The 288358-nt window shown below is 37.8% G+C and overlaps 18 protein-coding genes and 1 long non-coding RNA gene across 29 annotated transcripts; 5 read left to right on the forward strand and 14 right to left on the reverse strand.

Annotated features, from left to right (window-relative positions):
- Positions 1 to 6796: 6796 nt before the first annotated feature.
- LOC141349018 (arf-GAP with Rho-GAP domain, ANK repeat and PH domain-containing protein 1-like) lies at positions 6797 to 80152 on the reverse strand. Its single transcript, XM_073863471.1, has 34 exons — positions 79902 to 80152; positions 68074 to 68928; positions 46317 to 46429; positions 40220 to 40308; positions 40018 to 40121; positions 39625 to 39786; positions 38332 to 38401; positions 38005 to 38125; positions 37271 to 37461; positions 34872 to 34978; positions 34556 to 34755; positions 34384 to 34469; positions 34110 to 34292; positions 24114 to 24288; positions 23889 to 24023; positions 22075 to 22210; positions 21891 to 21993; positions 21616 to 21811; positions 21495 to 21540; positions 21253 to 21418; positions 18926 to 19133; positions 18435 to 18540; positions 18168 to 18315; positions 17666 to 17752; positions 17063 to 17131; positions 16735 to 16852; positions 13450 to 13563; positions 13215 to 13354; positions 12583 to 12665; positions 12259 to 12318; positions 10251 to 10314; positions 8102 to 8263; positions 7554 to 7593; positions 6797 to 7475 (listed from the first exon to the last, which is right to left on the reverse strand). Exons 2-33 carry the CDS (start codon positions 68916 to 68918, stop codon positions 7576 to 7578), a joined length of 4605 nt encoding a protein of 1534 aa, XP_073719572.1. The 5' UTR covers positions 68919 to 68928; positions 79902 to 80152; the 3' UTR covers positions 6797 to 7475; positions 7554 to 7575.
- A 4705-nt stretch (positions 80153 to 84857) lies between these two features.
- LOC129438755 (StAR related lipid transfer domain containing 10) lies at positions 84858 to 99804 on the reverse strand. The gene is made up of 6 exons (XM_055197655.2): positions 99052 to 99804; positions 90812 to 90959; positions 90599 to 90702; positions 90079 to 90196; positions 85471 to 85523; positions 84858 to 85365 (listed from the first exon to the last, which is right to left on the reverse strand). Exons 1-6 carry the CDS (start codon positions 99211 to 99213, stop codon positions 85138 to 85140), a joined length of 813 nt encoding a protein of 270 aa, XP_055053630.1. The 5' UTR covers positions 99214 to 99804; the 3' UTR covers positions 84858 to 85137.
- Positions 99805 to 100925: 1121 nt separating this feature from the next.
- LOC141361605 (mitochondrial disaggregase-like) lies at positions 100926 to 142216 on the forward strand. The gene is made up of 16 exons (XM_073863152.1): positions 100926 to 101477; positions 102504 to 102555; positions 104732 to 104818; positions 113131 to 113234; positions 114767 to 114895; positions 117831 to 117926; positions 118344 to 118460; positions 132088 to 132165; positions 134043 to 134098; positions 134173 to 134217; positions 136740 to 136901; positions 139718 to 139874; positions 140184 to 140257; positions 140340 to 140459; positions 141514 to 141618; positions 141867 to 142216. Exons 1-16 carry the CDS (start codon positions 101096 to 101098, stop codon positions 142077 to 142079), a joined length of 1977 nt encoding a protein of 658 aa, XP_073719253.1. The 5' UTR covers positions 100926 to 101095; the 3' UTR covers positions 142080 to 142216.
- Positions 119614 to 124449, reverse strand: LOC129416916 (uncharacterized). Its single transcript, XR_012367680.1, has 5 exons — positions 124178 to 124449; positions 122144 to 122862; positions 121922 to 122066; positions 121410 to 121488; positions 119614 to 120170 (listed from the first exon to the last, which is right to left on the reverse strand). It is a non-coding gene; the product is annotated as an uncharacterized lncRNA (long non-coding RNA).
- A 1915-nt stretch (positions 142217 to 144131) lies between the features above and the next one.
- On the forward strand, positions 144132 to 153902 carry LOC129438758 (paired mesoderm homeobox protein 2A). Its single transcript, XM_055197660.2, has 5 exons — positions 144132 to 145447; positions 148058 to 148127; positions 150722 to 151502; positions 152218 to 152405; positions 152637 to 153902. The coding sequence occupies exons 3-5, from the start codon at positions 151280 to 151282 to the stop codon at positions 153099 to 153101; spliced, it is 876 nt and encodes a 291-aa protein (XP_055053635.1). The 5' UTR covers positions 144132 to 145447; positions 148058 to 148127; positions 150722 to 151279; the 3' UTR covers positions 153102 to 153902.
- Positions 153903 to 156143: 2241 nt separating this feature from the next.
- On the reverse strand, positions 156144 to 182909 carry LOC129438756 (phosphatidylinositol 3,4,5-trisphosphate 5-phosphatase 2A). Of its 2 annotated transcripts, none has more exons than XM_073863154.1 (27): positions 182579 to 182909; positions 173667 to 173730; positions 172629 to 172770; positions 172444 to 172548; positions 172222 to 172363; positions 172024 to 172114; positions 171841 to 171930; positions 171569 to 171667; positions 171274 to 171424; positions 169227 to 169333; positions 168953 to 169055; positions 168659 to 168855; positions 168280 to 168397; positions 168079 to 168175; positions 167855 to 167993; positions 165503 to 165602; positions 165306 to 165394; positions 165023 to 165104; positions 164767 to 164856; positions 164577 to 164690; positions 164326 to 164502; positions 163993 to 164148; positions 163581 to 163662; positions 163251 to 163358; positions 161761 to 162514; positions 161484 to 161620; positions 156144 to 157362 (listed from the first exon to the last, which is right to left on the reverse strand). In XM_073863154.1, exons 1-27 carry the CDS (start codon positions 182728 to 182730, stop codon positions 157272 to 157274), a joined length of 3777 nt encoding a protein of 1258 aa, XP_073719255.1. In that variant the 5' UTR covers positions 182731 to 182909; the 3' UTR covers positions 156144 to 157271. The 2 variants fall into 2 exon arrangements, with proteins under 2 accessions (XP_073719255.1, XP_073719254.1); XM_073863153.1 differs by having other exon boundaries at positions 163251 to 163361; positions 182579 to 182908.
- A 1592-nt stretch (positions 182910 to 184501) lies between these two features.
- LOC141361580 (folate receptor alpha-like) lies at positions 184502 to 188233 on the reverse strand. The gene is made up of 5 exons (XM_073863096.1): positions 188039 to 188233; positions 187297 to 187426; positions 186987 to 187175; positions 185340 to 185475; positions 184502 to 185233 (listed from the first exon to the last, which is right to left on the reverse strand). Exons 1-5 carry the CDS (start codon positions 188056 to 188058, stop codon positions 184968 to 184970), a joined length of 741 nt encoding a protein of 246 aa, XP_073719197.1. The 5' UTR covers positions 188059 to 188233; the 3' UTR covers positions 184502 to 184967.
- A 1486-nt stretch (positions 188234 to 189719) lies between these two features.
- Positions 189720 to 191513, forward strand: LOC129438762 (anaphase-promoting complex subunit 15). Of its 3 annotated transcripts, none has more exons than XM_073862646.1 (5): positions 189720 to 189872; positions 190196 to 190317; positions 190406 to 190465; positions 190561 to 190698; positions 191030 to 191513. In XM_073862646.1, the coding sequence occupies exons 2-5, from the start codon at positions 190198 to 190200 to the stop codon at positions 191051 to 191053; spliced, it is 342 nt and encodes a 113-aa protein (XP_073718747.1). In that variant the 5' UTR covers positions 189720 to 189872; positions 190196 to 190197; the 3' UTR covers positions 191054 to 191513. The 3 variants fall into 3 exon arrangements, with proteins under 3 accessions (XP_073718747.1, XP_055053651.1, XP_055053652.1); XM_055197676.2 differs by having other exon boundaries at positions 191057 to 191513; XM_055197677.2 differs by lacking the exon at positions 189720 to 189872 and adding an exon at positions 189936 to 190111 and having other exon boundaries at positions 191057 to 191513.
- A 32-nt stretch (positions 191514 to 191545) lies between these two features.
- LOC129438761 (transmembrane O-methyltransferase homolog) lies at positions 191546 to 197463 on the reverse strand. 5 transcript variants are annotated; one of them, XM_055197670.2, is made up of 6 exons: positions 197325 to 197463; positions 196418 to 196495; positions 196225 to 196305; positions 192851 to 193125; positions 192513 to 192709; positions 191546 to 192070 (listed from the first exon to the last, which is right to left on the reverse strand). In XM_055197670.2, exons 4-6 carry the CDS (start codon positions 193110 to 193112, stop codon positions 191750 to 191752), a joined length of 780 nt encoding a protein of 259 aa, XP_055053645.2. In that variant the 5' UTR covers positions 193113 to 193125; positions 196225 to 196305; positions 196418 to 196495; positions 197325 to 197463; the 3' UTR covers positions 191546 to 191749. The 5 variants fall into 5 exon arrangements, with proteins under 5 accessions (XP_055053645.2, XP_055053646.2, XP_055053647.2 ...); XM_055197671.2 differs by having other exon boundaries at positions 196396 to 196495; XM_055197672.2 differs by having other exon boundaries at positions 196418 to 196513; positions 197325 to 197450.
- On the reverse strand, positions 194932 to 205605 carry LOC141349007 (secreted frizzled-related protein 2-like). 3 transcript variants are annotated; one of them, XM_073862644.1, is made up of 7 exons: positions 205464 to 205605; positions 205195 to 205360; positions 202634 to 203090; positions 201537 to 201754; positions 197325 to 197761; positions 196225 to 196305; positions 194932 to 195498 (listed from the first exon to the last, which is right to left on the reverse strand). In XM_073862644.1, the coding sequence occupies exons 5-7, from the start codon at positions 197689 to 197691 to the stop codon at positions 195185 to 195187; spliced, it is 762 nt and encodes a 253-aa protein (XP_073718745.1). In that variant the 5' UTR covers positions 197692 to 197761; positions 201537 to 201754; positions 202634 to 203090; positions 205195 to 205360; positions 205464 to 205605; the 3' UTR covers positions 194932 to 195184. The 3 variants fall into 3 exon arrangements, with proteins under 3 accessions (XP_073718745.1, XP_073718746.1, XP_073718744.1); XM_073862645.1 differs by lacking the exon at positions 202634 to 203090; XM_073862643.1 differs by lacking the exons at positions 201537 to 201754; positions 202634 to 203090; positions 205195 to 205360; positions 205464 to 205605 and having other exon boundaries at positions 197325 to 198213.
- A 2125-nt stretch (positions 205606 to 207730) lies between these two features.
- LOC129438764 (sarcolipin) lies at positions 207731 to 208143 on the forward strand. The gene has a single exon (XM_055197679.2). The coding sequence runs from the start codon at positions 207762 to 207764 to the stop codon at positions 207858 to 207860; it is 99 nt and encodes a 32-aa protein (XP_055053654.1). The 5' UTR covers positions 207731 to 207761; the 3' UTR covers positions 207861 to 208143.
- A 927-nt stretch (positions 208144 to 209070) lies between these two features.
- LOC141349008 (kelch repeat and BTB domain-containing protein 3-like) lies at positions 209071 to 213217 on the reverse strand. 2 transcript variants are annotated; one of them, XM_073863170.1, is made up of 4 exons: positions 213174 to 213217; positions 212169 to 212382; positions 210804 to 210969; positions 209071 to 210731 (listed from the first exon to the last, which is right to left on the reverse strand). In XM_073863170.1, the coding sequence occupies exons 1-4, from the start codon at positions 213208 to 213210 to the stop codon at positions 209271 to 209273; spliced, it is 1878 nt and encodes a 625-aa protein (XP_073719271.1). In that variant the 5' UTR covers positions 213211 to 213217; the 3' UTR covers positions 209071 to 209270. The 2 variants fall into 2 exon arrangements, with proteins under 2 accessions (XP_073719271.1, XP_073719272.1); XM_073863171.1 differs by lacking the exons at positions 212169 to 212382; positions 213174 to 213217 and adding an exon at positions 211668 to 212074.
- A 1255-nt stretch (positions 213218 to 214472) lies between these two features.
- LOC141361417 (eukaryotic translation initiation factor 3 subunit K) lies at positions 214473 to 216601 on the reverse strand. Its single transcript, XM_073862580.1, has 8 exons — positions 216409 to 216601; positions 216042 to 216140; positions 215621 to 215741; positions 215321 to 215395; positions 215180 to 215246; positions 214862 to 214939; positions 214648 to 214773; positions 214473 to 214564 (listed from the first exon to the last, which is right to left on the reverse strand). The coding sequence occupies exons 1-8, from the start codon at positions 216468 to 216470 to the stop codon at positions 214533 to 214535; spliced, it is 660 nt and encodes a 219-aa protein (XP_073718681.1). The 5' UTR covers positions 216471 to 216601; the 3' UTR covers positions 214473 to 214532.
- Positions 216602 to 218155: 1554 nt separating this feature from the next.
- LOC141361771 (histone H3.3A) lies at positions 218156 to 220112 on the reverse strand. Its single transcript, XM_073863552.1, has 4 exons — positions 219978 to 220112; positions 218849 to 218992; positions 218614 to 218767; positions 218156 to 218533 (listed from the first exon to the last, which is right to left on the reverse strand). The coding sequence occupies exons 2-4, from the start codon at positions 218974 to 218976 to the stop codon at positions 218405 to 218407; spliced, it is 411 nt and encodes a 136-aa protein (XP_073719653.1). The 5' UTR covers positions 218977 to 218992; positions 219978 to 220112; the 3' UTR covers positions 218156 to 218404.
- A 1182-nt stretch (positions 220113 to 221294) lies between these two features.
- Positions 221295 to 223917, reverse strand: LOC141361772 (histone H3.3A). Its single transcript, XM_073863553.1, has 4 exons — positions 223801 to 223917; positions 222413 to 222556; positions 222183 to 222336; positions 221295 to 222103 (listed from the first exon to the last, which is right to left on the reverse strand). The coding sequence occupies exons 2-4, from the start codon at positions 222538 to 222540 to the stop codon at positions 221975 to 221977; spliced, it is 411 nt and encodes a 136-aa protein (XP_073719654.1). The 5' UTR covers positions 222541 to 222556; positions 223801 to 223917; the 3' UTR covers positions 221295 to 221974.
- A 2378-nt stretch (positions 223918 to 226295) lies between these two features.
- Positions 226296 to 231803, reverse strand: LOC129437396 (delta(14)-sterol reductase TM7SF2). Its single transcript, XM_055195527.2, has 12 exons — positions 231690 to 231803; positions 231578 to 231610; positions 231353 to 231428; positions 231054 to 231241; positions 229577 to 229631; positions 229278 to 229472; positions 228977 to 229080; positions 228773 to 228892; positions 227590 to 227758; positions 227397 to 227477; positions 226638 to 226760; positions 226296 to 226540 (listed from the first exon to the last, which is right to left on the reverse strand). The coding sequence occupies exons 2-12, from the start codon at positions 231602 to 231604 to the stop codon at positions 226380 to 226382; spliced, it is 1299 nt and encodes a 432-aa protein (XP_055051502.2). The 5' UTR covers positions 231605 to 231610; positions 231690 to 231803; the 3' UTR covers positions 226296 to 226379.
- A 1287-nt stretch (positions 231804 to 233090) lies between these two features.
- On the reverse strand, positions 233091 to 241058 carry LOC141361444 (WD repeat-containing protein 20-like). The gene is made up of 4 exons (XM_073862732.1): positions 240656 to 241058; positions 237494 to 237676; positions 234765 to 236111; positions 233091 to 234577 (listed from the first exon to the last, which is right to left on the reverse strand). Exons 1-4 carry the CDS (start codon positions 241019 to 241021, stop codon positions 234518 to 234520), a joined length of 1956 nt encoding a protein of 651 aa, XP_073718833.1. The 5' UTR covers positions 241022 to 241058; the 3' UTR covers positions 233091 to 234517.
- A 1690-nt stretch (positions 241059 to 242748) lies between these two features.
- Positions 242749 to 267783, reverse strand: LOC129438768 (mitogen-activated protein kinase kinase kinase kinase 5). Its single transcript, XM_073862733.1, has 32 exons — positions 267512 to 267783; positions 263635 to 263692; positions 263414 to 263504; positions 261134 to 261198; positions 260735 to 260790; positions 260538 to 260585; positions 260415 to 260457; positions 260255 to 260327; positions 254978 to 255109; positions 254835 to 254897; positions 254675 to 254756; positions 254469 to 254585; positions 254312 to 254393; positions 254175 to 254233; positions 254027 to 254076; positions 253893 to 253937; positions 253781 to 253801; positions 253084 to 253129; positions 252809 to 252971; positions 252621 to 252730; positions 250833 to 250874; positions 250678 to 250756; positions 250526 to 250605; positions 250391 to 250448; positions 250204 to 250306; positions 244700 to 244758; positions 244510 to 244613; positions 244253 to 244430; positions 244100 to 244168; positions 243313 to 243405; positions 243114 to 243240; positions 242749 to 243032 (listed from the first exon to the last, which is right to left on the reverse strand). Exons 1-32 carry the CDS (start codon positions 267602 to 267604, stop codon positions 242909 to 242911), a joined length of 2613 nt encoding a protein of 870 aa, XP_073718834.1. The 5' UTR covers positions 267605 to 267783; the 3' UTR covers positions 242749 to 242908.
- A 17442-nt stretch (positions 267784 to 285225) lies between these two features.
- On the forward strand, positions 285226 to 288186 carry LOC141361638 (homeobox protein otx5-A-like). Its single transcript, XM_073863209.1, has 3 exons — positions 285226 to 285365; positions 286187 to 286338; positions 286831 to 288186. Exons 1-3 carry the CDS (start codon positions 285269 to 285271, stop codon positions 287467 to 287469), a joined length of 888 nt encoding a protein of 295 aa, XP_073719310.1. The 5' UTR covers positions 285226 to 285268; the 3' UTR covers positions 287470 to 288186.
- The last annotated feature ends 172 nt before the right edge of the window (positions 288187 to 288358 follow it).

Raw genomic sequence — 288358 nt, forward strand, 5'->3', positions numbered from 1 at the left:
TTGCTGCCATAGATTTACCGTTTTTTTACGGATTTTTTTTTACAGTGTGTGTGTTTATTCTAAGTGTTGATGGAGGTTTTGTGTGGAGGAGATGTTTGATGTTTTGAAAGGTGACAGGTCTGTGGTGTCTGATCTGTTAAAGGTCTGAGCTTTGACATTTCCACTGAGGAAGAGTCGGCCTATATAAGAGCATCATCAGGGGATCATTGTCAACAGTGAGCGAGGAGGAAGAGGAGGATGAGGAAGAGTTTCTCCACAGATCTCCTGGAACAAAAGAAAACTGAAGGTCATTGGGTTCAATCCTCGCACAAATTCATCAAATGTACACTTTCATAGTTGCCTGTAAGAACATGATTAGTCTATCAGTTTCCTATCTTCAATAATATGAGCTATACTAGTTAGTTGTGTTTAAAGATCTACACACTCTTACACTAATGTTGAGCAGATCTTTGTCATATCGGTTTTAATTCTGTAAATCAAAGCTTGAATCATCTGATCCAGAAACATCATGAGGTGGTTTTATGATCTGAACAGGATCTGTATCTAGGATATATGTATGTAAGAATGTGTGTGTCTGTGTGCATTGTGAGGCAGATGGCAAACGCAGCTCATATTGATTCCAGGAGAAGTGCAGGAATTACTGGGATCGGATCGGCTCTGTGTGTGTGTGTGAGAGAGAGATCAGATCAGGTTTCTCTGTCTAATGTAGAGCTAATAACAGAGGTCAAACACACACAACCACACACACACACACACTGGTGAGTCTCTAGCACAGCTAATGGAGAAGCATCAGATAAAAACACACTCATAAAAGTCAATCATTTACAAGAAAGACAGAAAAGGACAGATATACGCATATACGTACAGCATACGAGTCGGAACGCAGCTGAAGTTTATGCTGAGTGTTTACAGATATTGATCCTAGAATGACTGATGCTCTCTGCAGAACTCAAGCAAGGAAATGGTGCTGATGCGGTTGTCATGGAGACTGGATTTGTGTGTTTGGTCAGGTGCCCTCAATGATTAACAGCTGGACAGATTTGTGTTGATTATAGAATTAAAATTCTGTCAGTTTACTCACACTCATGTTGTTCCAATCGTAGACCAAAAGCTTTGGGGCACCCTTTTTAATAAAGATGTTTGGGGCAGCAGAGGACAAGGAGGTCCCCCAGTTCAGACCGCGACTGGGTCAGAAGGTCTTTCTGTGTAATGCATGGGTTAACTCTGGGTACCATGATTTATAGTTTCCCTCCACAGTCCAAAAATCATGTCCAATTCACCTAACCTGCATTTATAACCAATTAACCATTTCTTACCATCAATATTGCCATAGATGCTGTAATGGCATTAAGAATAAACATGTTTATTTCTTCCAGTTATTCCAATAAAAACAGATTTTAATGTTGTATTTTGGAAAGAACTATGTGCTGAAATGACACCAGACTGAATCAGTCATTTGTTTTAAACTTGCTTTGTGCATAGGGGCATTGTCATGTTGCAATAAAAATCTGTTCTACACAAAATGTTGCTATAAAATGAGAAGCACATGATTCACTAGATCGGTCCTGGAGGGCCGGTATCCTGCAGAGTTTAGCTCTAACCCTAATCAGAAACACCTGAGGCAACTAATTAAGGTCTTACTAAGCAGACTAGAAACTTCCAGGCAGGTGTGGTGAGGAAATTGGAGCTAAACTCTGCAGGACACCAGCCCTCCAGGACCAAGTTTGGGCACCCCTGAGCTAGAGGATCATAATATGCTATAGCATTAAGATTTGTGCTTACTGAAAGGACTAAAGTCCCTTACAAAAATTTTACTACAGTTCAAACCAAAAACATGCACTCTAAGAATGGCTGGGTTATTTTGACCCATAATGGGTACATATTGGACAGAACACATGCGGGGTTAAAAATGACTCAATTGGGTTGTTGTTATACTGTAATAACCCAACAGTTGGGTTAAAACAACCCAGCAATGGGGCAATTTTAACCCAGTGGTGTGTTCTGTCCAATACTGTATGTACCCATTATGGGTCAAAAAAAAAAATAAAATCCAGCCATTTTTAGAGTGTGGTTATTACACTTTTACCACAAAAACTTGGTTCATTTTTGGGTAGTCAAACATGTTTATCAGAAGTGGGCATCCCAAAACTTTGTCCATATAGTGTCTATGCTGTTATATTATAATTTCCAGACAACCATACCTGTCAAATATTAAAAAGACAAAAAGCAACAAAAAACATCACAACACCTGTGTGCTATACTGATTTCACCTGATCAATGTCTGTGAAGAGAAGATGTTTCTCCTGTTAAAAAGAAATAAATTACACATTGATTATTTACAACGCTAACTCACGAGAATTCGTACATATTTGGCTAATTCATAAAACCACATTCGTAGGTTTTGTACAATTTGCCTTGACCCCTGTGACATTGGGGTTAGGTATCATTTTTTTTCACCAAGAACCGTACGATTTTGCATGATTAACTTCGTATGAAATGACACGAATTAGCAAACTCGTAAAATATGTACGATTACTCGTGAGATCAGGCTGTTATTTAACATGATTGCTTTATTTCTTGTGTCTTGACAGAATGTGACAGTAGTTTGTACATAGAAAAATCCCAAGAGTTAAATGAACACTGCTGGGTGTGTATATTGTCCCAATATTACACTGAAAACTGAGTGTTGGCTGTTTCAGTTAAAGTCACCATTATGGTGATCCGTGTTTGTTTTAGTTGGACCTGACTATTGACTCTTCGCTTGTTATTTTTTTCTGCTATAACTTTGTCTGTTTAAAACATGTTTGTTATGGCAAATAAAAGACAACAGTGCAATTTTATGGTAGATGTGGTTAGTACATAATGTCAAACATCGGCATTTAGCAAATTTATGTATTAATTGAGTGTTTGCACACTAATCAGAATTATCTTTTTCTGTCAACAATGTGATACTACAGTACGAGATCAAACACTTTTATAGCAGTTTGTCATTCTGAAGGTATCGCATCATTAACAAAGAAGGATACTTCTGATAATAAGCAAACACTTAATTAATAAATCAGTTTTCAAGACGATTGAAATTGTACTAACCACCACCAATGAGTTGCTCTGTTGTCTTTTCTCTGCCATAACAAACATGTTTTAAACTCACAAAGTTATAGCAGTCAAAAACAAATCTAACAAGTCAAGAGTCAAGTCCAACTAAAACAAACACGGATCACCATAATGACGATTTTAAATGAAACTGCCAACATCTAAACCTAAGTTAAGAAAATAACTTTAAAATGCAATTTTAGATTTCAAACAGAGATGATGATAGAGAGGATAAGTTACAGATTACAGCTTTTAACTCTGCTTCAGTGTTACTGTTTAACACAAACCATAAGATACACCCAGCAGTGTTCATATAACTTTGGGGATTTTGTGGTGTATATGAAGATTGGGATCTGATCTTCCTGTGTTGACTCTACTGAAGAGTCATAACTTTTTGAGTTATAATTAGATTTAATATATAAAGAGTTTCGTTGCAAAACGAGATAACCAACGTTTTGTTAATTGTTCAGAAATCTCGTTTTTGGTTGTGCATTCCAATTAATTTCAATTCAACTGGAGTTGGTTTGTTGTGATTTAAACCTTCATAACTTAAAAAATACAGCTAAGTAGCACCATAAAACAAAATTATAACATGATAACATAATAATAAACATGTTTTGACAAAAATGTAAAAAAAATGGATTTATCTCGTTTTGCAACGAAACTCTTCATATAATGAAAGAATGCCCATTTGTTCTGTGAATTACTGCTTAAACATCCATAAATGAGTTTGGTTAACAATAATAACTATAATTCTGCTCCAGTAAGTAGTTTAAAATGATTACAGCAGATCTGCACCTGAACACGATAGAAAGCTGCTTTTGTTTTGTTTTCTCTAAACTATAAAGATTCAGTGTTAAACACAACCTGGGGACAGATTTACACTTCCAGAAATTGTTTTACGGTTGTGCATCAACAGGCTCATATAAAAACACCTTCCAAAAGCACGTCTGCCTCTATTTCTGGATAAAGAAATCATGTGGTGAGACTTCACCTGTCTGTCTCTGACAGGGTTTTCTGATGTGTTTATCTACACGTGTGTTAGTCAAACATTGTTTCCAGATTTAAGATTTAAAGCAATGTTCTGCTACTCAGGATCCACACTGAGCAAACATGAACACACACAGAGACAATAATATTCAGTCATTTTCACGGCAATAAACAGAGAAAAGCTCCTTCTGTCGCTCAGATGCTTTTCAGTGAAAGTTTACAGGCACAGGTCCATGTTTTCACTTTAAACCACAACAGTTTATCCTTACAGCTTTGATACTACATCAATAATGGACTGAAGAAGAAATCAATTTATAAATAAAACGGAGAATTAAAGAAAACTGCAGAAATCATGAGACGCTGTTGCTATGGTGACATCAGACGGGGTCAGGTAATAAGACACTAATGAGGACGGATCGGACAGAGTCCCTGAACCTTTCAACCGGACACAACAGGTCTAAATGACTCAGAGACACTTCGGTTTCTAACTGTGATAATGGGATGAGACGGCCCAATTAGAGTCGCTTCACATACTGTGATGAAAGAGGAAAATCACATCTCTATGAAAGCTCCAAATCGATCCAGGACCGCCTGTTCAAACCTAAACCTCTCATCTGTCAGGGTTCAATGAAGAAGTCAAATCCACAACATTTTAACATTCTTATGAACTACATTACAGAAAAAAAACTATGTGATTCTGATTTAGATTTCATTGATTTGATGCATTTTAAGATGAATTTCATGCACAACAAGAAATATTCACTACAAAACCAAAAGTAAACAAACACAAAATGATTACTGGCATAAAGAAAACAAAGCCACAAGACACACGCAGACTGCTGTGTGACCCTGAGGTGTCAGTTGAGGTTTATAAGGACAGTAAACACACAGTAAACTCCTGTGGCGTCCCCTGCATGCGTGTGAGACGCACAATCACAAACAACTACATGAAGCTGCATGCAAGAACAAGAAAAACAAATGAAACACAAAACACCCAGAGGCAAACCAGACAGAAAACAGAGAGAAACCAGAGAGGAAAAAACGAAAATCAGAGAGAAAGCGGTGATGCAAAGGACAATCCAAGAGAAAAATAAAAGAGAACGCAAATATAACTCAAAGGAGTGTTATATTATTTGATGTTTTCACTATAGCCTCTTTCACACAGAAATTCTGGTAAATTACAATGAATTTACCAGAATGAATTTACCAGTAAATACAAAAATGTGCTGTTCACACATGCAGTGACGTTCCGTCTTTTTACCAGTAAGACATCATTAACACATCAGTATCAAAATACCGGTAAACTCGGAGAGAAAGCGGATGTTACCTGTGACGCACGGCCGGCAAGCTCCGTGTCATATTTGTAAACAATGGCGGGTTGTGACTTAACATCGTCGGTCCGTATTTTGTTGTTTTCACATCTGTGGCAAACGCTGACAGTTGCAAAGTTGCTTGTGACCAAACAACATTGCGTTCCGCGGCGTCAAACGGAACCCGCGTTTGCGCATTAGGCTTCACAGAAGGTGCGCTGAGGACGTTGGCAATTTGGCAAATAGATGGTAAGCTGTTTTAAGCAACTTTGAAGAAATGTGGATGTTAACTTCAGGTGTGCTCGACTTTTAAGCAGCATGTGTGTGGAAACGAACATAAACAGTGCGGGGGTAAACGCGTCACCTGTATAAAAACGTTCTGATTGGCCCGATCTGTCAGCACGGTCTGACGTCGTCCATTCTAAATGCCGGTAATCCTATATTTTTCGTTCACACATAGCGCTTACCGGTAAATTACTGGTAATCTTACAACCTGTCTTACTGGTAAATTGGGAGCACTAATTTACCAGAAAAGTTCTGTTCACACATGACATGTTAACTGCAATTTACCAGTAAATTACCAGTAAAGACTGTATGTGTGAAAGGGACTATAACACTATGTAAGCTGTATTTACAGTAATACGTCAAATGAGTTTCTAATCATTTATGACATAAGAGAAAAAACACGATGAAACATTTTGAAGTTTAAAACGGCTCACATTTACTATCAACTTCAACAGACAATAAAGCTAAAATATAAAACAACAACATGTAAAGAATTTAATATTTATATATATAAGAATATATATGAATCATATACCTTGTTATGATTTCACAGTATTTCATTATTAGAAAAGAAATGATTTCATTATCTACACAAATACAGAATAAACACTGAAAAATACTCCTGACAGTCCTGAAGTCTACACATTAACATCATGTGTGTGTTTAATAAAGATCTGCTTCAGATCTGACTGATAAATAAACTCATTAATATTGCCTAGATTATAATCAACTTCATACTGAATACACATATAACATTACATACACACACACTTACAAAAATTAACCATGATTTTACTACAGTTAAAACCAAAAAAACATGGTAAGTGTGGTAAAATCATGGTTTTGCTGATAGTAATCATTACACCATAAAACCATGTTTACTACACTTTAACCACAATAAAACATGGTTAATTTTCGCACACACACGCATGCACATACACACAATCTTTACACTGCTGCTTAAGTTAATACAACTGATGGAAATGAATTTGTGCAAACTCACATCATCTGATTTCATTCACTCAAAATCACAGAAAATAATCAGAACAAGAGACTTTTTACACAATCTACAGTTTCTGTCGTGAGACATCAGAATAATAATGTGAATGTGTGTTAAATTTTATGTGAACTGTTGCATTAGTTTGTACGATCATTCCTCTGTAAATAAACACAAGAATGATTTTACAAGCAATCACAACTACTGAAATATGTTTGCTTTAAATCTTTCACACAAATATGTTTTGCTTGTGTTTATGATTAATACGATCTGAGGTTTCTTTTCTTTGAAGATCTGGAATGCTACTGTGTGAGAAACAGATCTAATCATATCAATACATTTATATTACATCAATATTAACTGGATCTTTACTACATGAATGTCAGAATTGTGCAGGTCGGCCAGGTTTCAGGACGTCTCTTCAATCTCAGGTGTTTCATGTGCAGTCTAATGAATGTATGCGGTGTGCTTTCTGATTGGTCGGTCTTTATGTACAGTTTCTAAAAAAAAAATCTTCAAGACGTAAATCCATGCGGTCCTTCGAGACCCTCGTGAAATGATTCCAATAACACTTTGATATCCCAGAATGCACCACAGCACAGCGTGTAACACCTCATAAACCCAGTGAATGAGTGAATAAGATCCCGTCACCTCTCTGAAGGTCAAAGTTCACGTGAAACCACATGAACGTCTGAATGCTAAAGACCTTGAAGATCCAAAGTTGTGAAGGATTGATCACACGAGTTCAGACCGACGTTCCAAAATCAGTCCACTGCCGACATGACAAAAACCTTCAGTTCCTGTGAAAACACGCACAATGTCATCACACTTCAAAAAATGGCTTTGGTATGTTTGTCATTAATTTGGGAATTTCTCACCTGAACACCAATCACTACTTCATCAAGCATTTCTGAAGAGCTGCATCCAAAAAACAAACACACACACAATCATTTCACCAAAACTTGCATTCAACCAATTATTGATTTAAATAGAAATAATATCATTTACTCAGACACACACACGCGCACACACACACAACCCCAATAGCGTAGAGCTAACAAGCAGCCCACAGGCTTACATCAGTTAAATCTGTTATAAAGAGCTTATAAAGGCTCTGTTAACATCATAAGTAGTTTATAATCTCATACAACACTGTGGGCTGAATGTGAATATTAGTGAATCAGAAGAGTTAAGGATCATGGGTAATCACACAGCCAGTTATAACAAAAGACTCATACAGTATCTCTCTCAGTATTTGTGTTATATCACACATCACTATCTGAATATAACATCTACTAAACTGTATGAAAGAATATGGAGAATGTACACGCATAACATTTCAGATGATGAATGGAGACCACATTAAACTGGAGCTGATTGGCTGTGTGATTGGCCAGGGCCTGCTGTGATTGGCTGATTAACTCACAGCGAGAGGATCGGCTGTGAAAGCGGCGACACTATTCCTCATCTCGTTCTCACTGCCACGCAGAGGAATCAGAGACACGTTACCAAAACGACTGTCCAGAGGAGCTGAACGACTAGCAGAGCGAGACTTCAACCACTCGGCCGGCCACACGCGACCCCCGTTCTGAGAGAGAGAGAGAGAGAGAGAGAGAGAGAGAGAGAGAGAGAGAGAGAGACCTTATTAAACGACTCTCTAAAATGCTTGATTCTGATTGGCTCGTCGTGACATTCTATTCCAAGATAGCAACCGCCTGAAACTAATAACACACAGCGCAGATAATTTTGAGAGGTAGAGATTAATATTACACAGAAATTCAATATAAATACAGCCGCAGAAAAAAAATGAAGAAACCACTCCAGTTTTGACTTTAATTCTCATTTCTAGATATATTACGATCATTTCTGCCCATGTGTCTTCCAACAAAAGCAAACCACATGAGCGACATAAACTTACACAACAGCAATGTAAAAGACAAGAGTGGAAACAAAGACACAATAAAAATGTGATTAAAAATCAGGGTTATTTATATTTCTGAAATATTCCTAAAGTACATTAGCATTTTATTATTGAAAAATTAATTTGAACTTAATTATTTTTTCTCTAAGGTATTCAAGGTTGAAAAACACTGCATCTTTTGTGTTATTTTAACCATATTATTTTCAGTAAATAAATGCAAATCCCCATAAATAAATTCAGTAAATGCCCCTTTCAATTTTCAGTAAATAAATGCAAATATAATCATAATTTTTATTAAGAATTTGAAATGTTGTCAGTAATTGGCAGAATGAAACAAAAAGTATTTTTTTCTTAAACACACACATATATATATATAAGTAAATTTAGAAAATCTTGAAGTGGTCTATTGATTTTTCTGCAGCTGTATGTCTTTTAACTAATTCACCGCCATTGACGAGTTTTCTCGTAAATTATGAGTTGATATTTAACTAATAAATATGCCTTTCTGGACGAATTTCAAAATCCACTAGATGGCGCCAAACCGAATTTATCAAAAACGGAAGTTAAAAAGATTTAATGATTTATTTTAACTGCCTTTATGTTTCATAGTCATTCTGAGTCTGATCTCTAACATAAATTCCTTTACAAAAACGCAATTTTTTAAGCTTTTTGCTCAAAATGTTGTATTTTAGAGAAATATCCATGTTTCAGTGGTTAAATTAAGTGGGAAAAAGTAAATATATAATGAAAAGTTTTTTCCCCATTTGTTTGTTTGTTTATTGTTTGTTTGAAAGCAGAGGGTGTGTTCTTTAATTTGATATAATTTGTATGTTTATATATTTATAGAAGATAATTTTTCCTGCAAGGAATTTTGTGAAACTTTTGTTAAAGAATGAGTTAATAACATAAATGACATTATATTTACAAATGATTAAACCAATCATGTGTGTTCATGACATTTGAACGTCTTCTTTTATCATAAAACCCAAAGTAAACAGGTTTTCCTCCTGGAAGGTCTGTATTTGTTCAAAATTAACAAATTAAATATTTTAAATCAGCATTTATCGGGGACATCATGAAAATCTGACTCTTTCCATTTTTAAGGGCTATGATTGGGTCCCCAGTGCTTCTATCAACCTAGAAAATGTGATAAAAATCAACCCAGTAACTTAGTTTTGGTAAACCATTCTCTAAAAGCAGAATTTTTTTTTCAATTTCAATAAACCACCATTATGGTGATCAATTTGTGCATTATCGGCTAATTTCCATTTGAAAGAAACCACCCAAAAACAGCAAAATTTTGCTCACACCTACAAAGTGTCAATTTTAACATGTTTTTATAAATGATCTATATGATATTTTGAGCTAAAACTTCACATACTCACTCTGGGGACACCAAAGTGTAATACGCAGGATAACATACAGTCAGAAGGTTGTTATCGTGAAATAAACCCCTTCAGTGTGAAACAAGACCCTAACACTAATCACACTGTCAGGGCTTATTTCTGCGATAACAACCTGCTGCCTGTACATTATTCCTTACATTTGACTTTCTTATTTCTTATTTATTCCATGAAACCCAAAAGAGATTTGATGACATTAATGTTACTGTGTATAAATGATAACAGACACTTTATGTCTCTCTCATACAAACCTGTATACTCATGAACGTAGCGAACCATTCTCTCATCTCAGTCTGTGTGTCACAGCAAAGATACCTGAGAGAAAGAGATAGAAAGATTGGTTAGTTTCAACATTATTTTCTCATTTATTATATGTTAATCTTTGAATAGGCTGTATATCACATTCATCTGTAACACATGTAACAAAGCAGCAAAACTGTTTAGTTGTATCTGTTGTCTAGGCAAATATGTTGCAGTTGAACACAGTAGCAAAATAGTAAATCATGTTAATCGTTAAGGATTTGGAACAAATATGATGTTATTTAATGTTAAACTACTGTATGCGAGTGGCGTGACATAGATTTGAGCAACATTCATAGAAAACAATCTGCTTCATTTTTAAATACATGACGCAATGCAACATGGTGTGTGACTTCCTAAAGGCTGTTTCACACTGTAAAACTAAAAGTATAATTTATTTTTTACAGTCAAACACACAGCATTTGACTTGAACCTGTACATGGGCATTGGACGCATGCAATACCTTTCCTGGCCTACAGGGGCTCATAATGATCAGTTAAGTGGGTCTAAAAGGGGACGCCATGAATTCATGAAAACGTCTTTGTATTCTTTTATAATACAGTTAAGGGCTGCAACAACTAATCAATACAATTGAAAATAATTGATTATGATTTTTTGTCAATAAACATGAATAGTTATTGGAATGCTTTTGGACTAATTTTGAATGGTCATTGGGAAGATCTGGCAACCCTGACAGGACAATGACAAAAGCAAAAGCGCAAAAAAAATGCAGGTTAATAAAGGTTTAATTTTTATTCTATAAAATAAATGAGTTTGTATTTTTTTATTGTTGTTGGGTTTTCATAAAAATAGTATTGAACCACAAACTAAGCATCTGTTTTAAAGTAAGGCGGTATTTATTTCAGTAACAACGCATGTATATCACTTTCATATCATAATAGCTTATTTATTGTGTTTATAACCAATAATGGTAATTCTTATCAAGGTCTGAAGTTGAACATTGAAATGAGTTTATTAATTTGTGGCAAAATGTATTCACCAGGACATCCCTCAGATTATTATTTCGCCATTTAAAGATGTATTACTTAAAAGCTGCGCAAACTTTTTTATTTAAGGCTTAAAATATCAAAATCAAAATGATATATTAGTAAAACTCTGTAAGGGGGCGTGCACACCGGCGCACGTTTTCAATTGTTTCCAAAGGAAGCTCTGCGTTTTTCAAATAAGCCAGCAGCTAGCGGTTTTCTTCCGCGCTGAAAAACGGCGCTTTGGGTAAAAAGCTCCGCTCGTCAATGTCAGTCCTCAAACGGCTGTCCAATCACAGTGGAGGAGGGGTGGGGCATTACCACAGCAACCAACCGGCTCACAGCTAAAGTATCACAGCTACCAAAGAGCTCAGCTGAAGAAAGCTGGCATTCGGCGTTTTCCAGGCGTTTCCGCCGCATTTAAAAGTTTTGGTGTGCACAACCCCTAACTTAATTTACTGCCTAATTTAGCTATAATAAGTAAAAAAATGTAAATGAGTAAATATTTATGTTGTTATCCAATTAGTCGATTAATCGAAAAAAATAATTGACAGATTAATCGCTGCCCTGGTACAGTTATAGAAATAATCTCTCATATATGTCCTCTATTGCTGATGTAGCTTGCACACGTTTTGTCCGTTTTGCTTATTCAGTTTTTCATCATATACTTTGTCAATCAACACCCGCAGGGCACAGTTGCCACCTTGTGGATCAACTTATTACTGTGAAAAATGAAATGCACGTATGCGACCTGCAAAGTGTGCTATAAAAATCTGGCAGTGCACAAACACAACGTACATAATATTCTGATGACGACATTTATGGCACACATGCACTATACGCTGACCCTTATTTATGTCTTAAAACTGAACTATACCCAGACCTTAAGGAACACACACACACACACACACACACACACACACACACACACACACACACACACACACACACACACACAGTGTATAGCTCTTACCAGTGCTGTCTCTCTTGCTTCTCCTGTTTTTCACTTTCATAGATGACTGTGAGACCCCAACTGCAGACAGACAGACAGACAGACAGACAGAGAGGTGACTTTTAAACACAAATAAAAACAAATGTGTTCACAGACATCTGTTGTGTTGACAAACACTGACACCTCTTGGTGAAAAATAACACTGCAGGTGTGAAACATTATTATTCTTCATAAAGTCCCAAATTGTTTCTCCTCTTAAGTATCGATATAAGTACACTAGTTATCATCATCATCATCTTATCATCATCATGAGGTGTTTTCACAACTACAACTTATTAATCTCACCAGGTAGGGGGGCGAAGCTTCTTTTTAATGCCATGATAAACCTTCAGACATTTGATTGGCCATTCCCGCTCTGGACGATTACTCTAAAGAGAGAAAAAGAGAGAGATATAATACAACACACACTCTACACTTATAATTCAATGCTGAAGGAAAACCACCACCCTTTAACCTACCAACATATTCACACTATCAGCAATCGCACACCCACGCACGCACAAAAACACACACGCACAAACACACAAATGCACACAAACATGCACCCACACACATACACAATCAGTACTCACACACTGCAGCTCTGAATTTTGCAGCTTTTGCAGATTCTGTATAAAAGTTTTCAAGTAAAAATAATCATCAAAACTCTAAATATTCATTCTGTCTGTAACACTATGATGTAAGTGTGTGTCACCTGTGCAACATTTCCTTCATCATTTATAAAAAGAGTTTATAACATTATGAAAACATGCAGTAATATCCTCCCAGTCCAAAAATAATCCACTAAAGTTCCAATAATGACTCACAACCTTACACCTGATAATTTAACATATGCTAGACACATTTCCACATCATCATCATCATCATCTTTTGTCTGATAAGTAGTGTTGATGTCATGAGGAGTATGTGAATCTTACCCGCACGTCTTTATAGAGTCTGAGTGAAGTGTTGGTCAGGATGAAGTATCGATCATGAAAACTTCCTGTGCTCAAACCCAATAAATTCCTCTCTTCTTTAAACTTCATCATACCGTGTTTGGACACCTCCACTTTACTGGCTGTGTAACACACACACAAGAGTTAAGTGTGCTCTGAAAGTGATTATTATGTTCATCAACACAACTGATACACAAACAAACACACACACTCATACCCAGATAAACCAGCATGGCCTCCATGGAGAAGTATTTTTTAAGCAGCAGGTAACTGTCTGTCCCTAGAGAGTGAACGATGGGGAGAACTTTCTCCTGATAGTGAAGCGGCCGCTCTGAGAGATACAACAAACACAACATCACATATACAACAACTACACTTCTCATATCAGCCTCACAAATGCACCAAATCCTGTCAACTATTAAAAACATTATTATATATTACTGTAACTACACTATATACACTTTACTGTAACTATACTGTATACTTACTCTACTGTAACTATATTGTATACTTTACTGTAACTATACTGTGATGATAATGTATACTTTACTGTAACTACTGTAAACTTTACTGTAACTATACTTTACTGTAACTATACTGTATACTTTACTGTAACTATACTCTACTGTAACTTTATAGTATACTTTACTGTAACTATACTGCGATGATAAAGTATACTTTACTGTAACTATACTCTACTGTATCTATACTGTATACTTTACTGTAACTATACTGTGACGATAATGTATACTTTACTGTAACTATACTTTACTGTAACTACTGTATACTTTACTGTAACTATACTCTACTGTAACTATATTGTATACTTTACTGTAACTATACTGTGATGATAATGTATACTTTACTGTAACTATACTCTACTGTAACTATACTGTATACTTTACCGTAACTATACTGTGATGATAATGTATACTTTATTGTTACTATACTTTACTGTAACTATACTGTAACTATACTCTACTGTAACTTTATTGTATACTTTACTGTAACTACTGTATACTTTACTGTAACTATACTTTACTGTAACTATACTGTAACTATACTCTACTGTAACTTTATTGTATACTTTACTATAACTATACTGTAACTATACTCTACTGTAACTTTATTGTATACTTTACTGCAACTATACTGTGATGATATTGTATACTTTACTGTAACTATACTCTACTGTAACTATACTGTATACTTTACTGTAACTATACTGTGATGACAATGTATACTTTACTGTAACTATACTGTGATGATAATGTATACTTTACTGTAACTATACTTTACTGTAACTATACTGTATACTTTACTGTAACTATACTCTACTGTAACTTTATTGTATACTTTACTGTAACTACTGTATACTTTACTGTAACTATACTGTAACTATACTCTACTGTAACTTTATTGTATACTTTACTGCAACTATACTGTGATGATAATGTATACTTTACTGTAACTATACTCTACTGTAACTATACTGTATACTTTACTGTAACTATACTGTGATGATAATGTATACTTTATTGTTACTATACTTTACTGTAACTATACTGTATACTTTACTGTAACTATACTTGTATACTTTACTGTAACTATACTGTATACTTTACTGTAACTATACTGTGATGATAATGTATACTTTATTGTAACTATACTTTACTGTAACTATACTGTATACTTTACTGCAACTATACTTTGCTGTAACTATACGGTTTACATTACTGTAACTATATAGTATACTATACTGTAACTATACTATAACGATAATGTATACTTTACTGTAACTATACAGTACACTTTACTTTAATGATACTTTATACTTTACTATATATACACATACTTTAACTACACAATATACTGTACTGTAACTATACTGTATACCTTACTGTAACTGTACTGTATACTTTACTGTAACTATACTGTGATGATAATGTATACTTTACTGTAACTATACTGTGATGATAATGTATACTTTACTGTAACTATACTTTACTGTAACTATACTGTATACTTTACTGTAACTATACTCTACTGTAACTTTATTGTATACTTTACTGTAACTACTGTATACTTTACTGTAACTATACTGTAACTATACTCTACTGTAACTTTATTGTATACTTTACTGCAACTATACTGTGATGATAATGTATACTTTACTGTAACTATACTCTACTGTAACTATACTGTATACTTTACTGTAACTATACTGTGATGATAATGTATACTTTATTGTTACTATACTTTACTGTAACTATACTGTATACTTTACTGTAACTATACTCTACTGTAACTTTATTGTATACTTTACTGTAACTATACTGTATACTTTACTCTACTGTAACTTTATTGTATACTTTACTGCAACTATACTGTGATGATAATGTATACTTTACTGTAACTATACTCTACTGTAACTATACTGTATACTTTACTGTAACTATACTGTGATGATAATGTATACTTTACTGTAACTATACTCTACTGTAACTATACTGTATACTTTACTGTAACTATACTGTGATGATAATGTATACTTTATTGTTACTATACTTTACTGTAACTATACTGTATACTTTACTGTAACTATACTCTACTGTAACTTTATTGTATACTTTACTGTAACTATACTGTATACTTTACTCTACTGTAACTTTATTGTATACTTTACTGCAACTATACTGTGATGATAATGTATACTTTACTGTAACTATACTCTACTGTAACTATACTGTATACTTTACTGTAACTATACTGTGATGATAATGTATACTTTACTGTAACTATACTCTACTGTAACTATACTGTATACTTTACTGTAACTATACTGTGATGATAATGTATACTTTATTGTAACTATACTTTACTGTAACTATACTGTATACTTTACTGTAACTATACTGTATACTTTACTGTAACTATACTGTGATGATAATGTATACTTTATTGTAACTATACTTTACTGTAACTATACTGTATACTTTACTGTAACTATACTGTGATGATAATGTATACTTTATTGTAACTATACTTTACTGTAACTATACTGTATACTTTACTGTAACTATACTGTGATGATAATGTATACTTCATTGTAACTATACTTTACTGTAACTATACTGTATACTTTACTGCAACTATACTTTGCTGTAACTATACGGTTTACATTACTGTAACTATATAGTATACTATACTGTAACTATACTATAACGATAATGTATACTTTACTGTAACTATACAGTACACTTTACTTTAATGATACTTTATACTTTACTATATATACACATACTTTAACTACACAATATACTGTACTGTAACTATACTGTATACCTTACTGTAACTATACTGTATACTTTACTGTAACTATACTTTACTATATATACAGTACTGTAACTACACTAAACACTGTGCTGTAACTACACTGTACACTTTACTGTAACTTGAATGTTTATTGTAAAATAAGATTCAGCTTTTGTGTATCACACACCTGTTTCTTCTTTGTCATTGACCTCAAAACAGCACCAGTAATCTTTCTCTTTCACACCGATTTTCCGTCTGTCCAGAATCTCAAAGGTCAGTTCTGCTGCTGTCATTGTGGCAGGAATCTAGAGTTCAAAAACACTTCACTTATTAAATGAAGACAACAACTCATTTATTATGTAATGAAAGAAATTACCCGTCTTTCTTTCTGTCTGTCTATATGTTTGTCGCTCTGTCTCTGTATTATACTCACTCTAGTCTAAAATAATATATGTCCTCATAAAGTCAAAGCTTATTAAAATATTGACACGCTGGTACCAAAGGTCAACATTCACCTTTACATGCTGCTCGGCCGTCTCTCTCTTCTCCTCCAAGTAAACTGTACAAATAAAGTCACCACTGGCCTACACACACACACACACACACACACACACACACACAAACAAACACAGAGAGTTCTTGTAATAAATCAGTATAATAATAAAAACATCACTGGATTTTTTTCCATAATAGAGCTCAAACAATTCAATTCAATTGTATTTATATACCACTTTTCACAAATGTTTAATTGTTTCAAGTCAGCTTTACATTAAAAAAAGCAGAAGAAAATACTTTACTGTAACAAAAACTGTCCGCAGTGATACAGTGGTCTAATTCACACTGATCAAACAAACACTGACATCTTAGATTTAATGAGTTTATTGCTGTTTGAACGTGAAAGCCAGACAGCGTAAAAGGACAAAAAGAAATGCCCACTTTATCTGGCATTTGCCGAACTGGGGTACAGGAACACTAGAATTATGGCAAAGGAGACACGTCTCGTTCCCTTCTCAGGGGACATACATAACCTGTGAGAGTGTATATGTAGTAAAGTGTTTGAATGATTGACAGCAGAGATGTTCAGATCATGAGCATTAATAAGAGTCCAGAACACTGGCAGGTCCAGCTTTAGGGTTCAGATTCTCTCGGAGTTTGATGATGTATGTGATCTCATCTAGCTGCCTCTTCAGTTGTTGCTCATTGACCTACAACATCAAACATCATCATCATTAGACACAGTAGAGTTCACTGCAGTCAGTATATAACCGTCTCGTCTTCAGTAGGTTAAACACACACACACACACACACACACAGTCTGTAATGCTTCTGTAGTCCACTAGATGGCACCACTGACTGTCTGAACTATTTCAAGATATCTGCTTACTCTTCAACAATCATATTGTATGCATGTGCAAAATTCAGTTTAGAGACTTCTGCACAGTAAACACAATTAAATTCAATCAAGGAAGTTCAAATCTACTTCTTCTCTGTCTGTTTAAAGATTCAGTTTCTTTGAAACGAGTCCCATTATGGAAGTTCATGTTGATCATCATTGCATACAATAGCTGATGTTTCTGTGGCGTGTCAAGAGTCTATATAGACACACATGAACAAACCTACATCAAATATGGTGACGTAGTGTTGGATGAGATCTTCAATGACGCGCCCGGCGTTGTAGTCCTTCCCATCCGTCTGGAAGAGAGTCGGGCCGAACACGATAGCAAGATTATGAAGATTCATTTGATTGAGATCCGAGAACCGCTGGACACTAAACACACACACATACACACACGGGATCAGAGGTTATAAAACATGCACATCTGAAAGGAAATTTAACCACAATACTAATGAGGAAGCATCTCTGTGAAAGAGGAAGGTTTGACTGACCAGTATAAATGATTCATTAGAGCTCGTAGTGTCGCTTGATTCACTCTCGGCAGGTTACTGAACAGAAGATTATACTGAGATATCCTCATGCTCTCATCTGAACACCCTACACAAACATAAATGTGTATCAATATCATCTACACAACATCACATCATGTAACATGTGTCCAGAGACATTCACAAGATACTTGAAAGACTTTGGCTGTGTCTGTAAAAGCTCCCTGCACTATTTAAGAGGACTGCCATTTGTAGTGTTTCCGAAATTATAGTGGACATTATCGAGTGCACCATGATGCACCCCAATTATGTACACTTCACTGTGAGGCATGTACCGCGTCTCAACACAAGATGGCGCCTGCACAGCTAATTTTCATTCAGTCATTCCAGTGGACTATATTAGTGAACTACTGTAGGGAATAGGGAATGAGGGTATAGGGGGCTTTTTCAGACACAGCTTTATAGTAAAGTTTGCTTTGTGTTTGTGTGTTTACCTGTAGTGGAAAGCCAGTTGTCTGCTTGCTGTCCAAACAATCCCTCCTCGATATCTCTGAAGAACCTCTTGAGCACGTTGGAAACATCATCCACCTGATGTTCACCCTCTTTCAGCCACACACATCTGGCGTCACGTCTGAATTCCTCCAGCAGGGCGGCGATCCTACTGTTCACCCCGCTCTTACGATAGATTCCTTCTGAGGTCAGACCGTAAAACACACATTAACACACACATATTCACAATGCTAGAAAGATTAACACAACATTAAAACAAATCTGAGTGAGAAAAATAAAGGCACAATATGTAATTTTTGCCAATAGAAGTCAGCTAAAAAAACTGAAAATTTTCTGGATATAAACATAGTTGGAAATAATTTGGAATAACGCAAATACTCGTGAACGTTTTTGGATGTTTTAAGGCAAAAATCGTACATATTGTGCTTTAAATATATTATGTAATATGACTGGGACGCAGTGGCGGCCAGTGACTTGTTTTTGAAGCTTGTCAAAACATGTATATAGCCCGTCATTTCAAAATATGTGTCCGGCCCGTCATGTAAACCTATGTTCATCACACATGATATCAAAATACAAGCCTACTGCAGACACTTTGAATGGGTTTATGATAAAAGAGACGCTCACGTTTGCCAGATACTTACTTAATCTCATGTAGGGGTGCGCGGGGTAAAAACTAGCGTGGGGTTAGTTGTAACACGGACTGTTTACATTGTTGCACAAAGTTGAGCGTTTAATTTTTTCGGTATATTTTTCACGCTGCCAAAAGACGATCTCCCACAAATTATTGTAAATGTATAATGTTTTTTCAGAGAGTTATTGATGAACGAGTGTTTTGGTGGCATGCAAGTACATTTTTTATCATAAGTTTTTTTCGGTTTCTTAGTTGGGTGTGTAAGATACCAAATCCAATGCTATGTTATATTAATCAGTGTCTTGTTGACTAAAACAAAGCATCCTTTTAAATATGTCTGCAGCTCTTAGCAACTTTTTTGGTGGGCTTGAAAATATTTTGACCCAGCTGTGTTACAACTAACTAACCCCTCAGCACTTACAATATGAAAACAGCTAACGTTAACATAAACGATATGAAAAACGCTAACGTCAGCGTAATTCTTGTCGTTGTTTTAAATAGACTACACATGAATGATTGCTGGCTTCCAACTAAATAAATGTGCCTGTCTTAGCAAAAATCATGTGTCAAATGTATTTTTGTTCATATCTTTAATAGTGATTGAATAAGGTCACAACAAAGATTGATATCATAATGAATTGAATAGCTAAAATCAGACTTGGATGCTCATTATCTCAGAATTAGATTTTGAAACTGTAGTATGTTTTTTACAGACTGGGTCACATCTAAAAAAAAAAAAATGTTTTGTCATAATTGTGCTGCTTTTTCTCACATATTCAGACATTTGTATCCATTTATAATTGATCTATTGTTAGAAAAGGTCTGGATGAATGAATACAGTGTGGATACCTGTCTATTATAGACCGATATATAAACAATATCCACTTATCCAAGAATATAGACAAAATAGTATTGAAATATTTCCCTGCAAACTTAATTTTTAGCAAGTGTTACAACTACCCCCCGCCTGTTACATTTATCCCCACTGTAATGTTTGCACTTCTGTCACGTTTGGTGTAATTGTCCAAGAATGGTAAGTACTAGAAACAAACTTCAAATGTTCATTTGTAGCAGAGATGTGTGTGTTGCTTGTGTAAAAAGTATAATTAATCAAACTCATATATTTTTTGAATGATTGAGCCAAAACCAAAAAGCGTTAGGTTGTGCCACACTCTCCCCTATAATCAGAGTTTAGTGTTAAGTAAGTGTCTTGTGTGTATCTTGTGAACATGAGCATCTCTTTTATCATAAAACCTCTCGACACGCCTGCAGCAGGGACATATTATGACATCACACATGATGCACATGGTTTACATAACGCAACAAACACATATTTTTAAATGACAAGCAACACGACACTTCAAACACATATTTTGAACAATACGTGAATGTCTAAGCTGCACACGCGGCAGATCAACTAAGCAATATGATTGCATGTGAGAGGGCTGTGTGTCATGACGCACTGGGATCCAGTGTTAAGAGAGAGTTTAACTTCCTGCTTTGTTCAAAACAATCGCATCCTAATGACGAAAGCGCACCCGTGCTTGGATCGATAAATGTACAGTGTGAATTACATTTCCTTCATTTTGCGTTTTCGACATTTTTTTAATTTCATATTTTGCCTGCCGAAATTTTGTTGTACCCCTATGTAGCATATATTTTGTTATGGTGTGATGTACCGTATTGTGTGGTAAAATGAATACAGCGTTCCACTATGACAGGAATATCTGCTTCTGTCAGCTGCTGAAGGCTCAGCGTGTCTCCAGAACTACCAGCCGCTCTCTGGATCGCTGTCGCCCAGCCCTGGAAATCCAGCTTCCTCTCGCCCTCGATGTACAGCGTCCTGCACAGAGACAGTACTGTTAGTCAAACGCCGTCTCTCACAAACAACACTTGTGGTCAAACGCGAGCCAACTCACCTGCCTCTCTCCACCAGAACCAGAACATCGTTGTCTGGCTGAATTGCTGCAGAGATCAAGAACACAAGATGTCAGATTGATTCAAACCTCTCTAGTATCACATCTACAGTATCTCACTCACAGAGCTCCAGAAGTTTCTGCAGGTCGATGGTCTCGTCTCTATTCTGCTGCTCAAGACAGATGTGAAGATTGGAGCCCACCAGACAGAACCAGCCCAGTCTGGACGTCTCCAGGTTGAGTCCATCTTTGTATCGCAGACGACCGATGCGCTGAAAGTCCTTCAGCAGCAGAACTTCAGCGGTCACGGGAATAAACGACTGTGAAGACAAAACGATTTACATCATAGCTTTTTGACACCAGAAGAATCGACCTGAGACGCGGAAGGTGTCTGCTTACCTTGGCAATGGATTTGACCCACTCGTGCGCAATCTCGGGGTTATCGGTGCCGAACAGATACAAGCGTTCAGAATCAGAGTACAGCTCAAACGTGTGATCATACCTGACAAACAGAGAAACATCAGTATTAAAACCAGAGACATTTTACACTCAAAACTACACAGGTAAAAATCTGCAGATATACCCATGAGTCTCCGGAGGGTTGACGGCTAGACAGACGATCTCTTTCATCTTCAGGCCTCCGTTCGGTGTAGCGTTTTTATCACTTTCATAGTAGCTAAAGTGTCCGTCGTTCAGCACACACCAGCGCCGACTGAACTCTACAGAAACACAGAGAAATAATCACATCAAGAAGAATCAAAGAATTTATAGGGCAGCAACAAACAATTATTTTCATGATCGATTAATCAAGTGCATTTTTCTTCAATTAATTGACTAATCGGATAAAAACATTTCTCTGGCTGCAAACTAAAGATTTTTTCATAATCGATTAAGCAGGCAATTATTCTTTTATCCAATTAATTGACTAATAAAAAACCTTTCTAGGGCTGCAACTAAAGATTATTTTCATAATCGATTAATCTGAATTGTTTTACTAATTGAAAAAACCCACATTTCTAGGGCTGCAACTAAAGATTATTTTCATAATCGATTAATCTGAATTGTTTTACTAATAAAAAAAAACACATTTCTAGGGCTGCAACTAAAGATTATTTTATAATCGATTAATCTGAATTTTTTTACTAATCGGACAAAAACACATTTCTAGGGCTGCAACTAAAGATTATTTTCATAACTGATTAATCTGACGATTTTTTTTACTAATCGGACAAAAACACATTTCTAGGGCCTCAACAAATGATTATTTTCATAATTGATTAATCTGACGATTTTTTACTAATTGGACAAAAACACATTTCTAGGGCTGCAATTAAAGATTAATTTTTATAATCGATTAATCTGATTTTTTTTTACTAATCGGACAAAAACACATTTCTATGGCTGCAATTAAAGATTATTTTTTATAATCAATTAATCTGAATTTTTTTTACTAATCGGACAAAAACACATTTCTATGGCCTCAACTAAAGATTATTTTCATAATTGATTAATCTGACAATTTTTTTACTAAGCGGACAAAAACACATTTCTATGGCTGTGAACTAAAGATTATTTTCATAATCAATTAACCGGGAGCATTTTTTAATTAATCGACTAATCAGATAAAAACAAATTTCTATGGCTGCGAAACTAAAGATTATTTTCATAACCGATTAATCGGGAAAATGTTTTTTATTAATTGACTAAACGGATAAAAATACATTTATAGGGCTGCAACTAAAGATTATTTTCATAATCGATTAATCGGGAAATTATTATTTTTTCTTTTGACTAATTGACTAATCGGGTAAAAACATAAATATTACTCAACACTTGTTTTAGCTAATTAAGTCACTAAATTAGGGTATTCATGTGTAGAAGTGTACTTTAAGTGCAAAAGCCACACTCCACTACAAAGTAAGTATTTATAAGTATTTTTATATTTACTAATATTTAGATTATTAAATTAATTCAATTTTGATATTTTAAGCCTTAAAAAGTTTTAGCAGCTTTTAAAATAGACCAAACAAATTGACATCTTCAGGAATGAGGAAATTTAGCCACAGATTTATAAATCTGTTTTAATCTTTAACTTTAGAAGTTGATGAGTATTAACATTATTAGTTATTAACAAAATGAAATAAGCCATTATGATGTGAGTGATATACATACGTCAAAAGCATCCCAATGACTATTCACAGTCCAAATACCAACATTTCTATCCCGCAGAAAAACATCAACCTGCTGAAACAGTTTTAAAGTAGCCTAATTCAGAACACCCCGAAAGGCAGAGGACCTGGCAACGCTGCGGTTTAAACAAGCTGGTTGCGTGGTGTAATCGATTTTATCAAATAGTTGTTGCAGCCCTAAAGCAATCCTTTAGTTTGAGAGCCTCACCTTCTTTACCCTTCTTCTCTGCGATTGGCCGAGCCATGGAGCCGGTCTTAAAGAGGAATCCATTATGTGTGATGGAGGGTGGGGCCATGTAGTGTACCGTATCGATGGCAACGTCCACCTCTGACCTCGGGAGCTCTGCGGGTCAACGGTCAGTGTCAGTGAGCGAGCGAGCAGGTAGATAAAATGAAGCGGTTGTCATAGTAACTCTCTCCGAGTATAACGCACCTGTGTTGCGGTTCTGTGTGAGGAACTCCACCTGCAGGTTCTGCCCGTGATATTGTGCCAGGGCGATGGGGCAGGGCAGGTCCGGGTCATCGGTGTCACAGTTCACATCGGCACCACAGAACACCAGAGCCAGCGTCTCACACACATCATTAGACTGAACGTTAATACACAGCGCCTGCAATGATGTCAGAGGACAGAAATCTGTACATGTGTGGAACATGTGTGTGTAATAAGTGATGTCATCAACATATACTGAAGCATATGAAAAAAATCTGATGATAATACACATATGAGTGCGTTTACTGAAGTGACCCGTGAAGAGAACATATAGTACACAATAAATGTGTGTTCATACCAAACTGATGAAATACACACAGTCTGACAGAACGAGAGAGATACACAGTGACAAAATGAGAGAGAGAGAAAGAGAGAGAGAAAGGCAGGCTTGTGCAAAACTACATATTTTCCAAATGGAGTAGACAAAGGTTGTCTGAACAGCGTTCGAGATGTCTTAAAGATACAGTACACCCATGAAATGAATTCAAAACCGTATGACTTTCTTCTTCTGTGACTAAAAGCAACTTTAAGCACTCAGTAATGTAAAGATTGAGCAGTACAAACACACTGTAAGTATGCACATTTTACAGTATTACATAAGAAACAAAGCCAAATTTTGAATACATTTTTTTACGTGATTTTTGACCCATTGGATAAGTGTGAATAATGGGAGATGGAAACCCATTTGCCAAATAAATTCTGACATAGCAAACCTTAAAGGAGGTAAAAGGCATATGGTGGCTGTCACAGGACAAAGATGTTGTCATCTGAGACAACGTAGTGACAAAATGCGCTCTCTAGAAAAGTTTGTCCATTTACGTAGCATGCACCCCTAAGCGTTTACGCTAGCAGCGGCATATGTTTTCAATTATTTCAGATGTAAGCGCCGTGCTTTAAGGCGAGCGCCTACGTTCAGATTTTTTGTCAGTGTGCTGAAAGTAGAAAAAGTTAAACTTGAGGAAGAACGCTCAGCTTGTCAATGTCACTTTTTATTCGGCTGTCCAATCATAGTGGAGGAGAGGCGGGATAAATATCACAACAAATAACGGGCAACGACTGATAAACCTTCAACGACTGATAAACAAAGCAGGAGTATCAAAGCAACTAAAGTGTCAGCTGAAAAAAGCTGGCAAGCGCCTACAGTCAGCGTCAGCCTGCCGTTTCAGCTGCATTTAAACGTTTTGGTGTGAAAACATGACGGCGACTTTCATGTAAGAAGACTTGAGGTGTATGTACTTAAAAACGTCTCGTTCTAAGGTAATGAAACAATACTAAGGGTGTCACGATTTCGATTTTAAATCGAAATCGATCGAAATTAAGTCACAGCTTCGCACTTCGAATTAAAAAATGGGATCGTCGATGCTGCCACGCCCCCATTTCACGTCCGGTCGGCTTGCCAAGCGAGGAAAAAAAATTCTCAGAGATGCCTTTAAAAACATCTGTCCAGCGGAACGCGATCATATTTTAAACACGAGGGATGCTACAACTTCTTGAAATGCATATCATAAACAGGATTACTAGTGATCTGACTTTGGACAGAGTGCAGCTCTCTGCACGTGCGCGATAGTGAGGGAGGCGCAAAGATGCAGCGGGTTAACTTATATTTTAAACAAAAGGATAGTTTGCCTCAGCTTGCATGAAACGCATAAAACTGAACAAATACATAAGGATTACTACTTTAGTTTATGTTCAGACTTCGGACAGATGCGAGAGCGCCTGCACGTGAGACAGAGAGAAGTGCAGCTGCCTTTTATGCTGGATTTATTTCAGATGCTATGAGTCCAAGACACGCGCATTAAGTCCATGTGCATTAAGTCCATGTTAGAGATGCGCGGATGGACTATTATTTAATCCGCAACCAACCGCATAACAAAACTCATCATCCGTCCACCATCCATGCGCACCAACGTTTCTGACCAGTTTTCAAAACTGCACCCGCCCGCCATCCGCTGACTGGGCGATGCAAGGCGCTGCTGATGACAGCCGCGAGACTAGAAACCTCTTGAATATCAGCAGTGAACTCCGTCTTCGATCGGCGCACAGGGACAAAAATAAATAAATAAATAGCCTAAATTAAACGCACGAATTACATAGCCTGCGCTGGTGTCATCCTGATTTACCACGTTGTAAAACTTATTCCAGGCAACCCTTTCTGACATTCTATTTCCTTTGTTTTTAATTCTCATTTTTTGAGTTTGCCACGTTCCTCCTTGGCCAGCGTTGAAAAGAGCTGTGTCAAAATGCGTCCTCATTTCTCCGCGCTGTTAATGATAGAACGAATGGATCCTTAACAGCCGAGGATATCCCAAACAATTAAAAGCTTTATTAAATAAAAGTGTGTATTTATTAGAAAACTTTTTCTTGTCACTGTTTTAGTATTATAAGTTATGTTTGTGTTAATATTATTCTGTTTATGTTGCGTATATTTCTAGGTTGATTATTTGATATGCTGTTGAATAGATTAATCTACATCAATGTGTCATATGTTCTAAAATAAAGTAATATTTTTCTGATTACATATTTATTTATTTTAATAAGTCAGAAATGTCTCCGCTGTTTTCTGGTGACAGGCGCGGTGGGTGCTACTGGGGGCGTGTGCAGCAGGTGACGCAAATTGTGGGTCCTCAGAAGGCTAGACCGTCTCATTTCAGTTCTTTTCTTGAACTTCTGAGGCTGCCACTATGAAAGACAGAGATGTCGCATGCTTAGAAGGACAGAGCTAATAACTAGCAGTCGATCCGGCACCCGCCCGAATTTAATTAAAATATTATTTTTCGTCACGTCATCCGCCCGATCCATGTAACTGCCAACCGCGCATAGTCCATGTGCGTGCAAGAAGGAATCCTCTCTCTACAAGCTCTCGTGTTAAGTGAAGCCCACAAACCCCTATGCGAGTTGTGCAATGTGCATGTTAATGTTAAAGTATTATAATGATAATAATAATAAATAATGGCATATCATTTTTGTCTAAATTATATGCCATATAAAAAATATGTAAAAATCGAGAATCGGATCGAATCGTGACCTTAGAATCGAAAATATAATCGAATCGAGGATTTGGAGAATCGTGACACCCCTAAACAATACAGTTCATTATGTAAGATCTTTATACACCACTGATAATATAGTTATGTAGGTTATATCGCATTTCTAAAAGTTACACAGTGCACCTTTAACAAAATAAAGTAGGCTATTTAACAGGAAGCGAACAAATCTCTGATGATGCAGTGAAGTACTCAAGTATTTTACTTTATTAAAGTACATTTTTTAAGTATCTGCACTTTATCAAGGTGTTTTTCTTTTACTTTAATACATTTTAAAGCATAATATCAAACGTTTTTGTATACGTTACAATAAATATCTTTTAACACTCAGTTACATAAAAAATCTAGTACTTAAGTATTTTACTCAAGTAAATATAAAATTATACATAAGTTAGTATTAGATTTTAATGTATTTAACCTGATTGTCGAGTAAAAAGTACAAAAGTTATGCACTAGAATGTAGTGAAGTAAGACTGATAAAGTACACATACTTGAAAAAATATGAAGAGTTTCGTTGCAAAACGAGATAACCACTGTTTTTTTTAATTGTTCAGAAATCTTGTTTTTTTGGTTGTACATTCCAATTAATTCCAATTCATCTGCAGTTGGTTTGTTTTGATTTAAACCTTCATAACTTAAAAAATACAGCTAAGTAGCACCATAAAACAAAATAATAACATGATAACATAATAATAAACAGGTTTTGACAAAAATGTAAAAAAATGGATTTATCTCGTTTTGCAACGAAACTCTTCAAATTTCCTTGAGTAAAGTAAAAATACTTGAGTACTTTACACGACCAGTTGTGTTGCTGACAAAAGTGTGTAGTTTAAGTACACATAAACTGGGTTTCCATCACCTGATTTTATGCGCACTTTAAAGTAACGCAATAAGCTACAAATTTTGAATTAAAAAACACGTAATTCACAAAAACTTTTTACGCTCGCTTGAGGTGGTTTTTGACTTACAACAAACGGCTTTCATGGTCAACACGTAACTTCAGGTAAACTCCACTAATAATAAATAACAACAAAGTACTTTTAAAATTAGTTTATTTATATAACAAGCTAAATAAACAACACGTAGATTACAAAGGAAACCAATTTTTTTTCCGATGAGGTATTTCTTCAAGAGTTCAGTTTAGCAACTAGTCAAACCGTTAAAAAACTGAAACCGGAAGTAAAAGTCGGACTAGATGCGTATCGCGTCACCGCACATGTGTCTAATGAAACCGTCTATATATGGGGCTCAACATCGTCACAATGTCCTTACCGTTAGTGCATGCATCAAAAACTCTGCATTTCTTCTTTAGTGCACAACATTCAGTTTGAATTACAAGCCGCACTGCTAGTAAATATATAACTTTCCCAAGCGTAACTAAATGCAGTCCTGTCTTCACTTACTAAAGCATGCCTTACTTACTAGATAATCAATACCACCGCCATTCGCTCAAACAACTTGATGAAAACGCACCTAATTCACATTGGTTTGTTTTTCTTTTTTTTGCGAAGTTTGAACAGATTCGCTTCACGTTCGGATGGAAATCTTTAACTGATGTGAGTGAAAGATGAGATCATGTCCAGTTTAAGATGAACTGTGCCTTTAAAAATCTCCTGAGAGAGATTTCGGGGGTGATGATGTTTAGACAGCTGAAAATCAACCCTTCGCAATCACAGCACGACACGCACACAGCACCATACACACACACACACACACACACACACACACACACACACACACACACACACACACACACACACACACACTCCAGTTAGACAACAGAAGTAACTTTAGACACGTGTGTTTGTCTGCACAAATCTTAATCTCTATACACACGTACTGTGTGTTGACGTATTGTCGATAATGAATATTTTTGTATATTATTTTTTTTTTAGTGCATACACTGTAAACATTGTTGTTTCAAACTCTCTCTCTCTCTCTCTCTCTCTCTCTCTCTCTCTCACATGTATGTTAGATGAATGTTTTTCTTCTGAATTCCCCTTTTTCTCCTGCAGACCACCCACCCGATATCAACACACACACACGCACACACACATGGATCACATCAGATCTGAACTGTCTGTGTAATTCAGATTCGCAGACTGTTTTAAAAGTGTTATAAAAGCACATGACACACCCAAATGAGACCCTGTGTGTGTATTTGTGTGTGAATGTTCTGCTATATCATATAAACAAACACACACACACACAACTTAAGACCCCTCTGTCTGTCTGTGTAAATGTGTATGTGAGTTTACCTTTTAGCATTTATAACACACAAACATACAAACACACACACAATTCTTAAACTTCTACATGTGCTTTCCTCAATCTAATACAAACAAAAGCATTCATCAGGTCAACAAATCAACAAGTGTGTGTGACAGAGAGATACACAACGCTATCCATTGAGGAAAGTTAAACTGCTGCTACACAAAGAATGTTGCGAGTCACACAAACACCACAATCATCCCTCTCTTTCTCTCTCTCTCTCTCCTGCTCATTCTCTCTCTCTATTGTTGGGTGGGTCTCACTTTACACTCCTCTGCTGCAATACACACACACACACACATACACAAATATACACAAGTAACTGTAAATGTGATGTATGTGGTTTTTAGTCAAAAACCTACAAATAAGCAACTTGTTGAAACACATTCCTTTAACTATAAAGACTCAAAACACACATAAACAGAGATACACACTTTCATACACACACAAATAAGACTAAACTGACTTTGCAAGAAAGAAAACATGACACAGGAAAGTATTAACACAATGACAGTGTGACACTCACCCATCTGAATCCAAACACAAGACGCTCAAATTGTGCGTGCGTGTGTGTCAGTGTGTCTTTGTGTGTGTGTGACATACTGAACCAGAGAGAGAGAGAGAGAGAGTGAGTGAGTGAGCAAAGGAGGGGTTTGGCTTAATGTGGGCGGGATTAGAACTCTCATTGCACCACAGCCATTGATGATGTCACAGAGGATGTGGGAGGAGCTCAGGCACAAAATGATCAACAAAACCACATGCACTGCACACAGAACAACCCCTCTCGCTCTCTTTCTCTTTTTAAATCAGGTCCTTTACAGTCTGAGGAATGAGTTATTAAAAAAACAAAACCCTCATGTGTCTAGAAATACAATCATAATACAATAAAAAAATGCTTTTCTAAATATATTCAAACATGGAGGACTTTTGTATACATGTTTCTCCTCCGACATCTGATTTAAACCATGATTCTCTCTCTCTCTCTCTCTCTCTCTCTCTCTCTCTCTCTCTCTCTCTCTCTCTCTCTCTGTAAGTGAATGGTCTCTTTGTCTGTTTTTCTCATCCCACAGACACACAGTGGAATTCTGGGATTGTGCGCGTGTTTGTGTGTGTGTCAGGAAGCAAATCACATCATGCTGTGATTGGTTTTGTGTTTTTTTAGTGAACTGCAGCAAAAACTTCCTTTGTGTGTAGTGTGTGTGTGTGTGTGTGTGTGTGTGTGTGTGTGTGTGTGTGTGTGTGTGTGTGTGTGTGTGTGTGTGCGTCAGAGGGTCACATTTTTTAGCTAATACAAAATGAATCATCTAATTGAATCTTTGTCACAGTCAGGTGCTAAACACACAGCCACACACGCACAAACACATACACGGACAATCATTAAGTTTTATTAATTTGCACTAATCAGTTGAAACTTGGGCTGCAACAGCTAATTAAAGGGCCATTTCACCGATAGGAACATTAATCTTTATGGAAAGTGAGTCATATTTGTAGTCAAAATGTAACATAAATGTAGAATTTTGTGCCTATTTGACAGAGAAAAGACAAAATGTGACTTTAGAGCACATTTGTATGAAAAACTACAACTGCCACTATGCACCACAATGCACAGCTCTGCAAGCCACTCCCATTACTCGGAACACGGCTCAGACATGCTATTATGTACATAAATGCCACGTTAGTAAAACAAAGAAAATAGCCACCACCACTGTGTCTGACTGACACCAATCATGATTTACTTTTAAACGTGATGTTACATTGTGGTACACACAATAACACTCTGGCCTGGTGTGTAGCAAAGTCTTATTCAAACAGTAACGTGCGGTTTCAGATCCACAGTACAAATGTCTTTCCAAGTACTTAAAAAAAGTGTATGCATTTTAAATGTTTATTTAGTTTTACCAATTTTCTTTTTGTCTCTTGTTTACTGTAATTACATTTGTGTTATTATTGGCCTCACTGCTCTCACAATATAGACATATAAAACACCGCTCAGATATGCTATTGTGTACATAAATGCCACGTTAGTATAACAAAGAAAATATAACCACTCACTTTAGTCAGACGTCCGTTTATCCATGCATCCTCCACACAAACGCGTCCCCTGCACAATATCTCCACAGACGCGCTGCCTCAGCTCTTGGAGCTTGTGCTCGTAAACCGAAACACGTCTTTGAAATAAGCACGCGACCAGAAACATTCACAAAACAAACGTCCATATCCTTATCTGATCCAGAAATGTTAAACTGAAAGCAAACGGCGCGAGTCCGTCCAAGCTTATATACTCCGCAGCGCGTCTGCTCGTAAACCGAAACATGTCCGTGAAATAAACGTTCCAAACGCGCGCAAAGTTCCTCTCTTGCATAGAAACCTTCACCAAACAAACGTCCATATCCTTATCTGATGCAGAAATGTTATAAAGCAAGCACACAGCGAGAGAACAGGCAAGCTTCTCTACGCAGCAGAGGCCGATGGTTGCTGCTTCTTCACCGGGCTCCTCTACCCAGCCGACGCCCAGGCTCCGGCCTACTCCTCGGGCTTCTGTTCCTACATCTGCCTCAGCTCTTTGCAGTGTTGTGGCTCATAAAGGTGCAATGAACAGCGGATTAGAGCATCACGCTTGTAAAATCACCCTCTTCCATGTAATATTGATTAACTTCCACTGTTATTGTAACATGAATTCTGGCTCGCTCCACAACTTCTGTTTAGCTTAGCTTAGCATAAAGATGGCGGCTGGTCGTTTTTTTTCGGTCTGTGTTCGTATATTTTCGTAAGTCCCACCCACTTATCTGTAATTGGTCTGAAGCGTGAGTGGGTCCCACCCATAGCCCCCACCTTGGAAAAATGAGGAATGAGTGTCTGTAGTCTTTCACACTCAATAGAGATACAGGATTTCCTTCTTTCAATGACGCAAAATGACGATTTTTACATCATTGAAAGAAGGAAGTGCCTCACTGAAATCAGTATTTCTCCCCTCTCAGGGGAAACTGAGGGAATGGTGCACGACCATTCAAAAACATGACTGGGGTTCTAACGGTACAAAGCTTAATGCAAATGGGTGAAGTTTCCCTTTAATAAAATCGATAAAATCAATATTTTAGTGCCTTATAGCTATAACAAGTGAAAAATGTAATTAAGTAAATATTTATCTGATTAGGCGATTATTCGGGAAAAATAATCGCCGATTAATCGATTATGAAAATATTATTTAGTTGCAGCCCTAGTTGAAACCACTGATCTATATAAATGACTGGATTGCACATGACGTCACAATATTAAAGCCCAAACACTATTAAATTAATAGGACATTATGAGATTTCAATGATAAAACGCTACTTTACTAGTCTCCGTTTTAATATCTGAAGTCTCCTTGTATATTATTAGTGCTGCACAATTCATCGCATCGCAATCGCGATGTCAGCCTGTGCGATTATATGACAGCAAAATGTTGCAATTATATTAAATAAATAAATGTGACTTGTTAACACAAACTTTCCGATAACTTTTTGTTGATTTTCCTTGTTTAAAAAAAGAAAGAAAAACGAACAAAAAAGGCAGTGCACGTGTGGCATGCACATGTGTGGTGTGCATCGTCACTTATACCAGAGTGAAGATGAATGCAGAGGAGGTTGACAGTGATCTGGTAGCTAAAAAAAAACTCTATGTCTGTTGTATGGCGTTATTTTGGATTTAGGATTACTGACACTGAGCAGTTGTTACATCACGTGGCAATACGAAAACATTTCTAGTTTTACAAATACACATTTTAGCTAAACTGTGTTTGGATTTTCCTTAAAACCCATCAAGTTGACTCATGATACCATTTAGTATAATCGCAATCGCACATCGCAATATTAGCATCAATAACCACAATGGGGAAAATTACCCAAATCGTGCAGCCCTATATATTATTACAACGCAAATGTCCTAAGCATGCACATAGTCATTTATTTCAAGTTGTACTAATTTTACGTTTTAAAAAATGAGTACTATACATTCATCTTCATTACATTATCAGATCGCCGGACCGACCGCAGCACATATATTATTAATGACAAACTTGCTCATTCTGAAATCTATATATTTATGCTTTAAGTACAGCATGTGCAATTTAAACAAAAAATTGCCTGCGATTATGAATGCGATATTTCCCCGCTTGTCAGTGAACTACGGCTTTGTGTAGTAAATGCCGCTCCATCTGAAGGCAGCTAATGATTCCTTACTAATCAAGAAATCGGCTTTACTGACGAGATGCACGTGACAATCGCGTGCGTTTTATCGTGCAGCCGTAAAGTACACATATCGTAAAAATGAATATTGTGTGACTGATACGCTGTAAACCAGGTGAATATAGATCATGATTTAGAATGTAAGTCTATGACGCCATCTGCCGGTTGGAAATACCAAGATGGCCCCTCAAACTCTTCTGGTGTCCTTACGTCTCGCTGTTACTTTAAGTTGTATCATTTAAAGTTATCATAAATGTTTAGAGATGCAGCAGTGCATTGGCACGACATCTTTCACAAGAGCAGCCATATGTACCGTTACACTGTCTCTCATTCACAATAACAGATCATGACATCATGTTAATACAGTATTTATAATCATAGATGAAGCTCAGACTCACATTATTGAGTTCTCTCTGGTTTCCAAACAGCGGGTGATATCTGCGGTATTTCCCTTCACGGTATTTAGCCGTAATGAAGCGGCGTCTCTCTTCACTGCTACTGCTGACCATTAACGCCTCGCTGGGAGGAACATTCGCTGCCCAAAACTCATTGGCTCGCTCGTTTCCCAGCGTGAGAAACAACTGTGGGCCGAGACACGAGGAAAGAGACGTTACTGAGCTTTAAAGAAGAGATTAAGATCTTTATGATCTACAGCAAAGTCACAGAACGTACCTGAATAAGATCTTCAGTCCAAACCTTCTTGTCCATTTTTAAACTCCGTACTTTAGATACGCTCGGACCGAGTCCACGATGTTCTCCTGTAAAAGAACAGAGAGTATGTGGTGCTAAGAAATATTACAATACAATAGCTACAAAATCACTTTATCATGTGACTGTCTGTTACCTGCACAACGTTTACAGAAGACCACACCCAGGTTAATAGCTGCCCACTCAGGCTTAGCTGTGCCACAATCTGCACAGATCTGATTGGCCGGTAATGACCAGATTCGCTCAGCAACTTCGTAATTGGACAACGCTTCTGCGATGGAGTCTCTCATCGCCTCAACCCATTGATCTTTCAACTGCTCAGTATCTGCTACAAAACTATAGACAGATGAAGAGTCAGACAGTCAGAGAGACAGTTTGCTTGCACATGTTGTTGGTTTCTGATTAAACAAACACATCTCTATAAAACCTGAACAGCTGGAGAGATTTCCGACCTGAATATACGGTAAGGTGTGGTCAAATCGAACGCTCTTCCCGCCACTTCCTTCACATTCCCAACATTCATATCAATAGAAGTGATTCCTATTCCCAGACGATAATCCTGCATACAGACAGACAGATCATCAGTGTGTATATTTTCTCAATGGTGTGTTTAATAAGTTAGTGGTTTTGGATGTGAGTTTTAATTAAGTGGCAATGCAACATTGTGAAAGACAAACACAAAACCAACCCAGAGAAAACATCATAAACAGAAATGAAATGTTGTTGTCATTCTTAAACACTGGAGAATAAGGGTGCCACGATTTTGATTTTAAATCGAAATCGATTGAAATTAAGTCACAACCCCGAACTTCGAATTAAAAAATGGGATCGTCGATGCTGCCACGCCCCATGTCACGTCCGGTCGGCTTGCCAAGCGGTGGAAAATAAACTCTCAGAAGTGCCTTTAAAAACATCCATCCAGCGGAACGCGATTTATATTTTAAACACGAGAGATGTATTGCTACAACTCCTTGAAATGCATATCATAAACAGGATTACTACCTAGTGATCTGCCTTCGGACAGAGCGCAGCTCTCTGCACGTGCACGAGAGAGCCGCCAAGATGCAGCGGGTTATATTTTAAACAAAAGGTATAGTTTCCCTTAGCTTGCATGAAACGCATAAAACTGAACAAATACGTAAGGATTATTACTTTCGTTTATGTTTAGACTTTGGACAGATGTGAGATGCGCATGCACGTGAGACAGAGAGAAGAGCATCTGCTTATGACGCACCGGTTTTATTTCAGATAATAGGAGTCCAAGAAGCGTGCATTAAGTCTATCTGCGTGCAAGAAGGAATTCTCTCTCTACAAGCTCTTTCGTTTAAAGTAAAGCCCACAAACCCCCATGCGAGGAAAAGCACGCAATGTGCATGTTAATGTGAAACTATAATAACAATAATAAAAATAATAATAAAGGCATATCATTTTTTGTCTCTAAAAAATTCATTTAAAAATCGAGAATCAAATTGAATTGTGACATCAGAATCGAAAATGTAATCGAATCGAGGATTTGGAGAATCGTGACACCCCTACTGGAGAAGTTACAGACGTAATCTTCTGGCGTGTGTTCAATCTAATGTATGGCAATGACAAAACAATGAGGTTTATTCTCCTCGTATAAACGATTTCAGTAATAACAACATAAACAAACGGCTTTCGTGGTCAACACGTAACTTCTGGTAAAGTACACTAAAAATAAATAACCACAAAAACAACACCTAGATTACCTAGCAGACCAAAACATTTGTTATTCTCGATGAGGTGTTTGTTTAAGAGTTCAGTTTAGCAACTAAGTCAGAGCACTAAAAAAACGTTCGGACCAGACGCGCATCACATCAACGCACGTGGGTCCGATGAAACTGTCTATAGGGCACCTACCTTAACACATCAGATTTACAAAGAGCAATTACACAACTGTAAAAATTTGTTTTTACAGTGGCGTCAACTGAGAATCACTTAGCTGTAGGGGTGTAACGATTAACCGTGCAAATGCGCGTTTTCTCAATGAATGAATCTGAATGAATTACGATGAAATCCCCACACATCCGAACGCCAGGGGGCGCTCTCGTGCAGAAAATCCCTTTGTGCCGCAGAAGAAGTAGTATTATGAATGCTATTCCAGGAAATGTCTACAGGAATATTTATATCGCTGTTCTTCAAATTGTTTCAGGTATTTTCATGATAATTAAGAATATTTTAAATGATTTTGTTTAACGAGTGTTGCTTTTTTTTAAATGGACGTTATAAACGACTCTGACTCGTTATGATTTTAGATTGATAAGGACTTCCTACTGACCAAATGCCGTAGTATACGCACAAGCTGTGCATGAAACAAAGAATCGCAGCCTTGCGATTCAGAATCGATTTCCCATTTTTAATGGGACACACGGTTGAATCGTTACATCCCTACTGAGCTGTTGTGTTCAAAAAACAGATGAACATTACTGAATAAACAAGTGATTCAAATTTCCTACTAACATAGACATACCGTATTTTCCGGACTATAAGTCGCACCGGAGTATAAATCGCAACATTCAAATATGCGTCATTAAGACGAAATAACATATAAAAGTCACAGTGGACTATACGTCGCGTTTATTTAGAAAATGATGTATCTTAAGAGAGGAATCATGGATATTTAGCACATAAACTTCAGACGCCGTGGAAAAAACATGTCACGTGTCTTTCCGGGATCTTTACAGTATGTGTGCATGCACAGATTACAAAAAAATGATTGTCAGTATGAATGAACCAAAAATCAAACCCTGGACGCATTTTCCGTAATCTCTGTCTCTGTGTGAAAAAGGTTTTAAAAACAAAGTGATCACAAAACAAACACACACTTTACCTCAGTGCTCTTATAGAGAAAGACTTTATCAGCACACACCACTGTGTACAGTTTAGAGCGCAGACCACGCAGCTCCAGATAACCTTTCATCTCAGAGGTCACACAGGGGTTAAAGGTCAAATCCAGACTCTGCTGTGTGCGAGACGCTCCGACGCAACTCTTTAACACAGTCACCCATTCACTTCTCTCCGCTGAAACACACACAGACACACAGGAGTGAAATGTCAACAGTCCATCATTCAGCACATCTGTGTGTATTTATGTTCATTTCGAGAGGTGAGAACCAAAAGCTGTGAATGACATTTTGGGTAAAATGGAGATATAATGAAAAGCCCTCGATGAGCTCTTTCAACTGCCAAAAGGACACGAGAGAAACATTTTAATGTATTATTTTTTAAGGCTTTAGGGGCTTTTTGTGCTTTTATTTGGACATCTTTATGTGGAGATAAGGGAGCGGGATTAGCATAGGACCTCCGAGACGAGACTCAAACTTGGGTTGGTATATGTCGTACACTAATCACAGGGCTATCTGTGCTGACACGAGTTCATTCATCAGCATATGAACTTATTAAAAATAAGTACATAGTCAGATCAAACCATGCTTAATTTTTTTGTTCTTGTTACGCCCCTCTGGTTCTCACCCCTCGATTTGTAACTTTATGTGTGTTTGTGCATGTTTTTGTGTTGTTTAATTAATTATCATAAACACATTTTGATAACACACACGCACTTACCATCACTCTCTGCGCGAAACAGAAAAGTGCGATTATGCGTCACAACTTCAAACTTCTGGTCACCCACATTGATCACTCCCGTGATGGAGGACGTTGGTATGATCCTCTTTGAGTAAACGTCCTGCAAACACACAACAAATAAACACACACACACATGCTTATGTTTAAGTGTTCAGCTGTCAAAATAAAGCCTGTACGTTCGTTTTCTATGAAGACCAGATTTAATGCCCTCAGGTGAATTCTTCACATGCCATAATCAGACTGTGACAAGAAATGAATCATAAACCTCCGTTTGTGGGTTTAACCAATCAGAATCCAGCTCCTCACCTTCTCAGTGTCGAAGTATCTCAGGTATTCAGCATCGAGTTTGACCCAACGCCGCTGGTAGATTAGAGACCTTCACACAGATTACAGTAAATGAGCGTTACAGCGCCACCCAATGACATCATAAGTATTTTGAAATACACACACTAGGGTTGCAAAATTCCAGGAATTTTCAAGACAGGAAACTTTCCATGGGAATTTGAAAAAAATGTAGCGCTGACCATAACAGGGAAGTTAAATGTAGTTTAAAAAAATTGCAGCATACGGGTGTGTAAAACAAGGTTTAATGTCATTTCTGTTGAATTTTTCCCCTACACATTCTTCAGTCACATGCACATAACACATCACTTACTGAAAGGACATTGAGGCCACACCCCCTCCATGTACTTACATTCTTACATAACACGCACAGATCATTTCTTTAATCATGTATTCATGTAAACTACATAAATGTGTTTAAAACTCCCTTGCGCTGTGTAAGCTAGTGTGCAAACAACATTGTAAAGACAAATACACTGACCGAGATAACACAAAACACTTACTCCACCCTGAAATAAAAAACCTTCATATATCACTTAAGGCTTATATGCGCATCAAGCCTGCATTTATTTGATTCAAAATCCTTCAGACGTCATTCATAATCATTTCTGAAAGATTTTTAATCGAAGAAAACCACGACTTGATGAGTTTTAGGATTCTTTAAAATTTGTATTAACTTGCATGCAAGTCTGCTTATGACCAAACAAAATGTAAATTTATGTTTATATATAATAGAGTTTATATGAATCTCCCAAAAATAATTCCCATTAATTTCTGTAAATTCCCATAAAGTCTTTCCTATTTGGAATTAGGACTGTCGCAATTATAAAATTTGGCTGACAGTTAATTGTTTAATAAATTGTGACAATTGTGACGATTAATTGTCTGTTTTATTGCTTTGACATTTAATTCTCATTCTTTTTTGTTCGTTTATGAAATAATTTTATCACATATTTGTGATTATTTAAATTAAATATTTTGCAAGGTTTATCTGGCAGTAAATATTAATACACATAACACATATTTAAAAGTAATCTGATACTGTGTCGTTTATACAGGCGCTGCAGCTCCCCCTTGTGTTTTTTAGAGAGATGTGCAATCATTGCGGTGATCTGAAATCATCATGATAAGTTCAAACAATCGCGATGAGACGATTATTTAATGATTGTGACAGCCCTATTTGGAATATTTCCATGATTAAGTTTCCATGGAAAGTTTGCACCCCTTTGCAATCCTAACACACGCATGCACACACACCCTTGTGGAGGATTCTTGTCCAACCAGCCCATTTTAATGACAGCTATAAGAGTAGAGGAGGGGTCTTCCCGAGGGGGCGGAGCACTGACAAAACCTCTGGTTGGCAGGTAAATGCTGTTCTGAGTGGAAATCGAAGCCAGATCATCAATCCATGAACCTCGTCTGAAAGAGAGAGAGATAGATAGAGAGAGAGAGGAAATGAGAGGTTGTGAAAAGAAGGAAGAGTTACATTAAAGGGCTTGACATTAAGCATTGTCATGTGGTGATCCTTTGGACAAATAAATTAGTCATTCACTTAAAAAAGTTACTTAAAATATATATAAATGAAAGACAAATTTCCTGTCCAAAAGATAAGCACACATTATGTTTAAAAACGCTGTTTTATAAACTCACTTTTCTGATATAGATTCATAACAGTCCATCTCATCATCCAGTAACTCGTCATCACTGCAGATACTGCTGTATCGAGGTTTCTCCTTGGGAACCATCAAAGATGTCTATTGGAGGAAACAACAGTCAGTCAAACACAGCGTGTGTCGCTATTGGACGGTTCAGGGCTACAATCAAACAGTCTGATAAAACACATGACACGCACCTTATAAGCCATGTCTAAGAGTTTAGCGTCTCTGCTGAGATCGTGGTCCTTATCATCATATTCATCTGAACTGCCCGCTGAATCCAATTCTACAGAGAAAGTGCATATAACAAGCATATGTTATAGATGAAGACCCCACATGACTTTTGTGAATGTTACTGTAGCTATCTGATAACTTTATTTACTGATCTGATATGAACATGCGCACTGACCACAGCGGAGAAAGATTTTATGCTGTGAACATTTCATATGGTCATCAAAAAAACAACACGAGTTCAAAAACAGGTCAAACTCAAAACCGCTGACATGACAGAAAATAATCCAACTGAAAATACAGCACATATAAACACAATCACACACACACAGATGATGAAGTAAATGTAAGAGCCTTGTACACCCTGCAAATTAAAATGCAGGAGTAAATCCCCTAAATGATCGTTTCATGTCTGTATGACAAAATAGCAATGATTGACACAGAGATAACCATAGCGACAATCTTATCATTTACACCAAAATAATATTACAGCATTATGTTCTGCAATAAACCTCTATCTTGGCGTTGTGTGTTGTACAAGTTTGCTTCCCTCAGCCCTATCTTGTTGCCTTGTGTTGCCAGGTCCTCGTCTTTATTGTACTTCATGCATATCATTGTGGCTAGTTTATGGCTTTTTGCTCACAAAACGACAAAGTTTTATTGTTGTTAGTGTGAAGGTGCCGGTCCCAATATTTTGATCTTTGAGGTAAAGCATTTACGGTTTATTATTCGATTTTCTTTCATGCAAGATCTGGCAACACTAGTAAGCAAAAACTTGTGCTTCTGTCAACGACTTTTTCCCCTTGTAGGCATTTATGTTTTCAGAAGAGAAACTAGTCATGTCCATGATGCATGTTTAAATCCTTTATCAACAACTAGTTTGGTTATGTACATACTATGCAAAGTTTCTGTAAATTTTGCATTTTGCAGGAGTTAATTTGTTTGTAGAGCAGCGGTTGTCCATCCTGTAAATGACTGTTTGAAGTGTGTGTGTGTGTACAGAACAGGAATCAGCATTAAAAGATGACAACTGTATTTATATGTAGTGTATGAGGCCATAGTTCTCTATGACTACATGTAACACTTTTATTTATGTTTATTTTAATAAAGTGAACAAATGAGATCACTTAAGATATGAATAGGACAATACTTATAAACCAGTAACAACAGGTTTATATTGAATATTTAACTCTGCTGCGTCTTCATATTTTCTCATACATTCAGCTTATTTGTCACACCTGCAAAACTGCACTAGTTGAATGTTTGAAAAGTCACGACTGAATTCATTTTTTGAAATCTTCTGATCTGAACACTTCAACACTTGGGCTGGATATCGATTCAGATGTTCCAGATCGATTCGATTTCGATTCACAGGCTATCAAATCGGTTCGGTTCCGATTCTCGGTCCAATTCTCTACTCGATTTTTATACCCGATTCTCGATTCAACTCAATGAATAAAGACTATATAGAATAGTACATTATATTATAATATATTATAATATAGACTGAATGAATGAATGACAGTCTCGCCTCTCGCTCCTTGGTAACATCGCACAAAGCAAAGAAAGGGTGACATCTAGTGAAGAAGACCAATAATTAGATTAACGTTAATGTTTGCGGAAATAAAATGGGAAAAAAATCAATTTGTAGCTTGTGAGAATCGATTTTGAACCACGGGGGAAAAAAGATTAATCGAAAAATCTATTTTGCCCAGCCCTATTCCACACCAACATAAATTTAGCCTAATTATTAATTAATTTCACTGAAGTAGCTGCGTTTCCATTTTGAAAAATGCTAACTTTAGCCTACTAGCACTGAAACCACGATCCCACCCTCCATTTAAATCGCCATCCAAAGCCACGCCTCCTTCAAAACACATTAACAAGCACAGACCAAAAGCCCATCCAGGTTTGCAGTATAAAGTGAATAACACCATAAACAACTGTTTTAAATCAGAATTAGATACGGCACGTTTTCAGTTGTGTAGACGTAGTAGTTTGCTTGTAATTTGAAAAACATAAATAATGCTACGCTAATTCTAAAGGTACACAAACTACAGAAACAACACGATGTTTCATCAAAATAGACTATCTGAATCCATCGAAATACAATCATATTGCGTACCTACCTTTCCAAAAGAAACACTGCAATGACCATTTCAGACCCGCAGCTCATGGAAAAACAGTAAAGTTACCGATGTTAATTCGGGTGTTTACTCTTTGCTGATCCAGACAATTTTTGCCGTTGTTGTTTCAAAAGATGTCTTTGTTTTTGTGGTTCCTGTGCAGGTTGTCAATTTAGCAGAAAAGTTTGTTTGGCTCTGTTTACAGACAGGAGTTGAGCGCAAATGAACGCGCTGATGATGTCTGCGTGAACAGTGCATGCAAAACACGTTCACAGATGTGTCCAATTATTGCATTCGGTCCAGTGTAAATTTCGTCAGACGAGACGAGACTAAATATGTTCGTCAACGACCTTTTTTCCATGACTAAGACGAGACGATGAAGAGACTACATAGATGTCCAAAAACGCTGATTAAAACTAAATTAACACAAAAAAAGACAAGACTAAGAGATAAAATCTCTCTTCATTTTCGTCTACAATCGTCTCTACTAGAGATAGAATATTCAGCCATTATGTTACGCCTTCAAAATGCACTGAATGAGTTTGCGCTGTTTCTCAAGTAAGCACAGATCTCATACTACTGTTGCTGCCAGCCTGTGGCTGGTGAGAGCAACACGAAACTACATCGAGCAAGAACAAAACACCCATAGATAGCGAACACGAGCGATGACATCATTTGTGAATGTGTTTCTTAAATTAGAAAACCAGACACGTTTAACAAAGTGACATTCAACAAAAATCATTCAACTAGTGTATTTTGTCAGTTGATTATGACATTTAACCAATATTTGAGATGTGTGAAACACTACATAACTGAAATGGTTATCAGAACTAATCTCAGAAAAGTTATTTAAAAAAAAAAGACAAAAATGTTTTAAATAAAACTTGACTAAGATATATTGAGTTTTCTTTCGACTAAAATGACGAGACTTTTAGTCGACTAAAGTGAATGACTGAATATGACTAAAACTAACAAGGACATTTGGCACAAGACTAAGACTAAATTAAAAATAAGTGATAAAATGAACACTAGTTCAATGATTTGTTGAAAATGTTTTGCTCCTATGTCTTTCATAGATGACATAAATTTATAAAAAATACATTTAGACAACTTAACATAGTGTTTGCTATAAATGTCTCTATAAAAACTGAAATATTTCCAGAGACCTGGAAAAAGGCACCCATCTTTAAGTGCGGGAATACCACAGACGTTAGTAACTATCGACCAAAAAGTCTAGTTCCGGTAATGTCAAAAATACTACAAAAAATTGTTTCAGAACAGCTAACTCAATATCTAGAAATGCATCAGTATATACACCCCCAACAGTATGATTTCAGGCAGGACCATTCTAATGAATCAGCCATCTGTGCATTACTGGAAAATATTGTGCAGCCGCTTGATAAAGGAAACATTGTGGGTGTGGTATTCCTGGATTTAAAGAGGGCATTTGATACAGTAAATCATAGTCATCTTATTTCAAAACTGTCATCTAATAACATGTCCAGGGCTCCAGACTAACGTTTTTTACTAGGAGCACAGTGGCCCCCAACTGAAAATTTTAGGGGCGCAATCAGAAAATTTAGGGGCACACAACGTAAAAACAACATGCTAACCAAATATTCACATTTCCACTAATTTCCACTGTATTAGTACTAAATACTTTGATGATAGATGCAGAAAGTACAACGTGCTGTTTCAAATTCAGTGTCATATCACAAAAAAAAAGTTTCTGTCAAATTTACTGGTCGCACATGTGCGACTGGATGTAAAATTCAGTGGTACACTCTCAAATTTTGGTGGCAAAATGCCCCCATTTGGAGGCAGTCTGGAGCCCTGATGTCACATCAGGCACTATCATGGTTCGAGTCTTACTTACAGGGGCGAGAACAACGTGTAGATATTGATCATGTAAAATCTGCCCCATGTAAAATTAAGACCGGAGTCCCTCAGGGAACCATACTGGGGCCTGTTCTCTTCAGCCTGTACGTGAACGAGCTGCCTGAAGTGTGTCCTGAAATTGGCCTTCAAATGTATGCCGATGACACTGTGGTTTATGTGTCTGGCAAAAACCATGTTGTTGTCGGTAGTACACTAACTAGAAGTCTTGAGAAAGTGTCTAATTGGCTAAATAAATCCTGTTTAACACTTAATCTGAGGAAAACTAAATCTATGTTTCTCTATAACAAGAACTCGTACAATAAATGACCTTAACATTCAAGTGAATGGCGAACTCATCGATCACGTAGAACAAGAAAAATACTTAGGAGTGATTTTAGATTCTCAGTTAAATTTTAAAAGTCATATTAAAAACATCAAGAAAAATGAAGGCCAGTATGAACTGTTTCAGAATGATTAGGAGCTGCCCAACATTAGAATGTGCTCATGTTTTTTTTTGAAAACTATGATTCTGTCCCACCTGTCGTACTGCACCACTGTTTGGACCCAGACTAGCCAAACTACCCTAAAGCCTATTGAGAGGCTTTATAACCGTGCTCTAAAAATTTTAGTTAAAAGGCCATTCGATTTCATCATTGTTATATTTTAAATTAATATGAAACTTTGCTAAGTTGGTAATCTCAGATATATAATGTTGTTTTTTAAATGTTTGATTGGCCACTTCGTAAATTTGTTAACAGGCTGGAACCATTACAAAAAATTGTCCCTATTCAAAAAAAAAAAAAAAAAAAAAACATATGAGTAGGGCTGTCACAATGATTAAATAATCGTTTTCAGATCACCGCAATGATTGCACATCTTTTAAAAAACACACGGGGGAGTTGCAGCACCTGTATAAACGAGACAGTATCAGACGGTGCTCCTTTACTGACAGTGTAATGCGATACATTGCAAAGTCGTTCAATACAGTGGAAAACAACGCATTTAAAGAAATGCTGCGAAACTTTGATAAGCAGTATGAACTGCCAGGTAAAGCATACATCTTCAAAAGATTTAATTTTTAATAATCACAACAATGTGTAAAAATTATGTCATGAACGAACAAAAACATTATGAGAATTAAATGTCAAAGCAATAAAACAGAAAATTAATCGTCATAACTTCAAAGCCCTAAACAGGCAATTAATCGTCATAACGTCACAATTTACTAGACAATTAAGCGTCAGCCAAATTTTATAATTGTGACAGCCCTTAATATGAGGAGACTTACAACCAGCATAACTAAAAATGTTTCTGGATCAAATCAGATATCCTTCCTTTAAATTGCGCAAATTGAAAACAAAGCAAAAATATTTTTTTACGCTGGCATGAGGTGTTTTTTCATACAATTTGGAAAAGGTGTATTTCATAAAACTGCAACGGAAATGTTTATTCACATTTTCAGGTCACCTGATACAAGTAAGTCACATAATTATTATTTGAAGATGACCCAGTATATATTAAAACCTCCAGAAACACCTCAATATAGGTCTGCTCCCAAATATAAGAGGCTTTCCTTGCCAATAATATTTGGATAAAGCTCTTACATCTCCTTGATTTAAAATAATCTACTATTCCCTTCAAGAAACACCTATTCATTGCCACTCATATGAGACTTTTTTGGCATTAATGTTTGGAAAATACTCTGGATACTTTGGATTACATCTCCTACGGTTAAAAATAATGCCTAGTGCGGTGGATATGATATTAGTAAACCTACCAACATCAGTCGACGTGATGTTTGGACTAAATTATAATGAGAGGAAAAACTAAGTTTCAGTTGCATATCATCAATTAATGGAAACGCCGTCATTTCGCAATAGTCCTTTGTTGACATTTAAAAAATAACGCTTTTGCGCAAATCTGCAATAGGAATGCAGCTAGTGAAGAAAAATCCATAACTTGTCACACATGCCAACATGAAGTTCACCCACCCTCCCAATTTGTGTAATTTGAAAATTTTGACTTTCCTATTAAGTCATTCAATTAAGAGTCTACTCACTGTTTTTGATGGCTGGCAGTGGGAATGCTTTCCTGGGGCTCTCGCTCGGAGGTTTAGTCCGTGGTGGAATTTCTGGAAAAGGATCAGGATCCGGATGTTCATCCACAGGAATACTGTAGGAGTTGAGTGGAGAACAGACAGAAGTTGACTCATTATTATTCATATAAGACAGAAGACACACACATTCTGCAAAACGTCTTCATTCTGATGAAACATCAGTCAACCCTGATACAGAACTACTGCATCCTGCTGTTTACAAAGAGAGGCCAACACCTGCGCAGAGCACAGCAAGCCTGCGCAGAGGAGAGCACGCCTGCGCAGAGGACAGCCCGTCTGCGCTAACACACAAACATGACTAAAAAAAGGTCATATTTCCCCTTTCCTCATATCCGCTTGAGATCAGACTCATGTGGGTGTTGAAACAATGATTCTTCCTGTGGGCCCCTGAGGTCCAGTTAATAAACCAAAAACAAAAAGAATGTTTCACCCCATTCAAAAACCTTTCCAATGAAACCGCAGGACTCTGTTAGACCTTCAATCTCTGACCTGCCCATACTGATTCAGTTTAATGATGAAACTAAGAAACAAATCTTCAACCAAGAGACAACAAATAATACATACTACAAATTACATACTACACATACACAAACATGGTCATGAATTGGGAAATTATATTTGCTATTACGTAGCAGAGTTTTCTCCACAGTCAGCATTATTGTAGAAGAACAGGGTTTTACCGGAGCAGGTCACTAAATACGGTTGTCTTTCTTCACAAAAACATGTCCAACTAAATAAAGAAGATATGCCGACTGTGCAGTCTGTTATGTATCCCATGTTTATTCGTTCACTACGGGCTCTCACTTGGTGTTTGTAGTCTGTTTACATGATGATAGTGTAGGGGTGAGCGATATGGGGAAAACATCAAATCACGGTAGTTTTGCGATTTTATCACGGTTCTTTTATCATGTTGTTTTTTAAAGACTATTTTGCCATTACTGAGCCTTAATACAGCCATATACTCATTGCCCCCATTTAAAAATTCAGTCCTACAACATACAAAATATGCGCAGACAGTACGCGTACAACAGCGCATGCGCAAGAAAATATTGAGACAGGACACTCCACTACAAACAATTACACAAAGAAAATAGACAACACTATCCTTTTCTCATCTTTTATTTTCACTTCTTCTACGAATAGAAAGCTGTGGAGTATTGTCACCATAATGTTTGATTTATGTTCTTTGTGTTCTTGATGTTTGCTCTAAACTTTGTTTGCAATGGTGGATCGGCTACTTTTCTTCACTTAAGTTATCCTACATTTTTTAAATGTACTGTAAATGTCGCAAATCAGTGCTGCCCTGACAGCCTGGTAGAGTAATAATTTGAATAAGAAATAATTTGTATTGCGTATGTGTCGAACACGGCCACCCCCACATAGCCGTGGTGAGTATACTTTGAAAGCTCAGCGGACGCGTGCGCGCGTGAGCCGAACGCAGAATACAGGTATACACGGCCCTTAACTCGCCTTCATGTTTGTAGCACACTTGATGTAGGCACGATACAACGATATTTCAGAAAAATTGGATCATGGAGACATTTTAATCGTTCACAATCAAATATCGTCATATCGCACACCCCTATGATAGCGTACTTTATGTCAAGTCCTGAAACTCTAATTAATCATTTCTGTTAGATCAAGAAGTACTGAATTTAATTTCGTACTAACATCCGACTTGAAACATCACAGATTTGCCTTAGCCTTGGGGTTTTAACTAGGGATGCTCCGATCGATCGGCCGCCGATCGGTATCGGCCGATAATGGCATTAAATGACTCGATCGGTGCTCGCTAAATCTGCCGATCTCATAAACCGATCTTTCTGTTTACTTTTGTCATCAAAAGGATCCTGAATGCGGTTGTAATTAAAGACATTTTTACGTAGGCGGTGGCTGAACGCAGACAAGCAGCTGTGAGGAAAATAAAAGTTTAAACGCTCTAAACTTTAAGACGCATGCAAATAAGAAACTTTTGGCATGAGGATGCAATTGTCCGTGATAGATATGTGTTGTATACGCTGTTTGATGGGGATGTGAAGACGCCTCGCGCTGTTTACCGAAGCGCGTCCTCATACGCATATCTCTATAAAGGCAAAGAGAGACATACAAATCTGCACGCTGCACATGAGCAACAGGTTGTAAAAATGCTTATGATGCTTTACAACCTGTTGCTCATGTGCAGCGTGCAGATTTGTATGTCTCTCTTTGCCTTTACAGAGATATGCATATGAGGACGCGCTCCGGTAAACAGCGCGAGGCGTCTTCACATCCCCATCAAACAGCGTATACAACACATATCTATCACGGACAATTGCATCCTCATTCCAAAAGTTTCTTATTTGCATGCGTCTTAAAGTTTAGAGCGTTTAAACTTTTATTTTCCTCACAGCTGCTTGTCTGCGTTCAGCCGCCGCCCACACACACAGCAGCCTGTCATCAGTGCACGTGAACAGAGCGATCTCTCTCACGTCTTAAAGCTGCAGACAGTAACCTAATTCATCTCTCAATAAAATCACTCTCTGCTCTTGACTAAAGAATTTTTATACTTCATACGAATGCGTGTATATTTAATGAATACAGTAAAGTCTGTGAAGTGTTTTGTTTTCAGTACTTTTAGGAGACATAAGCCTTTTTAAAGCCATATTAAATTTCTCTTTGCAGAATAAATATTTGTTGTGCTTATTTATTTGAGTCTCTATTAAAACAATAATATACCTAATTACTGCAAGTAATATAACAAAGGCAACATCAGTGGTATTATTTTATTTTAAAAGATTGTAACAGTTAGTCATCAAAAAGCTTGCATATCAGCTTTAAAAAAAATCGGAATCGGTATCGGCCGATCACGAAGATTACAAATCGGTGATCGGTATCGGCTGCAAAAATCCTGATCGGAGCATCCCTAGTTTTAACGTCATTTTCTTTAGGCTCTTTTTTAATTAATAATTTTTATAATGTTTTTAACTGAAATACATATAGGGATGTGCAAAAAATCGCCTGTGATTCTCATGCATGTTTCATCAGTAAAGCCAGTTTCTTGATTAGTATTAAATTGCCATCAGCTGCTTTCAGATGGAGCGGCATTTACTACACAGAGCTGTACTTTATAGAGAAGCTAGGCAAAATCGTGTTCATTATCAAGGAAAATCGACTCCAATAATCTATGCGATTTTGCTTCTCTGTGAACTATGGTTCTGTGTAGGACTGTGCAAAAAATCGACAGCGATTCTCTGGCGTGTTTCATCAGTAAAGCCGGTTCGGGAGATTAGTAGTAAATCGCTATCAGCTGCTTTCAGATGGAGAGGCATTTACTACACAGAACCGTAGTTCACAAAAAGCTAGGCAAAATCGCATAGATTATCGGAGTCGATTTTACTTGATTATAAACTCGATTTTGCCTTGAATTTATGTGAACTACGGTTCTGTGTAGTAAATCCCACTCCATCTGAATGCAGATGATGGTGATTTAAAGGTGACATAGAATGATTGAACGGGGTATTTATCCTTGTTCTGTGATGTGACATGTAAACAAAAATTTTTTAGTTTGGGTCTGTAATGCCTTAGAAGCGTCCTAAAAACCTCTCTCAGATAGCTCTATTAGGGTGGGGGATTTTAAACAAGTGGTTTTGCACCAATTTGGCTCCCCCTACAGGCTAAACTTGCAATCTCATTACTGATTGGCTGACTTTGCTGCCACTCAAAAAATGTAGCCAATTATTTTAAAGTGGAAGGGCAGTTAGATGCCTGTGTTGTCATAAGCATCAGTTTTTCAGATTGGGCTGTTTTCTGGATGACATTTCTAAAAGAGGAATTTCTATGACACTGAGATGTTTAGCATGTTTAGCACTTTTTGTATGTTTGTAAATGCAAGTCGACTACCATTATTCAACAAAGACAAGGTAAAAATGGTTTTTCATTCTCTGTCCCCTTTAATACTAATCACCGAACCGGCTTTACTGATGAAACACGCACAGCCCTCGTTCTGTGTAGTAAATGCGGTTCCATGCATGAGAATCGCTTGGATATTTCGTAATTATAAGCCTTGTGACAAAACGAAAAATACATAAAACTTCAAAAAACGTATGTCATACTTAACATCATTTAAATAGACTAATATTCAATTAGTTGTTTATTATCAAAGTTCAATTCCATTTCTCAAGAACGCAAGTTCACGCATGAAAATACCTGGATGTGTTCTTGATATCGAGGATGCATCGAGTGTAGACTTGCGCACTGAAATTGCTTTACGCCCCAGATTCATTGCGGCAAAATAATGGCGGAGGTCAGGTGACCAACAGGAAGATCTCACACGTCTCAATTCTCACAAGAGCGTTCTGTGTTCTCGCGACCTTCTGAGTTCATTCTTCCAAGGTCGCCTGGCAAGACCGATCTCCACGAGAACGTAAGTCCGGTCTTTGCATTCTTGGAATTGAGAAACAGCCTTTGTTTCTCAATGAATTACGGTGCAGTGCCACTACGTCCAAAAGCCAAGGGACGCTCTCATGCAGAAACTTATGGATTGCAATTTGCAGAAGAAGAACCATTACACACGCAGCTCCAGGAAATTCTGTGGCTTAAGCATATATTTATATCACTATGTTTGACGAGTGTTGCACCTGTTGTGCTCTTGATCAAGGCACTTTACCCTAATTGCTCCCCAGGCGCTGCCCACTGCTCCGGATGTTTGTGTGTTCACGACTTGCAGTGTGTGTGTTCACTACTCACTAGGATGGGTTAAATGCAGAGGTCACATTTCGAGTATGCGTTGCATACATGACAGGCTTGTCACTTTCACTTTTTCAAATGCATGTTATAAACGACTGAAACTAACAGTTATTTCAGATTGATAAGGACTTACTAATAAAAAGCGGTAGTAGATGAAATAGCTGTGCATAATATCGGCTGTGCGATTCAGAATCATTACTGGCCAGGTATTATTAGTGTATATCTGAATTTATCATCCCATTCCTAATAATATATCTGAAAAATGCCCACGTTTACAGAAGATTTCTCTGAGGATTCTTTATAAAATAATACAAATAATACAATGTAGACTATACTGTATCCGAAATTGTTAACCAATCATGCAACACAACTATCATAACAGCGTCTTTCAAAGATAGCATTAAAAATATGACAGAAAATGGACTATGATGATTAAAATGATGATGTTGTTTCGTGATGTACAAATCACGCTAACACTATATGAACAATATAAACCCAGTTAACCAAAGCTTCAATGCAGTAAATAATGTGTCATGTGCACCACTGAGCAGTTCAGAAACTCAGTTTATTCAGTTATTAGATAATATTTCACACATGCACAAACTTCCTCTAACTATTGTAGGATTACAAATTTATAAAATGTAATATCTAGGTTCCAATGTAATAGCATATAAACTGAAAAAGTGATATACATTGTGTTTTACATCTTGAGGTAAAGATTAGGACATTCTACAATCAAGTCAGTCAGCCCAGGTGGTTAAGACATTAACCTTTTGTCTTTATGCTCTTCCTGACCATTGGGAAGAGTGCCAAGTTAAAGGTGATTGCTAAGCTCAAGGCACAACTGTGCCTTTGTCTTTATGCATTTGAAGGTATAGGCGATACAGTAAGGATGATTGGATTAGCACCTATGCATTTGAATGATACTGTTATGCTGATGAGATCAGGGCTATAGCAATTCCCGGTATCGGGCTGATTCCTTGACTGAATTTACATGCTTTGTTTAAAGTTGAGTGCTTTGTATTCCATTTAGGGGACTGCCCCCTAAAATGTGTATAAATGCAATGTAGGGCTACTGTAAGTCAGACTTGGTGACTGCAGCGCCCCGAGCTCTATGCTCTGATTTGAAGATCGCTTTCTGCAATAAAGACTACTGCTCGAGGAAATCCAAGTCTCCTGGTCTTCGATAAAAAGGTTTACAACAGATGGTGCCGTGACCCGGATAGAGCTTCTCATTTCACCAAAAACATCTACAAACATCGCTCCAGACTGATTATTTCAGCTCAACTTTGATTTGGTGAGTGTCACTCTATCAAAAGAACCTCTACAGACCAGTACATGTGGTTAAGTGTTAACAAACAGCTGCAGGTTTCTGTTAACAAATGTTGGTTTACCCTCTGTTTAGGCAGGGAAGATTAGCATAACGTGCTAATATTTGTTTGGTTATCCTCTGTACAGCCAGAGAAGAAGTTTAGTTATCCTCTGTTCAGCCAGAGAAGTTTAGTTATCCTCTGTTCAGTCAGAGAAGAAGTTTGGTTATCCTCTGTTTAGGCAGGGACGATTAGTACCACATGCTAAATTTTGTGTTATCCTCTGTTTAGTCAGAGAAGTTTGGTTTAACCTGTTTATCCCGGATGTATAAGAACACATCCATATGAGAAAGTAGGTAATCCTCTGCTTTGCCAGAGAAGAATTGAGGCTATCATCTACTTTGTAAGGAAGGTTAACAACAGTGATTATCTGAATCAGCATAGAGGAAAATGGTTAAAAGGCATCCTAGACTGACTCCCACAACTGAAGAAGGTGGTCTTGCGACTCCTTTGTGGTCAGATAGCGAATTCAAATCACTGTTAGGAGTGCAAATGGACCTTCTAGTCACTAAGAAAGTTAGACAAGAGCTAACTCAGAAGTATGAAATCCATCCAGACAAGACTTGGTCTGTAGATGAGTGTAAAAGGGTACTAGGAGCATGTATTCGCAAGAACAATGTGAAAGGCATTATCTGCTGCCACAGAGAATTTGGTTTAACGCTAGCTACACAACAGCTTCAGCGTAACTCAGAGCTAGAGGAACAAAACAAAGAGCTCCGTGCTAGAGTATCCTCTTTGACTAAGAAATTGAACCGCAACAAAGCTACAGTAAAAACTGATATGGAAGAAGTTAGTCAGCCTGATATGAATTATCCTGACTTACAAAGTTTCTTTGAAACAGATGTAGCCATCCAATCAGTAGATGATGTGCCTATAAACTCAGTGAAGGTATGTGGCGCTAAAAGAAGAACTCAGGGAATTGAGGAAGTTAAAAGTGTTCCTCTTAACTCTTCTGTTGTCCAAGTAAAAACTGTTACAGAAGCACTAGGACCTAAAGATATAGAGAGATTATCTCAGAACTTACCCTCAGCGCGCACAAATTTTTGTGAATTTAGAAGAGCATTGATCAGCAAAATGCGTCTCTATGACATGTCGTTAGCAGAAGTCACACAGCTAATGTCACAAATTCTAACTGAATCTGAGTTCAACAGTTATGAGTCCGCTGTTGCTTCTGAACTACAACATGCCAGTAAAGGCGATTTAAGAGAAGGTGTTTTAAAGATTCTAAAGAATATCATAGGACCCAAAATCGACTGGTCCAGAATCACTAACTGTGTACAAAGGAAAGAAGAAACTGTGAGTGAATACACTGAAAGGTTTTGTCAGGCAGCTGTAACTTACAGTGGAATAGTTGATGATCCTGAAAATGTGCTAGAGGACAAGGGACCTCTAGTCCGCATCTGGTCAGATGGCCTTGCAGCCGAGTATAGAAAAGCCTTACCATTCCTAGATCTAACTTGGTCTAACAAAACTCTCAGAAGTAACCTAGACAGTTTAGCTACATGGGAAAGAGATGCTGATGTTAAGGCAAAAGTAAGAGTAGCAACAGCTACATTTAACACAAGAAATCAAGAAAATAAATGTCTTAGGAGGGACATCAAATGTCACTACTGCGGGAAGCAAGGGCATTATTTAAAAGAGTGTAGGAGAGGTAAAAAGATACTTGGAGAAATCAACAGTGTTTCTCAGCTCTTACAGAGCCTCCTTACAATACTGAAGCAGCCCCTCTCCTCTACACCCAATCTGTGGGGCAACTTGCTAAGAGTCTAAACATTAAGGCTGTGAGACCTTATTGCTGTATTGAAATTTACAAGGATGAAAGACTCTTATGTAAAGATTCATGCAACAAAAAGGTTGCTATTTTTCCTTTTATGTATAAGTGTGGCTGGGACTGCAATTGTGATTTAAACTGATAATCACTTACCATCACCTCTTAAGAAGAATAGTTTACTCTCACAGCTCTAAATGGTCTTTAGCTACAGGTCCGTAATTTATACTGTCTTATGACGTCTACTATGGCTGATTTTTCTTTAAGGTTTTTAGGGATTTTTTTTACAGTTTAAAAGGGGGATGAGCTCATTTACAATCTAAGATGTTGATAGTTCCCATGTTGACAGGGACAGACTAGGACACACGGACCAGTGAGGAGCCCAGGGAAGATCCGAATGCAATAGGCTTCGGGGGCCAACCCTGCGGTGAAGACTCCCTCATAGGCCTTACCCATTCCACTAGTCCATCCTTACCTCACTGTCCTTTAGGTGTCACAGGAATTAAGAAATAGGGAAAGAAGGAACAATAATAGCAGACTCAGACTGAACCGTTTTTGTTTTTTACAACAAATACTGCTCTTTCGTCTTTTGTTTTCTTTCTTTCTTTAGGCAGATACCCCTTGATGGCTGTCCCAAGACTCATACACACCAACCTCCTTAACTGTGTATGAAGCCACAACCTCTAGAGACAATGAGACCCACTGCCAAGCCAACAGTCACGAAGAAAAAAAATACACAACGCAGAGAAACAAATACGGGAACTTAAGTCATCTCTCAGCATGATCAAGCAAAATTACACCAGATGACTGAAGACAATTCTTTATGGTTTGGAAACCTGTTGGTAAATGTTTAGTTCAACACAACCCATGCCCATCACAAGGAGATGACAGTTCCAACCAAAAAAAAAAAGACTATTACCCGTAGGAACTTCACGGACTCTAGCTGCATGTTTGTTTCTGTGTCAGCATGCAGTTTGTCACTACAGACAATCAACACAGAACCTGTGCCTGTTGCAATCACAGGTTTCAAGAATGAACTTTAAGTGTCTTAAATTGTATTTTGTGAGAGTTATTAGAACTCTCAAAGGGGGAACTGTAGGATTACAAATTTATAAAATGTAATATCTAGGTTCCAATGTAATAGTATGTAAACTGAAAAAGTGATATACATTGTGTTTTACATCTTGAGGTAAAGATTAGGACATTCTACAATCAAGTCAGTCAGCCCAGGTGGTTAAGACATTAACCTTTTGTCTTTATGCTCTTCCTGACCATTGGGAAGAGTTCCAAGTTAAAGGTGATTGCTAAGCTCAAGGCACAACTGTGCCTTTGTCTTTATGCATTTGAAGGTATAGGCGATACAGTAAGGATGATTGGATTAGCACCTATGCATTTGAATGATACTGTTATGCTGATGAGATCAGGGCTATAGCAATTCCCAGTATCGGCTGATTCCTTGACTGAATTTACATGCTTTGTTTAAAGTTGAGTGCTTTGTATTCCATTTAGGGGACTGCCCCCTAAAATGTGTATAAATGCAATGTAGGGCTACTGTAAGTCAGACTTGGTGACTGCAGCGCCCCGAGCTCTATGCTCTGATTTGAAGATCGCTTTCTGCAATAAAGACTACTGCTCGAGGAAATCCAAGTCTCCTGGTCTTCGCTAAAAAGGTTTACAACACTATCAACTGTGTTGCAATAAACATTAACCCCTTCAGACCCTGCAGCCATCCACTGGAACGGACATCACATGTTTTGTGGTTTAAACCAATAAAAATGCTGATCAACCAATCAAAATAATAATCAGGTCTGAAGGGGATAACAACTTCAATTTTTAGATTTCAAAAGTTTGTCATAAATGTAATAGGGTGATTCTCGCGAAACCATTGAAACAGCACGGCACTAATGATTTTAGCTTTAAAATGTGTAATATAGTAACATTAAAAAGCATCAGATTTAACACAATACTGTGTTCTACCTTGCACAATGTGTGATTTCAACATAAGAATTTATAATTGTAAATTTTATCTCATTTTCTGCTGAAATTCTCATTACCGCAATGTGTCCGGCTGTGTTTGAACATGCGTTATGTTGTCATTTAATCAAATTAACACAAAAATATTAAGAAAAAAAATAAATGGATGTTTTGCTAGACTACTTTAGATGACAGAAAAAATATTTACTGAATATTCATGTATAATAATAATGAAGAAAAATTATGAAAATGATGTGTCCATGCCTGATGTTCTCATCCTCCGCAACACTTTTTGAGAACAGTTTAAGCACACATACAGAATTTTTATAAAGTTTGATTTTGAGTGACCAAGCACATGGACCAGTTACTTCAAGATGGCTACCAGGTAAGATCATTTTTTTACAGTTAATTTGAAATATTGTCTCGTCAGAATGCTTACACGACATTTTGATTATCATTACCGCAACAGATGCTTATTAAATGTTAATTTAATTAATAGAAGCATAATACTTTGATTTTAAATGCATGTGCAGAATCTCCAAATTATGTTCTTTCAGGTTTGTCATGTCATTTTGAAAATATGTCAGTGTTGATGTTTTCTGACTGTTGCGGTAATGAGATTTTTTAGGACTAATTTTTTAAATTATGTTACAAAAAGTGTTAAATGATAAGTAAAAATTTTTAAATTAATGTTCCCATTTACTCCAGACTTTGTTTTTCAATGTCTGGTGGGGAAAAAAGTAAATTTAAGCAATTTTTACATTTTCATGCTTGACATTTTTAAAAGCAAGTTTTCGTGAGAATCACCCAATAAGAGGCTAAAAGTGTAAGATCTAGCCTTCTAATGACAAATTACCAATAAGGAGTCTGGAAAGGTCAAATGTTTGCTTTAAACAGAGACTCGGTTTCTTCGTGACCAAATTTACACACACAGAGTGAGTAAAATCAGTAAAGTTTCAGTACTTCATGTGTCATACTGAAAACAGAAGCCACAGTTCTGATATCAAGACACAAGCAGAGCTTCAACTTACATTAGATTAGAATTAAATTGTTTGTCATTGTGCACAGTACAAGTACAGGGCTAATGAAACACATCTAACCTTGAGAATTCACTTCTATTGCATTTATGCATTTGACGCTTTCAAGCAACTTACAGTGCATTACAAGGTTACATTTTTTTATCAGAATGTGCCATTCATAGATTCAAATCCACAACCTTTTGTGCTGTTAACACAATGCTTTACCACTGAGTTATACAGGAGCACAAAGGTCATGGGCTAGTGGCTAAGCACATTGCACCCACACATACACATACAGATATTAATAAAGTGAAAAGTTAAAGTAGAGAAGAAGAGACCAGCTCACTGACTACAAATACAAGGTGCAGGTGTGTACAGTACACACACATCATAGAGGAACCATTTTTAGTGCTATTTCACCTATGAAGAAACATACAGGCTGATATAGCCCCACTAGAGCACCATTTATGGTTCTAGACAGGTGGTGTCATATTAAAATGGTTCCTCTATGATTACAAGCCAGTTTTAGTGCTATTTAGTTTGTTTTTAAGATTGTAGATAACAGAACAGAAGGTGACTAACACAGAAAAAAGCACACATGACATGACATACAGTATATATGAAGTTTCATCGTGAGGTAGGATTATTCAGCAAATAGAAACCTAATAAGATCTTAATTAAAGACCCAGGACTCTGTGATCCTAAAGAAATTATAACACTAACCAACAATAATCATAGACTACAACACCATGTGTCTCATTTATAAAATGTTGTATAGAAAATGTTCTAAATTGTATAATTTCTCAGAAGCCCACACATGTGATACATAAAACGAATGTACGCATCGAAAACGCACGTACACTTCACTTTCAAGCGTGAAATCTAAAAATCGTAAAGGAGCATGAAATTGTGAGCAGCTTTCCTACCTAATTAATGTCATTAGCTAAGTTTCCATCCACTTGTCAATCGAATTATCTGAAGTTCGGTTAAAAAACTTATGCGAATAAAGCTGGTGAAAGTGTGTTTCCATCCAACGGCTTTAAAGCGAATAAAAACCTGTGCGTAATGACGTCACATGCTGGTTTGCGATCAAATTGGTATATCGAATTGATTTGAGACATTTGAAGGTGTTTCCATTCATTTTCGCACTGAATCGCACAATATTCAAGCAAACATTTGCGAACAAAGTTTTGCTAGACAAATTTGCGGCATTTCACAAGTTATAAGTGCTTATGTGCCAGCTGAGCTGATAGCGACATATCAAGCTATAATAATAAGAAAATTACATTAACATCAAATTGCTATGATGATGCACATGCATGTAAATGCCCAACGACAACGGAGGCATTAACGTGAAATGATAGTCCAGATCAATTCTTAACGTAAATGAGAACGAAAAAATATCTTTAGAGTTGTTAATAAGCCAATAAAGCTACGAGGGTTCTTTGGCCGAGGATCCATCTCATCAAGGTCGAATTTGCTTTTATTTTACCTCCGGCACCGTTGCGAGATAACTCTTTTTTGAAACACGTATCGCTGTTTGAGCGCCTCTTTACTCCGGAGTACGTCCCACGTTTTGTCATAACCATTGTTGGACATTTCCTTCGCCAGTTCCTGATAAATTATGGCATTTCTTAGATTTTTGCTATCTAAAATAGAGCTGTAATCGGGCCTGAAATGACCGGAGCCCGACAGAATGCAGCCCGAACCCGAAAGTACATTTAGATTGACAGCTTTTTAAAAGCCCGAACCCGTTTACAGAAATACATTATTTAAATTTGCGCACGCAAACAGCTTTTATCAAGAATGAGTAAGTTACACAGGTTTTAACATTATTTATTAATGACTAACTGTGCTACACGTCACGTGGCAGTTGAAACAAAGACAAAAATGTCATCTGTAACATCGTAACATCTCGTTCTAAATAGGCATATGCAACATTATAGGCCAACATGCCAATAAAAACAATTATTTCTTAACGAATTAAATTATGATAATACATTCTGAATAAAATGGTTATTTGGGAATAACGAAATTAAGATAAAGGTTCTGTGGTATTTGCTTCGGCACTTTCTTTACATTAATGCCAACATTAGTCTATATCCTCTGTCTAAATTATGTATTTAAGACTAAGTAATATTTAGTTATACATTAAAAAACCTTTACTCACCAAGATAAGGCTACATTTTTGTTGAGGAAATTATTAAATCCACTGTAAATGGCTTCAGCGTGGTCCTGCGCTTAGGCATTCAGCAGCAGCATTGAACTTGACCGCTCATTTAGCCTACCGTGCAAAGGCGGAGCACGAGCCCGTGTAAAATATTAGAAATGAAGCCCGAATCCGACCGAACCCGTCGGGTTTGGGCAAAGATCTTCAGCTCTAAAATAGCCGTTATTTTCTCTGGTAAATAAAATTTAAAATTAAGCTCGTCTCGTCGTTTGTCCACTTACATCTGACTTTGTTGACACACGCCATGTGTGCCAGAGCGGAAATGACCTAAAACTTTTTCTTTGCAACCATAAAAGGACCTAAACTTTAATCGCAAATCATTATTTATTCGGCAAATAACGTTTCCATCAGCGTTTATCGGATAAGCCATATATCGATCAAGATAAAATCCGATGAGATCGAACGTATTTCTCTTGAGTCGATATTCATGAAATTCAATCAAATTTTACTGTTTCCATAACGCATTTTTCATTCGATATCACTTAATTCGGATAAAAACATGTGGATGGAAACATGGCTAGTGACATATAAAAGAGCACCTGTCAATGTTTACATCCTTTTCCAGCAGCAATAATGGCTTACATTTACCTAAACCTGTAGAAATCGGACAAGCAAAAGTGCGTACATCTGCTCAAACCCTGAAGTGGCGCTTATCACTTTCCCACGTCAAAGTTTTTATAAATATGGACTTTGCCTTGGATTTTTGCATACGCACACTTTACGATCAAGTCTGTGGGTACGCACGCTTTACAAATGAGGCCATCAAATCCAGATGAAAAACTCAACAGACAAGCTAGACGCACAAATTACCTGCGATAAGGAACACAGTATTGCCTAGCTTGGCATTGAACTACGGCTCTTTGTAGTAAATGTCGCTCCATCTGAAACCAGGTGATGGCGATTTACTACTAAACACAAAACCGGCTTTATTGACAAGATGCGCAAGATAATTTCATTAATTGTGCAGCCCTACTAGCAAATACCAAAATGTGTTTATACAGTAGCTAGCTAGCCAGTAAATCAGATATCTAATTGTAAACTAGCTTTATTATAATAACTAAAATAATGTTTATTATGCTTTTGTGTTACTCAATGAAAGACTCAATTAAAGTTCTACGTTCAATTAAATAAGTCAAGACTTCACTTTAAAATATATGATATCGTTTATATAAATTTCCATAAATACTTTCCAAAATAATTCCAGTTAAATTTCAAATATGGAATTGTGACATGCCAACATTTGTTGAGTGAACTTAAACACGCGCACACACACAGAGGGAGGACAAATGCCAAACGGTGCTTCGGGAAGATGCAGCATAAAGAGTCGCTCCACATAAAGTGAAAATTACATTGTTTTTCAGTGCTTTATTCACCAAATGTATTTTAATGGACTACAGTATGAGACACAGTAGCGCAACTCTCAAGTTTAAACATGAAGAGTTCTGATCTATAAAGGGCATAGGGATAATCACGTTTAAGTTTAAATTTGCGTATTAATCCACAAATTGCATGCGAGCCGAACCGTGGGTCGTGATCTGTATGGATCAACTGCAATCCATTACACCACTAATTAGTAAAAAAACAAACATCTTGAGATATTTGGTTGCCTACAAGATTTACCTCTTATGATTGAGCATTAGACACTTGGGCTTGAGTAGGATACTTGCTCGTGGCAAGCTTCACATTTCTCAGATGAGTCAACGACGACCGGAAGTGAACTTCATCGAGTAATGTTGCACAGAAATCTTGTCAAAGAACGAAAAAATAACAGTATTAACTGGTTACCATTATTTTAAATAAATGATTCTGTTCCGGAACATCTATTTTTTTAAAGTTTCTGGTTTCGTTTCTGTTCCTTGCTAAACATCAAAAGTTTCTGGTTTTCGTTTTCGTTCCATGAACCGGTTCAAAGCCTTAGTAAACGGTCTGAAATTAGCATTATGTACAGAAATTGAATTAAATTAATCATAACAATGTCTTTATTGTATAAATTAAATATTATTATTATTATTTTTAGAGCTACAGAAGTGATTTTCTGTTTGTCTTGGGTTGTTTGATTAACATTACTGACACAGACTTATTGAGGTTACTGTCTCTTTAAGATTAAATAAGCACAGACTGGTTTCTGACTGTAATTTATACATACACTTAAGACATAAACAAATGTTTTATTAGAAAAAGAATACTGTGGAGATCATTTTGTTTATATGTGCCCTGTCAACAGAAAGATTTTATGTTTGCTTGCTTTTTAAAATGCGTCTCTCCGTGTATGCACTATTGACGCCACTTAAACGCGTGCACACACACAGACGGAGGGCGAATTCCAAACAGCGCAGCAAACAGTTGCTCAAGATAAAACATTACATTGTTTTCATTGATTTATTCGCCAAATGTATGTTAATGGACTACAGTATGAGACACAATAGGGCAATCACTATAAAGTTTACACATCAAGAGTTCTGATCTTTGAAGGGCATACTATGCATACATACTCGATCACGTCTGACACATTCAACCGCATGTGCCTCTGTGCCTATAGAAAGCTGCTCACTTTAGTGCATTTTTGTGGTTAAATACGTCCAAACCACAGACATGTCAATTCAGAGAAGCATGTGCAGGTCGCGGTTTCTGTTTGCGTCATCACAACATTTCGGCCATATTGTTTCGGTGATAAAAGTATTTCGGCCGAAAACCGAAAATGCTCTTTTGGGCCATTTTCGGCAAAAAAATTTCAGTGGCTGAATATTTAGTGCATCCCTAGAATATTTCCAACATTCCCCAAGTTAAATTCCCATGGAGTTTCCAAAAATTTTACTGGAAACTTTCTGGCCATTTGCAACCCTAGATCTCATTAACAATAGGTAAAGCTAACTATTGACTACAATACATTGTGCTTAACAACAATGGAAATCTATCTGTAGCATTTACTAACTTACACAACTGTGATGAAGTCATTCACAAAAATCTTCTTGACCAAATATAAATAACAATCTATCTCTTTATGTGATCCAAAACATGAACAACATCCAAAAACATTTACGTGACGTATGCTACATGATCATGATGCTAACCGTTGTTGTCATGGAAACTTAATGCATGTTAACCTGTATTTCAGTTCATCACACTTAACCAAAGATCCACCTGCAGAAGTATGAAAACTCAGAGCTATAAAGAAACACACATGAGTGAGTGTTTAATACTAATGAACTTTGAACCGGTAATGGTCAAACACATTTACTAACACGCTTTCTGGAAGCGAACAGCTCATGTTCAACACAACTTAGTAGTATTATAACTCACTATTTGTATGACTGAATAAAGTGAGAGATAATTTGTGAAAATAGAAAAGAAAACACAAACTACATCAACTTCTGTTTAGTAGAGCACGCAATGAAGTAAAGAACACACGGGGCTACAGTATAAGGGGGCTGATAAATCGCATGCAATTCTCATGCTTAACTCATCAGTAAAGCCAGTTTTATGATTAGTAGTAAATCACCTGTTTAAGATGGAGCTGCATTTACTACACAAATCCATATTAATATATCAATGAAATACGGCTCTGTGTAGTAAATGCCACTCCATTTGAAAGCAGGTGATGGTGATTTACTACTAATTACAAAATTATCTTTACTGATGAGATACGCATGAGAATCACCCCTTGCTACAGTGTGTGGTTTTAATAATTTGGACTAAACATACAGCTGTGGTTATACTCAGAATAACTATCATGAGAACTAAACACTGACCAACACTGCAGAGAAAACCTGCACTGAAATCATAAATATGATGCATGGAGGAGAAAAGTGTTTAAGGTCAACAAAAAAAAGTGTTTGCCGCTCAGCATCTCTTTTATTATCATTTATTTTTTTATTAATACTTCAGTGTGTAAATCAACCAGCACCATCTGAACCCCACCCCTGTATGATGAACTAAGACCTGACACTTATGAGATACCATCACACCCTAGTAAACACATCACATAGCCTTATACCACGAGCCTGTTGAATGCTTTATTCTGGCTGAGAAATGTCCAACGGGTGTGCATTATATTTCGATAAACGCACACATTACCTGCCTAATGTCTTAAAGGTGCTGTAGAATGTAAAACTGTATTTATGTAGGCATAGATGAATAATAAGAGTTCTATCATGAGTCTCAAACATTGCTAAAAACTGTTAAATTAAGTACAATGTTGTTACAATACTAAAAACAAAGTTGTGACTGCTGAGTTAGCGCTATATGCTAGTTAATGCTACATGCTAGTTAATGCTATATAATAGCATTTAGGCTGAAGTTCTACTATTGACGTTACAGTTACGTTCGTCCATTAACAATCTCCAAACTATTGATTATTCCTCAAAATCTGTATCTTCATCTGTTACAAACTCAAACATAAGATCTGTTTGCACACACAGACAGAGCTACTGAAGGAGAAACAGCCAATCAGAGCAGAGCTCAACATTATTATTCATGACTTTTTCTTTTTTTAAATAAGGTAATAATAGACCATTTCATTCTGGGGACAAATCCTAGGGTTGTTAATGGACATGTAAAACCATCTCTGGATAATTTTTGCACTTAATAAAGCCACAAACCTTCTATGCAGACATTAGACAAAAATTTAACAGATTATTTTAATGCATTCCTTGGCACCTTTAAAATTACGACAAGTTAATGTGGTAACCGTGGCGCGGTATAAGCAGAATAATTGATTCTGGTCCTTTGAATTATTTTGAAATAATGCACACCCGCGCTGTAATACTGCATACACACCAAACACGAAGCATTGCGTTCCTTGCTCTAGATTATTAGTGAAATCTAACTAAAAGACGTGTTTTGATGCCAATAGTGCGTGTATTCACGGCAATCGCGCCACCCAATTCACACCATTCACATCGCCCCACGCGAGTTTGCATCAATTCGCATCTTTGCATTGACTTTGAATGTAATCTACTCGCGCCATTCATTAAGTTCGCGTTTCGTGTGTACGCCCCATAACTCTACTTCGCGTATAATAATTCAACGGCGGTCGTCAATTATCACTTTTACGTATGCTAGCAAACCTCAAGAACAACCACAAAGAAAGTGCAAAGAAAGTGCAAGAAATGCGTAAAATCACAAGGAAAGTTGTCATCTCCAACATATCTGACGAGCCCAATCACAGTATATAAAATTCACACAGTTTCACTTCATCAGGAGGATCTCTTTGATTCTGAACATTTCAAAACTCCCACAGAGGCGCTGTGACAATACCAAACACCTTAACAAAACCTCAACCTGTTGTTGTTTTCAAAACACAATAAAACATTCACAGGAAATCTGTAAAAATAGTAAGAGAGAGAGAGAGAGAGAGAAACTGAGGTAGGAAATAACGCAAACAAATGTCCACTTCCCACACTGAACTTACATTCTTAAACAGACCCAATGAAGCCATCACAGATCGCCCAAATAGTGTTTCAGGTGAATATACAGTACATCTTACATCAGCGTCAGGTGATATCATCCAATACCCAAGTGTAAAAAAATACAACAACACAGCCAGAGAATCACTGAAGTGATCGAGCTTGCCAACCGCACAAAAGAGAGACGGAAGTAAAGCTCACTGTTGTGTGTGTGTATATGTGTGTGTGAAAAACAACCGTTTCCTGATTTCTGTCTTCTGTTTCTAGCGCATACAAGGACAAACTTAAACAAACAAAACTGAAAAATTAGACAAAACATTCAAACACAACTCCTCTCTTTTAATACTGAAGAACACAAAGTATTGTATGCACAGATAAACATACAAATTTACAAAACCACAGCTATCTCTCTGAGTCAATGACAATTAACTGTTTGTGTCTACCCTTGTAATGATTTTATCAGAAAAATGAATCAGAAACGGTCACCGTGTCCACTGACTGTTAAGCAATGTTACCAAACTTCAGAAATATGAATCATGAAAATCATCAGACAGACTGAATCACTTTAAATAAAATGATGCTTTTTACAAAATCCAGTGGATATAAAGCTGCTCATATTTAAGTGTAGACACAGTCTGATGCACGGCATTGTGGGACGGCAGCTTGAAGAAAACCAACACAAAACAGGACATCTGCTGACCTCTAGTGTTCACAAACACTAAACACATCATTTAAGAGTTTTAAACAAAACTAACACTTGAATCACCACAGAGAGTAAAAATGGGCTTGGCAAGTAAATATAACAGAGTAACAACTCAACTGGTCAGTAAGGTATATAATAATATATGTCTGATATAATTCACAGATCTTTCACCACGGTAAACCCACACTTCTTTTTCTATGTGTGTTTCACACCTAACAAATTTTGGTTACACATTACAATTAGGGCCGTCACGATTATGAAATTTGGCTGACTGTTAGTTGACTAATAAATTGTGATGATTATGATTAATTGTCTGTTTTATCACATTTTTTTTCGCTCTGACACAATTTTCACATATTGTTGTGACTATTTAAATTAAGTGTTTTGCAAGGTTTATCTGGCAGTAAATATTAATACACATAACACAAAAGTTATCTGATACTGTCTCGTTTATACAGGCGCTGCACTCCCCCTTTTGTTTTTAGAAAGATGTGCAATCATTGCGGTGATCTGAGATTATCACAATGAGGTCAAACATTGGCGATGAGACAATTATTTAATCATTATGACAGCCCTAATTACAATAAGGTTCATTAGTTAACATGAACTGCACTTATACAGCATTTATTAATCTTTGTTAATGTTAATTTCAACATATAATAACTTATACTTTATTAAATTGTGTTAACGTTAGTTAATGCACTGTGAACTAACATGAACAAACAATTAAAAGCTTTATTTCTATTAACTAACATTAACAAAGATGAATACATACTAAGGGGGTCACGATTTCGATTCTAAGTCACAACCTCGAACTTAGAATTAAAAATGGGATTGTCGATTCTGCCATGCCCCCACGTCACGTCTGGTCGGCTTGTCATGCAGGGGAAAAAACTCTCGGATATTTATATTTTAAACATGAGGGATGTATTGCTACAACTCCTTGAAATGCATATCATAAACAGGATAACTACCTACTGATCTGACTTCAAACAGGACGCAGCTCTCTGCACGTGCACGAGAGTGAGGCACCAAGATGCAGCGGATTCTATTTTAAACAAAAGGGATAGTTTGCCTCAGCTCGCATGAAACGCATAAAACTGAACAAATATGTAATGATTACTAATTTAGTTTATGTTTAGACTTCGGACTGATGCGAGAGTGTGTGCACGTGAGACAGAGAGAAGCGCAGCTGCTTATGATGCGCTGGATTTATTTCAGATGCTAGTCCAAGACGCGCGCATTACGTCCATGTGCATGCAAGAAGGAATCCTCTCTCTACAAGCTCTCTCGCGTAAAGTAAAGTGAAGCCCACAAAACCCCCATGCGAGGAAAAGCACGCAATGTGCATGTTAATGTGAAACTATAATAATAATAATAATAATAAATATTAATGGCATAGCAATTGTTTGTCTTTAAAAAAAAGTAGTGCTGGGCAAAGATTAATCGCGATTAATCGCATACAAAATAAACGTGATTTTTGGCCTAATATATGAGTATGTGCTGTGTGTAATTATTATGTATAAATACACACACATTCATGTATTTAAGAAACATTTACATGTTTATATATATTTATTTATATTTTTATATATTCTATATTAAATATAAATTAAAAAAATGTATATATAAGTAAAACAATTCTGAAATGAATATATGAATGTGTGTGTGGTTAAATATACATAATAATTAGACACAGTACACGCACATAAATTATGCCAAAAATCTCTTTTATTTTGTATGCGATTAATTGCGATTAATCTTTGCCCAGCACAAAAAAAAGTAAAAATCAAGAATTGAATCGAATCGTGACCTTAGAATCCAAAATGTAATCGAATCGAGCATTTGGAGAATCGTGACACCCCTAGTACTGTAACAAATGTATTGCTCATGGTTTGTTCATGTTAGTTAATACATTAACTAATGTTAACTAATGAACCTTATTGTTAAGTGTTACCAATTTTTCTTAGTTAAACTCAAGTTTATGAGTATCTAATTAGGTTTTCTAAACTACCCATACATATAATCTGACTGTTTGAGTTTAGCAGGCACGTTTAAGTTTATTTCCCTATCAGAGAACGACTGAAACGCACGCACACACACGCACGCACACACACGCACGCACACACACACACACACACACACAAAAATGCTCGCACAAACGCACACACACTCATACTGGCAGGAAAAACACACACTTATGATTTTCCAGTTCTGGCTCATGTCACCCGTGTGATGTTCAAACCACATGAAACCTTGTGTCAGCTGACAGGAAGTGATGCAAAACCCCCAGTTTGTGCAAGTGTGTGTTGTGTAAAATCATTCAGTGTAATATACTGAAACAAGTTGTGTTCAAAATAACGCACAAATAACATTTTTACACAATGTACAATATAGTTTACTGTAGAGTAAGCTAGATTGCATGTGCAGTACACAACGTACCACACATCATACAGCAACCACCCTATACTAAAGCAATATAGTAATAATCATAATGCATCAGTACCTGAAACCGGACAGTCTTCTGGATGAGCCGAGACGTGCGGTCATGGTAACAGAAACACGTGGTGGGGGAAGAGGGGGTCTGGAAGGAACTTGAGGGGCTAACTGGGCATCTTGAGGTTCTTTGGAGACAGCGAAGCACTTGGGAGGAAGAGGAGGAGCCGTTTCTTCCTGAGCAGGTAAGGAACACTGTTCATACAGGTGGAACTGATCGGATGAGCAAGAGGATGATAATGAAGATGATGATGGAGAGAGGGAGTGAGTGGGAGACACAGGTGAGAGTTTCCTCTCGTTCCTCTGGACCGGCTGCGGTGGGCCTTTCAGAGGCAGGTGTTCTGGGCAAACCCTCGGTGCAGGGGTGGGTTTGGATCGCTCGGAGGGTGTGGGCATGACCTTCCGCTCGGGAACGGTTGGGTGTTGCGTAGGGTTTCCCACAGTGTTGTGGTCAGAGGATGTCACCAAGGAAGTGGATGTGAAGGGCACCGGAGGTCTATTTGGCGTGACCCGGGGGGGTACAGGTGGTGGATTATTTAAATGCACGCCGTTGTCTTTATTTTCTTTATTTTCTGCAGACGCTCTGAATTTTGTCCTCTCTCTGGGAATGGGTCTGTCTTCCTCTTTCTCTTCATCTTCCTCAGATCCTGCTTCAGAGGGAAAGACCTTACGTATGCTGCCGAGAATCCGCTTTCTGTGTCCGGGAAGAGCCACCCCCATCTGCTGTAGTTCTGCAGATGTTAAATCCCGGCATTCCCGCAACGTACCCAGCCCAGCCTCCCTGAACGCCAAGCTGTACTGGTCGAGCCGGAGGACACTTAACCACTCAGCCACAGGCTGGAAACTCCCTGACATGACCGGAAAACTGCAGAGGGAGTAAGAAAAAGGACAATCAAATAACACCATCAATAACAAAAACCCACAGAGTATTTCCTTAACGTCTGTAAAACCTGTGAATTTGACTATGAATAATAAAGTGAGACTGTATCTAAATATAAACATAAGTACATAAGTGCAGAATTATCTTTGTGTCATCTGTTGAAGATTTAAAGGAAAATTGTTATCTAGACGTCTTCTTATTTACTCCTTCACTCAAGGAAACCAACTAAAAAAGATTAAAAAAAAACACGTCAGTCTGTATCTTATCTGATCTAAGAAAACATGACATTTAAAGGGGTCATATTATGAGATTTTTTTTAAGATGTAAAGTAAGTCTTTGGTGTCCCCAAAGTGCGTATGTGAAGTTTTAGCTCAAAATACCATACAGATAATTTAGTATAACATGTTAAAATTGACACTTTGCAGGTGTATGCAAAAATGTGTCGCTTTTGGGTAGGGCTGCATAACAACTAATCACAACCAATCGCTTGCAGAACAAAAAATTCTGGTTACATCATATATGTGTGTGTACTGTGTATAATTATTATGTATATATAAATTACATATAAATATAAAAATATTTACAAAATTATTATATACAGTACACACACATATGATGTGTCAGATTAAATGATATGTATCGGTAGTTTAGAAAACCTAACTAGATACTCATAAACTTGATATTAAGAAAAATTGGTAACACTGTACAATAAGGTTCATTAGTTAACATCAGTTAATGTATTAACTAACATGAACAAACCATGAGCAATACATTTGTTACAGTATTAGGGGTGTCACGATTCTCCAAATCCTCGATTCGATTGCATTTTGGATTCTAAGATCATAATTCGATTCAATTCTCGATTTTTACCTTTTTTTATGATGTAAAAAAACTTTTATTCTGCAAAAGATTAGTTGCGATTAGTTGTTATGCAGCCCTACTTTTGGGTGTGTCCTTTTAAATACAAATGAGCTGATAATGCAAACACTGATCACCATAATGGTGGTTTGTTGAAATTGAAACTTAATTGTGCTGTCAATTATTTCTCTCTCTGGTTTACCAGAATGGTTTAATAAAACTAAGTTACTGGGTTGATCTTTTTCACATTTTCTAGGTTGATAGAAGCACTGGGGACCCAATTGTAGCACTTAAACGTGGAAAAGTCAGTTTTTCGTGATATGTCCCCTTTAAGATAAAAATGTTGAACTTATAAAAGAGTGAAAGTTCCAAACTGAAGAAGTGACTCATTTAAAGAGAGATGAAGTTGTCAGATATCCGTTATGATATCTCTCATCACACACAAACAACACTAAATCAGCAGACATGTAGTAAATCGTTTTTGTATATTAACCTCTATGTTGTTTTACTCTGTGCACAGCTGGGGATTGATCACGACAAACACACATACACATGAAGAGAAGAGAGAGAAACAGAATACAGGACAGACTGTATGTGTGTGTGTCTCTCCTGTGGCTACCGTGGCTTTAAATCTCACTGCATATCAAGACATTCAGCAGGTACTTCACCAACCAAAAAACCACACAACCCAATGCAGATATTTGAGTAGTACTCCTCGTCGTCCAATAATAGAAACTGATCATGAAGGTTGATATAAAACCAGACAGGATGAGTTCCTGTCACTGATGTGAAGTACATTTTAGTTTCAGGTCTTCTCTGGACACATATGTGTGTTTGCCAAGACATATTTGATAGGAAATGTAATGAAATCAAGTAATCAAAGTAGAGCTGGACAATAATTCAATTTCAATATATTTCACTTTATATGTTTGTTTTTTATATAGTTTCTAAACACATTTCTGATATCTCTACATACACATTACTGAGTTTCAGAGCTGTTCGCATGTCACGTCTAAAAACATGTGTTAAATGCGGATCAAGGCACTTCTTCCTTCCATAGCGTGCTCCCGTGGCGTTTTTCGTAGCTAGGCAACCATGACCCACGCTCACCACTGAGGAAAACTGAATGCCTGATTGGATTTAAATCATCTGTACCTTGCGTCAAATCATACCATTGTCACCTTGCAATCAATGAATCTGGTTGGGACTTTGAAGTATTAGCCCAGAGAAGAGCTGTCACTCAGAAGTACAAGAAGGAGGTGCTGGATTAGTTTGCGTCAAGTCACAGCTTCTAATGGTGAAACTATATAGTAGGGAGGGAGAACGGGAGATGTAATGCAACACAAACTTCGTAGACTTCATAGAAGTTTGTAGTTAGAGACATTTGTTGTAGGCATTCTTTGCAGTTTATCCCAAGGCTTTTTAAACATTCATACCATTATCAGATTTATACCTTATCAACCAAAAATTAAGAAGTATATTGGTGATAGAAATTTTGGTCATATTGTCCAGCCCTAAATCAAAGCAAAACTACAGACTGCTTCACAAATAATCTGAAAAACACAGACAAGATGCTTAACATCAAAACCATCAAAACCACCTTTCAACTGTACATGACATTCAGACACGACTGTCGGAGTTCACCCACTAGTGGCAGCTGTCATGAAGTTTCATTTTAATCATAACATGGGAGAAATTTTAATCATAACATGGGAGAAAAGCTCATTCCAGCGCAAGAGGATTCATTCTAACATAAAAGCTTAAAATGTGTCTCGCTGGTTACATTGCATAAGAAATAGAATACATACAGACAAACGGCCACAGGCAGAAAATATATTTTAGTGACTGAGGGGGCAAAGCACTGACCCGTTTGGGCAAGTGACTATATGGTTTACTGGCTCTCACACTGCCACCTGGCAGTCCTTTATGTTGAGCCCTGATTCAAGTATTACTGATAAAGTTCAACAAAAAAAGATTAATATTTTACCTTGCACTGCGTTTTGATTGGAATACACTGAAAGACATCACTTCCAGACGCGTATCAAATACAAATTAAATTTTGTAATGAATCCTACTCTCAAAACGGATCCAAAAATTACGCAACCACATATGGTTGCACCTGCGACTCTCCATAGGGAATGAATGACTTCCGGTTTATCTGCCATTGTTTGTCGTGTACAGTAAAAAGGCGGCTTAAATCTTGATTCATACTCACATTCTCAAATCTCTCTCTCTCTTTATTTCTCTCTCTCTAGTTCCTCATTCAAGTAGCAATGTACCAGGAACTACATTTGTTAAATTCTAAGATGTCAGAGTGTGAAACTGTGTGTGTGTGTGTGTGTGTGTGTGTGTGTGTGTGTGTGTGTGTGTGTGTGTGTGTGTGTGTGTGTGTGTGTGTGTGTGTGTGTGTGTGTGTGTGTGTGTGTGAGATATGAACTGAATGAATATGAAGTGAATTGAAGTGGGTGAAAGTTAAAAAAATACAAACATACACTTCATTAGAATCATCTGTGACTGGAAGTTCAGGTCACTCATGTTTGCAAGAACATTACAAACCAAAGACACAAACACACACAGAGCTGAAGACGCACAACTGGTATGATCATATTTATGATTCAGTCTAAGCGTGGCACTGGTACATCTGACCGATGGTCATGGTTATTATGACTCAAGTTACTCAGTCCATGACTCCTGACACACACACACACGTATAACTAACCTGTTTTCCATCAGGAAGTGCAGAAAACAGGAGGAAGAGATGAAGAGATAAGGAGAGAGGCACATAATGAGAAAGTAATTGAGATGTAATTGAACTTTTTGAGTTAATATGATACAATTGAATATTCTGCTTTTGAGATGCTGACCAGAAACAACGTGAGAACATGAGGTGAGATGACAAACAGCGGTTTCAATTCTCACTAACACAAGCTTTAGAAAAGTCACACATCCACACAGACACACTTAGTGTGAAGATTCGACCAACAGCTGAATGCATCCGCTGTCCCTGCATGTGCAGCACTCATGCATGCAACATCTGCACTGATAGCAGCATCTAAACACTGCAAGATAAATCATTATGCAAAATAAATCAGAAACCCAGGCCTTTATTTTGAGTCTGCTTAATATAGAAGAAATATGTGTTAGACTTAACTCAGAGAATTATTTATTATTATTACAGACATTGTAGTCAATATAGTAAGCAGAAGTAGAGACACAACCGTAAATAATATTAATAAGTTGTTAACAGTGACAAAACACAGCTCAGACACAACTTCAACAGTCCACTGTAAAAGTGTGAAAGTGCAGTCGCAGAGGACAAATACACACAGCATAACAAATGTGTTTATAACAAAACAACAACATGATTAACATTCCAGCACCATCTCGGGACTGTTTAACCCTCGATACAACACAACAACACAAACACACACAGATCTCTGAATCTTCACTTCCCTCATGATTCGGTTTGATTTAGAAAGTCAGGATTTAATTTTACTATTAATAATAAGAACAACTGAAACTCTTTGAGTTTTTTTTATTTACCAGCGGTTTTACCAGAGGTCCAAGTGCTCTTCCGCCATACAATATAGTTCTCTATTTTACGCTTTAAAAATAGACACATTTTATTTTGTGCCACCATACTTACTGGTGTAACTACTCATCTAACAGTCTTTAAATAGGGAAAATGGCTTCTACATTCATCCCTGTTTGGATCCTAGGGAATGAATGCAGTAGCGCCTCACTGCAGAACACAACATCCAGGGGGCGGGGCTGGATCCAGATCCAGAGTTTTCTTCCCACTGCATTTTGATTGGTCGGCAGTTTTACCACAAGACACGTCATACACATGTCGTTGCGTTACCATTTCCGCATTAAGTCGTAACTAAATTAATTAATTTTTTTGACATAAAAACAAACTTTACTTATGACTACAATAAAAGTATTGCCTTTAAAGGCGCACTAAGCGAATTGACGCGTTTTAGAACATACAAATTTTTTGTTACATACAGCAAACATCTCCTCACTATCTGCTTGCTGCCTGTCCGCTGATCAAACTGTAAAAAACGCGATGTCTGTAGACAGCTCAGGCTCGACAAACGGCAATATCAACATAGTGGCCAAACCTAGCACAACAAAACATAACAAAGTGTTCCAGCCAATGAACGACAAGAAGGATTTGGGGGTGGGGGTTGAGCGCGTTCATGAAAGCACGGACGGGAGAAGAAGGGGGAGGCGTTAGCTACGCTCCGTTTGTTTGAAAACAGTTCAAACATCAACAGGAAGTGACGTCGCACATTATTGGCTTAGAGAGCCTTTAAGGTGAAATGTAAGTTTTTTGCTATGTTTTGGAGTAAAACATTTCGGGTAAGCCTACTACGACGAGTAATCTTACCACATGCAGTTTAATACTTAAGAATGGATACGATATAAATATGCATAGTTATTAACATGTATATGGCAAGTTATTTAGAAATGAATAAATTGAATGTTTATCTTGTATGAACTTTGAACTTCTTTTAACGCGTCTTTGCTTACAGCCATTAGGAAACAGATTTCCCTCGTAGATGGTTTTCCTTTTTTTTTAAATGTGCTAATAAAAGATATCAAATAAATTTGTGTTTTTATATTTACTTGTATAGGAATAGCTGTGTAATAAGTGGGATAATGTACAAATAAATCCCTTCGGTGATATCACACTGTCGGGAACGTGTCCCTTAAGTTACCTCCCCTTACACCTAACTGTCATACGTCTAAATTATGAATCTTTCTTGACTATATTATTAATCAAACGTACACTTTAAATTAATAAGAGCGAACGTTGGCGACCACAGGTTGCAACTAATTGCGAGCTGCAACAACGCAAATATACTAGCGGAAAAAACTATATAAAGGGGGAGGAGTTGGATCTAGATCCAACCCCGCCCCCTGGATGTCATGTTCTGCAGTGAGGACCATCTCAATGAATGGGGCTAGGCTAAATGCTAACACATTCACAACGCGCCGTACAAAGATTAAGTGCACGCATTGAAAAATGACAGGTATGTATTCATTAATCTAAGTTGAGGTAAGAACATAGTAAACTATTGAATAATGGGGCTGGGTGTCAATTCAGATGTTCCAGATTGATTCAATTTCGATTCACAAGCTATCAGATCGATTCGATTCTCGATTCAATTCAGATTCTCTGAACTACTTTTAGACTTGATTCTTGATTCAACTGAATGAATATAGATTTAATACAAATACTATATTTATAAAAAAAGAACAGTGAACATAAATTTACAAGGATAATTAATAGGGGTGGGCCGATCCAAAACTTGGGATCGAGAATCAGACCGATCCAGACCTTTTTTGCTGGATCGGGAATCGGACTAACAGGGCCGATCCAAATCCGATTTGGTGCGCTACTACTGTCATGCTATAGAAAAGTCAGACTATTATAAAAGCACCATAAACGTTTTTATGCACTATATTTAAAGTTTTCCTTATATATTCGACAGCTTAATGCGAAAAACATATATGAAGATATTTAAGATCACAAAAACCAAATGGTGTGGTTAATGCATTGGAGTAGCGGTGAATTAAACGCAGCAATTCTACAGATCGGGATCGGACGATACTTAGAATTCAGGTATCGAAATCGGATTGGTATGGAAAAAGTGGCATCAATCAATTAATCAAAAAATCAATTATTTTTGCCCAGCCCTATTGAATAACTGTGGTGTTTTCCTTTAATTCTAAAGGCAAATCTTAGATTGATCATTTTTGCACTTAATAAAGTCACAAACCTTCTATGTAGATATCAGAGAACAATATTTCAATTAAATATATATTCTGTTAAAAGTTAATTGATGCGCTCATCGGTCATGTCTGTGATTGACTAATGAATCAACACTTCAAAAACAGAGAACTAAAAGAAACCTTTAATGCAACTCAAATAGATCTAAATGAAAACGATGTAATTTTTTGTTTATCATCACATTTTCATTTAATTGCATTGAAAGCATGCAATTTAAAAACAAAAATGAGCCTATGAAAACATATGTATATAATATTATTATAGGAAAGCATTTCTGCATCATATTTGACCTGAGAGCACAAAAACATGTGATTATGCAGCCCATCTGGGGGTGAATAGTAATAAACATTAGGAAATGGACTTAAAACATCATTTTTGTACACAAGTAGGGTAAACTGAACATTGCGGCAGCTGTTGCCTTTTGAAAGTGTTGCGAGTGTTTGGAATGGCGTTTTAAATTTGATCAGATAACAAAACGCAGAACCAGCAGCAATATGTGCGAGACCGTGTACAATAATAGCACTAGCGCTGTTCTGTTGCGTCTGGATTTGTATAATTCATAATTAATTGTGTCCAGAATGAAGCATAAGATTAAAACAATGAAAGTATCAAAGTGATGTGAAGAACCAGTCATATGTTGCTTATAAAACAAAGTAACATGCCCCCTTAGTTTGAATAGGCATGACGCCTCTGACACAGGAAACTTAAACAAGACTAATCTGAGAGTCAAGACACGATTATAACTAGCAACCCAACTGGAACCAATGGCACTCTGTGGATGTGAGGTCTGAAACAATAACATAGTTAATTTTTCACCATGGGTTTAAAACACAGATCAATGTTCATGAGAGGAAAACTGTTTGCAAACTGGACTGAAGTAGAGATCAGAGAGCTCCTCACTATTGGCACTAATGCTGAGAACGATCAACAGCTACGTGCTGCGCTAGTTTATGATCAAATCAGAAAAAATGCACAAGCTGTGTGGTTTTAAGAGAAATTGCAGATAATCAACAAACTTAACATACTGTGAAAAATTACATTAAACCTCTCAATCTGATGCCACAGGATGTGCACGAACACAAGAACAATCACTGGCAGTGTGCATGAACCAAAATTTAAACAATCCTGGGGAAAATCTTGGGAGACATCAACCATATATTTCCCAGAACCTTTATGTGAAAAAGCCTATAAACAAACAATCCTGGACATCAGAGGAAGATAGACTCGGTCCACACTGCACACTTAATGAAGTAGAAACAAAACTTCCCTTTAACATCATGCCTAAAATATACACAATTATTTAGGGTTGGGATGATCTGCTTGCAATGCTTCTCAATGAAGAAGAAGTACAGCTCCAGGAAATGCCTATAAACATATTTATTTCACTGTTCTTCAAACCTTTTCAGGTATTTTCATGATAATAAAGAATATTAATAATGATTATGCTTTGACGAATGTTGCTCTTACAAATGCATGTTATAAACGACTCACAGTGATTTTAGGTTGAAAAGCACTACTAGTGATCAAAGAGCCGTAGTACATAAAAGAGCTGTGCATAACATGGTGCATAACATCACGATTTTTTTGTATGGTCCTTTATGATGTCATAAAGGGTAGAACTCCTTATATAGGCATTCTCCCGGAAGAGAAAATATTCAATATTTACTCACGCCCAATCTCTGTCTTTGTTCTTCAGAACCCAAATGCAGATTTTTTTTAAAATCTCTTTCATCACACATTCTCAGTCTAAACTGTTGTTTAGGCAGTTTTGGGATGTTTACTTCTAAATATTGTGCATCAACTGAAACAACAGTGATATCCACAACAAGAAAGTTGAAAGATAAATGTCTTCAGCACACTTAAAATATATAACAAGAGTCCGGTGGAGTTATTTATTTAACTCTTTCCCCGCAAGCGTTTTTAAACAAAAGTTGTCAGTGCTTGCGTTTTTTATGATTTTAACAAAAGTTTAATGCCTTTTAGAAAACCTTCTATAAATATATAATATTTGCACTCTTTTTAATCACCTCTCAAATATGGGTCGGTTTCTTCAAAAATACAAAATTTTGAGGAAAAAGATGAGATAATTGAATTTGTGAAGGACTTTTTGTTAGAGATGAGATTCAGATCAATGATCAAAACACACACAGAGTTTTTACTGTTTTTGGATCAGTGGATGCTTCAGTATTTTATAAGTTGGGTAAGAGTGACACCTAGTGGATAATAGCAGAAATATGGATTGCCATAAAAAGTCGTCATTGGTAGGGAAGCGTTTACTCTTAGTTAATGAATTAACTTGTCAATGGTGGGGAAAGATTTAAAGTGGACATTTCACAAGACTTTTTAAGATGTAAAATAAATCTTTGGTGTCCCCAGAGTACATATGTGAAGTTATCATATAGATAATTTATTATAACATGTTCAATTTGCCACTTTGTAGGTGTGAGCAAAAAAATTTTTTTGTGAAATGCAAATAAGCTGATGAAATACAAGAACTATGGAACTATCGCAATAATGGTGGTTTGTTGAAACTCAAGTGCTGTCAATTATTTTCTCTTTCTCTCTCTGCACTAAATGGCAGTGCTGTGGTAGGATAGTGCAGATTGAGGGATGTATTATTATTATTATTATTATAAGATCCCCTTCTGACATCACAAGGGGAGCCAAATTTCAATAAGCTATTTTTTCACATGCTTGCAGAAAATGGTTTACCAAAACTAAGTAACTGGGTTGATCTTTTTGACATTTTCTAGCACTAGGGTCCCAATTATAGCACTTAAACATGAAAAAAGTCAGATTTTCATGATATGATCCCTTTAAAATGTTGGGGTGATCCCATTCTTCTTGTGTTTTTGAAGCTTTGATTGCGTTTAGAGTGCGCAATATAACATGTGTTCATGTTTCACGTGTAAAAAAACGCGGTATTTTTCCGCTGTCCTAAAAACGGGCTGATGTCTTTCTTGTTCTATGAAGTCCCTCCTTCAGAAATACGTAACGAGTTCTGATTGTGTAGTGTGTTGTGATTCGATAGCAGCTTAGCTTAGCAGAGCCGTTTGAGCCAAAGCTGGCGACTGACATATTCCTGTGGGCGGAGTTTAGTCAAAAACTCTTATATTGACTTCATTCAATCGGGGAGTAGAAGACTGTAGTCCAAACCGGCCGTTCGCTGTAGGCTTTGAAAGGGGATTTCTGTTAAAGGAAATATATCGCCTGGCAGTGAACTTTGAACTTTATCATTTATCAGGTATTATTTATGCACTAACAGCAACATTACACACTAACTAGGGTTTAAAAAGGGATCAGGAAGAAAATGACTTTTAAACAGTTTCTGGTGCTTACTATGGGAGTGAATGGTGAACGAGGAGGTCAAACAACCAAACAACACTTTTTCAATAATCTTTGGGTTCTGAAGAACAATAAAAAAACATTGGGAGTTTAAATAAATAAATAATGACAATAAATAAATAAATAAATAAATAATGACAACGCTATAATTTTTGGGTGAATGATCCCTTTAAACATTTTAAACGTAAACTGTCGGGATAAAGAGAGAGGTAGAGAGATGAGGGGGAGAGAGGTTTTTTGCAGTGCATCTGAATATACATATATATCTATATGATTTATCACCTGTATTATTTACTAATTCTACCTTCATGTAGAAATTCACCTAAAGCTATATAATATTTTAATTACATTATTAATTACATTACATTGCAGAAAATTTATGATAGCATTGTAAGAACAGTTTTATTCCACAGTTGTAACACATCACAACAAATCAAACATCCCTGTATGTGTCACACAGATATCCATTGTGTCAATTAAAGGAACTAAAACTATTTTCCGCTTGCAAAGACGCAAAAAAGCACGAATAGAGCAGTTTATTAGGGTCGTGTCTCTTTAAGAACTCCACTAACTTCCACCAAAACCCCTTTGAAATCTTGAGGTTTAAGACCACAACACACAAACACACTTAAACACACAGTTAAATGCACACTTACACACACACTTACACACACAACTAACACAAACCTACCTGGTGCTGCTGTGTTAAGAGTCTCACTGAAACTAAACTCAACTCTAGTGTTTCCTCTCAACAAGTGCATCACACACACACCTCTCAAATACACACACTCTTTCAACCATCTACACACACAGACACACAAACACAAACACATTCACCGGATAAAAAGCAACATTCCTGCACCCGAGCAACCGGAGAAAAGACAGAAAACACAAACTCACACTACGTAACGTTAATAACATTTCTGTGTAAACTCTGACAATAAACTTTACTCACTCACTGACTGACTGACGCGCGTCTGATGATCGTTACACGAGTCTTCTCCTCATCGTTGTGTATCGCTCTTGTTTTCTTCTTTGTGTTGTTCCTTTTTTCGTTTTTGTGTTTTGTCGCTGAGAGACAAACACGCAAATCCACTCAAAACAGAGAAAGAACCCCAAAGAAACTTCCGCAGAGGGGAGCGTCACATGAGCGTGTGAATCAGGGACTGAACTGACGCGACGCGACCATTGGGCGGCAAATGTAATGTCGCTCGTATCTGTTTCCTAGGATACGACCTGCAGGCGGCGCTGTGAGTTACATTCACTTATTTATTTAGATTTATTAACTATACATTTTTTGTGACATAACCATTGATGTTTATTTATTTTAAAAAATCTAGTTATAAATAAGTAAACCTTCATGTAGTAATCACAATCCTCTGTGATTCGTCCGTCCTTGACAGCGCTAAATAAAGTAACATCACGTGATCATGGTGAGCCCGTTATCCTTGGACGAAGGCTGGTCGCATTTGTAGGCTGCATACGTCATCGCTGTATTATTTCAATGAATTAACAACTATAAAGTTTACTGTTACTCTTAGTTTCTCGTGAATTGTTGTAATACGTTCATGACTTGCGAATGTAATGCTCGGTTAACTTAAATAAACCAGGCTTGATGACGTATGCAGCGTGCATATGCGACCTCATTCGGATTGAGAAACGGCCATATAGTTTCATGATTATTGTCATTCTGTTCGCCAAATCTCACCTTCAGTAGATATTCGCGAATCTATTTATCATTTCTTGTCAAGCTGAACCTGTAATGTTTCCATAATCATGTTAATAAACTCTGTTTTGCAGCAGTGTCAACTCTGAGCGATAGGTGGCGCACGAGATCTACAGCGGAATGTTGAGATGACGCAGGCTGCAGCCTCCGGAGGTCGCATATGCAGGCTGCATACGTCATCAAAACAGTCTTATTTGAGAATATTAACAATTATAAAATTGACTGTTATTTTTAGTTAATCGTAAATTGTTGTGATATGTTAATGACTTGTGAATGTAATGCTCAGGTAACTTAAATAAACCGGGTTTGATGACGTATGCAGCCTGCATTTGCGACCTCCGCAGGCGGCAGCCTTCGGATTTTTTTATTGAACTTTGAAAATTCCACAAAAAGTCCACAAAACGTCACAGATTTTCACATACTGCGCAAAAATAATAATAATAATGAAGGCATCACAAACATAGATTAAATTAATTTAAAAGAGAAATGAATTAAAAGAGTTTTCTTGGCTTTTTTGTTTTTTACAAACTTTATAGATTGCTTTCAAGGCTGTTTGAAAATGAGCAAAATTGGAGTTACTCAATTTGACCTGGTGAATATAACATTTCCATAATAGCAAAAACAAATCAATAACAAACATTTTTCCTTTGGAAAGTCATATGCATTTGAATGGAGTACAACTGAAGATACATTTAAGTTTATATTGCAAATCAATTAAACATTTAAAAATGTATGCATCCTTCGGATTGATAAACGGCTAATGTATGCTGACTGTTTTATATTTGAAACAGTCACGTGCCTTTCTTGGCCTATTGCATGTTTAATTTAGTAAGTGGTGCATAGTTATCTAAGAAATTAATGTTTTTTATTATTTAAATTTAATTTTGTAAACTTTGGCAGTCGTATTAAATAGAGGATCATATTTATTTGACACATTGGAATTATTGGTATTATGGCACATACTGTGCATTGTAGTGTGCCATGAGAAACATTCACTTAATGAGAGCGTAAATAATGTTTGATATTTTAATGTCTAAGCTGCTGGATGTTTCTTCACATCTTAAGTGTGTTTGTCGGTCAGAGGAGGTGCATTAGATGAGAAGTGAGTGAGTCAGAGTCTAGCAGGCGTGTGGTGGTGTGTGGGCGCCTTCACATTATCTGTCTGATCCCTGTAGGAGGCTGAAGAAAAGAGATGATGTGTGTGTGTTTCTATAAACTCAGTGCTTGATTTAGAGATAATCATGAGATCAGAGATTAGTTCATGAATATTTATGTTTGTTTGTAACATGACTCAGAAAGCTCATTCTTATATTCTTCATGACTTACTGTTAATATAATTCAACTTTTGTTGGTTCCATTTTACACTGTTTGTGTGTAATCCAACCTGATTGCTTTTTCTGAACATCAGAACATTTTTATGTCACAATTAATTTCATTTTGCAAAAGATTTTGATCAGTTTCTGTCTGTCTCACTCCATCATTCTTCCGTCTGTCATGTCAGTGTTGTGTGAGAGGAATGATGACACTAATAAGATCTGATGAAATGAATCAAACACACACAATGAGGACAGACGGACCATAAACGTCTGTTGTTTTATACACTCCCCTAAAGGATTATTAGGACCACCACACTAATACTGTGTTTGACCCCCTTTCGCCTTCAGAACTGCTTTAATTCTACGTGGCATTGATTCAACAAGGTGCTGAAAGCATTCTTTAGAAATGTTGGCCCATATTGATAGGATAGCATCTTGCAGTTGATGAAGATTTGTGGGATGCACATCCAGGGCACGAAGATCCCGTTCCACCACATCCCAAAGATGCTCTATTGGGTTGAGATCTGGTGAATGTGGGGGCCATTTTAGTACAGTGAACTCATTGTCATGTTCAAGAAACCAATTTGAAATTATTTGAGCTTTGTATCCATTATCTGGCTGGAAGAAGCCATCAGAGGATGAGTACATGGTGGTCATAAAGGGATGGACATGGTCAGAAACAATGCTCAGGAAGGCCGTGGCATTTAAACGTTGCCCAATTGGCACTAAGGGGCCTAAAGTGTGCCAAGATTACACCACCACCAGCAGCATGCGCAGTGGTAACAATCCCAGTAACTGAGCAGATTGTGAAATACTCAGACTGGCCCGTCTGGCACCAACAACCATGCCACGCTCAAAATTACTTAAATCACCTTTCTTTCCCATTCTGACATTTAGTTTGGAGTTCAGGAGATTGTCTTGACCAGGACCACACCCCTAAATGCATTGAAGCAACTGTGATCGGTTGATTAGATATATGCATTAATAAGAAATTTAACAGGTGTTCCTAATAATCCTTTAGGTGATACTGTAACTAATACACTAACACACTGTACAACAAAACCACAAATGATCAGATTATCAAATAATTCATAAATAATTTCATTTTAAACATCTTTGTCAGGTGTAGCGCACCTCTGGAGGCCACACACACATACCTGAAGATCTCTTCCTGTAGCAGCATTGTAAGTTTTGATCCTAGTGAACACATTTATAAATCTGTATTGACTGAATGCATCTGTACATCACTTTGGATAAAAGCGTCTGCCAAATGCATAAATGCAGCAGGTAGAGATACACCAGAGACTAAACTGATCAGAAAATCAGTGATGTGTGCTTTAATGAGCTCTTAAATGAGGTCATGTGAACTCATCAGTGATGACAATCATTTGTATTACACACAGGGACTCCACACAGACACCGGGTTGTCATGACGACACAACTGTGTGTGTGTGTGTGTGTACAGGTTTTGAATGAGGCCACCAGAGTTTGTGTGTCTGTGTGTGTGGTCCATGCTGACTGGACACAAAACACAACTGAGCATCAATCCAAGCCAAAAGCGCACTTTACACCAAAGCGCTGTTGAATGCTGTATTCTGATTGGTTGAGAATGTTTCACGGCCCTTACGAAAATTTGCTGTGTTTTTTTGTGGTAAAAGTGTAGTAAACATGTTTTTTGGTTATTGATTACTATAAGCAAGACCATAGTTTTACTATTTCGTTAGGGTGGGGGGGTTGATTATTTTTCGATAACCGCACACCTGACCTGTCAAATGTCTTCAAATAATCACCAGAGCAATGTTTGTGTTAACTGTGGTATAAGAGGAATAATCGACTCTGGTCCTGTGAATTATGTAAGGAATAATTGACGACGGGCCGTTGAATTATTCCAAAATAATGCAGACCGAAGTGGGTAATGTGCATGACGCGAAACTGAGTGCCGTTACACCGCGGGTGTGCATTATTTTCACATAATTCACAGGACCATAGTCAATTATTCCTCCCACACCACGGCCACCACAAACATTGCTCTGGTGCCCACTTCTAAGATGTTTGACAAGTCAGGTGTGCGGTTATCAAAAAATAAATAATGCATACCCACACATTTCTCAACCAATCAGAATACAGCCTTCAACAGACCCGTGGTATAATTAAAAATAATGCACAGATATAATTCGCTTGATGTCGTGCAGCATTACCTTTATGAAAATTAACCTTTTTGTGTAAACGTGTTTTTTGTGTGGGGGTATAAGAGGATATTTGAATTATTTGAAAATAATGCACAGCCATAATCCGCTTCGCGTTGTGCCTCATTCCCCTTGTAAAAATTAACCATGTTTTATGTGGTAAAAGTGTAGTAAACATGTTTTTTGGTGTATGGATTAATATTAGCACACTAACCATGGTTTAACTGTGTTTTTGGGGAAAAAAGGTTATTTTGTAGCCATGGTTTTACTACAGTAACCATGTTTTTTTAACTTTAGTAAAACCATGGTTAATTTCCATGAGGGTACCACCTTCGGTGTGCATTATTTGCGAATAATTCAATGGCCCGTCGTCAATTATTCCTTACGTAATGTGTGATTGAGAATATTTATGAAGATCCAGAGGAAAACATCACTGCTAGAAGATCAATAACACTCCTGCTGACAGCACAGAAAACTTTCATAGCTGATGTTTGTGAGCAGTCTGAGACATTCTTGAGATCTCAAACCACATAATCTCAAAGGCAAAACACTTTAGCAGAAGTCCTCGTTTGCTCTCATTGCTGTCTTGGAGAAACCACTTAGGTATCAAAGTCTCTTTTGTCATTTTCTTCTCTGACAGAAAGTCTTAAACTTGTTCATATAAAAAACCCAAGACACCAGAGTTTCAAAACACATTTTGTTTTCTTTTATTCATTCGTTCCTTTATTCATTAAACCCTAGTGTCATACAACAGATCAACTGATTCCAGCGTGGCCCTCTGTGTGTCTGGAGACAAACTGCATGCTACATAAGATCAGGCCTCAAGCAAGAAACACATCCTTCATTATCAATTTATTATTGTCTGCATAAGAGAATTAAAGACACATGATTAATTGTGCTGATCTGAGCACAGAGTTGATCACATGTGTATCCGTGTTAAGAAGGGTTTTAAGTGTGTGCGTGTCAGTTATGTCCCTCTTCATCACTGTGTTCAGCTCGCTCATCTTTACTCTCACTGAGCGAGCTCTCGTCGATGTTCTCCAGGGATTCAGCGTGTTGTATGGAGAGCTCACGCAGTGGGATGCTGGACAGAGGATTCTGCTCCGGGTACAACCACGGCTTGAATCCTGGACTGTGCTTCTGTTTCCACTCAGGGTACCGAAGACAAGCTTTACTGATCCGCTTCATCGCCTGAAAGACAAGACAAACAGACAAATGTAAACAATTGTGTCTTTATTTAATGTTTTCTGCTGACCTACAGACATATAACAACTAACTAGTGTACGCTTTACTTACTTTGGGTGCCAGTAACTGGGAAGACTTGTTAACAACCCACTTAGGAAGAGAACCTAAAGATAAAGAGAGTTTACATCCGTTTATAAAACCTCACAGCTCTTACTCACTTTTGGTCACAATATCAACAGGCTTATCTTTAGTTTACATTCTAACAAATTAATAGTTTGCTTCCAAAACGCAATAAACGCCATTTAAAAAAAATTATATAGTTACCGCCAAAATCAGTATTAGTATCAGGTCATTATTAAAAAGTAAATTCTTAATTTTACACAAGATCCAATATCAGCTGGGTATTTTGTCTTTTTATCTTTTCTCCGTTCTACCCCCAATACGCGATAAACGCCAGACGTCTCCTTCTCTGCAGAATGCAATAAATCCACTTAACCAATCACAGCACACCATTCCACTCATTGTAAACAACACCACTAGTTTTCCTCATCTACTTTGTACTTCACAATCAACAAACAAACAAAAACAAAATACTACTTTTGTTGGTCTGTGACGCGATAGAAACATAAGCCATCAAAATCAAATAATTAACACGAGAGGCACAAAAAATGTCGGCTGTTGCTTGATCTCCCGACAGCATCCAGCTTCTGTCATGCTAACACGTTGACCTCAAGGGATCTTATGAAAAACTTTCCATTATTTTACTTTAAAGGAATATTCCATTTTCCCAAAAGAAAAATCCAGACAATCCACTCACCACCATGTCATCCAAAATGTTGACGTCTTTCTTTGTTCAGTCGAGAAGAAATTATGTTTTTTGAGGAAAACATTTCAGGATTTTCCTCATTTTAATGGACTTTGGTGGAGCCCAACATTTAATACTTAACTCAACACTTGGCGGTTTTTTTCAACGGAGTTTCAAAGGACTATAAATGATCCCAGGCGGGGCATAGGGGTCTTGTCTAGCGAAACGATTGTCATTTTTGACAGGAAAAATAAAAAATATACACTTTTAAAATAAACTTCTCGTCTAGATCCGGTCGTGATGCGCCAGCGTGACCCCACACAATACGTCATGACGTCAAGAGGTCACAGAAGACGAACACGAAACTCCGCCCCAGTGTTTACAAGTGTTGAGAAAGAGGACCATTCCTACGTTGTTGTATGTCAACTGATACTAATTAATGTCTTTGTGTCAGTTTATTGTATAAAATGGTCCGCAAATGTGCGTTTTATATGTAACACGTGACCTCCCTACCTCACTACGCATTCACGTTAGGTTACGCTGGACCGGACCGAAAAGTTGTGGTTTAAAAGAGCATATTTGTCATTTTTATTGTCAAAAATGACAATCGTTTCGCTAGATAAGACCCTTATGCCTCGTTTGGGATCATTTATAGTCCTTTGAAACTTTATAGTCGTTGAAAAGAACTGTTAAGTGTTGAGTTAAGTATTAATTGTTGGTGTCTCTTAAAGTCCATTAAAATGAGAAAATCCTGCAATGTTTTCCTCAAAAAACATAATTTCTTCTTGACTGAACAAAGAAAGACATCAACATTTTGGATGACATGGTGGTGAGTAAATTATCTGGATTTTTCTTTTAAGAAAATGGAATATTCCTTTAAGTCAATGAAAATCGAACAGGACGTTTTGGCTGATCGCTGTCAAAAAAAGTTCATAGACGACGTCCCAAGAATGACAAAGTAAGTGTTTTGATTAATGTTTTTTATCAGTGTATACCACAAGTCAACTAAATAAATATAATGTGGCAAAGATAAATCACATTTATATATTTATTCAGTAGATTTATAGCATTTTGAAAAAACAACTTGTCATGGATTTATTGCATTTTGTGGAAAAAATAATCAGTTTTTATAATAAATCTTTGAAAATCAAATTATGTATTTGAATTTTTATGTTATTATAACTTAAAGATGTTATGTGAAAGTTTGTAACAGAAAACAGTGGTTTTCGTCTTGTCACTTTCCTGGTATAGAAACGACACGTTTTTACCAAAATTAGTCAAAATGGATTTATTGCGTTTTGGAACCAAACTCTTTGAATATAGTGTAATATGTAAAAAACAGATTTGTATGACATTATAGGTGGCTTGCATTAGTACAAGTCTCATAAATTAGCCAAATCATGTTTAAGTATGCACTGTAAAAAATCAGTAGAAATTGCAGCTGAGTTGCCGGTAACTTACCGTAGATTTAAATTTATGTTATTTACTGGCAACATTTTGTTCCAAGTTAAATGAACACTTAACATTTAAAAGTCTTTGTCTTTACAGAGTAAAACTAAAAAAACAGCAAGCAGAACATTCTGGGAAACAAAATCTGAAGCAAAAAACAGAAAAAGGTTGATGATGATTTCTGGTTCCCAGAATGCTTTGCATGAGGCTGTTATTGTATAGTTTTATTCTGTAAAGACAAACTCTTGCCAGTAAAGAACATACATTTAAATCTACGGTAAATTACCGGCAACCCAGCTGCAATAACATTGTAATTTCTACAGATTTTTTTTACAGTGTGCTTCTGTGTGGAGATTAAGGGGATAAAATACATATTCAAGGTGCAATTTGCTGGGGGTGTTTAATGATCATCAAATGGCCTAAAATAAAGATGATTTAATATAAGTAAAAACGCTGCCACACAATAGTGCAAACAACAGTAAAAGTACTGTCACGGCTTCAGCTCCTGTGACAATAGGTGACAGTTCATCTAGGTTATGCCATGATCCTTTATTAATACTTCCCCCGATTTTCCAAATGTCGCCAAACACCAATAGTCTATTTTAGTGTGAAAACAACTAAACAATTAAAGGATTCCAAGCAGCATATCATTGTGTTTTACCTGACTGTCACCAAATAAACCTATTATAAGAAATATTACCATTGAGAATGAAACCGCAGAAACTAGTCGTTACAATCAAGAGGAACTCGCATGATGACACAGGAAAGCAAACAAAGAGGTCAAAAGTCCAGCATCAAACAGATGAACATAAAACAGAAATTATTTTCTCAGTCTGACGTCTTGTCTAAGTAGGCATATATAACCTATTTATGTTATATTGAGAGTACGTTGTGCAACCAATGTTTTGTGCATGTCTGAGAAGGAATGCATGCTCGCATGTACAGTTCAGGTCCTGTGATTGTTTTATTAAGTTTCTGTAATGGAGGCCAGCTAGTCAGTGAGAGCTGTGTAGTAAAAGTAAACCTCACTCCCCAACCTCAGAAAGTGCTTGTGACAGACGTTAAGCCCAAGTTATAGTCGTGCATAAGGTCTACGCCGCAGGTTATGCATAGCCTGACGTGCACCTCGCCAAAATGTTAACAGCGCGTCAGTAGGCTTTATGCCCCAGCTGCACTACTTCCTGAACTTCAGCCAGCTCCTTGTTTCCTGTCTGCCATTATTGGACAAACTGATTAATCCAGGTGTGTCTGACCTCAGTAGTCACAACAACAATAATCAGACACAACTGGATTAATCAGTTTGTCCAATAATGGCAGACAGGAAACAAGGAGCTGGCTGAAGTTCAGGAAGTAGTGCAGCTGGACATAAAGCCTGTTCTAAGTGGACCGCAAGCGCTGTGATTGGTCCGCTAGAACCCCTTCCGTCAGGTAAAAAAATTGCATCATAGGTATTTCCGTTTGCAATGGTGAGAACAAAGATGGGCCAAGTTGAGGAGTTATTCAACTCAACAACAACAACAAAAAAATGGCCAAACTGCTGCTTCTTTTGTGGTTGAGCTGCTACTTTGTAAACACACGTGGATACTACCTAACAGCGGTCTACATGTGTGTTTGCATGCCGATGTGGACAACGTCGCATAGCCTACTACGTTGTCACGCTCCGCTGAGCCTCATTCAAGTTGCATTTACACATATATGCGAATGTTCCACCACAATTGCAGTCTGGAAAAAAACTGCTATGGTGTCCCTGATTCTCAACCTGTGCATGTTTTTCATCATTAAAAGGGAGTTTAGGAACTTATAGCAGAGCACAGATGACAACAGGTTTACTCGAGACAGCGCAAGCTAGCATGAAGCTAATCTTTACATTACATATCAATGACGCTAGGAGTGATGATTTTCTCAGACCAATCAGTGATCTACAGTGTTTTCGAGTCACGTTTTTGTATTAGCTCGGGTTGTTTGGAACCCCAATAGAGGTGGTACTAAAAAAGTATCGGGTACTACGTACTGCACCCAGTGGAGAAGCCCCCAAAAGTAAGCTGACCCGACCCAAACCAAACCAAACCAAACCGTGGGGTACTATGAAATGGAAAAGTGACATATAATGAGCCCTTTAGACATCATGGCCTTTAGCATCCTTCAGCATCCCTAGCGACTCTCATGCCGGACCAGAGCGGTGTGAATCCTGCTCAGTGCAGGTGCGAGTCGGACCGCTTATATTTCAATACATAATTTATTTAGTTACAAGAAATAGCTTAATACCCTGAATAATTAATAAACCAGCGGTTCATCATTTATTTCCATGAAAATATTTGAAAAACATCCCCTCCTCTGATTTTTTCACGAATCACACCCTGTATGTATGTATGTATGCATGTATAACAATCATTGGAAGTCTACAGAATGACCTCACTAATATAGTAAGACAAACGTGTGTATGTGTGTTTGTATGTACGTTTTACCTCTCGGATCAACCTGTGCCAAGTAAACTAAAACGCAGCTTGTCGGGCTGGTCCGCTGGATCAGGTATCCGGTCTGGATAGAAACAGCTCGCACCAGATCTTTCTTTGGAGGATATTTCTGAGCACACACAATTAAGCAGTTATTCACGAGACACATGATCTACATTATACTGTTAGTGTTTGTGTGTGAGTGTGTTTATTTGTATGTCTCTCAATTTAGTGTTCTCATGTGACTCTAAACAAGCACCTACAGATTCCTTAACTTTGAACACACACACACACACACACACACACACACACACACACACAATCTGAGGCTTTTATCCTAATCTCTCTCTCTGTCTGTACTCTCTTTAAGTGCATCTGTAAAGAATCAAGGCAAAATACTGCTTTCATGCACCCATTTTAAAAACATTAGTCAAGTAAATTAGTAAACATTAATCTACCGTATAATACTACTGACTGCTACACTACCGGCTACAGACGGCCGTCTACCATCATCAACTTGCCGATCACTTACAGCGTGTTTGACAGAGTAGTTCATGATGATGTAGTCATTCCCCATTGGCAGCCATGAGCGCAGTGTGATGACATCACGATTCTTTAGCGGTTTAGGACACTTCCCTTAAAAAAGATAAAGTGTAAACCACTTCAAATCACTGATGTTACTTTATATATGCAAAAACCTAACAACATGACATTTAAGAGAAGTGTGAGATGATGGATTCCTTACAGGAGTAATAGCCCACATCCGCATTAACAGTCAGTTTGCCGATGTCAAATGTCTCAATGACATTGGCGTCCCATTTCCGGCGATACTCGATGTCGTGAAGGACGTCATACATAGTTTCAGCTGGAATGTCCTTACAAAGCATCCGACACTAAGGAAAGAAAGCAAAAAACTACATTACCCACAATTTAACACAGACATTCCCAATCATTCATCAGTCACATAACATAGAAGGTCAATAAAGTAGATCTGATCTTTCTAGAGCAAGGATAAGAACAACTGGAGAGATAGCTGAAGCGAGCGAGCGAGAGGCAGACAGACAGCTGGGGCGAGTGAGCGAGGCAGGCAGACAGGTGGAGCGAGCGCGAGGCAGGGAGACAGACAGGTGGAGCGGGCGCGAGGCAGGCGGACAGGTGGAGCGGGCGCGAGGCAGGCAGACAGGTGGAGCGGGCGTGTGAGGGAGGCAGACAGGTGGAGCGGGCGTGTGAGGCAGGCAGACAGGTGGAGCGAGGCAGGCAGACAGGTGGAACAGGCGTGAGGCAGGCAGACAGGTAGAGCGAGCGAGAGGGGCAGGCAGACAGGTGGAGCGAGCGAGAGGGGCAGGCAGAGACCTGGAGCGAGCGAGAGGGGCAGGCAGAGACCTGGAGCGAGCGTGAGGGGCAGGCAGGGACCTGGAGCGAGCGAGAGGGGCAGGCAGGGACCTGGAGCGAGCGAGAGGGGCAGGCAGGGACCTGGAGCGAGCGAGAGGGGCAGGCAGAGACCTGGAGCGAGCGTGAGGGGCAGGCTGAGAGCTGGAGCGAGCGTGAGGGGCAGGCAGAGACCTGGAGCGAGCGTGAGCGGCAGGCAGAGACCTGGAGCGAGCGAGAGGGGCAGGCAGAGACCTGGAGCGAGCGAGAGGGGCAGGCTGAGAGCGTGAGCGAGGGTGAGCGGCAGGCAGAGACCTGGAGTGAGCGTGAGCGGCAGGCAGAGACCTGGAGCGAGCGTGAGCGGCAGGCAGAGACCTGGAGCGAGCGAGAGGGGCAGGCAGAGACCTGGAGCGAGCGAGAGGGGCAGGCAGAGAGCTGGAGCGAGCGAGAGGGGCAGGCAGAGAGCTGGAGCGAGCGAGAGGGGCAGGCAGAGAGCTGGAGCGAGCGAGAGGGGCAGGCAGAGAGCTGGAGCGAGCAAGAGGGGCAGGCAGAGAGCTGGAGCGAGCGAGAGGGGCAGGCAGAGAGCTGGAACGAGCGTAAGGGGCAGACAGAGAGCTGGAGCGAGCATGAGTGGCAGGCAGAGACCTGGAGCGAGCGTGAGGGGCAGGCAGACAGCTGGAGCGAGCGAGAGGGGCAGGTAGACAGCTGGAACGAGCGAGAGGCAGACAGCTCATCAGGTCACATGAACATCACAGCTGAATGAGCTACAATCTGAATTGGGATATGAATTCTTTAAAGGAGCAGAGGATAGATTTTACTGAAGCCCCACTGACAACAGAAAAAGGGAGTGGGTGCACACAGTGTGCACATGTGTGTGTGTGCGCTCTGGGGAAGCCCAATAGCATTATGGAGAATCTGAAATCTCTAGCCACCCCCACAAGCACTACACTCATACACTACATGTGCATACAGAGAGAGAGAGAGAGAGAGTGCTGTGTCTATAGGGATGAGGCCATGAAGAACAAACACACAAGAGATAATTGCACCAGGATGACTCATACAAACACACACGCACACACACACAGTATGTGAGCAGTGGATGTTACAGTAAGTGTAGCAATGATGATCTTCATAATGTTTGTTTGTGTATACTAAAGTGTTGTGAAACAGACGGCAGGTTTATTCAGTGATATACAGACAGATGTGTGTGTTGTGACGTTTGATGTCACACTGTTGTGTTTCACTGATCAAATATTGTTATATTGCGTTACACTCTAAAAACAAACGGCGCTATATAGCACTAAAAATGGTTCACTTGCTCATAATCATAGTGGAACCATTTTAGGTGCCATATAGCACCTGTGTAGAACCATATAGTGCTATATAGAACCATATGTGGTCCTATATCACGCCCGAATGGTTCTTCATGGGTGCTTTATAGCACTATATATAGCACTAAAAATGGTTCAGTTATGATTACAAGCTTTTAGTGCTATTTACCACAATTTTTTGTGTGTAGTTAAATGATAAACACCAGATACACAACTGTACACTGAATGTTTGTCTATCCTCCTCACATAAGTTTATACATGACGACTATCCAGAGTTAATGGATCTAGTATTAACATTGTGTGTGTGTGTGTGTGTGTGTGTGTGTGTGTGTGTGTGTGTGTGTGTGTATTCTGTCTGTTGTGAGAGAATATTTCTAACACTTCAGCACATTGTGGGTTATTGTGATGCACTGCTGTTACCTTACAGAATCATGTGTCAGCAAACACAGGCACTAACACACACACGCACACACACACACACACACACACACACACACACACACACACACACGCACACACGCACGCAAACATACACACGCATGTACAAATACACAGACACACACAATGTATGTCTTTATTAACCAGGAAGTGAAATATAAAGTCCTGCTTCACTGAAACTTTATCAACCTGCACAAACACACACGCACGCACACACACAAGCACACAAAAGCACACACACCCACCAAATCAATGAGATTGGTGTTTTTATTCATAGTTACACATTCACAGCTCTGTTAAACATGAAGGCTAACATCAAATAAAGATGAGTTTATATTAAGTTCCTCTCACAGGTGCTTCACTTCTGTTTTTAAACTCACTCAACACAACTCTCTTTATTGTTTATCATCTTTCCTCTTGTGTTGCTGTTTTTATTGTGACGTGATGGAAAACACAAGAAGCTTCTCTCTTTCTCTCTCTCGTCCTTTTCACATTGAGATTACGGAAAATACACAGGATTTGTCCGTGATCATTTGACTTTTGGTGTATTCACACTGCCAATGATTTTCCAGAATCTGTGTATGCATTCACACACATACTGTAAAGATCCCGTAAAGACACGTCATGTTTTAAAGGTCCTGCACTTGGTAGGTTTTTTTCCACAGCGTCTGAAGTTTGATAATCATTCGTGATTTTTCCCTCGAGAAACCAAGCGTATGCTTTTTAGTTTATGACAAGGCATCCTTACTACTGCACGCTTCTTACGGCATTGCTTCAGCCTCTGGTTCACACAGAAAGCTTTCCGTGAATGTTACGGCAATGTTACTAGATCATCTTTACGGGAGAGATCCCAGAACATTTACGGGACGTTTGTCAATTTTACGGAAATTTCCTGGGTGCTGTGTGAATGAGGTTCCCCTCTCTCTATTGTGTGTAGTTACAATATTGCCAAAGCATTTAACATAAAACAAATAATAAATGCACAATATCAAAATAAGAACAAACACTAAGTTGTTATTAGGATAAGGTGCAACAGTATTATTACGGTCCTTACATTGGCTGCCTGTGCGCTACAGAGTGGATTTTAAAATTTTATTAATTGTGTTTAAGTCGCTAAATGGGCTGGCCCCCTCTTACATATCTGATCTACTGATTGAACGCAGTGACACAAGATCTCTCCGGTCTTCCAATCAGAGACTCTTGACTATTCCTAAGACAAGGCTGAAATGTAGGGGCGATCGTGCTTTTACATCAATCGCTCCAAGACTTTGGAACAAGTTGCCCATCTTTATTAGACTGGCTCCCTCTGTGGCAAATTTTAAGTCAAGACTAAAAACATACTTGTTTGATAAAGCTTTTATATCTGGTTGAGGTGCTCTGTCTTTTCTTTTATCTTGTTTTATATTTTATATATTTTATTTTACATATTTTATTATTTTTTAAATATTTTTTATTGGTTGATGTGTTTTACTTTATTTTGAGTATTTTATCTCTTATTGTGCGAGTGTTTGGTGTTTCTGTTGTAAAGCACATTGGTCAACCTGTGTTGTAGAAATGGTGCTATATAAATAAATTTGACATTGACATTGACAACAGTAGGTAAAAAATAAAATAAGAAAAACAATTCAACATAAAAACTGTTTTAAAGATTTTTAAAGTGACATCATGTTGAACATCAAGAAGAAGATCCTGTATGTGTAGATCAGAGGTGCGCCCGCAATGACCTTTAATTTGGCCCGTCATGCCACGTGAGATAAGGAAAAACGTCATTGACGCAGATACTCAGTACTAATTAAACATAACAGTTCCCTTTGAAAATGAAACTGCATTAGTTGTGCATAAACAGAGTAATGTTTGCTTATTTTTTAAACATTAGAAAATTATAAATTAGGAGGATCAGGGCAACTTTTATTTTAATATAACGCAGCAACATTTACTTTGGACCACAGCCCTCAGTCAGGTTTGATTTTTGGCCCTTCTTGGGAAAATGTTTGGGCACCCCTGGTGTACATGGATTGTGTTTCGTAATGATGATGTCACAGAGATGCCAATTTTTTTCTTAGCAGTACTACCTTAGTAACAAAACATTCTGTCTCTCTCTCAGGTGACTGCTGTAAGCACCTGGATAAGCAGTAAACTCTCTGAACTCTCTTTAGCAACACACATCAGATGATTACATCACTGCACAAACCCAACCACTGGATTTTCTTGGTGTGATCAAATAAACCAAGCAAGCAGTTTAAGCTGACAACTGACTCAACTAATAGAGCACTGCGATAACAGCAAAGACAGGGTTCCTACACCTTAGTTAACTTCAAATTCAAGGACATTTCAAGGACTTTCCAGGTCCAATACCCTCAAATTCAAGGACTTAAAGCAACACTATGTAGTTTTTTTACCTTTAAATAAAGTCTCTAAAATTATTTCAGTGATAAAACAACTTTTAACTGGACAAATTGTACTGTTGCTGCAACCCGAGCAGCCTCCTAGCTGCTACAAACACACTCTGAAAGTGGCGGTGGAGGGTAGGAACACAGCTCCGTCCCTCCCCCTGCCTGCAGAAGAGTGTCTGATACCAGGAACTGTTGCGCTTTTCAACCACATGGGGGAGCTGTAAGTCATTTTTACATGGAAACTACATAGTGTTGCTTTAACGTTGGGACACATTTCAAGTGAGAGCAAGCAATATGGATTTTTTTTGTGCCGATGCATTTACCAATTTCTTGTTTCATCAGCCTTAGCCGCTGACCGATACAGACTGCCGATTTTCTTGAGTCGATATTTGGAGCCGATACTGGTTTTGCTCACTCAATTTACATCATAAAAATGACACAATGATGCCAAATGTTACAAATCTCAGTTTAAAAAAGTAACATGAACTTAAAAAAACTATATTTAACAAATAGTAAAAAAGGTGAGGGTGCTATGGAACCATGAACTGCGTTCTCCACAATGATGAGGAACTATCAGCAAAGGATATTGATTTCTAGCGCTCTACTACTACAAATATATATAGAGATGAGAAATAAAAACCCGCTTTGTCCAGCTATGATCAGCTGTAAGCCAAGCTTTCGATGTTGTCATGGAAAGGTTAGTTGTTTTTAGTCACATGAACTGCAATCGCTTTAATAATGCCAGAAAAACTATTGGCGAACACAGCAGCCACATATCGGCTGATGCCGATATACATAAAACGCGCAAAAATCGGCCGGCTGATATATTGGTCTATCACTAAACACAACTATGCAAAATATTTTCGTATGGTTCAAAATATATAAGCATACAAAACAGTTTAGCATGCGTGTTAAAAAAAGTCTAAAATTTTATGACATTATCCTACATTACACCACGGATAATATGGATTTTTCCAGGAAACTTCTTGCACAAAATAGATTCATGGCCTTTTAATCACCTGTATCTATGCATGTTTATTTTTTTTAAAAACTTTCCAGGGAATTTTTTCCCACATCCACAGACTTTTAAGTATATCAAACCCTGAAAGAGGTCATAGGTTTGATTCACACATACTGAATAACTGTATAACCTGAATGTCACTTTGAATAAAAGCCTCTGCCAAATGTATAAACATAAATTATGTGAGCTGAACGGTGTTCAATCTGGCCACTCTCTCACTGCTTTATAAACGGTTCTTTGGCGAGTTCAGCTGTGCCTGGATCAGTGCCCAGTACAAAACTCAACGTGACACTTTAAAGTTTTTCTGCCTCTTGTATGAACACGGGTGTGAGAAGATAAACACACGTTAACATCCTGTTGAATTTCAATGACAGATCAAACAAACTCGTGTGAAATGTGTCAACAGCTGCTGGATAAACCAGATCTTCAGCACACACCCGGATGTGTCCGCTAAACACACACGGAAACGGCTAACAGTACAGCACTTCTGCCTCAAGACTAACTAGTTCTTATTTACTTCACTCATGAAAAGCTAACCGGTCATCATTTCAGTTTGTCGAGGATAAGTGCACAACACCTGCACAGTTGCCAGAAGCATCTGAATTTGGGCAAACCTCATACAGTAAAAGCATGGCATAAGATCATAGATGTGTTTCTGCAGTTCAACACGCAGAGCACTGGATAAGCAACACACAGGTGGTAGGTTCAAGTCCACACATACGGATCATCAATGTATACCTTTCAAGTAGGGGTGGGCGATAAACCGGTAGATGAGATAAATCGGTAGATATCTGTCAACGGGCATCATTTTGAGCTCTGCATTTTTGTCGCTTTATTGGCCTTAAATACTCCCAAATTCCAGTCTTTGCAAGTATCCTTAACAAACATGACCATTTAGATCTAAGAGAAAGAGAATTGCTGAAAAAGAAAACGCATATGCGTTTACACTAGAGGCGTATGAAGCAAATAAATCACACTATTAGCGCATAGTTTGGCGTTTGAACATTTTGAGTTAACTCGCTTAATTCGCGTGTGAAATTCCCAAATGCCCAAAACGCTCAATCCACGCCATGGGATGTCTACTGCGTCTTTGCACTGACTTAACATGTAAATCACTTGCGCTTAAACGCTTAATAAAAAAACACAATCATGATTATTTTGGTAAACATCATGATCGTTGTTATTTTGTTAAACATCATAAACACTATTATTTGAGTAAAAATCATAATCATGATTAGTTTGTTTAAAAAAACAAATCACAATTACACTGAAAAAAAAATTATTCATTGAATTTAATAAAAGAAATGTAAGGAAAGTGGTTGCAATCAATTTATTTAAGCTACATTTAAACAAAAGTTTATATTTTATTTTACTATACTAATCGTTTTTGTTTAAATGTAGCTTAAATAAATTGATTGCAACCACTAACCTTAAAAAAATTGATTAAATTCAATGAATCTTTTTTTTTCAGTGTATTTGGGTTAACATCATAAAAACGTTTATTTGAGGAAAATTATAAAATCACAATTATTTGGATTTAAAAAACATCACGATTATTTGTGTGTGAAAACAAAACAAAACACAAAAACAACAATCACGATTATATTGGTCAAAAATTAAATGACCCCCATTTTCACAGTTATTTCAGTGGGAAATCATAAAAGCGGCTATTTTGGCGAAACATTATCGCGATTATTTAGCACGGTTGCTCTGTGGCTTGATCGCGATTATTTGGTTGTAAAAACACACACACAAAAAAAACTCTAGATTACGGTTATTTTGGTCAATATCATAGTCGCAATTATCTACGTAAAAATCATTGTCGGGTATTTTTAGTAATAAAAAACACTCTTACGATTATTTTTGTGATTTATTATTATTCTAATAAATTACCCATTATCACGGTTATTTTAGTAGGAAATCATAAACGCGGTTATTTCGGCGGAACATAATCGCGATTATTTAACTTGGCTACTCTTTGGCTTTGAAAACATTCATTTATTTAACATTTATTTAAATAAATGTGGCAATAGGCTACAGGTGTCAAAGCAGTAGTTTCCTCGAAGTGCCTTACGAACACTGCTGGACCGATAATTTGATCACAAAATAATTTTTTACCTTTTTGATAATTGTTTAAATCGAAAATCAAAAACGATTAATTGCACAGCCCTTGTGGAGTGTTGACAGTATCACAGAATGACTGACGATATGAACACAAAGTCCAGTGATGCTGAAGTGCAACAGGCTGATGTTAAACTTGAAGTCACTTTAGATAAATGATAATGAGAGGAACATCAAGGTGAATCTCACAGATATGGAGAAACATGCACTGCATGACCTCTACAGATAAAACATCACATTAACCCTTACAGATGTGTGGAACATCAGAAGAACCTCAGAGAGATATCTATACATCACATGTCCATCATCTCACCTTTATCTTGTGTAAACTCTTCTCTTCCTCCAACACTTGGATCCAAACGGTAATGTTGTTCTTGTTGTAGGTGAGACTCCAGCCTTCATCTGACTGACATTCATGTTTAAACCTGCTGAACGCTCGGTCATCCGGTATCAGAACCTCTTCCCCGGACATCATTTACTCCCGGTGCAGAAAACAACAACCGGACCCGAGAGAAAACGAATTCAGTGCGCAGTGATAGCAGAGTTCCGCTGATGTTTGTGAGAGTTGCAGATAACGGAGTCGGTGAAGTTTGATTTCTCCAGCAGCTGACGATCAGCGTCACGTCGCCTAATAATTACTAGCGATGAGGAAAAAGAAGCGCAAAACACAAAAACGCGCATTAAACGCGCGGGCGGTGTCGGGTTGTCTTTACCCTAAACCGAATCTCCGGTATCGGATCCGCAATTCAGATCACATGGGTCTGATGTTCAAACATATGTTCATCATGTAGTGGGTTTTTTTCCCCCGCAGGCGTGTGACGCGCAGCGCTCCGGTGCGGAAGCGTGAGTTTAAATGACCAATTAAACGCGTGCGAGTGTATATAAAGTCATATGTGTCTATCAAATAATTGACGTAAACGTGTTTCCGAGTGAAATGCACAAACAGCTGTTACACACCGTTGCGTGTGTAGGCTATGCGTGTAACTAATGATGATGATGATGATCAGAGCAGCAGATGCGGGTGTGCGCGCGCGCTCAAACACATTTGACAGACAGCTGAGCTCCGCCCACAGTAATGCACGCGCACAAGGCTGACGTGTTTTTAAGGTTGTTCGAGTTAAATTATGGTCGTTCATCAAGCCTGGTTTATTTAAGCTAATTTAGCATTATATTGGTGGTCATAAACATAATATAACAATTTACGATTAACTAAGAATAATAGTCAACTTTATAATTGTCAATATTCTAAAAATAAGACAGTCTTGATGACGTATGCAGCCTACAAATGCGACCGCCGGAAAATGCACCCACCGACTTGCCATAGGTGTGTTCGACTCATGTTTGACTGCATGTCTCGTTGCAAGAACCGAGATGCGGATGACGTCAAAGTACCGCGAGAGTGATTTGAAATGAGACTTCTCCGTATGATTTCTCAAATCGCTCTCGCGGTACTTTGGACGTCATACTCCTGTCGGTTCTTGCAGTCGAAAAAGCCGAATATCTGCCGGTTGCAGACGGGGAGGTCAGACACTTGCTGTTTGCCGTTTTTTGCTTATATTTCGCAGATGAAGTGGATTAGATGTTATATTTGTAAGATAAAAACGTTTGCTTTATATTGAATATGAAGTCGATAAAGCCTTCTCTGGCTTCTAATTATAAACATTATCATGAACGTCATAAACAATTATTTATTTTACATTTATTTGAGATGGCAAATTAATTTTTTTAAAGCATATAAAATAATACTTAAATAAAATAAAACTACAGAAAATATTTAGGAGGGTGTGAGATTATACGTTTGGTTGGTGAGTTTATACTTTAACTCAGAATACATTTCTGCTATGTCTAACTATGAACAATAAAATAATTCTATATTATGTTACATTTCAATGTTGAAATGAATTAAAAATGCAAAAGCCTATATGTATAATTTACTGTTAGCTGACTGCACAGATGTAAAATTTTGCTCATTTTGCGACTCCAGACGCCCCCTGGCAGATAATAGGAAAATTGATGGAGATTAATGTAATTGACGATTATTATTTTTTTCATATTATTATCATGGTTCCGTTGTAAAAATATTTACTATATAATTTTAGTATTTTAGAGCATGGTACTGTCAGAAAATGAACGCACTGCAGTGGAGTTATGTTAATAAACTACATTTCCCATGATTCAAAGTTGATGACATCACATGTTTTTCCGTTTACCGGACACACGTTTCTGAGCTCGTGTGTTCTGATGACATTAGACGCTTTCACAGGCAGCCGGTGATCGTTAAAACACATCGTTGTTTAATCTGACACAAGAACCTGTTCCTCTGAACTCTCTGTATCGGGTCAAATCAAACGCTCGCAATGTTTCTGTCCGCAGTACCGACGCGCGTGCTGATACGAAGGTCGCGCAGTCTGTCGCCGTGCCGCGCGCTGCAGACCGGTCGCGGCGAGGCCTCGCGCTTCAGAAACCTTTGCGAGGTCGAACCGAACCGGAGTCCGGTCACGAGCGGACCTCGCGCGTCCAGAAACAGCGTTTTGAGCGAGTGGTCGCACGCGCAGTACCACGAGCTGGCCAGCAGGTGGCGCGTGAGTCTGGAGGGTCGCAGGAACAGCTGGGCAACGCTTACCGCCGCGGGGCGTCACAGCGACGGGCATGGGAGCGGGCGTGACGCGTCAACCGCCGCGGGCGTCATTTCAGCGGCCGCCCTCGCGTTCTGTTTAAAGAAAGACAGTGACGGAGGAGGTACAATAAACACACAAACACACATCATATACAGAGCAGGTGGATGTACAGAACACACTTACTGTGAATGCTCACTATCTAGGGAACGTTCAGCTCTTCTCTGTTCAGACACTTAAAGGGATAGTTCACCAAAAAAAGAAAATTCTGTCATCATTTTCTCACTCTCATGTTAATACAAACCTGTATAAATGTCTTTTTCTGATGAACACAAAGGTATTTTGAGGAATGTTTGTAAACCAAATTGATCATCAGCCCCATTGACTTTTGTAGTATTCTTTTTTCCTACTATAGAAGTGAATGGGGCTCAAAATATCTTTCTTTGTGTTCATCATGATGACAAAAGTTTCATTTTTGGTTGAACATTCCCTTTAAATATTGACACATCGAGGAACCTGCAATATGGCAAAAAAAAAACATTTCTCTGGCCTAAAATGTTTTAAATATAGGCTAAATACATTTTATAGAAAGTAAAGCTTAATTAAATATATTTTTGAATTTAAAAATATATTTTTTTACCTTCAAATATCAACATTTATTTCAAAATGTATTTCAAGGGCAAGCACATACAACCCATATGGCAAGAAATTTATTTTTGGCCAAAATATATTTAAAATATATGCTAAGTACAAGATAATTTTATAAAGTATGTTTTTGAAGTTAAATATTTTTTATTTAAACCTTTTTAAATCTGCTATGTTTATAAGCTTGTAACATAAACAAAACCAACTTTTTCTTCCAATGGGACGTGAATATTTCCTTGGTTCATGATATGGAGGGCTATATATATTATCATTATCCTCACTGATATTACAGGAATAACTTTGAATTTAAAGCAGTTTTCACTCTGTAGATTCAGTAAATGTAAGTAAGTTTACCATGTTCTGGTAACGATGCTTCTATCAACCAATAAGATTGCAGGATTAGATTCAGGTTAGGTTTAGGATTATGGGCTCTTATTTGACGGTTAGTTATGGTTAAGGTTTGTCTGATGTGAAACAGTTTAACATTCAGTGTTTCTCTCTTCAGCTGAAGCTCTTCTAGATGCTGTTAAGTCTGGTAACACACAAGAGGTGATGAGGTGAGATATCTGCTTTTGTTTAAATTAAACCTTTTTCATTCCTGAGGTCATGTGACAGCGGTTCAGTGACTGAAATATTTGTCATTACATACAGCACATGGTTTCATATATGTTTATATACAGCAAATACAGTTCAGTGTTCAGCGCTTTCATGTTTATCTGTCTGATTTTCAGTGTTTTTAATTGAGAATGCATGTACAGTGATTCAGCATAGTATACAAGTGTGTAATACAAACATTACATTCATTTATACAAAGATTCTCTTATAATATTTTCAGTAAGTTAATGATTTTCTTGTTTTAGAGAAAGTTATGAATTTAAACAGTTTTTGCTGCATATTAAATTTTGCCAGCAATATTATTAAATGAACAATGTATTAAAGATCTTTGTTAACATTGTTTTCATAATACATAATAATATCCTTTAATGTAAATTCATATTTGACCTGAACTAATTTAAAAACAAAATCTGCCATTCTAACCCAAAAGGTTTGGACAATTTTGCAATCAAAAAACAAATGAGTCAACAACTTTTTATCACTTTTGCATTTTGAAATGAATGATTTAACAGTGTAGATATTATGCAACATTAAAAGTGTACTTCTTTAATTTTATTGTTGATATAAAGTGTATTATCCAAGCATTCTTCCAGTTTATTATCAATAATAGAAGTTAAAAAAATCCTAGGTATAATTTTATTTGGTTTTTAAAAGATGGAGTATATACATGTTTGGTTTTGTATGTTTTTTTATTAATCAACTCGATACCCTTTAATGTTAACTTTTGGTTTGTTCATTACCGTAGAGTTATAATAAATAGGCTATGAATTTTTGCTCAATTTAATAAACTGGATAAGAAAACTGTATTGTTCAAAAGTTAAAGCACCGCAATTATCAAACATATTTAAAATATGATTCATTTCCAAAAAATAAAGATTTATTGGTAATAAGTATATTGCAATTATTCCAAATGAGTGAAGTGCGAGGAAAAAAATGATGTAAGTAGACAATTTTCCGAGTTAAAAGAGCTTTCTGGTGATATTTAGGTAATTTGAGAAGGAATTTAGAAATATTGAAGTTACAACTTAAACACAATTCTAAGCCAACTATTTAGTTAAAAAGTGTGTGGAATATGTATGGAGTTAGTTAGGATTGATCAAACATGACGTGATTTCAGTGTTTTTTTTTTATTTTTTTATTTTTTATTAATGCTTTAAAACATTTAACAATATACAAAACATACAGAATACACACAAACCTCTACAGGAATGAAAAAATAACAAATTATATATGTAAAGTTTCACAAATAAAATACAATAACACGATAACAGAAAGATGAATTAGTACAATAAAAATAAATAAATGAATCAAATAAATAAATAAAAAATAGACTAACATAGGAAAACATTATGAATCAGTGGTAATACAGAAAAAGTCATCATAATATTTCAAAAATCTTTCATTTTTCTTGTTTTTAACAAATTTAAGGGATTTTAGAAAAGTTTCAATTTCGATTAGGAAATGTGAAAAGTTAAGCTGCGATTTAGAGAATTTTTGTTTGTGAATAAAATATTTTCCAAATAAAATAAAAAAATTAACAATGTAATAAATTGGAATATTAGATGTGCCTTCATAGTGTGATTTCAGTGTTTGAGAATGAGATCGATGGGCAGTGACGTCACTCACACTTGCGCTAATGTAATGCTGACGTGTGTCCATTAGGGGGCGTTGTACTGCTTCAGACAGACTTATGGTCAGAATAGTGTGTGAGATAACTTGTGATGTATGTGATGCTTTCCATTATAAACATGTGGAGATGATTGGAGAAAAAACGAGAAGTTTATGTTGTCTCAGAAATGAACTGATGGATGATGTCACACTAAACATCTATCAGTCAGTAAGATAGAGAATAAATTCACACACACATCTGTCTATTACTGAAACCTGTGTGTGTGTGTGTGTGTGTGTGTGTGTGTGTGTTTTGGGTTTTTTAAGCCCTAAAGGCAAGTGTGCAGATGGTTGTGTATAGTATGTGTGTAACAGCAGATGTGTTAAGTGTTTTAAGTTAGATGTCTGCTGAGGGCGAGTGAGGTTCACAGCTCACTGTTTACTGTAAACACACACACACACACTTTACTTTCTTTCCTCTAACTTTCTGTATGTCTGTCTCTCTGTCAGGTTATTGGCAGGGGGGTCGGATCCGAACATTCGACACCGTTTGGGTTGGACGTCTCTGATGGTGGCCGCCATGAACCGTCAGCACAAGTGAGAAACACTGTGTGTGTGTGTGTGTGTGTGTGTGTGTGTGTGTGTGTGTGTGTGTGTGTGTGTGTGATATAGAAATGCATGAGATTGCATCATTCATAAGCATCTTGATATTTTCAGGACATGTCCTGCTGTTCTGTATGTTCTTCATTGAGTGGTTGTGTGTAAATCACATTCAGTGGTGTTGCCTGTACTGCTTTATATGAAGCACTTCTACGTGTGTGTGTTCATGGTGTGTCTGTGTGAACCCTTTACCCAGAATGCCAAGCCAGAGCTAGTGTGTCAGAGATCTTATAATTGAATTAAATCTCACTAAACACACACATGTGCACATACACAGACGGAGCAGAGACAGAAGGAAGAAGGGGGGTCATGAAATCCAATTTTTGGAGTCAGTGTCACTCCTCGTTTGAAACAAAAGTCATTTCACTGTGTTACCACAAACACACACACACACACACAGAGCAATACACCGTCATGCAGATGAGATTTTACAAACAACATTTCATATTTTACACTATGATAAAGGTGTATTTTTAGGATTTTTCTGGTTATTTTTACCGTAATTCTGCTTATTTTTCTCTCAGATTTTCATTACTGTCACTTTTGTGTTTTTTATAATGCTGTAAACCTGCACAAATTAAAGAAAGAACAACAAATAGTAGCATCTGCTTACAATTTAATAATGTTTGTTACAGTCTTGAGACTTGTAGACATCTCTGTGTTATATTTTTAACAACACATTATGTGTTATATTTAATACAACTTGAGTTGTCACTTTATTTATTTGAACAAAAAATGACACACATAGCATAAAACAAACAATTTTATTTAGAGTGCAATATTAGGGGAAATGTGCAGAATTGATTATAAAATATAACAGCACAAATCCCAAAAAAGTGGTTCTGAAAATGACATACGATCATATACTGTATGTCTATTTTAGTAATAACTTCTGGCAAACAGATTAAATATATTTGTTTCTTCTCATGCCTGCATCAGTGTGTATATCTGATGGTGTGTGTGTGTTCGAACACAACATTGCTCTTTTCTAGTGATTTTGATAAAAACAGACGCTCATATTGTTGAAAATGTCACTCCGTCATTCAGAGGAAATTGATTAACGCTGCTTCTTATCAGTGTCCCCATTGAAAATATCATCATTTGTCACAAACGCTTCATTGCTCGAGCTGTGTGTGTGTGTGTCTGTGTCTGTGTTTGTGTGTGTGTGTGTGTGTGTGTGTGTCTGTGTCTGTGTTTGTGTGTGTGTGTGTGTGTGTGTGTGTTGTCCTCCTCTCTATCTGTTATGAGTGATATAACTCACTGTTGCTGTGACACACAGTTCTGTGTCTTCCTGTCATTCAAAGCCCCTGGTGACCAATCAGAGCTGTAGGGGAAATCAGGATCCGCCCACACAGAAATATTTCACTATACAGTGATGTATGAAGGATCTTTACCACCACTGATCATACAACTCAATACAATACAAAATATCTTCACCTCCAGAGAAGAATGTGCATGATGCTTTGTTTCATCAGATCAATGAATTTTTGTACTAAAATTTAGTCTCTCTCTCTCTCTCTCGACTTTATTCTCAGTTTATTCTGCGCTATACACATCACATAAAACCAGTTGTGATTGTTTGCTGTATGTGTCAGTCTGTTGATCTGTTATTGGTCAGAAGTGATGAACAGACTGCGTTATGGTTAAAGTCTGGATGTGTCTGGACTACTTAGATAAACTAAAACATTTTCTTTTTTTACGTCTGGGTGATTCTCACGAAATCCAGAGTTAGAAGGTGTCCAAGCATCAGATTATTTTAAAAAGCCATTGAAGCCAATTTTTTTGCACATATAAGATTAAGGTCTGAACTTACTATAAGCATTATTTTTAGAGGATTTAAAAAATATTTCCTATAGAATAATTTACATTTTATAGATTATCATTATCAAAAATTATCATTACCGAAACATGATATTACATTAAAGGGACAGTATTTAAGAAATGTATATCAATTAATCATAAAATGGCCCTGATATGTCACTAGACATTAAGAAATCATTTTCATTTCAAATACTTATATCACTCACAACAGTGGTCCAGCCAGGATATTGTCATTTAAAGGTGCAGTGTGTAAATTTTTGCGGCATCTAGTGGTGAGGTTGCGAATTGCAACCAACAGCTCAGTCCACTGCTCACCTCTTGCTTTTGAAACGCATAGAGAAGCTACGGTAACCGTCACCGGAAAAACATGTCATTGATGGAGACAACTTAGCAGAAAAAGTTTGTCCATTAAGGGCTTCTGTAGAAACATGGTGGCACAAAATGGCGACTTCCACGTAAGGGGACCCTCTGTGTATGTAGATAAAACGTCTCATTCTAAGGTAATAAAGAAAATAATGGTCATTATAAAAAGGTCTTTATACACCCCTGATAATATAGTTTTGTATATTATTTTGCATTTCTGTCAAGAGATCCTTTTAAAATTACACACTGCACCTTTAAAAAGTGGAGTTGCAGCCCTCAACTGATGTTTATGATGTATATTATGTATTTACCACCAGTTGTGAGATTGCAGTACCAGTTTTAGCCACAAGTTTTGTGATTGCAGTACCAGTTTTGGCCACAATCTTACATACTGTTCCTTTAAATATATGCATTTACAAACTCATGTTTCGGTAATGAAAACTAAAAGTTGTCTAGGTACTAAGACACAAAATTTAAACTTTTATCTGGAGAGAAAAAAAACAAGAACTGCTTACCTGGTAGCCATCTTGAGTCTCACAGTCAATTATGTCCCTTTCAACAATATTTTTTTGTCTCTACATTTACCAATGATCACCAAATACCACTTTCTGTAAATGTTTATAGTATAACATGCACTGAAGCTTTTTATTTTTTTAGATTTTTTAATTATACATTTTCCATCCAGTCATGCACACGTTGCGGTAATGACATTTTTTCCCTTAAATGTGGAAAAAAACAACAAAATTGGTTTGTATGATGTCATTTGAAATCATGTGCAAAATAGTACATGAAGAGATGTTTGTAACTCCATGCTGCTTATTTTGATACTCTTACTTTGCATTTACTTTTATCAAAAAGTTTCATGACACCTCATAAGTCTAATTTTGCGAGAATCACCCATTTGTGACGTGTGCTGGCAAAATAAGTGGGAATGAATGCATACAGTGTAATTTTGAGCTGGAGGCAAAAGAAAGTATAAATATAGATTTTGGTCAAATTGAGGTTTTCATGAAATAAATGCATCATCTAGCGATCTTAATGCTCTAAATAGTCATTAAACATCTAAAATGATCGTTATTTTTATGTTTTCTGAGAGGTGTATCGTCCTAAATGCTTAATCTAATACAAAGATGCGTCTCCATCCACGTGAACGTCTGACATTTTGGTTTCGGTTTTAAGTCACGCAGGAATTAGAAAATAATTAATTTTATAATTTACTGTGATTTTAAGGTATGGATAAAGTGATTTTGTTTTTGAATCCTCAAAACTGGATTTTTATCAGAATTAAAGGGATAGTTCACCCAAAAATGAAAATAATGTCATTAATGACTCACCGTTCATCTTTGGAAACACAGTTTAAGATGTTTTAGATTTAGTCCGAGAGCTTGTTGATCCTTCATTGAAGATCTAGTAACGGTATACTGTCCATGTAGAGAAAGGTAATAAAAACATCATCAAAGTAGTCCATGTGACATCAGTGGGTCAGTTAAAATGTGTTGAAGCATTGAAAATACATTTTGGTCCAAAAATAACAAAAAATGACAACTTTATTCAGCATTGTCTTCTCTTCCGCGTCTCGTGAATGCAGTGACAAGAATGACGTGTTATCCTCAGACATGTTTGCAACGTTTTTTTTTTCAAACTTACAGCATGCGTCTCCCTCAGATTGTAAACGAAGCCCGGGCGCACAAAAAACAAACAAACAAACAAACAAAAAACAGCTGGGGCGCACCATATAACACGTCAGGCACGTCGTACTTCATCCGTGTCACAGCAGTCACGTGACTTTAGTCTCGCGCATGCACTTCACAACAGATGCGAAGAGAAGACAATGCTGAATAAAGTCATAATTTTTGGACCAAAATGTATTTTCGGTGCTTCCCTTTAACTTTGCTGACTTTGTCAACTTCAAACATCTGTAGTTCTGTCATTTTGTGTCAGATTTCAACAAATCATATATTGTTTTGAAGTTTTTTAATAAAAAATGTCAACATATAAATAACAAATTTTTGAATATTTGCAGATTCTGACTCATTTTGCCAGCATGTGTCACATATCATGAGGACTAAAAGACTATAAGCATGTCAGTGCTTTTATTTTTATATTTAGTATGTTTTTTGTACCTGATTGATTGAGTGAAGTGTTTGAAGTAAATTTAAGGATGTTTTAGTATTATGTTAAGCTTTAATAACATCAGCGCTGAAGTTCATGTCTTCCTGCAGAATCTAAAGAAAAACATCTAAAGTTTTGCACGAAGACATTCACATGATTGATGTTTAGTCAGTGACTGCAGCATCTCAAAAGTCTTTAATTTGTTAAACATGCTGCTAAATTAATTAAAAAACACCTATTTTATACACCTGTTATATATACCTGCACATTTCTCATACCAGTGGGTTTTTATCTTGTAAATCAGCAGTGAGTTTTGTAGAAAATGTGTCTGAATCGGTTGTTTGCGGTTCATTTGGGTGTTGTGTGAGTCCAGAGACCCGTCGTGATGAAGGTTGGAGACTGTTGCTCTTCTAAAGGAAAGGATGTGCCTTAGACAGAGATGTTTGCTGAGCTTTGATGTGTGTGAGACTGTTTGCACTCTTAACCCAGTGCCGGACACCACCCACATCTGTCCATTCACGTGTACAATGAGCAGCGATGAAGAGGAACCCTTGTTGACCGTTCCGACCCAACGACACAACGCCTCACTCCAGGGAGAAGAAAGGAGAAATGAAAGAGCCAAAAGCAGGTTCAGGAGGGCTTCTGGAGAGGGGGATTATCCCTCATTTGGGGTTTAAAAAGCTGTGGTGGGAATGTGCTGGGATTATTGTGGAGTGAGTGGGAACGGTGCATGTAATGTTAATGAGTCAGGAGGGATGAACTTCAGTGGGAGAGAGGCTGCAGAGTTGTTCTTATGGCCTGTAATGTGCAAGATTTACTATACTGATGTCCTCACAATCCTTGAAATATATCTCAAGTTGAGATCTTCAGTGCGTGTCGTGATATGAAGAGAAGTTGTCTTATTAAGTTCATTTACTGGTTATGTATCTGCGTGATCGTCACTTCACAGACATGATGCTCTTTGTAGGTTTCAGATATAAAACTTAATAGATTATAAATGCACAAGCATAACAAAAAGAAAAACATACAATTAATGTAGACACACCAAAGTTTTATTTGACCAGTTTTTAAACTACTGTAGTGTAAGTATATTGTGTAAGGATTTAAAATATATCATTATGAATGCAAAACGATGCCAAACTTGAGTAATAATCAGATAGCAAACCTGCTAAAATATTTGACTGATGCGCAGTAAGATTTCTTCATCAAGTTTTGAATTTTATACTTTCTGTTCATTAATTTTCTTATGATTATTCGTTGTATAAACTAGTTTGTGTTTTATTAGTTTGTGTTTTTGTGTTTGATGTCTTTATTCGAGGTAAAATCCTGATCTACTGACATCAATGATATATTTTAGGTCTCTGTATATTCTGTATAAAGCTTCAATAGAGCTTTTCAAGATACATTCTGAAAGTATCAGATACACACACACATTGACCTCTGCTTGTACCACCTGTCTGATAGAGATAGACATTAATGGACAGCTGGACACTTTGGGTCTGGTGTTCCTCTAGCGGAAAAGCGATCTGTCTGAGGTGTGTTTTGTAAACACAGGTAGACAGAGGCAGGTGTGTGTCCGTATGTTCCTCACACAGAGCTCAGTCCTGCTCATCGTCTGATGTGACATCAGCTTGTTTTCAGACATCTCTGAAATCATGTATCGTATATTTGGTTTGTTTGTTTGTTTTTAAGAATATCGTGTTGTAAACAACACTCCTGGATCTATCGCTCTGTTGTCAGTTTCTGTGTTCACTCAGTGTCCTGAGATTTTTTCAAATGCTTTTGAGACATACAAAGCTGCATCTCTCATCCAATCAAATGAAAAGAAATTGTGATTTTGAAAACAGCTGGAATGATAAAGCCACTAAAAATCTATTTTATTATAACCACGAAAAATTATCCCATGATTTGTAACTTTATTCTTCAGCATTCTGTGCTGTTCAATTCTTTTGGAGACTTAGCACACATTTACCCTGGTGTGTTTGACTTTGTGCTTTGCTCAGGGTCACAACTTTGCTCTCACACATATGGTCCATTTTTTGGAACTCCCTACCCTCTCATGAATAAACACTCTGCAGCACCCGAGTCACCCTTGAGAGGCACAGTACACCCGATACATTTCTGGACACTCCAATGCACCCGATACACTCTTTAAACACTCCACTGCACCTGATACACTCTCTAGACACTTTACTGCACCAGACACTATCTAAACACTCCACTGCACCCAAGAAGCTCTCTAGACACTCCACTGCACCTGAAACGCTCTCTAAACACTCCACTGCACCCGAGATGCTCTCTAGATGCTTCACTGCACCAGACACTCTCTAGACACTCCAATGCACCCGAGACGCTCTCTAGACACTTCACTGCACCAGACACTCTCTAGACACTCCAGTGCATCCGAGACGCTCTCTAAACACTCCACTACACCTGAGATGCTCTCTAAACACTCCACTGCACCTGAGGCGCTCTGTGGACACTCCACTGCACTAAAGAAGCTCTCTGTACACTCCAGTGCACCCAATACACTCTTTAGACACTCCGCTGCACCCGATTCACTCTTTAGACACTCCACTGCACCCGAGACACTCTTTAGACACTTCACTGCACCAGACGTCTCTAGACACTCCAGTGCATCCGAGATGCTCTCTAAACACTCCACTGCACCCAAGATGCTCTCTAGACACTCCACTGCACCCCCTACGCTCTGTGGACACTCCACTGCACCCAAGACGCTCTCTAGACACTCAAGTGCATCTGATACACTCTCTAGACACTCCACTGCACCCGAGTCACTCTTAAGACACTCCACTGCACCCGAGACGCTCTCTCAACACTCCACTACACCCGAGACACTCTAGTGCACCTGAGACACGCTCTCTTGCCACTCCAGTGCACCCGATACACTCTCTCAACATTCCACTGCACCTGAGATGCTCTCTAGACACTTCATTGCACCCTATACACTCTCTAGACACTCCACTGCACCCAAAATGCATTCTAAACATTCCACTGCACCCAAGACGCTCTCTAGACACTCCAGTGCACTCAAAATGCTCTCTAAACACTCCAGTGCACCCGAGACACTCTCTAGACACACCAGTGCACCGAGACACTCTCTAGACACTCCATTGCACCCAAGACACTCTCTAAACACTCTCCAGTGCACCCAAGATGCTCTCTAGACACTCCCCTGCATCCGAGACACTCTCGAGACACTCCAGTGCATCCGAGAGACTTTCTAAACACTCCAGTGCACCTGACACTCTCTCAAGACACTTCACTGCACCCAAAATGCATTCTAAACTTTCCACTGCATCCAAGATGCTCTCTAGTCACTTCACTGCACCCGGGATACTCTCTGGACACTCCAGTGCACTCGAGACGCTCTCTAAACACTCCAGTGCACCCCAGACACTCTCTAGACGCTCCCTTGCATTCGAGACACTCTCTTAACACTCTACTGCACCCGAGACACTCTCTAGACACTCTATTGCACCCAAGACACTCTCTAGACATTCTCCAGTGCACCAGAGACACTTTCTAAACACTCCAGTGCACCTGATACTCTCTCTAGACACTTCACTGCACAAAATATTCTCTCTTAACACTCCAGTGCACCTGATACTCTCTCTAGACACTTGCACCCCATTCACACTTTAGACACTCCACTGCACCCAAAATGCATTCTGAACATTCCACTGCACCCAAGATGCTCTCTAGACACTCTCTGGACACTCCAGTGCACCTGGGATACACTCTAGACACTCCACTGCACCCCATACGCTCTCTTGCCTCTTTGAGGTTTCTCTCTCTGTCTGTCTTTTTCTCTCAAGTTTGTTCTTCTGTGTTTTATGAATATTTTGTCACATTTATTGTACAACACCTGAATTTTTCTTATGAATCTCCGCTGACTTCATTCTGTGACTTGTTGTCTGTCTCTCTTACAGTGTGGTGAAGGTTTTGTTAGAGATGGGTGCTGATCCAAACATGGGCGATGACTTCAGCAGCGTTTATGAGACCGCCCGGGAGAAGAGTGTTCACTCATTAGAGGGTGAGAAGATGCATATATGACACATTTACATGACCATCATCATCACCACCAGGCTGATCTTCATCATGTGTTATGAAGCATCATCCACACACAGACAGAGCATATGTGTGGGTTATTACACAGATCAATTTAAACCAAAGACACATAAAACACACACACTTTGCTGTTTGCATATCGGCACTCGATTCATTTAGTTGCGTGTTATTTGTTAGTGTTGTTTACACACACAAACACACACATGCAGAGCTGATGTCATATCACACTGCTGTATGTATATTACTCACATTTGTTTTGTTGGCAGTTTTTTGGTCTTGAAGGAACATCTTTCCCTGAAGCACTGTGATGAATGAGTGTATGTATGTGTGTGTCTGTGTGTGGAATATGAGAATATTCTGTATGTGTGTGTGTGCGCGCGTGTGCGTGCGTGTGTGTGTGTGATTGATTGCTCTGCTCCGGCCGTCTGACGGTTTATTGAGTTTGTTGTGATTATCCGGGCTCTTAGACATTATTTACCCGTGACGACCCGCCTGACAGCAGCCCAGAGAGAAAATATGTTTCTGTACAGTGACAGAAGAAAAACATTGTTCCTGTTCTCTGATTTATTTTTGTGTGCGTTTTTGTACAGGGAATAATTGTACATTTGATATGAGCACTTATACATGTCTGTTGTTAATTCAAACTGTTTGTCTTATTTTAACAGCTCGTAGAATATTATCACCAACATCCTGTTATTATAATATCTCTATATCTCTCTCTCTCTCTCCCCCCCCCTCTCTCTTTCTCTTCTTCTTTTAGTTTTTATGTATTTTCTGCATTTATTGTCATAGTTTCTCTACATATGTGACTTTATACAATTTGTAATAAAGAAGTAATCCAGCTGATACATCACTTTAAAATCAAAGGAAGGCATTATTATTATTTTTTTTAAAGGGGACTTATGAAGATAATCTGACATTTCCATGTTTAAGTGCTATAATTGGGTCCCCAGTGCTTCTATCAACCTAGAATATGTGAAAAAGATCAACCCAGTAACTTGGTTTTGGTAAACCATTATCTGCAAGCTCATTAAAATTTGGTTCCCCTTGTGATGTCAGAAGGGGATCTTATTATAACAACGCTCCTTAATCTGCACTATCCAACAACAACACTGCCATTAAGTGTAGAGAGAGAAAATAATTGACAGCATAATTGAGTTTTAATTTCAACAAACCACCATTATGGTGATCAGTGTTTGCATTAGCAACTCATTTGCATTTTAAAGGACACACTCAAAACGGCACACTTTTGCTCACACCTACAAAGTGTCAATTTTAACATGCTATAATAAATTATCTGTGGAGTATTTTGAGTTAAAACATCACATGTGTACTCTGGGACACCAACTTTTTATTTGAAATCTTAAGAAGTCCCTTGTCCTTGTAAAGTCAGATATTAAATGTGTTCTGAGTTTATCACACCACATCTTTAGTGCTTACACTAAAAATAAACCTTTGTTTTCTTGAGATTCATCCTTCTGTCTGTCTGTCTGTCAGTGTTGGTGAGCAGAGAGGATGAGTTCAGCAATCGTCTGAGCAGTCGGGCCAGTTTTCGTGGTTGTACAGCGCTGCATTATGCCGTTCTGGCCGATGACCTGAGGACCGTCCGTATGCTGCTGGACGCAGGTGAGGTCACACGACGAAATAAACGACTGCTTTGATGAAGAGTTGTTCACTTTACACACAAGATGTTCATGGCAGGTGCGACTGAAACCACAACCACACAAACCCTCAGGGTTCTGCCAAGGCTTCCCACATTTCCTTCAGTAAACCTTGTTTCAGTTTTACTCGTGTTGTGTGTTTATGATGATTCGCACAGATACAGAGCTGTGTTCTCTTCCTGTTAGCCTGAGGCTGTCAGACTCGACCTTTGACCTCTGGAGGAAAGAAACTGTGGGTTATGTGACCCACACATGTGAAATGACAGGACACGTCTAATGTGATTTACATGAGTTTGTTATTATAGCCAAAGGGCTCAGCTGAGCTATAGCACCCACACAGAGTATATAATATATAATCCTTAAATACACTGTCTCTCTTTCTCTCTCTCTCTCTCTCTCGTGTGTGGTTAGACTCTCACTGTAAATGTCGGCACTTTCTATAAATCACTTGATGTTTTTTGGAAGCAGACGCATTTTTAGATTGAAGTGACAGAAATGACCCAAAACAAAGAACAAGATAGCTTATTTTGATGCTGAGAAATTAGATTACGGTGTGGAACGCATTACCCAGAAATCTTAGTGGAATTAAGCCACGCCCCCACAGACAGGGCAGCGCCACATCTGACGGCGAGCTGTATCCATCACAGCGATGACATCATCACCATGAGACGGCTCTGCTCTAATGCATTGAGAGTGAGCAGCACATTACAATACTCTCTTTCAGTGTTTAACATTATACTTCCCTTATGTTGAGCAGATTGTAAGGTGCATGGCTCTGATTGGTTCATTGCGGTGCAGGCAGACAGATTCACTGGTGTCTGGTTGTGTCGAGCCTCCTTAAAACACAGTGTTTGTCTCTTAATGAACCATTTTTCATATGGTGGACATGTTTTTCCATTTAACTTCTGGGCACATTTTTCAGCAATTTCATAGCTTTAGTCTGGGGAGGCCAAAGACGAGTACGAACATCTTACCTGCGGGCAGGTGACTCGCTTTATTTCCCTCCTGAGCGAGCGGTCAGTCCACGTCTCGATCTATCACCGCTGTCCTGGAGGTTTGTGTTCGGCCGCTCGCTGCCCCAGAAGAGCTCACCCTGCCCGGGGAAGATCCGTAGGTTTGTCCCTGACTCCCGGCGGCTGTGAGACGTGACTGATCACCCGAACTGTGAACCCTGACCCCTGGGGTCAAACCTCCCCACAGTTCACTGCTCTGCCACCAGCTGCACAGAGAGAGAAAGAGAAAGAGAGAGAGAGAGAGTCACCCTGCAGCTCTGAGCCTGTTGGGAGTCGTGTGTGATATTAGGGCACTAAATGATGCTATTTATTATGTTGGAAAGAGAGACTCGCCGTAGAGCAGCGAGACGGCTGTCGTGTGTTTCTTTATTAGTTTTCTTCCTCTTGTTCGTCCTCTATCGATTGAGATTTGTTAGACAGACACGTTTAAGGTTTTATCAATAATCCGGGCGATTACCCACAATGCCCAGGGACTCGACAGCCCCGTAAAGACGCCTCTGTACAGATATTGATTCTGTGTTTGTGGATAAACTGTATTTTTCGAGGAAGGGAAGGAAATGTTTGTTCTGTCGAGTGAGTTTGTGTCTAATTTAATGTGGAGTGATGTTTTTATTTCTGTCTATTTCTTTGCATTAGGGTCGGGTACGGCATTACAGTAGAAATGTGTCAACTGAAAGAGACTTGACGCTTTCATTTATTCAGCAGATGACACTACACTATAAAAAGTGCTGGGTTATTTTCAACCCAGCATTGGGTCAAAAAAGGGCGGATTGTAGCCATCCGGGGCAAATTAACCCAAACATGTTTTGTATTTGACCTAACAATGGGTTGAAACAACACAGCATATGTTGAATTACAACCCAAGAGGCTGGGTTTGTCTCTTTTTGACCCAATTCTGGGTTGAAAGTAACCCATCATTTTTTAAGTGCAAGATACGACTCTTATTATTTAAAGGTGACATATCATGAAAATCTGACTTTTTAAACGTTTAAGTGCTATAATTGGTTCCCCAGTGCTTCTATCAACCTAGAAAATGTGAAAAAGATAAACCTATTACCATTATTGCAAGCATGTGAAAAAATAGATAATTTGAAATTTGGCTCCCCTTGTGATGTCAGAAGGGGATGATACTGCCCCTTAATCTGCACTATCCAACTACAACACTGCCATTTAGTACAGAGAGAAAGAAAGAAAGAAAGAAAGAAAGACAAAATAATTGACAGCACAATTGAGTTTCAATTTCAACAAACCAACATTATGGTGATCAGTGTTTACATTTTATCAGCTCTTTAATTGCTTTTTAAAGGACACTCCCAGAAACGGGACATTTTGGCTCACACCTACAAAGTGTCAATTTTAACATGTTACAATAAATTATCTATATGGTATTTTGAGCTACAACATCGCATATGTACTCCGAGACACCAAAGATTTATTTGACATCTTAAAAAAGTCTTGTGATATGTCCCCTTTAATATTTTGGTAATGATGATACCCACCTGCTTTATGTGTCTTAGTAGTTGTGATTTTGCTGTATCGGCACGCGTGTGTGTATGTGACAGGGTCAGGGCAAAAGGCACTGCTAAACATCAGCGGTGACCCCCCGACACAAACACACACAATGTGTCCAAACGGAAAAGCGTCTGTCAGGTGAAGTCGTGACGTGTTGTGGTTTCCACAGAGGAACAGTGTGAGATCATTAAAGGTCATCAGCACACTGTTGTGTTTTAATAATGTGACTCATACAGACACATACGCTGATGTCCGGATGCTGAAGACCCCCCGACTGAGGTCCATTCATGACACACTTACCCCTGACAGAGACACAAGCGCTTGACCACAGATCCTGATGTTAACCTTTGACTTTTGGCCTCTGGCTGCTTGCAGGTGCCAACCCTTTACAGCAGAATACATTAGGACACACTCCACTCGCCTACGCTAAAGATGGAGAGATGCAAACACTGTTAAAGGAGTCGGAGACAAAGTATACATCTATGAGATCAGTGTTTAGATGATGTGCTGTCTAAACTAACACACTGAAGGGTCTACATGTTTATTTATTCAGTATTTTGGCTATCAGTAAGAGTAGAGGAGACTCAAATGTACTTAACACAGATGGTTAGTTGGATTATTAATGTAATCCACAGTAATCCTGTTTGGAGAGTTGATAATCTGCCGGTGATATCATTGATTGTAAAGAGACAAAAATGTGCAATAATACTGTATGTTTAACAGTTTTCCTGTTTTTTGTGGTTTCTTTCTTTTTTCTGTTTTCATCACTCTTTGAAACAATGCATCTTTATATAAATAAATTTGACTTAATTTGACATTACAATCCTGTATTACTGATAGAAACCTGTGTGTGTGTTATAGTCTGATGATGTTTGTGTGTATATCTGCAGTATGTGGAGTCTCAAAAGAAGAGAGAAGCTGAAGAGAGACGCAGGTTTCCTCTGGAGCGCAGATTAAAGGAGCACATCATTGGACAAGAAGGAGCCATCAATACTGTTGCCTCAGGTACACACACTTAAACAATCACAAACTTATTCACCAATGACCTCACACATAAAACAATATGCAACACAACTAACCGCACACAGATTTACATTTATTATTTTTACTGGTTGCTTTTAAAAAATTGTCTTCTCAAAACCAAAATGTGTGTTCATTTATTTACCACAAAGACTTAAATAGGCTGAATAAAAAAATCTGTGGTCAAGCAGATCACTTTTCGATCCTTTAAATTGTTATTTAATCACTAAAGTGGTTCAGTGAATTTACAAATGATGTCAAATCCCTCTGTGTTATTATTAAACTGTGTGTCTATAATGATCAATACTGTACTATTACAAAAAATAATGCAAATTAACAAGTAAAAATATCCCCACATTTAAGATAAAAAAAAAATGCCCATGCATGAATAAACTAAAACCTATTGGGGTGGTTTTCGGGACAGGCATTAGCTCAAGCAAGGACTAGAACTTAGATTAATTAGAAAATATAGCTAGTTTTAACAAACATTACTTGTGTGCATTTTAAGGCAGAAGAAAGGTCACTAATGTATTTTAAGATATGTCAGGACAAGTTGTTTTCAGTTTAGATAGCTCCTACATTTACAGTGGGGCAAAAAAGTATTTAGTCAGCTACCAATTGTTCAAGTTCTCACACTTAAAAATATGAGAGAGGCCTGTAATTTTTGTCAAAGGTACACGTCAACTACACTCAAAAAAATGATACTTTAAACGAACACAATTTTATTGTGGACAGTGGTTCCACACAACCCAGTTAATTTATTTTAACATTTAAGGGTTGTTTTCAGTCAATGCCAAATTCTTTATTTGCAGCAACACAGTTGAATAATAAATAACTAATGTGAAGTGGTAATGTTCAATAAAATTATCTTAGTTACTTATCCACAACTTAAGATTGTTACGTTTTCTGAACATGTGTTTAACTTGTTCAAACGAATCAAATATGTTTTGCTTGTCCAACTCAAGAGTAGTTTATTCATACAACTCAATTACATTGTGGACAGTGGTTCCATCCAATTACTTTTAGTTACTTTAACACAACAATGTCTATTTCAAGTACATCACACACAAAAATATACTTTTTGTAATAAACTCTATATAGCATTCATTTTATTCAAAAAAGAAATCTCATACACCAGTTCTTCAAGCCATGTTTATTGCACTTAAACTACAGATACTGTAAAGGATATACCAACAAATGAGATGCACTCATCAACTTGAAAAGCTTGCAAAGTTTTTAAGGACTTTGGATATTACAATGTAACCTTATAACAACATTACAATTTTTTTTACAGTTACTGACAAATGAAATGCACGAAAACTCCATTTCAAAAACATGGCATTTACATATGAAATATTAAAACATTCCTTTCTCAAAACATCTGCAAAAGGCTTGGTCTTCAGCGTCTGAACTTTATGAGATAGTTACTTCCCATCTAGCTCCAGAAACAACAACTGCAATACTTCAAAAGTGTACCTGAATTCAGGAAAGTAGCTCAAGTTCAGTGCATATATCAGTCCCATCAGCATGGTTGTCGCATACACAATGTTGTTGAGGTCCAAGAACTCTTAATCCCTTCAATAACACTCCAACATCTGCTGGGCTGTCTTCGATGTCTGAACCATACATTTTTGCAACAAGGACTCACATCACCATCTTCTGGAACGCCTCCTGGGTACTGGGTGCATCTGTATCCTGCAGGTGAGCATGACAATGATACAATTATTTTATGTTTATTAATAAGTTCAGAAAATCTCTTATTTACCATTTAATGTTATTCAAAACCACATCACTTGATTCTGTAAAACTGAAGTATTTTAAGAACGTTCTCATTCCATAATGTACAACAGCCAAAAAGTCAAAGAGGGCAAGTATTGTTTGCTTACCAACATACCTTGTTTTCTGCATTAGAAAGAAGGTTTGAAATATGGAGATGAGATAAAATAAAAAGTTATCCCAGGTGAAAAAGTACACGTCCATAATGTACTTAAAGTGCTCTATTTTCATGCACTAATTTTGTACATAATATACTAAAAATTCTTCTTTTGTACTTCTTAAGACAACCTTAAGAACATCTTGTACATTGTTCACAATGTCAGTCTAAATTAGATTTCAGGGCATATCGGATTTGACAAACTCATTGTCCATATTGTGGATCACAACCGTTCTGTGCGTCCTGTAGCGTTCTGCCGTTTTCTGGATTATCTACAATGTTTCTATGGCAATGACGTTGCACTGGCACGACAATCTGCCTCAACATCTGACGTGTTTATGTTTTATGTGACGCAACAGCATGACATAACCGAAAAGCTACACAAATGCGATCAGAGCGGTCAGACTGACTTGGATTTCCAGAAATGCGATTTGAAAAGGATTTTAAACCACCCATGGATGTAGCCCGAAACAGATTTGAAAAAACACTGATTTCATGTGGTTTTTGGCAGTTCACACTTTCTAAATGTGACTGGATTCAAATATCCACCAAAATCAGATTTAGACTGACAGTGTGAACAAGGTATAATTGTACTTCCCTGTTCTATTTTTGAGACACCATGAATATGAACTAAAATGTGCTAAAAATGTATTTTAAAAATGTATTTAGGTACCACTCGTAGTAAACTTGAACCCATCTTTGAAAGTTGGGTTCAAGTTTACAAGTTTTAACTAATACATTTTTAAAACAGAGATAGTATATTCAAAGCACATTTTAGTTAATAATCATGTCTCAAAACAGCACACATAAGTACACTTAGATAATCTTAAGAACATCTTAAAAAGTACTAAAGAATAATTTTTAGTATATCAAGTATAAATTAGTTTAAAAATAGAGCACTGTAAGTACATTATGGAAGTGTACTACTTTTTCACCTGGGATACCACAACATTTCAATTCCTTGATAATACAGCAAAGTATATGTATGCACATATACTTACCAAATACTCTTTAATTAGACTGGTCAGGTCTTCATTCAGGTAGACAAAGAAAGATCGGAGCCTGATCAATGTTGTCAGTCTAAATATGTAAATATCAAAATTGTATTAATTGTAGCATTCACAATATCAGGTAAACATTTACCTTTATTTTTAGATTATTATGCAAAATACAGCATGTAAGTGGAAAACAACAACAAAAAGGGACACCTTAAACCAGGGGTGGGCAATTCCTGGTCCCGAGGGCAACAGCCCTGCAGAGTTTCGCTCCAACCCTAATCAAACACAGCTGAAAAATCTAATTGAAGTCTTCAGAACTGTTTGGAAATTACATTCAGGTGTGTTTGATTAAGGTTGAAGCTAAACTCTGCAGGACTGTGGCCCTCGATGCCCACCCCTGCGTTAAACTGTACCTTTGTTTCTTTTTTACAAGTTCCAGAAACTTTCTAATTCCAATTTCACCAGTGCAAAAAGAAGTTTTATTATAAGGTTTTAATGAGTGCAGTTCTTCATACCCGTGTTGTGGTTTTTAATTCTCGGTCAATTGATGACTCCTCGTTTTGCATAGATCCTTATAAGCTTTGCAGAATATTGATCCATCTTCGCCAAGTATGTAGACACCAATGGGGCTGTTGCGATTCTTTTAAACTCTGCACAAATCTACAAAACACAATAAATTATTGTTACCACAAAGCCAATAAAGTTAAACATAAATGACTCAAAAACTTTTCACTCACCTCTTCCCTTCTGAAAAGAGCAGGCCATCTAGTTTTGAAATCTGCTATTGAAGGCGACTCCTTGACAACCTCATGTCTCCTGATAGAAAAAGTCTTGTCCATAATGTTTTCTCATTGTTCTTTTTAATTTCAGACAGAAGTATTACACTGACTACTTCCAGTGTTTTGGATGTCTCCGTTTGTGGATGGTAAGGGCAGTAGTTAACCAAAGCGTTGCATGTTTTTTTTTATATGATAAGCAGCACTGGAAATTCCAGCTGGTTTGGGCTTGAGTAAATTTAATTTCACTTCAGTACAGCCAATTTTTCTCAGTTTTGTTATATATTTGGCAAAACACGCTTTTGCAACACAGTCAGAGCTTAATGAAGTAGATGGGGTTGACAAAACTACTGTGTCACAGGATGAAAGTGAAAGAGCTGGTGATGAGCAGGTACTCCTTTGAAAACTGTTCAGTTGTGGTGGGGGCGAGTTGTCACAATCACTTGGTGTTGTCAGAAATACCACCTTTAGTGTACTTTTGTCTTGAATTTCAGATGTGTACATGAGATTTAAAAACTAATTGCCCAAGTCAGAATCCATGAACTGCAGCCTTAAATGTCCTTGTAGATTACATTGTTTTTCTTCTTCCTTTGACAGGTCACTCACTGAAGTAGAAATGGCATACTGAAGGATCACCTTTTGTAACTTTTAGCCAGACTGGAGAAGTCTTTGTGGTATGACTGTGGAAAACAAATAAAATTTAGTTAATTATTTTTTTTAAATCAATTGTAAGTATGATTAAAAAACATTAACTTATGAATTGTCCATTTAACAAAATAAAAGCATATTTTACAACATATGCGTGGACTTGTCTTTTCAAAGTCACCAAACAAAGCACCAACCATATAACAATGTAGCAATGGATAATCAATTATCAGCTAACTAAAATAGGCACTGACAGACTTTAACATACAATGCAGTTTACCTAAAAAAGTGTGATATGCTCTAGTTTAAATAATCTGTTTTAATAAAACACATCTGGCTTCAGTCATGAACAAAAGCATCACTTGCCTCATCACTATAAAAACTTTTGGCCTCCTGTAATACTTCAGCAATGGAAACTACACCAGGCTTAAAATCACTCAGTGAATGCTGGTTGTGTTTTCTGTTTTTGTGTGATATAAAAGTCCCATTGACATTTGATTGGAAATCACAACCTGATAACATGCAAAATACCGTTTTACTTTTCTTTAAGTGACTGTTTATGTGAGCAAAGTATTCTTTTTCTGATGACACTGCACTGCATGCCTTGCACACAAATTACAAGTGAAAGTGGGCCTTTGTCGTCATGCAATATTACATCTGTAGCATAATTCCTACTTAAATGAACAAGTAGAGCATAACATGTCTTGAATATATCAATTTGAATATGTACAATGATATCTATGATAACCCCACAACGCACGTGCAGCAGTCTTTAATGTTTTAGTAATTTAACTTAGATCACAAATTTTACATTTCAACATAACTTTAAGTAAATATTCATTCAGAGTAACAACAAAAAATAAACTTTAAGAACCCCTTGAGAAAATGCTCTGACTAAACACAGGAAAATACGTTTCAAAAACTAGTATTATCACCAGTAAAACAAGTTCAATGGCTAACGTTACCACCGGAACACGACAGAAAATCGAAGATCAACTCACCACAAACACGTGAAGCAATCCATTCATTTTGAAACGCACAAATCACACAGTTTACAACACTGCTGCTATCATAAAACACTAAAAATGACCCGAAAATGAACAACACGTTTAATACCGTTTAAACACAAGTACATCACGTTTAATACGGTTTAAACACGTCACACGACAGATCGCGTGAAGCACTCCATTACATTTGAAACGCACAAATAACACACTTTACCTCACCGCTGCACAAATGACGTGAAATCATCACCATCGAACACAAACACCATCGACTTCAACATAAAATAAAGTTGCCTCAACAATGTTTTAAGATAGATTGAAGAAATAACGTATTTAGTTCACTTACCGGAAACACCATCACCTGCGCGCCAGAGCTCCGCGCCGTCTTCGTGGAAGTCGTTAAATGACGTCACATCCGGTAGTTTGAATCGCAAAAGTAAACCAATTACTTTAGTTTAAAGATAGGTAGTTAGGTAAACTAGAGTGAATAACAAATTGATTTAGCATAACACATTACACTTGTATTTTGTCTTAAAAATAAATGTGTATGTTTTAATGTAACTAAATATATTTGTGTATAATGAACAGTGCTACAAAACCCATTTTTTGAGTGTATGAGAGACAAAATGAGAAAAAAAATCCAGAAAATCACATTGTCTGATTTTTTAAGAATTTATTTGTAAATTATGGTGAAAAATAAGTATTTAGTCAATAACAAAAGTTTATGTCAATACTTTGTTATATACCCTTTGTTGGCAATGACAGAGATCAAACGTTTTCTGTAAGTCTCCACAAGGTTTTTACATATTGTTGCTGGTAATTTGGCCCATTCCTCCATGCAGATCTCCTCTAGAGCAGTGATGTTTTAGGGCTGTCGCTGGGCAACTCAGATTTTCAACTCCCTCACAGGATTTTCTATGGGGTTGAGATCTGGAGACTGGCTCGGCCACTCCAGGACCTTGAAATTATTCTTACGAAACCACTCCTTCATTGCCCGGGCGGTATGTTTGGGATCACTGCCATACTGAAAGATCCAGCCACGTTTCATCTTCAATGCCCTTGCTGACGAAAGGAGGTTTTGAGTCAAAATCTCACGATACATGGCCCCATTCATTCTTTCCTTAACTCGGATCAGTTGTCCTGGTCCCTTTGCAGAAAAACAGACCCAAAGCATGAGGTTTCCACCCCCATGCTTCACAGTAGGTATGGTGTTCTTTGGATGCAACTCAGCATCTTTCTCCTCCAAACACAAGAAGTTGAGTTTCTACCTAAAAGTTATGTTTTGGTTTCATCTGACAATATGACATTCTCCCACTCTTCTTCTGGATCATCCAAATGCTCTCTAGCAAACTTCAGACGGGTCCGGACATGTACTGGCTTAAGCAGGTGGACACATCTGGCACTGCAGGAATTGAGTCCCTGGCTGCATAGTGTGTTACTGATGGTAGCCTTTGTTACTTTGGTCCCAGCTCTCTGCAGGTCATTCACTAGGTTCCCCCATGTGGTTCTGGGATTTTTGCTCACCATTCTGGTGATAATTTTTACCCTACGGGATGAGATCTTGCGTGGAGCCCCAGATCGAGGGACATTATCAGTGTTCTTGTATGTCTTTCATTTTCTAATAATTGCTCTCACAGTTGATTTCTTCACATCAAGCTGCTTACCTATTGCAGATTCAGTCTTCCCAGCCTGGTGCAGGTCTACAATTTTGTTTCTGGTGTCCTTTGACAGCTCTCTGGTCTTGGCCATAGTTGAGTTTGCATTCTGACTGTTTTAGGTTGTGGACAGGTGTCTTTTATACTGCTAACAAGTTCAAACAGGTGCCATTAATACAGGTAACAAGTGGAGGACAGAGGATTCTCTTAAAGAAAAAGTTACAGGTCTGTGAGAGAAAGAAATCTTGCTTTTTTGTTATTGACCAAATACTTATTTTCCACCATAAATTGCAAATTCTGTCATTCTGTTGTATTGCGGAGCTTCTGTCACGAAAACAAATTCCTCGTATGTGTAAACATACCTGGCAATAAAAAGCTCATTCATTCATTCATTCATTCATTCAAATAAATTCTTAAAAAATCAGACAATGTGATTTTCTGGATTTTTTTCCTCATTTTGTCTCTCATAGTTGAAGTGTACCTATGATGAAAATTACAGGCCTCTCTCATCTTTTTAAGTGGGAGAACTTGCACAATTGGTGGTTGACTAAATACTTTTTTGCCCCACTGTATTTTAGTCTAGGACTAGTCTAATCCCTGTTCGGGAAACCGCCCCCCTGTTATAATTAAAATTAAATCAAATCTTTGGAATAATTGTTTAACAGTATGTAAATATAAGGAGTTCAGATGCAAAACCCTTTAAGTGCATCTGATATGTTTTCTTGTAAATAAGCATTTTTTTATAGGAATGAATTAGGACAACAAATCAATATTTCTGAATGGCCTGACGCTGCGATTAAGCAGATTTGAAGCAAAAGTATTTGATGAACGTATAATACATGCGATGTCATTACATGTCATTTTCTAATTTTTGATGTAGGTGGTGTTTAGAGGCTTTTGCATCTAAGCTCCTTATATAAATATATGACACATTCGAGCAACATTTAGCAGTCAGGATAAATAAACATAAACATCATGTTTTGTAGTATTAAAGGGGCCATGGCACAAAACTTCGTAAAGATGTAAAATAAATCGTTGGTGTCCCCAGAGCACATATATGAAGTTTTAGCTCAAAATACCCCACAGATAATTTATTATAACATGTTAAAATTGCCACTTAGTAGGTGTAAGCAAAAATGTGGCATTTTGGGTGTGTTATTTAACATGCAAATAAGCTGATAATGCAAACACTGATCATCATAATGGTATATGAATATGAAGAGATTTGTTGCAAAACGAGATAAATAAATTTTTTAACATTTTTGTCAAAACATGTTTATTATTATGTTATCATGTTATTATTTTGTTTTATGGTGCTACTTAGCTGTATTTTTTAAGTTAGAAGGTTTAAATAAAAACAAACCAACTGCAGTTGCATTGAAATTAATTGGTATGCACAACCAAAAAATGAGATTTCTGAACAATTAAAAAAAATGTGGTTATCTCGTTTTGCAACGAAACTCTTCATATGTACCCTTTAATTAATGTTGCTTAAATTAAAAGAAAATATTTTTGACACATAAAACTTATACATTTAATTTTTAGGTACTTACAAAAATCCCTGTTATAAGAATAAAAATGCCTTAATGGATACGTCAATTATCTGAACCAAAGTTGACAAAGTTATTCACAAAATTGTAAAATGACCTCATACCTAAAGAAACACTTTCACTGCAGAAAACTCATCACAAAATGTAAGACATTGAAAATGTGATATAAAGAGAAAAACTAATAATAACAAAATGACAACAAGTTGTAAACTGACTGTAACTGAAAGATGCTGCATATCTGAATTACATGAATTTTCCTCATCCTGACTCATTCATTCATCTTTTACTGTGTCGTTGTCTGCGTTACGACCGGTTGCTTCTCTCCAGTCCTCATTTAACAACATCATTTATCGTTGTTTTCTAATACTTCATTTCTTTTCTTTGATTTTTCTCCGATGTGTGTGTGTACGATCGGACACACGGGGGTTCGTCTCTCTCTTATACGAGTCCCAGGACAGTGAGACAGATATGAGTTAAAACACAATAACATACAACTTTAATAAATACAGGATACACACACATACACACAAACGCTTTGTTAATCGATCAGTGAGGCCGTGTGCACAGGTGACACCTTAAAACTTTCAGACCCTTTTGTGTCCGTAGACTTCATGAGGTTATATGTGTGTGTGCGTCGGGTGTTGATCACCCTGACAGACATTTATTATACATCATCTCTTCTGTATTGATGTGATGTAATGATGACTGTATTCAGTGATGAGTGTCAGGTGTTTTTCATCAGACTGAACGGACGGTCCTGAGGAGGATCTCACACGTCAATCAATCCTGATAAATGAATCTCTGTGCTGTCTGTCTGTCAGGAGAGAGAGAGAGAGAGAGAGAGAGAGAGACAGTAGAGTAAAGAGTGAAGGCTAGCGAGTCGGATCTCAGCTCTGATTTGATAAATGGACAGTTACTGCTGTGGCAAATTGTCCCGAAAGCAATTGGATCCCATCAGCACTGTGATAAAACCAGCGTTATTGATCTGTAAGAGCTAATATACTGAATACATCACACACACAGAGACAGAGAGCGAATGAGAGAGAGAGAGAGAGCTTCAGAGAAATGTGTGTGTCTGTTCCTGTATGAGACGCTCAACTTTACAATAAACTCATTTCAATATTAAGCACCTCATGATTTTACTAGTTAACAGGATTAATGTTAATGTGTTGGTTTTCTATATTAACTTCTCATTTTAAGGTTAATGTACGTTTTGAACTTTCACAGTCAGTTATTCAATAATAATCATGAATGGTTATATACGAGTAATATCGAGTAGTGATCCGGAGCAGAATGTGAATCCAGTGTGAATGCAGAGAGTTTCTTTCGCTTTACATTTATGTTGGGTTCACACCAGACGCGGTTGAGGCGTCAAATTCGTGTGTACCGCACGTAGTTAGACGCTTGAACATTTTGAGTGTACTCGCTTCACGTGAAATTCTAGTCATTGAGACATTCACGCGGAAATTCGCATAATGGGAGGGGCTTCTGCAACTCCGCTCGCTTCCAGTGATCACGTCCCTACTACAGCAAGCTCCTGATTGGTTAACGCAGCGCGTTTTTCCACCAAAGTTCAAAATTTTTAACTTGCGCGTTTCCCAACCCTCAATTCGCACCATTTGTGCAAACTAGACGTGCAAATGAGACGGAATCATGTCTACCTCACAGCGCTAAATGCTTCATTTGCGCCGTGAGACCTCCAAATGCACATCAACGCGTCTTTACATTGACTTAACATTGAAAACATTTGCTCTTGATGGCTGGTGTGAACGCATCATTAGTTTCCTGCTCTTTACACATCAAGGTCTGTGGTCAGGGAGGTTTTGAGCATCATCTGTCTCAGTTTGATCAGTGTGTTGTGCATCATTGGCTAAAGTAAGTCACAGTCGCCATTTTTGGTCGATTCAGCATGGCAGTTGCACTCATCTGGGAGTCGATCATTCTGATTGGCTTTTCGGCATAGCCAACCAGTGCACAAGAAACAAAACGGAAGTAAAGAGGGTAACGCACAGAACGTTGCGTCTCTCATTTTAATACGTAAATATTATTTAGAGGTCCCGTTTTTCCTGTGTTCAGGGTTCCCATGAGTCCTTGAAGTTTGTGAATTTGGGGGGGGGATTATCAAGGCCCTGGAAAGTTTTTGAAAATAAACATGCATAGACACAGGCCCTTGAAAGTGCTTGAATTTACTTTATGCCTAAAGGTTTTTTGGAAGTAATTCCATATGTGTGTGCATTGTAGCAGCTCAAGTGCATATTTACACTGTCTGAATTGTTTCTTACTCTCTACATAGTATGGGTGGGCTCTAGGCTTGGGCGGTATTCAAATTTTGATACCGTATACCAAGGTAAAATAGGGAGGAGGTTTGACGGTATTACCATGAATAATTATAAAATTATGACAAAAGGCTCAGACAGCGTCACCATAATGTTGGCTTGTGCCTAAACCCTTCAGAAACTGAATACTAAACACTAATACTGAAACAATAATAAAATAACACGCACAACAATATTAACAACTTTTATTAGCAACAAGTAGCAGTTTATAAAAAAGTAGAAATACAACAAACAGAATTAAATTATTATTAACATCCAGAACAGTTTTTGCGCAGAGACATGCTCACAAATCAATTAAATTAAATCACACAACCCAAACCTTTTTGTTGCACAATTTGCATACTTTGCCTCATCCGTATTTACCACCTCTCCATTCTCGTTCGGTCCAAACCCGAAATACTGCCAGCAGAAGTTGTGTTCTTTTTTGAGACCAGGTTCTTTTTTAAAAACTTTAATTGGGTTTACGGTGCACAATATAACACGCGTTAATGTTTCCTGTGTGAAAAAAAACAGTATCCTAAAAAACACCAATGTCTCCTAAAAATGGCTGAAGTCTTCATTGATAAATATGTAATGAGTTGTGTTGCGTAGCTCAGTGGTTCTCAAACTATTTCAGCGTGCGGCCCCCCTTGTGTCCAGTGCATTTCTTCGCGGCCCCCCAAAGAAAATTTATGACAAATTTGTGCTAAAATGTAACAATTTTATGAAACAAACATATAAAATGATTCAAAGTAGTGCTTTTGGTTAGGAGCCTTATTTTTTTTTGGTTTAATTACACAGAATTCATGATAAATTAATGTATTTTATAAAATCTCATAAAACTGGGGCCCCCCTGGCACCATCTCGCGGCCCCCTTGAGAACCACTGGCGTAGCTGGTTCAGTGTGTTGTGATTCGACAGCAGTTTAGCGCATGTTTGAAAAGGTCAAGTCAGATTGAGGAAGCTGTCCTCAGCAAAGGCCAAACAGAGGATTTGACTCCGGGATGAAAATAACAGCATCTCTCTGACATGGCAAAAAAACACTCTACTAACCCAACTCTATGTCGTCTTATGCCCTTTTTTGGGTATTCCTGTGGGCGGAGTCAAAAACTCAGAATATTGTCTTCATCTAATGGGGAAGTAGAGGGCTGTAGTCCAAACCAGCTGTTTTCTGTAGTCCTTAAAAGTAAATTCTGAGTATTTTAATTTTAATGCAGGTATTATTTATGCAACATTACACAGTAACTAAAGTAAAAAAAAGTGATCTTGAAGAAACATCAGCTTTTAAAGGTTATGGCTCATAAGACATGAATCTGACTTGTAAGCAAGCGCAGCTTTGTTTTATGTTTTGTATCCCAGCAGTCGTAGCTCTTCCAGTTTCCTGTTTTAAGTAATGAATCTTGACTACTGCCACCTGCTGGTATTTAAAGTCATGTGACGCAGGTGCAGAACAGATGTGATACCTGACTGTCAGGTGGTAAACGTTGGCTTTGGTCTGTCAGGGCTCAGATGCAGCCCATGTGAACAAACCTCACAGTCTGCTTTCACTGACGATACTTCAATGCTGTCGGTTTAGTGTCTCAAAGCCAAACGTTTATAATTAGTATGTTTATAATTTAGTTATTTTCATCATCAGTTAATGACATCTGAGGTGGGGGTATAGACACACACACACACACACACACAGAGAGACAGACACACACACACACACACACACACACAGGAAGCTGTGGATAGATGTTGGTTTCTGCTCTCAGGGGCTGAAAGTTATTGGTGGTGATTATCTTCAGTAATGTCATTACAGCTTCTGCCCTGAGATAGACAAAGAGCAACACACACTTCAGACGTCACTCTCTATGTGTGTGTTAGATGTGTTGTGCACATAAGAGAAGTCACCTACAGCTCATCTTGAAGATAAAACACACACACACACACTTTCTCTTAAACATTTTTTGTGTTTTGTTGTAAACTTTTGTACACCAGACAGCGATGTCTGGAGGGTTTCAGATATCTATGATGTAGTCTTATGATGATCTCCTCTTAAACATCTGTGTAGTAAAGAGATCAACACATCATACCTGAATACAACAGCACGCTTCACACACTTATAAAAACATGTGACACGTGTGTGTGTGTGTGTGTGTGTGTGTGGGTGTGCATGTGTGTGTGTGTGTGTGTGAGAGAGAGATAGAGAGAGAGAGAGAGAGAGAGAGAGAGAGAGAGAGAGAGAGAGAGAGAGAGAGAGACAGATTCAGAAGTAAATTATTGATGTTATGCAAGACAACACAAATAACAGAGATATTCTCACTGTAATGATGTCTGATGTGTAATCATCACACACACAGAACTGCTATGATATTGTGTGTGTGTGTGTGTGTGTGTGTGTGTGTGTGTGTGTGTGCACTGGTTGTCATGGTAACAGTGTGTTATCTTGCTAGTGTTCTCTGCTGGATCTATTCTAACCTGATTTAGTTTCTCCAGCGTGCAGCAGTGTAATGAAATTACTGTCTGTCTAATGGTGCAGTGAGTCTACAGCCGTCCCCCCTCGCTCGCTCGCTCTCTTTCTCTCTCTCTCTCTCTCTCTCTCTTTCTGTGTGTGTGTTTCTGTCTTTCTTCAGTGATTGTCTGATTGTCTTAAATCATTTCACATTTTCTCTCAATCTTTGAGATCTGCCTGATGTTGTCTGTCTGTCTCTCTCTCTCGAGTTAATAACTGTCTGTCTTCTTTCTCCTCAGCCATCAGGAGGAAAGAGAACGGCTGGTATGATGAAGAACATCCGCTCGTCTTTCTATTTCTGGGCTCCTCTGGAATTGGTAACTTCTCTTACACACACACATGCACACAGACAGGCCTCTGGCATGAGCTGTCTCTGGCGTGAGCTGCCTCTGGCGTGAGCTCTATCTTGCAGGCTCTCTTTTTTTAAACTCTAGACTGCTTAGAAAAGAATAATTCATTCAATTTACTCAATTTATTTAAGCTATATTAAAACAAAAGTTTTTTTATTTTATTTTATATAATATATATATTTTTTTAAATTTAGCTTAAATAAATTGATTGCAATCACTTACCTTAAAAAAAAGTGAATTGAATGAATCATTTTTTTCAGTGTATCTCTGTATTCTTAGGAGAAACATGAATCGTGTGTTATAAACACAGAACATAAGGGTCATTCTACAGAAATGTCAATATTTCTGTCCCTAGCATTTACAGAAATATTACACTTGAAAAACACTTTAGGGTTACAATGTTTTTATATTTTAAAAAAATCGTCCCCAAAGTTGAGATCAAAAACTGTGTTTTCTTCCATTTAATGTACAATAATGTGTCCATAACTATCAAAAATATATTGTGTAGAGAGACAAAATGCTAAATAAATATTATAAAATATATAATGAAAGTAGTGGTCCCCTGGGGTTGTGTCACTGGTGTTACCGTTTAACAAAAAAGCTCTTATTCTTAAATAGAAATCACACTGATGACCTCACTTGACTTCCTTCTTTCACTTTCCTGAAGATCTATGAAGAGAAGCTCACTGTCTCTTTTCAGTTAACAGAAATCTTTTCATTTATATCATGATTTCATATGAAGCTTTTAGTTTAAGTCACTGGTATGACCTCCTTTATTGTTTGGGAATTGCAAAAAACTAGAATATAAATGGATTAAACTACTTAATTTAGTGAATATACAATGATTGACAACATGTGGTTTGATACTTTGAAGCATTCATTTTGTAAAATGCAGTTTTCATGAAAATTGTCACTGGTGTTACTGTCACTGGTGTTACCTTCTTAATGGGTAACACCAGTGAAGATCAGTAACACCAGTGACAATTTAAGTATTTTAGTCCATTTGTGGTGTTACTGTGTTTTTTTTTTTCTGTCACATTAAATAAAATCTTTCACATGTGACATGATGATAATTTTAAATGCATTGAATTCTGCTACACTTAAGAATTAAGCTTTAAAGCTGAAAAAATTATAAATAATATTTCCTTAACACCTTTAATATTGCTAAAGAAGTAAGGTAACACCACTGACAAAAAATGGTGTATGCAGTCTTTAAGTACATGCACACAAAAACTAAAAAATCATTCAGCTGTCATTTATGTGTACTCATAAAGTCAAAGAGTAATCGAATAATGTGGTCTAAGTTTAAATGTTAGAAAAAGAAATCAAAAGTGGACGTTTCTGTAGAATGACCCATAAAGCAGCTTGCAGTGAAGTTTTGTCAGCCCGCAGCAGTGACGCACGTCTTTGTTTATTTGTTTGTTTGCGTGTTTTATTTGTTGTGGTTTGATATATGATGAGATGTTTCTCCTTCTCGCCGAAGGCATGCGCGATCACGCCATCAATATTCAACTAGTCCCACCACTTACCATATATGGGTTTATTAAAATTCATAAGAGCAATATTTACTCTCACGGACTACATAAACCCTCAGAGATGAATGAAAACAGACGAGTAATGATAGGAGATAAATAAACACACTCACTGACAGCAATAAATCTCCTTCATGTGAAGAATTAGCCCTTCAACTTGACACCAGCGCTTTATGTTCCTCTCTTATATACACACAGACCAAGACTTTATACATCTCTAATAAACTGACAAACTAGTCATCATTGATCAGTGTTGTCATTCAGCTGAAATCCATTAGTGGTTATTGTTTGTCAATGTGTGTTGATCTGCAGGTAAAACTGAACTGGCTAAACAGGTGGCTCGATACATGCATAAAGATATTAAGAAGGTCAGTCCATACAGACATCTCAATATCTGTTTACTGTCATCAAGAGATTCATCATTAATCTCTCTTTTATTCAGGGATTCATCCGAATGGACATGTCAGAATTTCAAGAGAAACATGAGGTGACACACACACACACACACACACACACACACTTATATTTGTGAAGTGATTTTCTTAGAGCTCATGTCATAGATTTATGATAAATTTAATATTTTTCTTGAAGTGGATTCATATTATTGTACACATTGGAAAAATGATTTTCAAGAAAAAATGCTGTAAGTATGTTTGTCTTGTTTTCAGTAAAAATATATAAAAATTCTTAAATTAAGATGCTTTTTCTTGATGGGCAAAACAACCCAAGAAAATATCAAATGTAAGTTATTTTGTGCATAAAACAAGCAAAAAAAAAAAAAAAATCTGCCAATGGGGTAAGCAACAAAATCTTGAACATTTTTCTTCAACACTAAATCCAAGAAAAATGTCCTTACCCCATTGGCAGATTTTTTTCTTGTTTATGCACAAAATCACTTAAATTTAATATTTTCTTGGGTCGTTTTGCTCTTGAAAAAAAAGCATCTTAATTTAAGAATTTTTAGATATTTTTACTGAAAACAAGACAAAAATACTAAGAACATTTTTTTTCTCTTGAAAAACATGTTTTGCAGTTGCTTTAAATTAACTTTTTTAGTTTGTATCACTGTCAAATATTTAGGTGCATGCATTGAAAGTGATAGGAGCACCACAGATTCATCATCTTTAAGATTAAAAGCTTGAACAATCAAACTTGATCTTAAATTATTTGCACACACTTGGCTCATTATTAAACAAGCTCTTATATCCATGTAGCTTCATGGGGCCCTATAAAAACATTTAATGTTATTGTGCCTTTTTATTTTCATAAATCCCATTTTCTCTGTATTTTCACTTTTAATTTTCTTTAATGTTAAATTACATTTCACTTATCAAACAGCATGTTTTATAAACTAAATTCATAAAATTTTATAATTTATCTTTTTTAAATGGTTAAATAAAAATAAAACAAATTAATTTTCATTAAAACATTGCATTTTTATATTTTGTCAAAGTGCTGCAAAACAAAACTTTGTTTAAATAAAAAAATAAAATTATATTAATAAAATTATATCGAAACTTATAATGTAATAAAATTTGCATTATTTTAAAAGTAAATTTTACTATACAATAGTAATTTATTTCTGTCAACTTCATTACGTTAAACAGACTTTTATTTTTATTTGTTGTCAGACAATTGCATTTCTCAAAGAAACAATGAAATCTTTGTGAACTCTTAAATGATAAACTTCATCATTTAGATGCTAAAAACAGCATGAAACTGTCATTCGTATAAAGTTTCATTGGTCTCTATAAGACACTCACTAATTATTTCACCGTATATGCAAATGTTTGGTAAAGAAATCAAAACAAGTTGCACCATAACAATCATTTGCACTTGCACAAATGCTCTCAAATATATTTTAAGGTTGCAGCTAGTAAAATTCAGGAGCATATGCGTTTATAATGATCGCAATTTCGAGCCATGTTGTTTGGTCCTTAAGTGTAATTTAAAGTTGTGCGTAGATTCAACGGTGTAGGTTATGCATAGGCTGTGCGTAGCCTGATGCGCACCTCTCCAAAATGTTTACAACGCGTCCATCCTATGCTGACTGTAAGTGCTGTGATTGGTCCACAAGAACCCCTCCCATCACATTTTTTTTCGCATTTCCGCATAGGCTACTGTTTTTACACATGTGGATACTGCATACTAGTGGTCTGCATGTGTAATTGCATGTTGACGCGGACGATGGCACAGAAGTATACATACAACTATAATGAGCCCTTTACAGAGCAGAGCAGGTGTTAATATTAATGTCAGTCGTGGTATAGTTACGAAATATTTTATTTATTTATTTATTCGTGTTCATGGACATGATTTTCCGCTTTTTTCGTGTCATTGAGCACGAATTTCTATACATATTTTTCGTCTCCGTAACGCCACTTTCTTTTCGTGAACACATCTGTGCTCAATGACAGGAAAAAAAGAACACAAATTAAATAAATCAAGTGTTTTGTGACTATACCACGACTTGCCTTGGGTTGGTTAATGTACAATATGATGTCATATGCTAATAAAGATTATAAATGAGTCGTCTAAATGAGATCTAGTTGATGTTTGAGCAAAACAAGCTGATCTTTATGTAAATGTACTCCTCAAAGTACAAAGTTCACTTTCACTGCAGCAGATTTATGCATTTCGAAGTAAATATCCAGTCATAAATATAAACTAAAGTTATTTAACAGAATAAAACTGATCTGTTGTAAGTCTTCAGTGTTTTCTCCTCTGTGTTTGGCCTCTGTTGTCATTTCTCTCTTATAAACCATTTAACTGTACAGTTACACTGTGACCTTACACTGACACACACACACGCACACACAATTCAATCACACAATCTTATTGTATTGGTAGAGGACTGTCAGTGTCACTTTGTTGGGTGGGATGAACTGTGTGTGTGTGTTTGTGTGTGTGCGTGTGTAATCCAATCATTGTGTTGTGTTGTGCTGAGTTTAGTCTCTTCAGAGGTCAGATCTCATGTTGTTTTTTCTCTTTCGTTCTTCTGTCCATGAGGTGGCGAAGTTCATCGGTTCTCCTCCAGGTTATGTTGGTCATGAGGAGGGAGGTCATTTAACAAAGCAGTTGAGACAGTGTCCGAACGCTGTGGTTTTGTTTGATGAGGTGGATAAAGCTCATCCTGATGTGCTCACGGTTATGTTACAGCTCTTTGATGAGGTAAACACAAACTGAGAATATGAGCGCTAAACACTTTCTGCTTTAGATTCATGCGTTTCATCATCTTCAGCTACTCGCTACCTTCTTCATCTATCACAAAAATCTGTGGTCCAAGTACGGCTGGAGTGTACATTTTCATTATTTTTTGAAATATCACAAACCTCACTTTCTTACTTGGTATTTTTGTCTTGTTTTCAGTACAAATAGCTAAAAAAAATTAATCAATATGTTTTCTTGTTGAGCAAAATGACCTAAGAAAATTTGAGTGAATTTTGAATAAAACAAGCAAATAAATCTCATTATGGGCTAAGATAATTTTTCTTGAATTGCGTGTTTAAGAAAAAAGTTAACTTATTTCAAGATTTTTTTGTCTTACCCCATTGGCAGTTTTTTCCCACTTGTTTTAAGCACAAATTCACTTAAATTTGATATTTTTGGTCTAAAAATAGACCAAAGAAAATAAAGATTTTCTACACTGCAAACAATTATTTTCAAGGAAATTTTTTTAAGTGATTTTGTGCATAAAACAAGCAAAAAATCTGCTTGTTTTATGGGCTAAGCAAAAAATCTTGACCATTTTCCTTAAACACTAAATTCAAGAAGAATTCAAGAATAAATGTGCTTACCCCATTGGCAGATTTTTTGCTTGTTGTTTTATTCACAAGATCACTTAAATTAGATATTTTTTGTGTAAAAACTACTTATTTTCTTGGGTCGTTTTGCCCATCAAGAAAAAGCATCTTAATTTTATTTTTTAATTTTTAGGTATTTGTACTGAAAACAAGGCAAAAATACTAAGTAAGAAAGTCATTTTTTGCAGTGTAAATTAATGTATTTTATTAAATATAAAAAAACTGCCCTAACCCAGCACCATCGGCCCACAGTTTTAGAAACGCTGTATTACTGTGTGTTCACACCAGAGGCGAATGAAGCAAATAAATCACGCTATTTTGCATGGTTGGACGCTTGAACAAGCGAGTAAACTTGTGTCATTTGCATGTGAAATTTATATGTTAATACGCTCAATTTGCCAGCTTCAGCTATCTTGTAATTTCAATATGTATAAGTATATGTAAGCAATAAGGTACGAGAGGCGTGCTGTTTTGTGAATAAGTAATGGCTGAATGGCATTGTTAGGTACGACACGAATTGGAGTGGCTTATAAATATACAGTCAGAGCTGGGTAGTAACAGATTACATGTAATCTGTATTAAGTAATCAGATTCCAAAAATCAAGTACTTGTAATTAGATTAAACTACATTTTAAAATACTTGTAATCAGACTACTATTACTTTTTATGGATTACTGGCAGGTTTTTTTTTTACATTTTTCATAATAAATGTACCTACCGCTTAGCGCATATATACGTTCGTGATTATTCTAGTTTTTTTTTTGGAGGAGGTGGAAACACACAGGAGATAAGCAACGACGAGACAAGATGCAAAATCTGCAGCACTCAGTGTTTGATCACTGGATGCAAAGGTGTTGATTTGGGTAGATTTTGTATTGTTCAGTGTGTTACTCTCAGTTGACACTTATAGCAAAGTAAATCAGGGTTAGTAGTATTGTGAAGTATTAACTGTCGGTACATTGCACTTTAAAATTGAGTTTTAAAGCAACACTATGTAGTTTCCATGTAAAAATGACTTACAGCTCCCCCATGTGGTTGAAAAGCGCAACAGTGCCTGGTATCAGACACTCTTCTGCAGGCAGGGGCAGGGGGAGGGGCGGGGCTGTGTGCTCTACCCTCCACTGCCACTTTCAGAGTGTGCTTGTAGCAGCTAGGAGGCTGCTCAGGTTGAAGCAACAGTACAATTTGTCCAGTTAAAAGTTGTTTTATCACTGAAATAAATTTAGAGACATTATTTAAAGGTAAAAAAAACTACATAGTGTTGCTTTAAGTTTCTTTGTTGGTGAAATAAAATTTAATATATTTTTCCCCTTTTTATATATTTGAAATCAAATAAGATTTGTCAAAAGTAATCTAAATGTAATCCAAAAGTAGTCAGATTACTTTACCAACTATGTGTAGTTTTAAGAGATTATATTACATTTTGTCATGTAATTCGTAATCAGTAACGTATTACAATTCATAAGTAATCTCCCCAGCTCTGTAGCTCAAATTGAGTAAAGAGCATTTTTTACAATTTACTCGATTTTCCAATCTCCTCATTTACTTTCTTCCAAGCAAGATCTTTTTTATTTTTGTTCCTATAAAAATATGAAGATGTGCCGTACAGCTCCGGGTGTCCACATACAGCGATGATGATTTTGTCCTCCATAGTTGTTTCGTATTTCTGCCTCAGCTCGCTAAGTCATAATTGCATCACTACTAAAGCAAGTTCCTGATTGGTTCATGCGCTACGAAATTTTTCAACTCGCACGAATCATGCGTTAGGTGCGTCAAACACTTAAAACACTCATTTGTGCAAATTGCATTGCACTGCAGAATGTCTATCATGTCCTTGCATTGACTTAACATGTAAATCACTCACACTTAACGCGCTTAACGTTTGTGTCTGGTTTGAATGCACCATTAGGGTTTAACTCACTTTTGAATAAAGGTTGCTGGTTTATGATATTTGACTTTAAAGATTCCAGAATGATCATTCGGTAGCCGTAATCTCTTTACATTAAACCGTCGTTACTTTTTAAGGTTCATTTGTATTTTTGTTTATTTAAGATAATCTATCTGTCTGTAAGTGATTTTAAACGCATGAAAGCTCAGACATCGAAAAAAAATCTGCTTTATACTTTGCATTGCTCACAGGGTCTGTACATAGTCTCTCTCTTTATCTCTTTATCTCTTTGTCAGGGTCGTTTGACGGACGGTAAGGGGAAGACAATCGAGTGTAAAGATGCCATCTTCATTATGACGTCCAATGTAGCAAGTGACGAAATCGCCCATCATGCATTGCAGCTGAGACGAGAAGCTCAGGAACAGAGTCGCAGACGTCTCGCTGAAAATCTGGGTGAGGGATTAAACTTCAGACTTAACCCTTTACTTAAACCTTTAGGGGTGGTTTCACGGACACAGATTATCTTAAGCCAGGACTAGGCCTTAGTTTAATTAGGAAATATAACTAGTTTTAACCTTACTTAAACCATTACTTATGTGCATTTTGAGGCAAAACAAAGGGCACTGATGTATTTTAACAAGTTGTTTTCAGTTTGGACAGCTCTTAAATGTATTTTAGTCTAGGACTAGTTTATTCTTGTCCAGGAAACCTGTTATGAGTGCTTTTAATGAAGTAAAACCTCATGTTACTGTGTTGATGCAGATGATGTTCAGAAGAGTGAGAAGATCACCATCTCCAGCACATTTAAAGAGGAGGTGATTCGTCCCATACTGAAGGTACATCACACATCTCTTTATAATGTATGGATTAATGCTGTGATTGGTTGCTTTATAAATGAATCTGATCGGTGCGTTTCAGGCTCAGTTCAGACGGGATGAGTTTCTGGGCCGGATAAATGAGATCGTATATTTTTTACCATTTTGTCATTCTGAACTCATTCAACTCGTCACTAAAGAACTCAACTACTGGGCCAAGAAGGTAAAACAACAAAAGAGAGAAAGAGAGAGAGAGAGACAGTCTCACATTAAACTCTCTGAGTGCATTACAAAAAATAATGGCTTAGTATTTTTTTCTTGTTTGCCTGTTTAAATTAGTGCTGCCTCACGATTAGTCGCGACTAATCGTTTGCAGAATAAAAGTTTTTGTTTAAATAATATATGTGGGTGTACTGTGTATAATAATTATGTTTATATAAATACACACACATAAATGTATAATTTTAAGAAAAAAATATATTTATATAATAAATATTTCTATTTATATATAATATAGATTATATATAAATATAAACATGTATATACACATGCAAATGTTTCTTAATTATATACATGCATGTGTGTATGTGTATTTATACATAATTGTTATACACAGTACACCCACATATATTATGTAAACAAAAACTTTTATTCTGCAAACGATTGGTCGCGACTAGTCGTGAGGCAGCACTCGTTTAAATATTACACAAAATGACCCAAGTAAGTTTTGTTTTCTGAAAAAAAATGTATGCTTAAAACTAATAAAAGTATCTGTTAGTGTGGTAAGAAAGATTTATTTGAATTAGGTTTATTTTTCTTACTTTTTTAAGAATAAACTGAAATTGATTTAAAAAACATTTTTCAAAAAACAAGACTTCGTATCTTGGGTCATTTTGCTTATCAAGTATATATTTTATGGTGGAAATCAAGACTGTAGACAAAAAGATGAATAATTTTTTTTCTGTGTAACTATATTGAAGCTACACACACGCGCATGCACACACACACACACACACACACACACACACAGACACAAAGCAGGATCAATAACAGAGCTCTTGTCTGATGACTATAATCATATTAGTGAAGTTAACATGTGGTCTAATCATAAATATTTAAATATGTATAAAACATTGTATCGCTCATCTGACTGTGTGTTTCTGTCTGTGCATGTGCGCGTGTGTGTGTATTTTAACACACATTATTACTCAACATTCATTGATGTTATTTTTATTATAAATGAGTGAATTGATTCAGTGTTTTTGTTTTGTCCTCAGGCTATGCAGAGACACAATATAACCCTGCTGTGGGACAGTCCTGTGCTTGAGCTGCTGGCCAGAGGATATAATCTACATTACGGCGCTCGATCGATCAAACATGAGGTAATCATCAATATCTTCTAATCAGTCATCAATACTTTTACTGGTTTGTGTTGAAGTCTTTCACAGTTTAACTGGACTGAAAGTCAAACCAGTTGAACCTAAACGTGTTAGACAGATAACATTTTGTTCATTTAGAAATGTTGTCATGTTAAAAAAGAAAATGCAGTGTTGTAACCCCTTTAAAAAACAGTGTACAGATGTGTGTTGTTGTGTTGTGTGTGTGTTACTGTATATTGTGTGTTGTTCAGGTGGAGCGTCGGGTTGTGAATCAGTTAGCGGCGGCGTACGAACAGGATCTTCTGCCGAAAGGCTGCACGCTGCGTCTCACGGTGGACGCCGGACTCAAAGAGAAAGATGAAGCTCCTGCTCTCCGTCTCGAGGTGATGGGTGAAGACAGCACCTCACGAAAACTGGACATCCGCCCTCCTCTGAATACAGATGATGTGACTTATGTCCACTAAAAACCTGACGGATGTAAGAGAGAGAGAGAGAGAGAGGAACTCGTAAGACTTCACAACACATTTCTGTTACATTACACCAAACACTCTCTCTTAATGTTGTTTTGTGTCTATTAATAAAGTGAGTTATTGTTCACAAATATAGATGTATAGAGTTAAATATGTCCAGATTCCATACGGAGAATCTGTGTGTATAGAGAACTATCTATGTCTATATTCACTAAAGTTAAAGTTTATGAGATCAATCTTTATGTCTTGATGGTGTATATACTCGTCATAGGATCCAACCCCGGGAACACACAGCATAATAAGCAAGGAATAATTGACAGCGAGCATTTGAAAATAATGCACACCCAAGGTGGTAATGCGGCACAACGCGGATGTGCATTATTTTCAAAAAATTCAAAGGACCGGAGTCAATTATTCCTCTTATACCACGGTTACCACAGACATTGCTCGGGTTGTTATTTTAAGACATTTGACAGGTCAGGTGTGCAGTTTACAGAAAATAATGTAGTGCATGTCAAATGATTAATCACAATTAATCGCATGCAAAATAAAAGGGTCCTGTGAGTAACTATTATGTGAATATATATATATATTTAGTGCTAGGCAACGATTCAAGAATCGCATACAAAATAAAAGTGATTTTTTGCATATTATTATTATTATGTATATATAAATACACACACATTCATGTATGTATTTAAGTGTATGTGTGTGTGTGAATATATGTATGTGAATATATGTATGTGAGTGTGGTTAAATATACTTATTACACGGCTCTCTGGAATGCTTGATTCTGATTGGTCAGTTGAGACATTTGCAGGTTCGTTCTTTTCAAATAATAACCGCTCCAAAATAATAACGCATAGCCGGACTACTTGCACGAGTAAAATCGCTCCACGCCAATAAAGATCAATAAAGATTACTGTCTGTTGGGCGCCATCTTGTGACAAACACGACAAGACATAGACAGCTTACTGAGACTGAACTTGACAAAATAGAGCATTACAGCTACGAAGCCAACACACACAAAATTACAGAATGGGCATTAAAACTTCTCAAAGACTGGCTAAAAGAGAAAAAAATGGAGACAGACAAGTATGAAGCAGAGGATCTTAATAAGGTATTACGATCATTTTATGCATCTGTGCAAAGTTTCGCGGAAGAATAAAAATGTTAATTTAAAACAAATATGCCAATAAAATGTTTCATATTCATGTCCAGTTTTTTTTCTTATGTGGCAAGTAGCCGTGTAATAAGCGGGATAATGTAGAGGCAGCCGGTAGTTATTGGGAAATAAGCCCCTTCAGTGTGATACAAGACCCTCCGCTTCGCGTCGGGTCCTGATCACACTGTCGGGGCTTATTTCCCAATAACTACCGGCTGCCTCTACATTATCCCTTACATAATAACTACACACAGTACACACATATATATTATGCAAAAAAAATCACTTTTATTTTGTATGCGATTAATCGCAATTAATCTTTGACCAGCACTAAATACATGTAAGAAAAATGTTCTTTAAATATACATTTTTAAAATATATGTGTAAAATGTTTTCAGGAGGTGCTGTCTTCAACTCTTAATTTCATTGTATGTAGGAAAATACAATGACAATAAAGGCGTTTAATTCATATATATAAATATAAATAAAAAATATATATGCCCATAAATGTTTCTTAAACGCATACATGAATGTGTATTTATATATACAGAATACTTACACACAGGAATCACATATATATGCAAACACAACTTTTATTTTGTATACGATTAATCACGATTAATTGATTGACAGCATAAAATAATGCATACCTGTGGAAAATTTCTCAACCAATCAAAATAAAGCATCCAACAGCCCTGTGGTATAATAAATAATAATGTAAACCTTACACTCTTAAAACAGATGTGTTAAAAACAACACATTCTGTGTTAGTTTAAATGTGTTGTCCCTAACTAACACATCTCTGTGTCATTATTGGAACAATACTTTTTGTGTTATTTTTAACACAACTTGTGTTGTGCATTATATGTGTTGTGCACATAAATGTGTTAAATGGCATGACACAAACTATGTGTAAAAAATGAATCATTTTTTAGAGTGTATAATTCACAGTTAGTCTCTTTGGATAAAAGTGTGTGCCAAATGCATGAATGTAAATTAAATCACAGATTAAGCGGGTCATCAAAGTTTATTTTATACTTGCAAACACATTTTATTCATTTGCAGGGCTTGAAATATAAAATTGTTACAATAATTTACTGTAATGTGTTGTTGTTCTTAATGAGCGTCATTCCTCAATATTCCAAAGAAAAACTTCCATCTGAATGTATAAATGTATCTTCATAATCACTCAAATGACTTTCCTCATCATCTTCCACCCCAATAAACTTTTAAAGCCCTCCTCCCTCCCTCCCTGTACTTATTAATATTCTGATTCCCTTAGAAATAAAAAACAGCATAAATTCATTCATGCCATACGTGATTAGACTGAGCTCAAACTAAACTTATAATAAATCAGAGGATTGAAATAAATCGGTCTGAAATATTCCAGTTGATGTGTTTGGTTTATAAGAGCAGGTGAAGTCAGACCGGATCATTGAACACATCACGCGTCCTGCTGTGTCTTTACAGTGATTGATGTTTATATTTCTGTACACAAAGATCAAATAAAGTGTCAAAGGTCAAATCATTTCATTCTCTCTGCTGTTTGGAATTCTGTGAATCTGTAATTGGAAATGTTGTGTTCGGCTCTTACACAAGAAAACATGAAGCAGGAATGTGTTGAAGAATCTGGAGCGTGCGTGTGTGTGTGTGTGTGTGTGTGTGTGTGTGTGTGTGTGTGTGTGTGTGTGTGTGTGTGTGTGTGTGTGTGTGTGTGTGTGTGTGAGAGAGAGAGAGAGAGAGAGAGAGAGAGAATGCATAAGGGAGATTCCTCTTATTCTCTCCATCCTATTTTACACATGTAGAGATTCACTCACTTCCTGTGGGGACTAAATTAGCATCGTAAAACAGAGGCGGGCCCATGAGACCTCCCACAACACACACACACACATACTTTCTGGTGTGTGTGTGTGTCTCTGTGTATATTTGGCACATATTTTGTCTTTGTAATTATTTTATATGGCAAAATACTTTACAGCAATTATTTCAGTTTTGTTGTAAATAAAATGCTGTCAGTAAATTCCTGCGTGTGCATTATTCTTTATATAGTTTGAAAAGCCAAATTATTTGCTTGGCATTTGCTAATTTTGTCTATGCCGTATCTTAACAGAACTGGAGGAGGATGAGTGTTAAATCCATACTTGAGTTTGTGTGAAGTGAGTTGAAGAGACAGAAGATGTTTAAGACTGCTGGAGCGGTAAGCAGAGACTCTTGAGTGATATTTGTGTCCTGATGTTTTTTGAGATGGAGGAACAGAGACGCAGTAACAGCACATCTCATGTTACTGAGAAAATGTCCTTCAACCTCTGAAACAGAGTTAAATTCAATTATAAACAGAGAGAGAGAGAGACAGCTTTCCTTACCGGAGCTTTTGTCTGTCTGTCTCACACACACACACACACACACAGTAATGACAGCATGAGTGTGTAATGATGATCCGGCCTCTCTCACGCACACAGCTGTGAATGTCTCTCGTCCATTATCGTGTGTGTCTGTGTGCTTTAACGGCTGTTTCTCTCTCTCTCTCTCTTTTGCTGGAGTCCCTCCGGACAAACCAGCAGGAACAGAGAAATATTGATTTATCATTTACAGTCCTGTAGCTCTGCATCTATAAGAGAGAGAAATTACACTGAGAGAGAGACCCTGTCTGTGTCTCCATCTCTAAACTTATGTTGACTATGATCACTAACCACTCAACTTTACTTGTTTGTACTGTTCATAACACTCCAGACAGCAGACGACTCTGGGCCAGATCCGTACTGGACCTAAGCCGAAGTCAGCAGCTCCGGTGCGGATCTGGTCCGAAGTCGTCTGCTGTCTGGGACACACAGTTTCAGAGCAGATTTATCTTTTTAATATTTTTAGCTCCTAGTAAACAACTGTAATTGAATGCGAGCTTTATTTTAGCACTAATAATAAACTTTGTGTTTTATTAATCAAAATCAGAGGAGCTTTTATTGCCAGATGTGTGCAATACATGATGAATTTGTTTTGGTGACAGTGACAAGGCAAAGATAATAAAAAAGACAAAAAAATAATTAAAGATTAAGTAAAGAAGAAACAAATATTTAAAAATACACAATATACAAATAGACAATATGTACAGGCTTGTTATATACAATGGAGAAAATGTTAAATAAATAAGAAGGTATAGTGTGCACAGTTTAAATAAGTAATAATTTAAATCTGTAAACAATTAAGTTAAACAATGTCAACTTGTTTTTATAAGTTATGTCAATGTATTACTGGCCAAAACTTAAAATGGCAGGTTGAATTGACTTGCAAACCCCAAAAAGTATTGTACAGTGTATGTTTTATTGTTTATATTATATAGTCAGATTCAGAAAGAGCTTTATTGTGTTTTTCTTGGTATTGAAGCTTCCAGTACACAAATACAACAAAAACAGAGTAATTAAAATGTTAAAAATAAAAATGATATTAACTATACACAATAAAAAATATTGGGTTGTTTTTAACCCAGGACTGGGTAACTAGGCCTATTGGACAGAACACATTTCTGGGTTAAAATGACCCAAATAATGGGTTGTTTTAACCCAGCTGCTGAGTTATTTCAACATGGTTGATTACCAATGGCCCAGCAATTGGGTGGAGGCAGCCCATTGTTTGGGTTGTTTTGGCCCAGAGGTGTGTTCTGTCCAATAGCTACCCAGCCCTGGGTTAAAGGCAACCCAATATATTTTAGAGTGATGGCAAGAAATGATTGGGCACATTACTGTGTGTCTTTTAACCTTTAGCCATTTACCTTTACCCATCAGGTACCAGATTGTGTGTGTGTGTCAGGTGTAACTCCATCATGTGTGTTTGAAGGGAAACATCTGTGCGCCAGTACAGCTCCAGCACAACACTGGAAACCGAGACATTGGGATCCAGTAGCGTCAGTTTTACATGCGCGTAAAGGGAAGATGAAAGAGCCTAAAAGCGCGAGCGGGGAAAAATCCATTCTGCCTAATTCAGAGCTTGCTGTGGGACAGCTCGCGTGGCAGATTGCCGGCTAATTAGTTTAGAGGAGAATTTAATTTGATTAACTTTCCACAGGTCCCGCGCAGCGCCGGGTGGGTCGAGCTCTGAGAGCGCGCGCGGAGCGCTGATCTAATTATCGCGCGTAGAGACGAGGCTGCGCAGCTGCTGCATACGCGCGCGATCTGTCCACAGACACAAAAACATCACAATCACAAAACCTTTTACTCTTTTATTTACAACTCGCGTGTAATGCACATATAATGGCTCTTACGTGTGCGTCTTTTTATATTTTTTTATCTTAGTTTTAGTTTGATGTTTTTGGGAATATAGTTTTTCAAATATAGCAATTTGTAAAAGTAAATTTTTACTTTACAATTTTTGAGTACTAACATAATTGCCGCATTTTGTGGAAATGTGCATGTGAAAATGCTTGAGATTCACTGATGGACTATATAGTTGGGGATGTATTTTTTATATGTTTGATATGCAGAAAATCACACTTTATTAATGTATGATATTTGCATAACGCTTGCAGGCAATTAAAAGATGCTTTACAATTGAACCCTTGAAAATCAATTCATGGATTTAGAGCCCCATGTCCATCTCTCATTTTCAGCCTGTGAATTTCGTTTGGTTTGAGAATTTAGACAGGTAATTGCCTGTTTCATTTGGAGTTTGTTGTCTTCACAAATGTGTCAGTTTTTAAAGAAGTGTAAAGTCAAAGTTTCCTGAATTTAAATAGGAATTGTGCTGCTTTTACGCAATTTAAGACGCGAATGTGTTGTCGTAAATCCGGTTTTTAACTATTTCTGTTTTTTGTTTAAAGATGGGAGTCTGTTCTGGGATCAGAAGTCACACCCGGAGAGCCTCAGGTCCCGTCTGCTCGGGTGTCAGGGGTGAGTTTGCTGGACGAGTTAACCCGTTTCACCCGTGTTAACCAGCGCACACACGGCCACGTTAATCTCTTCAAAGCCTCTCGCGCACACATCTGACTTTCAAATCCGCAAAGTGTTTGTCTTGAAAATGGGCTTTAATCCTGGGCCGACCCTAACAGCACCTTTAAAATTCATTGGCCATTAACGGAAACAGTAACGAGGCTCTTTCTCATTCATGTTTGAGTTTGAGTAAATAACAGGCGGGGGTCCGAGCGAGCTGCTGTGATTGACAAGTGAGACCTGTGATTGACAGCTCTCAAACAGCTCGCATGATTTTCATTTTTTTAAAACCTATAGATCCTGGCACGCGACTCGTGATCGATAGTTACACTAACCAGCAGTGGAGTTTGACATTAAAGCACTTACCGTCTAAGTGGCTCGATTAATTTCTACTTTAGTTTTTAAAATACGCTCGTATTTTGCTTTGCCATCACAAAAACAGATATTTTCCTGGGCCAAAATAAATAAATAAAGTGAATCCGTAGGGTCTCTCCTGCTCTCCGGGACTAATTGAATTGTGTTTTGGGTTCGGTTTGGCTGACAGTAATCGCATCCGATGGTCGGGCCATTAAAGCGAGGCGCGCGTCTCCCGCCCGACGCTCGGTGACCGATCGCTGCTGAATGCAGATTGAGCTAATGAAGGAGAGAGAGGGAGAAAGATTGATGAGAGGAGAGAGAGCCGGTGCCCGGGTGACGGATGCAGTGAGAGAGAGAGAGAGAGAGAGAGAGAGAAAGAAAGAATGATGAAGGATGAGAAAAGGATGAGACGCGACCCGTCTGAGGGAAATATGGAAACGGGTCGTGGCTCCTGTAACCCGTCGGGCGGACAGCGGGTGACACTCACGAGATCAAACCACACACAACACCGTCCACGCAGTCTGCACGATTATATGACGATATTTAATCGGAATTGAGTGACATCAGACTGACAGTGTAAACTTCGCTAGCCACAAAAAAACTTGAATTGAAACTTTATTTAAATTGACATTACAAGATTATGGATATTTAGGTTGCATCGTCATTTACATGAGCATTTAGTCAGTGTAGCTAAGCTAAAAAACATTCATATTCAGCAATAATTCCGAGTCTTTACACATAGGTTTGTTCTGTTAAAACAATTAATTTACAAAACTTTTTTAGTAGGCTAACCTAAATAGCGCGTAACGCTGTTTTTTTTTTTCAGAATATAGCCTAGATATAAATAAAATGTTTTTAACAAATATTACATTCAATTCGAAATTTGTTAGGCTAATTCATTTTCATTTTGTTTTCCTAATTTATTATATCGTATTTATTTTGAGATCACTTTTATATATAATAATCACTTTGTTGTATTTTCCATTCATATTTTTTTCGTTTGTCAGTTTAGGCTACAAAATATTGACTGCCTTATTTTCTTAATTGCTATATGCCTATTTTATTATTTTAATTACACTTTATAGACTCTCTCTAAAAACTTCAAACAAGTTTATTCGTTCGTTCGATTCTCTTTGACTTCAGAAAGCGTTTTAATGTCATAAATGTTTCACTCAAAGCGTCCCGGTGTCCGTGGCGACTTGTTGCAGTCTCGTGTCACCTCGTCATATCTCGGCAATCGACATAGCCGTTAATGTGCGCGGAGATGCGCGGGTGATGCATATGATTTGGCCGCTGATGGATGGAGTTTGAAAGGCGCATCAGCTCCGCCACCGCTCACCCTCAAATTAACCAAATGCACCGTGACACAGCCGCCCGGGGCCGCTCCGGGATAACCAGGTTACAGCAGGCGCAAATTCCCGCTGATCTGCACCGGCAGACAGAAATAAAAGAAAGACGGAGAGAGAGAAAGAGAGAGAGAGAGAGGGGTTACAGGGTCAGAAGTCAAACGCGCTCGGAGACCCCAAACAAATACCATGTTCTTTTATTCATGATTTATATCAAATGCATACATAGCCTGCATTTTTTTTTATTTGTGATGATAGTATTATACATTATACAAATAATGCGTTTATATTTAATTTTATGCCACGAGCATTATTATTAAATTAATTGACAAACGCGCCAGTACGCACAGGATTTTTAAACAAAAGTGCATAAAAAAATCAATCAATTAATCATATTTAATAGTCGGATAAATAATCCAAAGATATTTGGTCTGATTTGTGAAAAATCCGATTATGAACAGCAGGTTTTCACGCGTGTCACTTCTGATAAAAACTAACTGCTCCTGTTCAAATCAACAAAGACAATCATCAATATTTCATCTGATGTTTTAAATTTGAACTACTCCTGTTTATTTGATTTTATTCCATTTAAAGCTTGCACGAGGTGATGCAGTTGTGTTTTTTTTCGTGGTCTGAAATCAAAGCCATTATTGCTGAAATTAAATTAAAGTTCATCTCACACTACCACCAGAGCCAGATTAAAGCTAAAACAATCCCACAATTCATTTACCATCAGCTGGAATGGACCTATTTACTCAGTCATGAAAAGTTGCCCATTTTCGCCTTAATGAAATTACTTTTAATAGCCACTAATAGTCATTTATTTAGAATTGTATTTGTTGTGTGATTCAGCGCGTGACCGATACTCTGCTGAACAGAAAAACTCCGAACAGAAGAGAAATATGAACAAACGCTCAGGATTGATCTAAATGTCCAGTGGGCAGCTAGCGGAAAAACATGTCAAATGGACCAGAAGAACTCCACGAAAGCATCTCTGTAGTGGAGCAATATCTCACGGGCGCGCGCGCAGGCAGATGCAGATGGATAGAGTTTAATGCAGAGGTGCATTAGAGATGCGCGCTCAGAGCAGAGGGGAGGAGGCTCTCTAAACTCGCACATTGTCATGCAAACAGAGACCACCGCCTCGCCATTGTCTCGCGGCCAGCAACTTTATTATAAACACACCACGACCCGCCCGGGCGCAGCAGAGCACCGGCTCACCGACACCGACGGGACGCACACTGGATACTGCGCGCTGACAAGACACCAGCCCAGAGAAGAGAAGAGAATATACAGCTGGATCTGAGAGTAGAGACACATACAGGACACCCGTGACGCTCCGTTATTACTGTTCACCGAACCGACGGCATCTCGAACCCGGAGCACCTGGCGTCTCCATCCGTCCTCCACATGTACAAAATGGATTACTCGTATCTGAACACTTATGATTCGTGTATGGCGGCGATGGAGGCGTCTGCGTACGCGGACTTTAACTCGTGCAGTCAGACCAACACGTTTCAGTACAACCCCATCCGGACCGGCTTCGGATCGAACCCGGGATGCGCACCGCTCGCCTCGGCCAGCTGCACACTGGGCGCGCTGAGGGAACACCAGCCAGCGCCTTATTCCACAGGTGAAAAACACACACACACACCTATATAAAAAATAAATAGGCCTTTATATAAAACTTATAACGACTGTCAAGAGTTAAAACTAAGTGCACGTTCAATTTCCAAATTTTCCTTGACATTTACACCACTTACGACATATTTTTATTTATCTAAATATCAAACATGTTTTTAATGTATATGAGTGTTTGAAATAATTTGTGTTTAATTTGAATAATTAGTAATTTAATTGCAAAATAAAAGAAAACGAAATTTTCATTTTAAAGCGTTGAATTAATGTAATTTAATTTAGATTTTGCCGCAAATTAAATCAATTTAATTAATATAATTATGTCTTGAAGATTTGTTATAAAACAGATAATTTATTGTGTTAATTTGTTTTTTACACTAGAGTATCTGGGTTTATAATAAAATGCATGTAGTGCATTTTAATAATAAACTATAAATGTTGTTTTAACTTAATTTAATACAAGTATACATTTTTATGTTTTGGATTTTTACTCAGCGCGCGGCTGTCATTGACATATTTATAATTTTTTATTTTAAATGTAACAGTAAACTATTAATAATTATTCAAAACAAATTTCTTTCTTTCTTTATTTCTTTCTGTTTCTTTCTTTCTTTTTCTTTCTCTTTTTTTCTTTCTTAATTTCTTTCTTTTAAAATATAATAAATGGTGTGTATATATATATAATGTATTTGTTGCTGTTAATGTTTCAGTGCCCTATAAGTTTTTTTCGGACCCGTCCGGACTGAATGAGAAGCGCAAGCAGCGGCGGATCCGCACGACCTTCACGAGCGCGCAACTGAAGGAGCTGGAGCGCGTGTTTGCAGAGACGCATTACCCGGATATTTACACCCGAGAGGAGCTCGCGCTCAAAATCGACCTGACTGAGGCCCGAGTACAGGTCTGAATCATCTTCACAACATCATTTCTGTCCTCAGTATTTCATTCATTTATATTACAGGTGGCACAGACTCATTGTACTTTATTTCATTCTATTTATAATGAAAAAAACTACAATTAATTTTCATGTGTGTATATGATCATCAATCCTTTCTCTTAATTTTTTTCTGAACTTGTGTAGTCTACCTATATGCTGGAGGAGCTTTTAAAGCATTTCTTTCTCTCTTTCCAGGTTTGGTTCCAGAACAGAAGGGCCAAATTTCGCAAGCAAGAACGTGCAGCCAATTCTAAAGCAGGAGCGCCTGGCAGCAGTTCCAGTAGCAAAAAATCTGGAGAGAACCGTTCTTCATCTGATGATGACGAGTCCAAGGAGCCCACATGCAGCCCGACACCCGACAGCACGGCGTCTCTCCCCAGCTCTGGAAACATGGGGAGCCCCGGGGCGAGCAGTCTGAGTCCCAGCCCGGTCTCTGGTTCTTCCTCCACCTTCACCAACTCCTCCATCTCTCCTTCTATCCATCAGGGTCTCAAGACCTCACCGTGGCCCAGCATCGGGTCCGGAGCGGGCGGCGTCACCCAGAGCCCAGACCTGCTGAAAGCTTGGCAGCCCGCAGACAGTATGGCAGCCGGTCCGTTTGCTGGGGTTCTGTCTTCATTTCACAGGAAACCGAACACAATCAAGACCAACCTCTTCTAGAGACTCGGCTTCATCTGAATGTCTCTCTCTCTTTCTCTCTGTCACTTCATCTATTCTTGCATTCATTTTTCTCTTTTTTTGTTCCGAGCTGGACTCCTGTTCTTTAATTTATTGTCATGTTTAACTTGTGAGCGCTTCATGTATGTGTGTGGATAGATTTTGTTGTTCATGTCATATTTGGGACTGTGTGATATCTCTTCTTCTGTTTTACAGTGCAGAATTTGTCAAACCATAGACGCCTTACAGATCCACCGCTTAAATGAAAGCATTTTTACTTGGATCGAGATTCATTTGTTCAACTAAAGAAACAAACTGAAGTGTGTGAAGGAGATCTCAGATGTTTTTATTAATGATCAAATGATTTGGTTTCTCAGTCCTGAATATAAAGAGGGGCTTGTTGCCAGATCTCACTATAATAACTCATTCGTTCATTCATTCATTCTCATGATGTGTGTGCAGGATCAGTGCTGTGTCATCATGCAGATCTTTATTCAAGCTCTCAAGGTTTGTCTTGATGCGGTTCAAACTGTGTGCGTTTGTTTGTTTGTTTGTGTGTGACCCCAAAAACAAGCCTAGTCAAGCCACTTGTAGTTATTTATTAAAAGAAAAAAAAAGTTGGGATGGTCAGAAGATTTTTTTAAGCCTTTTAAAATGAAACAAACATATTTTGTAAATATTAATATAAATACTCTGTAGTTTCTTTTATTTTTTATTTTTAAGGTAATCTGGCTCAGTGCACGCCATGTGTTTAATGAATGACTGCTGTATATAATCTAGACAAATAAAGAGCAACAAAAACAAGCTTGTCCGTGTTTCTTGGCATCTGTGTGCATTTAAAAACCTCACGAATCACTGCGGCAGCACAAATACTATTCAAGTCACAGAAGTGTATGAAGGTCAGATTCATAAATCAAATACATCACAGCGATTAATGTTAAACAAACACCCTGTTCAAGAAAAACAGGATGTAAGTATTAAGACACTGTGTGTGTTTATCAGATGTTAGTGTGTCTGTAGTTTTATGGGTGGTTTCCCAGACAAGGTTTAGATTAATCTAGGATTAGGCCTTAGTTATATTAGGACATTTAAGTACAACCAAACCTTACAAAAAACAATACTGGTGTGCATTTTGAAATAAAACTGGCACTGATATATGTTAAGATCTCATTGCAAGCTTTTTTTTAGATAAGACACATTAGTCTGGGACTAAACTTCAGCCCTGTTTGGGAAACTGACCTTTAGTGTTCATCTGTGTGCACTTCGACAAAACTGACTTCATACATAAAGGGGCGGTTTCCCGGACAGGGATTAGCTTAATCCAGGACTAGGTCTTAGTTTAATTAGGAAAAATAACTAGTTTTAACAAACATATCTTACTAAAAACATTACCTGTGTGCATTTTGAAATAAAACAAAGGGCACTGATGCATTTTAAGATATATACGTGCAAGTTGTTTTCAGTTTGGACAGCTCTTAAAAATGTTTTAGTCTAGGACTAGTCTAATCCCTGTCCGGGAAACCGCCCCCTAATGGATTAAAAATCACTGATAAAACTCAAACCTTCAGCTGGCGATGATGTTACTTCAATATTTCATTTGGTAACATCCAGATATTTGTGCAGATATTTTGTTTTCTGTTCTTTTTCTGTTCTTTTAAATGTGTTTGAGCTTTAACCCTTTAACTGTCGCAGCCCTTTTTTTTGGGGGGGGTGGTGAAAAGGTGATATACACCTTTAAACTAGTATAACTCTGGTATAGAAGCCTAATTTTGGTTTTAATTTTGGTGATTTTTTGTATTAAAGAAGACACTTCAACGTTTTTTAGGGAAGTGTCTGGAGGTGAAAATATTCATATTTTTAAAGCAGTTTACATTTATTTGTAATAAATAAAAATGCAATATAGTATTATTTTTAATACATAAAATTGTCAAAAAACTGTGCTGGTTTGCTGTGAGGTTTGCTGCATACTTGTGTCACAAATGAATAAATTACAGTTACTGCATTATTATTACTGCTAAAAGGTTTTGAAATATGAAAACTACATTCTTAGACCTTTCCAACAATATATAGTTTGTCGTGATAGATTAACATTTACATAGAAAATATGGAAACAAATTTAGGTGTCCCGCTCACGGGACAGCGCCAATTAACGGGTTAAAATTAAACGGGGTTCTCACTCGAAGCCAAATTCCCTTACTTTCAATTTTTCAATTTAATTGTGGTTTATTTGCATGACAAAAAACTACATTTGTATTGTCAAAGCATTTGCAGCTGGGCTGCGTAAAAATATTGCAAATAAAAGTAAAAATGAAACAAAGTATACTGTGCAAAATTAAAATGGTAAGTTATAGAAATAAAATAAAAGATAAGAACAAAAGCTAAACACAAAGTTAAATAATAGAATAAAGCAGTAGACTTTGACTGACTAAAAAGCTAAATTTTCATGACCTATGTTTGAGATGTCGTGAGTCTGATAATGTACTTTACACTGTGAGTTTTTTAAAAAATTGCTTAAATGCATAAAATGAATAAACAATTCCAATAAACATCTGTTTAGTCTCACTGAAAATCAATGGAGGCTTATGTCACAACTTAACAAGCGGATTACAATTTGAAGTAAAATTTAAAGCGACAAACAAAATCCCTGATATTTCATGACTTGGTCAAAAAAATTCCCTGACTTTCAATGTCTGGAATACTTTTTAAAATTCCATGATATTCCAGAAAATATTCCAGAAATGTCATGACTGGGGAACCCTGAATTGTCTATTTTTTCTCTGATGACATCAGTGTCAAATCCAAAGACATGTTGAAAACTTTTAATTTACAAACCAAACTCAAAGCACGAAGATACCGATGAACACAAGAGTTTTGTATTGTATCTCAACATTTACTGACCTGAAATCAGTTCTGGTCAGTTCATATTTTTAGCCCCTTTAATTTGGCATTAATTACACTGGCAAGAGACAGAAATGTATGCATATAATCCAATAGAAATGTATATCAAATCATCTTGATTCAGCTGAAGGATATGATGTCAGAATGTTAGATTTGAGTTTTTATTAACTTTTTAAACACAAAGTCATTTAGCAGTTAAATATTAACACAAACAGGTTCAGCGTTAACCAAATATTCAAAGGTTATTATAGCAACGAAATACATAAAGACAAACAAAAAACATATAAAGTTAAAACTTTGTACACAAAAAGATTATTTATAATAATTGAAACTTCAACATGCATTTTAGGAAAACATCCCATAATAATATTAAAGACACTGTTAAATAAGACCTCGGTTATTATGATTTCTGTCAATGATGAAAACAAACCCAACAAGAGAGTAAAGGAGCTGCAGGTAAATCATGAGGTAAACTCAAACTCCTCGAAACTCCCTGACTTCTCGTAACGAAACTAAAACTCCAAGAGTTTAACTATTGACTAGTGTTTAACTATTAATCCAGCAAGTTTCTGTAAAACTCTTGAAGAAAATGAAATGTATGAAGACTTGGGAGAGGATTGGTCAGATCTGAAGTCTTTATTGATCAATCGGCGACCCCTGCTGGTTACCAAACAAACATTAAAAGATTCACTCTCCGCTCCATTCAGACAGATATGAAATGAAGATTTTAAAGGTAGAGGTCACTAGAAAAGATAAAAGCAGCTAAAGGAAGATTGATGAATGATTTCTAACAGCAAAAACACAACGATATACAGCGAAACTCAGTTTCGTACAAATGACACAATGAAAAGAAATCAACATCACACACACACACACGTGCATGCACACACAAAACACAAAACTCTTTCAAGTTATCTGTGTGTATCAGTCAGGACTGATTTTGGCTTTTTCCCTTTAAAATCTTTCAACATGCAAAAAACAAACTGCTGTCAATAATAAACATGTCAGTCATCTTTCAAAGCAAAACTGAGGAATGTTCTGATGATGTCACTTCCTCCAAACCTAAAACCAGGAAGTATTCTCAGGATGTGGGTGGCGTTTTGTAGTGAAACATCCTTTTAACATAGTGAGGATGCAAAATATTGTGGACGACCAGATTATACCAGCCAATGAAATTAAAAGGACTTTCTCAGATAAAATGACACCAGTGCAATGTTTCCCTTAGAAAAACACTTCAGACCAGACTGCTCTGGTTTGGTCCGGTTTGGACGAGACTCATTTCTGCTGCTTCAGGCTGGTCAACAGGATCTGTTTATGAGTGGGGTCATGAACGCCCGCCTCCTCTAGATCTTCCTCTGTGATGTCACTGCAGGGAAGAGAGATGATTGGATGAGCTGTGGAGATGGAGTATGTGATTTCAGACAGATGAGAGAGTGAGACAGTTGATTTCAGACAGGTGAGAGCTAGACAGGTGATTTCAGACAGGTGAAAGTGAGACGAGTGAATCAGACAGGTGAGAGTGAAACATGTGATTTCAGACAGATAATAGAGTGAGACATGGGATTTCAGACAGGAGAGAGTGAGACAGTTGAGAGTGAGGGGTGGTGATTTCAGATAGATGATATAGTGAGACAGGTGATTTTAGACAGGTGAGAGTGAGACATGTGATTTTAGACAGATAAGAGAGTGAGACAGGTGAAAGTGAGAATGTTAAGAGTGAGAGAAGTAGAGGTGAGAGAGTAAGACAGGTGATTTTAGACAGGTGAGAGTGAGACAGGTGATTTCAGACAGTAGAATGAGACGGGTGATTTCAGACAGAGGAGAGTGAGACAGGTAAGAGTGAGACTGTTTAGAGTCAGAGAAGTAGAGGTGATAGAGTAAGACAGGCGATTTCAGACAGGTGAAAGTGAGACAGGTGATTTCAGACAGATGAGAGTGAAACATGTGAATTCAGACAGATGAGAGTGAGACATGTGATTTCACACAGGAGAGAGTGAGAGACTTGAGAGTGTGGGGTGGTGATTTCAGATAGATGATATAGTGAGACAGGTGATTTTAGACAGGTGAGAGTGAGACATGTCATTTCAGACAGGTGAGAGTGAGACATGTCATTTCAGACAGGTGAGAGTGAGACATGTCATTTCAGACAGATGAGAGAGTGAGACGGGTGATTTTATACAGGTGAGAGTGAGACAGGTGATTTCAGACAGATGATAGAGTGAGACAGGTGATTTTAGACAGGTGAGAGTGAGACAGGTGATTCAGACAGATAAGAGAGTGCGACAGGTGAAAGTGAGAATGTTAAGAGTGAGAGAAGTAGAGGTGATAGAGTAAGACAGGTGATTTTAGACAGGTGAAAGTGAGACAGGTGATTTTAGACAGGTGAGAGTGAGACATGTGATTTCAGACAGATGACAGAGTGAGACAGGTGATTTCAGACAGATGAAAGAGTGAGATGGGTGATTTCAGACAGGTGAGAGTGAGACAGGTGATTTCAGACAGATGAGAGTGAGACAGGTGATTTCAGACAGGTGAAAGTGAGACATGTGATTTCAGACAGGAGAGAGTGAGACAGTTGAGAGTGAGGGGTGGTGATTTCAGATAGATGATATAGTGAGACAGGTGATTTTAGACAGGTGAGAGTGAGACAGGTGATTTCAGACAGATAAGAGAGTGAGACAGGTGAGAGTGAGACAGGTGAAAGTGAGAATGTTAAGCCTGAGACAAGTAGAGGTGAGAGAGTTAGACACGCGATTTAAGACAGGTTAAAGTGAGAAAGGTCATTTTAGACAGGTGAGAGTGAGACATGTGGTTTCAAACAGGTGAAAGAGTGAGACAGGTGATTTCAGACAGATGAAAGAGTGAGATGGGTGATTTCAGACAGGTGAGAGTGGGACAGGTGATTTCAGTGAGATGAGAGTGAGACATGTGATTTCATACATGTGGGAGTAAGACATGTGATTTCAGACAGATGATAGAGTGAGAGAGGTAAGAGTGAGAATGTTAAGAGTGAGAGAAGTAGAGGTGATAGAGTAAGACAGGTGAAAGTGAGACAGGTGATTTTAGACAGGTGAGTGTGAAACATGTGATTTCAGACAGTTTATAGAGTGAGACCTGTGATTTCAGACAGATGAGAGTGAGACATGTGATTTCAGACAGATAATAGAGTGAGACATGTGATTTCAGACAGGAGAGAGTGAGACAGTTGAGAGTGTGGGGTGGTGCTTTCAGATAGATGATATAGTGTGAGACAGGTGATTTTAGACAGGAGAGAGTGAGACAGGTGATTTCAGACAGATAAGAGAGTGAGACAGGTGAGAGTGAGACAGGTGAGAGTGAGACAGGTGAAAGTGAGAATGTTAAGAGTGAGAGAAGTAGAGGTGATAGAGTAAGACAGGTGATTTTAGACAGGTGAAAGTGAGACAGGTGATTTTAGACAGGTGAGAGTGAGACATGTGACTTCAGACAGATGACAGAGTGAGACAGGTGATTTCAGACAGATGAAAGAGTGAGATGGGTGATTTCAGACAGGTGAGAGTGAGACAGGTGATTTCAGACAGATGATAGAGTGAGACAGGTGATTTTAGACAGGTGAGAGTGAGACAGGTGATTCAGACAGATAAGAGAGTGAGACAGGTGAAAGTGAGAATGTTAAGAGTGAGAGAAGTAGAGGTGATAGAGTAAGACAGGTGAAAGTGAGACAGGTGATTTTAGACAGGTGAGAGTGAGACAGGTGATTTCAGACAGATGATAGTGTGAGACAGGTGATTTTAGACAGGTGGGACTGAGACATGATTTCAGACAGATAATAGAGTGAGACATGTGATTTCAGACAGGAGAGAGTGAGACAGTTGAGAGTGAGGGGTGGTGATTTCAGATAGATGATATAGTGAGACAGGTGATTTTAGACAGGTGAGATTGAGACAGGTGATTCAGACAGATAAGAGAGTGAGACAGGTGAGAGTGAGACAGGTGAAAGTGAGAATGTTAAGAGTGAGAGAAGTAGAGGTGATAGAGTAAGACAGGTGATTTTAGACAGGTGAAAGTGAGACAGGTGATTTTAGACAGGTGATTTTAGACAGGTGAGAGTGAGACAGGTGATTCAGACAGGTGAGAGTGAGACAGGTGATTCAGACAGGTGAGAGTGAGACAGGTGAGAGTGAGACAGGTGATTCAGACAGGTGAAAGTGAGACAGGTGATTTTAGACAGGAGAGAGTGAGACAGTTGAGAGTGAGGGGTGGTGATTTCAGATAGATGATATAGTGAGACAGGTGATTTTAGACAGGTGAGATTGAGACAGGTGATTCAGACAGATAAGAGAGTGAGACAGGTGAGAGTGAGACAGGTGAAAGTGAGAATGTTAAGAGTGAGAGAAGTAGAGGTGATAGAGTAAGACAGGTGATTTTAGACAGGTGAAAGTGAGACAGGTGATTTTAGACAGGTGAGAGTGAGACATGTGATTTCAGACAGATGACAGAGTGAGACAGGTGATTTCAGACAGATGATAGAGTGAGAAAGGTGATTTCAGACAGGTGAGAGTGAGACAGGTGATTTCAGACACATGATAGAGTGAGACAGGTGATTTTAGACAGGTGAGAGTGAGACATGTGATTTCAGAATGATTACAGAGTGAGACAGGTGATTTTAGACAGGTGAGAGTGAGACATGTTATTTCAGACAGTTGATAGAGTGAGACAGGTGATTTCAGACAGATGACAGAGTGAGATGGGTGATTTCAGACAGATGATAGAGTGAGACAGGTGATTTCAGACAGATGATAGAGTGAGACATGTGATTTCAGACAGATGAAAGAGTGAGATGGATGATTTCAGACAGATGAAAGAGTGAGATGGGTGATTTCAGACAGATGATAGAGTGAGACAGGTGATTTTAGACAGGTGAGAGTGAGACGAGTGAATCAGACAGGTGATAGTGAAACATGTGATTTCAGACAGATAATAGAGTGAGACAGGTGATTTCAGACAGATGAGAGTGAGACATGTGATTTCAGACAGGTGAGAGTGAGATTTTACACAGATGAGTGAGACAGGTGATTTCAGACAAGAGTGAGACAGGTGATGGGAGAGAGTGAGACCGGAGATTTCAGACAGTAGAATGAGACGGGTGATTTCAGACAGATGAGAGTGAGACAGGTAAGAGTGAGACTGTTGATGTCAGACAGGTTACAGAGTGAGATGGGTGATTTTAGACAGTGAGACATGTGGTTTTTGACAGGTGAGTGTGAAACATGTCTCACTCTCACCTGTCTGAAATCACATGTCTCACTCTAATCTGTCTGAAATCACATGTCTCTGTTGATGTCAGACAGATGATAGAGTGAAATGGGTGATTTCAGACAGATGAAAGTGAGACATGTGATTTCAGACATATGAGAGTGAGACATGTGGTTTTTGACATGTGATTTCAGACATATGAAATAGTGAGACATGTGATTTCAGACATATGAAAGAGTGAGACAGGTGTACCTAAGGAACTCAAGATCGTCCCATCCGTTGTGCAGGAGACCCTCTTCATAATTCTGTAGTCCTAATTTCTGCAGCCATTCACCAACACTGCAGTCCACAGAGAGACTACTGCTACTGCTCTCAGCATGCCACAAACCCTACACACACACACACACACACACACACACACACACACACACACACACACACACACACACACACACACAGTTTAAATGTTACAAGATTACAACAACAAAGAGGTTTGAATCAACACAAGCGTTGGTGATGGTGTTGTCACCTCCTCAGGTAGATCTTCAGCGATGCTCTCCTCTTGTATGGAGCGCGGAGGGAAGGTGAGACCTCGCAGATGTTGTCCGGCCGCCACCTTCAGAACCGAACCTCCAGACCCACGCTCACGACCTGACGGATACTCCACCTCGCTCAAGGTTTTGGCCATTTGTAGCACTGAACATGATTGGTCGTCCAGTCCTGAGGCCCCACCTCCTCGACGGAACGGGGCGGGGCCCGAGTTCAGCACAGATGGTGTGTCCATACAGAAGGCCACGCCTCCTCCAGTCGGCGATACGAAGCTCGGGGATGACAGTGGCTTTGACGTAACTGCAGAAGCAGGTGGGATTTTGACGTCTGCTAAATCGGGAAACATTCGTGGTTTGCCGAATGAGTTTTCTGTCATCTCCAGAGCTCCTTTGGGCAGAGGAGGAGGAGGGAAATCAGGAGGGGGGCGATTCAGTGACCCGACGTGTGTCCCGATGTTCCCGTCGTCTTCTGAGGACCCCTCCTCGCTGATGGGTCGAACCGGGCGTCCGGTCGTCTGCCTGCGGCTCTGCGCGGAGCTTCCGCTGGGCGGCTTGTTCTTCCCCACGCCGCCCACAGGAGGAGCCGTTTTACTGGATACTGGAGGGTGGGCGGAGCCTGGGAGCATGTCAGAGGCCAGGGCTGCTGATTGGTTTGGAACTCCTTCTAAAATGTAGTAGGCGGGATTATTGAAGCTGTTTTTAGTTCCCCCGCCATCAAACGCATCCTGTTTGTTTCTGACAAACCAAGAGAAATAAAATAAAGAAAGTTTGTTATTTTTTCAAAACTTTATTTAAAGAGGTCAGCAGTCTCAACTTCCCATAACATACAATTAATTATTATTATTAATACTGCTTTTGCTCATTTAATGCTTTTTCACTTCATCTGTACTGTCTTTTATAGACTTTAATGTAAAATATAAATAAAAAAAATTAATTATAACGAATATTCCAATATTACATTATTGAAAAATCTCCATCCCTAATTACCACTTTGAGCGTACATTATTGTTGAATAATTCAACGTTGACAATTATTCATTACATTTACAACACTTGACTGAAATGTTTCTGATGATCTTAAATATCTTATAAAAATCATTTATGTTAAATGTAAAATGTTTGAAATTACTTTTTTTAAGAAAAATATATATATGTTCCAACATGTAAATGTTTTTGATTAGAATCCTACATTTTTATTTAAAAGTAGTGTATACTGTAGTGTATAGTGTAGTGTATAGTGTAGTGTACATGTAAACAGAGAAGATGAGTGGACTCAACTATTAAACACTATCATGAGTTTCTCTGTCCAGTAGATGTCACTGCAGTCAGATATTTGTGCTTTTATCACTGCAATGACGTACAGTAAATAAAGTTTCATATAAATATAATAAACTGATGATGAAACACAACCTCACTTTCTGTTCGGCTGTAAAACGACTACAAAATACAGATCTTGTGTGTGTGTGTGTTACCTGCTCTGTGTGTTGTCGTCTTTACAGGAGTGTGTGTGTGGATGTCGAGCTGTGATGTTTTTATCTCCTTCTTCAGGCACTTTACTGAGATCAGCTGACCCCAATTTCCTGCTACACACCCACACAAACAGACACACAACCTGATTTTACCCTGATGAACATCATTTATGATCTTAAACGCCTCAGCGATGATAATGAGCAATGCTGTATGATGTAAACCCATAAATTCAAGGAAAGATTTACATCAAATCAAACATAAAAACACAGAATGAGCTGATAAATGTTGATGTTCTGTTATGACATTACACATAACATCAATGATGGACTCACTGGACGTAATCATGAGATGGTCTGGGATGAAGACTTCTGCCCTTTGATACTGATGTCTCGTCTTTGTCAACACTGATCCACTCTGACAAACAAGAGACGAATAAATGATAGAAAATATCGGAGTGAGACACACACATGCATGCATACGCACACACGCATAGATGCATGCACACACGCACGCACGCACGCACGCATGCACAAACAAGCACACACCCGCATGCATGCACGCATGCACACACACACACACGCATGCACACACACACACACGCACACCTGCATGCACACACACACGCACAGACACACGCATGCATGCACAGACACACATATGTACATGCACACACACCTGCACAAACACGCACACCTCCACAAGCATACACATGCACACACGGACACGCACACACAGTGTTAGTACCGTATAGACGTTCTCTTGTGCCCATGCGCTCTGATGGGACTCTGACTCTCATGGATCCGCGGATGTTTCCCGTCTCTTCTCCGCGGTGAGACAGATATGTGTGAAACTGTTGTGCTGTGCTGCCGATCATGGACTTCAGAGCTAATACACACTCTCCTACAAACACACAAATCAAAGTCTATGCGATGTGACAAACATCTACCTCAGGTGGAGCTACAGCAAATATTAGCTAATACTTCCAGGTCAACGAGTCTCACTGTGCTGAATCTCACTAAGCAAAAGTCAAACTAAAATTAACATTTACAACTAGTTACCTGAATAATAACTACGTACCGTAGGATTCGTAACCATCTAGAGATTTGACAGTGAGCAGAAGATGTTGGTCCTGAAGATACTCAATGTCAGATAGGATGGGCTTCAGTGTCGTCAGCTGCTTAGATGACCAACCCACACGCAAGAAGTTGATGTTGTCACTGCTCTGAGTATCATTCTCATAACTCTTCTTAAACTCTACAGAGAGATTTTTATTCAGAAATGATTATCTGGTCTGGATCAGTCCATGCATCTGTGTGTTAGTGTCTTACCTTCTAGACATGTGGAGTAAAACTCAATGAAGAATTTGGTTCTGCTGGCAGTCTTAACAATAGCTTCAATATTCTCAAACTCAATATAAGCTTGCTCTGAAGATTTGGGCAGTCCTGTGGAGAGAGACAGACGTCATGAACACCTGTCGTAACACTCTTTACTAAAACACTGAAGGAAGTGATGTCATACCTTTCTTAGATACAAACTGTGAGGTCACGCCCACCTCAAACGTACCAAACACAGGTGAATGATCACTGCTTACGATATCATCTGTACAACCTAACAAACAGAAATAAATAATATATTCACATACACACTGACCTTCATCATCATCTTCACAGTCTACACCATTAAAATCACATCTGACTGGATCGATTTAGTTGAAAATCTAGTCCATGGGTAGGTTACCACAGTAATCTGTCTGGTTGCCATGGTGACTGCGTACCATAAGAGTTGCAAACTATATGAGTCTCCGGATAAGATTTCCAGAGGATCCTGTCGCACCACGACGGCACGTTCGTCCGCATCTACAGGACAACAGAGAAGGAGAATTTAATGAACGCCATCAGGATGTTTCACTTCCTTTGGCAAAGGTCACATGACAGGAAGTGCGCACTTATCTCAGGGGTCAAAACATGTTCACAGGATATCTTTCTTATTTATTTAAAGGTGTGAGGTTTTCTTAAAGTATGCATTGATGTGTAAAATAACTTCACGTGAACACGTACACCCGTAGCTTTCTGCTTCTGCCACACGTATGTGTCACGTGAACCTCGCTCGTATCGATACGTGGGGGGATAGGTGATCTCCTCCTCCGCTGGACACAAACACACACAGAGGACATGACACGTCATAGAAAGGAAACACAGAGAGACACACATCTCAATAGCTGGGCACATAAATGAGGAATAATGTGAAGACGCACCGAAACGAAGGAAGACCTTATTCTTCTCTCTCTCCAGATTTAGCTGGTCCACCTTTAACAAAGGCTCAAATTCCTTCCTGTTGATGTAGTTGAGGATTTCCTGTAAGTGAGAGAGAGTCAGAAACACATAGCTCATGTGTCCAATCACAATACATCTCTGCTATCAGCTGTCAAACACAGAAACACCAAAACTTTCACACTCAGATAATCTGATGCCACAGATGATGGGCAAGTCAAGCACATTGCATTGCAAAATCAACTTTAGAAAATAAGTTTTTAGATAAAAAACAACTTAGATGAATTTGTGCTTAAAACAAGCAAATAAAATCTGCCAATTAGGTAAAAAAATCTTGTATTTTCTTGAATCAAGTGATTTTGTTCTCACCCCTTGACAGATTATTACTATTTTTTGCTTGAAAAAAAATGTGAAAAGTTTTTAGATAAAAAATAAATTTTTGTGCTTAAAACAAACAAACAAAAATCTACCAATGGGGTAAAAAATCTTGTATTTTTCTTGAATTAAGTGATTTTGTTCTCACCACATTGGCAGATTATAATTTTTTTGCTTGTAAAAAAATCTGAAAATAAGTTTTTAGAAAAAAATATACAATTTAAAATGAATTTTTGTGCTTAAAACAAACAAACAAAAATCTACCAATGGGGTAAGAAAACCCCTGCATTTTCCTTAAATTCAGTGATTTTGTTCTCACCCCTTGACAGATTATTATTAATTTTTGGTTATAAAAAAAATGTGAAAATACGTTTTTAGAAAAAAAAATTAAAAAGAATTTTAGTGCTTGTAAAAAATATCTGAAAATAAGTTTTTAGAAAAAAAAATTTACAATTTAAAATGAATTTTTGTGCTTAAAACAAACAAACAAAAATCTACCAATGGTGTAAAAAATCTTGTATTTCTCTTGAATTAAGTGATTTTGTTCTCACCACATTGGCAGATTATAATTTTTTTGCTTGTAAAAAAATCTGAAAATAAGTTTTTAGAAAAAAATATACAATTTAAAATGAATTTTTGTGCTTAAAACAAACAAACAAAAATCTACCAATGTGGTAAAAAATCTTGTTTTTTAAGTGATTTTGTTCTCATCCCATTGGCAGATTTTTGTAATTTTTTGCTTGTAAAACAAATGAAAATAATTTTTTAGATAAAAAATATACAATTTAGATGTATTTTTGTGCTTAAAACAAACAAACAAAAATCTCCCAATGAGGTAAAAAAAATCTTGTATTTTTCTTGAATTAAGTGATTTTGTTCTCACCCCATTGGCAGATTTTTATAATTTTTTGCTTGTAAAAAAAATGAAAATAATTTTTTAGATAAAAAATATACAATTTAGATGAATTTTAGTGCTTAAAAACAAACAAACAAAAATCTCCCAATGAGGTGAAAAAAATCTTGTATTTTTCTTGAATTAAGTGATTTTGTTCTCACCCCATTCGCAGATTATTATTATTTTTTGCTTGTGAAAAAATTAGAAAATAAGTTTTTAGATAAAAGAATATTCAATTTAAAATGAATTTTTGTGCTTAAAACAAAGAAACAAAAATCTACCAATGGGGTACAAAAATATTGTTTTTTTCTTAAATTAAGTGATTTTGTTCTCATCCCATTGGCAGATTTTTATAATTTTTTGCTTGTAAAAAAATGAAAATAATTTTTTAGATAAAAAAATATACAAATTAGATGAATTTTTGTGCTTAAAACAAACAAACAAACAATCTCCCAATGAGGTAAAAAAATCTTGTTTTTTTCTTAAATTCAGTGATTTTGTTCTCACCACATTGGCAGATTATAATTTTTTTGCTTGTAAAAAAATCTGAAAATAAGTTTTTAGAAAAAAATATACAATTTAAAATGAATTTTTGTGCTAAAAACAAAGAAACAAAAATCTACCAATGGGGTAAAAAAATCTTGTTTTTTTCTTAAATTAAGTGATTTTGTTATCATCCCATTGGCAGATTTTTATAATTTTTTTGCTTGTAAAAAAATCTGAAAATAATTTTTTAGATAAAAAATATACAATTTAGATGAATATTTGTGCTTAAAACAAACAAACAAAAATCTCCCAATGAGGTAAAAAAATCTTGTATTTTTCTTGAATTAAGTGATTTTGTTCTCACCCCATTGGCAGATTATTATTATTTTTTGCTTGTAAATTTACTTAATGTTCATATGTTTTGTCTAAAAACTACACTTATATTCTTAGGTCATTTTGCTCATCAAGAAAATAATTTTAGATATTTCTACTGAATAAAAAGACAAAAATCCTAAGTAAGAAAGTAATTTTTTTAGTGTCCAGATGATGTGGTGTCTGTGTTTATGACAGATGTATGTACCTGTATGTCCATGTCCAGCCGATAGTTAAGATCACCAAACCAGAAGAGATGTGTAAACCTCAGAGAAATGTCAAAGGAGTTCAGCTGTTTGTCACCCAGCGAGAGCTGACGCAGGATATCCAGATAGTTTTGGTTCCTCCTGCCGGGAGTCAAAGGTCATTCATGAAAGCGTGTATTCACTAGGAACTGAATGAAGGATTGAGCATTCATCACTTCTGTCACACCTGTGAATCTTTTCATTGCCGGACGTCAGGTGACAGTTCACAAAACCAAATGATGTCCCATTAAACATGAAGGACACGCCCACTGCACCTTTATTTCCTGATCATACAACAAAAGCAGAAGCAAATAAACAAGACTTCTCTTATAAACATGGAGAGAGAAACAAAAGTGTGTGTTTGTGTGTGTTTGTGTTGTGTTCTGACCGAGTGTATTGGCGATTCCTGTTTTGACGCTGGACACTCCCACGTGACTAATGCGGTTCTCATGTTCTGACTTTACAAACACCACAATCTTAATGTTCCACAGCGTCTGGATGGCGATCTACAGCCGAGAGAGAGAGAAAAGATTTAATAGCAGCGATTTCTTCATTTTATTCCTTAAATTCACTTAAGTTAACTTTCTGTGGAGAGTTTACTGCTGAATGAGAAACACAGATGAACATAACAGAGAAACCAAACTATTAAATTAAACTCTAAAAAAGCACAGACGCACAGTTTGTAATCTGATGTAGGTCTGATCTCACTATAAAGAGAACATGAGATTGAACACCAGACTCTCTGATGATGTCTGTGAATCTCTCACCGGTTTGTAGTCGATCTCTGTAATCTCCTTCAGCCCACAGCGAAGACTCTCCACCCATTCCTTATCACACACCGAGTTCTCCTGAGTGCCGAACACGTAGATGTCGTGAGGGATCGTGATGGCCATCTCATCCAGAGTTTTCCCCAAACCCCGAGACAAAATCCACGAAGCCATGGCTTTAGGAGGAGGAACACTGCCTACAATGAGAAAACAATGAGCGGTAAAATCACAATTTAATGCCGATTATACCCCTGTGTGTGTCTGTGTCTGTGTGTGTGTGTCCGTGTGTCTCACCCATGTTCCAAGTTCCGATGAAGACAGAAATCATGTCCGGCTCATCCTGATTGGAATGTTTGTTCTTCATCAGTTGCAGTAATTGACAGAACGCTTCTCTTTTCTACAGAAATCAGATATGGTTTTGAAGTCATTTTATTCACACAAACACAAGAAATTTGCTCTGCATACTAACATGCATACAGTATACATACAGAAACACAAGAAAGAGAAAAACAGAAAAAGGAAAAATAAAGATGATGAGGAGAAAATCAGACATGTGTGTTTCACTCACCTTTGCACTGGCGAAGATGAAGTCTTTCCTCTGACTTTTGTCTTTTTCCTTTTCAAAGACGATTCCCAGTTTATTCTGGACCCGCTGGGACTTAATCAGCTGTCGAACTGCACAAACACACACACAAACACATTATTAAATAACTCGTCAAAATAGAAAAATAAGTTTGCAGTGAATGGTAGTGAATATATCTGCAAAGCTCACATGTGACAATAAACAATCTGTCCATCACACACACATGCACACACACGCGCGCACACACATGCACAGATGCACACATGCAAAGACGCACACACACACACACACACACAGACAAACACAGACACACACACACACAGAAAGGAGCACAGACAAAGTTACACAAAGACACAGTCACATGCAGACACAAAGACAGACACAGAGACAGGCACAGAGACAGACACAGAGATGCAAAAAAAGGCACAGAAATAGACAGAGACAGACAGACACAGAGACAGATGCAGAAAAAGGCACAGAGACAGACACATAGACAGGCACCGAGACAGATGCAGAAAAAGGCACAGAGACAAACACAGAGACAGGCAGACACAGAGACAGACACAAAGACAAACACAGAGACAAACACAGAGACAGATGCAGAAAAAGGCACAGAGACAGACATAGAAGCAGACACAGAGACAGGCACAGAGACAAACACAGAGACAGGCACAGAGACAGACGCAGACAAAGGCACAGACAGAGACAGACACAGACACATAGACCGGCACAGAGACAGACGCAGAAAAAGGCACAGAGACAGACAGACACAGAAACAGACACATAGACAGGCACAGAGTAGGGATGGGCGATATGGCCTAAAATCCATATTGCATTATACATTGCAGCCTCTTGCGATAGCAATATGTATTGCGATATAATAATTTCAATAGACTCGTTTCAGAACAGGTTATATAGACCCTTACAAAAGCCAAACTGCTAAAAAAGTAAGTAAAAGTAAACCGTTATGGCCAGATTAGTCTTGTTACCTTGTTACTTCTTAGCTGGAACTTTTGCCTGACACACTCTACAGCAGGGGTGTCCAGACTTTTTTGTGTGGTGATCTACTTTTAAAATGATAAAGCCGACAAGATCTATCTGCTAAAAACACAGTTAATTATTTAACACTAAACACTTTAAATGCTTGTGGGGACTATACTGCATATATATTGCATATATATATTGCATGTTTCACAATTACTAGACCATATTGGCAATTTCGCGCGTGGAGCAGCAGTTAACTTATGTAACTTATGGCTTAAATCCAAAAAATAGATGTTGCATCGGTCTTTTTCACGAGTTCCTCTGTTTCGCTGACGCTTTCATCCATGTTTATTCGGCTGCAGCTCGAGGCTAAAGTTCGCGGGTAGATTGTGTCATCAACACGCATTATCGCGATAGTGCAATAGATTGAAAATCTCTATCGTATGCCAATTTTCTATCGTTTATATTGCATATCGTTTATATTGCCCATCCCTAGCACAGAGACAGACGCAGAAAAAGGCACAGAGACAGACAGAGAGACAAACACAGAGACAGATGCAGAAAAAGGCACAGAGACAGACATAGAAGCAGACACAGAGACAGGCACAGAGACAAACACAGAGACAGGCACAGAGACAGACGCAGACAAAGGCACAGATAGAGACAGACACAGAGACAGATGAAGACAAATGAACAGATGCAGACACACACACAGGCACAGACGCAGGCATAGTCACACACACACGCAGACACAGGCACAGTCACACACAGATGCACAGACACGCAGATACACACACACAGACACGTGCACACATGCACAGATACATGCACACACGCACAGAAACACACGCACAGGCACACAAGATGCACAGCCACACGCAGGCGCACAGACATAGGCACAGACACAGACACAGGTGCAAACACATGCACACAGGTGCACACACGCAGGCACAGTCACACACAGACTCACAGACATAGGCACAGACACAGGCACACACACACACAGACACAGGCACACGCAGGCACAGTCATACACAGACGCACTCACTCTTATCATGCGTAAACGTGTTCCAGTCTTCCTGAGCATCTTTCATCTTCTTCATCACCACCAGTTTTCCCTCCTCCACATCCACACTAAGTGAATATTTCTGACTTTTACCAATCTTTGTCAAATCTGCCAGATACACATCCAACTTCACCTGAAGCACAAACACACACAACATCAAACACACACACACAAAAAAAAAACACAGATACACACAATCAGAATCATTATGACAATGGCTGATTTTAGGCATTTTTAAGTGTATATAATCTTTATATGTGTGTGTGTGTGTACACACCTCAAAGGTTTGTACTGGTATAGTTTTGTTGTGTCTGATGGACACCAGAGGTGAGAGGGGCGGGCCAGATGTACTCATATCCTGAAGAGCTTTAAGAGCCTGAAACACATTCATCATCAACACAATCTTCTCATGAACCTACAGGATCTGACACATCTTCAGAAAATCAGATTTAAATCTGACAAACCAATGATTTATATGATGTCTGATATTTCCACAGGTCAGTGTGAATATAAACTGAGATCAGATGATTTGTCTGTTTGTGTATTTACCTTCTTCTCTATAGAGGACAGCAGATCTTTCAGGATGGCCAGTTTAGTGACGAGATGCTCCAACTCTTGATCTCCACCCTGAGACATTGACTACAGATGGACAAACAGACAGACAGACAGACAGGTATTTCAATATGAGCATAGAAGCACAAAACAAACAGCAGACAGGAAATGATGTCATACCTGCTGGATCATTCTGGACACCATAGAGGCACTCTGTTGATCAAAGACTTTAGACAAGATCTCCAGTCCACATAATACCTTATCCACCTCTCTACAGACAGACATAAAGAGTCAAAGATTACATTTATTTACCCCACTGTGACTGATTGTGTGTTTTTGTGTGTATATTTGTTTCTCTGTTTGTTTGTTTGTGTGTACCCGTGCAGACGCTTGCAGGATGTCACGAGTGTTTTGTTGAGATGTGGCAGATTGTTTGCACCCTGTTTAACAGCTTCAAGATCCAAAGCGTAACTTCCCTTCAGATACTCATGAGACACTGTACTCAAACCATTTGACCCTGTTACACTACAAACAGAGAAAGACATTTATAAACTTCACTCAATTCGTTTTTAATTCATGATGACTTTAAGAGGGAGGGGCTTACATTTTCAGTGGGAGTGTCCAGACAGGTGAGGGCGGAGCCTGAAGGACTGCCAGCAGAAGAAGCAGTGCGGGGAGGAAGAGGAGGCTTCTCATCTTCACCATCTAAACACACACAAATTAAAATGGGAGTATATATAAATGCGTGTGTGTGTGTGTGTGTGTGCGTCCGTGTGTGTGTGTACCAGAGTAATCTTTCTCCTCTGTGGTTTCTTCTCTTTCCACTGGAAACAGTAATGTGGTCACCAGGCCTTGACTGGGCTGAAGATACAGCTGAATTAACTCAGGAAGAGTCTGAAAACGTTTGGGCTGAACTCCCTGAGACGTCTGAAACACACACACACAGATAAACACATCATTTAAACAAAGACTGTGTAACAAAAAAAAACACTTTTTAAATACAAAGACCAAAAAAAGACCAAAAGCACAAATGACTTGACCCCGTGTGAAAGGTCTGCATTACAATAACCCCTCCTCACCCCTAATACAGGGAAATGAGAACTGTAAGAGGAAAAGTGAAAGGGATTTAGTTCATGTTATGTAGATGTTGAAGTGTTAAAGTATCAATCACACAGTTTATCTAGAATTCATTGATTCACTGATAAACACAAAATCTTACTGTTCATCTACTTTATTCGTTGAACAAATAAACTATTGTCATGATATAAATGAAGACAGTCAACACATTAAAACAAAAGCACACATGCATGCATGCATGCACGCATTTAATAATTTATTTAAGTCCATTAAAAGTAATTCCAGGGTCATAAATAGTACATATGCAATTAAATGCATGGTCAGAATCATGAATCAGTTGCATACATAATCTTCACATATTATGCATAACACTCGGTTGCTAAACATATTATTAGCATCGTCTTAGCAATATATGGCGGCTGTCTATAATAGCAGACAAGGCACAGCATTTTGGTAACTGTTTGTCTCTTTTTGTGCATCCTAAGTTGTTGTAACATTGATACAACCAGCTTGTGTACATGTCCTAAACTCCCAAATATAAAAGCAAATAGTCGACTCTGGTAACCTATGTCTGAGATGATGTTTAGTAGTGGTTGATATTTAATGACTTTGGTCATAAAAGCGTCCTCCACACTAGAGTCAAAGGTACATGCAATCTCCAGAATAAACACCTCTAATACTCACACACATAAACACACGCACACACACACCCACGCAAACACACACACACATAAACACAACAGTACCTGTACAGCCAGAAAGTTTTCTTCATCAGGTAAAATCCTGTATGTGTGCACGTGTTTCTGAAACCTTTAGAGAGAGAAACAAAAACATTACTATTTTATCCTCTTCCTTTACTTCTAACACTTTTGTACAAAGATAGACAGACAATTTTTTGCAAATATTTCCTAATACAAAAGTGTGTGTGTCTGTGTGTGATTGACCGACATAAACATGTTTTAGTACACACACACACACACACACACACACACACACACACACACACACACACACACACACACACACACTCATAGAGGTACAATTACTCATTGAGTTTTGACTAACAAATCAATGAGATTGTGTGTAGCTGTGCGCGTGTGTGTGCGTTTTTGTGTGTGTGTGCTTCTATTCCCAAATGCAGAAACACAGACAGAAATAAAAAACCCACAACATTTGATAAACAAACTGTGTGAGTGTGTTAATGCCTGCGGTTGTCACTGTGACGTGGCGCTGCTTGGCACACAGTGATGAGAAGTTCAAGAGCGCTGGACAGCTGTGTGCGTCTGTGTGTGTGTGTGTGTGCGTCTGTGTGTGTGTGTCTGTGTGTGTCTGTGTGTGTGTGTTCAACACACTAGTAATAATGTGAAGAGAGAACACACACAGCTGTCAGTCAAACACATTATAAACCTCCTGCAACCGTGACACACGGACACGGACACACACACACACACACACACACACACACACACACACACACACACACATAAACGCACATGTGATGCTGGTTGGACATGAACATAATACACGTAATACAGTAAACATGTCTAGCAACATTATACTTTCTGTTTACTCTCTCTCTCTCTCTCTCTCTCTCTCTCTCTCTCTCTCTCTCTCTCTCTCTGTGTGTGTGTGTGTGTGTGTGTGTGTGTTTCCTCGCTCTATGTCCTACTTCCTGTTCCTGGTCCTACAGAAAAATGGACAGACAGACAGAGAGAGGTAGACAGATGGACAAATAAGTGTTTTATAATGTTTTTAAGCACACACACAATGTTTGTTTATTAAATGTGTTTTTTCTGTCAGTGTTTCTGTATTTGGGAAAAGAAACACACGTGTTTTGTATGTGTGTGTCTGTGCGTATGTGAGTGTGTGTGCGTGTGTGTGCATGTCTGTCTGTGTGTGTGTGTGTGTGTGTGTGTGTGTGTGTGTGTGTGTGTGTGTGTGTGTGTGTGTGTGTGTGTGTGTGTGTGCGTGTGTGTCAGTGCTGTGTGTCAGTGCTGTGCGTGACCACAGACAGAAAAAGCCTGTGACTCCTCCCTGTATAATTTCAGTTTGAGCTGTGATGTTTTATCTTCAGCTTTATAAATGTGTGTTGTAGTTTTACTTTGTACATCACACAAGACTCAACAACAGAACAAAATGATTCATCATTGTACAGAAAATAAATCAATAAACATATCAGTACATTAAAACTGTTTCTCAAGAAGAGAGTTTGTGTTTGCCAAACATTTAAAAGCATGTGAACTTTTATTATTTAATCTGCTGCACATCACACAATCTGATCTAATATCAGGACAACATATCAGTGAAGCATCATCACACACATCAGACCATCATCACATCTGACCATCATCAGATCAGAGCATCATCAGATCAGACCACCTTCAGATCAGACCACCTTCAGATCAGACCATCACACAGATCAGGCAATCATTAGACCAGGCCATCATCAGATTAGACCATAACACAGATCAGACCATCAGACAGATCGGACCATCACACGGATCGGACCATCACACGGATTGGATCATCACACGGATCGGACCATCATCTGATCAGACCATCACACGGATCAGACCATCATCGGATCAGACCATCATCAGATCAGACCATCACACAGATCAGGCAATCATGGGATCATCACCAGATCAGACCATCACAAGGATCAGACCATCACACTGATCAGACCATCATCGGATCAGACCACCGTCGGATCAGACCATCGTCAGATTAGACCATCACACAGATCAGACCATCACACGGATCAGAGCATCACACGGATTAGACCATCATCAGATCAGACCATCACATAGATCAGACCATCATTAGACCAGGCCATCATCAGACCATCATCAGATCAGACCATCACATAGATCATACCATCATTAGACCAAGCCATCATCAGACCATCATCAGATCAGACCATAACACAGATCAGACCATCAGACAGATCAGACCATCACACGGATCGGATCATCACATGGATCAGACCATCATCATATCAGACCATCACACGGATCAGACCATCATCGGATCAGACCATCATCGGATCAGACCATCATCAGATCAGACCATCATCAGATCAGACCATCATCAGATCAGATCATCACACGGATCAGACCATCACACGGATTAGACCATCATCGGATCAGACCATCATTGGATCAGACCATCATCAGATCAGACCATCACACAGATCAGACCATCATCAGATCAGACCATCACATAGATCAGACCATCATTAGACCAAGCCATCATCAGAATATTATCAGATCAGACCATTACACAGATCAGACCATCAGACGGATCGGACCATCAGACGGATCGGACCATCAGACGGGATCGAACCATCACACGGATCGGACCATCACACGGATCGGACCATCAGACGGATTGGACCATCATCAGATGAGAGCATCACATGGATCCGACCATCATCTCCAGAGCTCTGATCTGTGATCTTATAGCTACACATGACACAAGTTAACATCTGACAAACTCAATTTACAAAGTGTGTTTTCATACTAAAATCACTGATGATGAAGAGATAAGACTGTTGTATGTTTGTGTAATACAGATCTTCATCATAGACGCCATGAATAAAAAAGCTTCAGCTTTGTCTGCGCAGGTGCATCACACGGCTAGTGCTATACAAGAATGTTGTGGTTTAAAAGTACATATTTTTTGTTTTTTGGTGAAAATGTGGATGGTTTTGCTAGATAAGACCCTTATGTCTCGGTTGGGATCGTTTAGAGTTCTTTGAAGCTGCACTGAAACGGTTGAGGTCCACTAAAGTCCACTATATGAAGAAAAATACAGGAATGTTTTCCTCAAAAAACTTATTTCTTTTTGACTGAACAAAGAAAGACATAAACATCTTGGAGAACATGGGAGTGATTTTTTTGTAATTGGATTATTACTTTAAACTAAACTCAGAGTTTATATACAGTAACACACATATAATAAAGGTCTATTAGGAAATATATTACATCAAAATAAACGTTAAAACACAACATCTGTGTATAAGAGTTCAGCTTATAAACTCTATTTGACTTCAGCTTCAGTACTGTAAAAGAGATCAACTAAAATACATAACATCTCCTCAATTTCTTTTTAAAATGTTTGTAACCAAACCGACCAGAGGGCCCATTGACTTCCATAGTAGGAAAAATAATACTATGAAAGAAAATGCTAGTGTGAACTTTAGTCTTGTGTGACTCTCCATTAAACATTTAAATAATAAATCATGTCAACATATCAATATTTATTCACTGACATCACACATAGACAAACAAACCCAAGATCATTATCTGTCTATACAAACATGAGTGACATGGGAAACAGATGTAACACAACACACACACACACACGGACACAAACAATACATTTTATAACAGTTACTGAAACATCCATGATATAGTTATATTCTGCTGCATACTGCAATACATCTAAATGTATAATTGATTTTGATTTGTGTATTTGTGAATGTCTGGGCTGCATAACGATTAAACGCAACTAATCGATTGCAGAATAACAGTTTTTTTTACATCATATATGTGTGCGTACTGTGTATAATAAGTATATATAAATAATAGAAAATACGGCCAATAGAAACACATCAATTTCCCAAAAACTCCCATATATCACAAAAACGTTTTTACCCTTGCATGATGTAGTTTTTTAGGCAATTCGAAAGAGATGCATTTCGCAAAACTGTATATTCATTTTCAGGTCACCTAATGCAAGGAAGTCACATAATTATAATTTGAAGATGACCCAGTACGTGTACTAAAACCTCCAGAAACACCTCAATACAGGTCTGCTCCCAAATATAAGAGGATTTCCTTGCCAATAATATTTGGATAACACTCCTACATCTCTTATGATTTAAATTAATCTACCATTACCTCCAACCTATATGTTGCCACTCCTAAGTATAAGGGGCTTTTCTTGGCATTAATATTTGGATAATACTCTTACGTCTCCTTTGGTTAAAAATAATGTCTAGTGGATATGATATTAGTAAACCTACCAACATCAGTCGACGCGATGATTGAAATGAGTTTCAGTGAAAAAGTTTCAGTTGCACCTCATTGATTAATGGAAACGCCGTCATTTTGCAAGAGTCTAATGTCGACATTTAGAAAATAACGCTGAAGTTTTGCGCAAATCTGCAATGGAAACGCATCTACTGTGTAACTCATCCTGCAGTGTGTTTGTGTTACACATTAACTATCATTACATCATCACGTGACATCCAGACTCAGCAAATTTATCACAGATGCTCACTAATCACCTAGCAACCAACCAGAACCCTCATAGTGACCACTTAGCAACACTCAAACCACCATAACACGCACATAGCAACGACATGTCAACCATTCACCACATGATATGAACCTCTCATATTTACTTTAGATAAAAACAGACAGAGGTTTGATGTCTCCTGCAGAACTCCAACACAAACCAGACACAGATGACACAAAAGTGACACAGCACGTCTTAAAATAATTCATCAGTCATGCACACACACACACACACACACACACACACACACGACTGAAGCAACGTGTTGTGATCTGCAGTATTCCTGTACGTGCATGTAATCATGTGTGTTGTGTTAGTTGAGTTCTGCCTGATTTTGTCCGTCTGTACGAAACATTTCATTCCCTCTCTAGTGAACACAAACACACACCAGCCATCACTCAGAAATGCATGCGTGCCTTGACACGCTCGCTGACAAAAACACCCCCAAAAAATACTCCATCCCACCATTGAACCCTTTCACACACATCAGAAGAGTATGACCGCTGTAAAAAAAAACTGTTACAGACAGGAAGACTCATGTGTCCTGACATTATTAACAACACAAACAAACAAACACTGTGTACTAGGGATGCACCGATAGGATTTTTTTGGGCCGATACCGATTTAAACAGACAACTTCTGGCCGATACCGATACCGATATTAAACACTTGTATACAATACTATTCAGTTGGTCTATTAGCTAGTTTATTTCTGCATCAAATTATTTTTACTGAACATGGATTGGATCTAATTAACATTCAACTGACCAACATAATAAGAGAGGCACAAATTAAGCTAAAACAAACAACATAATAAGACAGCATGACAACCTTCAAAGGTGGTTTTAGCTATTCAGCATTTATTTTATTAACAACATTAACTCATTTTTTACATATAATGGATTTCTTTATGCAGTTAATTAATAAACAATCGGTATCAGCCTTTCTCGTGCTATTGCCAATATGCCGATGGTTTCAAATTCATCAAATATCGGCCGATTAATATCGGCGGCCGATACATCGGTGCATCACTACTGTGTACAGTAGAGTATCTTTGCATTGATATTTGAGTTGTTTGCGATGACTTTGATTTTAAATCACTGTAATGGGGGTTTAACACAATACATGGCTACCACAACTGTCTAGTTCATTATCAATAGGAGACGTACAGAAGCGTCAAAACGGGGACGGTTACAGAGGTGAAGCGGAGTCGGTCCACACGCCTTGCTCATGCACACAAAATCATGTCCCTTCTTGGACATGGCTCTTCATGGCAGCGCCATTGAAAAGAAACATATTTGCACTAAATGCTGCACAAAACGGTTCCATTACGCGAGAAAAAAAGCTGTAGCCGTGCTGCGATTTTGACGCATACTGTGTGAAACGCCCATACGACTACTATGAAGGTAAAATAACAGCGGAAATATTTGCATGTGCAGGATAAAATGTGTGTGAGTGTATGTGATATTGAAAGCGTAAAATAAATGTGTGTGCGCATATAAAGGTGTAAATCAAGTATAAAGCGTATCAAGAAAACAAGTTTTGCACATAGTACTGTTAATCGTAATTCATGTCTTGTAAAACCGAAACTTCATATTCACCCTAAATAAGTATGAACTGTGTTCATCTGATCTCTGTTTTACCGCGCTTACACTTTTTCACTTACATTATTTATTAGGCTGTTTACACTTGGTATTAAGATGTATTTCCGTCGATCGGATCACAAGTGGACGAGAGAGACACAGTCACATCTGGTATGTAAATCTTTTGTCCACTTTTGACCCCTTCTGTCCTGATTACTGAGGGGGTGGTCTGTGGAGACTGTGGGCGAGTCTCTCTGCTTTCGTTTAAACGCGAGCGGGAGTAATGACAAGTTTAAAATGACGCAAACGAATATTATCTCAGAGTCTGCTGCTTGTGTTGTAAGTAAACATGTTTCACATTGTTTTGTACATGAATATGTTAGAACTTTCTCTGATATTTCAACGCAATTGATGAAATAAGTTTGCGCAACTTTCACACGCTCACAAAAAGAAACTAATGAAAGACGCAGAGAAACTACTTAGGTTTTATCAATGAACCCTAAAAATAGCATTGTACACCGTGTGTTCACACTAGAAGTGCTCAGTGCTAGAAGTGCTCAGCACCTCAGATTAGATAAAAACTGTTTATTTCGGTCTAAAAGCCGCGTTTTTTTTCATAACTTGGCTGGTGCTGCGCCTTACGGTCAGGTGCGCCTTGTAAGTCAGTATGAATTAATTTTGACATTTATGAGGCAAGAGACAACATTACCGTCTACAGCTGTGAGAGTCCGCTATATGCTGCTTCTGTATTTATGTAATTCAATGAATTCAGTGATGTTGAATGACGAGTATGCAAACTTCACGCTAGTTGGCCTGTTTGGTTAATTTAGACTATTCAACCTTCCAGGTAAGTTCTGTATGTTATGGTTTATCGTTTAAATAACTGATAATATTACTTTAACATACAGACATCTATTCAGCCTGCTGATCTGTCTGCTATTGTTTAATTGAATAACTTGCCTTTCCAGATTAAATGTCTATTCTTCAGCTTAGATTTTGTGAAATAATGATGAGATTTATGTTATTTCATCTTAATGACGCATTTTTGAATGATGTGGCTTATATTCCAGTGCAGTTTATAGTCCGGAAAGTACGGTAGGCGGACTCATATGGCGGTTCAAACACATTCGACCACAGGTGCGTTTACACTACAAAAGTAATCCAGTCTAATGTGTTTTCGACTACCTCTGAACGCGGTTGAAAGTGGATGAGCCCAAAATGTTTTGAACACCGTTTACACCTATCTTTAACATCGTCCACTTGTGTGATCCAATTGACGAAAATACATCTTAAAGGCAGCATTACACGAGAATTTTTTAAGATGTAAAATAAATCTTTGGTGTCCCCACAGTACATATGGGAAGTTTTAGAATACAGTACCCCAAAGATAATTTATTATAACATGTTAAAATTGACACTTTGTAGGTGTGAGCAAAAATGCACAGTTTTTGTGTGTGTCCTTTAAAATGCAAAAGAGCTGATAATGCAAACACTGATCACCATAATAGTGGTTTGTTGAAATTGAAACTCAAATGTGCTGTTTTTTCTCTCTGCACTAAATGGCAGTGCTGTGGTTGGATAGTGCAGATTAAGGGGCGGTATTATCCCCTTCTGACATCACAAGGGGAGCCAAATAGTTTACCAAAACTAAGTTACTGGGTTGATCTTTTTCACATTTTCTGGGTTGATAAAAGCACTGGGGACCCAGTTATAGCACTTAAACATGAAGTCAGATTTTCATGATATGTCCCCTTTAATACAAAGTGTAAACAGCCCCATTTTTTTCTCTTTTCCGATTGGTTCAATAACGCCAGTAGCTGTCTCAGTATATTGGTTTATTTTACACACAGGGACAGATTCTGCTAAATTAATGTCTTTTAAAAGTTCATAAATCGTATTTTTGATTGCAGTTTGACTGCTTTTGAATACAGCGTAAATATGAAGTTTCAGTTTTACAAGACATTAATTACACTTACGATTAACAGTACAATGTTGCGAAACTTGTTTTCTTATGCTTGCACTTTTATTTACAAAAAATATTTCACGCATGCAATGTCACTACCACAAATTTGATCCTGTACATGCAAATCTTTTTGCAGTTAATAGTCTACATGAGCAACACTGCACATTATCTTTATAGAAATCACTTTCAGTTCACTAAACTCTCAGTAGTGCCAGGGTTACATGGCCGTGATAAACATGCAATGAATACCATAGTACATGTCCAAAAATACACATGATAGCTTCTACTTTAGGACATGGCTTTTGTGTCTGTCTGTGTGAGTGTGTTTTGTGTGTTTGTGTGTGTGAGAGAGAGTGAGTAAGTAAGTTTGTGTGTCTGTGGTTATTTTTATGCATGAGGTGGAGGTCATACTGGTCACGTGATCTTTGTGGCCCCGCGTGCCAAATGAATGTGTTTGGATTTTACACAAGTGAAGTGAAGTTTACTGTACATTAACATTACACAGTTCTGGTTCACAACACACACCACAATAAAACAACACAACACAACACATGAGATGAGATAAACCACACACTCAACACAATAATACAACTCTTTAACATTTTAGCTGTATAAAGTAAGTTACAAGACAAAAAAACACATCGCTCCCGTTAAAAGCGGGTTGTCTGCGCTTCGGTCACGCAATATGACGCGGCGCGATGCGACGCTCGCTCTCAAAGTATGAAAAAGTTCACATTTACACACAAGAGTTTTCCTCCGTTAATAAAAGCAATAAAACGCGATATATACTTGTTTATGAGGGACTTACAGCACGCAGAGCGCGTACGCGCCGCTCACGCTCTCGCTGTCCCGCACCAGGAAACTCCCATCGCGCCCCGCGCGCGCCAGCAACTCCTCCGCCGCCGCGCGACTCAGATCCCGGTGATACCACAGCGGTGGAACCGGACAAGCACCGGCCATCACGAGACCAACCGATGCACTCCCGAATAAAGTCCAGTGACCCGCCAGAAACCGCGGGCCGCGCGTCAAACGCAGCGCTCGAGAAGGCGCAGTTTCAGAGTTTGTCCTGCTTTCCCTACAGTTCCTGAAAAACCTCCACGAGAGAAAACACGCGCGCGTGCACGACAGATGGGGCGCGCGATCCCGACACACAATAACACTTAACACACACACACTATCACTAAGGTTAAGTTACTAGTCTATTTCTCGGAAAAAAGCAGTGATATAATAAACCGCCGAACCTTCAGATGCACACGATAAATAAAAAATCCTTAAAGGGATAGTTCACCCAAAAATGAAAATTGTGTCATCATTTACTCATTCTCATGCTGATCTAAACCTCTATGAATTTCTTTTTTCTGATTAACACAAAAGAAGATATTTTGAGAAATGATAAATGATGAAGAAAACATTTTGATAAATGATGGAAAGCACACAGTTGACAGTAAATTCCATCATATTTTTTTATTCCTACTATGGAAGTCAATGTACACTATATGCTGTGTGTTTACCATCATTTCTCAAAATATCTTCTATTGTGTTCATCAGAAGAAAATTAATTCATACAGATTTAAAACAACATGAGGATGAATAAATTATGACAGAATTTTCATTTAAAGTGAACTTTCCCTTTAACAACAGCAAAAACTATTAAACTATCATTTTGGCCTCTAACATCTATTATGTAAATGACAACATAAACTCCCCTAAAGGATTATTAGGAACACCATACTAATACTGTGTTTGACCCCCTTTCACCTTCAGAACTGCCTTAATTCTACGTGGCATTGATTCAACAAGGTGCTGAAAGCATTCTTTAGAAATGTTGGCCAATATTGATAGGATAGCATCTCGCAGTTGATGGAGATTTGTGGGATGCACATCCAGGACACATCCACATTCCAAGATGCTCTATTGGGTTGAGATCTGGTGACTGTGGGGGCCATTTTAGTACAGTGAACTCATTGTTATGTTCAAGAAACCAATTTAAAATGATTCGAGCTTTGTGACACGATGTATTATCCTGCTGGAAGTAGCCATCAGAGGATGAGTACATGGTGGTCATAAAGGGATGGACATGGTCAGAAACAATGCTCAGGTAGGAACTAAGGTGCCTAAAGTGTGCCAAGAAAACATCCCCCACACCATTACACCATTGCATTAATGAGAAATTAAACAGGTGTTCCTAATAATCCTTTAGGTGAGCGTACACATATTATATATAAATATAAATAATTAATACATACACATATTTTTGTTCTTAAAATTATACATGCATGTGTGTGTATTTATATATAATTAATTATACACAGTATGCACACATATATGATGTCAAATGAAGTACGTAAAACTATGTCAATAGACTCAAAAAGAGGAAACTGAGTAAACTAACCCTATCTCTCCTAAACAGAAAGACTTAAACATTGTGGTTTTACTCCTTATCTCATCACGTGACCATATAGGCTACACAAATCTAAGATAAATATCAGCAAAAATCATATTCATAAATTCATATTTTCTGACTCTTTGGATCAAATTTTGAAACTCAAATCAAAGTGTAAAAGATCAAAGTGTAAAATCCATCACCAGACATTCGAGTTATTTCAATGTTTTAAAACACAGCAATATAAATATTCTCCAAACATTTAGTAAAAGTATTTACAGTATTTGAGAAAGAGAGAGAGAGAGAGGTCATTATTTTATTATTAGTATTTTTTTATCACTGCAAAAAGACTTTCACTTGTTTTTAATTGTTGTGTATTGATGCTTTGATAAAATTCAATCACAGTCAGTGGTGAATAAACATAAGAAACATTAAAAGAAACATCAGTATGTCAATGGTTTTCATATAAGATTAGATTAAAAATATTTAACATTAAACTAATCATATTTATTTCTGATGATAACTTCTCTTAAATTAAAGATGTAATGTAATGTAGTCCTGTGATAACACTGTGGTTAATTTAGGGTAGTGAACAGTATTGAGTTTGCTACACAATACAGACACATAACACTGACATCTGCTGGACACGTGACACTTAATGTATGACGGTGCATTAACTTCTATGAAAATGGTACTGTAAACAAATCTGCTGTAGTAGTCACACACATTCATTTACAAATAAAAGCAGGATCGTGACAGAAATGCAAAGTAAGTCCGTTCATGGCCCTTTTCATCTGAACTTTGGTGTTTGTTCTCAAGCCAACAGTATCATGAGAAATGAAATCAGATGCAGGCTCATAGACAGCGTGGAGGTCTCCACGGCACCAGACAGGTAATATTCAGCCACTTTCTTATTGGGATTTGGAGGATCGAACCACATCTGCATGCAGCGACCGCTGTCTTTAGTGAAAGTTGTGTACTTGTAAGAATTGGACCAGATTTTCTCACACATACTCTGAGCGGTGGGAAAAATCTCTGACCAGGGGCTGCACTGAGATCCGCTCGGACACCGATTAGTGCCTGACAGAGACACCGGGTCAGAAGTCATTACACAGAAACAGACCAAACCAAATGACATGCACGAAGAATAAAGAAAGATCTTATTATAAATGAAAGGAGAAATGACCTTTGCTCCAGTCCCATCCCTTATGCCAGTTCTCTTTACATGTGTAATCATCCTTACAGTCCTCATACCAGCTCTCACAGTCTTCCAAACACAGCGGCACATCCAGGATTCTCTCCTTTCTCCAAGACTCATCTGCCTTTAAACACATTCACAACAACAGATCACTCACTAAACAGTAACATGATTCAATATAATGGATATCACACAGTCATAAATGAACTTTAGACATCTGAAACAGCTGTGATTGTGTATGTTTCACTCAGATAACTTTATCACATATCCACCACCACCTTGTTCTCATCTAAAAACAAACTTGACATTTTAAAGGGGACATTTCACAAAACTTTTTTAAGATGTAAAATAAATCCCCAGAGTATGTGAAGTTTTAGCTCAAATTACCCCACATATAATGTATTAAAACATGTTAAAATTGCCACTTTGGAGCAAAAATTTACCATTTTAGGGTGTGCCCTTTAAAATGCAAATGAGCTGATCATGCAAACACTGATCACCATAATGGTGGTTTGTTGAAACTCAATTGTGCTGTCAATTATTTTCTCTATCTTTCTCTTTCTTTCTGCACTAAATGGCAACGATGTGAATGGATAGTGCAGATTAAGGGGCAGTATTATTATAATAAGATCCTCTTCTGACATCACAAGGGGATCCAAATTTCAATAAACTATTTTTCACATGCTTGCAGAGAATGGTTTACCAAAACTAAGTTACTGGGTTGATCTTTTTCACATTTTTTAGCACTGGGGACCCAATCATAGCACTTAAACATGAAAAATCATATTTTCATCATACGTCCCCTTTAAGTGTTCATGTAGCTCAACATTGCATTAATAATGCAAAGTTAAAGTGTTTGAATCCCTGTGAACGCAAACACTGATCGAAAGTATTGCATTGAATGCACTGTAAGTCACTCTCCATAAAAGTGATGAAGAATATATACACTCACCTAAAGGATTATTAGGAACACCATACTAATACTGTGTTTGACCCCCTTTCGCCTTCAGAACTGCCTTAATTCTACGTGGTATTGATTCAACAAGGTGCTGAAAGCATTCTTTAGAAATGATAGGATAGCATCTTGCAGTTGATGGAGATTTGTGGGATGCACATCCAGGGCACAAAGCTCCCGTTCCACCACATCCCAAAGATGCTCTATTGGGTTGAGATCTGGTGACTGTGGGGGACATTTTAGTACAGTGAACTCATTATCATGTCCAAGAAACCAATTTGAAATTATTTGAGCTTTGTGACATGGTGCATTATCCTGCTGGAAGTAGTTATCAGAGGATGGGTACATGGTGGTCATAAAGGGATTGAAACAATTCTCAGGTAGGGCGTGGCATTTAAATGATGCCCATTTGGCACTAAGGGGCCTAAAGTGTGCCAAGAAAACATCCCCTACACCATTACACCATTGCATTAATGAGAAATTGAACAGGTGTTCCTAATAGTCCTTTAGATGAGTGTATTTCATAAATATTATGCTGATATAATCGCTGGTTGATTTTGAATGCTGATTATTTAATTGTCATAAATCAAATAACTTTATTATATTAATATAGTTTATAAACAATATATGACTACAATGATTGACAGATTCAGAATGGACTGTGATTATATTGTCAATACCTGCTGTATCCAGGGTCCCAGGTGAGGTGAGCACTCATAGAAACACGTGTCCTGAATGAAATGCTTCTTACATTTGTCGCTCATCATGCCACAGTGATTCCAGTTAAAATTATACAGGTATGAGTTATCCTGATGAGCCTCTTCTGTTGTGTTTGCTGTGCAACAGGCGTTGTCTTTCCATGGTTCACACTGAAAGAAAGATAGACAGAGAGAGATGATTTGTTTTAATAGTCTACATTACAAGATCACATGTGTCTGTTGCATCATCCGGTCAACATTGAAATTTCTGATGTGATATTGTGACTCGCGCCTGCTTATAGAGCTCTCCCTCTGGTCTGGGATCTGTTAACTGATGTTTGCCATCCATACACATGTTGAGTTTGTCTACAGAAGAGACACAAGGTGGCAAAGCTATGAAAAGCACCAAGAACAACTCCAGCCTGGAATGAAACAGAGAAAGAGAGAGAGAGAGACAGACAAATCATGACAGATTATTTCAAGGTAACTAAGATTTTGTTCTCATGTCCTTCTAGTAAGAAAACTCTTATTTTCTCACTGTAATATAGACTCTAAAGCTTATTATTGAGCACATTATAACATGCATTATTATAGAGCCTATTGTTAATATTAGCCTGTAAAAAATATTGGGGTGGCTAGCCTAAGCCAGGACTAAGCCTTAGTTAAAATTAAGATATTTAAGTCATTTTAAAAGCATAATTTATAACTAAACACTATTGGTGTGCACCTTGAGACACAACACTCGCACATACTGTATATATTTTAAGATATGTCAAGTTGTTTTTAATCAGGACAACGCTAACATTTAAGTAAGTCTGGGACTAGGTTTAAGCCCTGTCTGGGAAACCGCCCCAACATTATAATACAAAGACATGATATGGAAGAAGAAATATGTTGAAAACAAATATATGATATCAAGCGTGTTATCTTAACTCCTTAACTTAGAAGGTCAGATGTTTCCACTGAAGCTATGAAGACTAAATATAAAACTAAATACTAAAATTGAACAAAAAAATAAAGTATCTTTACAGTACCTGGAATGAAACGCTTCCATTTTTCTGTTTAAAACTCACAGCTGGTGTCTCTGAAAAGTTTTTCTAGAAGTCTTTCGAGCAGAAGTGCGAGAAACCTGCTGCTTCAGCTCGACCAAAGTCTACAGAGATGGGACGCCCGTCCCTCTCTCACTACACAGCCAATAAGAGCCATACGGTCACCTTGACCTTGCCTTATAGACTGCTGGATCATAAATATAACACTTTTAATCTTTAACACCGGAAACTGCTTTGTAAGAAAATGGTTTAGTTAAGTAAATACATTTAAAATAACCTGCATTATGAGATACATTCTTTGAATTTGGTGCCTTTTAAACTTTGAAAAAATAAACATAAAAAGTCTTGTTGAAGAAGATCAATCAGCAAGGGACAGGCCAAAAACCTTATAAGCGATTTCTATTATTTAAAAAAATATTTAATTGACTTTACTTTGGTATAATATTAATAAAACAATACAGCATATTTATATGTTTGTAAATAACTGATTATTATGTCTGATTATTTCTTAAGGCACTGATTTGATAGAATGACCTGCATTAGTTTTGTGTGGTGAGTTTGGGGTTCAATGTTTTCTTTGATTATTCACACAATTTAGCATTTAACTAACACATACGTCTGTATACCTTTCAGTCATTGATTTTTATTTAACTTTGGCTGTATGTTTGTACTATTGTTAAGCGCTTTTAGGACAGATCGAAAAATGACAGAGAAAAACATTACGCCTGCTTTTTCTACCACATTGTTAAATTTAGAGTCTTTATAAAAACAAAGTAAACATTTTGTGTGATATGTTGATTGTAGTTAAAGGCCCACTGAAGTGCCTGTGCAGCAATTTTTGATGTGGTGACATCAGTTTAACTAAAACAGAATGTTAGAATGGAACTATGGAGAAGACCCTCCCTCTTGTTTAAAATAACCAATAGCGTTTCATTTATGGCACAGTCCAGCGAAGACGTAATGGTTGTTCGATTTCATGCTGTGCCGCAAGAATCGATAGCCGGATGACGTCAAAGTTCCGTGAGAGTGACTTAAAAGCAGACTTCTCCGTATGATTTCGCGGATTGCTCTCGCGGTATTTTGACGTCATTCGGCTATCGACTCTTGTGGCGCCGCATGAAGTCGAACAAGCCTATTATGTAACAAAATATAGAGGGCGGGACACTTCAGCATCTTAAGAGCATATGATTGGACAGGAAATTTGATGAGAAGTTGAAGTGTAGAGTGATGTCATAAAATTATACTTTTTTAGCACATGCTTATATACTCTGTATGAGAATTTTGTCAAATCATACTAGTTTATATTTGAAAAGTTTGGTCAAAATGAGATAACTCCATTTTAAAAATTTCAAATGACAAAACATGTTTAATATTATGTTATCATGTTTTTATTGTGTTTTATTGTTCTACTTTGTTGTATTTTTTAGTTTAAAAAAATAAAATCAACTGCAGTTTGATTGATATTAATTGGAATGAACAATCAAAAAACGTAATTTTTAAAAAATAAAAAAACGGATTTATATCGTTTTGGAACCAAACTCTTTATTTATTCTTAAGCCTAACGTATTTATACTAAAATGAAAAAACGTTTCGTTTTAATTTCATGGGTGATTTAGCTTTAAATGTTTTAAAACCTTTAAGTATTTATTATATATTTTTTAATGTGTGTCAGTGTGTTTCCGGGAGGGGCGGAAAGGAGCGCACGCACGCACGCGCACACACAGGCGGAACTAAAAGCATCAGTTGTTGTTTCTGACGAACTCAGTGCAGCAGCAGCTTCCGCTGTGTGTTTACTTTTGAACTTGAATCCCTCCTGCAGGTAAATCATAATACAATTCAATTCAAATCATTAGCAATTTTTAAATGATTGAATTCGTTTATTACTGTATGAACACGGAACCAACACACGATTCTGTTTGTGAGATTTTTCGGTATTTCACGAAGTACTGGCACCGGCTGTATACAAATACTGTATATTATTTATTTTTAATCTTGTAAAACTTACTTTTGGGTAATGTTGTTGTTGTTGTTGTTGTTGTTGTACACTGCGGGGTTGAGGTAACGTAATTTCGATACTCTGTATGTCTTGTACGTTACATTCAACAGAATTGACAAAAAAGTTAACTTGTGTGTGTGTGACAGATATGTCCACGCTCTTCCCATCTCTGTTCCCACGCGTGACCGAGTCTCTTTGGTTTAATCTGGACCGACCGTGTGTGGATGAAGCAGAATTACACCAGCAAGAACAACAGCACCAAACCTGGGTCAGTAACAGTTTGTCTGTGTGCGTGTTGTTTGTGTTGATTATTCTGTTGTTTTATGTTGATTATTTTGTTGTTTGTGTGTCTTCAGTTACAGAATATCGCAGAGAAAGACAACAATCTGATGCCCATTGGACGGCCGATCTTTGAGGTGAGTGTCTCTCTCACTTTCACAATTCACATACAGACCTTTATAACTTGCAGACTCTTCCAGATTAAATGTTCTCTTACTGTATCATTTGCAAGACCTTTGATGAGGAAGAGGAAGAAGATGACGAAGACGAGGAGGACAGTGAGGAAGATTCAGAAGATGATGAAGACATGCAGGACATGGATGATATGAACATCTACAACGAGTTTCCTGATGATGGAGAAATCAATGAGGTCAAAGACACACACATACACACAGATATACACGCACACACGCAGACTTCTCAACAAATGTACCTGTTGACATAAAATGTGCAGAAATCTGATTTGATCCTTTTAGGATTTTGTTGCTAAATACATTTTAATTTAATACTTTTAAGTAGATGTAATTATTAAAATGTTATAATGTGTTTAGGATCTAAAATTATTTTCTTTTTCCACTTTTGTCATCTTCATCACACAGGCTATGGGTTAAGTCTTAGTTTTTTTTCTGTTGGCATGATTATCATTGATTTGATTGTTAAACTCTTAAACAGTTTTGAAGAGATTTGAGTTTTGGTTTTAGGTAAATGAGAGTATCGCTCACTGACAGGTCGACATGGAAGGAGGCGATCAAGACCAGGACCAGTGGATGATCTAGACACACATCAATCCATCCATCATCTTCTGGAAACATCTGCCTAGAGCTTCAGATCTCTGCTCAACGTGTTTGTTGTTCAAGACAGGATGAAGTCAAGACATGAAGCATTGCTGGCTACTGAAATCACTTTAAGTGTTTATGGAGTCTTTTGTATTAAGGGAGATTCAGGACACAGACACTATGCTGAAGTGTAAAGCGTTGTTTCCTCTACACACTAAACCTGAAGTCAGTATCTCCCCTCATCGCTGTGAACTTTGTCTTTTGTCAGGCAGGTAAACACTGAACAATGATTCTGATGATTCATGAAGTTACAACAGGTTTATCATATATTTATGATATTTGTGTCAATGTTTCTTATTGCTCGTTTGAAAATCCAAATTGTGACTGTAAATAAACTTTTATTGATTTATTCATTTTGTACAAATGGTCAATTATTCATCTTTCTGTCCCTTATAAATGAACAGCACTACCAGTTCAGTGTGTCCTAGTTAAAGTCTTGTGTTTTTTATTTTAATATTGAAAAATATTGTGAATGATTCATGAGCAAATCAGTCTGAATCATAATGATAAAAAAATCCTTATCCAGTCAAAAATAAAACCTTCTGAGAGCTGTATAGGCATAGTTTCGTCTATCTCAAACATCTTTCACTTGATCCCGAGGAAAGTCAGCTCGGCCATACCGTCACGGATTCCACGGATGTATTCCAGCGTGGCACGGTGAACCCGGAGCTCATAGAGGCCCGAGCGCCGGGCGTGCCGCAGGAAATTCGGTGCTCCTGGAAAAATGACGTTATCTGCAATAATGAGAGATCCTTCACCGAGAAGACCAGAACCTTCCAACAGCTGCAGGTCAGGCAGATAACAGCGTTTCCAATGGTCCATAAACACCAGGTCGAGATGTTCAACGCCATAGTCCTCACGTAAACGTGGGATCACTTCATCTGATGGACGTACGATCAGCTCCACCTGCCCAAACATTCATTCATTATATTTTATCGTTCTTTACAAAGTCATGGATACACAAATACAGTCAACATCACATGTCCTGTTCATTTCTCATGCATACTTTTAAAAACTGCTTGTGTCTCTTTTGGGTTTGATGTTACTATGTTTACTTTAAAGTTTATTTATAAAGCTGTTACGGACTTCAAACTGCTATATAAAATACATTTGAATTGAAAAAACCAATACGCCAGTATTGCAAAACCTAATTTTCACAAGTTTTTTTAAGATGTAAAATAAACCTTTGGTGTCCCCAGAGTACGTATATAAGATGTTAAAATTGCCACTTTCTAGGTGTGAGCAAAAATGTTGATAATGCAAACACTGATCGCCATAATAGTGGTTTGTTGAAATTGAAGTGCCTCTGATGAAATGTGTTTCAGATCAATCAGCTCTCATTTCTCACCATGTCTTCATCAAAACCTGCCAGCCGAATGACTTTTTCTGCAATGGCAGCATTTTGTTCATCCATCTCAACTGAATAAATTCGAGCACCGATGTGCAGATGACGTGCCATGCGTACGGTGCTGTACCCACAGTGTGTACCCAACTCCAGAATAGTGAGCGGACAGTGAGCCTGAATTAACCGATCCAGAATCTTACCTGCTCAAACACAAGACATGAATTCAGTAATGACTACATAATAACAACTGTTCAGTCTAAAGCTCATTCCTGAACAGACACACTGTCTGTTTTCTATAGATCTGAATAATGATTTTAATGATTTATTTGTAGTTTGTGTACCTTTCTTTGGCCCAATGTTACTTATAAACTCAACTTGACTGCACCATTGGTCAAATGTGTCCAGGATGCTCTGTGAGTCACCAGGTGTGGCGTGGGTCAGAATATACTGATAGGCCCGTTCCTCACGACTGAGACCTGTTAAACAGTCTCGCACCCAGCGGATCAGTACGGCCCGATACAGCAGCACAAAGTAATGCCGATAGCGGATGATCATCGTGAGTACCAAAGGAATAAAGGCCAACGCTATTGCCGGAGAAACCATCTTCACCTCCAACCTATAAACACACACACAGTCAGTTGCACTGCAAAAAAAAGAGACTTTCTTACTAAGTATTTTTGTCTTGTTTTCAGTACAAATATCTAAAGATTCTTAAATCAAGATGTATTTTCTTGATGTGCTCATGACCTAAAAAAATAAGTCTAGTTTTTAGACAAAAAACACAATTATTAAACACAATTAAGCACAATTAATAATTAATAAGAAAAAATCTTTTGAATGTTTTAAGAACGTTTGAGCGTTAGAGTAATGTTGCATTCTATGACAAATTTTCACCCAATGTTTAAACCAACTGTTTTCTATATTTACTTTTTTGCTTGTTATGTAAATGATAGAGAATCATTGCATTTTATTATTTTAAATCATTATTTATGAATGTTCAGTAAAAATATTGCTGTAGAAAACACAATTCACTTATTAGGTTTAGATGTTGAGACTTTGTTTCATTTTAAGTCACCATTATGGTGATCAGTGTTTGTTTTAGCCGAACTCTTACCATTTTGCTTGCTAGTTTTTCCCTGGTTAACTTTGTGTGTATAAATCACATTTTTTATGGTAATGTAAAGTTAAATGTGCAATTACATAATGGTAAATATCATCATCTAATTAATTGATTTGCTAATTAGTTGATTTGCTCAATGTATGTAAGATCCAGTACAACCAAAAACATTCAAAAAATATGACACTTTTTATGTTGGCATAACATTTTGGGGAACTTTGGAAGCGTTCAAGGAACATTCTTAGAACTGTTAACTGGGATCTTGCTGAAAAAGTTTTTATTTTTTTGGTTTTAATTAGTGGCTGGTTTTAGCCACTTTTTTAGCTGATCAGGATGACAGACCAGCTGACCCATAGCAAATTACCAAATAAATTTCCAGCTATGACCAGCAAAAAGTGCCCAAAACCCCTCTCTTAAACCAGGATGAGAGACCAGCTTAAAACTAGTCAACCAACCTAGCAACCAACCAGCACAGACATCAGTTATTACCCACTCACAACACCACATAAAAAGAGTTTATCACAGGCAAATCTCAACTTGTCATCTATTATCACTATTAACTCTCTCTCTCGAAGACTTTATATGAATTAGGATATAAATGATCTCTTTAACTCCAATGATAAGAGCGTGCGAGTTGTGTTTAAGTGTTGGGTCTTTGTTCAAATCACAAAGGTTGAAGATCATTCAAGACTTTAAAATCACATATGATAGATTCAGAGAACATATTTCAGCATGTGAGAAATAAATAGTGTTTGCAATCCACCTTCAGGTGACAGAACATATTTAGAGTCTTCTGTAAGCAGCAGTAACTCGAGACATTACACAAGCTGTTCTCAGATCAGCAGTTTTAAAACAAAAGCATCAGTTGAATTTAACGTTCACAAACAAACAGTGAATACAGATGATGAAATAAATCTTACCTGATATGAAAGATGACAGACAGATAAAGACAAACTGAAGATCAGAGTGAGAACGACAGCTACAGACACAGACAGGTAAACACACAGGTACGCAGTCATGTCACAGCCAATCAGCTTCATTCTGCTGTTTGAATAATTGATGTTGAGCATGTGGACTCCTCTTACACCTGTGTCATCATTACACTTCAATACTCAACATCACAATAAATACTTCTAGTGTTTCATCTCAACATATCAGTCTGTTCTGTTATGATGTTCTGGTCTATAGATCTGACTCAGGCTCTTCTTTCAATGTTGGGAGAAATTTACTCGATAAAGTTTAATACTTAAAATTCACTCAAATACAAAAATAGACAAACAATATACATAAGAGAACCAAAAGATGTACTAAAACATTCTTTAATTGCAAAGAAAAATGTAGTTTCCCATATAACTGAATTTTTAATGATTTACATGTTTCTATCTATCATAAAAAACAAATAACACATAAAATACATAGAAATGTTCAGTTTCTTGTTGTCATCTGGTCATCTATCTCTAGATATTGACATGTTTTGTTCTTTATTTCTTTGAATATTAATGAGGAGTTGGTTTGGTTCTCTCTGATTGGTCCATTTATCAGTCCAGAGGTCATGACCTCAGCAGTCTCGTCTCATAAGCGTCCTTATAAACTTCTTCAATTCTTTCTCATCACGAGACCACTTGATGAGACGTCTGAGGGCCATGCGACCGTCCTGCATGTCACCCAGGGCGATGTAAGACCCTATGAGTTTTCCCTCCAGTGCCTGACAGGAACACTTGTGACCCTCCATCAGCCAGAGGGCGCTCTGATCCATGGCCGCCTGTTGTTCCTGCGGTCCAGCCTTCCAGCGCAGCACACGACTCCGACCCTGCGGCACCACGCGTACATCTGCACCGATCACAGCAGATGAACCGATCCGCAGTCTGAACGCTGGAGAAGATGGAATACGTGACGTATAGATGCTAATGTACTGTTTTAGTGTTGATATCTAGACCAATTTGGATGACTGATCGCTCATTTAATGCCACTATAACAAAATTACAGTCGCAAATTCCCTAACCCTTAACTGGCGCAGCCCTTCTTGAGTGGGGGGCTGGAAAAATTATGTACGCCTTAAAATTAAAATAACCCTGGCCTTTTAGGTTGGTCTTGTTTTAAAGAAGACACTTTAAAGTTAAATATATATTATAATAAAAAATTGTTATATCATTTTACATGTATTGTAATAAATAAAAATAATGCAATAACGTATATATTTTATACAAAAAAATACAGTTTTAGTGGTTTTACCAACAACGGCCACTAGGTGTCAACGGTTTGCTGCATACTCTTGTCACAAATTAATACATTACTGTCACTGCATTACTATTAATGCTTAAAGGTTTTGAAATATGAAAATATGAACATATTTACAACAATATATAATTTTTTCGTAACATATTCAAATAAATTGACATGCAAATATTGAAGTAAACTCAGGTGTCGCACTCACAGGGTAGCAGCAGTTAAGAGATTAAAATTAAATTGATATTTTCAACACTGACTGTTGTAGATTATATCAATCATTTACTCCTATGTAAAGAAGAACACATCTCAATTCATGTAGCATTGGATCTTCTGAATGTTTGAGATGACAATCCTGAAGTTATTACTCACCAAACTGAGTCTTACAGAAGTTCTGATGGATCTCTGACTCTGCATCTGAGTCTGGAGTGCAAACCTCACAGATAGCAGAACCTGAATGACACAATAAACCAAAAGAATCATCACAAAACCAGTCTGAGAAATCCAATGAAAGGTCAGCAAATGAAAGACACCTTGTGGTACCTTCACTAAGGGACACATTCACCTTCACCATTCCTCACAGGTGCAATGATCTCCTAAACTTTGTTCAGTCAGCGACATCTCTCACAACATCCAAAAACATCTAAAACACATCTCTCTTCTGTGAGACAAGAACTTGTTGTTGAAAGGCCTGCCTATAAAAAAATAAATGGCCTCTCTTCATACGGGTTGTGTTTCTAATGATCGGTGAAAACTTTGGTGTAAGCTGTCAGGGACTTGCACGGCACTTCTACAACTCACTTTTGTAAGTCATTTAGGATAAAAGCATTTGCTTAATGTGTGAAAAGACATACAGTTTTCTGTATCTCTAGCCTTGTGCATATCAAGATACACAAATATGCAAATATCTATTTCATCGTTTGTACGATGAGTCATTTTGGACTAAAATCTTCACTCAAGCCAATGATATTTAATGCATTTAAAAACTGTGTCATGAGCCAGATTAAAGTTCCTGACAAGCTGTAGTTTGCAACCCCTTTGGTCTAAAAGTGAAGACACGTAGTAAGCACATCATGAAGATATAACTTATTTGGTTCAAAGTGTTATTAAGTTAAATGTATCTACACCAGTAAATGTGTATATTCTGCTTAGTTTTTTAGTTATTTTTTATTAATTTTTAGCATTATTTATAGCGTTATTAACTTAATTAACTCCTTACGAGTCCGTAAAGTTGAAAATGAATTGTGAATGTAAATTGATTTAAACTTAAAAATTTTAGTGCATAAACGAATATTTTTTACAGATGGTCACAACATACCAAAGAATACCACATAATTCTCTTTAAACTGACAGAAGTCAGAGAAAATAATAATAAATCACAGCAAAAGGAACCAGTTTATTTATATATTAAAGCAGTTTTTTTATGTAGAGTTTTTTTTATTTTGTATAAAAAGTATCAAGTGATTTCAGACCTTTGGGTAGATCGGTGGTCTCGGTGTTCTGCTCTTTCTCTCCAGGGACACAGAGGTCCGATCCATCAGGAAATCGGCTGCAGTTGAACATCTCTGGCCACGGGAATCCGAACGCGCTCATGACCGGCAGGCACGCGTCCCGCACGGATACGCAGAGACTCCGACAAGGACGCACCGGTGCCGCGAGCTCCGGTAAACACACGGGCGCGAAGAGAGCGCACAGGAACCTGCGCGCGTCCCGGTGGCAGTGTTTCCCGAGTAGCGGAGTCCAGGAGGCGGATTGCTGCTGCGCTTCTCTCGGGCTCTCGTGACCCAGCAGGTTCGGCACCCGCATCTCCTGGTAACCGATACCGGAGCACAAGACCATCGTGTTCGGCACCGGTTTACATACGGAGCGCGCGGGGTTTGATATCACACCATCATCTTCATCATCAGCTCTAGACAGACAACAAACCGACGACAACAACAAAACACTTAAGAGACACAGAGAATAAACATCCATTCTGGAGACACGTGTGCTCACAATCGAGAGAAAGTGGGTGCGCGCTCTCGCTCGTGCATGTGTAATGAAAGTCGTCTGGCGTCTCTTTCACATCCTGTGAATGAAATCCAGCAGGCGTTTTATTACCAGCAGTAAAGCGTCAGAGGCGTCAGTCTGAGTGTTTGTCTCCTCTAATTCGTGCCATTATTTTTTTACTTTAGCACTGTAATGAAATAAGTGCTGTGAAAGTGCCCAGAAGAGCAGCCAATCACAAGCGCACTCTGCTTGTCAGTCATTTTTGGAAATATTGGGAAATGGCACTTAAGGAAACCCATATGTGTCCGAATTAAAGGGGGGCTGGGGTGGTCCCGGACCTCCTATAAGCATCGAGGGACCCAGATAAAGCACAAAATATAATTTGAGCGGGGGTATTAAAGTCCCCATTTTACTATAAACTAATCCATTGATTTCAGTCTGAAATAAATGTAAACTCTTAAGTGCGACTCTTAAGTACTGTTTTCTGGAGGAATTGACTGAGATTTAGGATTGGGTTAGAGGCTTTAAAGGGGACATATCATGAAAATCTGACTTTATGTTTAAGTGCAATAAATGGATCCCCAGTGCTTCTATAAACCTAGAAAATGTGGAAAAGCAACCCAGTAACTTAGTTTTGGTAAGTTATTCTTTGCAAGCATGTATAAAATAGCTATTGGAAATTGGGCTCCACTTATGATGTCAGAAGGGGATCTTATTATAATAATACCGCCCCTTAATCTGCACTATGCAACAATGACACTGCCATTTAGTGCAGAGAAAGAAAGAGAGAGATAAAGGAAAAATATTTGCCCAGACAATTGAATTCCAATTTCAACAAACCACCATTACGGTGATCAATGTTTGCATTATCAGCTCATTTGCATTTAAAAGAACACACCCAAAACGGCACAATTTTTGCTCACACATACAAAGTGGCTTGTTTAACTTGCTATAATAAATTATCTATATGATATTTTGAGCTAAAACTTCACATGTACTCTGGGGACACCAAAGATTTATTTCACATCTTAAAAAAGTCTTGTGAAATGTCCCCTTTAAAAATTCTTCTCAAACTATTATTTCACAATAATTTGAGTAGTAAAAATGGTTAGGGTTTGAGTTAAGGGTAATTTGGGGTTTCTTTGATTAAAATGTTGAACTAGGATCACATTTTACTTTGTGAAATCATGGGGACCTTATAATGTTTGAGGGGTCTAAGCTGTCTTTGACATAATTCAATTTGTCTGTTTAAATTTTTCAACAGATTTCAATGGCTTACGATCTATGTGCAGTACAAAAAGTTTCGTCTTAAGTTCAGTAACTTTCATTGTCATAACTTTTCTATAAAGACCAGGTAAAACCAGCCTTTTAGCTGGTTAAGATGGTTTTAGAGTCCAGCTTGAAGACTAGCTTAACCTGCTTTGCCAGGCTGGGAAGACCAGCTTAAATCTTTAACCAGCTAAGACCAGCCAATCAGCTTAGCCAAGCTGGTCAATCTGGTTTAAGCTGGTGTGTCAGATATTTTCTCAGACTATAAAGTGTCCAAAACCCCTTTAAACCAGCATGCTACATCAGCTCAACCACCTAATACCAGGCTGTGAGACCAGCATAGGCTGGTTTTAGCTGGTCTTTTCAGTAGGGAATGTTTTGTGTAACCCCACGCCTGCCCAGCACTGATGTGGTTTATTTTTCCTGGTTAAAAATGTGAAAACTTATGTAACTCTACTGCGACCTGAATCATGTGTAAACCAGATGTTCCCCACTGTGACCAAAAGATGGAGACATTTAACACATCAGAAAAAAACTTTCAAAACATCCTACTCATACAACAAATAAATACATTTCTCTGGCCAAAAAAATATGTTTCAAATATATGCTAAATACATTTTGTATAAAGTAAAGCTGAATTAAATATATTAGTAAATTTGAAAATGTATTTAGTTTAACATTCATATTTCATAATATATTTCACAGGCAACAAATACAATTTTAATTTTACAGCAAAAAAATAGAAAAAAAAATATGTTTCCTGTCCAAAATATTAAATTTGTATAAAGTATAAAATGTAAAAGTATGAGTTTATTTTGTAGTTGAAAATATATGTAATTTTACAAAATTTTTCTTCTAATGCGACGTGAATATAAATGTTTTAAAATATATTTTAAAATGAAGAGTTTCGTTGCAAAACGAGATAGCTTTTTTCAGAAATATCGTTTTTTGGTTGTGCATTCCAATTAATATCAATTCAACTGTAGTTGGTGTGTTTTGATTTAAACCTTCATAACTTAACAAATACAGCTAGCACCATAAAACAAAATAATAACACGATAACATAATAATAAACATGTTTTGACAAACACTCGTTTTGCAACTAAACTCTTCAAATATACAAAAAAATATATTGGTGAAAAATTAATTCTTGTAAACATATTTTAAACTATATTTCAAGTACATACATTTTTTGGCCATGTGAGCTTCATTATTTAAAAAAAAATAATATTGTGCCTTGTTGATGATAGAGGTCAGAGGAGAATGAGCCGACTGATTCAAGCTGATAGAAGAGCAACTTTAACTGAAATAACCACTCGTTACAAACGAGGTATGCAGCTAAGCATTTGTGAAGCCACAACACGCACAACCCTGAGGCGGATGGGCTACAACAGCAGAAGACCCCACCGGGTACCACTCATCTCCACTACAAATAGGTAAAAGAGGCTACAATTTGCACAAGCTCACTAAAATTGGCAGTTGAAGACTGGAAAAATGTTGCCTGGTCTGATGAGTCTCGATCTCTGTTGAGACATTCAGATGGTAGAGTCAGAATTTGGCATAAACAGAATGAGAACATGGATCCATCATGCCTTATTACCACTGTGCAGGCTGGTGGTGGTGGTGTATATTGTGGGGGATGTTTTCTTGGCACACTTTAGGCCCCTTAGTGCCAATTGGGCAACGTTTAAATGCCACAGCCTACCTGAGCATTGTTTCTGACCATGTCCATCCCTTTATGACCACCATGTACTCATCCTCTGATGTCTACTTCCAGCAGGATAATGCACCATGTCACAAAGCTCAAATCTTTTCAAATTGGTTTCTTGAACATGACAATGAGTTCACTGTACTAAAATGGCCCCCACAGTCACCAGATCTTAACCCAATAGAGCATCTTTGGGATGTGGTGGAACGGGATGCATCCCACAAATCTCTATCAACTGCAAGATGCTATCCTATCAATATGAGCCAACATTTTTAAAGAATGCTTTCAGCACCTTGTTGAATCAATGCCACGTAGAACAGTTCTGAAGGCGAAAGGGGGTTCAACACAGTATTAGTATGGTGTTCCTAATAATCCTTTAGGAGGGTGTATGTCACCACGGGAAAATAAGACAATCACTACTTCTGTTTTTTATGGCGACTTTAAATACAAGCAATAACTGAGCTGATGTACTTTTGTTCAAGTAAATAGAACAACATAACTGTCCTTTTACATTACTCTTACATTATGAACTGATTATCATCTCATTTACATGAGAAAGGGTACGACATTTACATGCGAATGATCATTTAATATAAGTGCAGACTTTAAAGTGCTCAAATCAACTAGATTCAGTCACATTTACTGTACAGATGTGTCTATATCTCTACACACACACAGGTTTCTGTCTAATATTCTGTTGTGTTTTTACTACACTAACCTTTTAGTTGGAGGCTTGTGGTGGGGAAAGCACTGGTTATTTTTACCACACACCGCTGGGTAAACTTAATTACCCCCCGACTTATCTCATCCATGCCAATATTCACAATCCTGTAACCCGGAGGGCAGAGAAAGACAGAAGACGCACCTGTGTCCATCCGTCTAACACCTCACAAACAGACACACGACACATCTGACGTTCATGCACTCAAGAACATTCTAGAAAAGAGAAATAAAAATGGGTGATTAAATATTGATATGAACTTTAAAAGTGTAGAAAAAACATCAACACAGGTCATCAAGCAAATGAATGGGGTCTTAAAGGTGCCAAAGAATGCATTGAAATAAAATTAAAGTTAAATTATTCTCTGATATCTGCATAGAAGGTTTGTGTCTTTGATAAGTGCAAAATGAATTAGAGTCAGTTATACAAACCTAGGATTTGCCTTTAAAATGAAATGGTCTATTATTACCTTATATGGAAGGGTCATGAATAATAACAACGTTAAGCTCTGCTCTGATTGGCTGTTTCTCAGAGCAGCTCCTTCAGTAGCTCTGTGTGTGTGTAAAAAAATCTTATGTTTGAGGCTGTATTAGATGAAGATACAGATTTTGAAGAATAATCAATTGTTAGGGTTAGCATATAGCATTAATTAGCATATAGCGCTACTCAGCAGTCACAACTTTGTTTTTAACATTGTAACAACATTGTATTAATGTGTAATTTCATGTTGCGGCGTACATCTCGACTGTAACAGTTGGTGTTATGTTGAGCTTGGTCAGTTTTCCAGCTGAAAAATGAGATGATATTAACCCAAATGCTCTTGGCACAAACTCATCAAATACTTTTCCCTTAATCCCAGCCTCGGGCCATTCATAAATACTGGTTTGCGGGAAGAACCCATTAAGAGTCGGATACAAATGCTAATTTAAAAGAGAACATCTCAGACACACTTAGAGGCTCTTCACTTACTGTATAACTGATACCCATAACCCCTGACTGCTGTGTTATTAATCTCTAGCATGTGTTTTTACTGTTAACTGTCCTGGCAAAATGCTCATTTGAGTAACTATTGCCAAGCATTTAAAATAGATCACCTCTCTTGAGATGTTTATTAAGCAGATCACATGATTTTCTTTTTTTTATAGACTGAGACCTGTGGATACAAGATACCTGAGAATTATTTAATCAAACCACATCCAACAGCGGGAATCAGAATTCATCAAACTATTAAAAATGTTGAAATGCAACCGGCCTAAATCAAAACTTCAGTGATACAAACTGAAGGACGCTTGTGATCATGAAGCCAGAGAAGAGACATTATGTAAGAGATCCTGTTTCTAATGGTGAATCTGATCCCGAGTCATTAAAGTTGTTTGGGAAAATTCAAATCATTCCCAACACTTCTCATGATTCTGCCAGACTATCAGATGAAAAATTCCTCTCAGATTCCAGGCATCATTTATTAAATGTTTGATGTGGAGATCAGTGATCATATAACACACAATGACTGGGGCTCTGTTGACGTTGGCATTTGTTATCAGCAGCTGCTCTCTGTTGAGAGAAGAAAGACTTTAAGCAACATCTATCAGTTTAATCATCAACAAACTTTTATTTCTAATGTGGACAGTCAGATAAAAATGGGACAGTCATTGTAAACATTTCTGGACTCACAATACAAAATGAACCATGGTTTTACTAAGAGCATATATGGTCCAATACACAATTTTACATTTCCTTTGGTGTGTATTAGTATGCAAAAGGTACAAACCCCAAAGTAAACAATGGCACGAGTTATCATCTCCAACGTAAATCTCTTTTCTTGGACTACAACAAACACACGGATTGTAGGCAACAGTTTACTTCCTGGGATTGGTGATGTAGACAAGACCGACATTATCATAATTCCTTCTGCCTCTGACTCACTTTAACTTAACTCCTGTTAGCATTGCATTGTGAGCAAATCTTTCAAACATGGAAAGGAGCGTCAAATTTCCTGCTGACGTCAGAGGTATTCAGGCCCATCACAGCGGCAGCCATTTCGTTGTAAACAGATTCAACACACGCGCTCTTTAGTTACGTGATTCATTACGTTACTGTTGATCATCTGTCCATCATCGTATAAAGCCCGCCATGACAATTTGATTGGTTCGACCAGCTTTGGGTCTAGCATAGTAGCTCCTCAACGCAGAAACCCCAGACCGATATTCCCATTATCAAAATGTTGTGGGCGGGGCTAAGATCGGCTGGCATCCAGGCTATGAAAACAGGGCTTTAAGTGTAAAATACCAAACTTGTCCTTTAAAAAGACATGGTTACTGTAGTAAAACCATAGTAACCACAAAATTACCATGGTTTTGACATGTTTTATTTTAAACCATAGTTATACCATGGTTAGTGTAGTAGTGTTTGGCCAAAAATATGTTTTAAATATAGACGGTTTCAGCAGTAACAACATAAACAAGCGGCTGCACGTAGCTTCCGGTAAACTCCGCTAAGAGTAAATAACAACAAAGTTCTTTAAACGTAGTTTATTTATATAACAAGCAAAAAACAACACATAGATTACCTAGGAAACCAAAACATTTGTTATTGTCGACGAGGCATTTGTTCAAGAGGTCAGTTTAGCAACTAGTCAGACCATAAAAAAAAACGAAACCGGAAGTAAAGTTCGGATCCAGACGTGTATCGCGTCAGCGCACGTGCGTCCGATGAAACCATCTATATGTTAAATACATTTTGTAGAAAGTAATGCTCAATTGAATATATTTGTGAATTTGGAAATATATTTTGTTTTCAGTCTTGGGAGTAACGCATTACAAGTAACGCGCATTACGTAATAATATTACTTTTCTGAAGTAACGAGTAAAGTAACGCATTACTTTATAAATGTACACATTAATATTTGAGTTACTTTTTGAAAAAGTAATGCGAGTTACTTTTCAGTTTAATAAATCAATTTAAAAATAAAAAAAATTACTAAATTAAACTGAACGTATTAACGTAGAATTCCGCACTCTGTGCGCATGAGCGGGAACAGTTTGGGCCAGAAACGGGGATGGCAGGCCAGAGCTTGACATTTTTGCGATCATAAAAAACACCTGCAAGGCCTGAAAGAGATCAAGCCTCAGCCAAGTAAGAAAAAGTAACGCAAAAGTAACTTAAAAGTAACGTAAGCATTACTTTCCATGAAAAGTAACTAAGTAATGCAATTAGTTACTTTTTTGGGGAGTAACTAAATATTGTAATGCATTACTTTTAAAAGAAACTTTCCCCAACACTGTTCGTTTTAACCTTCATACATCAATGTGTATTTCAAAATGTATTTCAAGGGCAAGCAAATACATGATTTCTAATTTTACTTTTTTCAATTTTACATCGCATATGGCAAAAGTGTATTTTTGAAGTTGAAAATATATTTAATTTACACCTTTTTAAAATGGTTATGTTTAAAGGTTCGTAACATAAACAAATTTTTTTCCAAATATATATATATGGCCATTTTCATATTATTTTAAATATATTTAAAAATATAAATTTTTCCATATGGGGTAAAACCATGGTTTTGCTGATAGTAATCAATACACCAAAATAAAACATGTTACTAGACTTTAACCACAAAAAACATGGTTAATTTTCGTAAGGGTCTTACTGTGACCTGGTTAGTTTTAGCAGCTGCTGTATCTCTGGATCCCTCCTCAGTATTTTGCCAACAATAAAAATATCTCTCCGCCATAAGAGTCCTCCAGAAGCATCAGTGGCAGAGATCAGATGAACTCACGAGGAAAAGACGAGCAGCTGAATCTCTCATCATTACAGTCACACTCTAGACAGATTTATGAACAGTACTAAACAACACACACACAACAAACAAACAAATAAACAAACAAACAAACAAATGCGGATTATAAAACGTCGTATCTTTACCTCTCGCGCTCTGCTTCACTGATGATTCGGACTCGAATCGCACAACACGATTCGCCACTCGTAAACAAATCATTGACTCGTCAACAACGCAATGCAGAAGCTTAAAAACATTTTTCAAACGTGTGGACATTTGGGGTTGGATTAAGTCAAGAAGCGACTATACTTTGTAGTGCTTCATGAAGGTGCGTGCATCCGAGTTATATTCGCGCATCGGATTCCACAGAGAGTTGCGAACCTTTTTTTGGCAAATAATAGATTTGAAAAGAACCAACACAGAAAATAGACTTGTTCGACTTTCTAGGGCGCTACAAGAAATGGCAGGCGGATGACGTCAAAGTACCGCGACAGCGATTCGACATCATACGGAGAAATCTGCTTTCACATCGCTCTCGCGAAACTTTGACGTCATCCGCCTGTCGGTTCTACAAGCCTAATGATTTGTGCCATCAAAAGGATTTAAAATAATTCCATTGTTAAACCTTTTATATAACATTCAAATTAAAAAAGCCTTCAATATAATGCATATTTAACACGAACATTTCAGTTAGGATTTCACACTTTTAAAATTAGGCCTACATATAAGATCATTTGATTGACATAAATCATAATGTTCTTTGTAGGAAAGGTTTGAATGACTATTACTTACCTATTTATCAGGTTTTTATATGTAACAGAGGAATGTTGATAAAACATGGTTAATATTAAATTGTAGCTCATTTAAAGATTGGAAAAGTTTAAAGATTTGAAAAATTTATCTTAAACTCCACACCTGTAAATATATCTGTTTTGTTCTTATTCACCTAAACACTTCTATCATTTCTATCTTCAATTGATTTAAAGGAATAGCTCACTTTTTTTTTTACTTTTTCTGTCATCATTTACTCACTCTCAAGCTGAGTGATAATATTTTGACAAATGTTAATAGACCAAACAGATCTGGGGCACCGTTCACTTCTGTAGTATTATTTTTTCCTACTATGTAATTCAATGGTGCCCCAGATCTGTTTGCTTACATTCTTCCAAATATCTTCATTTGTGTTCAACAGAACAAAGAAATGTATACAACAACATGTTGTATAATGAGTAAATGATGACAGATTTTTCATTTTTCATCATTAAGATTCATTTAAAGCCTTGAATCATGTCTATAATTTCTATATGATGTCACATGTAAGATGTGCAGTGTATGTAACGGTCCAGAGAGGTCTGTCTCCGGTGTAAACCAACAATAGAACCACAAAATACCTCAGAGCCCATGAAAGACACCGAGAAACTGGACAACACATCTCAGGGCTTAACAAGAGATCATGAGCCCCACCCAAGAGAAATCCCCCAATAAGACCAGTCAAACCAGCAGCTGAACACCACAGACTACAGGCAACACACACACACACACACACACACACACTGTAAAATTCTGTGACCTCACTGCTGCAGGACCAATGGTCCAATCCGAATCCATTCACATCAGTGTCTATACTTAAAGACGTGGGGGCGTGCCCAATGAACACACAGATAGATTCTTAAATACACCGAGTAACTGACAGAAAGGCTTCAGGTGTGATCTTCAGGTGTGCAGGTAAGTACCATCTATAGATTATATATCAGTTTTATTTTATTCTGATCACCTGAATCTACACATGGATATACATTGAGGTTGTCACAGAATTTAAGTCTGTGCATTTTTGTGCATTACAGATCCAAATTTAAACAAATAAAATATTGATCTTACACAAGCTTCTGGTTTTTCCAAGTAGCCATTGCTCATTTCTATCAGTATTATGTAAGAAAGTCTATTATTCTGTCTGCTGGGGTTCAGTGTTTGAGCACTCTTGATTTTGTGATTAATGTGTTTGTTATGATAAATCTCACAAATATTTCCCTAAAGACATCATCATTTAAAATAATGTTTTTTTAAAGGAAAAAGTATTTTTTAAAGCAAAAATGCATGTGTTTGTTTATATCTTTGGGTGCAATCATAATTAGCTTGAAATAAAAATAAGTGCAAGATAAATCATTTACATATCCAGATAAAAGTATGCGTGCATGTGTTTGTGTGTGTAGCGGTATGTGTCACAGCTCTGGGATCAGATGAACAGATGATAGATTTGTTTTTGACATTCAAAGCCAACAGGGGTGTTGAGACCTGGAGAAATGCTTTAATCTCCTCCTGGTTTAAATGTGAGAGAGAATGAGAGAGAGAGAATAGACTGAGAGAAACATTTGGGTTTCCATTACCCAGAGACTGATTTGTTTCTTGTCTCCAGGGTTTCATCTGTTCCGACTGAGATCTCTGAAATGGATCGATCAGCACAGGAGCTGTTCCTGAACTTCATGGTGGTGTTGATCACAGTTCTTCTCATGTGGCTCCTGGTCAAACAATACCAGGACGCATAAAGAGCTTCTCATCATGTGATGCTGAACTACACCACTAGATGCTGATGTTTCTGCAAACAGAAGACTGAGCTGAACTACAAATGACGTCTGCTGAGCTGCTTTTCAGAATGATTTTATATGAATAATAAAATAATAAATAAATGAATGTTTACAGATTTGATCATCTGGATGTTTCATTTGTAAACTCAAGGTAACCTTCAGATGAATGAAAACCTGAAACACTGTACTCATTTTTAAACCATTATTTATTTACAGTAAATAAACATTTCTTTGGCAATGCAAACATGTGTTTGTGTGTGTGTGTGTTACAACAGCAGAACAACATTTTTGTGGTGAGCATGATCTATTGAATTTCCTATTCAGATTTCTATTCTTTCCCTGCCAGCGACAACATTTTAAATATCTAAACAAAAAATAGCAAATTACTTTCTGCTTTCAAACGAAAAGTAAACAGAAAAAAATCATTTATTCTATCTTCATTTGTTTTCTTTTTATCACCTCTCAAATATGGGTAGATTTCTTAAAAAACACATTTTTAGCAAAAAGCCGAGATAATTCAATTTTTGTAAAGGACTTTTGTTAGAGATCAGATTCAGAGAGATGATCAAAACATGAACAGAGTTTTTACCGTTTTTGGATCAGTGGATGCTTTAGTATTTTATAAGCTGGGTAAGAGCGCCACCTAGTGGTTAATAGCAGAAATATAGATTACCGTAAAAACTTGTCATTGGCAGGGAGCCATTTTCTCTTAACTGACGAGATTACTCGTCAATGGCAGGGAAAGAGTTAAAGAGGACATTTCACAAATACCCTTTAAAATGAAAAAAATTATTGGTGTTCCCAGATTATGTATTTGAAGTTTTGCTCAAAATACCCCACAGATAATTTATTATAACATTATATACATTTTAAAGGTGTGTCCTTTAAAATTCAAATGAGCTGATGCTAATGCACACACTGATCGCCATAATGGTGGTTTGTTGAACCTCAAGTGCGGTCAATTATTTTCTCTCTCTCTCTCTCTCTCTCTCTCTCTCTCTCTCTCTCTTCTCTACTAAATGGTAGTGCTGTGGTTGGATAGTGCAGATTAAGGGGCGGTATTATTATAATAAGATCCCCTTCTGACATCACAAGGGGAGCCAAATTTCAATGAGCTTTTTTCCCCCACTTGCAGAGAATGGTTGACCAAAACTAAGTTACAGGGTTGATCTTTTTCACATTTTCTATCACTGGGGACACAATTATAGCACTTAAACTTGAAGTCAGATTTTCATGATATATCCCCTTTAAAGGTTCTTTAAGGAATCATTCAGCCGAAAAATGGCTCTTCTGTGGCATCGTGAAGCACCTTAATTTCTAAAGTGTACATAAGTGACAGAAGAGCTGAACGTGAGTGCGATATATGTGTATTTAATCTCTCTCAGTTCTAGTAGATTCTGTTGTTCTCCACGGGTCTCTGTAGCGGTTAAAGCTCAACACCTGACAGTGGAATTCGGTCAGGGCGCGTGGCATCGGTGCCACCTCCTGCCACTCTGAGCGTCCGCTGTGATACACCTGAACTTCATCTGTGATCTCATCAGGTGAATAATCTCCACCCAGGATGTAGATCTTACCCCGCACACCAATGGCACCCGCATTAAAACCGGCACACTCGAACGAGCCCTCCCCTTTCCACACGCACGTGTCTGGGCAGAAGCTGTACACTTTATATGTCGACAGGTCACAAAGGTAGAGCGTCTCATTAATGGAAACAGACTTCACGAGGGTGGCATGAAAGAACTGACCAAACTCAGCCACAAGTTGGCACCACTGATCCACCACAGCATCGTAACGGAAAAAGCAGTCTAGCGACGGATTAAAGGCCTCAGAAATTTCCACCTCAGAGCCGAGGGTGTAAATAACGCTCCCGCAAGTGCTCGCTTCGGGAAAGTAGATCCCTTTGGGCAAAGGGCTGACGGTCTTCCACTCACATTTCAGGGGATCGAAGTATTCCACATCCAGAAGACTACGAGTACCTCTGGGGCCGCAGGTTTTCCCGCCAATGACGTAGATGCGTTGCAGGGCACTGACGGAGGTGTGCATGGTGCGTGAGTGTCGCATGGGTGGAGCCGGTGCCAAGGTGTTCGACACAGGACAGTAGCACCAGACTTCATCTGTCGCATCGTGGTAAGATTCTGCGATGTGCAGACGCACTGTACGATGACAACTGCCGCGACATCCACCGCTAACGAAGAGTTTCTCTGCAAAACTGGTGAGGGCTGAACCGGGCAAATCTGAGAGACGCACGGCGTGCCGTGGAAGTTCAGTCCATCGGTCCGCACCGATGTCGTAGCAGAAAGCGTGACGCATCTCTCCGCTTTCCTCTGTTTTATGGACGTAAATGTAGCTTGAAGTGGTAGAAGGCCGAGCGTTCGGGAACAGCCCGCTGAAATCTTGAACCTGCACCAGAGCCTCTCTAACTGCTCTACAACAGTGTTCGTCAGCGGACAACAGGAGCTCTGATTGAGCGGTCTGCTCCAGGACAGCGTGAGGGAGCTGCTGCAGACGGACCTGTGACAGGAGCTCCACCAGCAGACTCTTACGCGTCTGCAGGTCATGTTGGCTCCACCGGAGTACAGCGTTCAATGCGCTTTCCTCATCTGGGACATCGAGGTCATCAGAGGCCAGGCAACTTCTCAAGACCCGCACTGGCATCTCTAGGAAGTCTGCTGTGGAGGACAGTTTGTGAAAGTTCTGCGTGACAAACTCAGTGGTGCGGCGCAGGAGGCGCGATGAGCCGTAACCCTCAGCGACCGCTAACAGGTGCAGACAGTTGGAGAGGTCGAGGCTTTGGACCAGAAAATCGCTGCAGGCGCGCGAGAGAAAACCAACCTATAAAAATCAAAGAGGCCATGGGTACAATGGTACATCACGTACATTCTTCTTCATTTCTGTGTGCCTCACCTGCAGGAAAGAGGCCAGTTGAAACATCATATCCACATTATCTTCTCTGATTTCTATCTCACCGGAATAGGCAAAGTCAAGAAAGGTGTGAACAGCACATGCCGACAGGTTACTGAGGGTCACTGTACCATCATCACGCTCCCGCATATCCAGCTGAAACATGGCCCTGTACAGAAAAACACAAACACTACATTTAAATATTCTGCTTCTTATATTATCTATCGATTATTCTGTGTTTTCCCCTACATCTATTCATGTAAAGTTGCTTTGACACAATGAACAATTGTAAAAAGCGCTATATAAATTAAATGGAATTGAATTGAAAATAATTAAAATCAGAAATGAGATACTGAGAAATCTGTGTTAGTGAGCACTTCTTCATAGCCAAGATAATCTATCCACTTCACAGGTGTGCCTTAGGCTGGCCACAATAAAAGGCCATTCTAAAATGTGCAGTTTGATTGTGTTGGGGGCTGTGAGGTTTGGCCAAAAACCAGTCAGTATCTGGTGTCACACAGTGCAACGCATCAGTTGATCAGGATGTTGATTGCGGCCTGTGAAATGTTGGTCCACTTCTCTTCAATGGCTGTGTGAAGTTGCTGAATATTGGCAGGAACTGGAACACGCTGGCCTATACGTCGATCCAGAGCATCCCAAACATGCTGAATGTCCGGTGACATATGTTGGCCATCCAAGAACTGGGATGTTTTCAGCTTCCAGGATTTGTGTACAGATCCTTGCAACATGGGTCCGTGCATTATCATGCTGCAACATGAGGTGATGGTTGTGGATGAATGGCACAACAATAGGCCTCAGGATCTCATTATAGTAAAACTGTGCATTCATGTCATCAATAAAACGCACCTGTGTTCGATGTCCATAACATACGGCTGCCCATACCATAACTCCACTACCACCATGAGCCACTCGATTCACAACATTGACATCAGCAAACCGCTGTCATCTGCCCTGTACAGTGAAAACCCGGATTCATCCGTGAACTCACATCTCACTTTTGTGTCATAAAACTGTACATTTTAGAGTGGCCTTTTATTGTGGCCAGCCTAAGGCACACCCGTGCAATAATCATGCTGTCTAATCAACTAATCTCAACTAATCTGTGAGGTTGATGGATTATTGGCAACACAGATTTAGACAAATTTATGTACAATAATTGAGAGAAATAGGCCTTTTATGTACATGGAAAAACTCAGCTCATGAAAAATGGGGGCAAAAACAAAAGTGTTGCGTTTATAATTTTGTTGTTGTAGTTGCCATATTGATACACGGTCACCGATATGTGCAGCCTACAGTTCTGTTAGCAGGTGAATACACCTGTTGAAAGTCATAATGTTTGTGTGTCACCTGAAGAAGTCACTGCACGCAGCAAGAACACAGCGATGGCATGAAAGAGTTTCATCCTGCACTCGGATGTTGAAGTCAAACAGCATCTCTCTTTCTCTAAAGGTCTGGAGAACAGAGATGAGCTGCTGTCCATGAGTCTCTGACCTCAGAAAGACTGAACGCGGCTCTGAGAGGCCATTACACTGTGAAGTGCTGCCCTCCATCTGCACAACACCTATAAAGTTATGAGGTAAATTAAGAAATCAGCAGGTACATATTGTACATCTACAAAATCAGGATGATACACTGTAAAACATGCCTAGTGAGGAGTTGGTACAAATTAAAAAAACAAAGTTGAATGGGCTTAAGTTATTACAACTTTATTTTAATAATTTATAGCAACTTCTAACTAGTCAAACTAATTATTATTCAAGTTGTTTGAACTTAAACATTTAAGTGCAGCAAGAGATTTTTACAGTGTTGCACGTGGCATTATGATTTTTTATTTATTTTAGGAAGCATCATAAGAAAGAAACATTGTAAATGTGCATTATAGAGACTGATTATTACAGTTGTATGATAAGATATTTTTAACATGTGGTGCTCAGAATATGAAGGCAGAACACGTTTAATGGTTTCATTTGGTTGATCTAGGAAAAGTAAGACAAGCTTAAAAACACTGACCTGTCCTGCTTCAAAAACACTGCAGTCAGCAAAATATATCTGAAATCTTTTTGTTGTTTTCAATCGTACTAAACGCACAGTGCTGTAAACAGGTTTGATTCGCATTTATTATAACTAATAACCCAACATAAAAGTGTTGAAGCAGTTTGTGTTTTCTGCCATCTGTTGTGTAGAGATCAGACCTGAAATATCAGACATGACACAATCAAACACTGCTGTCATAAATCATAGTGATTTCCTGAGTGACATTACCATGACAGTGTGTTCGCGTTTAAATGACAGATATACATGTTTTGATGTTATGCTCTGACGGATGTAAATGTTTAATTTGCGGTCACTCACGCTTCAGGACTGGACAGCGCTCCTCTTCACTGCGCATGCGCGACGCCGTGAACACGTAATGAAGATGACTACGCTTAAAGGAGCCGCGTCTAAAAAACGATCAGGTGACAGATACATCTTTCCCCGTCTATCCAGTTTACAGTTTGTGTTAAAATTTTTTAATTTGGATTTATACTCTCTTAAAATAATCAGTGGGGTGTAATCAAATCAACTCCACGGCAATGCAATGTAATCATTTTGGTGAAGCATTCTGTCTCATTTATTTAAATGACTGTTAAATGATATTTTAAAGGTGCTGTAGAATGTAAAACTGTATTTATATAGGAATAGATGAATAATAAGAGTTCTATCATGAGCCTCAAAATTCAATTGTTTCCTTATTCTTATGTAAACCTTATGCACACACAAGGAAAAAAACCAAATTCACCAAAACACTGACTGTGAAGATACAGATGAGCTGTACACCTTAACATTAAATTAAGTAGTGTTGTTAAAATGCTAAAAACAAAGTTGTAACTGCCGAGTTAGCGCTATATGCTAGTTAATGCTATATGCTAATGTTTAGGCTGAAGTTCTACTGTTGACGTTACGGTTGCGTTTTAACACAAACTTACCACTCAGAAACGTCCATTAACAATCTCCAAACAATTGATTATTCATCAAAATCTTATGTTCTTTGTCTGATACAGACTCAAACATAAGATCTGTTTACACACACACAGAGCTACTGAAGGAGCTGCTCTGAGAAACAGCCAATCAGGGCAGAGCTCAACATTATTATTCATGACCCTTTCAAATAAGGTAATAATAGACCATTTCATTATAAAAGCAAATCCTAGGGTTGTAAATGGACATGTGAAACACCCTGTGGATCATTTTTGTGCTTAATAAAAACACAAACCATCTATATAGATATCAGAGAACATTTAACAGATTATTACAATGCATTATTTGGCACCTTTAAACGATAAATAACCTTAAATGAATTGCATCTCTCTGTTATTACTGACAAAACACACACTGGTGACAGGTCATCATTGAACTAGCATCCATTAACACAATGGTAACAAGTTTGATTTCTCAGTTAAAAGAAATGACTGACTTTCTCTCAACTGGTTTCCAGGTGTAACAATGCTCCAGATGTGTGTGTGTTCAATATTCACTGTATGGATTTAAATGATAAATGATAAATTACATTCACTTTTGAATAGTCACATGCTACTTACAAGCTGCTAAATGTCTGAAAGCACAGACTGAATGTGCAATTGTGATGATTAACACAAAAAATCTGACTCTGTGTGTCTTTAATAAAATTACTTTATTGCAAAATTCAATCAAATCAAGCTTCTGACGTTTGTGTTACTGTGATGTAGCCATGATGCTGGAAACACCTGAGACACAAGAGAATATCATTTAATATTTAAACACTACTGGAGATAAATCAAGTTTGAGACTTTTAAAACCAAAAACGCACTTTCAAAGTCGATCTTCTCCACTATATTCTTGGGCTTGACACTTTCCTCCTGGTTATGAATGAATATCTGCCCATCCTCATTCTCCGTCCAGCCGTATTTATTCATCCAAACCTTCACCTGTGTGTCTGCAAAAAGAATCACAAAGACATTATCACAACAGCTGAATATATAGTCAATCTCTTATTGTTATTTTGGGTGGGGGTCTGCTCTTACCCAGAGGGTCTCCTAACATCTCACCCAGAAGGCGATACTCAATGTTCTGATATGTGATTCCCACAACGTGACAGATAACTAGAGAAAAAAAGAGAGATAAACTGTAAAGAGCATTGCATCAGCAGCATGTCTGTCAAATGCATAATTCATCTGAAGTGCATGATTAGAAAGTTTTTTGATAGATTTCTGTTGAAGCTGCAAGCTAACCATCATCATTATTATGAAAGCAGAAACTTATAAAGCTCTTATGAATAATGCAGCTAACAGCAGTGATTATAATGTGATGATGAGTGCAGATCATAGCGAAGATCAACTCACACTTCCTCACCGACTCTTCAAAGCCTGTGATTCCATCAATCAGATCTCTGTTCTCTTCCAGACTGGCCTAAAAAACACCAACACATGTGTTAAACTTCATCTCAAACACTCAAGTGAAAGTGTTAGCGTGAGTGTTCATACCCAGAAGCTCTGGAAGTGACACGTCTCCAGCAGATTGCCCAGATACAGGATCTGTCTTATCGGCCGCTCCTCTTGCTGCGACACAGTAGTCAAGGAAACAGAGGTGACTCTCATTCAAATCTATTACTGTATCAGAGATGCAACATCACACATCAGTCACAAATTCACAAAAGAGCTAACACTGCCCTCTATCAGTTAAACTACAGGAACACCTACATGCAGGCTAATCGGATCGCCATTATGTGTGAATAACTGATAGAAAGACATGATTTTGATCTAATAAGGGTTTTAAAAGGATACATGGGTCTGGTCAATCATGCACTTGCACAGTGTAAAGTCTGTATGAGGCAGGTTAGTGAGGGCTTTGAGCAGGATCTGTGCTGTGACTGTAGTCTGGAAGTATGCTGGGTTAAACTGATACCTGCCGACACAAACACATACACTTATAATGTTATACAAGAGAGTACGTTACTGATAATAATAACTGAATTCAATTATGTTATAACTGCCCATACTATAAATCTTTAAATAAAACAGAAGATAAAGAAAGCATATAAAGTACTGTCATATGTCTGTACTAAAACTTTAATAGAGACTTTAATACACCAATTAGAAATGCTGGTTTGAAACAGATGTGTGTTTGCACTTAATGACTCAAGATGAATGCATATGTATTTCTATACAGATGATAATGTGTGTTAATGTATAAACACACACTCACAGTTTGAGGACAGCCAGGTTTGCCTCGAGATCGTAAGCGTTTTCACGTGCCTGTGTGTCCACATATCGCTCCAGTGTGGCCAGATTCTCCGGGTTATACCTGTACAGGTACAATAACTTACTCATTAATATTCAATCTTATTGATAATGACTCATTAATATTCATCATGACTTCCTGTACCCAGTATGTTTTAATCGTGAGTGCTAATCTAAACATTATAACATTAAACATTTCCCTAAATGCTTTCATTCTGATTTAACACGTTTACTATTTATTATTTTCATGACTCTGAGTCAAATTTGTCAAGATTCACTTTGCCTTTGAGTTATTTGACTCTGTTTATATTTGTTCGATTCATCATCTTTACCTGTCGATTCCCCGCAAAAGTTTGCCCACGTTGGCTCTCATCTGCTCAAACGTCGTAGCCATGATTGCAGATCCGAGTTATTTCTTCTTCTTATAATTAATGGGTTATTTCTATATTTTTTGTTTAATTTTTTCAGTCGTATGGACCCAAAGCAGCACAGCAGCAGCGCGTGCAGGCGGCGAGGATCTGACGTGAACAGTGACGTCAGTACTGAGCGCACACGGATTCCGTGAGCGCCGCTGTGTGTGTGAGCGGAGTCATTACACAATATTATTAATTGTCCAAAATATTCTACATTTTCCGAAAAACATTCATTTTGGATTTTACGTAAATGACAAGAATTTAATCAATGGAAGCTTTTCTATAAATATTTTATTCATCGGAAAGTTTTATATCCGTAAATGTCCCACTTTAATGTCTTCAAACAAGAATTGAATTATAAGTTACTGGATACAATTTTAATGTCTGTCAATAAGAAAGCTATTCAAAATATTAAAATGTAATACTCTACTTTAATATGCTTGTAATATTATTTATGCACACCTCTTTTCTTCTATTTCTTGGATCTTAATGTGATCTACATATAAATTCAATTTGCTTTTATATGATGGTCTCTTATGTATATCTTTTGTACTTTTTGTTGTTACTTGAAAGATATTTGTTCTTGTATCTTATTCTTGTTATTATTCCTATAAAAATGGTAAATAAAGCTCCTGTACGTATACATAAATCAAAAACACACTAAGATGTGTGCACGATTTGTGATTATTTTCATTCTCAACATCAAACAAACTTCACACACATACAACAAAATCAAAATAAAGACAATGCGGAAAAAAACAATAACTACATTTAAATATTTTAGGTATTTACTAAGTTATATGTTATAAAAACAAAAGTTTGATTTAATTGAAAAAACCCTAAACACACCTGTCTTAGATGAGAAACAAGAAACATCACAAAACTGTGTGTGACATCCATTTATTACATAATAGGAGTATTGTCAAATTACAAAGATCATTTTATTTAAACAACACCTGAATATTTTGTAGTCAATGAAGAAAACAAATAAACAAACCAAATAAAGCAGAAATACACATCTGCCTGAAGAATCACATCAGTGCTCGGAGATGTGGATTAAAAAACTTCTGTTCTTTTAATAATAATAATATATTCAAAATTAAACAGTCACTTGGCAAAACTGAGAAACAGTATCAAGTCCATGTATTTATTTACTTAAGCAATTTCCTATTAAAAGTCCCAATAAACAGGCAAACTTATGCCCTGGAGCCAATCAGAACGCACACAGAGAGGTGGAACAGAATTATGGGTAATATCCCTTCACACGTATTTAATCTGAATTTTAACTTTTAGAAAACAAAAATAATTTGCAATGTAAAAATTTATTTATAGGAATCTCCACCTCTTGAATTTTCTCTTCTTTGAAAAATATGCTTTAGCTTTACGAAACAAGCTTTTATTAATGCGTTTAAAAAAAAGAAACAAACATTAATCATTCAATTCTTAATATAGCAATAATAAACATTTGCTGGAGAGATGCTTGTATACAAATCACTGTGCCCAATGACAGCCCCAAACACAGACGCATATTCATTAGAGTACCAACAGTCTGTGGGATTCTGGGATGGATCAGGGCTGTTCTAGCACCTTGCACAAGAGGCCTTTAACCCCTAAACGCAGACTCAGCCCTGACCTCTGACCCTGTCTAAAATCTATTTGATCATCACTCATGTCATACAGACAGAGAGTGTGTTTGTGTGTGTTTGGGGCTGATCAGGTACACGCTGGTACATGCAAACAAGAAGCACCCTTAATAGTCTGCTGCCAAAAAAACAGAAACAACCACATACATCACCCCCCACCACCACCACCATGACTGACGCTCTAAAACTACCAATAAACAGCAAAATAATAAAGAGAGAGACAAAGAGAAGGAGGTTGAAGACAAGAAGAACAGGTATAAAGAGAAAGATGTTTAAGCACGTTCTCCACGGATGCGACGTGCCAGCTGGATGTCTTTGGGCATTATGGTCACACGTTTGGCGTGGATGGCGCACAGGTTAGTGTCCTCAAACAGACCGACCAGGTACGCCTCACTGGCCTCCTGCAAACACACACACAAACAGATGATCAATAACAGTCCATAATGATCTGAGACCTGCTGCTGCTGTGTTTTATTCTCACCTGCAGGGCACCAATGGCAGCGCTCTGGAACCGCAGGTCGGTTTTAAAGTCCTGAGCGATTTCACGGACCAAACGCTGGAACGGAAGCTTGCGGATCAACAGCTCAGTGGACTTCTGATACCGACGGATCTCACGCAGAGCCACGGTACCGGGCCTACACGACACAAGACATCAATGCTTATAGTTATAAAGATGTATTCTGACTCAATATGAAGATTAATGTTAAGATCATCACCTGTAGCGATGGGGCTTCTTGACTCCTCCAGTAGAGGGGGCACTCTTACGAGCAGCTTTAGTCGCTAGCTGCTTACGAGGGGCTTTTCCTCCAGTGGATTTACGGGCGGTCTGCTTAGTACGAGCCATACTGTCACACAATCACCTAAACACAAACATACACAATATTACATATTTGAAAACACAATTTCAATGTTTGTTAATAAGAAACATTTCGAATCTGTGCCATGATCATTTTCTTTACTATGCTTATGTTTTTATTTTGTGCCCTCCCTACTTTTATTTCTTCTTTTTCAATTCTTAGGATCATCATCTTTGTTTTAATATGTTTGTTTGATCTTTATTTGTTTGATTAATACGTTATGTAACTTCTGCTGATTAAATATTTGGCCATATTTTGTTTATTGTTTGTTTTTGTGTTATTGCACACATTAAAATTGCATTATAAAAAAAATCAACCATTTAAAATATTACATACGTGACACTGACACACATTCAATATTACATATATGATACTAACATTGTAATCTTGAGACCAGATAAAATCATATTATATATTTCATATCATATATTTCATATCATATATATATATATAGATAAAATAAAAATTATCTGTTTAGAAATTATATTTTTATTTATTACATTATATATTATTATTTTTATACAAAATATCAGAGATAACGTGATTACATCAGCAGTACACATTACGTAATAAAGAGGGCAGTCTGTGTGAGCCACGCCCCCTCTATCGCATCATGGCGCCTAGTGATACACACGGAGAACTGAGCGAGAATGCCAACAAACCAACGAGAAAACTTCGACATTTTCATGCTGAATTCTTCGACTATTCTTAACAATTACACTCGTGCTACATAGAAGAGAGTCTTTGGATGCAAGATCTGATGTATAAAGCAGGAATCGAGGCGTTTCTGCTGGTATTTGGTGTTTGTGAATCGTCGGTTTATTTTGGAGTGATTTGCAGCTCGCGGGACTGAAGCGCTTCAGTATTTCACAGAGAAAAACACAAACCCACTTAAATTCACAACAATAACAACAAAACCGGACTGTTTTTGCTTAAAAAGCGATTAAATAACACACATTTATATTTAATGCGCTCTGGATGGTCTTACCTTTATATAAACGATGTTTTAAAGAGTGTTTTGAATACAGCTTCGTTCTTATTTACCGTCTCACGCGCACAATGGGAGCGGAAATGCGCCAAACAGCGGCTCCCATAATCCACCGCGGTGAAGCGCGCGCTTCAGACTGTTCAAATTATAACTGATTCACAACTTTTGCAAAATTACAAGTTCGTAACATACAAAGTTTATAGTAAAAAATGCAAGTAATTTTTTTGGCAATTTTTGTATATTTTGAAATATATTTAAAATTATCCTTAAAATTTTTTGCTTTATGGGTTGGTTGTAACTTTAGTAAAACCATGGTTAATTTTCGCAAGGGACTGCTCATGGTTGTAGTCACCCATAAGGCAAAACATATATTTTAAAATATAATTTAAATATATTTCAAAATATACAAAACAATGGCCAAAATGTATTTTTCACCAATATCTTTTTTGGCCATTATTGTATATTTTGAAATGTATTTTAAAAATAAATATATTTTAAAGCATTTATATTCACATCGCATTGGAAGAAACACTTTGTATGTTATAAACCTGTAAACATAACAGGTTTGAAAAGATTACATTTAAATATATTTCAACTGCAAAAATATACTTTGTTTTTATACTAAAATTGTTATATTTTATACAAACTTTTATATTTTGGCAAGGAAAAAATATATATTTTTGGCATATGAGTTGTAAAATAAGAAATGTATTTGTTGCCCCTTGAAATATATTTACAAATTAAAACATATATTTAATTAAGCTTTATTTTCTACAAAAAGTATTTCACATATATTTAAAACATATTTTTGGGCAAAGAAAAGATTTTTTGCCATATCAAATCTGTAGGAAAATAAACTATTTTGTTAAAGTAAAAGCATGCTTTTTTAGATTTATTACAATTTGTATAACCATAGCTATATTCAGCTTTTCATTTAATATGTACTAGTTATTATAAATACCATGGTTAAGCTATTGTTATTGTGGTAAGACCTTAGTAAATGTGTGATTACTGTGTTTTTACTACAAATAAAACCAAAAATCTATGGTTAATATATACAAGTCAACATTTGAAGAGGATTGTTGACTAGTGTAGTAACATTATGGTTCACTTTAATATATAAGTACTTTCACATATCAGAGTAAACTACAGAAATTACTGCTCAACAAATCTTCAAAATAACATTTACCTTTTAGATTGTCATTAAAATAAAACATTTATCACAAGACTACAGCAGATATTTACTAACAGACTGATTTAAACATTTTTATAGTAAATTATTGAAAGAGAAATAATCAAAAAAAGAAAAGAAATCAGTAACAGTTCAACACCAATTTATTGTTCCTTATTTGTGCAATACAAAGAAAACAATCATTTAGTGATTAAAAACTGACAGGGTGTAGAAAAAACCTGAGTGTCTGCTACATATCTCACTATTAGACTTATGAGGAAATTTATCACATGATATAAAACAGCTACAGTCTGGTGTCCATTGCTACATATGCTCAATAATTTAAACAAAAAACACACAAACTGTTTACTGTCATCCCCTCCAATCAACGTATAAAGAATGCTTAGGATCCAATCCCAGAATGCATCAGTGATGTTTTACACACATCAGTCAATCTGTGCATTTCAGAACAAAACATGTGACTCAATTATCCACTATAAAAAATATGAAAAAGCACACACACGATTTAAATACAGACTTATGATGATTCTGACACTTCCAGTCATGAAAAAAATGAAGAGGTTAGCACCTGAAATGGCCTTAAAATTGTTATTAAGATGTGAATGTTTTTAGACACGTCACAGTGTGTGAACTGTATTAGGTGTTGATTCAGCATCTATAGATTTCCTGAAGTTAGAGCTGTCTGAGAGTACAAAACATACAAAAATCTTTCACAATAACTCACACTCCAATACAAAAATAAACACATAGAAATGAAGAGAAGGTGCAGACAAGAACAGATAAAAAAAGAGGAAGAGAGAGATGTTCAAGCACGTTCTCCACGGATGCGACGTGCCAGCTGGATGTCTTTGGGCATTATGGTCACACGTTTGGCGTGGATGGCGCACAGGTTAGTGTCCTCAAACAGACCAACCAGGTACGCCTCACTTGCCTCCTGCAAACACACACACAAACAGATGATCAACAACAGTCCATTATGATCTGAGACCTGCTGCTGTGCATTTCATTCTCACCTGCAGGGCACCAATGGCAGCGCTCTGAAACCGCAGGTCGGTTTTAAAGTCCTGAGCGATTTCACGGACCAGACGCTGGAAGGGAAGCTTGCGGATCAACAGCTCAGTGGACTTCTGATACCGACGGATCTCACGCAGAGCCACGGTACCGGGCCTACACAAGACATCAATACTTATAGTTATAAAGATTCAATCTGACTCAGTATGAAGATTAATGTTAAGATGATCACCTGTAGCGATGGGGCTTCTTGACTCCTCCAGTAGAGGGGGCACTCTTACGAGCAGCTTTAGTCGCTAGCTGCTTACGAGGGGCTTTTCCTCCAGTGGATTTACGGGCGGTCTGCTTAGTACGAGCCATACTTTCACACAGTCACCTAAACAGACACAGACGCAAGATTACATATTTGATACTAAAAAACACTTAATATTACATACTTGATAGTGGCACGCAGCCACATAAAGCCGGTTTTCATAATCCTAGTCCTACAAACGTTGCACGTATCACGTTATGCTGCATTATAACCTTGGCTGTGCATTATTTTTTAAAATTCAACGGCCTGTCTTCCAATTTTTCCTTATATACTTTGCCACTTTAAGGAATGGATACTTTAGGAAATACTATACCTTTTCATTCAAATTTGCATGAAAACAAAATAATTACTATGAACATTAATAAAGAATCAGTTTATGTCCAATATATTCTGCTCTGTATTTTGCTTTTATAAAACATCTTTGTAATATCAACATAATATATACACAAATAAATCATCATGTAATTTCGTTTGGTAACATGTTTTGTTGTTGTTGTGATATTTAAGGATTCAGCTTTAGCTGTTATTGAACATTTATTTCATGTTTAACTTACTTTTTTTTACCATTATAAAACCGCATCAGATGGCGGTGATTCATTGATATGTTAATATTACTCAACATTTTTAAACGGTAAACTTTTACTGTGGTAGTTATGCAACAATGTCAGGTGCTTGCAACATAAAATAAGCAATGAGTATGAACTCCGACGCTTTTGAAGATCGTTCCTTTCCACTCGTGTTGTTGTGGAAGCTCCGCCCACTGACGTCACTGGTTTAAAACCAGCAAGATTTTAGGGCTGGATCTTTGTTGTGTGGTAAAGCGCAGCACGGTTTAAGATTGAGTTTCACCGGAGCCAGACCCGGTAAAGGGTTGAGATTCTACGTTTAATGATATCGGTTTACCTGTCAGCCAAAAACAGAAATAGGGGCGTGACATCAGTCATACTACACCAATCAGCACCCAGTGTGCACTAAAGGCCCCGCCCCGAGCGGATGACATATGGCTGCTTGGCAATGTGAGAAAAGGTAAAATAGAAGAATTTAACGCGGACCGATACGATTTCTAACGTTAGTACAAACACACGGGTCACATACAAATCCACAGCATGTCACTTCTCCCCTTTAGCAAATGTAAGTGGACATTATTAAGGCTAAGGGTGTGACAATGAGTTTAAATGATCTAAAAGAGATGGCGTGAGACGCTGTTTTGCGTTTCAGTGCGAGACGCTTCTGTTAATCATCAATTACAGTACACGAGGGGATGTTAATAATATCCATAACCACTGTTACTGTGTGTGAGGACTCACCTGTCGAGTATTTACTAAAAGATTTTATAATTCCACTGCAGCGGCTTTTTACTGCCTGACAGAGTTTGAGGTGAAATGGCTGACAGCCTCCCATCATGCACCGCGGCTCCTTTATCACACCAGCACGTGACCTGTCGACCAGTGCCGTTTCTCACTCAGAAGACTGCAGCCTCCGTAGGTCGCATATCCAGGCTGCGTATTTCAGAATATTATTAATTATAAACTTGACTATTATTCTTAGTAAATCGTAAATTGTTGTAATATGTTTATGACTTGCGAATGTAATGCTCACTTAACTTAAATAAACCAGGCTTGATGACGTATGCAGCCTGCGTATGGGACCTCCGGAGGCTGCAGCCATGGGATTGAAAAACGGCCACTGTCATATGTAAATGGTGGCTAATATGCATTTTAAATTAATTGTCTTAAACAGGTGTCATACATCCTAACTCACTGACATGTATTTTTATTTTTTATTTACCTGTATACCGGTACGTACATTTGTTATAAACTTCTCTTTCTCATTGATCTACCTTCCCTGCTGAAAAAACAGCATCAGCACCAGCATTAGCACCAGCATAGCAGCACCAAAACACAACATATGCTGGTATGACCAGCATGGGGTGCTGGTGCTAATGCTGGTTTAGCTGGTGCTAATGCTGGTTTGGTGCTGGTTTAGCTGGTGCTAATGCTGGTGCTGATCCTGGTTTAGCTGGTGTTCACTAGCAAACCAGCACCAAAACACAACATATGCTGGTCTTGCTGGTATGCTGTTTTTTCAGCAGGGGAAGATTAACCATGTTTTTTGTGTTAAAAGTATATAAACTGTTTTTTTTTTTTTTTGGTGTATTGATTACTATAAGCAAAACTATGGTTTTACTACACTAACCATGGTTTAACTATATGGATTTGTAAACCATGCTTGTGAAAACCATGCTTATTTTGTGGTTACTACATTAACTATATATATATATATTTTAACTGTAGTAAAACTATGGTTATTTTTTGTACTTAAAGATTATGCAAACTGTGCCTTTTTAGGAATTGCTCTGAAACTAACCCTTATGAAACCAACCCTTATGAAACCATGGTTTTATCTTTGGTAAACATGTAGAAACCATGTTTTTGGTGTGTTGATTACTATCAGCAACCCAGGTTTTACTACACCAACCATGGTTGTTTTTTTTAAACATGGTTGTCAAAACCATAGTTTCTGTGGTTACTATAGTGGTTTTTTGTTTTTTTTAACTGTAAAAAAACATGTTTCATTTTCATATGGGATGCTTATTTGCTCTGGCAGCGCTTATTCATGAAACCACCCTGGTGGAAAAACCAGCATGGACCAGCATAATTCCCATGCTAGTCTATACTGGTCCAAGCTGGTTTAGCTGGTAATCACCAGCATACCAGCACCAAAACACAACATATGCTGGGTTGCTGGTTTTTCCAGCAGGGCAACCATCACTCAGTGTTTACTTGTAGAAATATTCTGACATTGCTATTAGTAAAGGGATGCTCCATTTTATTTGAAAATATGCTAATTTTCCAGCTCCCTGTTCAAATCCATACTGTTTTGGAGTCGATCTCTGGGTCTGGTGGTACCACTTTTAGCATAGCTTAGCATAATTCATTGAATCTGATTAGACCATTAGCATCGCGCTCAAAAATGACCAAAGAGTTACAGATTTTCTCTTTTTTATTATAATTATTTTATTTCTCTGTTTGTTTTGTTGTTGTGGCTGGCAGCGGGAGCTACTTGGCGCTTTCGTGGCGTGAAGCCAAAGGTTTGGGGATAAGAAGTTGGCTAAGTAGACCTACGTAATTTAACCTTATCAAAGAACCTAATAAAAATAAATGAAAATATATATTCCCAAAAGGCTATAGGGAATTGCACGCAACATACATGTTTTTAATTTAGTTTTTAATGACCCACCCCGCAATAAAGTGACAATTTCTTTACCTGCCCCAATCCAACCCGCGGGTTACCCACCTGTTATAAGACGACCCGCACATTAGGTATGGCAGCAAAGTATGCTAAGCTATGCCTAAAGTGGTATCACCAGACCCGGAGATCAGCTGAATGGATTCCAAAACGGTAAAACTCAAAAAAGTTTGGTTACTACACTTTTACCACAAAGAACTGTTTAATTTTCACAAGGTAGGCTGACCATACGTGCCATTCTTCCCGGACGCGTCGTGGCCAGGATTTCGGGTTCGCCTTCCGGAAGTCGCATTTGTCGACTGCATATGTCATAGATGATTATTATTATTATTATTACAGAAAAGCAACCGTTACATTTTAAGGTAAGAATGAAACTATGATTGTATGTCTTATGTTTTTAACTGAATTACGTATGCGGTCAACAAATACGACTTCTGCAGGACGCGTTCGGGAAGAATGGCACGTATGGTCACCCTATGTATGGGTAAGGATTATTATGGCTTGATTTACCCACCCCATAAAATCATCAAATCCATCACTTCATGCAAGCATATAATGAAATGAAATGTCACATTTAATAGTCAGAGTTGACTTAAACACAAAACTCATGCTTTGATATTCATGTAAAAGATGCTATTCAGTAGACATAAGGAATCACTTTGTATGGCACTCTTGTACAATATTCTTTCCATGCACTTCCATGTTTCTTCAGACACGACTCTTCAATCTCATTGGCTCGTTTCCTCAGTAAATTAAAACACTGTAGTGCTGGTAGATATGGCAGAGCGCTGCTGAATCCTGCACGACAAACACAGATCCATCAAACAATGACATTCAGAAATCTAGAGTATATCAAGCTCAATGTTTGCATGAACAGATCTGGAGTTTAATGTACCACAGGGGAGACACCAGGCTAACATCATCATAATGTCTCCAAGATAATTGGGGTGTCTGACCCAGCCAAACCATCCCGAGACCAGCAGACTCTTTCCTGACGGGCTTTTAATGGTCTCTAGATCTTTAAAAGAGAACACGTTATCAACAATTGAGATTATTTGACTTCATCTTAAAGAGCACCTATTATGCTAAATCCACTTTTACAAGATGTTTGGATATTAATGTGTTAAAAAATCCACCTGTCCATTCTTTTTTGATCCTTATTAAACCAAAACAGTCACATTAGACAGTCGCATGTTTTAATTCTCTTAATCAATGTGAGGTCACATTGATAAAGCCCCGCCCACTTACAGTCCTGCATTACCATAGTTTCAGTGAGTTGTACTCTCCCCACTAGATACTATTGTCTCAGACTGTATTAATCAGATCTCTTAAACTAAAAACGCTCACTGTCTGTTTGTAAGGAAGTGAGATGCTGTAGCTCATTTGCATTTAAAGGTACAAGCCTTAAAACATCATTTTGAGTCATTTTGGACATGATATAATAAACAATCTGTTTTGCATTTTTAGCTGAAACTTTACAGACACATTCTGCACACACCTAAGACTTATATTACATCTTGTAAAAATGCCATAATAGGTGACCTTTAAATAACATTTCAGTCACAGATATGCAAAAATCAACTGATGTGTTCATACGCAAACTAGTTTTTAACATTTAAAATGCAAAATAAGAAAGCGAAGATGTGATATGTACTCGTGTAAGCTGGATGATTTGGATTTCGGCGAAAACCGTCTTTCTGCTCATTGGACAGATAGTAAATCAGGAAGCCAGTAGCTGTTGAAGTGAAGAAGACAAATGATGATGATGAGATGTGACGTAATGTGTTATAAACACAAATATAATTTACATTGAGCGTCTGTGGATTCATATTAAAGTTTTTTCTCACCAAACAGCAGACAGATGGGCACAGCTGACAGATAATGGATGTGATTGGGCTTTTGAAGAAGAAAGTATACGGGCAGACTGGAGAAGAAAGGGATCCAGATATACTCGCCCATAATCATAATGAACCCGATGGGCTCCTCTGTAAACTCTTTGGTTGTCAGTATAGATCCCTACAGATAAACAGCAGATATATTATTCATATTTACAAAGATCTAAAGAATGATTCTCACTGTTCAGTGTGATTGATAACTGGAAAAGCCTGAATAGTATTACTACATGTCGATTCTGTTAATGAATTTTTTAATGTGTAAAAAAATGAGGTTTGTGTCACTTTTAGTGGTTTTAACACATCAAATGAGCTACAATGGCCACTAGGTGTCAACAGTTTGATTCATACTCTTATCACAAATTAATAAATTCCTGTCATGGCATTATTATTACTGCTTAAATGTTTTGAAATATGAAAACTACATTCTTAGAGCTTTCCAATGATTTATATTTTGTTGTGATAGATTAAAATTTACATGCAAAATATTGAAGTAAACACAGGTGTCCCGCTCACGGGACAGCGCCAGTTAAAGAGGCCACAGCACAAGACTTTTTTAAGATGTCAAATAAATCTTTGGTGTCCCCAGAGCACACATGTGAAGTTTTAGCTCAAAATATCATATAAATAATTTATTATAGCAGGTTAAAATTGCCACTTTGTAGGTGTGAGCAAAAATGTGCCGTTTTGGGTGTGTCCTTTAAAATGCAAATGAGTTGATGAAATTCAAATGCTGATCACAATGATGGTGGTTTGTTTCAATTGAAACTCAATTGTGCTTTTCGCTGCACTAAATGTCAGTGCTGTGGTTGGATAGTGCAGATTAAGGGGCGGTATTATTATATATGACATCATAAGAAGAGCCAAATTTCAACTACCTATTTTCTCATGTGCTTGTAGAGAATGGTTTACCAAAACTAAGTTACTGGGTTGATCTTTTTCACATTTTCTAGGTTGATAGAAGCACTGCGGACCCAATCATAGCACTTAAACATGGAAATAGTCAGATTTTCATGCCATGGCCCCTTTAAGGAACCCGAATCATTAAATTCCTTATAATTCCCACAACAGCAAACAATATAATACAAAGACATAAACAATCATGTCAAACTCCTGTAAGACCTTGTCATCCTCTGACCTCATCAATGAGAAAATCCAATATGTAAATGAGATGAAAGCCAATGACAAGCAGCATAGATAGAGAGAGCGAATCCTTCATCTCTATAGCAGTCAGGAGATAAATCACATCCATCAAAGCCTGCAGGACATTTACACAATTAATCATCACACACAGACCATTTATAAATCATAAACCATCAAAACATTATTGGCACAAACTCACCCAGCCGATAAATCCGATCCTGACCATGACAAACTGTTTGACATCGATGTCGCCCACACGAGGGTCCATAATTTGACCCAATATGAAATTCAACAGGGGCTTCGCTATTTTGAAGATAAACACTCATAACTATATAAACTCACACAGATATGAACACATTTAAGATTATATTTCATATCACAGCAACAGTCAATCGCTTGTGTTTTTACTGTTTACTCATCATAACAAGATGCATCCATAGTTTATGTAATCTGACATCTTTATGTACAATATATAAGAATAGAAACAGTATGGTTTGTACCTGTCTCATAGTGCACCTGTGTACTGGAGGATGTTTGGAGTGGGTACAGGTACAGCATCAGACTGAAGAGCAGAGAGACGGCCACACCCGCGCTCACCAACGAAAATAACCTGTGGGTCAAACCGCTGGCCCGGACAAACCCAAAGTACCACAGAGTCAAGAGCAGAACCAAGCTCAATATGAACGCATGGAGACCTGCAACACATGATGTGCACCCAATGTCAATACTACAAAAACATCACAAATGTGCATTCATGAAGAAGAAATGAGTAGAAATTTAGACGAGTCAAAGCTCTTACCATTGAGTTTGTATTTCAAACGCTTTCCATGAAAGCCTATTTTGCCTTCCATCACCTGCATATATGAAGATAAAAATGTCAGCTTATCTTCAGCTTACTCGAACAGATGAGCTTAACACTATTTACAAGCAAAACATTTTGGTAACACTTTACGATAAGGTTAATTAGTTAACATTAGTATTAGTTAACATGAACTAATAATGAACTGCACTTATACAGCATTGATTAATCTTTGTTAATGTTAATTTCAACATAATAATACTTTATTAAAATCTTGTTAACGTTAATGCACTGTGAACTAACATGAACAAACAATTAAAAGCTTTATTTCTATTAACTAACATTAACAAATATTAATAAATACTGTAACAAATGTATTGCTCATTGTTTGTTCATGTTAGGTAATACTTTAACTAATGTTAACTTATGAACCTTATTGTAAAGTGTTACCAACATTTTTTTGCAATGAAATCATCTATATACTTATATGGCCATTTTTTTTTTAAATATACCCTAAATACATTTTGTAGAAAGTAAAGCTTAATTCAATATTATTAAATACAAAATGTATTTTAAGGGCAAGCAATTATATCCCATATGGCAAGAAATGTATCCTTGGCCAAAATATATTTTAAATATGCTAAATACAATACAATTTGAAATTGAAGTTAAAAATATGTTTTATTTAAACTTCTTGTAAGTTTTTTTTTGTAACATAAATAAGTTTGTAACATAAACAATGGGACATGAATATATTTCCTTGGTTTGAAATATAGAGGGCTACATATATATTTTAAATGCTTTAAAGTATATTTATTTTTAAATTATATTTCAGAATATACAAAAAATGCCCAAACATATATTTTTGTAAACACATTGCAAAATATTTTTCAATATTTTTTTTTAATATTTTGATATATATTTAAATACATATTTGCCTTATGATAATTCATAGTAATTAAATGTGATGTTTGTCTTTCAAATGTTTTGTTCAAATATTTTCTCATATGTTTATTTAATGCTTAGAGTTGACATTAAGGGGCGGTTTCCCGGATAGGTATTAGACTAGTCCTAGACTAAAATAAATGTATGAGCTGTCCAAAATGAAAACAGCTTGCACTGACATATCTTAAAATACAGCAGCGCCCTTTGTTTTGCCTCAAAATGCACACAAGTAATGTTTTTATTATTTAACAAACAAGTTATATTTCCTAATTAAACTAAGGTCTAGTCCTGGATTAAGATAATCCCTGTCCGGGAAACCACCCATTAAGTCTTAAAGTTAGTTCTAGACTAAGACACATGTTTGAGCTGTCTCAAAATAAAGATTTTAAAATAAGCCAATGGCATAGATTTGTCTCAGGATACACACCATTAACACATGTTTATAAAGGATGATTAAACATCTTATTTTAACTAAGGTCTAGTCTTGGCTTTAGATAAGCCTTGTCCATTGAGTTCTTAAGAGCGGTCTCACCTGTCCTACAGGTAGATAATAGAGCGCCCCCTGCAGGAGAGTATATAAGAGCAGCAGAGAGACTGAGGTCCAGTCCCAGACGGGCTTTTCTGAAGAACCCAACAGTACCCAGGGTTCAGAGGACGGACGACAACAATCCAACAGTGTTATGAGAGAGACTCCCAACACAACACACAGCACACACAGAACTAAAATAAACACAAACACACACCGATGACTTCAAAACAAACTCGCTGAGCTGTTATGATAAATAATGAAGTCTCATCATCATCATCATCATCATCATTGTGAAGACTTACAGCTGTTGTTCCAGGGACTGTTGACCTCTTTGATCTTCTCATGTCCATTATCCCGCTGAAATCCATTCATGTGGGACTACAGAGATTCAAAAAAACACAACAGCCAATCATCTCATCTACATTTCTTTACAATAGATCAGAAGATCATGGATCTGTTTTACTAAAGTTTGAGCAGATATCATATTACTGCATGGTAACTAATAAAGTATAATCATAATAACTCACCTGATGATTTGACTCATGTGTGCTCATCTTTTCCTTTAAAAGAGGATTTTCATTAAAATGTCACAGATAACTCTAATCAATGAGTTATGAACTAAAGTCAGAAGTGTCTTACCACAGACAGATAAAGAGTCTCTATGTGAGACAGACAAAAGTGAAACTCTTCCTCCAGATGAAGTGGGTTTATATTTCAGCTGTTACCACACACAGATGTTGAGTTGCGTCTTTGTGGCGGACGCAATAACAGAAAACGCATAACGGACAAACTGTGAATTACTACACAAGATCATTCATCCTGTGAAAACTCATCTAAAGACTTTTATTTAGTGATTTTCAACATCTTGTTATCCTTTACTGAGTAAGATCATTACAAAGATGAATGTGAAATCAAAACTTTAATGTTCTTCATCTCATCATTAGATTGAGACTTTAACCTGGACTTCACAGACACTATTGTGTATTATAATTTTTAATGAAAGGTTTCTATTAAATTTGAATAATGCAAAATAGTGATTCATTAATTGCATTAAGAGTCAAACACTCATGTGGATGGCATAATGTCTTTACAGGATAGCTATATGTATTTCATAGCAGCTGTTTAATAAACTCTGATGGTAAAACCTGACAGGATTTTTGATTTAATGCTAGACAGTTTAAATCTCATACTGAATATTAAAGTCCCACTGCATGGAAAATAAGTTTTTTTGTTGTTTATATGTCAATGTGATGTTTTTAATATGTTTTAATACAAGCCTTGTGCAAATTTATCATTCAACACCATTGCTGTGAGTATTTTCTCTATAAAATTGTAGCTGTGCGATTGAGTAGAGGCGGAGACTAATTTGCATATTCACAGATCCGGGTATATTAAATGAGGCAAAGAGGTAGCTGACTAAAAACAAGAAGAAATGACTGTGACAGGTAAAACTTTTACATAAGTGATTATGATGCTGAAAAAAATGATTCATTGAATTTAATCAATTTTTTAAGGTAAGTGGTTGCAATAAATTTATTTAAGCTACATTTAAACAAAAAAGATTACTTTTGTTTAAATGTAGCTTAAATGAATTGATTGCAACCACTTACCTTAAAAAAAATTTAATTGAATCATTTTTTTCAGTGTAAAAGACACATTTTAACTGATAAAAATCTTGACTACATGGAGTATTTAAAAATATACTTCTGATTAACTGCAAGAATATACTAATAATTTTATATTTTATTGATATTTTGGCCAGGAAACATAGCCTATATTTTTTGCCTTATGGGTTGTAAAATTAGAAAAGTATTTGTTGCCCCTGAAATGCATTCTGAAATATATGTTGATATATGAAAGTTAAAATTAAATATATTTTAAAATTCAAAAATATATTTAACTAAGCTTCACTTAATACAAAATGTATTTAGCATATTGGCCCAAAAAATGTATTCTTATAAGAAACTTATAAATAATCTACCTAATAAATAATAGATAGATGAATATAAAGATGTTAAATAATATTAAGAATCAGTCCACTGCAGGAGTATTTGATGTTTTAATAACAGATTTCCATATACAAACTGGTTATTGTGATATTGTCAGCCAAAAAAAAAGACATGCGTTGAAAGTGAATCTCTTTATCACTGTACAGAAAGTCAATGTGAATAAAGCTGAATGTTTACTGTAGATAGTTCATAAATGTGTTCCCTTGTGTTATATACCATCATATGATGACATACTCATACTACAAACATAAATTATGCTTTAGCACTTAAAAAAAACTAAATTAAGTAAAGAAATGAATTGTCAGCAGTAGTTTAGAAAAGCGCACATAAGAAAGTTTAACATCCATTGGTCCACAACATTTCTTCAGTTAACAACAAAGATGAATGACATTGTTACAGTCTGAAATAAAAACAAATGAATACACACACTTTTAAAGGAAAAGAGCGAGGTGTTGATCATAATAATGGTGTGAATGTGTTGAATAGCTTGACTTTATTTACTACAAGAGGACATTGAGTGTAAAAGCAGTATCATGTATTATAATACAGGTATGAATGTTTACGCTTGCTCACCTGTACATTACTGACAGCAGGTGGATTTACATTAGACGATGATTTGTCCTTCAAGTGTTAGTTTACAATAAATACGTGAAAAGACATCAGGGCTGCAAACTGATATAAAAGACACCTCGCGGCTGACAGTATGTGTGATATCCATTAACAGTGTTATTTACACGAGCATTGAAGATGCTAATAATATTCATCTGCATAATGCTTGCATGGTTAATGTTTGATATCTTTAAAAAAATTAACAACATAAGACAGCACGAATATATAAAGAAATCTTCAGTAAGCTCAGTGATCATCAAATCAACCTGAAAATGTGCAAAATGTCGCAAGAGGCAACAGCAGGCGTTGCTACAAGAGTTATGTGTTTACTTCACTACTGTCATAAAATCTGACATAAACAAAACAAACGATGGAGCTCACACTAAAAACATTCAGCTGTTCACCTCACTAAAACATATTTATAAAACATGAACTTTCTAGCATTTGAGCTTTGTGTTACTCAAAGTCCAATGCAAAAGATGAGCTTTACATCACCAATCCATCAAAATCCTGCACACGTGTCACTATTTACAATGCAGACTTTTATATATTAATCATTTCAGTTCAATACTTCAATACACGTTGTCCTCCTCCATTATAGAGTTGTCTAAATATATACAATATAAATCATCTGAATGATGGAATAAATAAATAAAAAACACAACGGCCGTGGCTGTAGCAAAGATCAGAGAGATGAGATCTCAGGACCGGCGTGCAGAAGTCTCTGTCGAGCATCAGAGTTCAGGTTTGTGTTCACGGCGTGTGCGTGCGGTGACGTTGATTTGCTGATCTAAACAGGGCTGGTTCGGTGGAGGTTGATAACACTGTGACGGTTAGAGTCTGGTTGGGTTATACCACCGTCCCGCTCGGCGAGTTCCCGTTCTGTGCCGACAGCGGTTGAGGCGGATGCTGACATCAGATGAGAAACAGCAGGAGTTAATACATGTCGTCAACACACCTGCTAATGATACATTTCTAAAAAAACTACATTTTTGTATTATATCCTACTTATTTTATCATTGACGGTAAGATTATTGCTTTAAAACCAACCCATGGCTTTGTGGAAGGGTCACATGTAAAATAAATGCGGACTCACCGCTTTGCCAGGTCGTGCCCAGGTGCAGATGAGTCCTTCTTGACACGCGGTGATGATGCAGTCGTTCATGAAGACGAGTACGGTGAGACGCTCGTGGGCGATTTTCTTACAAACCAGCGGCTCCAGCAGAGGCACCTCATTCATACGAGGACACAGCGTGGTGCCCAAAACCTTAGCGCCGTCCAGTCGGTTGCTGCGCGGGGCGACGTTGATCTTGTCGTTGCTCTTGCTGATGTTGCCCAGGCTGTGGTAGCGCTTGTGCTCCTTTTCCCCTCCCGCCCCTGATTTGTCCGATTTGCGCTCCTGCAGGGACAGCGTCGCGAAGCGGCCGATGCTGAACGGGGCACTTCCGCCTGCGCCGCCTCCACCTGTTCCCCCACCTTCCGTCGACCCCTGGCTCTTGGATGCGTTGGCGACGGCGGGGTGCGGCAGCGAGTTGGAGCGAGATAGCGAGCGAGGCAGCGGAAGGGGTAGCGTAGACGTCTGGTGGGGGTTGGAGGGGTGATGGTGACCTTCAACTCCACCGCCGGCGCTGTTGAGAGCAGCGGAGCCGGACGTTGGAAGTGTGGGGCCGAAGGTGTTGGTGAGGGCACGGGAGAGGGGCAGACGTGGGTAGAGGACGTCGTCCGTCAGGTCCCACAAACAGAACTGCGTGTCCTGCCCGACGGATCCGAATCGGTACGACACGGACGACGCGCCGCCTTTCGAGCTGTGCCGCGAGAGACGGGACAGTGTACTGCTGGTGCGCACACGGCCGAAGTGCAGCGCCCCCTGTTGAAGGTCCTCTTCGCTGCCGCTGAGCTCCATCGGCTCCTCGTCCTCCAGGTTGGTGGTGAAGGGGTCGAAAGCCACAACGTTGACCCAGGACTTGTGACCGTGACCTCTCGCCACCACGCGACTTTCAGCAAACGACCACACGGTGACCAGGTCGTCCTCCCCGCCAGTGGCAAGATACTTGCCATCCGGGCTCCAGGAGACGCACAGCAGCCCACCGAAGTAGCTCTTCATCACGCCCTGCAGCTCCATCGAGTCGAAGTGGAAGACACGGAGGCAGCCGTCCTGACCGACGCAAGCGACGTGCACACCATCGGGCGAGAAGGCAAACTCATTCAGCCCGCCCTCACCGACCACCCAGCGGAGTAAAGGATTGCGAGGTGTCTTGGTTTTGCAGGAGTAGACGGCGAATCCCTCACCCTGGCGCAGCAGACAGTACTGAGGAGCTGCGGTGCCGCATGGGTGCTCCACGTTGTAGAGGTAGAGATGACCGCTGGCGTGAGACGCCAGGAAAAGGTTATCCGATTTTGGAAGCCATTTCAGACACGTAACCTTTGATTTGTCTATCAACCTCTGAGAAAAAGAGAAGAGAGCGAGCGTCAGTGATGCGCAGCAAATCAATTCATCACCACCTCCTTCAGCTTTATCTCTGGCTGCAAATTTTCTTTACAATATTCAATTTTATTGTGCAGTGCAGACTGAACGAGACCGGTTCGATACGAGTAACTTCTTGTTTTCAATAAGTTGACAAATTCAAACTGCCTTGAGGAAATTTCAAAATGGTTGGGACAGACTGAGGCTGTTTCTGGTAAAAATATCTTCCTCTTACTGAACTATGAGGTGGATCAGGGGTTTTATTAACTCTGGTCAGGGTTTGTCTTTAAGTTTTTAAGGTCACCACATAATATGGCAATTTTTCAAGATGTAATATCAGTCTCTCAGGTGTCCTCAGAACGTCCCTGTGAAGTTTCAGGTCCAAATACCCTACTGATCATTTATTATCCCATCTTAAAAAAGGCCCATTTCTGGGTGTGCAGGAAAAAGTGTGTGTTTGTCGCTTTTAATGGAAATGAGTTTCTGCTTTACTCCCTGTTTACTGTTATCTATACCGAAAAACGTGCTTTTATTTAGACAATAACCTTACTTCATTGCTCATAATGAACGTGCAGTAATGAATTATGTGAAGAAGATTTAAAATATAAATGATGATTTAACTGTGGTCTTTGAACATTTGTGGGCGGGGCATGTGCAAGGTGACGTCAGTAGGCAAATATTTATCATGGAGGTTGTGTACACACACAGATGACACACAGTTATGTTCAAACAACATAAAGTGAATTTAAATTTCATTTAACGTGATGGGCTCAGTGTGACCAAAAGCAAAACAGTGTACAGGTGTAACATCAAGGTTATATAATCATAAGCAGTGTCGTGTCTTCATAGACTATTTAGTTTGATGTTAACTCTTTCCCCGCCATTGACAATTTATCTCATCAGTTAAGAGAAAACGCTTTTTACGGCAATCCATATTTCCTCTATTATACACTAGGTGACGCTCTTACCAAACTCATAAAACACTGAAGCATCCACTGATCCAAAAACAGTAAAAACTCTTTGTATGTTTTGATCATTGCTCTGAATCTGATCTCTAACAAAAGTATTTTACAAAAATGCAATTATCTCAGCTTTTTGTTCCAAATGTTGGAGGTGATAAAAGGGAACAAATAAAGATAGGATGAAACAAGTTTTAGATGGTTTGTTCTTTCGTCTGATAAACAGTATTGTATGTTTATATATTTAAAGCAGAACATTTTCTAGACGGTCTTAAACCTTTGTGAAAATCCTAAAAAATGCTGGTGCTGGCTGGCGACTTTATTAAAAAACACTGGTTGGATAAGATTAACCTTAGACAGATGTTATAGACACAGGTTAATATTACAGACGTTTCTCCTCACCTCCTCATTGAAGAGCTTGCTTGTCTCTTTCTTTATGGGATCCAGATATTGCACCTGTCCAGCGGAGAAGCCCACGATGAGAGCCACGCTGTCAGCTGTAGCAGAATATTGATTGAAATCATGACACGTAGGCTGGGTTCCTTTATAGATGCGTTTGTCTATAGGTTTACTGAGATCCACAGCCTGCACACAGAGACAGATCACACTGTGAGTGTTATCATCACAATAATAATAATACAATATGACTGTCACACACTCCAGTACAGTGTCTCGTATCTGAAGAGCTATCAGACTCAATGTCTGTATGTTAAGAGAATATGATTAGGTCTATGAGACAAATAAAGTCTGAATGAAACCACAGACATTATCTAGAAGACAAACTGAACCTCTGTTTACTGTACCTATACATGTAACCAATTTGACAGACATGATGCACTGGTGACTGATCTCAGGTCAAGTTTGACCTCTTGTGGTTATCCACGTATGTTTGAAATTAATTTCGTTCAGTGTTTTAATGTGTTTTGTCCATACACACACCGCGAATCATAATGGTCATTTGAATATTAGGTTTATGTTTCACATTTTTTCACAGTATCATGATTGTAGGGTACCGTGAACCCACTGCTGTGTATTGTATTGACTAGTGAGCTGAGATGATCACCATTACACTACTAAACTAAATGACAGATATGTGTTTTTGAGTGAGTCTGCCCTCCTGCAGCGAGCCTGCGGTCTGAGCCAACACAAACATCATGGTCAACAAAAATAAATGATTTACTGATAAAACAAGCGTGAGAATCGCAGGTGATTTTTTGCATAGCCCTACAAACAGGTGCACATCTCAAACCTGTGCACATCACAAACAGGTGCACATCACAAACAGGTGCACATCACAAACCGGTGCACATCACAAACCTGTGCAAAATCTCAAATCTGTGCACCTCTCAAACAGGCGTACATCACAAACTTGTGCACAGGTTTGATATGTGCACCTGTTTGAGATGTGCATAAGTTTGTGATGTACGCCTGTTTGTGATGTGCACAGGTTTGTGATTTTGCACAGGTTTGTGATGTGCACTTGTTTGAGACGTATTCCTGTTTGAGATGTGCACTTGTTTGAGATGTGCATAAGTTTGTGATGTACGCCTGTTTGTGATGTGCACAGGTTTGTGATTTTGCACAGGTTTGTGATGTGCACTTGTTTGAGATGTGCATATCTCAAACCGGTGTACATCTCAAACAGGTGCACATCACAAACTAATGCACATCTCAAACAGGTGCACATCTCAAACCGGTGCACATCTCAAACAAGTGCAAATCTCAAACAGGAATACGTCTCAAACAGGTGCACATCACAAACTTGTGCACATCTCAAACAAGTGCAAATCTCAAACAGGCGTACATCTTAAACCTGTGCACATTTCAGACAAGTGCACATCACAAACCTGTTGCAACATCACAAACTTGTGCACATCTCAAAAAAGTGCAAATCTCAAACAGGCGTACATCTTAAACCTGTGCACATTTCAGACAAGTGCACATCACAAACCTGTGCAACATCACAAACCTGTGCACATCTCAAAAAAGTGCAAATCTAAAACAGGCGTACATCTTAAACCTGTGCACATCTCAAACCAGTGCAAAAATCACAAACCTGTGCACATCACAAACCTGTGCACATCACAAACCTGTGCACATTTCAAACAAGTGCACATCACAAACCTGTGCAAAATCACAAACCTGTGCACATCACAAACCTGTGCAAAATCTCAAATCTGTGCACATCACAAACCTGTGCAAAATCACAAACCTGTGCACATCACAAACAAGTGCACATCTCAAATCTGTGCACCTCTCAAACAGGCGTACATCACAAATTTATGCACATCTCAAACCAGTGCACATCACAAACAGGTGCACATCTCAAACCGGTGCACATCTCAAACAAGTGCAAATCTCAAACAGGCATACGTCTCAAACAGGTGCACATCACAAACCTGTGCACATCTCAAACAAGTGCAAATCTCAAACAAGTGCACATCTCAAACAAGTGCAAATCTCAAACAGGCGTACATCTCAAACAGGCGTACATCTTAAACCTGTGCACATCTCAAACCTGTGCAAAATCACAAACCTGTGCAACATCACAAACCTGTGCACATCTCAAACAAGTGCACATCACAAACCTGTGCAAAATCATAAACCTGTCCACATCATAAACCTGTGCAAAATCTCAAATCTGTGCACCTCTCAAACAGGTGTACATCAAAAACTTATGCACATCTCAAACAGGTGCACATCTCAAACCTGTGCAAAATCTCAAACCGGTGCACATCTCAAACAAGTACAAATCTCAAACAGGTGCACATCACAAACTTATGCACATCTCAAACAGGTGCACATCTCAAACCTGTGCACATCTCAAACCGGTGCACATCTCAAACAAGTGCAAATCTCAAACAGGCATACATCTCAAACAGGTGCACATCACAAACCTGTGCACATCTCAAACAAGTGCAAATCTCAAAGAGGCGTACATCTCAAACAGGTATACATCTTAAACCTGTGCACATCTCAGACAAGTGCACGTCACAAACCTGTGGACATCTCAAACAAGTGCAAATCTAAAACAGGCGTACTTCTCAAACAGGCATACATCTTAAACCTGTGCACATCTCAAACCTGTGCAAAATCACAAACCTGTGCACATCACAAACCTGTGCACATCTCAAACAAGCGCACATCACAAACCTGTGCAAAATCATAAACCTGTGCACATCACAAACCTGTGCACATCTCAAACAAGTGCACATCACAAACCTGTGCACATCACAAACCTGTGCAAAATCTCAAATCTGTGCACCTCTCAAACAGGCGTACATCACAAACTTATGCACATATCAAACCGGTGCAAATCACTGCGTATAACAATTGTTCCCTCTAATGTTAAATGTAACCCAGTTTGATATTAATATTGTTTAGATGCTCTTTGTATTGTTTATTTTATTCCACACAATGACAATAAGTTGATGAAATAAGTCATTCATATCGATACCGATCCCAAGCACAGGCGACAAGAAGCTGTCAAAGCAACAGTTCATCGCATCGTTGCAGTTTCAGTAGCCATGATGAGAATGAAGAGATGCTCGCACCCGTCTTTACCTTTTTAATGTTTGTGTAGGTGTAGAAGTAAAGTTCCCTGCCGATGTTAAAACACACGCGCTCCGAATCCTCGCTCGGGTCCTCCGGCTTCAGCTTCACCATCGACACCCGAACCGGCGGCAAGAAACCCGGGGAGGAGTTGGCGGCGGACCCGGGCCCCTGCACCAGCCCGACACCAGCACCGCCGCCCGGGATGGAGCCCGTGGTCGCTCCGGGTCCCACCGTGACGCTCGCTGAAGGTCCCCGCGGCAGTCCGGCCCGCTGCTGAGAGTCTGAGAGGGTGAGCAGCTTGTAAAATCCCTCTCGTGTCCGGAACTGAGATTTAATCTCATTGATATCCTTCAATGCGCCTCCATCTCCGGCCATCTTTAGTCCAGACACGCCGCACAGGAAACAACGCGCGTCTGACCTGGAAATGATGCGGGAAAACAGCGGCGCGCGCGTGCACAGACCACCACAAGACCACTATTGTACATGTATTACGTCATTTTAGCAGGTTAGTGTTTATATGATCTTAGTCTCATTGTCCTTTAGCAGTACTGTAACGTTACATTGCTTTGGTAAAAAGAGGGGGACAATGAATTTCTTAATTAAATCAGGGAGATGGAAAGTAACATAGCAATAATAATAATAATAATATATTTTAAATCAAACTAAACAGTGAAACTTAATGAGGTATTACTCGTGTTTAATTTCGTTGAAGTGCTAGATAAAATTAAAAAAAATGCCTAGAGTCTCAGAAAAAGTTTATTTAGTTACATCGTCCTTTCTTAAAGCATTGAGGTACTGTAGATATATGAAGCTTTTAGATTTGTTTCTTTAATGGTTTTATTTGATATAGTTGTCATCTTTACTATCCAGAGATGCTCGAGTCGATCAGCATCATAGGCGGAGTTTTGCTGGCACCTATCGGCAAAGACGGGTACTGCAATACTGTAAGATTAGCGAGAGAGTGCGGTTTCATGATTTTTAAATAAATTAAAACTTCTTTATTACTCAGTGTACCCATTGAAATATTAAGATTAGACAAATAAAACATGAATTATTATATTTCTGTTTTATCAATACCACAGACAATGTCATAATTGGCTCTTGCCTGTTTCCCAGAAAGGGATTAGACTAGTCCTTGACTAAAATAAATGTAAGAGCTGTCCAAACTGAAAACAATTTGTACTGACATATCTTTAAATATATCAGTGTACTTTGTTTTGCCTCAGAATGCACACAAGTAATGTTTTTAGTAAGACATCTTTGTTAAAACTAATTAATCTGAGGCCTATTCCTGGTTTAAGATAATCCCTGTTGGGGAAACCACCCCCATATGTCTGGCCTGTACAGTAGATGCCTGTTTAACATACACTATATATTACCATATATGAAGATATCTGATTACAGATAATAATTTTTACGCTTAGCATCAATAATGTACTTATCTTATGATCATGATAATATCATGTTGTATATATTTTTTAATTTTCCTTTATGATCTTTATCTTTTATGTCTACCTTAAGCTGGTTTGTATCAATGCAAACTGTATAAAGCACTGTAGGAAAATACGGATAATTAAATTGTATTGTTTTAGAGTGTATTATGAGCGTAAGGCTTCAAGTCTTTATTTAGTGTGTGTGGGCCTTTCATTAGCATATAATGAAGTTGTGCATTGATCTAAGTTCCCTCTTTCAATGTTTTTTTAAAACTATACAGCACTGAATAAATCCTGTAGCTGTTTTCCTTAACTGATCATATGATATTTACATTACACAATCTACATTGACTTGATCTTTCTTGTTTTTACGTGAAACTTCATGCAGACATATCAATAAAGGTCATAAGTCTCACATAACTTCAAACAACACAACTTTATTATTGCACAAACACTTCTGTTTCTACACAAGAACAATTCAGGTGTGTTTGACATTCTCAGCTGATTTTTATGGGTCAGGATGTAGTGACCCGAAAGAAACACATCCTATAGACACACGCACACACGCACGCACACACACACACACACACACACGCACACGCACACGCACACGCACACACGCACACACACACACACACACACACACACACTCACGCACGCACGCACACACACACACACACACACACACACACACACGCACACGCACACGCACACGCACACACGCACACACAGGAAACAGATAGTGTGTTATTCACACCTGGACTGATGTCTTTATTAACACTAGATAGAAACTAAAGAACAGAGTTTTAAAACAATCACGCTTCACATATCATTGTGTGTGTTTGTGTGACAGCGCACGCTCAGGAAATGGGGCGGAGTCAACCGTCTCCAGAACGTACAGATTACAGAGTCCTGATTGGTCATCACACGCTCGCTTCTCCATGACAACCATTCTGTGAACATTAAAACATTTGCAATTATAAAGTCATTTAAGTTGTGTGTATTTGTGTTGTTGTGTGTATTTGTGTGTGTACCTGTCAGATCCCACCAGGCGGAAGATGTTTTTGGGGTCTGTGATCTCCTGCAGTATGTCGGTGAATCCCGGACCTCTCCTCTGCCAGCCGTGTTTCCAGATAGCGATCAGTGTGTCATCATGATAAACTGATGAGTCAGCGATGATGTCAGAGTTTGTCATGATGTCATTATAACACTCATATGATCTGCATTACTTACCCACAGCATCAACGTCCATATTAAAAGTGACGTCTACAGCGTGCTGTTTGGGGTTCTTCACTGATCCATCCAAACCGACAGTATGAACCGAATCTATGAGAGAAAGAAAGAGAGAAAGAGCGAGAGAGATCATGTAAATAAGGACATAGAGTTGTTTTTATATATAGATAACTCTATTATAGACGGACACTCACAGAATAACATTATTTATACACTCATCTAAAGGATTATTAGGAACACCATACTAATACTGTGTTTGACCCCCTTTCACCTTCAGAACTGCTTAATTCTACATAGCATTGATTCAACAAGTTGCTGAAAGCATTCTTTAGAAATGTTGGCCCATATTGATAAGACAGCATCTTGCAGTTGATGGAGATTTGTGGGATACACATCCAGTGCTCGAAGCTCCCGTTCCACCACATCCCAAAGATGATCTATTGGGTTGAGATCTGGTGACTGTGGGGGCCATTTTAGTACAGTGAACTCATTGTCATGTTCAAGAAACTAATTTGAAATTATTTGAACTTTGTGACATTGCTGGAAGTAGCCATCAGAGGATGAGTACATGGTGGTCATAAAGGGATGGACATGGTCAGAAACAATGCTCAGGTAGGCTGTGGCATTTAAATGATGCCCATTTGGCACTAAGGGGCCTAAAGTGTGCCAAGAAAACATCCCCTACACCATTACACCATTGCATTAATTTGAACAGGTGTTCCTAATAATCCTTTAGATGAGTATGAGAAAGAAAGGAGGTAAAGTTTGTGTTCTGTAAAATACTCACTGTCGATCAAAACCATCAATGTGTCACTGTCCAACTGATTCAACTGAGCTTTATCAGCGCTGCGACTCTCTGTCACACACAAACACATCAACATGTTTATAGGATCTACAGATTATATATGTGTGAATACGTCTTTGATTGTTAGATCTGTACCGAGTCCAGTATCAGCGAACCAGGATGTGTTGGAGTTGAGATCGATGAATCCCAGCTGAACGGGTTGTATTGTGTTGGGTCCTTTGCTCACCCTGATGAACACCTGTGGATATTCCTGCTCAGGGACCACCAGCATCTCAAAGACACGCAGGGGCGTCGGCAACGGGAAGTCAAATTGCTACGAGAAACACACAATTACTGCAATGTTGATGATGTTGTGTCGTTTATACATCATGTGTGTTTGAATGTCAAATCACCTTTATGAGCATAAACTTATGCATGGGCTCGTACCACTGCAGCAAAACCACACTGGACTCCAGCGCACAGCACAGAAACACACAACCATTCACAACATTATGAGCTAAAGAGAGAGAGAGATGACATGCTGATCTATGATGTGTGTTTAATATGAAGATTGTGTAGATTGATTTGATTTGATCATCTCACCCACTGAACATCTTCTGCAACCTTTTGTGTCTGGAATCTTTGTGCTGATCACTAACTTCCTGTTATGAGACAACCAGAAAACAACCAGATTACATTTTGTGTTTGTCTGTCTGTGTGCATGTGTCTGTGTGTGCGTCGGTCTCACTGTCAGAAGAAGATCTTTTGTTTTGATGCACTTTGTTAAAGGATTACTCACTTTCATTAAAAAATCCTAATAATGTACTCACCCCCACGTCATCCAAGATATTTATGTCTGTCCCTGTTCAGTTGAGAAGAAACCAAGCTTTTGGAGGATTTTTCTCCATATAGTGGACCTTCAAAGAGCTCTAAATGATCTCAACCGAGACATAAGGGTGTTATCTAGCCAAACCAGCAGTTTCACCAAAAAAATAAAAAAATGTACTATTAAACCACAACTTCTCGTCTGGCAGTAGCCGTGTGACGCACCAGCGTGACCTTTACATATTATGTCTAAAGGTCACGGTTGAAACTACCGCTTCGGTGTTTACAAGTGTGAAGAAAGAGGAGCGTTCAGACGTTGTTGTATGTGGACTGATACTTATTAATGTCTTTGTGTCAGTTTATTGTTTAAAATGGTACGCGAGTGTGCGTTTCACATACGTAACGTGTGACCTTTCAACGTGTTTACGCAATCCTTAAAGGATAAGTCCATTTTCCTCAAAAAAAAAATCCAGATAATTTACTCACCACCATGTCATCCAAAATTTTTATGTCTTTCTTTGCTCAGTCCAGAAGAAACCATGCTTTCTGAGGAAAACATTGCAGGATTTTTCTCACCCCAATGGACTCCAATGGACCCCAACACTCAACACTTTACTCAACACCCAACAGCCCTTTTCAACGATGTTTCAAAGGACTATAAACGATCCCAAACGAGGCACAAGGGTCCCATCCAGCGAAACGACCGTCACTCCCGACAAGAAAAACAACAAACATACACCTCCAAACCACAACCTTCGTCCATATCCGGCTGTGTGACGAGCCAGCACGACGTGACGTGGAAAGGTCACGTGTTACATATATGAAACGCACATTTGTGGACCATTTTAAACAATAATCTGACACAAAGACATTAATTAGTATCATTACACATACAACAACGTAGGAGCGGTCCTCTTTCTCCACACTTGTAAACACTGGGGCGGAGTTTCGCATACATCATCCCTGACCTCTTGACGTGATGATGCAATTACGTGAGGTCACGCTGGCGCGTCACAGGACCGGATATAGACGAGAAGTTTGTGGTTCAAAAGTGCATATTTTTTATTTTTCTTGTCAAAAATGACAATCGTTTCACTAGATAAGACTCTTATGCCTCGTTTGGGATCATCTAGAGTCCTTCGAAACACTTTGAAAAAGTGTTGAGCCAAGTGTTAAGTGTTGGGGTCCATCAAAGTCCATTAAAATGAGAAAAATCCTGGAATTTTTTTTTTAAAAAACATAATTTCTTCTCGACCGAACAAAGAAAGACATCAACATGTTGGATAACATGGAGGTGAGTAAATTATCTGGATTTGTTTTTAAGAAAATGGACTAATCCTTTAATGTGGTGCATCACACAGCTAGTGCAAAACGAGAACCTGCATTAAAACTGTAAACTGTTGAAGTCCACTATATGGAGAAAAATCCAGGATTCCTCAAAAAACATAATTTCCTCTCCACTAAACAAAGAAAGACATCAACATCCCGGATGACCTGGCCGGTGGGTGGCAACTGTGGTGCTCTTGATCAAGGCACTTTACCCTAATTGCCCCCCCCGGGTGCTGGCCACTGCTCCGGATGTGTGTGTGTGTTCACGATTTGCAGTGCGTGTTCACTACTCACTGGGGTGGGTTAAATGCAGAGGTCACATTCCGAGTATGCGTTGCATACATGACAAGCTTGTCACTTTCACTTTCATAACACCATTTTGAAACATGTCAATGTCTCCCAATAACAGATAGCTGCTATTGAAATATTATTTACACTATACAGTGTTAACTAACATGAATGATTGTGAAATAAAAACAATGTAAATACTATTAATTAACTTGATAACTGTATAATAAAAAATAATTGACAATTATGATGTTTTGTCTTAATTGTGCAGCGCTTTCAAAAATATACTGTATATACATTGATGTACAGTATAATAGAAGGATGGTCAGATGAAGGATCATGGATGAATGAATGTGTGGCTATCTATCTATTATAGACAGATGTTCAAATAATATCCACCTCCAGTATATAGTTACTATTTGTGTTTAAACTAAATTTTCTGTTACAATAAATCCCTCATAAGCTATAGTGTAAGATGTAACATTTGCACTTCTGTCAGTTTTAGTGTAATTCTATTACAACGGTAGATTCTAGAAACTTAAAGGGGCGGTTTCCCAGATAGGGTTTACATTAATCCAGGATTAGACCTTAGTTATATTAGGACAAGTAATTTTCCACAAATAAACCTTACAAACACATTACTGGGGTGCATCTTGAGGCAAAACAATTGCACTGATATATGTTAAGATATGTCAGTGCAAGATGTTTTAAATTAAATGTGCCAAAGAATGCATTGTAATAATCTGTTAAATTGTTCTCTGATGTCTACATAGAAGGTTTGTGTCTTTATTAAGTGCAAAAATGATCCAGAGTCAGTTTTACATGTCCATTTATAACCCTAGGATTTGCCTTTAGAATGAAATGATCTAATATTTCATTATTTGACAGAGTCATGAATAAAAATGTTGAACTCTGCTCTGATTGGCTGTTTCTCCTTCAGTAGCTTTGTGTGTTTGTAAACAGATCTTATGTTTGAGTCTGTATCAGATGAATACAGATTTTGAGGAATAATTAATTGTTTAGAGATTGTTAATGGAAGTTTTTGAGTGGTAACTTTGTGTTTTTCCCCCAGTATGGATTAACTAGCATATTGCATTAACTAGTATAGCATTAACTAGCATATAGCATTAACTAGCATATAGCATTGACTAGCATATAGCATTGACTAGCATATAGCATTAACTAGCATATAGCATTAACTAGCATATAGCATTGACTAGCATATATCATTGACTAGCATATAACATTGATTAGCATATAGCATTAACTAGCATCATTGACTAGCATATAGCATTAACTAGCATATAGCATTGACTAGCATATAGCATTAACTAGCATATGTGACCAGTCACAGAAAGTAAGGACACAAGTCGGATCTGGGGCATTTTGAGTTATTCACAGATTCTGAAAGTGCAGTGAAAGTGAACGTTTCTAAGCTTTCCAACGATGTGTAACACATGGAAATCTGATAAGATTTGGAGAAGTTGTGGCCATTTAAATTTAGGAACTCAGAAATACTCAAACCGAGAAAATACAGAAAGAAAAGTTAACACTTTTCCCTGCCGGGAGAGACATTAGAGCTCATTTACATCTCATTTAACTAAGCCATACCCCCTGTAAAGCTGAGATACAGATGTTCTAGCATCATATTTAGTATTTTGTGACAGAACATGCAAAAATAAACAGGACTTTTTACCTTTGTGTTGATCAAAAGTCGAATCCAGTCTGTTTCAGATTATCCAATGACCATTTTGTCCACAAATGCGTATAATCCGTGAAATATAGATATATAGTCTATTGTTTACATCAGATTTTGCATGAACGTCTGGTAATAGAATATATTATACAATCTGAGGACTATTTACATCGTAACATGTAAGGGTATATGAGATTACACTTTAAGTTACGGTAAACACATGAACCGCCTTCAAAGTTTGTATTTAAAATAGGGAGATAGTATAATAGATAATCCAAACAGCGCCGTCGAAAACGTGACGTCCTTTAGAGATGTTACCAATTGCTCGCTCGTTCCTCCATCAGCCAATGACTTCATGGAAAATATTGATAGACAAAGCATGTAGCCAATTATATAATGAATTCAACGATCTCTGTGTGATTTTTTGTGTGTGTTTGACTTCATGCTGCGCTGCAAGAACAGACAGAGAGATGACGTCAAAGTACTTTGACGTCATCCATCTGCGGCGCCACATAAAGTCGAGCAAGCCAGTGACACGGCTGACGTACGATGCGGCTGACTGTTATCTGTTCCGCCCCAGCTTCTTTTTTAATTTTGTTTTGTGCGCCCGAGCTTCGTTTACAGTCTGTGGAGACGCACGCTGTAAGTTTGAAAAAAAATTTCAGGTCAGCCACGTCACTACAGTTCCATGACTTCACGTGGTTCACAACAGAACCGAAAGAGAAGAAAATGCTGAATAAAGTCGTAATTCTTGCTATTTTTGGACCAAACTGTATTTGCGATGCTTCAACACATTCTTACTGACCCACTGATGTCACATGGACTACTTTGATGATGTTTTTATTACCTTTCTGGACATGGAAACCATACATAGATTTTCAATGGAGGGGCAGAAAGCTCTCGGACTAAATCTAACGTTAAAACATCTTAAACTGTGTTCCATAGATGAATGGAGGTCTTCCGAGTTTAGAACGACATAAGGGTAAGTCATTAATTACATTATTTTCATTTTTTGGCGAACTATCCTTATTTATAGTCACGCTGTTACCCTTAGGGGCGGGGGTGAAGCCGCTTATCCAGTATGTAAATACACACAGACAATGACACCCCCCGCTGCACGCTAAAATCTCCGGAAAAACAAGCCCATTTCAACCACAAAATGTATGCTTTTAAATATACAAAAACTGCTATCTCAAACATGGAGAAGCTTCTTCGTGATCTCAACTAACAGATTCTACAATAAAACGAAAATCACAAATTTTGAAAAAAAATACTTTATCATTCATTATCTCGAAACTTGTGCTGCCGACTTATGTCACTGGTTTCCGTGACGGGTCACATATAGCATTAACTAGCATATAGCATTGACTAGCATATAGCATTGACTAGCATATAGCATTAACTAACATATAGCATTAACTAACATATAGCATTGACTTGCATATAGCATTGACTAGCATATATCATTGACTAGCATATATCATTGACTAGCATATAGCATTGACTAGCATATAGCATTGACTAGCATATAGCATTGACTTGCATATAGCATTGACTAACATAAAATGCTAACTCAGTAGTAATAACTTTGTTTTTAGCATTGTAACAACATTGTAATTACTTTAATGTTGGGGAAACAATCGTGTTTGAGGCTCATGAAATGTCATTGCCATGAACACAACTCTTATTATTCATCTATGACTAGATAAATACAGTTTTACATTTTTGGCCACCTTTAAGTCAGATCAAACATGCATTTTAGTATGGGACTAGGATAAACCCGTCCGGACCGGGACACCACCCCTATGTGTTCATTTGTAGCAGAGATGTGTTGATAGTCTAAAAATATGATTCATCCAAATGTAATATTGCCCCACTCTACCCTATTGTTCTCTTTTCCAATCCCATGTAATAGAAGTGTGTTTTTAATAAATGTGAATGTATGTGTGTAATAAAATAAGTCATTTACCGTGGTAAGAGTCTGTGTGCTGGCAAGGCAACTATACGATGTTCTTTACGTGACTGTTCGTACAGCTCCTTCAGAGAGTGAGAGTGAAGCTGAGAGGATTTACCTGTGATTTACACACAAACACAGCTGTCAATCATCCTGTTTTACATTGGTTATGTATTTCTTGACAGTTGTGATTATTTCTCACCTGACACAGACATTAATACATTGCCCAGGGTGTAGATCCACACACACTTGCCTGGAAACAGCTGAGGAAGAAAGCATGTAATGAATCTCACATGTGAATCTCGACAGGAATTGATTCAGAGTTGTTTGATTCTCTCAGCTGATCCATTGTGGTCTCAGCACTGTTGAGGTTTAGTGTGTAGATTCCCTCATCTGCACCTATAATCAGGTGATGATCTAAACACAAACACAACAAACATGACTGAGCATCCTTCAATCCGCAAACACTCCAGCTGTCAGATCCGTTACCTTTAGTGATGGGATGTTCCCATTGAGCCGAGCAGTTGATCTTTAATGGACACCCATGAAAGACTTTCCGGAATATAATCTGTGGGATGAAAACACGCCGGTTATGCTTTCGTCACTTCAAGAAGGAGCGTAAGGAGTGTGAGATCAGAACGTACCGGCCGTTTCCTAACCACTGGAGCGACACACTCGACCGGATCCTAAACAAAAGAAATAACTCATCTGATAAACAAGCATCTCACACATGCACTATTATTGATTCTCTTCTCATTACGTGATGATATATTAATGTGTTAAGGCTGCGATTATGGAAAAAATCAGAGGGGGGAGATGTTTTTTAATTTTTATTTATAAAACAAAATGAACCACAGGCTTATATTGATCATTCAGGGAATTTAAAAGGGACATTTCACAAGACTTTTTTAAGATGTCAAATAAATCTTTGGTGTCCCCAGAGTACACATGTGAAGTTTTAGCTCAAAGTACCCCACAGATAATTTATTATAACATGTTAAAAATGCACTTTGATAATGCAAACACTGATCACCAGAATGGTGGTTTGTTATAGACGGGGTCATCAGATTACACGTCTGGTCGGAACTTTACTTCCAGTTTCTTTGAACTCTTGAACAAATACCTCGTCGAAAATAACATGTTTTGGTTTCCTAGGTAATCTACGTGTAGTTAATTTTGCTTGTTATATAAATAAACGACTTTAAAAGGACTTTGTTGTTATTTATTTTTAGCTGAGTTTACCAGAAGTTAGGCGTTGACCACGAAAGCCATTTGTTTATGATGTTAATGCTGAAACCGTCTGCGTTGTTGAATGCAACAGTGCAGAATAAAGAGACGGTATTATTATAATAATAATTAATAATAATTATTATTTATAATAATAATATTATTTTCTGACATCACAAGGGGAGCCATATTTGAATTAGCTATTTTCACATGCTTGCAGAGAATGGTTTACCAAAACTAAGTTGCTGGGTTGACCTTTTTTACACTTTCTAGGTTGATAGAAGACCTGGGGACCCAATTATAGCATTTAAATTGCCATTTAGCATATTCCACTTTTGGCGTAGACTTTTAGTAAGGATCCTATGCACAGTTTTAGAAATGAGACCCTTGGTCTGGCATGACAGTCTAACGGTCATGAGGTTTAACGTCTGTCACTAAAGTACTTTCTGAGGTTGGTGAGTGATTTTTTTTTACCGCGCAGCTCTCACTGACTAGCTGAACTCAAATACAGAAACTTAATAAAACAATTTCACAACCTGAACTGTATGCCAGAATGCAATCACTCTTTATACTTTGCACCAGACATGCATTATAATCATGATATTTTATAGAAAAAAATGCAATGCACAACTTACTCTCAATATAACATAAATACATTTTATATGCCTACTTTGAAAAGACGTCAGACTAAGAAAACAATTTGTTTGATGATGGACTTTTGACCTCTTTTTTTGGTTTTCTGTGTCATTCTGGAAGTTCCCCTCAATTGTAACGACGGTAGTTTCTGCGGTCTCATTCTCAATGTTGATATTTTTGGATTTGTTTTGTAATGGTTCTGTAAAAACGATGATATATGTCTTGGAATCCTTTTTTATTTATTATTTGGCTGTTTTCACACAGAAATAGATTATTAGTACTTGGCAACATATGAAAAATCCAGGCATGCAATCCCGATTTTATAGTTATTTGCACTATTGCGTGGCAGTGTTATTACTTAAATTATCTTTATTTTAGGCCGTTTATATTGCTGTTAGATGATTATTAATCATGGGGAAAAAAAAATTTCCCTACAGGGATAAAAATAATTCATCAGAGGCAGGGATATAAAGACCAGAGGGGGGATAATCTCCCCTATTACCCAGCAAATAACACCCTGAATGTATTTATACAGCGTCTGATCTCCTGTCAGAGAGTTTAAGACAGACCTGAGGAACATTCGGAGCTTCACGTCTGCGTCGTCTGTCCTTAGGTGGCAGCTCAGGTGGCTGCAGGTCTGCTGGAGCATCAACATGAAAACTGGAAAATGATGATGGATCTACACAAACACACACAAACAATTTCTGTACTGGTGACTGGATAAAGTGTGTGTTTGTGTATGTGTCTGTGCGCTCACCAGAGTTAACGTTGCGTACAGATCGTGGTCGTGGGACGGGTCGAGTGTGTGTTTGTGTTCCACTGGACGTCCTTAATAAAGGTATCGGGCCACAGACAGCAAGAGATTTACTCTCTTCATCTTCCGTTGTCACAATCTCCTCTGAATGCGCGCGATTCTTTGGCTACACACAAACACACACACATTACTTTGGATTAAACACTTATCAATGCCATTTTCAGGTTAAAGCAAGACAAGAACTTGTTTTATGTTATAATGTGTTTCTACTGACTCACTTTTGGAGGTAGAGGCGGAGGAACATCACTGTACAGCAGTGTGTTACTGAGTAAAGAAGAGCACAGTCACATCACTTCATCATATTTACATTTAAAGAGGCCATGGCATGAAAATCTGACTTTTTCCATGTTTAAGTGCTATGATTGGGTCCCCAGTGCTTTTATCAACCTAGAAAATGTGAGATGATCAACCCAGTAACTTAGTTTTGGTAAAACATTCTCTAAATTGGTTGTTGAAATTTGGCTCTCCTTATGATGCCATAAGGAGGTCTTATTATAATAATACCACCCCTTAATCTGCACTATCCAATCACAGCACTGACATTCAGTGCAGAGAAAGAGAGAGAGAGAGAGAAATCGACACAATAGAGTTTCAATTTTAACAAACCACCATTATGGTGATCAGTGTTTGCATTAGCTCATTTGCATTTTAAAGTACACACCCAAAATTTAACATGTTTGCTCACACCTACAAACTTCAACATGTTATAATAAATGATCTATATGGTATTTTGAGCTAAAACTTCACATAAACACTCTGGGGACACCAAAGATTTATTTGACATCTTAAAAAAGTCTTGTGCCATAGCCTCTTTAATGTATTTGTAATGTAGACATTTAATCTGTATCTGTATTTTCTGGGATCAAACCCATGATTTTTGAATTGTATGTGTGTGGGATTGTGTGTGTGTGTTACCTCATAAAATGAGCTGTAGGTCTGTGAAAGAAGAAGAGATGAGAGATGCTGTTAATCACAATCACACTTCTTATATAAAGAAGACTAAAGCTGATGATGTCAGATATCTTACATTTCCACATCATCATAATCATCGTCTGTGTCCAAACTTTCATCTCTGTTAGAAAAGATTGTTTGTTTTAAGAAACACAACAGTGTGTAAAGATATTTGTTTATTTGACATACATGTGCAGCAGCTTCTCTTACCTGATTGGGTCTTTTTTGGCACTGGTGTACTGATCACATGACTGTCGTAACTGATGAGGAATGACATCACATGAGTTTCACGCCCACTTTTACAAGTTTGGGTTCCTTAACTATTTCAATTTAAGACCCAACAAAGACACAAACTCACCGTTCTGTCTGAAGACTTTTGTTTGTCAGCTACTGGTCTTTGTGTGTAAATCTGATCCACTGAAACACACAACACAAATTTAAAATCATGCATACACAATGTATTACACACAATGTAATACACAATCAGTGTCTTACAGCGGATGTCTGAGTTTGTCCTTTCTGCTCGGTTGTGTCGGTTCATTGAGTGAATTCTTCTGAGGGAACTTGAGACAACCACCTGAGAGAGAGACAGTACTAGTTCAGGTACTAGTTTGAACTTTGTCTGTGAGTTTGTCCATGCATGTGTTTGTACCTCCCCATCATCTTCATCTGTGTGTAAACAGTCTTTGAGTTTCTCTGGATGTCTGAGTTTATCCAAGAGCTCGAGGGTTAAATCTTGACTCAAACCAGGCTGAGTCACAAACAAATGCTGAAACACACAGTACACACATCAATACAACACACACATCAATAAAACACACACACAGGCACGCACACACACACAGTTGTCAAACCTACTGTCAGCATCTTTTTAGCACTTGGTCTCTTCTTTGGGTTCCTGATCAGCATGGACTTCACAAAGTTGTAGAAGTTGCTGGACCTGTAATGAAATCAGCTGTGAGTGTTTCAGTGACGGCAGAAGATCACAAATAATGATGACATCACACACACGGCTCACCATTTTGATTTGTCTTTGAGTTTCGGAGGTTGATAGCCGCTCTTAGACATGAGGAACAAAACTCTGAGAGACCAGAAGAAATACAGTCAGACTTCATCTCAGGACCATCATCAGTGTTGTTGTGTGTTTGTGTGTTAGTTTACCTGAGAGGATGAACATCAAACAGAGGTGGTTGTAGTTCAGCGAGCTCTACTGCTGTAATTCCCACAGACCAGATATCACAGAGTTCATTATAACCTCCTTTAATCTCCACTGCAGCCACTTCTGGAGCCATCCTGGAAACACACAAACACACACACTAACGTTCATCTGATGTGTTGCAGTTTTCTATTAGCCCATCAGAACCCTAAACATTTTCCTATTAAAAGCACAATATGTAATATTCACCACTAGAGATCACAAAATAACAACAACGACCGCAGCTGGATGACGCTGTGTGTATAATGATGAAAGTTGTCATCTTCACCTTCACTGTTGATAGGAATCAATCTGACAGGACTTACATCATGTTCATGAATGCAATCAAATAAAGTTTTATAAGTGTTACATTATAATGGAAGACCATCGTGTGGCTCTGATAAAAGCAACAACAGACAGGTGTGATAGACGCTTAAACTACTGCTGCATACAGCACAGATCCATTAACACATGACATCAATAGCTTTTCAATCACTCTCACAATACTTTGATGTCATTCATTACAATTACAGAAGAAACCAAAGATAACCCAGATATTAACAATCTTACACCTCATTTTCCTCACACTCATGCTCCTCATCATCACATCTTACACATAATCTTCCTCCTCATCCACCTCATCTTCCTCAAACTCATTCTCCTCATCCCCCTCATCTTCCTCACATTCATCCACCTCACCTTCCTCACATTCATCCACCTCATCTTCCTCACACTCATTCTCCTCATCCACCTCATCTTCCTCACATTCATCCACCTCATCTTCCTCACACTCATTCTCCTCATCCACCTCATCTTCCTCACATTCATCCACCTAATCTTCCTCACATTCATCCACCTCATCTTCCTCACATTCATCCACCTCATCTTCCTCATCTTCCTGACACTTATTCTCCTCATCCACCTCATTTTCCTCACTTCATCCTCCTCATCCACCTCATCTTCTTGACACTTATTCTCCTCATCCACCTCATCTTCCTCACCCTCATCCTCCTCATCCACCTCATCTTCCTGACACTTATTCTCCTCATCCACCAGATCTTCCTCACATTCATCCTCCTCATCCACCTCATCTTCTTGACACTTATTCTCCTCATCCACCTTATCTTCCTCACCCTCATCCTCCTCATCCACCTCATCTTCTTGACACTTATTCTCCTCATCCACCTCATCTTCCTCACCCTCATCCTCCTCATCCACCTCATCTTCCTCACATTCATCCTCCTCATCCACCTCATCTTCCTGACACTCATTCTCCTCATCCACCACATCTTCCTCACTTCATCCTCCTCATCCACCTCATCTTCTTGACACTTATTCTCCTCATCCACCTCATCTTCCTCACCCTCATCCTCCTCATCCACCTCATCTTCCTGACACTCATTCTCCTCATCCACCTCATCTTCTTGACACTTATTCTCCTCATCCGCCTCATTTTCCTCACACTCATTCTCCTCATCCACCTCATCTTCCTCACATTCACCCTCCTCATCCACCTCATCTTCCTCACATTCATTCTCCTCATCCACCTCATCTTCCTCACTTCATCCTCCTCATCCACCTCATCTTCCTCACCCTCATCCTCCTCATCCACCTCATCTTCTTGACACTTATTCTCCTCATCCACCTCATCTTCCTCACCCTCATCCTCCTCATCCACCTCATCTTCCTGACACTTATTCTCCTCATCCACCTCATCTTCCTCACTTCATCCTCCTCATCCACCTCATCTTCTTGACACTTATTCTCCTCATCCACCTTATCTTCCTCACCCTCATCCTCCTCATCCACCTCATCTTCTTGACACTTATTCTCCTCATCCACCTTATCTTCCTCACCCTCATCCTCCTCATCCACCTCATCTTCCTCACATTCATCCTCCTCATCCACCTCATCTTCCTGACACTCATTCTCCTCATCCACCTCATCTTCCTCATTCATCCTCCTCATCCACCTCATCTTCTTGACACTTATTCTCCTCATCCACCTCATCTTCCTCACCCTCATCCTCCTCATCCACCTCATCTTCCTGACACTCATTCTCCTCATCCACCACATCTTCCTCACTTCATCCTCCTCATCCACCTCATCTTCTTGACACTTATTCTCCTCATCCACCTCATCTTCCTCACCCTCATCCTCCTCATCCACCTCATCTTCCTGACACTTATTCTCCTCATCCACCTCATTTTCCTCACATTCATCCTCTTCATCCGCCTCATCTTCCTCACATTCATCTGCCTCATCTTCCTCACATTCATCTGCCTCATCTTCCTCACATTCATCCTCCTCATCCACCTCATCTTCTTGACACTTATTCTCCTCATCCACCTCATCTTCCTCACCCTCATCCTCCTCATCCACCTCATCTTCCTGACACTTATTCTCCTCATCCTCCTCATCTTCCTCACATTCATCCTCCTCATCCACCTCATCTTCCTGACACTCATCCTCCTCATCCACCTCATCTTCCTGACACTCATTCTCCTCATCCACCTCATCTTCCTCTCCCTCATCCTCCTCATCCACCTCATCTTCCTGACACTTATTCTCCTCATCCACCTCATTTTCCTCACATTCATCCTCTTCGTCCGCCTCATCTTCCTTACATTCATCCTCCTCATCCACCTCATCTTCCTCACCCTCATCCTCCTCATCCACCTCATCTTCCTAACACTAGTTCTTCTCATCCACCTCATCTTCCTCACATTCATCCACCTCATCTTCCTCACACTCATTCTCCTCATCCACCTCATCTTCCTCACACTAGTTCTTCTCATCCACCTCATCTTCCTCACATTCATCCACCTCATCTTCCTCACACTCATTCTCCTCACATTCATCCACCTCATCTTCCTCACATTCATCCACCTCATCATCCTCACACTCGTTCTTCTCATCCACCTCATCTTCCTCACTTCATCCTCCTCATCCACCTCATCTTCTTGACACTTATTCTCCTCATCCACCTCATCTTCCTCACCCTCATCCTCCTCATCCACCTCATCTTCCTGACTCTTATTCTCCTCATCCACCTCATTTTCCTCAAATTCATCCTCTTCATCCGCCTCATTTTCCTCACATTCATCTGCCTCATCTTCCTCACACTCATTCTCCTCATCCACCTCATCTTCCTCTCCCTCATCCTCCTCATCCACCTCATCTTCTTGACACTTATTCTCCTCATCCGCCTCATTTTCCTCACCCTCATCCTCCTCATCCACCTCATCTTCCTCACATTCACCCTCCTCATGCACCTCATCTTCCTCTCCCTCATCCTCCTCATCCACCTCATCTTCCTCACATTCATTCTCCTCATCCACCTCATTTTCCTCACATTCATCCTCCTCATCCACCTCATCTTCTTGACACTTATTCTCCTCATCCACCTCATCTTCCTCAAACTCATTCTCCTCATCCACCTCATTTTCCTCACATTCATCCTCTTCATCCGCCTTATTTTTCTCACATTCATCCACCTCATCTTCCTCACACTAGTTCTCCTCATCCACCTCATCTTCCTCACACTAGTTCTCCTCATCCACCTCATCTTCCTCACATTCATCCACCTCATCTTCCTCACACTCATTCTCCTCATGCCCCTCATCTTCCTCACATTCATCCACCTCATCTTCCTCACACTCATTCTCCTCATCCACCTCATCTTCCTCACATTCATCCTCCTCATCCCCCTCATCTTCTTGACACTTATTCTCCTCATCCACCTCATCTTCCTCACCCTCATCCTCCTCATCCACCTCATCTTCCTGACACTTATTCTCCTCATCCACCTCATCTTCCTCACACTCATTCTCCTCATCCACCTCATCTTCCTCTCCCTCATCCTCCTCATCCACCTCATCTTCTTGACACTTATTCTCCTTATCCGCCTCATTTTCCTCACCCTCATCCTCCTCATCCACCTCATCTTCCTCACATTCATCTGCCTCATCTTCCTCACACTCATTCTCCTCATCCACCTCATCTTCCTCACACTCATTCTCCTCATCCGCCTCATGTTCCTCACCCTCATCCTCCTCATCCCCCTCATCTTCCTCACACTCATTCTCCTCATCCACCTCATATTCCTCTCCCTCATCCTCCTCATCCACCTCATCTTACACATAATCATTCTCCTCATCCACCTCATCTTCCTCTCCCTCATCCTCCTTATCCACCTCATCTTCTTGACACTTATTCTCCTCATCCACCTCATCTTCCTCTCCCTCATCCTCCTCATCCACCTCATCTTCTTGACACTTATTCTCCTTATCCGCCTCATTTTCCTCACCCTCATCCTCCTCATCCACCTCATCTTCCTCACACTCATTCTCCTCATCCACCTCATCTTCCTCACATTCATCCTCCACCTCATCTTCCTCACATTCATCCACCTCATCTTCCTCACACTAGTTCTTCTCATCCACCTCATCTTCCTCACATTCATCCACCTCATCTTCCTCAAACTCATTCTCCTCATCAACCTCATCTTACACATAATCATTCTCCTCATCCACCTCATCTTCCTCAAACTCATTCTCCTCATCCCCCTCATCTTCCTTACATTCATCCACCTCATCTTCCTCACATTCATCCACCTCATCTTCCTCACACTCATTCTCCTCATCCACCTCATCTTCCTCACATTCATCCACCTCATCTTCCTCACATTCATCCACCTCATCTTCCTCACATTCATCCACCTCATCTTCCTCACACTAGTTCTTCTCATCCACCTCATCTTCCTCACACTCATTCTCCTCATCCACCTCATCTTCCTCACATTCACCCACCTCATCTTACACATAATCATTCTCCTCATCCACCTCATCTTCCTCAAACTCATTCTCCTCATCTTCCTCACATTCCTCTTCCTCATCTTCCTCACATTTATCCACCTCATCTTCTTCACATTTATCCTCCTCATCCTCCTCACACTCCTTCATCTCATCCATCACCTCTTACACATAGTATAAATATACAACCCATCTGTCCACTCTGAGCTGGTTTATATTTTGTGAATATATATTTTTCTGGTTTAAAAATTGTGAAGAGTTTTGAGTTGTTGTGTTGACTCAATGGTAAATGTGTTGTGGTAAACTCTTGTGGCCTGTGTTTGTCATTTTGTAGCACCAGTGTTTTGCAGTGTGAAATGTGTATCAGTGAGTGAGAAGCTTGTGTTTAGAGTTTAAAAAAACTTTTTGGTTTAGAGGTTTTCATCTCACCAGTATGGAGTCCCAATGAATGACATCCGGCGGGCAAAAGTGGCTGTGATCTGTGCGGAGATGCCAAAATCCGCTAGAAAAAGACAAAAAGACAATAAACAAATAGACAGAGAGAAAGAGTGATAGAGATGGCTTTGTTTATTTGTGGTTTTCTACTAACCCAGTTTGACTTCACCGTGATCATTTAGAAGAATATTTGCACCCTGAAAAATAATCAGAAAACAACTTCAGATAAAAATATTTGCACCTGACAGAAACACTTGAAGAATGAATGTAATGTCACCTTGATGTCCCTGTGGATCTTTTTCTGTTCATGTAAATAATCAAGACCCTAACACACAGAGAGAAAATATATATACATAACCTCATTTTAATAACACAAACTGTGTGTGTGTGTGTGTGTGTGTGTGTGTGTGTGTGTGTGTGTGTGTGTGTGTGTGTGTGCGTGTGTGTGTGTGTGTGTGTGTGTGTGTATCTCACCTGCAGCATCTCTCGACACACATAAGCTATCTGTTGTTCTGTGAGCGGTCCGGTCACTGACAGAGACATTGAGAGAAATACTGAGCAATGAAACTTCAGTGTTTAATAAAGATCTAAACCGTGAGCATTTATTCACCTTCAAGTATCATTTCATATTCTATCTGATCTACTTTAGTTTTATTTACTCAGATCAGATGCTTGCTTTGGCCTGTGTGTTATAGTGAAGTGTAGTTTAGTACATATGATGAATCATTCAGTATATCACCTCACAGACTTCACATGAATCAAACAAATACAATTTTAAAACAAAACCACACGAAGGGGTTAAATGTTTCAAATAAATATTTTAATGTTATTATTAAAATATGTGTGTGAAAGAAAAGTGAGAATCTTCATTACCGTGGTAAATATCCTGTAAAGATCCTCCACCACAGTATTCCATACAGATCCACAGTTTATTTATCCTAAAACACAACACACATATTATGGAAGCTCATTTCTGCCACACAAGAAAAAAAATTGGAAATTACAATTATGAAAAAAGTCTAAATTATGACTTTTAAAGTTTTATCTCATAGTTTTGGGGTCATGATTTTGATTATTAAGACTTTTAAAGTCATAATTTTGACTCTTTATCTTTTTTAAAATTCTAAGATAAAAAGTTGAAAGTATGACTTTTAAAGTTCAATCCCATAATTTCGAGTCATAATTTTGACTTTTTAAATCTTAATTTTGACATTTTGTCTTATAATTTTGACATTTTATCTCATAATTATGACTTTTCAATTTTTTATATTTTTTGAAATTATAAAGATAAAGGGTTGAAATTTAAAAGTCATAATTTTGACTTCTTATGTCATAATTTTTATCTTTTTAAAATTCTGAGATAAAAAAAGTGTAAATTATGAGATAATGAGATAATGACTTTTATCTTATAATTTCAACATTTTATATCATAATTCTGACTTTTAATGTCATATTTTGACTTTTTATCTTTTTGAAATTTTAAATATATGAGACAAAAAGTCAAAATTATGACTTATCTCATAAGTTTGAGTCATGATTTTGACTATTTATCTCATAATTTTTCATCTTTTTAAAATTCTTCTGAAATTTTTGGAAAACTATTATGAAAAATTTGAAGCTGGCTACACTGAAAAAAATGATTCATTGAATTTAATCAATTTTTTCAAGGTAAGTGGTTGCAATCAATCCATTCAAGCTACATTTAAACAAAAAAGATTAGTAACGTAAAATAAAATATAAAACTTTTGTTTAAATGTAGCTTAAATAAATTGATTGCAATCATTTTTTTCAGTGTATGGTCATAGAAGAAAAGTCAAAATTATGACTTTAAAAGTTTTATCTCATAATTTTGACTTTTAAAGTCATAATTTTAGCTTTTCATCTTTTTAAAATTCTAAGATAAAAAGTTAAAAATTATGAGATAAAACTTTTAAAGTCATAATTTTGACTTTTTATCCATGGCGGTAGCCAGCTATGAGGTCACCGAGGTCCAGACCTTTCTACATTTTTCATATTATTCTCTGAATGAATAATCGTTTTTCAAAACAAATCAGCATATATAATTACGTTTGGGGCATTTATAGTGTGGTGTGAAATGACGAAAATTGTCTTAAGCTTGGCAGTGTTGGCAGATCTCATTGTTAAAAATCCTCTTTAGATGTAGTGTTTTAGCAATTAATGTGACACTTTGAAACTATCTATAAAGTGAAGATCAGGTCTAGGATAGTATAGCGATTTCTCTGATTTATTTCTAAAAGCTTTGAACTTACTTAAGTTCTTTAAGGCCGATTATTTTTGCTTGTTTTTCGTATTAATATCTGGCAACGAGGTGACCGCTTAAACTTAAAAGTTATCAAATAAGGCGCATCATTCAACAAGCAGGTTATTGCTGACAGGATACTACAATTAGGTAAGACAAAATCAGTAATCATCATAACTGTGTCTGTAAGAGTATCAACAGGGCATTATTGAAAAACAGAAAATAACTCTGGTACAAAGATGTAGAAGAATTGGGTTTGAATAAAATATGCCAAATATGTTAACACCAGAAGCGTAAAACGGTAAAGCGGCATCTGCCTTTCTCGTGCTATTGCAGATATGCCGATGGTTTCAAATTCATCAAAAATTGGCCGATAAATATCGGCGGTGCATCACAATATACCTATTAAAAGTCAAGTTCTGCTTAAACAATACTTCAGTTTACCCGAAAAAGTAAAAATACCAGTAATACCTAACTAGATTTTTATTAAAATAAATGATGTCTCAAAATAACAGTTGTGTACACTTAGATGTTCTTAATTTTAAGTAGTACAAAAGATAAATGTGATATATTAGCTACAAAATTTGTATGCAGAAATATTTATTAAGTATACTTAAAAAAGTGTATTTTATTTAAGTGCACTTTTTTTACCCGGGATAGCACTTGTTAACTCTTGACACCCCACACTGGACCTCACTAATTTTCAAACCGTCGCTACAGCCATGTTTTTAACTCATAATTTCGACTTTTAAAGTAATAATTTCCACTCTTGTTTTACCTGAGCATGATTTTTTTTCTAATGTGATGGAATTGGCTTATATAGATATTTATCACATCATATATCATTAATTTACAGTGTGTGAGGATTAAACTTCAGATGTCTCTCATCTCACCTGATATAACTTCCATAATATGCTACAATGTTCCTGTGCTTACAACTGCGCACCATCACAACCTCCTGCTGGATTACAGAGAAATCATCCTCTATAAGAGACAGAGAGAGAGACACGGATCATCATTTAAATTATTTATTATTTATAAGACATTTTATTTTTTGTTTCGTGTGTGTATTGCTTGATATTTCAGAATTGTGGTCAGTGGACACGATTCTTACCCGGCTCCATTTTGATTATTTTAATGGCAGCCAATTCTCCATTCTGTTTGTTACGTGCCTGCAAACACACAAACAAACAAACACACACAAAGAGCATGATGGAATCAGATTTGTATGGGTTGTTTAGGTCTAAACACAAAGGTTAAGTCTGAAGTCTTCATCTACTGAAGGAAACTATCAGTCATTCTCACAAACACATCGAGTCTCTTTACTCAAATTACACATCTGACTGGAGATCAGAATATATAACTTCTGTAAACCGATTTAAACAATTAAATTACGAAAATACCTGAAATACGAACACACAAAGATATTATAGTTTTACTAATACACACACACATGCGCGCACACACACACATGCGCACACACACACACACACACACACACACACACACACACACACACACACACACACACACACACACACACACACACTCATGCTGGAGGATAAAATTAGATGTTTGTCTTTAAGAGTGGAAAGTTGCTCATGGAGTTCTGCTTGTATGGGGGTTAACCATGACCCACAAACTTAAGACATACAAACACACTCCTACACACTCACACAACAAAACACACAACTAACATCATTCAGCTCAGGACATTTCTCTATGTGCTTCACACGTATGTTTCCACAGGTTTATTTACAGAACAATTATAAAGAGAGACCGAGTGTGAGACAAAGAGGAGAAAGAGAGAAAGAGGTAGTAGAAATGTCATCCTCTCTTAATAAAATGATGTATTTTTATCTAAGGGCAGATTTCCTCTAAACACACACACACACACACGGATAAGAATAATAAACTCTCACTTCTCCATTTACTGTTATTAAAGAGCACCTGCACAAACACACAACTTACATCTCGACAACAGCAAAGCTTCAAGCGCTCAACACTCCTCCATACAACCAATGGTGCTAACTATCACTAAATGTGCTTGACCGGCTCGTAATCGAACCATTTTTAGTGCTAAACATCACCTATTGTATATGTAGCACATGTGAAGCACCGTATTGTGTTATAGTGAAGCATAAGTGTTGTTATAGTCGTGCTTTAGCTCCATTTATGGTATACAGAGAGAGGTGTTATACAGGTGCTCTGTAGCGCTAAAATGGTTCCCCTTACGAGCTTTTAGTAGTAGTATTAAGTACTATTGAGAGTACGCAATTTGTTATGCTATTTAACACATTGTGTCATTTTTTAAATGTGTTTAAATAAATAAAAGGGACCACACAAGATGTTTAAAAAGACTAATTAAGTGTGTTGTCCTTAACTAGACACAAAATGTGTTGTTTTAACACAACCGTTTTAAGAGTGTATAGCACATTTACAATTTACACTTTACATAAAAATAAGAAAACAATATAAGAGAAAAAAATCTGTAAAAAAATAAAAGACAATAAAAAACAATGATATATGATAACTCCTTAAAGAACAATACACTGTAAAAAAATGCTTTGCTGCCTTAAAACATTTTGTTGAATCAACTCAGATTTACAAGTAATTTCAACTTACTATTATTTATCTTGACTAGAGATGAGTTGTTGTAACTACATGTGAGTTGTTATAACTTTTTTAAGTTTTTATAAGTTGTTATAACTTATCTATGTTGACATGACTTGTAAATCTGAGTTAATTTAACAAAAAATGTTAAGGCACACTGTAAAAATACTTTGCTGCCTTAAATTTTTTGTTAAATCAACTCAGATTTACAAGTCATATCAACAGAGATGAATTGTCAAAACTTATAAAATATAGTTGAGAAAAGTAAACTTTATTTTATAAGTTATAACAACTCACATGTAGTTATTACAACTCAAGATCAATAATAGTAAGTTGAAATGACTTGTAAATCCCAGTTGATTCAACAAAAAAATTTAAGGCAGCAAAGTATTTTTTACAGTGCAGCCATTTTTTACAGTGATAATTAAACTAACAATTAAAAGAAAATAAATGTGATTTTAATAAAAACGGTTTAAAATTAGTGTATGAAGAATCGTCTCTGACATCAGTGAAGTCATCAATCAAAGAGTTTTTAGTCTCTGTTTAGGGGCGGAGTTATCAGAGAAATAAAAACTATAATTAAAATAACGTTACAGGATAACTGCACAAAAAACACCTGATCTTTAATTGTAGCTGTCACACACAGAAATACACACAGACACACAAACACACCCACTGACTGACTGTCATTTATACCAACTTTTCCCCCTGTGTATGGTGGCCCCCACTTGTGCCCTTCGTGGCCCCTCCCCAAAAAATGTATGACATAAAACATGCTAAAACATAACATTTGAATTAAACTAAACTTATAGGGGCAGTTTCCCAGACAGGGATTAGACTAGTCCTAGACTAAAATAAATGTAAGAGCTTTCCAAACTGAAAACAAGTTGCATTGACATATCTTAAAATACATCAGTGCCCTTAGTTTGGCCTCAAAATGCACACATGTAATATTTTTTATTTTTTGTTAAAACTAGTTATTTTCCTAATTAAACTAAGGTCTAGTCCTGGCTTAAGATAATCTCTGTCCCATAAACCACCCCATAAAGTTTACAAAAAATTGATTAGCCTTATTTTTCTGAGATTTAATTACACAAAATTCATGAAAAATTATAAAATGTCACAAAACCACTGATCTTCACTTGCAGTCAGCTCTAAAAAAAAGTATTTTTTAGGTCTTTTCAAAGCACAGAATTTTCATTTGTTATTGTTATTAGTTATAGTATAAAATAACTAAACAACCAGATGAGCAGGTTTAACTACATAACTCAACAGTCAGTTTACTGTAATCATGTGTCCTGACTGCGTCTGTGTTGAGGTAAACCTGCTCTTCTGGTTGTTTAGATACGGAGGAGGACGAGGAGGAGGGGGGATCTTCAGTACTTCACTTAAATAATCTGAATGCTTTCAGTTAATTTGTTAAGACATTACTGAGATGTTTTCTGAAAGAGTACTTACTGAAACTACATTAGTGACAAAATCAAATAAATACGTAGAAAACACCGCATATGTGAGAGAGACGTTCAGTCTGTCTGTGGAGAGGAAGACGGCCTGCAGAAGATCTTATTTGCATGCTGCAGATGAGTGACTGTGACACTGACGCACAACTCATGATCACTGTTACTCTAAACTTTATACTCGCACTAATGCTACAGGTAAAACACACATGCACAAACACACATAAACACATGCACACATAAACACACATGCACACACAAACACATGCACACACGTACACAGGTGAAAGGAAGATTCTGTGATTTACAGTAAATCTGTTCATGTATTCACATAATGACCTCACAGTTCCCTTAGGTCACAATGACATCACACTGACATCACAGTGACCTCACACCTAAGCTCCACTCTTATCTGGTCAATGATTTAAATAGGAAGTAATGAACTCATGCACACTTTTCCTGTTAAAGTGACACTAAACGTCTGATCGTACAAACAGATCTCTGGTAAAGTTTAAGTTTGCACACTCTACCCATGAACACACACACACATGCGCACACAAACGTGCACACACACACAGACACGCGCACACACACACAGGAGGGCAGGAAACTGCAGAGAAATATTTTCATTTATAGTAACAACCACATGTTAGAGAAAATTTTAAAAGAAGTCTATTAAATTAAAATTACAATTCAACACAAATTGATCTGAATAGAAGTGAGTAACAGAACACACTTTAACCTGCCGACAGATTACAATTAAAACATTTTATGTCATTTTACGTGTTCATTTTTTAACAAGCTTCTTCAAAAACAGAAAGAAAATGACTGATGGATAGAAAGAAAGAGATAAAAAGAAACAGACAGAGAGACAAACAGGTAGAGCGAGAGAGAGAGAGAGATAGAGCGAGAGAGAGATACCTTATAAACTTCTCCATATGTGCCTCCTCCAACCCGCAGTAAAATCTCAAAATCGTCCTGTGGGTTTCGTGTGGAGATGTCCAGTGCATCCATCCTAACAAACACATTAACTTACACACTCATGTGTGTGTCTGTGTGTTTGTGTGTGTGTGTGTTCAGTGCTGGAAGATAAAACTACACATACATACACACACACGTCCACAGAGAAGATAAGTCAAAACTTCTTCCTCTCTCTCACCTCTTTTACATCTGCTCACTTTTATTTCCTGTTCTGTGTGTATGTGTGTGTATGTATGTGTGTGTGTGTGTCATAGAGAGAGAGAGAGAATGTGTATGTGTGTGTGTGTGTGGTGTGTGGGTTCTTTGCTCTGCTCTGTTCATCAGTGTAAGTGTTTGTAGCACACAGCTGTACTTCCTGTAGAGCACTGCAGCAGTTTTGAGGAAACTCCCTGACTGAACATCTCATCTCAGAGAACCCCACTGCCCACCATCTTCATCATCATCATCATCATCATCATCAAATTCATCACTAGCACAAACGTGTAGATTTACAAGGCAGCTGATCTCTGATAACCAGATTAACAAGAGAGGGTACAGATTATCATGTAGTGAGGGCAGGTGTGTTTAACTCTTACAAAAATTAACCACGTTTTATTGTGGTACAACATGTCTTTTGGTGTATTGATTACTATCAGCAAAACCATGGTTATTTTCGTAAGGGAAGACAATAGATTTTTTTAGATTTTTGTTATGACTACATTTCATTTATTAGATACAGTTTTCATCTGAGGTTACATTTTAAGTTAAATATTAAAGACTGATTGCTTACACACTTAGAAGCACAGATAGATAGATATATAGATAAAGAGAAAGATGAAAAGAAGAAGAGACTGATAAAAATGGACAGACAAATTTATTAAAATATTAAAAAAAATATTATATAAATGAAAAATATTATTATTAAAAATATCTTCAATTTAGGACCCAATAAACTGAAATGGCACAAAACCACCAGCAGTGGGCAGCAGAGAGTCAACACACAACCATCACATATTGATCACTAAATGTAACCTAATAGTTTTTATACTATACAAACTGTATATTCTATTCCCTTCCCAAAACTCTAACCATCACAAAAAACATTTTGATACTTCAGATTTTCAATAAACATCGTTTTGTTTGATTTATAAGCTTGTTTCCATTGCACGAGGACCTCAAAATGTCTCCACAAGGTCACAAAAATACTGGTATTCCTATATTTGTGGGGACAATATAATTACCAGATACACACACTGATGGAGTAAATAACTGAAAACAACTGAAAAGTTTCACTTTTACATGACATTTAAGAAGTTGTATTCACACAATCAGAAAAGACAAAATGTTTGACAAAAGTTTGGTTTTTAATCACAATTCTTCACAATTTCCATTAAATTGTAAGCAATGGCAATATAATTGCTGTTACATGTCTAAGAACCAAATAAATATAGATAATATTTTAAAGCTGTACTACACTGAAAAAAAATGATTCAATTTTTTTAAGATAAGTGGTTGCCAACAATTTATTTAAAGGTGTAGCAGAGGATTTTCTCGAATTTTAGAAAAGAACCTCCTTTGAGCAACACTCCTGATTGACAGCTAGGAGGACCAATAGTCTTGATGATCCACTCGTAAAAAGAAAATCCTCAGCAATCCCTTTAAGCTACAATCAAACAAACGTTTTTTTGTTTTGTTTTGTTTTTCAATTTTTTTGTTTAAATGTAGCTTAAATAAATTGATTGCGACCACTTACCTTAAAAAAATTGTGTAAATTGAATGAATCTTTTTTTCAATGTATATAATATAAGAGTAACATTAAAGTTATTTTTAACAAGTTTTAAAATATCATATAGATAAATTGTATCTACACTTTAAAAAGAACAATAAAGCAATTGTAATAAATTATTTAAAAATAAAAGCAATTATAGTGGATTCACTGCATACATTTATTATCAGTATCTGTGTTCCCTGGGAACCAAACCAACAACATTTGCACTGCTAACACAATGCTCTTCCCATTGAGCTACATAAAGAAATCATATAACATTACAGTGTTTTAGCTTTTAATGAAGTGAAATAAAATCACTTTTTTTGTTTGTACAGATACTTTATAAAGAAACACAGGACTGAGATGAGATCAGATCCACGCAGTAAAGGTTAAAATGTCTTCATCTCCAGAAACCCTGAAACACAGAAAAGAACATCTGAATACTCTGAACCCAAAGATATCTAAACAAACATTTTAGATCAAGATTTTACTCTGTTAAATTGAAAATGAAACAACAGATATACACATAGTAAATACAGAAACTACCAAGACATTTTGTGTGTTTGTCAGATGTTAGTGGTGGGTGATGTTATTGATTTACACCTGAGCTAACTCTAATAGACACCGTGTGAGCTTCAGCACAACTGACTTTCTGTTACTGTTTCTCTTTCTCTCTGTGTCAGCCTGTACTGGTTCGGTTTGTTGGCCACAAAGTGTTGAATCATTAAGCTGGTGACCTATGTGTGTGTGTGTGTGTGCGTGTGTGTGTGTGTGTGTGTGTGTGTGTGTGTGTGTGTGTGTGTGTGTGTGTGTGTGTGTGTGTGTGTGTGTGTGCATGTATGTGTGTGAGACGCTAAATCCAGATTAGTGTATCTACAACAGGCTTCAGGCCTGCTGCATCAACCCTAATACACAGACTGCTGTCACCTTCAATAACTCAAACACACAAACGCACACACACAAAACACACACACAAAAACCTGAATGGTTACCTGAAGTATACCTGTGTGTTTTTCTTTCTCTCTCTGTTTTCTTGTGTTTTTCGTGTGTGTGTTTGGGGTCTGGCGGGGTTGCATCTTTGACGAAATTTGTTGACATCTTAACACAATTACCAAACAAATGTTTTTCTGTGTTTAAACCAACTGGTAAGAATCTGAACGGCAGTATTTGCTAATTAGGGACATTCCTCAGGATTAGACTGCCAATTAAGATTCAGAGAACCATTGTGGATGTGTGTGTGTGTGTGTGGCCAAGAGTTCAAATCAGTGCAGCACTTGTGCCACCATAAAACAGACACAGTAAAACACGGTGAGGTAAAACACACAAAACAACAACAATGTAAAACACACAAAACAACAACAATGTAAAACACACACACAATTACAGTTGAGGTTAAAAAAGAAACAACAGCACAGTGAAATAATCATGGCAAAAGTCAGGCAAAACAGGCAAAGCAAAAGGGACCCTACTGAAAAATCCAGCCAAAACCAGCATAAGCTGGAAGCTGGTCCAAGGTGGTTTCTCCTGGTCCTCCCACCCTGACAAAGCCGGTCATGCTGGTGGGCCAGCTGGTATTCCAGGCTGACCAGCTAAGTCCAGCTAGACCAGCTTAAAATGTGACCAAAACACAGCTAGACCAGCTTGCTACACCAACAAAACCAGCTTCCTACACCAGCAAAACCAGCTTCCTACATCAGCAAAACCAGCTAAAACCAAGCTGGAGACCAGCTAAAACCAGCTCACCAGCTTATGCTGGTCTTAGCTGGATTTTTCAGTAGGGGAGGCAAAACACACACAGCAAAAGTGAGGCAAAACACACACTGCAAAAGTGAGGCAAAACACACATGGCAAAAGGGAGGCAAAACAAGTACGGCAAAAACAAACACAGCAAAAGTTAGGCAAAACACGCATGGCAAAAGTAAGGCAAAAAGAAACACAGCAAAAAAGTGAAGCAAAATCACACACGGCAAAAGGGAGGCAAAACAAGTACGGCAAAAACAAACAGCAAAAGTGAGGCAAACACGCACGGCAAAAACACGCAAGGCAAAAGTGAGGCAAAATCACACACGGCAAAACACGGGCGGCGAAAACAAACACAGCAAAAGTGAGGCAAAACACACGTGGCAAAAGTGAGACAAAAACAAACACAGCAAAAGCTAAAAACCCGCATGTCAAAAGTGAGGTAAATCATGCACGCCAAAAGTGAGGCAAAACATGAATGGAAAAGTCAGGTAAACATGCACGGTAAAAGTGAGGCAAAAACATACATGGCAAAAATGAGCCGAAACACCCACAGCAAAAGTGAGGCAAAAAGATGCACGCCAAAAGTGAGGTAAATCATGCACGCCAAAAGTTAGGAAAAACATGCACGGAAAAGTCAGGTAAACATGCACTACAAAAGTGAGGCAAAAACACGCATGGCAAAAGTGAGGCAAAACACCTACAGCAAAAGTGAGGCAAAAACATGCACGCCAAAAGTGAGGTAAATCATGCACGCCAAAAGTGAGGCAAAACATGCACGGAAAAGTCAGGTAAACATGCACTACAAAAGTGAGGCAAAAACACGCATGGCAAAAGTGAGGCAAAACACGCACATCAAAAGTGAGGCAAAAACATGCACGCCAAAAGTGAGGTAAATCATGCACGCCAAAAGTAAGGCAAAACATGCACAGAAAAGTCAGGTAAACATGCACGGTAAAAGTGAGGCAAAAACATACATGGCACAAATGAGGCAAAACATGACGCCAAAAGTCAGGTAAACATGCACTATAAAAGTGAGGCAAAACATGCATGGCAAAAGAGAGGCAAATGAGGCAAAAAACACAGCAAAAGTGAGGCAAAAACAAACACAGCAAAAGTGAGGCAAAACACACACAGCAAAAGTCAGGCAAAACACGCACGGCAAAAGTGAGGCAAACACGCACGGCAAAATCACACACGGCAAAAGTGAGGCAAAACATGCACGGAAAAGTCAGGTAGGCGTGCAAGGCAAAAGTGAGGCAAAAACACGCATGGCAAAAGTGAGGCAAAACACGCACAGCAAAAGTGAGGCAAAAACATGCACGCCAAAAGTGAGGTAAATCATGCACGCCAAAAGTGAGGCAAAACATGAACGGAAAAGTCAGGTAAACATGCACGGCAAAAGTGAGGCAAAAACACGCATGGCAAAAGTGAGGCAAAACACGCATGGCAAATGTGAGGCAAAAACATGCACGGAAAAGTCAGGTAAACATGCACTACAAAAGTGAGGCAAAACATGCACGGAAAAGTGAGGTAAATCTTGCACGCCAAAAGTTAGGCAAAACATGCACGGAAAAGTCAGGTAAACATGCACTACAAAAGTGAGGCAAAAACATGCATGGCAAAAATGAGCCAAAACACGCATGGCAAAAGTGAGGCAAAACACGCACGGCAAAAGTGAGGCAAAAACATGCACGCCAAAAGTGAGGTAAATCATGCACGCCAAAAGTGAGGCAAAACATGCACGGAAAAGTCAGGTAAACATGCACTACAAAAGTGAGGCAAAAACACGCATGGCAAAAGTGAGGCAAAACACGCACATCAAAAGTGAGGCAAAAACATGCACGCCAAAAGTGAGGTAAATCATGCACGGAAAAGTCAGGTAAACATGCACTACAAAAGTGAGGCAAAAACACGCATGGCAAAAATGAGCCAAAACACGCACAGCAAAAGTGAGGCAAAAACATGCACGCCAAAAGTGAGGTAAATCATGCACGCCAAAAGTGAGGCAAAACATGCACGGAAAAGTCAGGTAAACATGCACGGAAAAGTCAGGTAAACATGCACTACAAAAGTGAGGCAAAAACACGCATGGCAAAAGTGAGGCAAAACACGCACATCAAAAGTGAGGCAAAAACATGCACGCCAAAAGTGAGGTAAATCATGCACGCCAAAATTGAGGCAAAAACACGCATGACAAAAATGAGCCAAAACACCCACAGCAAACGTGAGGCAAAAACATGCACGCCAAAAGTGAGGTAAATCATGCACGCCAAAAGTGAGGCAAAACATGCACGGAAAAGTCAGGTAAACATGCACTACAAAAGTGAGGCAAAAACACGCATGGCAAAAGTGAGGCAAAACACGCACGGCCAAAGTGAGGCAAAAACATGCACGGAAAAGTCAGGTAAATCATGCACGCCAAAAGTGAGGCAAAACACACACGGCAAAAGTGAGGTAAATCTTGCATGCCAAAAGTTAGGCAAAACATGCACGGAAAAGTCAGGTAAACATGCACTACAAAAGTGAGGCAAAAACATGCATGGCAAAAGAGAGGCAAATGAGGCAAAAAACACAGCAAAAGTGAGGCAAAAACAAACACAGCAAAAGTGAGGCAAAACACACACAGCAAAAGTCAGGCAAAACACGCATGGCAAAAATGAGGCAAAAAATGCACGGCAAAAGTCAGGCAAACACGCACGGAAAAGTCAGATAAACATGCAAGGCAAAAGTGAGGCAAAAACATACATGGCAAAAATTAGGCAAAAACCCGCATGTCAAAAGTGAGGTAAATCATGCACGCCAAAAGTGAGGCAAAACATGAACGGAAAAGTCAGGTAAACATGCACTACAAAAGTGAGGCAAAAACATACATGGCAAAAATGGAGACAAAACACGCATGGCAAAAGTGAGGCAAAACACGCACGGCCAAAGTGAGGCAAAAACATGCACGGAAAAGTCAGGTAAACATGCACTACAAAAGTGAGGCAAAAACATGCATGGCGAAAGTGAGGCAAAACACGCATGGCACAAATGAGGCAAAACACACACGGCAAAAGTGAGGTAAATCATGCACGCCAAAAGTGAGGCAAAACATGCACAGAAAAGTCAGTTAACATGCACTGTAAAAGTGAGGTGAAAACATACATGGCACAAATGAGGCAAAACATGACGCCAAAAGTCAGGTAAACATGCACTATAAAAGTGAGGCAAAACATGCATGGCAAAAGTGAGGCAAATGAGGCAAAAAACACAGCAAAAGTGAAGGCAAAAACAAACACAGCAAAAGTGAGGCAAAACACACACAGCAAAAGTCAGGCAAAACACGCATGGCAAAAATGAGGCAAAAAATGCACGGCAAAAGTCAGACAAAATCACACAGGGCAAAAGTGAGGCAAAACATGCACAGAAAAGTCAGTTAACATGCACTGTAAAAGTGAGGCGAAAACATACATGGCACAAATGAGGCAAAACATTACGCCAAAAGTCAGGTAAACATGCACTATAAAAGTGAGGCAAAACATGCATGGCAAAAGTGAGGCAAATGAGGCAAAAAACACAGCAAAAGTGAGGCAAAAACAAACACAGCAAAAGTAAGGCAAAACACGCATGGCAAAAATGAGGCAAAAATGCACGGCAAAAGTCAGGCAAACACGCACGGCAAAAACACGCATGTCAAAAGTGAGGTAAATCATGCACGCCAAAAGTGAGGCAAAACATGAACGGAAAAGTCAGGTAAACATGCACGGCAAAAGTGAGGCAAAAACACGCATGGCAAAATTGAGGCAAAACAAGCATGGCAAAACTGGGGCAAAACACGCACGGCAAAAGTGAGGTAAATCATGCACGCCAAAAGTAAGGCAAAACATACACAGAAAAGTCAGTTAACATGCACGGTAAAAATGAGGCAAAAACATACATGGCACAAATGAGGCAAAACATGACGCCAAAAGTCAGGTAAACATGCACTATAAAAGTGAGGCAAAACATGCATGGCAAAAGTGAGGCAAATGAGGCAAAAAACACAGCAAAAGTGAAGCAAAAACAAACACAGCAAAAGTGAGGCAAAACACACACAGCAAAAGTCAGGCAAAACACGCATGGCAAAAATGAGGCAAAAAATGCACGGCAAAAGTCAGACAAAATCACACAGGGCAAAAGTGAGGCAAAACATGCACAGAAAAGTCAGTTAACATGCACGGTAAAAGTGAGGCAAAAACATACATGGCACAAATGAGGCAAAACATGACGCCAAAAGTCAGGTAAACATGCACTATAAAAGTGAGGCAAAACATGCATGGCAAAAGTGAGACAAATGAGGCAAAAAACACAGCAAAAGTGAGGCAAAAACAAACACAGCAAAAGTGAGGCAAAACACACACAGCAAAAGTCAGGCAAAACACGCATGGCAAAAATGAGGCAAAAAATGCATGGCAAAAGTCAGGCAAACACGCACGGCAAAAACACACAAGGCAAAAGTAAGGCAAATTCACACACGGCAAAAGTGAGGCAAACATGCACGGAAAAGTCAGATAAACATGCAAGGCAAAAGTGAGGCAAAAACATACATGGCAAAAATGAGGCAAAAACCCGCATGTCAAAAGTGAGGTAAATCATGCACGCCAAAAGTGAGGCAAAACATGAACGGAAAAGTCAGGTAAACATGCACGGCAAAAGTGAGGCAAAAACATACATTGCAAAAATGAGGCAAAACACACACGGCAAATGTGAGGCAAAACACGGGCGGCAAAAACAAACACAGCAAAAGTGAGGCAAAACACACACGTCAAAAGGGAAGTAAATTATGCACGCCAAAAGTTAGGAAAAACATGCACGGAAAAGTCAGATAAACATGCACAGTAAAAGTGAGGCAAAACACACACAGCAAAAGGGAGACAAAACACGCATGGCAAAAGTGAGGCAAAACACGCACGGCAAAAGTGAGGCAAAAACACGCACGCCCAAAGTGAGGTAAATCATGCACGCCAAAAGTGAGGCAAAACATGCACGCGAAAGTCAGGTAAACATGCACTATAAGTGAGGCAAAAACATGCATGGCAAAAATGAGGCAAATGGGCAAAAAACACAGCAAAATGAGGCAAAACACACACAGCAAAAGTCAGGCAAATGAGGCAAAAAAAAAAACGCAAAAGTGAGGCAAAACACACACAGCAAAAGGGAAACAAAACACGCACAGCAAAAGTGAGGCAAACATGCACACAAAAGTTAGGTAAATTACACACACCGAAAGTGGGGCAAAACATGCACAAAAAAGTCAGGTAAACATGCACTATTAAAGTGAGGCAAAACACACATGGCAAAAATTAGGCAAATGAGTAAAAAAAACACAGCAAAAGTGAGGCAAAAAACACACAGCAAAATTCAGGCAAAATACGCATGAAAAAGTCAGGTAAACATGCACGGCAAAAGTGAGGCAAAACATGCATGGCAAAAGTGAGGTAAATCATGCACGCCAAGAGTGAGGCAAAAACATGCATGAAAAAGTCAGTTAAACATGCACAGCAAAAGGGAGGCAAAACATGCATGGCAAAAGTGAGGTAAATCATGCACGCCAAGAGTGAGGCAAAAACACCAATGTCAAAAATGAGGCAAAACACGCACGGCATAAGTGAGGTAAAACATGCACAACATAAGTGAGACAAAAACACGCACAGCAAAAGCGAGGCAAAACACACACAGCAAAATTCAGGCGAAACACGCACAGCAAAAGTGAGACAAAACACGCATGGCAAAAGTGAGACAAACACGCACGCAAAAGTGAGGTAAACATGCACGTCAAAAGTGAGGTAAATCATGCACAGCAAAAGTGAGGCAAAAAACATGCAGGGCAAATATGAGGCAAAACATGCACAGCAAAAGTCGGGCATAACATGCACGGCAAAAGTCGGGCAAAACATGCACGGCAAAAGTCAAGCAAATCATGCACAACAAAAGTCAGGCAAAACACGCACAGCAAAAGTGATGCAAACACGCACGTCAAAAACATGCACGGCAAAAGTGAGGCAACATCACACACAGCAAAAGTGAGGCAAAAACATGCACGCCAAAAGTGAGGCAAATCATGCACGCCAAGAGTGAGGCAAAAACATGCATGGCAAAAATTAGGCAAAACATGCACGGCAAAAGTTAGGCAAAATCACACACGGCAAAAGTAAGGCAAAAACACGCATGGCAAAAGTGAGGCAAAACATGCATGGCAGAAGTGAGACAAAACACGCATGGCAAAAGTGAGGCAAACACGCACGCAAAAGCGAGGTAAACATGCACACCAAAAGTGAGGCAAAAACATGCATGGCAAATATGAGGCAAAACATGCACAGCAAAAGTCAGGCAAAACATGCGTGGCAAAATTCGGAAAAAACACAGCGGCAAAAGTCAAGCAAATCATGCACAGCAAAAGTCAAGCAAATCATGCACGGCAAAAGTCAAGCAAATCATGCACTCAAGTTAGGCAAACGCACACGTCAAAAACACACACGGCAAAAGTGAGACAAAATCACACACAGCAAAAGTGAGGCAAAAACATGAACGCCAAAAGTGAGATAAATCATGCACTCCAAGAGTGAGGCAAAAACACACATGGCAAAAATGAGGCAAAACATGCACGGCAAAAACATGCACAGCAAAAGTTAGGCAAAATCACACACGGCAAAAGTGAGGCAAAAACACGCATGGCAAATTTTAGGCAAAACATGCATTGCAAAAGTGAGACAAAACACGCATGGCAAAAGTGAGGCAAACACGCTCGCAAAAGCGAGGTAAACATGCACACCAAAAGTGAGGCAAAACATGCACAGCAAAAGTCGGGCATAACATGCACGGCAAAAGTCGGGCAAAACATGCAAGGCAAAAGTCAAGCAAATCGTGCACTGCAAAAGTCAAGCAAATCATGCACGGCAAAAGTCAGGCAAAACACGCACGTCAAAAACATGCACGGCAAAAGTGAGGCAAAATCACACACAGCAAAAGTGAGGCAAAAACATGCACACCAAAAGTGAGGCAAATCATGCACGCCAAGAGTGAGGCAAAAACATGCTTGGCAAAAATGAGGCAAAACATGCACGGCAAAAACATGCACAGCAAAAGTTAGGCAAAATCACACACGGCAAAAGTAAGGCAAAAACACGCATGGCAAAAGTGAGGCAAAACATGCATGGCAGAAGTGAGACAAAACACGCATGGCAAAAGTGAGGCAAACACGCACGCAAAAGTGAGGTAAACATGCACACCAAAAGTGAGGCAAAACATGCACAGAAAAGTCAGGCAAAACATGCATGGCAAAAGTGAGGCAAAAACATGCATGGCAAATATGAGGCAAAACATGCACAGCAAAAGTCAGGCAAAACATGCGTGGCAAAATTCTGAAAAAACACAGCGGCAAAAGTCAAGCAGATCATGCACAGCAAAAGTCAAGCAAATCATGCACGGCAAAAGTCAAGCAAATCATGCACTCAAGTTAGGCAAACGCACACGTCAAAAACACGCACAGCAAAAGTAAGGCAAAATCACACACGGCAAAAGTGAGGCAAAAACATGCACGCCAAAAGTGAGATAAATCATGCACACCAACAGTGAGGCAAAAACATGCATGGCAAAAATGAGGCACAACATGCACGGCAAAAACATGCACAGCAAAAGTGAGGCAAAATCACACACAGCAAAAGTGAGGCAAAAACACGCATGGCAAAATTGAGGCAAAACATGCATTGCAAAAGTGAGACAAAACACGCATGGCAAAAGTGAGGCAAACACGCACGCAAAAGCGAGGTAAACATGCACACCAAAAGTGAGGCAAAAAATGCACCGAAAAGTCAGCTAAACATGCACGGCAAAAGTGAGGCAAAAACACGCATGGCAAATATGAGGCAAAACATGCACAGCAAAAGTCAGGCAAAACATGCACGGCAAAATTCGGAAAAAACACGGCGCCAAAAGTCAAGCAAATCATGCACGCCAAAAGTCAAGCAAATCATGCACAGCATGACGCGCACAGCAAATGTAAGGCAAACACGCGCACAGCAAAAGTGTGGCAAAATCACACACGGCAAAAGTGAGGCAAAACATGCACGGAAGTCAGGTAAACATGCACGGCAAAGGTGAGGCAAAAACATGCCCGGCAAAAGTAAGGTAAAACACGCATGGCAAAAGTGAGGCAAAACACGGGCGGCGAAAACAAACACAGCAAAAGTGAGGCAAAAACAAACACAGCAAAAGTGAGGCAAAACACACACGGCAAAAGTTAGGCAAAACACATGTGGCAAAAGGGAGGCAAAACACGCCCGGCAAAAACACACGTGGCAAAAGTGAGACAAAAACACGCAATGCAACAGAAACATGCATGGCAAAATTGAGGCAAAACACGCACAGCAAAAATTAGGTAAAACACACTTAGCAAAAGTGAGGCAAAACACGGGCTGTGAAAACAAACAGCAAAAGTGAGGCAAAAACAAACACAGCAAAAGTGAGGCAAAACACACACAGCAAAAGTTAGGCAAAACACACGCGGAAAAAGGGAGGCAAAACATGCACGGCGAAAACACACGTGGCAAAAGTGAGACAAAAACACATTCAACGCAACAGAAACATGCATGGCAAAATTGAGGCAAACACGCATGGCAAATATGAGGCAAAACATGCACAGCAAAAGTCAGGCAAAACATGCACGGCAAAATTCGGAAAAAACACGGCGCCAAAAGTCAAGCAAATCATGCACGGCAAAAGTCAAGCAAATCATGCACGGCAAAAGTCAAGCAAATCATGCACAACAAAAGTCAGGCAAAACGCGCACAGCAAATGTAAGGCAAACACGCGCGGCAAAAACACGCACAGCAAAAGTAAGGCAAAATCACACACGGCAAAAGTGAGGCAAAAACATGCACGGAAAAGTCAGGTAAACATGCACGGCAAAGGTGAGGCAAAAACATGTCCGGCAAAAGTGATGTAAAACACGCATGGCAAAAGTGAGGCAAAACACGGGCGGCGAAAACAAACACAGCAAAAGTTAGGCAAAAACAAACACAGCAAAAGTGAGGCAAAACACACACGGCAAAAGTTAGGCAAAACACACGTGGCAAAAGGGAGGCAAAACACGCCCGGCAAAAACACACGTGGCAAAAGTGATACAAAAGCACGCAATGCAACAGAAACATGCATGGCAAAATTGAGGCAAACACGCACTGCAAATGGGAGGAAAACACGCATGGCAAAAACAAACACAACATAAGTGAGGCAAAACACACATGGCAAAAGTGAGGCAAAACACGCATGGCAAAAGTGAGCCAAAAACACGCACAGCAAAAATTAGGTAAAACACACACAACATAAGTGAGGCAAAACATGCACTGTAAAAGTCAGATAAACATGCACAGCAAAAATGAGGCAAAACACGCAGGGCAAAAGTGAGTTAAAACACGCACAACATAAGTGAGACAAAACATGCATGGCAAAAGTGAAGCAAAAACATGCACGGAAAAAGTGAGGCAAAAACACGCACAGTAAAGGTTCGTAAAGAGCCTCAAATACTCAAACTATGTTTTTCTGTAATTTGGACAAAAAGAAATAAAAAATGTAACTGATCTGGTTAAATTGATCATGTTCTCCAATCAGTTTAAACAGGTGTGTGTAAGTCTTTGTGCGTGCGTACGTGTGTGTGTGTGTGTGTGTGTGCGTGCGTGCGTGTGTGTGTGTGTGGTGGAAGAGGATTAAAAATGCTGTTCCACTTGCAACATTATTGTTGTGTCCTCTTTTAGTTCGAAGCCATCTGGATACAAACACACGCGCCCTGATTATACTCCTGTACCACCACCCCATAACCCCTCCATCCACCAGCAGCCTGCACACACACACCCAAACACAATGTGTTGTGCACTCATGCATGAAGGCTTACGCTGGGACACATGGTGCGTGTGTGTTTGAGACGCGTGCCACAATTACCAGAATTGAACAGTCTGTTTGAATGACACACACACACAAACAAAAGTTTTAATAATCAGAGTACAGTTAAACGATCCATCATCATTACTGAAACTAATTCAAACATTATAAAACATTCTCTCCTAACTCCAGTTCTGCTAAAATACATCATATAATAGCAGCTATAACGTGACACACCTGTTCACTGTTTATTGTGTGTGCATCATATACAACAGACAACAACTCTTAAAGGGATAGTTCAACCAAAAATAAAAATTATGTCATTGTTTACTCACCCTTATGTTGTTCTAAACCTCTGAATTTCTTTATTTTGTTGAACACAGCAGATATGTTGATAAATTATGGTTTGCACACAGTTGATAGTACCCATTGACTTCCATATTAGGAAAACAAATACTATGGAAATCAATGGGTCCATCAACTTTGTGCTTACCATCATTTATCAACATATCTGTTACCATGGACCACAAAACCTTAAGTTGCAATAGCCAACAATACATTGTAAGGGTCAAAATGGTCCATTTTTCTTTTATGCCAAACATCATTAGGATATTAAGTAAAGATCATGCGCCATGAAGATATGTTGTACATTTACTGTAAATATATCAACACTTTTTTTCTGCATGGATGCAGTTAAGGACTTCCTTTGGACTTTAAATGTGAATTTCTCAATATTTCATGTATAAATCTTTCTTTTAAAAATACTGACCTTTTTGACTATGGTCCAGGGTCACTATTCTTTTGTTAAAAAGAGTAAGGAAACTCATATAGGATTGGAAAAGTGTGTATATCACACAGACACACACACAAACCAAACAAAATAAAAATTTTAATTTAATCACACAATCATTAATAAAGTTTCAGACACACAAACACAAGATTAGCTCCGCCCATCGTCTTCTTCATTTCTCACCTCATCATCATGACCTTCATCCATCACCTCTGTTCCTCATCTGCTTTTATCATCCACATCATGATCTTCAGTTTTATCACAAACATTGACTGAACTTTACACAAACCTCCACAGACACACATCTCTCTTTCATTCTCATCGTCTCTCTGCTGTCATCTGCTCACTATCTCACTACAAATGCCTCTTTCCTCTGTTTATCCGGTAAGATACTTACTTTTCAGATAATGCATATTATGACAAATCGGCTGAACTGTGTTTGTGTGTGAGTGTGTTTGCAATGTTTTTAAATACTGTGATGATGTGTTGGAGAGAGCAAAGATTTACACAACCAAAAACAAATCACATAACACACATTAACACTTCTCCATGTTTGACCATTCACATACTATAACATAAGCTGTCTGTTATACAATTATATACATTTTACAAAGACAGAAACATACTGAGCAGCACAACATATTAAGTTGAAAAAATGTATGAACTATAATACAGATACATTCATGCTGCTTCACAAAATCTGTTGCCAACTTCAGTCACCACAATAAAAGAAATAAAGCACCAGAATAAAGCACCAAACTAATTCACTGAAGAACTCATCCAGAATCTTACTTCCACATCAGTTTCATCTCCAATAACAACACTTTAATAGTAACTAAGTTCAGCTTCTTGTTACTTGTGAAGGGAATAAAGAAAGTTTTGGAACAGGTGATTTTAAAGGTAAATGAGGCCGGAAACACATGAAGTATAAAAAACACCAAACCCTGAATACATAGAAAATGAGAGAGCCTCACATACAATAACACAACATCATCAGAATAACCACATCTATAAAAAACACACACCTCACTAAAAAAAATTACAGATACAAATGTGAACATACAAGGTCAACATCTCTGTGTCTGTGAGTGTGCGTGCGCGTGCTATCTGTGTGCGTGTGTGTGTGTGTATTTAGGCCCCGAAGATTAAATAATGTAAGCTTCTTATGTTGTGGATGTGTCCTTAATTTCAGTCTCTGCTGGGTCCTAAAGTCACCTGTTTACAATGTGTTGGAAAATTCCAGTACAACAACAAAAAACAGACCTACAGACAGACAGATTCCTTCTAAAAATTATAAATATAGAGTATAAATAAAATGTATGTGAATTACACAGAAAACAGAACACGCATTAAAAACAATGTTAATATTGCTAAATTGTATACACAGTTTTATAAAAGTATTTACATAAATCTTTATTTCAGTTAAGAAATTCTACGTAAGAGTTAAAATGAGAATATACACATAATATAAATAGGCTATATATATTACATTATATATTACATATTACGTAATATATTAACATTTAATATAAACTATCATCGCTACTAGCAGGTGCGTGTGCTTTGAGTATGTGTGTGTTTGTGTATGTGTGTTTGTGTATGTGTGTTTATTATCGTGAAGTTTCCCTCAGGCCTTGAAATAATTTGAAACTCACCAATTTAAGTGCGGTCACATGATGATCCTTATATTGCTTGTAATGATGAAGATGATGATGAGGAGGAGGATCTGCTAACTGATTTCTTTTCAGATATTCCGTCAGTTTAATGTGCGATCTGATGCAGCAGGTGAAGATATTAAATGCAAATTTTAAAGGTTGGAATAGAGGCTGTTATATTGTCTGTCTCTCTTTATATCTGCTCAGATAAACCCCTTATAGAGTTTCTGTGGATTTGAAACTAAAAGAAATCCGATTCAATTAACAAGCGCAGAGAATCCGCTTTACACGCTCGTTTATATCCTCACAAATCATATTATAATACTGTCATATCAAAGACTTTATTCCTGACATAAAACACACGGACTCATTAACCAATAAAGAAAAACACTAGCCTTCGTTTAATCTGAATTAAGCATTATAATACTAAAAATAGCTGGTTACAACTGAAAAAATAAATAAATACAAAGAACATTAACATAATACTACATTTAACACGAAACAATATTAAATAATAGGCTATAATAAAATAAACAAGAAGAATAAAAGGAAACGCGTTTCAGTCAACTGCGTAATTAATTTTTTTGTTTAGTTTTAGATATGACTCAAACGCGAAGAAAAAAACACACACATTTAAAATGTATGTTAGTTTAAATATATATATGATTTAATTGTGAACTGAAATGACCAAATAGGCTAACTATTTTAAATGACTTCATGATCGAACTAAGACAACAAAATAACTCAAGATGAATAATAATAATACATTAATTAATTGTAAAGGAAATGTAAAATATAAAATTAATAATAATTAGTGTTATTAGAGAGAGAGAGAGAGAGAGAGAGAGAGAGAGAGAGAGAGAGAGAGAGAGAGAGAGAGAGAGAGAGAGAGAGAGAGAGAGAGAGAGAGAGTTGATGGTCCATATGATGGTGGATTTGTTCAACACTGGTTCCTTTTGTTTCTTTAATCCCGTTCCCCCTTCGCCTCACACTGACTCCAATTATTTCTGTATTTTGCAAGGGGTGGCAGATAATTAAATGTGTTTTTCTGACGTGTTATTTTCTGAGTTTGTGCTTGAATCAAACACATATCAAATTATAATAAATTCCGTTATTTTATTGATTAGACGAAGTTGATGTTAATAGGCCAATCTGATCATAAACTAGTTCAGCTTGTATAAAATATTAATGAACATTAACGGAATTTGTGCTTTTATTCGGCTATCTCGACATCATGCGCGTGACACTGAGTGAACATTTCAGATCTCTCCTTAAAATATCTTCAAACTTTGATAAAACACAGCGACATTTGATTAAACGAAAAAATTAAAATATCTAACAATTTAACAAATCTGAGTGCAGTAAACAGACAGTAATCGAATGTCAATAATGGGTAGTCTATATATGTTAAAGTTTGTGTGTTAGACAGACAAACAGACAACGCTTGGAAGTTGGAGAGCCCGTGCCAATGAACTTCTTGAATCTCTAAGAGAAGAATTAAAGGAGAGAGATGGGAGGAGGGTGTGTGTGTGTGTGTGGGGGGGGGGGTTGTGTGTGTGTGTGTGTGTGTGTGTGTGTGTGTGTGTTTAATTAGCCTCCTCCTCCTCACTTTAAACTCACTGTTACTCGGAGATTCGCACACAGAACACCGGCGCGCACCTGCTGAACGGGACTGAGTGCCTGATGTCCATCTCTGACAGACGCACACAGCAGAAGAGAAAATCACTTTACAATCAGAGTAAACAGTGCGCTGAAGACTGAGAGAGATAGAGAGAGACACAGAGAGAGAGAGATAGAGAGAGACACAGCAAAAGATAGAGAGAGAGAGAGACAGAGGGAGAGAGAGAGGGAGAGAGAGTTAGTTTATAGTCATGATGTCTTACATGAAACAGCCTCATTACTCAGTAAACGGGTTGACTTTGTCCGGTACCGGGATGGATCTCCTGCACTCTGCTGTCGGTTACCCAAGTAAGAAAATACTACATTTACAATTTATACATTTTATTTCTTTATGTATTATTTAATTTATTCATTTATTACTTAACTATTACTGATTGAAATGTTCATGCGCGCCGAAGTAGCGCGGTAACACAAATCTGATCGCAAGAGTATTTATTTTATAAATATGATACAATTATTTATTTATATGATTTACAGATCCGCAGAATTCACAAAATAAAAGACAAAAAACTTTCTTTATTCTTCAGTTAAAGCTCGAGTTTTACTCCGTTACTGCAATCGACAATATTGAGTTTGTACAATATTTAATTTTAATATTCAGTACCTATTATATTGAGTTTACATTTAAAGATTGAACTTTCAACAAAAATCAATTTAAAAGAAACATATAGAGTTACAGGTGAACATTCACACAAAAACGAGTTTTGATTTATTTGCACATTTAAAATCAAATTTCGTTTCTGTAGCCTACTCTTAAAAATTTCTGGTGCTACAAGAACCATTTTTGCCTGTTGTGTTTCATAATCTTTAGGCTATATCTAAATAACTTTACTGTTTCATAAACGGTTGACGTATTTTTTATGATCAAAATATACAATGAGATATTAATTAATCAAACGATTTAATCACTTTTGAGAGGTGTTCTCATGAACAAAGATCTTTTTAAAGAAATAAAATTAAAGTTTAATATTCAAGATTTTATTTTTAATTTCAAAATAAATTCGACCTTCTATGGACCGAAACAAAATAAGGATTAGTTATATTTGGGTTACTCTAGAACGAACGAAGTATTATATTTGTTTAATGAGATTGTGCGTGTTTATTTTCAGACACTCCACGCAAACAGCGGCGGGAGAGGACCACGTTCACCCGCGCGCAGCTCGACATCCTCGAGTCGCTGTTCGCTAAGACTCGATACCCGGACATCTTCATGAGAGAGGAGGTGGCGCTCAAAATTAACCTTCCCGAGTCCAGAGTTCAGGTGAGTTTAACAAACCCCCCTCGAAAATCGGTACTGGTTGAAGGCTCAACTGGTTAGACAGTTCATCCCTATTATTTAAATAATAATAAAAACAGCATTTATGAGGATAAATCCTAAAATTATAAAAACAGTATGAGCCTGTTTACCAATTATGTAAAAAGTATTTTATGGCACGTTTTTTTATAAAATATGATATTTTGAAGTATGAATAATTTTAAATGAAAAAACAAAGACTAGAACCGTGAATCTTTTCTCCCATAAAAAACAACAAAAAGTGAGTGAACAGGCATGCGCCATTGTTTATAGTTGCTGCCTCTCTGCACGTGCCTGCTGAGAAATAATCCGATACAAATTACAAATCAACATATAATTTTTAAATACAAATAATTTTATATTTTTTGAATATAAATATAATATTCCCGTCGGCCATCCCATTAAGATGAAAACAAAGCTGCTTCCTTAACCAGGACTTTGTCCATCTTTGTTTCTCAGGTGTGGTTTAAAAACCGCCGCGCTAAGTGCCGTCAACAGCAGCAACAGCAGCAGAGCAGCGGCCAGCCCAAACCCAGACCTACAAAGAAGAAGTCATCACCCGCTAGAGAGCCCAGCACCAGCGAAGCCAGCGTCAGCACCAACGGACCTTACAGTCCACAGCCAGCACCCCCGGTTCCGACCATTGCACCCAGCAGCACCAGTGCCACAGTCTCCATCTGGAGTCCGGCGTCCATCTCGCCCCTGGGTGACCCTCTGTTGGTTTCGAGCACTCCTTGTCTTCAGCGCTCTGGCGCGTACCCGATGACCTACACGCAGGCTCCGGCCTACAGTCAGGGCTACGCGAGCTCTTCTTATTTCACAGGACTGGACTGCAGCTCTTACCTGTCTCCCATGCACCCGCAGCTGTCCTCCACAGGGGGCGCTCTCAGCCCCATCACCGCCTCGTCTATGGGTGGGCCGCTAAGCCAATCTCCGGTGTCGCTGTCATCGCAGGGCTACACCGCTGCCTCTCTGGGCTTCGGTACCGTCGACTGTTTAGACTACAAAGACCAGACGGGGTCCTGGAAACTCAACTTTAACGCTGCAGATTGTTTGGACTACAAGGACCAAAACTCCTGGAAGTTTCAGGTCCTGTAAATGAAAGAGAGTTAGGGAAACACAGACTTTCAAGCGTATAGACATAGAAAAGACAAGAAGTTTACTGTAAAAAATGTTGCTGTAGTTATGCAACTGTTTGCCAGTGACTTACTGTAGATCTGTATTTATGTTATTTAGTGGCAACAGTTTGTTCAAAATTAAATTAACATTAAACATTAACAAGTCTTTATCTTCACAGAATAAAACTAAATTAACAGCCTCATGCAAAGCATTCTGGGAACCAGAAATCCTCATCAAACTTTTTCAGTTTTTTTCCTTCACGTTTTAATTTGCATAAAGCTGTTTAGCTTTATTCTGTTAAGATAAAGACTTGTTAATGTGTAATGTTCATATCACTTTGAACAAACTGTTGCCAGTAAATAACATAAATACAAATCTACATTAATTTACTGGAAAACAGCTGCCAGTAATAATGTGATATTTTTACCAGTGTATGTGTGTGAGATCATTATTACTGGACTTTTAAAGAGGTTTAACTGTTGAATGTTAACGTGTGAGAAGTTGACGACTTTTTATCTTCATTATTTATGATTGAAACAGAATGAGATGTAGCTGCTAGATGATTTTTAGGGTATTTAAACACTTGGATATTTGCACAGACTGTAACATTTTTAGTGTAAAATCAACATGTGGTCCATACATAAATCACAACGGAAGTTTCTTAACTGATTCCCGAATCACATCATCTTAATTCTAAGAGGATCTAAAGTAATAATCATCATTTACAACATTTTACCGCAACATTGAGAACTGATTAAGAAGAAACTTTCAGAATCTTCAGTCTGATGAAGTTCAAACTGTGAGACAACAGAAGTCACTGAACATCTGCAGTCCTGCTTATAATCAGAATGAGACACAACTGTGAGCT

This window comes from Misgurnus anguillicaudatus, chromosome 24, assembly GCF_027580225.2.
Source record: "Misgurnus anguillicaudatus chromosome 24, ASM2758022v2, whole genome shotgun sequence".
In the NCBI taxonomy this organism is placed as follows: domain Eukaryota; kingdom Metazoa; phylum Chordata; class Actinopteri; order Cypriniformes; family Cobitidae; genus Misgurnus; species Misgurnus anguillicaudatus.

What these genes read in the sequence shown, in the direction of transcription:
- LOC141349018 (XM_073863471.1), bottom strand. Translation starts at nt 68,918, where the DNA reads ATGTCAGGGAGTTTCCAGCCTGTGGCTGAGTGGTTAAGTGTCCTCCGG. An exon ending in GTTCTGGTGGAGAGAGGCAG is followed by an intron (nt 21,419 to 21,494) that starts GTGAGTTGGCTC and finishes GTCTCTGTGCAG; the next exon opens with GACGCTGTACATCGAGGGCG. An exon ending in CAACTGGCTTTCCACTACAG is followed by an intron (nt 18,541 to 18,925) that starts GTAAACACACAA and finishes ATGTTTGTGTAG; the next exon opens with GGTGTTCAGATGAGAGCATG.
- LOC129438755 (XM_055197655.2), bottom strand. Translation starts at nt 99,213, where the DNA reads ATGATGTCCGGGGAAGAGGTTCTGATACCGGATGACCGAGCGTTCAGC. An exon ending in GGATGTGGGCTATTACTCCT is followed by an intron (nt 90,703 to 90,811) that starts GTAAGGAATCCA and finishes ATCTTTTTTAAG; the next exon opens with GGAAGTGTCCTAAACCGCTA. An exon ending in CCCAGTTACTGGCACCCAAA is followed by an intron (nt 85,366 to 85,470) that starts GTAAGTAAAGCG and finishes CTTGTCTTTCAG; the next exon opens with GCGATGAAGCGGATCAGTAA.
- LOC141361605 (XM_073863152.1), top strand. Translation starts at nt 101,096, where the DNA reads ATGTTTCTGTCCGCAGTACCGACGCGCGTGCTGATACGAAGGTCGCGC. An exon ending in ACGTCTCGCTGAAAATCTGG is followed by an intron (nt 139,875 to 140,183) that starts GTGAGGGATTAA and finishes GTGTTGATGCAG; the next exon opens with ATGATGTTCAGAAGAGTGAG. An exon ending in TGATTCGTCCCATACTGAAG is followed by an intron (nt 140,258 to 140,339) that starts GTACATCACACA and finishes GGTGCGTTTCAG; the next exon opens with GCTCAGTTCAGACGGGATGA.
- LOC129438758 (XM_055197660.2), top strand. Translation starts at nt 151,280, where the DNA reads ATGTACAAAATGGATTACTCGTATCTGAACACTTATGATTCGTGTATG. An exon ending in GCCAGCGCCTTATTCCACAG is followed by an intron (nt 151,503 to 152,217) that starts GTGAAAAACACA and finishes TTAATGTTTCAG; the next exon opens with TGCCCTATAAGTTTTTTTCG. An exon ending in TGACTGAGGCCCGAGTACAG is followed by an intron (nt 152,406 to 152,636) that starts GTCTGAATCATC and finishes CTCTCTTTCCAG; the next exon opens with GTTTGGTTCCAGAACAGAAG.
- LOC129438756 (XM_073863153.1), bottom strand. Translation starts at nt 182,730, where the DNA reads ATGGCCGGTGCTTGTCCGGTTCCACCGCTGTGGTATCACCGGGATCTG. An exon ending in TCCTGCAAGCGTCTGCACGG is followed by an intron (nt 172,115 to 172,221) that starts GTACACACAAAC and finishes GTCTGTCTGTAG; the next exon opens with AGAGGTGGATAAGGTATTAT. An exon ending in GACGACAACACACAGAGCAG is followed by an intron (nt 162,515 to 163,250) that starts GTAACACACACA and finishes TTGGTTTGTCAG; the next exon opens with AAACAAACAGGATGCGTTTG.
- LOC141361580 (XM_073863096.1), bottom strand. Translation starts at nt 188,058, where the DNA reads ATGGAAGCGTTTCATTCCAG. An exon ending in ATGGAAGCGTTTCATTCCAG is followed by an intron (nt 187,427 to 188,038) that starts GTACTGTAAAGA and finishes GTTTCATTCCAG; the next exon opens with GCTGGAGTTGTTCTTGGTGC. An exon ending in GGGATGGGACTGGAGCAAAG is followed by an intron (nt 185,234 to 185,339) that starts GTCATTTCTCCT and finishes TGTCTCTGTCAG; the next exon opens with GCACTAATCGGTGTCCGAGC.
- LOC129438762 (XM_055197676.2), top strand. Translation starts at nt 190,198, where the DNA reads ATGTCCACGCTCTTCCCATCTCTGTTCCCACGCGTGACCGAGTCTCTT. An exon ending in AACAACAGCACCAAACCTGG is followed by an intron (nt 190,318 to 190,405) that starts GTCAGTAACAGT and finishes GTGTGTCTTCAG; the next exon opens with TTACAGAATATCGCAGAGAA. An exon ending in TTGGACGGCCGATCTTTGAG is followed by an intron (nt 190,466 to 190,560) that starts GTGAGTGTCTCT and finishes ATCATTTGCAAG; the next exon opens with ACCTTTGATGAGGAAGAGGA.
- LOC129438761 (XM_055197670.2), bottom strand. Translation starts at nt 193,112, where the DNA reads ATGGTTTCTCCGGCAATAGCGTTGGCCTTTATTCCTTTGGTACTCACG. An exon ending in TAACATTGGGCCAAAGAAAG is followed by an intron (nt 192,710 to 192,850) that starts GTACACAAACTA and finishes GTGTTTGAGCAG; the next exon opens with GTAAGATTCTGGATCGGTTA. An exon ending in CAGGTTTTGATGAAGACATG is followed by an intron (nt 192,071 to 192,512) that starts GTGAGAAATGAG and finishes ATGTTTGGGCAG; the next exon opens with GTGGAGCTGATCGTACGTCC.
- LOC141349007 (XM_073862643.1), bottom strand. Translation starts at nt 197,826, where the DNA reads ATGGATGTTTATTCTCTGTGTCTCTTAAGTGTTTTGTTGTTGTCGTCG. An exon ending in GACCACCGATCTACCCAAAG is followed by an intron (nt 196,306 to 197,324) that starts GTCTGAAATCAC and finishes TGTGTCATTCAG; the next exon opens with GTTCTGCTATCTGTGAGGTT. An exon ending in CTTCTGTAAGACTCAGTTTG is followed by an intron (nt 195,499 to 196,224) that starts GTGAGTAATAAC and finishes CATCTTCTCCAG; the next exon opens with CGTTCAGACTGCGGATCGGT.
- LOC129438764 (XM_055197679.2), top strand. Translation starts at nt 207,762, where the DNA reads ATGGATCGATCAGCACAGGAGCTGTTCCTGAACTTCATGGTGGTGTTG.
- LOC141349008 (XM_073863170.1), bottom strand. Translation starts at nt 213,210, where the DNA reads ATGCGCAGTGAAGAGGAGCGCTGTCCAGTCCTGAAGC. An exon ending in GCGTGCAGTGACTTCTTCAG is followed by an intron (nt 210,970 to 212,168) that starts GTGACACACAAA and finishes TTTTCTGTACAG; the next exon opens with GGCCATGTTTCAGCTGGATA. An exon ending in AACTGGCCTCTTTCCTGCAG is followed by an intron (nt 210,732 to 210,803) that starts GTGAGGCACACA and finishes TGATTTTTATAG; the next exon opens with GTTGGTTTTCTCTCGCGCGC.
- LOC141361417 (XM_073862580.1), bottom strand. Translation starts at nt 216,470, where the DNA reads ATGGCTACGACGTTTGAGCAGATGAGAGCCAACGTGGGCAAACTTTTG. An exon ending in AACCTGGCTGTCCTCAAACT is followed by an intron (nt 215,742 to 216,041) that starts GTGAGTGTGTGT and finishes TTGTGTCGGCAG; the next exon opens with GTATCAGTTTAACCCAGCAT. An exon ending in GTCACTTCCAGAGCTTCTGG is followed by an intron (nt 215,247 to 215,320) that starts GTATGAACACTC and finishes GGTGTTTTTTAG; the next exon opens with GCCAGTCTGGAAGAGAACAG.
- LOC141361771 (XM_073863552.1), bottom strand. Translation starts at nt 218,976, where the DNA reads ATGGCTCGTACTAAGCAGACCGCCCGTAAATCCACTGGAGGAAAAGCC. An exon ending in AAGAAGCCCCATCGCTACAG is followed by an intron (nt 218,768 to 218,848) that starts GTGATGATCTTA and finishes TGTGTCGTGTAG; the next exon opens with GCCCGGTACCGTGGCTCTGC. An exon ending in CTGCCATTGGTGCCCTGCAG is followed by an intron (nt 218,534 to 218,613) that starts GTGAGAATAAAA and finishes GTGTGTTTGCAG; the next exon opens with GAGGCCAGTGAGGCGTACCT.
- LOC141361772 (XM_073863553.1), bottom strand. Translation starts at nt 222,540, where the DNA reads ATGGCTCGTACTAAGCAGACCGCCCGTAAATCCACTGGAGGAAAAGCC. An exon ending in AAGAAGCCCCATCGCTACAG is followed by an intron (nt 222,337 to 222,412) that starts GTGATCATCTTA and finishes TGTCTTGTGTAG; the next exon opens with GCCCGGTACCGTGGCTCTGC. An exon ending in CTGCCATTGGTGCCCTGCAG is followed by an intron (nt 222,104 to 222,182) that starts GTGAGAATGAAA and finishes GTGTGTTTGCAG; the next exon opens with GAGGCAAGTGAGGCGTACCT.
- LOC129437396 (XM_055195527.2), bottom strand. Translation starts at nt 231,604, where the DNA reads ATGAGCACACATGAGTCAAATCATCAG. An exon ending in CAGTCCCTGGAACAACAGCT is followed by an intron (nt 231,242 to 231,352) that starts GTAAGTCTTCAC and finishes TGTTTATTTTAG; the next exon opens with TTCTGTGTGTGCTGTGTGTT. An exon ending in ACAGGTGCACTATGAGACAG is followed by an intron (nt 229,081 to 229,277) that starts GTACAAACCATA and finishes TCTTCAAAATAG; the next exon opens with CGAAGCCCCTGTTGAATTTC.
- LOC141361444 (XM_073862732.1), bottom strand. Translation starts at nt 241,021, where the DNA reads ATGGCCGGAGATGGAGGCGCATTGAAGGATATCAATGAGATTAAATCT. An exon ending in GCAAGCTCTTCAATGAGGAG is followed by an intron (nt 236,112 to 237,493) that starts GTGAGGAGAAAC and finishes TCTTTTTCTCAG; the next exon opens with AGGTTGATAGACAAATCAAA. An exon ending in GGGCACGACCTGGCAAAGCG is followed by an intron (nt 234,578 to 234,764) that starts GTGAGTCCGCAT and finishes ATCTGATGTCAG; the next exon opens with CATCCGCCTCAACCGCTGTC.
- LOC129438768 (XM_073862733.1), bottom strand. Translation starts at nt 267,604, where the DNA reads ATGGATGCACTGGACATCTCCACACGAAACCCACAGGACGATTTTGAG. An exon ending in TGTGTCGAGAGATGCTGCAG is followed by an intron (nt 260,586 to 260,734) that starts GTGAGATACACA and finishes TCTGTGTGTTAG; the next exon opens with GGTCTTGATTATTTACATGA. An exon ending in AAAAGTCTTCAGACAGAACG is followed by an intron (nt 254,077 to 254,174) that starts GTGAGTTTGTGT and finishes ATTCCTCATCAG; the next exon opens with TTACGACAGTCATGTGATCA.
- LOC141361638 (XM_073863209.1), top strand. Translation starts at nt 285,269, where the DNA reads ATGATGTCTTACATGAAACAGCCTCATTACTCAGTAAACGGGTTGACT. An exon ending in CTCTGCTGTCGGTTACCCAA is followed by an intron (nt 285,366 to 286,186) that starts GTAAGAAAATAC and finishes GTTTATTTTCAG; the next exon opens with ACACTCCACGCAAACAGCGG. An exon ending in TTCCCGAGTCCAGAGTTCAG is followed by an intron (nt 286,339 to 286,830) that starts GTGAGTTTAACA and finishes TTTGTTTCTCAG; the next exon opens with GTGTGGTTTAAAAACCGCCG.